At 37.7% G+C, this 277662-nt stretch overlaps 37 protein-coding genes and 3 long non-coding RNA genes across 93 annotated transcripts in view; 17 read left to right on the plus strand and 23 right to left on the minus strand.

The window, feature by feature from the left end:
- Positions 1–329: 329 nt before the first annotated feature.
- Positions 330–4936, minus strand: LOC107224474 (putative RNA-binding protein Luc7-like 2). 5 transcript variants are annotated; one of them, XM_046730827.1, is made up of 7 exons: positions 4754–4781; positions 4472–4566; positions 2666–3476; positions 2469–2517; positions 1991–2089; positions 1174–1820; positions 330–918 (listed from the first exon to the last, which is right to left on the minus strand). In XM_046730827.1, the coding sequence occupies exons 3-7, from the start codon at positions 2746–2748 to the stop codon at positions 840–842; spliced, it is 957 nt and encodes a 318-aa protein (XP_046586783.1). In that variant the 5' UTR covers positions 2749–3476; positions 4472–4566; positions 4754–4781; the 3' UTR covers positions 330–839. The 5 variants fall into 5 exon arrangements, with proteins under 5 accessions (XP_046586783.1, XP_015520033.1, XP_015520026.1 ...); XM_015664547.2 differs by lacking the exon at positions 4754–4781 and having other exon boundaries at positions 2666–4338; XM_015664540.2 differs by lacking the exons at positions 2469–2517; positions 2666–3476 and having other exon boundaries at positions 4754–4936.
- Positions 4937–5334: 398 nt separating this feature from the next.
- LOC107224553 (USP6 N-terminal-like protein) lies at positions 5335–11632 on the plus strand. 2 transcript variants are annotated; one of them, XM_015664664.2, is made up of 9 exons: positions 5335–5509; positions 5873–6114; positions 6194–6517; positions 6593–6780; positions 6875–7035; positions 7129–7449; positions 7617–7758; positions 10635–10738; positions 10806–11012. In XM_015664664.2, the coding sequence occupies exons 2-9, from the start codon at positions 5960–5962 to the stop codon at positions 10875–10877; spliced, it is 1467 nt and encodes a 488-aa protein (XP_015520150.1). In that variant the 5' UTR covers positions 5335–5509; positions 5873–5959; the 3' UTR covers positions 10878–11012. The 2 variants fall into 2 exon arrangements, with proteins under 2 accessions (XP_015520150.1, XP_015520142.1); XM_015664656.2 differs by having other exon boundaries at positions 10635–11632.
- A 1223-nt stretch (positions 11633–12855) lies between these two features.
- Positions 12856–16809, minus strand: LOC107224362 (mitochondrial carrier homolog 2). Its single transcript, XM_015664389.2, has 7 exons — positions 16502–16809; positions 16315–16399; positions 15988–16159; positions 15763–15894; positions 15406–15592; positions 15245–15312; positions 12856–15123 (listed from the first exon to the last, which is right to left on the minus strand). Exons 1-7 carry the CDS (start codon positions 16601–16603, stop codon positions 14940–14942), a joined length of 930 nt encoding a protein of 309 aa, XP_015519875.1. The 5' UTR covers positions 16604–16809; the 3' UTR covers positions 12856–14939.
- A 576-nt stretch (positions 16810–17385) lies between these two features.
- Positions 17386–25307, plus strand: LOC107224647 (serine/threonine-protein phosphatase 6 regulatory subunit 3). 5 transcript variants are annotated; one of them, XM_015664788.2, is made up of 19 exons: positions 17386–17517; positions 17660–17835; positions 18084–18163; positions 18835–18986; positions 19101–19222; positions 19664–19834; positions 19979–20157; positions 20326–20439; positions 20550–20685; positions 20782–20934; positions 21032–21145; positions 21231–21295; positions 21381–21579; positions 21692–21778; positions 21841–21938; positions 22113–22194; positions 22273–22474; positions 22547–22946; positions 23069–25307. In XM_015664788.2, exons 2-19 carry the CDS (start codon positions 17776–17778, stop codon positions 23226–23228), a joined length of 2574 nt encoding a protein of 857 aa, XP_015520274.1. In that variant the 5' UTR covers positions 17386–17517; positions 17660–17775; the 3' UTR covers positions 23229–25307. The 5 variants fall into 5 exon arrangements, with proteins under 5 accessions (XP_015520274.1, XP_046586779.1, XP_046586781.1 ...); XM_046730823.1 differs by having other exon boundaries at positions 19697–19834; XM_015664806.2 differs by having other exon boundaries at positions 17404–17517; positions 17663–17835.
- A 33-nt stretch (positions 25308–25340) lies between these two features.
- On the minus strand, positions 25341–35938 carry LOC107224519. 7 transcript variants are annotated; one of them, XM_015664607.2, is made up of 10 exons: positions 33852–34036; positions 33534–33723; positions 33159–33255; positions 30581–33088; positions 30356–30444; positions 29277–29411; positions 28323–28499; positions 28101–28223; positions 27840–27944; positions 25341–27646 (listed from the first exon to the last, which is right to left on the minus strand). In XM_015664607.2, the coding sequence occupies exons 3-10, from the start codon at positions 33229–33231 to the stop codon at positions 27332–27334; spliced, it is 3525 nt and encodes a 1174-aa protein (XP_015520093.2). In that variant the 5' UTR covers positions 33232–33255; positions 33534–33723; positions 33852–34036; the 3' UTR covers positions 25341–27331. The 7 variants fall into 7 exon arrangements, with proteins under 7 accessions (XP_015520093.2, XP_015520110.2, XP_015520101.2 ...); XM_015664624.2 differs by lacking the exons at positions 33534–33723; positions 33852–34036 and adding an exon at positions 35809–35938; XM_015664615.2 differs by lacking the exons at positions 33534–33723; positions 33852–34036 and adding an exon at positions 35631–35938.
- A 553-nt stretch (positions 35939–36491) lies between these two features.
- LOC107224407 (uncharacterized protein KIAA1143 homolog) lies at positions 36492–38222 on the minus strand. Its single transcript, XM_015664448.2, has 4 exons — positions 37752–38222; positions 37411–37543; positions 37007–37240; positions 36492–36710 (listed from the first exon to the last, which is right to left on the minus strand). The coding sequence occupies exons 1-3, from the start codon at positions 37860–37862 to the stop codon at positions 37068–37070; spliced, it is 417 nt and encodes a 138-aa protein (XP_015519934.2). The 5' UTR covers positions 37863–38222; the 3' UTR covers positions 36492–36710; positions 37007–37067.
- A 429-nt stretch (positions 38223–38651) lies between these two features.
- On the minus strand, positions 38652–43544 carry LOC107224373. Its single transcript, XM_015664400.2, has 5 exons — positions 43293–43544; positions 41904–42014; positions 41573–41803; positions 41233–41496; positions 38652–41127 (listed from the first exon to the last, which is right to left on the minus strand). Exons 1-5 carry the CDS (start codon positions 43377–43379, stop codon positions 39814–39816), a joined length of 2007 nt encoding a protein of 668 aa, XP_015519886.2. The 5' UTR covers positions 43380–43544; the 3' UTR covers positions 38652–39813.
- A 1252-nt stretch (positions 43545–44796) lies between these two features.
- LOC107224416 lies at positions 44797–45651 on the plus strand. Its single transcript, XM_015664458.2, has 3 exons — positions 44797–45043; positions 45126–45203; positions 45305–45651. The coding sequence occupies exons 1-3, from the start codon at positions 44823–44825 to the stop codon at positions 45420–45422; spliced, it is 417 nt and encodes a 138-aa protein (XP_015519944.1). The 5' UTR covers positions 44797–44822; the 3' UTR covers positions 45423–45651.
- Positions 45652–45740: 89 nt separating this feature from the next.
- On the minus strand, positions 45741–50217 carry LOC107224309 (odorant receptor Or2-like). Its single transcript, XM_015664320.2, has 5 exons — positions 48878–50217; positions 48689–48788; positions 46403–46507; positions 46070–46264; positions 45741–45954 (listed from the first exon to the last, which is right to left on the minus strand). Exons 1-5 carry the CDS (start codon positions 49633–49635, stop codon positions 45892–45894), a joined length of 1221 nt encoding a protein of 406 aa, XP_015519806.2. The 5' UTR covers positions 49636–50217; the 3' UTR covers positions 45741–45891.
- Positions 50218–50427: 210 nt separating this feature from the next.
- On the minus strand, positions 50428–55120 carry LOC107224319. 2 transcript variants are annotated; one of them, XR_006902732.1, is made up of 8 exons: positions 54301–55120; positions 53555–53672; positions 52714–52878; positions 52242–52375; positions 51956–52153; positions 51227–51538; positions 50736–50893; positions 50428–50633 (listed from the first exon to the last, which is right to left on the minus strand). XR_006902732.1 is itself a non-coding variant. In XM_015664331.2 (8 exons), exons 1-8 carry the CDS (start codon positions 54358–54360, stop codon positions 50611–50613), a joined length of 1152 nt encoding a protein of 383 aa, XP_015519817.2. In that variant the 5' UTR covers positions 54361–55114; the 3' UTR covers positions 50428–50610. The 2 variants fall into 2 exon arrangements, 1 of the variants encoding a protein (XP_015519817.2); XM_015664331.2 differs by having other exon boundaries at positions 51243–51538; positions 54301–55114.
- A 591-nt stretch (positions 55121–55711) lies between these two features.
- LOC107224382 (small ubiquitin-related modifier 3) lies at positions 55712–57836 on the minus strand. Its single transcript, XM_015664412.2, has 3 exons — positions 57285–57836; positions 57035–57163; positions 55712–56640 (listed from the first exon to the last, which is right to left on the minus strand). The coding sequence occupies exons 1-3, from the start codon at positions 57300–57302 to the stop codon at positions 56506–56508; spliced, it is 282 nt and encodes a 93-aa protein (XP_015519898.1). The 5' UTR covers positions 57303–57836; the 3' UTR covers positions 55712–56505.
- Positions 57837–57940: 104 nt separating this feature from the next.
- LOC107224696 (major facilitator superfamily domain-containing protein 6) lies at positions 57941–61953 on the plus strand. Of its 2 annotated transcripts, XM_015664866.2 has the most exons (9): positions 57946–58533; positions 58690–59045; positions 59153–59299; positions 59422–59698; positions 59883–60076; positions 60168–60484; positions 60558–60733; positions 60839–61006; positions 61482–61953. In XM_015664866.2, the coding sequence occupies exons 1-9, from the start codon at positions 58470–58472 to the stop codon at positions 61550–61552; spliced, it is 1770 nt and encodes a 589-aa protein (XP_015520352.1). In that variant the 5' UTR covers positions 57946–58469; the 3' UTR covers positions 61553–61953. The 2 variants fall into 2 exon arrangements, with proteins under 2 accessions (XP_046586782.1, XP_015520352.1); XM_046730826.1 differs by lacking the exon at positions 60839–61006 and having other exon boundaries at positions 57941–58533.
- Positions 61954–62407: 454 nt separating this feature from the next.
- Positions 62408–68714, minus strand: LOC107224543 (hamartin). Of its 3 annotated transcripts, none has more exons than XM_015664645.2 (15): positions 68611–68714; positions 67888–68142; positions 67356–67627; positions 67054–67275; positions 66522–66715; positions 66185–66306; positions 65806–66026; positions 65333–65707; positions 64987–65175; positions 64524–64821; positions 64194–64453; positions 63946–64071; positions 63527–63763; positions 63343–63439; positions 62408–63254 (listed from the first exon to the last, which is right to left on the minus strand). In XM_015664645.2, the coding sequence occupies exons 2-15, from the start codon at positions 67994–67996 to the stop codon at positions 62749–62751; spliced, it is 3228 nt and encodes a 1075-aa protein (XP_015520131.1). In that variant the 5' UTR covers positions 67997–68142; positions 68611–68714; the 3' UTR covers positions 62408–62748. The 3 variants fall into 3 exon arrangements, with proteins under 3 accessions (XP_015520131.1, XP_046586776.1, XP_046586777.1); XM_046730820.1 differs by having other exon boundaries at positions 64987–65196; XM_046730821.1 differs by having other exon boundaries at positions 64987–65196; positions 68539–68611.
- Positions 68715–69354: 640 nt separating this feature from the next.
- On the plus strand, positions 69355–76977 carry LOC107224400 (myosin-4). The gene is made up of 20 exons (XM_046730819.1): positions 69355–69574; positions 69883–70266; positions 70456–70577; positions 70717–70850; positions 70934–71094; positions 71184–71372; positions 71441–71502; positions 71726–71902; positions 72290–72612; positions 72713–72754; positions 72907–73082; positions 73241–73465; positions 74360–74413; positions 74584–74815; positions 74897–75045; positions 75126–75227; positions 75306–75515; positions 75631–75813; positions 75880–76029; positions 76161–76977. The coding sequence occupies exons 1-20, from the start codon at positions 69569–69571 to the stop codon at positions 76380–76382; spliced, it is 3303 nt and encodes a 1100-aa protein (XP_046586775.1). The 5' UTR covers positions 69355–69568; the 3' UTR covers positions 76383–76977.
- LOC124292808 lies at positions 73567–76382 on the minus strand. The gene is made up of 3 exons (XR_006902733.1): positions 76272–76382; positions 75861–76045; positions 73567–73879 (listed from the first exon to the last, which is right to left on the minus strand). It is a non-coding gene; the product is annotated as an uncharacterized LOC124292808 (long non-coding RNA).
- Positions 76978–77254: 277 nt separating the features above from the next.
- LOC107224623 lies at positions 77255–82890 on the minus strand. 2 transcript variants are annotated; one of them, XM_046730815.1, is made up of 6 exons: positions 81739–82890; positions 81154–81501; positions 79333–81086; positions 78386–79222; positions 78081–78292; positions 77255–77904 (listed from the first exon to the last, which is right to left on the minus strand). In XM_046730815.1, exons 1-6 carry the CDS (start codon positions 82184–82186, stop codon positions 77736–77738), a joined length of 3768 nt encoding a protein of 1255 aa, XP_046586771.1. In that variant the 5' UTR covers positions 82187–82890; the 3' UTR covers positions 77255–77735. The 2 variants fall into 2 exon arrangements, with proteins under 2 accessions (XP_046586771.1, XP_046586770.1); XM_046730814.1 differs by having other exon boundaries at positions 81703–82890.
- A 1215-nt stretch (positions 82891–84105) lies between these two features.
- LOC107224571 lies at positions 84106–93874 on the plus strand. 8 transcript variants are annotated; one of them, XM_046730830.1, is made up of 10 exons: positions 84106–84451; positions 86664–86910; positions 87049–87133; positions 87419–87521; positions 88394–88658; positions 89623–89857; positions 90560–90678; positions 90884–91027; positions 91777–91905; positions 92909–93874. In XM_046730830.1, the coding sequence occupies exons 3-10, from the start codon at positions 87049–87051 to the stop codon at positions 93134–93136; spliced, it is 1308 nt and encodes a 435-aa protein (XP_046586786.1). In that variant the 5' UTR covers positions 84106–84451; positions 86664–86910; the 3' UTR covers positions 93137–93874. The 8 variants fall into 8 exon arrangements, with proteins under 8 accessions (XP_046586786.1, XP_015520160.1, XP_015520168.1 ...); XM_046730829.1 differs by lacking the exon at positions 84106–84451 and adding an exon at positions 85501–85609; XM_046730832.1 differs by lacking the exon at positions 84106–84451 and adding an exon at positions 85501–85609 and having other exon boundaries at positions 86664–86906.
- Positions 93875–97853: 3979 nt separating this feature from the next.
- LOC107224630 (dual oxidase) lies at positions 97854–111837 on the plus strand. 4 transcript variants are annotated; one of them, XM_046730669.1, is made up of 20 exons: positions 97854–98220; positions 100618–100701; positions 101458–101619; positions 103039–103226; positions 103550–103754; positions 104117–104283; positions 104484–104720; positions 104815–105260; positions 105792–105993; positions 106091–106429; positions 106633–106857; positions 106929–107147; positions 107430–107633; positions 107720–108032; positions 108593–108967; positions 109071–109288; positions 109380–109841; positions 109949–110104; positions 110197–110325; positions 111141–111837. In XM_046730669.1, the coding sequence occupies exons 1-20, from the start codon at positions 98121–98123 to the stop codon at positions 111267–111269; spliced, it is 4560 nt and encodes a 1519-aa protein (XP_046586625.1). In that variant the 5' UTR covers positions 97854–98120; the 3' UTR covers positions 111270–111837. The 4 variants fall into 4 exon arrangements, with proteins under 4 accessions (XP_046586625.1, XP_015520255.1, XP_046586626.1 ...); XM_015664769.2 differs by having other exon boundaries at positions 106091–106417; XM_046730670.1 differs by lacking the exons at positions 97854–98220; positions 100618–100701 and having other exon boundaries at positions 101481–101619; positions 103044–103226.
- Positions 111838–111966: 129 nt separating this feature from the next.
- Positions 111967–118202, minus strand: LOC107224714 (dual oxidase maturation factor 1). 2 transcript variants are annotated; one of them, XM_015664889.2, is made up of 8 exons: positions 117527–118202; positions 116371–116543; positions 114984–115041; positions 114671–114805; positions 114351–114558; positions 113706–113917; positions 112399–112594; positions 111967–112278 (listed from the first exon to the last, which is right to left on the minus strand). In XM_015664889.2, exons 2-8 carry the CDS (start codon positions 116533–116535, stop codon positions 112107–112109), a joined length of 1146 nt encoding a protein of 381 aa, XP_015520375.1. In that variant the 5' UTR covers positions 116536–116543; positions 117527–118202; the 3' UTR covers positions 111967–112106. The 2 variants fall into 2 exon arrangements, with proteins under 2 accessions (XP_015520375.1, XP_046586637.1); XM_046730681.1 differs by lacking the exon at positions 117527–118202 and adding an exon at positions 116877–116992.
- Positions 118203–119633: 1431 nt separating this feature from the next.
- Positions 119634–124935, plus strand: LOC107224432. The gene is made up of 3 exons (XR_006902699.1): positions 119634–120346; positions 124584–124600; positions 124801–124935. It is a non-coding gene; the product is annotated as an uncharacterized LOC107224432 (long non-coding RNA).
- Positions 124936–125183: 248 nt separating this feature from the next.
- On the plus strand, positions 125184–132221 carry LOC107224337. The gene is made up of 3 exons (XM_015664351.2): positions 125184–129892; positions 131997–132072; positions 132170–132221. The coding sequence occupies exon 1, from the start codon at positions 125309–125311 to the stop codon at positions 129689–129691; it is 4383 nt and encodes a 1460-aa protein (XP_015519837.2). The 5' UTR covers positions 125184–125308; the 3' UTR covers positions 129692–129892; positions 131997–132072; positions 132170–132221.
- On the plus strand, positions 131971–132801 carry LOC124292602 (smoothelin-like protein 2). The gene is made up of 4 exons (XM_046730403.1): positions 131971–131984; positions 132170–132293; positions 132370–132521; positions 132678–132801. Exons 1-4 carry the CDS (start codon positions 131971–131973, stop codon positions 132799–132801), a joined length of 414 nt encoding a protein of 137 aa, XP_046586359.1.
- Positions 132802–133503: 702 nt separating this feature from the next.
- Positions 133504–136181, minus strand: LOC107224725 (geminin). Of its 3 annotated transcripts, none has more exons than XM_046730683.1 (6): positions 136071–136181; positions 135922–136014; positions 135416–135498; positions 134927–135045; positions 134664–134836; positions 133504–134536 (listed from the first exon to the last, which is right to left on the minus strand). In XM_046730683.1, the coding sequence occupies exons 2-6, from the start codon at positions 135973–135975 to the stop codon at positions 134477–134479; spliced, it is 489 nt and encodes a 162-aa protein (XP_046586639.1). In that variant the 5' UTR covers positions 135976–136014; positions 136071–136181; the 3' UTR covers positions 133504–134476. The 3 variants fall into 3 exon arrangements, with proteins under 3 accessions (XP_046586639.1, XP_046586638.1, XP_015520387.1); XM_046730682.1 differs by having other exon boundaries at positions 135416–135534; XM_015664901.2 differs by having other exon boundaries at positions 135416–135534; positions 135922–136159.
- A 27-nt stretch (positions 136182–136208) lies between these two features.
- On the plus strand, positions 136209–139057 carry LOC107224669 (synergin gamma). Its single transcript, XM_015664831.2, has 5 exons — positions 136209–137938; positions 138033–138196; positions 138325–138466; positions 138577–138719; positions 138836–139057. Exons 1-5 carry the CDS (start codon positions 136651–136653, stop codon positions 139055–139057), a joined length of 1959 nt encoding a protein of 652 aa, XP_015520317.2. The 5' UTR covers positions 136209–136650.
- On the minus strand, positions 138773–141190 carry LOC107224677 (transcription elongation factor SPT4). Its single transcript, XM_015664843.2, has 4 exons — positions 140868–141190; positions 140030–140136; positions 139867–139922; positions 138773–139275 (listed from the first exon to the last, which is right to left on the minus strand). The coding sequence occupies exons 1-4, from the start codon at positions 140934–140936 to the stop codon at positions 139157–139159; spliced, it is 351 nt and encodes a 116-aa protein (XP_015520329.1). The 5' UTR covers positions 140937–141190; the 3' UTR covers positions 138773–139156.
- A 668-nt stretch (positions 141191–141858) lies between these two features.
- LOC107224705 (protein mago nashi homolog) lies at positions 141859–142942 on the plus strand. Its single transcript, XM_015664878.2, has one exon. It carries the CDS (start codon positions 142012–142014, stop codon positions 142450–142452), a length of 441 nt encoding a protein of 146 aa, XP_015520364.1. The 5' UTR covers positions 141859–142011; the 3' UTR covers positions 142453–142942.
- Positions 142943–145154: 2212 nt separating this feature from the next.
- LOC107224509 (lysophospholipase D GDPD1) lies at positions 145155–150581 on the minus strand. Its single transcript, XM_015664585.2, has 7 exons — positions 150356–150581; positions 150175–150217; positions 149793–149974; positions 149502–149722; positions 149275–149408; positions 148941–149058; positions 145155–148830 (listed from the first exon to the last, which is right to left on the minus strand). Exons 1-7 carry the CDS (start codon positions 150477–150479, stop codon positions 148708–148710), a joined length of 945 nt encoding a protein of 314 aa, XP_015520071.1. The 5' UTR covers positions 150480–150581; the 3' UTR covers positions 145155–148707.
- Positions 150582–150967: 386 nt separating this feature from the next.
- Positions 150968–160961, plus strand: LOC107224493 (protein spinster). Of its 4 annotated transcripts, XR_006902698.1 has the most exons (11): positions 150968–151376; positions 151984–152180; positions 152262–152413; positions 152630–152833; positions 152936–153073; positions 153306–153567; positions 153693–153791; positions 153953–154163; positions 156157–156232; positions 157070–157163; positions 158874–158987. XR_006902698.1 is itself a non-coding variant. In XM_015664573.2 (10 exons), exons 1-9 carry the CDS (start codon positions 151181–151183, stop codon positions 157120–157122), a joined length of 1512 nt encoding a protein of 503 aa, XP_015520059.1. In that variant the 5' UTR covers positions 150969–151180; the 3' UTR covers positions 157123–157163; positions 158874–160961. The 4 variants fall into 4 exon arrangements, 3 of the variants coding, with proteins under 3 accessions (XP_015520059.1, XP_015520051.1, XP_046586633.1); XM_015664573.2 differs by lacking the exon at positions 156157–156232 and having other exon boundaries at positions 150969–151376; positions 158874–160961; XM_015664565.2 differs by lacking the exons at positions 156157–156232; positions 157070–157163 and having other exon boundaries at positions 150970–151376; positions 158874–160961.
- A 219-nt stretch (positions 160962–161180) lies between these two features.
- Positions 161181–162586, minus strand: LOC107224346 (enkurin). Its single transcript, XM_015664363.2, has 4 exons — positions 162446–162586; positions 161824–162280; positions 161582–161707; positions 161181–161443 (listed from the first exon to the last, which is right to left on the minus strand). The coding sequence occupies exons 1-4, from the start codon at positions 162529–162531 to the stop codon at positions 161258–161260; spliced, it is 855 nt and encodes a 284-aa protein (XP_015519849.1). The 5' UTR covers positions 162532–162586; the 3' UTR covers positions 161181–161257.
- On the minus strand, positions 162563–165689 carry LOC107224355. Of its 3 annotated transcripts, none has more exons than XM_046730674.1 (4): positions 165123–165587; positions 164095–165022; positions 162905–163993; positions 162563–162700 (listed from the first exon to the last, which is right to left on the minus strand). In XM_046730674.1, coding segments are annotated over exons 1-4 (2139 nt in total). In that variant the 5' UTR covers positions 165243–165587; the 3' UTR covers positions 162563–162698. The 3 variants fall into 3 exon arrangements, with proteins under 3 accessions (XP_046586630.1, XP_015519861.2, XP_046586631.1); XM_015664375.2 differs by lacking the exon at positions 162563–162700 and adding an exon at positions 165594–165689 and having other exon boundaries at positions 162885–163993; positions 165123–165343; XM_046730675.1 differs by lacking the exon at positions 162563–162700 and having other exon boundaries at positions 162885–163993; positions 164095–165046; positions 165123–165220.
- A 107-nt stretch (positions 165690–165796) lies between these two features.
- On the plus strand, positions 165797–181161 carry LOC107224607 (serine/threonine-protein kinase/endoribonuclease IRE1). 2 transcript variants are annotated; one of them, XM_046730672.1, is made up of 14 exons: positions 165797–166669; positions 166785–166905; positions 167183–167225; positions 167346–167725; positions 167815–168034; positions 168109–168353; positions 168420–168751; positions 168872–169026; positions 169107–169393; positions 169606–169902; positions 169993–170040; positions 171539–171544; positions 172521–172525; positions 179983–181161. In XM_046730672.1, exons 1-14 carry the CDS (start codon positions 166598–166600, stop codon positions 180004–180006), a joined length of 2235 nt encoding a protein of 744 aa, XP_046586628.1. In that variant the 5' UTR covers positions 165797–166597; the 3' UTR covers positions 180007–181161. The 2 variants fall into 2 exon arrangements, with proteins under 2 accessions (XP_046586628.1, XP_015520215.1); XM_015664729.2 differs by lacking the exons at positions 172521–172525; positions 179983–181161 and adding an exon at positions 170253–170444 and having other exon boundaries at positions 165813–166669; positions 169993–170165; positions 170531–172198.
- LOC107224660 (ankyrin repeat domain-containing protein 27-like) lies at positions 172368–176415 on the minus strand. The gene has a single exon (XM_015664819.2). It carries the CDS (start codon positions 176192–176194, stop codon positions 173381–173383), a length of 2814 nt encoding a protein of 937 aa, XP_015520305.1. The 5' UTR covers positions 176195–176415; the 3' UTR covers positions 172368–173380.
- Positions 177419–184702, plus strand: LOC107224612 (splicing factor U2AF 50 kDa subunit). Of its 3 annotated transcripts, none has more exons than XM_046730678.1 (8): positions 177419–177577; positions 178433–178683; positions 178797–179057; positions 179137–179287; positions 179374–179429; positions 182631–182912; positions 183013–183177; positions 183302–184702. In XM_046730678.1, exons 1-8 carry the CDS (start codon positions 177556–177558, stop codon positions 183431–183433), a joined length of 1320 nt encoding a protein of 439 aa, XP_046586634.1. In that variant the 5' UTR covers positions 177419–177555; the 3' UTR covers positions 183434–184702. The 3 variants fall into 3 exon arrangements, with proteins under 3 accessions (XP_046586634.1, XP_015520222.1, XP_046586635.1); XM_015664736.2 differs by having other exon boundaries at positions 178448–178683; XM_046730679.1 differs by lacking the exon at positions 177419–177577 and adding an exon at positions 177666–177705 and having other exon boundaries at positions 178448–178683.
- Positions 183679–185755, minus strand: LOC107224427. Its single transcript, XM_015664471.2, has 3 exons — positions 185621–185755; positions 185063–185146; positions 183679–184972 (listed from the first exon to the last, which is right to left on the minus strand). The coding sequence occupies exons 1-3, from the start codon at positions 185661–185663 to the stop codon at positions 184818–184820; spliced, it is 282 nt and encodes a 93-aa protein (XP_015519957.1). The 5' UTR covers positions 185664–185755; the 3' UTR covers positions 183679–184817.
- An 8662-nt stretch (positions 185756–194417) lies between these two features.
- Positions 194418–197542, minus strand: LOC107225060 (GILT-like protein 1). The gene is made up of 4 exons (XM_015665372.2): positions 197382–197542; positions 195448–195777; positions 195117–195272; positions 194418–194789 (listed from the first exon to the last, which is right to left on the minus strand). Exons 1-4 carry the CDS (start codon positions 197436–197438, stop codon positions 194616–194618), a joined length of 717 nt encoding a protein of 238 aa, XP_015520858.1. The 5' UTR covers positions 197439–197542; the 3' UTR covers positions 194418–194615.
- Positions 197543–198253: 711 nt separating this feature from the next.
- On the plus strand, positions 198254–199538 carry LOC124292707. The gene is made up of 2 exons (XR_006902601.1): positions 198254–198839; positions 199205–199538. It is a non-coding gene; the product is annotated as an uncharacterized LOC124292707 (long non-coding RNA).
- Positions 199539–200179: 641 nt separating this feature from the next.
- On the plus strand, positions 200180–203681 carry LOC107225056 (heparan sulfate glucosamine 3-O-sulfotransferase 6). Of its 5 annotated transcripts, none has more exons than XM_046730227.1 (5): positions 200180–200610; positions 200939–201139; positions 201207–201929; positions 202173–202663; positions 202743–203681. In XM_046730227.1, the coding sequence occupies exons 3-5, from the start codon at positions 201424–201426 to the stop codon at positions 202865–202867; spliced, it is 1122 nt and encodes a 373-aa protein (XP_046586183.1). In that variant the 5' UTR covers positions 200180–200610; positions 200939–201139; positions 201207–201423; the 3' UTR covers positions 202868–203681. The 5 variants fall into 5 exon arrangements, with proteins under 5 accessions (XP_046586183.1, XP_015520851.1, XP_046586185.1 ...); XM_015665365.2 differs by having other exon boundaries at positions 201247–201929; XM_046730229.1 differs by having other exon boundaries at positions 200946–201139; positions 201247–201929.
- Positions 203682–205549: 1868 nt separating this feature from the next.
- LOC107225058 (sodium-independent sulfate anion transporter) lies at positions 205550–219968 on the minus strand. 4 transcript variants are annotated; one of them, XM_015665369.2, is made up of 12 exons: positions 219960–219968; positions 214962–215041; positions 210931–211094; positions 210135–210391; positions 209847–210048; positions 208917–209137; positions 208658–208829; positions 208377–208544; positions 208101–208262; positions 207415–207555; positions 206161–206306; positions 205550–206029 (listed from the first exon to the last, which is right to left on the minus strand). In XM_015665369.2, the coding sequence occupies exons 3-12, from the start codon at positions 211088–211090 to the stop codon at positions 205658–205660; spliced, it is 2001 nt and encodes a 666-aa protein (XP_015520855.2). In that variant the 5' UTR covers positions 211091–211094; positions 214962–215041; positions 219960–219968; the 3' UTR covers positions 205550–205657. The 4 variants fall into 4 exon arrangements, with proteins under 4 accessions (XP_015520855.2, XP_015520854.2, XP_046586182.1 ...); XM_015665368.2 differs by lacking the exons at positions 214962–215041; positions 219960–219968 and adding an exon at positions 218451–219084; XM_046730226.1 differs by lacking the exons at positions 214962–215041; positions 219960–219968 and adding an exon at positions 218979–219073.
- Positions 219969–229097: 9129 nt separating this feature from the next.
- LOC107225055 lies at positions 229098–229910 on the minus strand. The gene has a single exon (XM_015665364.2). The coding sequence runs from the start codon at positions 229660–229662 to the stop codon at positions 229357–229359; it is 306 nt and encodes a 101-aa protein (XP_015520850.2). The 5' UTR covers positions 229663–229910; the 3' UTR covers positions 229098–229356.
- Positions 229911–230999: 1089 nt separating this feature from the next.
- The window catches only part of LOC107225059 (axin), a 71441-nt gene continuing 24778 nt past the window's right edge, over positions 231000–277662 (minus strand). For 3 of the 6 annotated variants that reach the window (XM_046731734.1, XM_046731732.1, XM_046731735.1), the window contains exons 2-9: positions 238071–238226; positions 237510–237879; positions 236973–237413; positions 236209–236373; positions 234326–235017; positions 233676–233989; positions 233288–233586; positions 231000–232916 (exon numbers count right to left, since the gene is read on the minus strand). In XM_046731734.1, coding sequence (XP_046587690.1) covers positions 232790–232916; positions 233288–233586; positions 233676–233989; positions 234326–235017; positions 236209–236373; positions 236973–237413; positions 237510–237879; positions 238071–238137 — 2475 coding nt within the window. In that variant the 5' untranslated portion in view covers positions 238138–238226 and the 3' untranslated portion in view covers positions 231000–232789. Of the gene's footprint in view, positions 232917–233287; positions 233587–233675; positions 233990–234325; positions 235018–236208; positions 236374–236972; positions 237414–237509; positions 237880–238070; positions 238227–239660; positions 239857–259469; positions 260179–277662 lie in introns of those variants that run through there. The other 3 variants (XM_046731733.1, XM_015665370.2, XM_046731736.1) reach the window with 3 other exon arrangements.

Genomic DNA, 277662 nt, shown 5'->3' on the forward strand with positions numbered 1-277662 from the left:
TTCACCTCGCAAAAATACACCAGAAATGCGTCTGACTTATTGGGTTCTGGCATTTTTCAAGGTGGTCTGTATTCGAGCCATATATATGCAAAGTCTTGTCATATAATTTATAAAAGTAATTAGATATAGCATTTCAGACGGGTAATTACGTCATGACGATTCTTGCTTAAAAAAAATTATATGACATTTTAAAACTTCCTCAAAATTACCATTCAAGTTCATGAGATAAGTTCAGAAATGTACAAATCATCGAAGATTAACTTTCCTTCTTATGATTATTGAATAGTTCTGCATTTAAATATTCGCAGAAGTGATAATGACGATGCAGATTGTTGATGAAATCTATTTATTTAGGGTTTCTAGAAGGTAAACAACACTGCATAGTAAATTATAATAAATATGCAATGAATTTGCATGTGCGAACTGAGATAGAACCTATGTATATTTACACGTGACGAATTTGATTTAAAATTCATTCTAAGAACTACAGAATACTAAGGCCAGATATTTTATGTTCAGTTATTAAAAATTATAACAATACCTTACACATTAAAGCATACTATTATAAATTCCCGTATAATCTACTACACAAGATGACCATGTCACATAACGTTAAAAAGTTCAAATTAGTTCTGAGAATGTTTTTACGCTAATTTTCAATCATAAATTTACTCATTATTGTTTACTTTTCCCCCTTATAATCTATAAATGTTATTTATTTATTCCCCTATTATAGAACTTTTCAAAAACCACTGCATTAAACATTTTAATTTACGAGATGTAGTAAGTCCGTTTGCTCATGAAGTCGTATGAGTAAGTTTCTGACTCCATGTAATGTTTTACCTCTTACGATCGTTAGATCCACTGCGGTGTGAACGTGAGCGTCTCCCACGGCTGTCACTCCTTGAACGTCTAGATCTGAAACATATGTTTTCCCCATACAGCGAATTAGTCACACCGCAAAATACAAATTTATCAAACATTGAAAAGAAATCATATCATCAGTTAATACGCTTCCCGAGTATTATCACGATGTTTTCGAAAAAGGAGCCATCTTGCGAGGCTCAACTTTAAAAAAAACAACTTTCAGCTCGGCCTTTACATTTCATCACAAATTATTCGTTCATCAGAAACAGATAATAATGCAATACTTCCTAAGTCAACCCTCCTCACCTTTTGCCGCGGCTACGGCTCCTGGACCTTGACCGTCGTCTATCCCGACGGGCACGTTCGCGGTCGCGATCGCGATCTCGATCGCGTTCTCTGTATCCAGTACTCAGCCCACCACGACTTCGATCCCTGTCCCGATCCTCACGTTCCCTGTCCCGCTGTCTGTCTCTGTCCATCATAGTCTCTCTTTTTTCCTTGCGCCTATCCTCGACAGTTTTTTCAAGCTCGGCAAGTTTTTCCCTTATCTTGATGAAGCCCAAATGGAGTTTTCCACCAAAGTGATCGGCCAGTCGTCTATCGTTGTCATGTATGCCAAGGTATGCACTGCAGACTTCACAGACTCTTAATTTTTGCTGCTGGTAGCTCGAAGCTGGCATGCTATTTCGGTATTCTTGTTCAGCCTCGTTTTTTTTCTTTCTCAACTCATCAATTTCACCCATAAGCTTCATAGATTCTTCTACAAACCCTTCCTCGCCAAGCTGCTCTGCCTTGGCAAGTTTTTTACCAATTTCTTCCGCAAGAACGTGAACGTTGTTAGCTTTTGCTGCAACCTCTGCACTCAACTCTTCTTGAGTCTCTGCAAGACGTTGCTTAGCTTGTTCAGTTCGTCGGTCACAATCAGCAATGAAATTTTGAAGGTGTTCCATTGCCTACGAAATGAAAACGTAAGTCGCTAATTAAAAATTAAAAAATTAAAACGTAAATTTGTAATATTATTGGCAATAGTAAAAGCTACGGAAATAATGCTTGAACTTGAAATCTTGATCAGAAGTTTTATTTTGTTTGACCTCGTATAATAGATTTCTCGTTTTTAACTTACGTCGATATCATAAAAATGATCTCTTTTCTTCTGTGCAGCTTCGTAGTCGGCCCGCAGAGCCAGGTCGTGAATCTGAGGGCATTCGCCCAAGTCCATGCGCTGCGATTTACAAATTATAATAAATTAATGACCTTCTTAAGTGAGACTCCCCTTTGACAATTCCTAAATATTACCACCATCCCAAGAACTGTTACATACTTCTCATTTCATATGAATAAGATCGTCGGTAACAATGATATATTTGTCTGTACAAAATTACAGGAAGTCTACCATCTTTATTATTTTTTCGTCAGTTCACTTTTTTTAAGTTAATTTAAGTGCGAGCCTGTCTTTCAATTTATCAAGATCCGGTCAAACACAGTGTTCCATAACGGTCAAACTGCTAGATACGCTATCAAAAAATATACATTTAGGAACTGATGCTTTCACATATATTTATATAATTTCTATAGTTAGATATTTTGTTGATTTCACTTACAGAGCGGCAACACCTCTCCGCCTGACGCGACAATGCGATGGCAACGACGCTACAATCAGCACACACCTTAATTTACATATTCTGTTCTATGACACAACTTAATAACTTATTATGTTAACTATTAAACGAAATATTATGAAAATAGTGATTTGAATAATTTGCATTTTACTTATTTAGAAATCGAGTTGAATACGTACATCCGGTGATGAGGGGAATTTTGTAACAGCTGTGTCGTGCGATCCTGCCTATAATTGAGTCCTTCCTTCGATCTTTCACGCATGTTACAAATTGCCAAAATTAAGTGTGAAATTGAGAAAATCAAAAGCTAGATTGACATATCGTTGCAAACGGAAGCAAAATCCTTTAGTAAAACAATCACATATTCTAATCAAAAAGTCTTGTTAGTCAAAATAGAACCTAATGCAAAAAATCGTAATCGCAAAGGACATCATTTCACGATACTATATTACACAATCTAAAACTGATGAAAATATTATTGAAACAAATGAATGTTGTGCTCATCCTAATTCGGGCAATTAGTAAGTTCAGACAGCCTTACTTACAGATCTGTCCTTCGTTTCCTGTCCCCAATCCAAAAAAAGGGAAACTACTTTGTTCACGCATACTCACAGAAAACTTTTGGCCTATTATCCATTATTGACGAATATATTCATGACAAAATGATAATTATATCAAGAATCCTTTCATGAATACTACTCACCAAAGCGAACTAAGTGAACAGGCCTCTGGCGGTTTGGGCAAATATATTTCTAAACCCCGGCACACAGCCTCACAACTGGGCCGAGGCTTTGAATAGGTAGTTTTTAATTAAGTTATTATTTATTACGTAAAATATCTCAATGGTAATACGTACGTCTTCTTTTGTTTTCAGTACTTACAGTAACGCGCGTGTGATAGTGAGACAAACAACAATATGATTGGACAATATTCGCAACAATATTGTACATTGGATTGGTTTTGCATTTTTCAGACTCTCTGGAAATAGAACTGCAGTCGCATCGGTATTAGTGAATTCAGTAACCTTCTTGTGATTGGGTTGTTTGTTTTTAATGTTTTTTTCTCACATATACATATAATACCCTACAACTAGTAATAACACAAATGCCCCATACCAACTTGTGTTACAACTTTTTCACGCATATTAGGTACAAGAACATACTCTAACAGACTTATCTGTATTGAATAAAGTTAGAAAATTTTTTACATCAAATTATTCAGCCGAACAAAGTCTAGAAGCTATGCAATTGGAAACTTAGCTATTGCCTGTCAATGAAACAAAATTTGCTGCGTAAAACCATAGCTGTGTTTGCTTTCATACTTCTAGACTTCGTAACAATCAATTGATGAATAAAGATGATGAAAATTATACAGGAAAGATTTCAGGATTCTTGTAAATTGTCAGTAATTAGCGGTTTTGTCTCAAGATGACATAGTACATTACTGTATTGTTATGTTACTGCCATTTACATTTGTTTCACGAAGGAAATGGGATTCATTATTACTTGTAATTGAATGCAAAAAGAGGAACAAAATACTGAATGTGGATGAGTTGTCTATAACAAATAGACATAAACTTCACGATCATTGTTATGAGAATGTAAATGGTCGAGTACAATCTGATGAGTCTGTATTTAATGGGAAACGATAAGATATCTTGTAAATCAACATTGTGAAAAATTATTACACAGTAACGAAACTTGATTTATAAGTGTGCTGGAGACTAAATGTCGTTTAGTACATTCATATCTATGATACGAGCTCACATTGCATCGAACTATTATTCAATAAGATTATTATGAAAGAAGTACAAGTGCCGATCTCTTCCATCGATAGCGTACACATTTTAAATCTGTATTTAAGAAGTACAATGTCACGTCGCGTAATAATATTAATTAAAATACTTAAGAAGTAGAAGAGAGTAAACAAAAATATTTTTAAAAAAAGAGGAGGAAAAGGAATTTTTGTTTCTACAGTATACTCACTGTCGATGAAAGTATCTCGTGCGGGCAGCAGGCGAGGAGGAAGCTCTTGCAGACCTTCGGATCCGAATATTTAACTTGAAATTTGTTATTCTCACCTAAAAATATTGAATAATTGCGGTTCTTTAGAATCTAGGCCAATTGATTAACAATACACGAGTCACTTGATGTTATGTCGCGGTCGATATCACTAGGTCACCATCTTGTTCCAGCGTTGGCAAAGAACGCTTATTTATACGATTGTTCAATCGATGCCCCCGTAATTTTTTATACAAAATAACTCACCGTTTCGTCCTGTCCCCATCAGTTGATCGAGCATAGCTCGCATTTGATCGTGAGCTGTCATTTTCGCCGATTATTTTCCTCTTTACGGCACTCTCCGTTTAACCGTGAGCCAGCCTCTATTTGCAGTCCACTGCCTCTATCACAAATCACAAACTCTCTACACATCCATGTCACATACGTGTAGATATAGGCTGGCACGGTGTATAGGCGGGCTGTGAACCGGGTTGTTACCAGCTTCCAGATAAAAAATATTCCGATGCCGCCCCCTGGAAGATCCCTAGAACCGACCGAAGTAGCCACGGAGTAGAAAACCAACAGACGCAACCTGTGTCAAATTTTGCGCAGTAAAGTGAAGCTTAGGGAACGTCCCGATATTAGCTCCCAATGCTGACAACAGTCCTTTATCTCTTTCGCGCTGCCGAGTTCGTGACTGGCTCTGCCTTTGTCTTAGAGAGTTTGTAGCGCTGCCAGCTATTTTCGGAACGCATCCTTCGGACGGAGATGAAAGTAGTCATTTTTTTCGAACGCATCATTCCGTTTAAAATGCGGAGTACCTAATTTTGTTGGTTTAGGAACATTATTGGGGGCGGCGAGGAAATTGCTGTTCAGCAGGAAATAATGTCGATGATGGTTTTATAAAACAAGAGGGATTGTGGAGAGGAAAATATTTCGAAAATATTATGAATATCAGAATTAAGAGGTCGTAGCTGGTTATAATTATGTTGATAGTATTCAGCTAATTTTACTTATTGTATGGTAAGTCGCACACTTGTATCGACAAAATAAAACTGCTATATTTACACAGATTGTATATAACCCTTTTACTTTCTGTCAATATGTCAAATTGCCAAAAAATCATTTTTGTAACCGTACAACTATTCCGTCTGCTTATTGTGAACACCTTCATTGAAAACAATTTTGACCCTAAGTCGCATATTGAATCCCATTACGTACCGTATTTTTTTTTGTTCAGTATTACATGAATATCATTTTGACAGCGATTAAGGTTGACACCAAGCTTGCCTTGCTCAATTATCTCTCTGTTAGTTAAAATAATCTGATGATGAACTAATGTCGCAAATTTACATTTGCATCTGTATGATTATAACTTACTTCCAGATCAATATTTAATGTACGAAGAGACACGGCACATAATTACCAAGGGCGGCATGTTTGTGAGAGTTTTTAACGCAACTCTAACGTGGGATGAATGAGGAAGAATTATTGAAGCGGTCAGCTGCAGAGCGGGATAGAATTTTCAGCTGCTATGACCGAGGTAGAGAAAGCGGAGCTCAAATTGACCCTTGGGAAGATCCGGGCTTTGAAGTTTATCACACAACGGATAGATATGGATTCATACAGTAAATATCAGTCTTATCTTCATCCTTCTTTTACCACCTGTGAACAGAACATTCATTAATCCATGTATCGTTATTAAAGCGACAAGCGGTTACCACAGAAAGTGGATCCGAACGAAGTTAAATTACGGCACGTTGAAATGGAGAGGATAAAAAAATGGATAAAAATGCTACGCCAATGGGAAAGTCCCGCAACTGTCGACAAATTACGCCGTAGGATATACAAGGGCATTCCAAATAGTCTCAGAGGTCAAGTATGGATTAAACTTCTTGGTGTTCAAAATCTGAAGCAGCAGCATGCCGGAAAATATGACGAGATGCTCCAGCTCGCTCGCCAGTGGTCCACAGAAATAAGACAAATTGATGCTGACGTCGCTAGACAGTACAGAGACCATATCAATTACAGGTAAAAAAATTCAGTAAGTCAATTATTAAAAAACGGGATAGCATAATTATTTATTCTTTCGAAATATTTTTTTAGGGAAAGATATAGCATTACACAAAGATCCATGTTCTACGTCTTAGCCGCTTACAGCATGTATAACATGGAGGTCGGTTACTGCCAGGGTATGTCTGTATTGGCAGGCCTTCTGCTGTTGTACATGAATGAGGAAGATGCTTTTTGGGGGCTATCTGTACTTCTTGCAGACAAAAAGTACAGCATGCATGGTAAGAGATACTAGTTTATTCCATTCATGCTATACTGTTGCAACATCACAAACCGAGTTCTTTAACAATGATTATCTTGTATTATTCATTGCAGGATTTTACGTCGATGGGTTTCCGAAGCTAAATCGGTTTATTGAACACCACGATAAGATTATGTCTAAATTTTTACCGAAGCTTAAGCGCAAGCTTGATAAATGCGGCTGCGATTCTATACTGTATGCTCTGAAATGGTTCTTTGTTATTTTTCAAGAAAGGGTAAGACTTTATTTACACAATAACAAGGAACGTGTTCTGATTTGAAACTTTCTTTTGGAGAAGAAACTAATGTTGTATTTTTTTTTTGTTCAGACTCCGGTCAGTCTTGGTCTTCGAATATGGGATGTATTTTTACTGGATGGTGACCGTATTTTGCCACCAATGGCCTACTCAGTAATGAAACTTCACAAACGTTACCTGATGCCCATGGAAAGTCTTGATGAATTTTGTGGCTACCTTCAGATGAAATTGGAAAAAAACTTTGGTTTTGATGATGACACAGTAATCAACGCTATGGAACGCAACATGGAGGAACTAAAACGAGCTAAACTAGATTACCCCGGTCCACCTCTGCCACATGAACTACCAAGGCATCCATTTGGCATATTCAAAGAACCCTCCTTTTCCAGCAAGGTGAGATTTGGACAAGGACATCTGCCATTTTACTTTACTGTACATAAATTATTTATATAAAAAATCTGTCAATATATTTGTCATTGAGAAGAAAAAATTTTAATACCTATCAGTAACGTTGAATGTTATCAGTAACTAAAATTCTTAAATGATGATTGCGTTTCCAGGTAGGGAGAAGGAGTGAAGAGTTTAGCGAAGCTCAACATGTCATGCGGGAGTCTGTGGCACAGCGTAGGGACGTTGCAAGTTCAGAGGGAACCAGAGAAAATTCAACCCCGGTTGACCCTGCTGGTTGCGGTGGCCTTGGGGGTGAGTTTACAGACAGTGAAAGTGTGATATACAGTAGTACCAATCCCAGTATAATTTACTCAACGCGTGGTAGTACCAGCGGAGAAGACGAGACTGACGATGATCTAGATTCAGATGAGGAAATGGTCATTTATAATACAAGATTATAGAAACCACACGTTCATACAGTAGAAAAGTCTCTTACAAAGAATAAACACGTACTATCTATAAAGTTGCTCGAAATACTGAATCTAAATTTTATTAGTTAGAAATTACAGGATACGGCTTATCCTATTTTTTACACGTCTTGCCAACTTGGTGACTCAACATATTACTTAATTTTCTGTTGACTAACAAACTACTATAAAAATTCCTTTATACTGTATCTGTAACACTCATGCATATTGAATATGTAGTAAAAAAGGTAAATTAAGAGATAATTGTATTCAGTAAGTGATGAATCACATTACTATGTTACGGGGCTGAAATCTCTTAACACGCAAACGTGCTTCCTCTTGCCATGAAATATAATATTAAAATTTTCTTTCTAAAAACTTTTTCTTAGCCAATTCTTTTGCTATTCTAATCATTAATATGACGTGGATATGGGCAAACTATATGATTTGCTTACTGTCTAGTCGATATATGTTTAACATTGTTATATTAGAATTACTAGTTCGTAACTTCAATTATAATCATAAGTTTTAGATGAATATAAACATCCAAACCAACTTATCACTGTTTCCGTTATTCTTATGATCACGTAAAATCGTCACTTGACCTAATTTTGGAAGCAATTTTAGTAATATCTCTAAAAAAATTATGTCATTTTGTTCAATTAATCGCCCTCTAGTTGGCAGATTACTAATTATCATACTAATATAATCGAATCATCGAGTCTTGAACATTTTTCTTTTGTGAAACTATCTTCACTCAAACTCGTAGGTCAAGGTTTAAATATCATACTCATCAATACTCCATCCTCGCAGTATTATCATACTTACAGATAAGTATATATATATATATATATCAACACGATATGTGGATTGTAACTTTGATAAACTTCATACATTTGATACATATATTTCCAATATAGTCACAAAAAGACGTTACAAGTACAATCGTCCAATTTGGAAGATATTTAAAAACCTGAATAATTTTTCAAGTAACATCAAACTGTAGCTTAGCATGGGTCAACACATTTTCATGCAGAAAAAACAGCTTCATAATATCGTAACTTCAAAGTGCGTTCCTTCGTCAGTATGTACTTGATCACTTTTTGCAATCTTCAACACCTGTAGACACCTAAACTTTCCTGCAGTGAAGATATGTAGGCTATTATTATTGTGTCGAATTATTTTCTTTATGAACTGTACATGTAATGGGAGGGGGTCTGATTGGTGATGTGATGAAAATTAGCAAACCATGGTATTTTTGTCGTAACGTTCCTCAAAACTATTATGTAACGTGTAAATATTCGAAAAAGCAATGACAAATCAGACTGTAGTATTGAATAAACACAACTTGAAAATACTCTATTACGTAATAATATGCATAGGTAGTATAATGTTTTTTTCTTGTGTGTTTTTAGTTGTCGTTTTTTTTTTTCCAATGGTACAAAATAATCCTGATTCATATTTTATGTGGTTCCTGCTATGCCTCCAATTAAAATCCCAAATGGGAAGGCTGTATACATCAATTTTTTTTCCAGTGTTCAAAGTCATACCAATTCTACATAGCCATAAAAAAAACAAATCAAAGAATAAATACTTGTATGAAGATTTAAGGCGTGGATATCCGTTATTCAGTGTTAGATATGTCTTTCAAAGCGAGACCTTCCATCGTATTGTAAACATGAATACTACGCATATTTGCATGCGCATTATTTTCTAAAGTTTCTCTTGCAAACAAACAATTAAAAGACGTTAATAATTTTGGTAAAATACTCATCATTTATGGCTACGATAGAACTTGATTTTATAATTACCTAATATCCGAATTAGCCTACAGTTTACTTTTATTCCATTATTATGTAATTTATACTCAGTTCGTAATAAATATCTAATTGTTAACAATAATAATAAACAAAGAAATATCCACTTTAATAGAATTTCTGTTTTAATTTCCTTGCATGTCCTATTAAGTTGCACAAATTTCCTACATTATCATTTTCACCTCGGTGTTATTTTCTTGTTGTGCTCCTTGCAGGAATACTTTCGTTTAGTTAGTGTTAAAACGTCGAAATATCGCTCATTAAGTCTCCCATCATCACTTGGTACTTAAAATTATATTTTCTTCTTTCATTTAAACTCTGACTATCGTATATTATTTTATTTCTTCAACACTAATTGTGTTAGAACCATTCTGCAACGAACGTAGATATTGATTATTGGCAAAAAACTACTTCTCAACATGTAAATATATAAACGTTTACCTTCTCTCAGTTTATTTTATCACTAAAGCACAGCACCAAATCAACGCTGATATTACTTTTCTCATATCGATTCTTATCACTTTGGACTAAACTGTTTAATCCATTTGATAGCAGATGTAAAATTGAAGAGTAAAAGAAGATTCAAGGGACGGTGCATGACTTTACCCAATTCGCATATCCCTCCACCATTATTGGATAATCATTTGTCGCACGAGAACCTTCTCCATCGGTTAATTTCCACTCCTGGCACAACAGATTTACACGCTCAGCATAGAAATCTGATGTCTGCATAATTATGATATCTGATCTCTTGAAATTCCTCCTTGAATTGATGGACTTGAACAATAAAGTTATGGCCTTTGATCAATTAACTTTGTGTAATACGATAGAAAAAGCAAAGATAAGCTGACAAATGTTTTTTTGGTCATTAATTTCAATATGGGTGAATTGTCCCTTTCTACAGGAAGCAAGTTTTCGTTTGACCCAAGCATGGATGACGGAGGCTCACCCAATGGATCGCGCCGTTCGTTAGCTGATACTTCCGTTACATCGACGGCGGATCTATCGGTATTCAGTTCGGCAACTCGCTCCCAAGCCCTAGATAATAGCCTCGATACTCAGAGCAACGTTTCAGATGGTAGCTCGGGGAGCGGAGGCTTACCTACACCGAGAGCAACTCCTCATCAGCCAAGTCCTGACGTTGTAAGAATCTATGTACCGTATACACCTCCATCCCCAGCTTCGTACAAAGATGATCTTCCTCGTACGCTGCCTCGATCGTTAGAAACTAATAAAATTCGTATACGTGTTGATCCTGATCAAACGCCTATAGTTGAAAATCTGAAACCCTTTACTTTGGAAAGTCCAGAACTTGAGCTGGACTTGAAGTAACGTAATTGTCCAACTTTGTTCTTAATATTAAGTGTTCTATAATATATGGTATATAACATTGAACATAGTGTCGTTGGAATATTAAAATTATTGAAAATTAAAGCAAAAAGGAAGGAACAAAAAAGACTAGAAATACGAAAAAGATATTGGATATATTGTAACATAGACGATCGCGAGATACTGTTGAATAAATATTATTATAGTATTATTATTTTATAGCTACATGAGAAAGAATCGTGACAACATTATACTGCAACGTTCCAAAGTTTAGTCAGGATAAAATTGACTAATCGGCGTGAATAATTACCTTGAATTATATTATACCTGCATATTGAAATTTAACAATCTGTTCTAATCGTCGCAATGATTCTGTGTGGATGGAAATTACAATGTACTATATTGAGACAGTCAGAGTCAGATCAAAACGTGAATGCAAGTTAATTGGTACGATCAAATTGCAATAAGAATCAAATGTATTAAAGAATGGAGAGAAAAAATTTAAATTCAATATGAATGATGTTAAATAAGACTAACTATATCGCATACATTTAAAGTGCATTTAAGAATCTCCACTTTAGAAAAATGTACCCCACAGACATGGTTTTCCAACAATTTAAAGTTCATTCTTGCCACTGAGTAATGAAACGGGAACTAGATCTGAAATTAGATAAGACGTAATAGATCCTACAAATTAATATTTTATTTTTATACTTGTCTGGTTTACTTATCATTTAGTTTTGCGTTTTTTCTTCAAAGTTCCAGTAGTTATCGTCTGGCGCAGAAGCATACTTTCAACTCAATCTGTTACAGACGAATCTGTGCAAACAGACACGTAGGTTTATTTACTTCTAATTCTTTTTTTATCCGTTACAAGCTAATATAAAAAACAGAGTATAAAAATAATTCAAAAAATGTTTTCCAAGCCAGCAAGCATTAATATCGTAATACTGATATAAATTCAAAGATTAATCATATATCTACTATTTAAGAAATGAAAATAAAAAAATGTTCAAATATACTTACTCTACGGTAAAAGTAGATACTACTCAGAAATACTTTAACTTCCGTTTGAAGCGCCTTTTTTACGCTTCTTCGATTGAATAAACTTATGATATTTTGTTAGCAAAAGATACGTGTAAATAATAGGGACATATATACATATATACAGGGTGTCCCTAAATTGCCTCCCACGGACTAGCCAGCATGATACCTCGTTAAAATCCAACCGAGAATTTCTTTTTCTGAAGCTCGTCCGACGCATAGTTTTTGAATTATAAGCGATAGCGCTAGGCCAATTAGAGTGCACCATTTCATCTAGATTTGCCGCCACGGAAATTGCTGTTTTGTTCGACTGGGTAAATTATTATTATTCGTTTACGAATTAAATATCGGCACTTCCCCTCTCTCGCTGCTGTACCCCTTATGCTTGAGGATGCGCTTCTGTTTACTCACACAAGTGTGCGCCCATGAATGTGCGGCCAGCAGCGTGTCCGCGGCAACAATACCGAGGTTAGCGCCCGAGAAGGGGTACAACAGGGAGAGAGGGGAGGTGCCAATATTTAATTCGTAAACGAATAATAATAATTCACCCAGCCGAACAAAACAGCAATTTCCGTGGCGGCAAATCTAGATGAAATGGTGCACTCTGATTGGCCTAGCGCTATCGCTTATAATTCAAAAACTATGCGTCGGACGAGCTTCCGGAAAAGAAATTCTCGGTTGGATTTTAACGAGGTATCATGCTGGCTAGTCCGTGGGAGGCAATTTAGGGACACCCTGTATATATATGTATGTATGTATGTTTCGTTTCCTTTTTTTTTTTTTTGTACCAGTTCCGATTCGTCACTATGTGAAACCCATTAACAGCTGATTATTACTCGATATTCGATTTGAATATGTGTTAGATATTATGAAATATAAATTCATCCTTCTCTGATAGCAATAGCAATAAATAGATCAATGTATAAGACTCTATCTTTATGTCGACACGGTTAATAAACTAAGAAATTAGTCTCGTGTTTTACTGCAAAAATTGCACATGTACTAGCTCATATTTAATATAGATACAATACTGGAGTGTAGTTGATAATTCTTGTACATGTATCTCGGCGAATATTCATCGTTTCTTTTCTACCCCGATACCGTCGTATACTCTTTTCCTTGATGGTACAATTGAGCTCTATTCCTGATTGTCATGAAAGATTATAAACTTTAAACGTAATTGTATTATGTTGCGGATATTAACACTGTACAGAATAAAAAAAAACACAAAAACCAAAAATATCCGACACCTAGGATTGAAAGATGTCAACAAATTATCATATCGAAAGCTCTGAATAGACAATAACAAAGGTAGCATTCTAATAGAGTCTTTAAAAATAGATCGACGTACTGAGAACACACAGTTTTTACGTTTGTCAAGTATTTAGCCAGGTAATGCTTTTCGCTGCTACTAGAATATTCTGTTGCACAGACAACATGGTAGGTACATGAAATTTTTTTGGCCTAAAATTTCAGCTTTTGATGTTAATTCATCGATATCAATTATATGTACGGATAATTCATGCATTTATGTACATATGTAATGTATGCATATGAACACACAATTCTTGCATATTACAACAATATTCCACGATATATTCGATATTGGTATCAATACTGTGTTGTTACAACTGCAAGATATTGTCAGATCTGATTTTAAAGTTACATAAACATCGTAAAAAAAAAGATTTTTCGTTTTATTTTGCCTAATTAAAAATTGTCTTTCATCGATTCACATATGTACTTTTTTAGTATGTTCATATCTTAAAATCATTGCTCAATATTCGTCGCTATATATTTTTACAGATAAACGTAGAAGAAATCGTGGCTCGACCAGTAGGGAAATTTCATTAATTAACTTTCCGACTAGACAATGATTTAGTTTTTATACAACTTCTAGTATTTTTTACGCATTTTCTGATCTCCGAATTCATTATTTTCATACAGAAATTTAACCCACGTGAATCTTATCAAACCACTGTATATTGTACTTTGAAAAGCTTAGGCAATAAAGATTAACCAATTTTTATAAATGTTTAGTATATAGAATATAGATATAACCAGATACCTATAATAAAATGCTTTTGAGTATGGCGATAAATTATTACTTACAATTAATTACTCGTTAAACTAGGAAGAAAAATATGTTATACATTATGTATAAAGAAGAATTTAATGTTTTCGAATGCTTTAAAAAGTATATAATTAATTATTGACTTGTCGCTAATTTTGTTCCACACTTGGAAGAAGAAAATTTAACAAGAAATAATATAAAATTGAAGGAAAAGAATATGCAAAATTTGTATTACATATACACACAAATATTTTGCTCGAGAAAATGTATCATTCAAATTATTATTTTGTTTAAGTGAAGAAATGTTGAATAAAGTAGTAGGATAAGCTTTTTTAATAAAAGAAATTGTTCAGTTTAAATCCCTTCTATTTCCTCCTGCCCCTCGTTTAAACAAATTGGTCAATCAGTAAGAGCCGCGAAAATTAAGAAATCTTTATTAAGACTGTTCCTTTTGTGTATCAAAAAATTTTGTTTAAGTTTCTACAGATTTTTAATAGACTCTCTTTACTTGAAATGCTCCTATTTTATACAGGTTTCACCTAACACTGTAGAACTGGGAAAAACAACTGTATAAAATGGTTATTGTTGATTTAAAGAGATACCTAATATATTTGTCTAATAAATATATGAACATTACAGCATAACATACACAAAATTCCTCACTATACAATAATTTCAAGTCAATGTCAGGCAGTTCCGAATAATTTTTCTTAAAATATGTTACTGACATTTCAATATCCAGTACATCTATCACTGCACATTTTATGAGTGAAAATTATCCTTATTTACATATACCGCAGTTCCATTTATAATTATAAATGGTCCAGTATAATAGCGCCATAAAACGCTATTACCACGTTTTAGCTGGTTATTTGCAGCTAGGTGAGCCCAACAATGTATCCAGCTTCCATAGAGCGGCATTTGCGGTGGGTAACCAGCCGCCAATCTGATCATAACAAAAGTAGTAATGAAACTGAACGAATCCGTATTTACTGTTGTAAACGGCTAAGATTATATTTAATTAGCAGTAATACTATAGGTATGCGATGTAAATCATCCCTACTTACCCACAATCATTTACGGCCATACAGTGGGAAACAACCAAGAATGGGTACGTTATGGCACTTGCAACAAACTGCGGAGCAACATGAAAATATAAATTTTATTTAAAGTGCACTACTGTGATGATTTTAAATTATTTTCATCAAGAAGAAGGTGGTACATATACCGTCATGCTTGCTGCAGTGTAGCTTCGCATTTCTCTATCCTGAATAATGTACTTGTTAATAGCGTAGGTAGCCGTGCTAGCCAGTATTAGCGATGCAATATTTCCAATTAGACGCGGCACCAAGCCAGCAAAGTAGCCAGATATTCCGTTCTGTCTGTAGATCTGAATTATAGACCTCACCAGTCCACTGTAAAGTAATTCAATGATCACCAAATGTACAAAACATCGTATGGATTTGTCGTTGTATTTGTTGGAAACATGACCGAATATTCTGAATTGCTGACGAACTATCGTTGGTAGTAAAAATGCTTTGTGATTATGTTTTTCAGGCTTGTTGCTGATCCTCTTAGAACTTACTTATACTTAGTTTCACCTCCAACAAACTGTGCCATCATTCTGAGTGTAATTACGTCGAAGGGATGACTAACGACAATGGCAGCTATTCTACTGGCCAAGTCTCGAAGAAGTTCGTTGATGCACCTAATTCGCCTATAAAAAACAATTACCTCGTCAGAAAAATATAGATACATAGAAGTATCAAGGATCTGATTTAATATGACATATTCTGAAACATAGCGGTACCTCTCATTGTCCGATAAATCATCTTCATCTATCTGCTTATCAGGTTCGTTAGCGAATGTTATATTCTCAGAAGTCTTCTGAAATGCAAGGGCACTGATGGCATTTGCACAGAGCTTGGGAACGAGTCCGCGATAACAACCAGCATAACCATCAACAGTCTTGATGTATTTAACTGCAAAGGTACAATAATTAAATTAGGGACGAACAGTAGGTGACCGATATTATTGATTGTAAAAGTTGTCAGTGGCTTAGGTTGATGCAATTTGGAATGGTATAAATAATAAAATAAACAAAACGTGTGTTATGATAATTTGCAGCGATACACACCATATTGGAAAATGTTGGGCAGTGCTAGCGCTGGTTTGCCAAAAACAGTGATCGTTGGTCGAGGTGGAATAGGTTCGTAGCCAATCTGCAATAAGGGTTAATTTGTTTGCAGGATGATTTGTAGAGTATGAAAAACAGCGTTAACCTGTAAAGGAAATCAATTCAACCCCCGTAATTGTCGGCGTACCTGTATCAAAACTTTGGCATATTCTAAAGGGTGCGATGCGGTGTTTACTAATATTCGTAATGCTATATTTGACCATATCGTCTCCTCTTTGAAATTAGACATCTTATTTGTATTATCTACTCTGTTTCTCCAATTCCTTATCTTCCGTCCGGTTTTTAACCGTGTCCGTCTGGTCTTATCAGAAAATTAAATTTTATCTAGAAATTCGGAAGAGGGCGCGACGACGCTTTGAAGCTGGCAAGAGTCTCGCCCGCATCTCTGGATATAAATCGTTAGAAGGAGATAAATTCAGCGAGGTCATATCAAGTGCAAGAGAGATACTGGATCTTATTTTACACCCGTAATAGTGGATCTGACGGCGTTTTAAATTGGCTGCGTTCAGTATGTTTTCCCTAGCTTTTCGCCATTGCTGAAGTGGTTAAAGACTAGGACAATCGCACTCTATGCAGCCAATGGTGCGTTCCGAAATTAACTCCTCAGTACTGTCAACCTTCATTTATCACTTTTGCGCTGTCGAGCTTGTGAGTAACTCTGCCTCTGTTTTATGGAGTTTTTAGCGCTGCTAGGTAGTTTTGGAACGCACGCCAGCAGTGCTGCGAGTTGGAGACGCTGTAAGCGGATCCTGTAGGTTGCTTAGTATAAAAAAATCCCGCCACTTACTAAATGCACTTTTTGTAAATTTTTACTTATTGTAAGATTATTATAATACTATCACAGTTACAATGCGGTAAAAATAAAGCATTTGCTCGTGATCACTGCGTACAAGTTTGACGTTGAATATAGAATGAGTGGGAAAGAAGCTTTAGTTTTCGTCTAACTAAAAGTTAGTCGCCGGTAAACCAAGAGGCGTATGCGAGTCATGAATGACATTTTTCCTACGGTAATTTTCGATAATCGCGATTATCGCGATCGCCAGTTAAGCGCAACTGGAATCAGGAATAGTGCACGACGTCTAGTGGTGGTCTTTCTGCTCTTCTGTTAAAAAGTGACGTTTTCGAGCTGACTGTTCTGCAAAAGTAAATATGAAATAATGTATATTCAGGGTCTGTAACGGTGCAACGAACGTGTATTACCCAGTACCACATTTCGGTGTAAATGTTATCGCGATATTACTACCGTTTACAAAGACGTGTTACACGCTCATTTCTATCGTTTCAGCAGCGTGTTATTAATGCAAATGATCCAATTTCAATCGCATTACTTCTTTCCACGATAATCGACGAATATCAGACGATCTTATCAAAGTTGATGTAGCAAGAACGAAATCATCAACAATGTTCTGGACGAATAATTATGTATCATCACCTCACATCGATGCCTTGCTCAACAAAGAGGTAATATCTACCTCTGCGTTCTCCAGTTATATTTTCTAGTGAGCCTGGACGATACTTCAAAAAAATTTTTGTCGCATTCATGATAAATTTGTCATGATCTCTTTAAGGAGAGTCTCCTATTATTGCAGGAAAGTTTCCTCCAAGATCCAGGAAGTTGACGCACTTCTGTAATCAATTGAAAAGAAAAATAATCGTGTATCGTCTGATAATTCTAAAATTTTACAAATATCTTCTCGTTCTGATTTCAGAATGTTACACTTCACGAGTTAATGGATGAAGAAGATATCTTGCAAGAATGTAAAAGCCAGAATAAAAAGCTCGTTGAATAGTAAGTGTCCATTTTAATTGTAATTTCTTAACATTACATGCACATTAGGGTGGTCCTTAAAAAGGGTATTTCTGAATTTCTATGCTCCCAACAGCCTAAGCACTTCCATATCGATCACAAAAAATTGACAGCCCTCAATTGCGATCCTAAAGTTTGTCCCACGGCGGCCAAAGTTTTTACATCTAAATAACATGTAAGTTTTTCGTCTTCATGTTCATTTATATGTTACTCGGCTGCATCTTATGCTATCGCTTCGTAATTAGGCTGGATTTGCACATAAATATATGACGGTTCAAGAACGGTCAAGATACCATGGACACTTTTAAAGAACATATATTTATGTGCAAATCCAGCCTAATTACGAAGCGATAGCATAAAATGCAGCCGAGTAATATATAAATGAACATGAAGACGAAAAACTTACATGTTATTTGAATGTAAAAACTTTGGCCGCCGTGGGACAAACTTTAGGATTGCAATTGAGGACTGTCAATTTTTTGTGATTTTTTTTTATCGATATGGAAGTGCTTAGGCCGTTGGGAACATAGAAATTCGGAAATGACCTTTTTAAGGACCACCCATGCACATGCATGTGAGTTTCAGTACATCTACGTTTTTCAGTATTTGAGAATCTAGCACCAAAATATCTGATTTGGACTTTGATCTTTCAGTCTGACAAGACCTGAAGTAATGGAGGAGTTAGTAATATTAACAACGAAGGAACCTTCTCTAGAAGTAGAAGAGCGCTGGCGGTATAAATATCCAAACGTTGCTTGTGAGCTGCTTACTTGCGACGTGCCTATGCTTAATGAAAAGCTAGCAGGTATTGAGTTAGAATTTGGCATGGTATTTGAAATCTAGACAGGATGAATAATAATTCAAAAACAGAGTTAATTGTCAAAAATATTCGTGGTTTAAATGTGTTTTATTGTTTCAGGAGATGAATCGTTACTTACTAAGCTCTATTCGTTTATAGACACAGAACCGCCGCTCAATCCCTTGTTGGCATCGTTTTTCAGCAAGACAATAGGTGTTCTTGTAGCGCGAAAGAGTGATCAAGTAAATATTACGTATTTATATACATGCGCTCCCGTACCAAATGGGTAACAATGCTCGCTAGCTTTCCAGTCCAACTGCTTTCAGACTTTGCCCCCTATCAGACGATATCACATCACAACTTCAACATGCACAAAAAAATCCGTCCAAAGATACTCAATCTCTTTAATCATAATCAGTCGTTCCTTATATCCAGTCTTAAACGGAAGAAATATCGTCTCCTTTAATCTTGTTGCTTACAGGTGACTTGAATCAGCTCTGTTTTTTGGTATTTTACTTGAAGATGAAATGCTGAATTGCTGCTACGCTTGACTATGATTAAAAAAAATAGGTTTTTGCCAGTCTTCATATACTACTTAAAAATAATACGAGATTTTTCTCTCTTCCTCTCCTTTCCTTATTTTTCATCTTTATCCTTCTTCCACTTCCTATCTATTCCACCAGCATTGGTACTCCTATCAGTTCACATGCTTACAGGTTCTGGAGTTTCTTAAAAGCCGACAGCATTGTGTGGATCTGCTTTTACAGCATTTAGAAACTTCGGCTATAATGGATTTGGTGCTGAAACTTGTGACACAAGTTGAGGGCAGTGAAATGAGACAAAATATACTTAACGTAAGAGTTTCTTTGTCGCATTCACTTTCAATCTATAAATACATACATCGTTATTTCAGTTCTTATTTACAAAACGTAGAAACTTGATGAACATGACTCAACTTATTTATTACAACTGCTCAAGCTTGAATATTTCGTTAACAGTGGCTTGATGGGCAACACTTGGTCGAAAGATTAGTGAAATTGTTATCACCGACATTAGAGATTGGCAGACATGCCAATGCCGCACAATTACTGTGCGACATGATCAAGGCTGGTAGGGAAAATTGCTTAGCAACGACTGAGCGCAGTGATCCAGATCCTATCCTGAATAGATTGGAATCGTAAGTACCATGAAGCGCGATTGAAAATCCTGAACGAAATCATTTCAGAAAAAATGTGAAACATCGATCAACTTCCGATAATTATCAAAAATAGTTAATAATTATGTTGGAGTAAGTATCCCACAACAATTCACCTCTGATAATTTTTTATTTCCATTCTCAACACAGAACTGAAACCGTTAGTCTATTACTGGAAACGATACTGTCTGGAGAAAAATCTGAGAGCAGTATCGTCGGTGGTATCGAGGTGCTTTTGGTGCTATTGGGACAAAGATCAAACAAGTATGTATGATCGATGTTCATTATATATCTACATGTGTAGACTGTGTCGAAGTAAGATACGCTCATCAAAAATGTAGCCAGATCTCATCTTAGGCTGTTTTCTATTCCAGCGCTCTGAATGTAATGGACAATCATGGTAACGGTGCTGGCGAAGATTCCAACGACAATGAGCAGCGCATTAAAATCACAGTTGCGACACTGCCGTACCTTGGACAGCTACACAACTTACTTACAGAGCCTCCACATGTAAGTATAGTATGAATAATATAATACAACAAATCAGACACAAATTTTTTTTATAGCAATTGTAATTCCACTTAATATATTGATATTTTTGCATAGAAACCCGCGGTTAAAACTACAGCAGGTCGTTTGGAATTGCCACTTGGAAATACTCGACTTCACGTTGCAAAATTACTAGTTGCCCTCTTGTCTACGGAGAATGCTCAAGTTCGTGAGACATTAGCTGATTTAGGAACGTTTCAAGTTCTTTTGGTGAGTGCATATTGCGGTGTGATACCTTCTTCGAATTCAAGCATATTTATCGAAACTCAAGTATTTACTAATTTCATTTGTTTTATTCGTTTCGTAGGATTTATTTTTCAAATACGCGTACAATAATTTTTTGCACACGCAAGTTGAACAGTGTATAGCGCTGGCAATTAACACTGACGTCCAAGAAATGAACAACGTTATTTATGATCATGTAAGCAGATATGTAAAACATCGATATCCATTGTATTGTCACAAAAGCAACTTACACATAACTTGAAACTTTTTTATTTCCGTAGATATTTATAAAATGTAAAATAATTGAACGGATATTGGGAGCCTGGCAGGAAAATGAGACGAAACAGTAAGTTTTAATGGTTGTTCGGTGATCTACTCAAATTACAACCTGAACTAGATAAATAATGTATTATTTTTCTGTACTTCTCAAGAGGTGAAGAAAAGGGTATACGGCAAGGGTACATGGGCCATTTAATCAATATAGCGAACAATATTGTAACACAATGTGAAAAGAACAATATCCTGCAAAGTTTTTTGAAAACCAATCTATCCCCGGATTGTCTTACAAAATGGGAAGCACTAGCAATGAATCAGCTTGCCGATATCAACAAGATTCATAAAATATATCTGGTATTTATAACGCTCTAAATTTACTTTCTATGTGTACACATGTACGTATCTTGAGAAAAAATCAGACTGATTTGATTTAACATCTTATACTTCATGATATCATTATTTAAAGGGCGGACAGCAACAGCCATACATAACTAGTTCAGAAGAAAATAGTGATGATTATATCTCTTACCCTCACAGTGTTCATGTGCAACAGGTTGGTACTTCAAGGATTCATAAAAGTAATAGATTCGTTTACGAATTGCTTAAATGTTTCAGATGTACGATAACTATCAAACACAACAAATGACTTCCGAATTTATGGAGAGCTGTACGTTCAATGATGATAAACTCAACGACGGCGAAGAAACCCTTCAGTACGTACAGAGATTTACTTATGCAAATAGACGAATAACACAATAGGACCACTCACCAAAATACATTTTTTTTTTTTTTTTGTTGACAAGTTCGACGTTCAATCTTTCAAGATTCATTATTTGGAATCTCTGCCTGTCGTCGAAGTATAATAAGTTTTCCTTCCATTATTTTAGTAACTCCGTTGATGAAGTCCACTCCTTTGGGTTCAACCTAAATGAAGAAGACCTGGACAAAGGAGAAGAAATGTTCAACAAAGTGATTGAAAATTGAAATAAAATGAAAATAATTTTGAAAGATAAAATAAAATTGACAATGTTATCTTACGACTTTTAGGTATGCGAACAAAAGCAAAAAGCTGGACTTGATGAGAGCTGTGGCGTAGGAGAGTGGGGAGATGAAGGTGATCTCACCTTCCAGACTGTGATCGACAAGCGCAATTGGCCGTCTAAACAGCTGCGACAAAATTCCAACTCCTTTTCAGATGACGATGAAGACGAACCGCAGGATCTACATATGGAAGTTGACTCAACAGATCGTGAGTAGTACCTGAAAATATAAAATAAATTAGAGCATGAATAATTGTATTAAAAATAATGATTGATTACAGCATGGGATTCAGCACAGCATCGGTGCAGGGACCTAACGATACCGCCGAGCAATCCATGGGATGTAGTGAATCAAGAAGAAAGCGAACAAACAGGCTGGGCAAATTTTGATAACTTTGAAAGCACTTTAAATATAGATGAAAATGCTGGAACGATTAATAAGCCGACCGACGTAACGGAGAAAGTACAAAATATTACGGCTACTCCTATGGAAAAGGATATTTCATTAGAGCATACTATAGATACGAAAGCTGTAGGAGCAGGAGACACGCCCAAAACTGATGCTGTTGAAATCGCTACACCACCGTCAACAGAGGCTATTATCAATAACAAAGTTCAAAGTATTGATTCTATAAATACAGCTGACGATAATGCAAATCCCAATGAATTACTCGCAGACAGGTATTTACATAGATGTTTGATGCATTTGTTTTCCCCGATTTTTTTTTAAAGAATATTTCAGATGTGGTATTTGTCAATTGTATCTCAAAGCGAACAAGAAATAATAACGATTCATATTTCAGGACAACTTTGCCCGTCGTAGAAAGCAAAGTACTAGGCAAAGATGTCAAGAATATAGATGAACGCGAGGAAGGGGTGAAGACAGATAATGTAAAACAACCAACCGAAAATTCATGCACACCATCAGAAAAAGTAACCAATATATCAGAGGATCTAAAATAAAAAATATATTGTAGATTTGTAACAGCAATAGCGATGATGATCCATATCAGAATGACCTTACAATTTTCCGAAAATATGCCATTACTCTGATTAATTGATTAATTATTGATTGATTGATTAATTGATTGATTGATTGATTGATTCTATTAAATTTTATTTACGTTATTGAATTTTTGCAGCTGGGTAGTAAAGATTATTACGATGTTTTCTTTAGTACCATAAAATATTAATCGAATAAAATGGAACAGAATTTTATAATGCTCAACTTATTATAGCTGGTAAATAATAAAACTGTTCTCATATTATTATTATTATTATTATATATATATAAATGAACTACCTTCGTTGTATCCCAGCTGCTAGTGTTCATACATATGTATTAGTGAAAAAAAAAACTAAAAAAAAAAAGGAAAGAATAATTGAAATTACCTACTCACTGTATTTTATGCTATTGTTCACAGCCTCGTATATAAATTTTACATTATACATATAAGTGATGACTAAATATATACATTTTTTAAACGATTGTAACTAGAAAAGGTATCTATTATATCCACCCGTTATCGCCTGATAATTTTATACACTATAATATTATGCAAAAGTATGATGTACGCAGTTGGTTGTGCGTCTCTTCAATCTCTTTATTTTATTCTGAGCTAAGGTCTCTTCTGATCGCTAAAGTTGGCAATTGGTTCTACTGATTAAAAATTAATTTTAAACTTTAGTATTGTATTATACAGAATTGTGTAACATAATGTCGCCGTAGCGTAACAATGTAGAATATACCACAGCTGTGAGAGTTATATCTAAAAAGAAAAGTGTAAGCATCACTATGGTCCGATATTCTATTACATAGAATATATAGTGCTTTTGCTTTTCGATTTACGGAATCAAAGGCAATTTTTTTTAAATACAGTGCCTAGAAATCGGCTAAACATACATGTATTACCTTCAGAATAGTGATTTGAAGAAAAAATTCTGTATATTTTTATGTTGGTGAAGTGATTAAGTGTCTACAATGATCGACAATTTAAGAATTCCAATTTACACAAGTATAAAAACCTTTTTTTCATTCCATTTAAGATTCTGACAAAAAGAAAATAACTGCAATTATGGCAAATAAATAGTCGTTATTATAAATATCTCTTGTATTATAGCTACTGTTTATCAAGAATATTCTCCAGTTTCCATCCAAAATTCATCATTACTTAAAATCATTCAACTTACGCTAAGATGTCAAATAGACGTTATAATTACAACGTTTATTTGGTAACGTCTTACGTAAAGAATGATATTTAAACTTGTGAAGTTTTTACTGAAAGTATAATACAAAAATTAAAACATAAGGTAACAGATATCATGATAATAACTTTATTTAAAAACTGGATCTTAATCTACAGCAGCTAACGAGCAGTAGTAAGATATTATAATTAATACTTGTATTTACTATTTACCGCAAGACTTTCACATAAAATAAAGTCGAATTTGTAGTACTGTTAATTTTACCACTGCTACTTCACAGCCCTGAACATCCGCAGTATATCTCGACTGGCACGGTAAATATGTAATTGAGAGAAAGAAAAAAAAAATGTACAATACTTGTAACAACAAGTATATTCAAATAGCAAAGTAAGCTCAGCAAAAAATTTCAGCAATTATATAAGAAACTCGGAACAAAAGAGAAATGAACATGCGAAATCCGCGGTGTTTACTCGGTTTCACATAATTCTCTAAAAGCCGGTAAATTACTAAGCAATTTTTCTCAGACTTCAGCAATCACAGCAAAAGAAAGATATTCAATGTGTATTATACGTGTCAGGCATTTTCAGTTTTTAATGTAGCAGTTTATACGTGCAAACATGCGGTCGATTATTGTAATGAATTATTTCAACGGTAGCACGCAGTTTTAAACGATATCGATTCATAAGAATTAAGAGAGATTCAGATAATTACATTAGGATATCACCGAGCAACGACATAAAACGAGAATACAATGTTGGTACACTTTATTTATGTAATCACTAATAATTCATATAATATTGTACAAATTGTTACAATAAAGTATATATATTCCTGTAATTATGTCTATGCATTATTTTTTCTCCCTTACAATTCTTCACCAACATTTTTTTTTTCTGTTTTTTTTTTCTTTGCAGTAAAAGTCATTGGCAACTTATCAGCCAAGTTTAAATAATACAGCCTTCCAGTGCGCCAGAGCACACTTTATATTATATATTCATTGAATATGACGTTTCTTTTGTTTTTTTATCAACTTTTTTTTTATTATTTCTTTTTTTACTTTTTGTTCTAAAATTATTTCCTATAATAACGTAGAAAAATTAGCGGGACAAATTGAAATGATTAAATTAAACCCGTTACTCTTTATAACGTCTATCTACATATAATAATAATAATTATTATTATTATTACTATTATTATTCATGTATGCTATTATCATCTCATTAAAGTTTGTACGTACAAGAGGAATATTGTCGATTTCCTCCCGCACTACACCACTGCTACTACAGTTATTTTAATTATAATAGATACTTATGCATACATATATATTTATTACAAATATACATGTATAAATATATACGTGTTCATATAGTTATAGATTTATATGTATAGTAGATTCGTGCGCTAATTAGAGGTCTAATGCTTGTCGGTTTGTTTGTTTTTGCTTTTTTTTCCTCGTTTTTTTTTTTTTTTTTTTTTTACTTACTTCTTTTAAATATTTATACGATTGGACAGAAATGAAAAATGAAATGTTTATTACACTCGAGTATCTGTGTTTGTATGTGCCATTCTATATTATTGATATATATTTATTTATATTATTCCCTATGTTAATGTACATTCTTATTATTCTTCCATTTTTTTTTAAATTTCTTTTTTTATTTTCTTATTTTTTTATTTCGTAATTAAAAAGAGCGCAAAAATAAAACTGGATATTTATTTTATCAACTATAATATGTACGAGGACCCTACGATAGTCCAACTTATAATAGTAGGTACAATTTACAGCTCCATTTACCCCATGACATTACACATCCATAAATTATTCCATACACAATTCTATGTAATAATAATATTATCATCGATATTATTTTCTAATTAAGCGCGAAGGAAAAATAATAAAACGGGGGGGGGAGGGGGGGGGGGGGCAAAAAAAAAATTGCTGTTATGTCGTTAAGATAGAAAAATATACTGGTGGAATTAATGAAAACTATCAATGATATTAGAGTTACCGTAACTCAATCATTTGCAGCAATAGCAGCGCCCTACGTATGTTGAAACACGTTTGTCTTAACGTTGGTCGAGACACAACCGACTGACTGTCTTATACCTAAACGATTTTTCATACGCAGAACATATTTCATGCACCGACGATTCTTTCAAAGGTAAAGTAATCAACGTGGGGCTATACTTCCAAGATTACAACTGAGATGTTTACCACTTTTTTTTTTAACGACACGACTCCGTTACTTTGAGTATATTTAGACTTCTTCTCTGATAAATCATTGACACTGATTTATTTTTATTTATTTTATTTCTTGAAGATATATTCCTTCTTGAGAGAATGTCTTGCATTGTTCTTCGTTTTCTCAGTTTTATTTAACGATGTTTTAAAATCGATTCATAGGTAATTATAAATATAACAGATGCGCATATTGGGAATAGACGTCTCCAGGATTAACCAAGGAATTTTATAGTGAAGGCCACCCTTTAATGTTAACTTTTTCCTTTTTTTTTTCTTTTTTTTTTACAGTCTATTTGATGCATGTCCGATAACATAAATGAAAATTCTTAAATAAATATTTCGGTATAATTATTGTTGGAATATTATTACGCAGTCAACTGGGTATTATTTCGCCGAAAGAATGGTTGTAGATTTCATCAAGTGTCATAATAATTTCTGTGTATCTTCATAAAGCATGTAATGATGCATTATACGCACGTATACACGGGAACGGTGGTGATCCTCTGCCTTTCCCTCAATTGTGTACTACAGTAATGATCGTTATACATGGAGTTCCACAAATGTTATATTAGGTGAAATCTGATAAAATGAGATGCATATATCACTCCACTGATCATTGTTATTTGCCTCTAGTTTGAGCAGCGCCGGACCTGGTCGTCGGCTTTGCTGGTTGTGGAATAATAGTGATTTCGTCGTTAATTTTCAATGGTTTTAGAAGAGAATCGTTTGACCTAGACGACGGTGACGATGGAGTATTTTTCTTATCCATCACTCTTTTTGCAACGACACTGTGTGCTGAATAAACGTGGTTCTCGAACTGCTTATACATTCCAAATGTCGCTGTACATACTGTGCATTTATAAGACAGATGCGCAGGTTTTAACGTCATCCCATGATCTCGAGCTACATGATTTAGCAACTTCCATTGATAAACCTGGAAATAAATATACTTATGAATTCCATATCCCATAAAAAGTTTTTCTTTGCTCACCGGAAAAACGGAAGCAAAGTCATTAATTAATAAATAAAAAAAGAATTAAAAAACACATTTATCAAGTGTGTGACAGTTGAATGTGAAAATATACAGAGAATTTTTGACGCTAAATTTAATTTCGATTTATGTTTACCCTGCCACAAGCTGGGCAACGTCCAGCATCTTTGCCCTTGTTTGCTGCTTCCTGCATACTGGATGTTACAAGTCCGTGGGATCCGAGCAAATGTCTTTCTAATCCCTGAAAAGTAGTTTATAGAAAACGTTAGAAATTGTCGAAAGAAAAAATTTAGGACAACGTGATTACTCCAAAAAACAGTTTCTCAACTATGAAAAACACAAGTGAGCACGAATCAATTGACTTGTAATGTTTAAAAGAGCGAATTCATTGCCTCACCTGATCCGTGAAGAACCGAAATTGACACTTTTGGCAGTTCAATGGTGGTCTGTTGTAAATCATTTTTGGATGTATTTTCACCTTGTGAATCCACTGCATGTGATTTCTGAGCTGCTCCAAGTCCTTAAAACGAAACAAGTTTAGAAATAATATCGATGCCTTATAGTCAGCAAAAAGTTAAGTTTAAAGAATGAAACTAACGTTGTTTGATGGTGAACTTACTTTGATATATCCATCACATATTTCGCATATAACAAATGTATTTTTTCCACCAGATTTGGTCGAAGTGCCCGACCCAAGACTTGGCGTTTGGTTCGAGGAACGAGGCAGTGGTGTTATCGATATACTCGGTTGACTTAGAAGTTTGGCTGCAGGACTTTTTGAACTACTTGATGTGTTCTGAAACAAATATTGTACATCAATATCATTGTAAAACCATCCGTGTAGAACAAATAAGTCATTAGTCAATCACATTGCCACAGGGCAGGAGGGAAACAAACAACGTAAAAATAACAATTCTCCTCGAAAATAGATGTAACATCAGTTTTTAATATGATGAAAAGAAAATCTCGACGAAGCAGTTTTCCCAGCTATCCAAACTATTATTTTCTAGCACGTTAGACCTTGTTGTAATTTATCACTGATAGTGAAATTAAATGCAATTTTATTTAACCTAGGAAACATTTTATAGCAAAAGTAATAACACATGCGTAAGTATGTTTGTCAAAGAATAACGTTGGAATTGAGGGAAAAATTAATTGAATGCTCATCATTTTTAGTAGATGTCTTTGCTACGAGTTGGAAAAAGTTAGAGCTAGAATTATGTGAACAGGATTAAAGAAATTAGCGCTACTGTACAAACAAGTTGCGCATAATTCGTTATATAATACATGGTATGCACAGTTAGCTCTGTTAGATGTCAAAAGAATATATCCGCGGACCAAGACTTTGAAGAGAAAAAAAAAATCAAGATTGCAATAGATTAGTTAGATTATTTTCTTTCTTTTCTTTTTAGTTCTACTTGCATTACGAATTACCAGCTTGCCAACGACCACAGATTATTCCGAAAAAGCTTTATAAGACATCAGTGGACACCCTGATTACATATTATACACATATTTAGAAAACTTTGGGATTTAGTAAAAGCTCCACCTCTATTTGGCAATTACTATTTACCTGTAAAGAGAGCAACCTAGACTGAGGAGTGGCTATGTTGGGTACAAGGGCGATGGGTGTGGGCCGGCCAGAACTGCTGCCCTCACTGCCAAGCACCCCCACAGCGGACGCTGCAGTCCCAGAGCCACCCATTACCTGTCACCACCGACACATTCTCATAAACTATATCGGATATAAGTTTCAACCTCTATTCTCTATTTAGGAAAAACTAAACTGTGACTGATGGATCCTAATCCTGTATCATCGAGTATATCTGTTTCTGAATTTATTTGGCATTTCGACGATAATATTGAAACACTTTTACTGATCATTCAAGTCAATTATAAACCTCGATTAGACAATGATCTTAGGTCGAATATTTTGGTTTACTCCTTTCACGGTACAGTGGTAATGAATCTACATAAACTTGTGTGATGATTTCCTCCTCGTGTTCCAACTTAGGAATTCTAGCTGAGAGTAAGAATACTAGGAAGATAAAAAAAGGATGCCCACATTGTTGTAACATAAAAGATGTCGGTAAAAACATGCATACCAAACGACTACTTGACCCTTGTAAGCTTTCAAAATTTTGTTTACTTATTACAAACAATTTCCGTGTTCCAGAGTTATATCCGCAACTCGAGATATAACAGAATGGAAAAACGAAAAAAAATAATCTATTGAAAGTCCAATCTTCTAAACTTTCCTCTTGGCCTTTGTGACGTTTATTGCCCGTAGTTGAAAGGAAAAGAGATATCAATTTCATGTGTCTTAGACTTGTAACATTGATATATATATACAATTTTAACGGCACAGAGATTGAATCAATCTATCGACATTCAAAACTGATATTGCTTGGCAAAAAATTGGTCAACCTTCTAATATTCAAGGCAACAAGCCAAATAACTTCGGCAAAGTTTTTCTTGCACGTCGGATTACAAACCCCTAAGAATTTGACATCGATGTAATAGTTTTTCTTCTTCACTGTATTGAAAAAACTATAATGTCTATAATATAATCAGTGTGTCGATTGGCATTAGCCATAAAATGTGTCAACATATTGAACTACTGATGGAAAAAAGAAACTTATGACTACTGACCTGGAACAATTGATTATTTCCAAACTGATAGGATGTTGGTAGTAAAAGTCCGGAGGATGTTGGGCGATACATCATCCCTGCAACATTGTCTAAAGAATGTATAGATTAACAAAAAATTTCATCAGCGTCAAAAAGTAGGGAAATAAAATAATTGTAAAACTTAGTTTAAATTCCAGCCGAGGTTTCAAACACAAACTCTTAGTCGTAGTTGTAAATTTTTAATACCTTGTCTAATGGGCGTACTCCCTGGCCTCAGTTTCAAATCTGGATATCGCGGCTGCATAGGAGGTCGCCCTCTTCCTCGACCAGTGATTGGCGCAGGAAGGAGTTTGGGTAGAAGGGGAGTCTGGCCCTTGGCACTCATCGCCATTGCAAGAGCGTTCGAGCCGGAAGTGCCGACAGGTCGAGCTCTGTTCATTCGAGGTATTTTAGCTGGGGGTTCCCAGTCAGTGGCAGGTTCCAGGTTTCGTTCAGGTCTGAATTTCTTGTTACAGGCAAGAATATGCCTGGTTAGTTTACCCTTTTGGTTATCCTCAAACGGACAATTCGGACATTGGTGAAAAGCTGGACCACGTTCAAGTCTACCTCTCGTATTGTGCTCAGCTTCCATGTGAAATAGAATGTCGTGGGGGCTGCGTACTTCAAGGGGGCAAAAGTTACATTTGTAAACGTAATTCCGCATATGAGGCGTCTCAAGGTGATGCTGCATAACAAGGGCTGACTCTGTTTTAAAATTACAGAACTCGCACTTCTTCATTTCTAAATGGAATGGCTCGTTATTTTCCTTACTAAATTCTAGATTCTTGATTAGCGAATTTATAGCTATCTGAGTCTCAGTTGATGTACTACCCTTTCCCCGTTTACGTTTTTGAGTTCGCAACAGATCCGTCTGCACGAATTCTTGTACGAGATTAACTCCGATTTGCATAAAAAATTTACCCAAAGGTAAGTCAAAATACGTTGGTATTTTATTTATTTTTTCATCAGGTTTATCGTCTAACGTTATTGTTCTTTTGTCGGGTGAATCAGCTGATTCTTCCAAGGTTCCATCTTTCTTGCACTTCATATCACCTTCGTTTTCACTAATTACATTTTTGTCATCTTCCTTGTTCTCAACCTCTTTTTCTTCCTCATCCTCCTCCTTATCTTTCTCCTCCTTTTCCTTGTCCTTAATTTCTTCGCGTTTTTTCTCCTCCTCGAGCTTTCGAAGCTTATCCTCTTTCTCCCTCTCCTCGATACTCTTTTCCAACTTGGTAACAAAATCTTTGAGAGGTTTAATAGGCGGCTTCTCATACACGTAAGGTACAATGAAGGATGGTGCTTCAACAACAAACATGTCGTCGGTAAGCGTCGGTAAGATCTGTGGGATCGGTGTCGCTGTAGCATTTGTACAGCTGGTGGGTTTTGGACTGCACTGTACATTTTTTGGTGTCATTGGCACAGGGGTGATGGTTGCCCTCATATTGGGATACATGGCCTGTGTCGGGACACCCATAGGCATGACAGAAAAGGAACTGGTGGAGGAGGTGGTGGCCGAATGGTGATGATGATGATGATGATGATGATGAGACTTTGTGCCAACGGGTACACCGCCTCTCCCAGAAAGTATTGAATTTGTATCGATAATGACTAAAGTGGGTTCCTTTTTGCCTCCCTTAGACACTTTGCTACCAGCTGCTATTTCTGCTAACCTCTTAGTATCGTTAACAACGATGGTAGTCTTATTATTATTTTTAATTGGTGATTTAACCTTAGAATTCTCTTTATCTTTACTGTCTATACCAGCGAGGGGATCCTCCGGTTTAATTTCCTCGATGTCGGAGCCGTCATCATCAACATCCTCCTCCTCAAGCTCTTTCTCAATATAACTGGTCCTCTTGATATTCCTTGAACTCCGCCTTGGTGTGATATTACTCAAGTCCAAAGATTTTCTCACCTTTTTACCTTTGGTAGTGCCATTGTTATCTTTCAACTGCTTATCATTCGATGGTGGCGAGTTACAACCATTGCTTTTTGTTTCCGTTATCTCCTCAATATCCGGGCTACTACAGCTCCCATTTTCTTCGCATGTAGCAATATCTGAAGTACCCAAGCTGCCATCCACTTTACCGCCGTTATCGTCGGCCATTTTCTGATCCCCGGACGACTCTTTGACGTCATCACCATCAGCCTTTTTTACTCTCGATACATCCTTACAATCGGCGTATATCTCAGTCACAGACTCGTCCAGGCATTCTACGTCCGAGGTATTATTGTGATCATCATCAATTTCCATCCGATGTTCGCTTTCAACTCCGTCGCACTTATCCTCAGATTCAGACACTTCACTAATATCGTCCATCTCACTTATATGATCTGCAACATTTTCAGTGTCATCCAGTGAATTGTCGACATTGTCCCCACTCTCAGTTTCCATTATCCTAACAACTTCGCTGCCTTCCTTGGAATCTTTTTCATTAGGCTGTTCCTTCTGGGTTTTCGTTTCCAGAAAATCTTCAGCCTGATCCTCTTCTTTTTCTTTAGCTTCGTCAATGCCAGCATCAGCTTCAGTTTCCATCGGTTCTACCTCGTCCCTTGGGTCCTCCTGCGGTGTTTCTTCCACCACATCGTCGGTCGCCTCATTGTCCATAACATTCTTGGATATGGGTTCGCACTCGTCGTTGGAGTCATTGTGCTCCTCGACAGTTTCATCAGGTTCGCAGTTACCATTTAAACCGTTTGTAATGATAGTGTCTGAAATTACATTATCAAAGGTTCAGTGTCAATTGGCCGTAAAGTACGAACGAGGTACAGTCAACCATACCTTTGACAGTCTTAGCATCAGGATCGTCCCGAGGTAGGTCCTTGACCGCAGACTCTTCTAAAGCGCCTTCCATGTGGCCACTTCTGGTTTAATCAATCTGCGAAAGAATAAAACAAGCAAAGTGAAAAAAAAAAATAGTACCAATGTTTACATGAAAAAATTTATGAAAACATAGTTTGACATGTTATGAGAACGGTTTGAATATCGTTGGTCTCTTTTATCACGTCCAGATTCTAAGCACCGTCCGCGATATTAAATTATATGACGATGTGCCTATAGAAGCAAGATAATTGAGGTAGAGAAATTTTTCCAAAATGGCGCTGAAAATTCTTATGGCACACTCCTATTATTCGAATAGTACATGGTAAAACATACATTGTACGTATGCATTATCCGCAGCTCAGCTATACGTTGTTATAACCAATAAATTATTACTGCCGAACAAGCAATGGGGTTAAACTCGACGTTTTCTCTCTCTCTTCTGCACGCATACACGAGACGTGCACATAGTACGGTGCCGACGAAAGTTCGGAGACGCGCCGCCACGCTCTCGAGTCTAGACAGCCTGCATGGTAGGTGAATTTGAGAAGTAAAAAAAAAATATATCTATATACGTATATATGCATACATAGGTATACGCATAGAATGTGTGCGTTTTAGGCTACAGCTCCATGGCGATATTGTAATTCTTACGTGAACTTGGGATGCAACAACGGAGTATATGCGGCGTTGTCAGTCGGGTACGGTGGGTGCATCTGATGCGATTTATTGAAAAAGCAAATTTGACGGAAAAAAACTTAGAGACATCCGTAAGCAGGTACTCTTGTGTGCGTGTACAGTGTGTATGTGTACGTTGTTCGAAACGACTGCCGTATATAAGCGTCAGTCAGTCACCTGCATCTGCGAGCTGGCCAGCCAACAGCCGCGTCTCCGAGCACAAGCCGAACCTTCGTCGCGTACCTCTCCTCAACCTTCGCCAACCAACACAACCAACCAACGACCTAGCAGTGGAGTATACCTTATACCTACACGCCCCGCTGACTACGACGACTCGCTCGCCTCTCTACGCAACCTACGAGGTGGAGGCAACCTACCACCTTCTACCTTCTACCTTCTACCTAGTACCTACAACCTACTACTAACTGCCTGTTACCTACAACCTACTGATCGTCCTCTGCCTAATCTCTCCCAAACCTAAACTTTGGCGTACTCCCGCCGGGTAAAAGGTAGCAAATATTATGTTACAAAAAGTAATTATTAACATGTAAGAGAAACTAAACGGAACTTGTACGGCGAAGGAGGATTTCAGACGTTCCAGTTTAGTTTTTTGAATTACAACGCTATACGCATGAACCCGGGAATGTGTGTGATATGCCTTAAAATATGTACGCCGTATTGCACGCAGTCAATGGCAACAATATCATAATATCGTTGACTTGGCCAACGAGCAATAGATTTTGCATTTTCGACACACGATGCATTATTCTACAGCTGTTTGTTTTTGTCTTCTCTTTTGATTGATAAAATAGCGGGAACAAGAATCAAGGGTTAATACGTAAGATTCGTCATCTGTGACGTGGTTCGCGGTCAGAATTCGGGAGACAAACATACCGTCCAAATATACCGACACGTATGGCAGATAATGGAAAATATAGAATAATAGGAAAGAGATGCGGTTATGCGTTTGCATGTGTGTGCGCGGAGTACGGGAAAAGCTGTAAATAGTGAATAAATATTGTTGAAAATTGAACACCAGAGGGCAGAGCTGTAGGTGAAAATTTGGTACATAATACATATAGGTGGGTATGTGGGGTTACGTTTTGCACTGCATACATATAATACATGGCTCACGACGTAGGCATGTACACGTATATATTTTTCGTATAGAATATCCTGTACGCAGGAAAAGAAAACGATGTAAAAGACGAGACATAATAATAACAGCAACAACAACAACCAAAAAAAAAAAAAAAAACAGAACTGAAAAGAGAAAATAGAAAGAAAAAGATGTGAAAGGAATAAAAATACCGTCGCGCTCAATGCTGGCTGATTCGTAGGAACGCTTTTTTTTTATGCAACGGTGGTTAGAATCTAGTACTTTTTTAGCATAGCTAGATATTGTGTTATAAGATTGCGTTTATGATAAGGGGGCGGTGTTGGTGGCAGCCGGTTGTCATCGCTCGATCGCGTTCGATGTTAATGTGAGGTAATAACGTGGTCTTGACAAGGTACTCCCGCCATTTCCATGGTTCCCTAGCTTTGGCGAGTCGCGTCATTCGGACCGAGCGCGACCGAGTCCGAATCGCGGCACGGCAAGCGACGAGGAGTTCGGTAGGTATGCACACGAGATCGGAGAAACAGCGAGGGTATTAATGAATCTCTACGACAACAACGACACCGAACAGCTGCGGCCTCAACACGAGCCGCTAGCTTATGTCTGTGACCGAAACGCGATAATACGTTTGTACGTACGCTGATATAGGAATCCCCCCCTCGTTTTCTCACGAGCGGAGTAGGACTGAGACGACGACGGAGAGGACGACGATATGTCGATTCCCTATTATCCATCCATCGTAGTTATGTTTGAAACGCCGCGCTATTTAAATTCACACGATATCCCTCTTTATAACACTTTAACCAGGGTACCTACGAGTACACTTTATTCTTTACAAGCGGCCGACCCACTGTTCCTTGTGTAAAAATTTATTTCACATATATTTTATGTTTATTTGTGTGTTCGACGTCACGGATAACACTCCTTCAACGCTACTATCCCCGTCGCCCTCGAAAACTGCCAAGATGGCGTCCGTCAGGGGTCACGTGACCAAAAATTTTGTGACGTAGACAGTTTCGGTGTTAAAGGGGCGAAACGCAACCAGTAGCATTTGCCCGGAATTGTCACGTGACAATATGCACATGCGGTGACCAATCGGGCGGGCGATCGACAAAATACCGCGATCCTCGTCGACAACAATAGGACAACAATTACTCCATTGAACAATAAAAAGTAGCCCGATTTTTCACCATCGAGACGCTTGCCCAAGGTCGCTACTCAACAGTTTCAAATTTCGAACGAAGCTTTCTGAACAGTGTGCAAGATAGACAAAACTAGCTACTCTTGAGATCAAGAGTTCGAAGTCACTGGGCGAAAAAGTTCATTTAGAGACTTATCGATAATTCGATAGGTCTGCCAGAGATTTCATCTCGATATTTTATGCTTTGTGTAATTTTACAATCATCGTATATTACCATTCTACGAACATCATATTGTACCTCAGTTGACAATAAAATGTATTGAGGTGATCGATGTGCTTACTTACGAATTTGAAAAAATTTGCTTGCTGCAACGTGATTCTTTTTATTAACAAGAAAAGATATCAAAGCGAGATGTGAATACACACAAAGTCTCCTTTATCACATACACGTCGCTGCAAATACAATTACGTAGTTCATGAAGTCGGCGTTATTAATCCAAAATCCGCAGTTCAATTATCAATATTCATTTTTCTTTCAGGGTAAAACCGCGCTGATGACTGTCGAAATTCAAAGTCTCTAAAAATAAATAAAAAATTCCATTAATAGTTAAACTTGTCATACAATAGCAATGATAATGATATCAATGAGCCAAATTACAGAACATTAATGTTACACAAACTAATTTAAGAAATTGCAATCAAATATCGTTGAATCCAGTTTTGTAGATTCATGCTTCGCATCGCAATAATATGTGTGCGTACCTAGTTCATTAGTGCGGCATAAGTAACATGATACTGCCAAATTTTTATCATGATCGAAAGTTTAGATTAGAATATCATCTGAGACATTTTCTACATATATTTGCTACTTACCACTTTGGTAACTTGATATTAAAGCTGGTCACCCTAGTCATTAATATTTCATAAAATATTGTCAATCCTCTTCATCTTCATTGAATGAAAGAATAACTTTAGTTTTCTTGGATTTTTTGCTTTTCTTGGGAAGCGAAGATTCAGTCTCTGTATTTTTTTTCGAATCTTTCGGTGCAGACTTTGTTTTTGTAAAGATTATCTTCTTGGATAGATCTGCTGGGGTTTGAGCTTCCTCTAAAAATAAATTTGCAGTAACAATAGATTATAAATTTTTTTTGAATTTTACACACAGATTGAGGTATTATAAACAAAAAATCGTATCGTACATATAAAAGTTGAGAAATCTTTTCTGCCATCCATTTTGCATTGCAGATAATTTCATAACTTTTCATCTATAAATTTACCTTTTTCTTTCGCAAGTTCGAAAGCAGCTGCTTCTTCAGCAGTTAAATCACCATTGTTTAATACAACTACAGTGGGTAACTCTTCATCACGATCTTCGTAATCCTCGTCTGTGGCTGTTGGCAGAGCTTCTTTCTAGACAATAATACATCAATTGTATCTCATCGAATCAGGGAAAAAAATCAATGGAAGAACGAAAACATGGCTCAACATAATACCTAAGTGTAATATGATTAGTTTAAACTGACACGTGCAATTTAACTTTATCGATTGCCAAGAAAGTAAGGAATCATTTCACCTACGTTACATTAATATGTATCAGTTTGATTTTTTTCTCACTCACCTTCGTCTCAATAGAAGGTCCTTCCTTGTAACCGACCTTAGCTTTTAACTCTCTTAAAAACTTTGGCTCGTCCGGTTTTATGTATGCAATGTTATGCTTTCGTTTTGACATTTCCGGAAAATTGAAGTTCCAAGTCAATCAGGTAACGTTTGTCAGATGATTTATCCAAATCAGGCGCAAGATCTTTCGTTGTGAGTGCATATAACCTCTCAGCTTTGGAACGTTGCGACAATATTGGTGAATTTTGCAACTTTATCCCAAATGTAACCTCAAAATATCCGCACGAAATCAATCATCGCTCTATCATCTACCAGCACTCGAAACTCACTAAAAATCCACTCAAGTAATTATAGATAACTATAACGTAAAACACAACAGACTGACAACACACAACAGTGTCGTAAACAACACTGAACACCGATACGTCAAGGAGTGGAAATTGGGTATCTACCAGTATCTACCTTAAGGCATATACTAGTGTAGATAACTTCGCGTGTACAAAAAGAGTAGCGGAGAAGGGAGAGAGTGGGAGAGAGAAATATATGTTGGTTATATTCTGTCTCTCTCGCTCTACACCTGATTGGCCCCATTCGTTTCCTCTCAGCCGATCAAATCCAGAGTGAGAGAGATGGAGTAACACTAATATGGAGAGTCTCTCTCTTATCACTTCGGCTGCATTTCTCACGAGGCCGATGGGAGGGTAGCCCTCTTTAGTAGTATTATGCTCTAAGGTATCTACCGTGCTGCTACTAAGTCAATACTTTGAATACTCTTGGGCTTCGGAAGTATTCAAGTGCCGACCGATATTTGGTGATTTTTATTCCATCCCTCAGATGTCACGACTTTCGGCGTTAAATTTGAAAACCCGGGAATCACAAATGACAATTTTATTGTGTTACATTCGCTGACGAACATTGTATAGTCATGTATGCGCAAGTTTACAAGCATTGAGATGCATATGGGCTACGTAAATACATTTAACGCAGGTTTGATAGGCGTTATACACTGTGCGACAACATTTTGGAAAGCCGTTTTGTTTACATGCATACAGATGTATCTGAACTTTAGAGAAGTAGAGAAATTTTTGCGCGCAACTTAAACTCTGTATGTATATTTACATTGTTTAGATATGCATACCATCATGCATGTAATCTCTACATAACACATGTTTTTGTATGTGGAAATAAAATTTAGTACCTGGATCATTTTCTATTATAGAATTATCTCTTGAATTTTCAAAGACTCAAGAGCCATGCATGACTCTATCGTTTCATCATTCAGTCATACACTATATGTGTACGTATACGTATTGGTATACAGAATCGTATGAAGAGCACATTAGTGTTTGTATACATGTATTGTATGCATTTTTGGTTCAGGTGTGTTGATTAAACATACGCAGTATATATGAGAAATTCTTGCTATCGAGGAATCCACCATCGAAAGTAATTATTTTTTCTACCGCATGCTTATTATACAGTCTGGAAAGATTAAGCCACTGAATTTTGTTTCTTCAAATAACTGTTTTTGAGATTTTAATGCGGAGATGCGCAATTGTAGAGATCCGAAGATGGCTAGTTTTGAAAGTGATATTCTATGGCGTGAAAAACCTCGTAAGAAAATCGATGTATATTGAAGACGTAATCGTTGTCTCCTTGCTTTTCTATCAATATATACGTTGATTGTACGATGGCTTATTAGGAATATATTAATGTATTTTTAAAAACGCGAACCCTATAATATATTATACATTATACATATACATAACAGTGTTGGCGAGCCGCATTTCACTAACGTCATTACATTCATTTATTGATAATTTACTGTTGGTAAAAAACTGTTTAATGAATAACATCGCGGAGTAAAAATTACGCAAATCGGTTCACAGATACCCGCTCGAAATTCCTAAACAACATTATATAATCACCTAAGCAAGTATAAAAAACACGAGACAAGCGAACGTTATGAGCTTTAGCTGAAATTCACGCATTCTCTGATACAGACAGTAATTCGGCCTATCGATAACGATCTCTCTGACAATTAATCTAATACGTTATATACGTTACAGCCGAGTTACTTCGGAGTTATTCACAGCCGATCTGAGCTTGGCCTCGGAATGACTGGCTCTCCTATGCCTGGCCTGAGCGTGGCTAACAGCGCTACTGACATAGGCAGCCTCCTCCTGTCTCTTATGTTTCTCCAGCAGTACTTGGACAAACCTGGGACTTGGCCCATCCAGGCATTCGCAGCTGTGACTAGCTGTGTCCAAGTCCCCCTGGAGGTAGGCCGTGGGAGGGAGAAGAAGACTCTCCGTGGATTTAGTGGGTTGAAACTGCCTGCCTCCGTGGGCCGAATGTCCCGCCGAACCATGCTGCGGATGCACCGCGTAAACGGTCGCGGCAGATCTCCCTGACCTCTGCGATGTGGTTGCCGTCGATCCGGCGGAGGGCGTCTTGGACCTCGCGTGAGAACCACTCTTCGGCGGTCTTTCGGCGCTGTGGGTTTTTATGGTACCTGTGTCGAGATATCCGTACCCGAAGCCGTAGCCCCCGAAGGCCTTAGTTGTCAAGTTGTCCCATGACTTTGGTTTCGCGTACTGAAGACACGCCGGCGGACGCTGATGCAGGCTTGGATCCCAGTAAAGCGTGTCTGTGCTCAGAGACGTCGAACACGAAGCTACGCTGTCCGCCACTGTTGAGACCTCGCTGCTCGTTATCGAATGCAAACTATGACCTGAAGCCCTGGAACATGCGTGGACCGCGTGCTGCTCCCGTTGATGCTGCTGTTGCTGCTGTTGTTGTTGCTGTTGCTGCTGCTGCTGCTGCTGCTGTTGCTGTTGTTGTTGTTGTTGTTGTTGTTGTTGTTGTTGTTGTTGTTGCTGCTGCTGTTGTTGTTGCTGCTGCTGCTGTTGGGCGTTTTGCTCGTTTCTAGCGCGCCGTTGTTTCTCTCTCCGTCTCCTACTCGGCACGCAATTGGGGTCACAGCAGGGGCTTGCTAGATCGTAGGCGTCGAGGCTGCCACCCTCGGACGGTTCCCTGCGACCCCCTGATCCAGGAATGCAGGCGACGCATAGTCCATTGCTGGAGGAGGGATGTTGCGTGCTTTGAGATTCAGAACCTGCTGAGCACTGCTGCTGTGTTTGCTGCTGAGAAGTCTTAGGAAGCTGCTGGGCTTGGCTCTTGGGGCAACCACCACCACCGGAAGTGATCAGTCCGTTTGCTTGGTGATAACTGTACCGGGACGATACTCCGATTTGGATCTCACTCGTACCTCCTTTGGATAGGAAGTGATGATGGTCGCTGCGAGATCTTGGCGGGCCAATAGTCACCAGACAAGCCGCACTCCGAGGTACTAGACATGGCCTTCCATCGGCGTACTGAACGGAAATCAGATTTTAATTACGAGAACAAATCTTGCTTGCTTCGTCGATATAACGAAGAGAATTGAAAAATTCTAAAAATGTCGCCAATCATCGACTCACCACGCTGTAAAGAAGAAGGTGTTCCGTCGATGCTGCTGGTCTACAGCAAGATGTCGGTGGCGATACGAAGCTAGATGACGGCGAAGGTTGACTTTGGTTGCTCGTCGTTGTTGTGGTACTAGGGGTTCGTTTCCGGGCTGGAAGTGAGTGGGTTTTCCATCTTCCCATAAGTATAGATCTTTCCCGTTCGCACAAGCGTTCCAACTCGCTCAATCGGGACTGCAACGCGCGCTGCAGCTCGATGTATCGCATGTGCAATTCGACCTGAAGAATAAAAATGTATGATTTTTATTTTGTAAATCTTGCATTTACCTCCAAGTTAAATTAATTCCATATTCACCTTTTTTACACAGTCTTCAAAGAGCACGACCATGCGCATCCGGGCGTCGCAATTCTTGATAAAACTGACCAGAGTCTTGTGATCAGCACGATCCATTTCGTGCCCGTTTATCGAAAGGATCACATCACCCTCCCTCATTCCAGCTTTGAAAGCCGGCCCATCGTACTCGATGTAATCGACGTAAGTTACCATCTCTATTTCCTGCTCTCGTTTATAGTGGATGCCGTAGCTCTGTACGATATCAACGCGAAAATATAATATGGTTATTAAAATAGCACATGTCTACTGCTGAAAATCTGAACAGTTGTGTATAGCGAAAGATGATTTTTACCTGCAGCGTGAAACCGTAAGTGCCATTTTTTTTCTCAACTATGATAGTTCTCCGTCGTCTGTCTTCATCGGCACGAGGTATTCGGTCCGATTTCGATCTTTCAAGAACCGCCTGAAACAAATAGATTAACTTGATTACAGCACTGAGATTTAAAACGTAATAAAACCGTTGAAGATTTTATTTATTCTGTATTCAGTTACGGGTTGATTTATCAAATTAGTTCAGTTTTCAAATTCATAAATCTGATATAAAATCACGTATGATACCTTTGTATCAAAATTTCATTTCTATTTTTATGAATAGCATACGTGGAACTGAATACTTGCGAGGCGACGGCAAAAAATCCGAAAGCGTTTGGCACTGTACGAAATTATAACGATAACTATTCAACTATAATATCGCCCCCTGTAGATCCGCACGCATGCACGCGTAACTCAATCTATGAACCTATTCCGTATGCATGAGGATCACGTGTTAGACCAGAACAACGGGTGTGGCGAAAGGGGTGAAAATACAGCCGACGAAGACAAGGGAGAGGTGGATTATGATTCTGAAGGTGAAAAAAAAATCAATTAATCACGGCAAATATGATGATTTGCAAATATAACGTCTACAGAGTTACACCGCATATTCATACATTAAATAAATACGCAAGAGGCAGGGGGTGATTTATTATGATGTGTAATAAAATCGTATTTGATGAGATGAATTGATGGATTTACAAAGTTTCGTGCGTGTGTATAGGCATAGGTATGCAGTAGGGTGGTTCATCTTTTAAATTTTCATTTTTTTTAAAGTGTCATTCAAAATTTGTTACAAATACTGAGAAAAAAAAACCTGGAGGAGACAGTAAAATATTTGGAGGTTGCTACCAATTATTGTAATATTTTTTATTTATTTTTATGTGTACACCTTACGGATTTATATTTATATATATATTAGCTTATTTTTTTCCCATTAATCATTGTTCTTAAAAATCGGTACTTGAAACGAAATAGAGACATTAAAGTGATGCGATACTCGTCTTTGGGTAACAAAAACTGTTATCCAAATGTCTCCGAGATGATTAATATTTTAGATAAAAGACGCGAACAGTCAACTGCGGAATTGTTAGACTTAGTTTGCCGTTGACTGGTGAAAGATTAATTGGACTGTGATACAAAAAAAAGATCAACTGATACACATATAAGTTCTTAAGGCGTACAGAAAAAATAAATAAATAATATTACAATAATTGGTAGTGACCTCTAAATATTTTCCTACCTCTTCCAGGTTTTACGGGAATTCTTTCTTAAGTATTTGTCACAAATTTTTCAAGTGAAACCTTAAAAAAAAAAAATTAAAAAACGAACCACCCTAGTATACAGGCATTATTCATTATATTCATACCCCGCTCCATTCCTCCTCGTCGCTGCTGTCTAAGCCAGGGCGATGAGTTACCACAAGCTCCGTAGTGTTTTGCGGCGAGTTATTCATTTCACCCGGATCGTCTTACTCTTGGATATTCTCAACGTTAGGGAGGGATAGACTGGCGCATGGTTTCGACTCGCCTACGTTTCCAGGCTCGAGTCGATGTCGCGGGTTTTTATCATGTTTGACAGAAACGACGATATTTTTCACGGGGAAGGTAACCGGAGGAGTGCGTTACTCTCATTCCACACTATATCCCGACATACGCAGGCGCAATATTACCGACTCTCCCGTTTTCAGCCCCACTTCTCACCCCCGCATAAAACCCCTTGCCGGCGCCTCGCCGTAGGCAATGCAGCGCGCATGTAGGCCGAGTTGCAGATTTTCAGGCGGTGAGTTCAATGCCTTCAATCAAGTTTTAATTAATACTTAATCGACGTTTATTCGTAAAACTTAATTTTACACAGTTAAAATAAACGAATACTACATAAAAGATGTTTTGGCATCTGATGACTTTCACTTTTTACTTTGCTCAATAATTATACCTACTGTAAATAAGATAGTTATACATAATACGGTGTAAATATCGTGGGTATAAGGACCTCACGGGAAATTAAACAGATATTATAAGGGACAGGTTTTTTATTTACATAATTTATAAACGCAAAGGATTGAAATGGATATAATTGAGTATACGTATTTTTTTAAAATTAAAGTTCTGACCATGGTTTGCAATTTTGATTTTCTTATTTTTCTTTTATTATTGTAATTTACGACTATGGAAAATTACTCCGATGTTTAGTTACCGTATCAATAACGCGTCGTGTTTATAGTGATAATTAATTCTATTTCGAGGCACAGAGTCTGGCGTGCTTGGCTCTACTCGACAAATTTGCAATGCCGTAAGATCAGATGCCCTGACTGACGTTTGTTTGCACAGAAACTTGCTAATTCAATAAGCGAGAGATCTTTGAAATAACGACTTCGCGTGATAACGCCAATTGCGCAAATCCCCTCTCCATTCAAAGTTACTATATTCCACACAGTTACATGCAATTCGTTTAACCGGAGTTCCATACAAAGAAAGTTGATGTTAGGTTTGTCATCATCAATCACGTACTTCAATACCCGTCATTTGTATCATAGATAAAAACACTGCGGCATTAGTGAGACCTTTACGAATGATTTATAGATGCTGAAGCAGAGGATCGGCGTATGTGAATTATGCCTACATAGACCTTTTTCAAGAAAATAGACTCGTGTAGCGGGGAATAATAGATCGGCAGCTGTTCCCTGTTTCAATCATAGCAGTTAGCTATAATGATAGTGCCAATGTAAATTGAGAGAAAAGAGGGAGATGGGATGAGGAAGTAGGGAGATGTTATTGTTGCACAGAGGATACTGGGAAGATGAACGAGAGAGGAATGGTGGGAGAGGTGTGATAACGAGGTGTGTTGACAGGTATAAGAAAGAGGATAGCGGGGTACTGGATGTCACATACTCTTTGCAATGTCGAGTTGTTGGCATCGACTCAGTTGGACCCAGCAAATTTCCGTTATGACGATTACCGATCCACGTTTCGTCTGTGCTCTCCTTCTCGTTTTCGTGGCTGCATTGTCAACTGCAACTCCGCTTCCGCTCTCGCTGCCTCACCTGAATCAATCCTCTTCTACGACGGTCCAGTCTTTGCTTGCGGCTCAAAACTCATCAAATTCCACGGAAAATGATTTGTAAGTATGCAAATTAATTTCGGTCGAAAACGCAATTCGATTTTCAAAAATCCGCACAACTCTGATTCTACCGTCATTTCAGGTACGTGATAAAGGCCGTTGTATACGAAATAGGAATATTAACCGACGCCGACAATTCCACGAATGATACGACGGAAAGGTGAGGCTGATCGATAAATCGTTGTGAATATTTTATACTATTTGTTTATACATAGGATTTATATTAGAATTTATATGTTATAAATTGCCGTTCTTTTTCAGACACGAAGAGGTTAATCTATCTTTCTACGATCCTCCTCACGAAAATAACGGGCTTTTGGATCTCAGTGGAATCCCGTTGCCCCAAGTGGTCGCATCGAAGACCAATACGGAAGAATGATTTGGGAGAAAAAGTTTGAAAATAGGCTCATTGATTATCAAGTATACCTTTCGAAGGGTTCGAACTGCATAATGTAAATAACACATGTACAAAACCAAATTTCCAAGCTTTTCGCTATATTTAAATATTATTATTATTATTATTATATTTATGTAGGTGTATACTAATATGCGATATATACCGCAACATGTATACCCATTTGTAATGATGCATAACTATTATAAGTATCTATAGGTACGTAATTGTTCACCTTTGACATGATAAATTTACGGTGAATTTCTCAATAATGTTATAATATACTGTAATTTACTATTATAAACAGATCTGTTTTGCCATCGAATAAAATGGTTGTTATATTGTAATTATTTATCATCTCACCTTTTTACTTCCTCATGCGGTTTTCCGTGAATCTCCATGTCGGAAGAATTCCAATTAGACTTGTTATTTAGGGATTGTACCAGTTCATTGATCAAGTCTGTATATCCGCGAAGGCACGTAGAATTGTAAAATACGAGTAGGAGTTGCTCAGAATCTGTAATTATGAAAACGTGTGCGTCAGTTTGAGTTTGCGGACAGTGTTTTCCACTGTCATTGCGATTAGAGGATTCGTTGAAAAATTATCACTATAACAAATCGCTTCCTCGTACATTTTTGTAGGTCTCCAAAGACATGACGTAGAACTTTCCGGCTGTTATTTTAAGCGGTTTCTGAGAGCGTAGAATGATCATTTGCAAATGTCGAGGGACGTTCGCAAGTCGGTGATAACGGCGACGGTTGTTTTCTAAACTCAGGTTCATCAACTTTCCATAAGCTTCGTACGCCGATTGGCCTACCATAATCGACTGTAAGATGTGTGCATAATCAATAATATTTCGAGTAAACAATGAAGCTGTTCCATAAAGCAGTCATACGCGCAGCAGCAGCGGTCGCAAATATTTATCACGTTTAAATTAGCCAACAACAAACAATCCGGGACTCACTTCTGTTTGCAAATAGTTTGCCGACCAGCAGAATATAAAGAGCTGAAACAGAGATGCTGCCCAGTAGGATACGTATTTTCCCAATTCGTTATTCCCATCAATATCCTGAAAGTAAAACGTGATCTGTAAGAATGGCGGGAAAACCATTTTTAAATACTTGTAGATGCATCGTGCAGTATTGAATGAAGGGCGGAAATAGGTTTCGGACAACGTTTTTAGTGATTATCATGAATTTTTTTTTTCTGGCACGAAAGTAATTTATATAGCTTATTGAAACCTTAAGAACATTATGTACATATATTCAAATAAATATCGTAATTTTTTACATGTTTCCTCGGAAAATATGTGCCCCGGATTCTCACCGGGACCTGATTGTCGGTGACGCTTCCACAAAGGGTCAGGTCACTAAGGACCTCTCTAGTCATCGACTTAGCACAGTTCATAATTTTAGAGAGCCGCGGTTACAATTAAGGATATTTTTGGTCTTGTTCAAATACTCTTTTATTTATTCTGCGATTCATGACGCTTTACAATCTGGCGTACACACATGTCGAAGGCAGGCGTCCTAATAGACCGCAATGCCTCAAAATACTTGATTTGAATCGACGGACTTTCCCCTTCACGCCGCGACTGCTTAGAAGCCAATATCGATTCAACTGCTCCGAACGCTTCTTGTCTCCACCATGTCTGGCGAGCGAGTGAGAATTTTGAAAGCCAGCGCGCTACTCGTGCCGTTTCCACCCGATTGCAGCGCCCGACTCCAGTGGCGAATCCAAGAAGCTTTTGCCTGATAACACCATCGACACATAGTATGGACCCGGCTTAGGCCGGTAGAATCAGGTAGAATATAGTAGGCTGGGCGATTGACCGATACCTTGTTTCCTCTTTGTTTAACTCTAGCGGGCAATTTCGAGAGCCTTCATATTGGGATCGAGCAGTCCACACCGTGGTCCACACCATACATCGTTGGATAATACGAGATTCGTTACTCTTACATGCCTTTACGCAATTCAAACCGCATCTCTACCTATAGATACTGTGACGAAATATTTTTCTTTGCTTATTTGAACTAACCATTTTTATTTCTATCAACATTAACGTAAACATAGTTATCTGACATCGTCTTAAGCACATTAATCGAAATTAATCACTTTATTTTCACTTAGTTGGTGACAATATGGAAGATGTCAAAATTCCGACGGGTGACATATATTCCATATTTTCCGTGGAAATGCTTAAAAAAATTACGACATTTATTTGAATATATGCATAAAATGTTCTCAAAGTTTCGGTAAATTATATACATTCCTTTTTTACCTAAAAAAATCCATGAAGATCACAAAAAAAACAACTTATTCCTAAACCTTATTTCCCTTCTACAATGGGTTTAAAACAATTAAATTTCCAAGTGATTAGCAAATCTTACAATTAGACTTTTAGTGAGAACCCTATAGTATTAAATCAGATAACCGTAACCTGTGTCAATATTGAGCGATTAATGTTACTGAGTCAAACAAAGGGAACTTACTACTTTAATTGAGAGTTATCATCAATTGACTTTAGTAGATCGATGAGATTGCTAGTTTAGTTCGTATCGGTGCTAAAGATTGAAATAAATAAGATCGAAATCGGATCGTGTCTTAATAAAGAGAAAAAAAAAATATTATTAAAGATCCATGTGGTTATTCAATTGAAAGATAATAGCTTGCCATCCATACTCATTCATAAACGCAAGTGATTATTGTAGATCAAATTTATCGAGACCAATCTACATGCCCTACAAAAAACAATCAATCAGATATTTCTAACTGCTGCAGAATATCAAACCAGGATCAACAAATATATTGTGTAACAAAGAGGCAAACTCGGTCTTTTCGGGCCGAGCGCAAGTTTGCAATATGAATCGTATGCTTTTGAGAGTCGAAGACGAATATTACAAATGCGGAAGACGAAAACATCGTTGTCTCTTTGTTGCACATGATTCTTTGTATAACAAGAGCATATTACAAGTTTTTTCGCGAAGCACGAAATTGAGGTTAGGGTCGCGTAATGTCAGACTTGATAGCGACAACGCATGTGCGCAGTACAAAAAACACCACCTTTAAACCCTCCGCGCATGCGCATTCGCGGACTCACTCTACCGCCATAGAAACAGATACTTTGTGTACGGAATACGGGTATGAAAAAACGCGTACAACACGCTCGTGTTATATAATGGTATTTGTGGCAAGTTACACTTTGCCACCGAGTAAAACTGATTCGCTTTAGGATTCAGCGTGCACATACCCTGCTCACCAAGAAGCCGGTCAGACAAATGGTCAGCGTACTGGATGTGGTCTGGATAAGAAGAAACATGCTCAAACAGTTTTCCAGCTCCTTGGTATACCTGAAATTCGATGAAAAATGTAGGCGTTGAGTAAGAATATTGGCATACCTTGCTACAGTTAGCATAATTCTTAACGAGCATCGACTCACTCGATGAGTTTTTGGAAGGTTACGGCGCAGCGGATAATTCGCCCTTCGCTTTCGTCCTCGTTATCAAATTTCATATTTCTGAGATGTGCAACTACGGCTCGAAGGTTGCCGCAGACGTGGAGGACCAGGACAGCGAAGAGGCAGTCGTAGCTGATGGAAGCCAGAGAGGCGACGGTCCCGGCGATGACGTGGCAGACAAAGACGACGGCGAAGGTCGAGGTCGACCGGTGATCGACGAGATTTTCCCATCCATTAAACGGCAGCCGGCTGACGGCGACCGTCGAAGAATTTTCGCGACCGGCAGCGAAGTACGAACTGAGGAATGGCTGCCCGGCGAAAAACACGGAGCTCAGACCACCCAGAGTGAAGTAAAAATTGGTAACCGATTTTCCGAACCTCGCGTATCCCGCCATCGAGCTGATTTCCTCGCTAGTCGCTCCTCGCCAATATTCGGACATTTTGGAGAGTAGATTCTGGACCTGATTTCGACGCAGGACGATGTCCATCGTCTTGCACAAGACGACGCTCGAGCTGATCAGGAGCGAGAGGATTTCCACTCTGGTAGAAAGGCTTGAATTTTGCGAGAAATTATCCTGCACTGCTATCGCGGCTGGTATGAAAATAAACAACACCGAACCCACGGTCAGCGATCTCTGGAGACCGTAAATGTTGTGGCGAAAACGAGAAGGGTTTTTCTCCGGGTGCCAAATACCGAGCACCCGAATCGCCCAGAGATTTAGGAGGACGTATTTTTCCATGGTCGTGAAGATTATTGATGCTACAGTTGTCTTGGAATTTTGATTAACGTAATTTGGTTATCTTCTTTTGAAGTTTTAAACTTTCAGTCAGCGTGCACGATCGCCTAGACGTTTGTTCACTGGGATTGATTAAAGGGTGCAGAGAAGGACCTTAAAGAATGTCACATTACGCGGATGAAAGTCGAATTATCATTATCGTTTAAACGTCTCATCGCAACGACGTTTAGCTAATGAGCGACACATGTCTGATATTATCCGTCGTAAAGGTGCTTGATGGGAGTTTTTTGGTAGTAAATCTACTGCGTGTAATCACTCTCGTGTGACTAACTGCTAAATCGATATAATTAGACTGATTTAAAATTCAAGGACGGCCAATGGTTTATAACAGTGTGTTTAAAATAATGGGGATGGTATGCGATTTTTACTCTGCTGGTTTCCTTTGTGACCTTATCATTGATTCAAAGGAAGCTCACGTACATTATTATTAAGCAGTTAATCTCATACCTAAATGCACGTACGCACAATTGCATGGCTGGATGGAAATTATAGAGAAATAGGTCAACTCGTTTCCTTATTATTCAAAGATTTGCTGAAAAATTCTCTTTTCTTTGCTCCCGCACGGTGCGCAAATAAATGCGAGAAAGGAGTGACGCTTGACTCGTTTCCTCTTCATTTTAAATACTAATCAAGAATCGAGTGAATTGATAATTACGTATGTATGATCATATTGTAAGCATAATATATACAGCGATTTTCGTAGAAAGGAAGATCAGAGATATGACAAAAAAAAAATAAATAAAAATTAGCAGAACATGCTTTGCAGATATTGGCACATGTGAATATACACCACATACTATGATATTAATTACCGCTAAGTACCGTCTAAGTGGCGTTACTTCAATTAAATTCATTATGTACTTATATAGACGTACTACGTCATTTCCTGGTTATCTTCATCCAGACTTATTCGAAGCATTACGCGCCGTCTCTGTTTAATCCTAAAGTCGAAACGAAGATTAATGCGTTAAAGAAATAACAACTTTTCAAGTATCAAAGCGAGTGAAATTTGTACTAATTCATGGACATGATAATTAACTCACCCTGCGCAGACCTGCTAGCTAGTGTCGAAAATTCGGGCATGGCGGGAAAATCACATTCGTAATCAGGCGCTGGAACCGGCTGATTTTCATCTGTCGAATTAGAAGATTTCAAATCATCAGACTTTTTCTCCTGGTGTGCTGTTATCGGCCAGGCTTTCCTGTAATTCAATGGAAACGTTAATGCGCATCACTCCAATGAATGATGAATTTTAAGATTGAAAAAAAATTGGTTGTTTGAAAAAACAGCAGTTAATCGGTATCCCAATCGATTCTTTTCAAATTTCACTTACAGTTGGCTGCCTGATTTGCTCAAATACAAATCTGCAGTGACTTAAGGCACGTAACTTGTACCAAAGCATGGCTTGCGATATAAGAACATCAGAGTAGCCTATCAGGCTCTACCTGTAGTATTAACGTGCAGGGAATGCGCAAGTTAATAAGAGTATTCTTAAAATACGTATTTCATTTCCGTAATTTTCGCAAATACATACAGCAGACTGCACATACGTGGTAGTCGGCACCGCGCCTATCGCGGGGGTCGGTGGCTCCGAGAGTATATCATCCATGTAATTAAGCTTAGGGGGATGATTCGCGTAGAACATGTACTGCTGGTAGTCCGATTGTTTCCTCTTTCTCTCATTCGGGGGAGACGGGACTTTTAGCGGCTTCAGAACCGGCAGTTCGGACCGTTTTCGCTGGTAAGGGTCCCATTTTATGTCAGGGACCGGACCCACCGTTGATAATTTCTTTAGATATTCCTTGTACGGCTGACGGGGCTCTGGAACGGTGGGAGGAGGCGGCAGCTTCGAAAAAAAAACCATAACATAAATAACTAACTTCTTCTCTTTTCACCTCTCAAGGATTTTAGTAAACTTGAGTGGTTAATATCGCGTCACGAGTTATTTCGGTAAATGTCCCATGGACGATTTGACACAGGACTATGCCGCTTGAATTCATGCAATTCGGAACACATATTACCAAAAGTCAACCAATCGCGAAAGTGATCAAATGTAGTACCAGTTGCATAGGTGCAGGCGAATTTAGTCATCAATTCCTTTCGCGGGTTAATCCGTACAAATGCAGTACCGGTTGCATAAATGCAGGCAATTTAGTCATCAATTGCTTTCACGGGTTAATCCGCACAAATGTAGTACCGGTTACATAAATGCAGGTGAATTTGCAGAATACAGAAGTAAACGTGCCTATACTTCGTCACACACCTCACGTTGCCTGGTATCTTGAGCTACATGGACAAGTATTGTGAGATTTAACGTCCAGCCGATAATTCCCCTGGAGAAAATGATGAGAGCAATGATGGAGGGTGCCATCGTGAAATATTCAAATACCGGACTAGTCGAGGACGAAGATATCGTGTCGAGCATCGGGCCACCAACGAATTCCAAAAGGCCGAGCAAATCCTGTAAGGGGTTGTTCTCGATTATTTACAGTTTAGTCATTGGTGATTTCTGTTTAATTTGAGTTATGGTGCAATGGTATGGTACATACACTTGTGTACGTTATGTCGATTGCGTACAGAAGTGACGTGATCACGTCGAGGACCAGGAAGATACTCGTCAATACTAGCCATGGCCCTCGAAGTTTCAGACCTTTCGATCCCCTCACATCCGACCATGTCGCAACTAGAAATAATAAAGACGAATCAATCGGTAGTATAAGTCATGTGGGTAGCTGTGCTGTTCTTCATATGTTTTTTTTTTAAATAACATATGAATATAATGAAATTAGATTTTGAACGGAATTCATCTTATTATACAATATAGATGATTGTAAATAATAAAATGCTGTTTTCGCATTCGAAAAAATGAAAAATCATACCTGATGAATTATTCAATTCTCTTAATGCGCTGCAGTTAGTTACAAATCTGATATGTATAATTATTTCTGATAATATACCGTGATATAGCGAGTGTAAGAACAATTGATAAACGCCATTGTTCTGATATGAGTTTACGCTTACTGAGGAGAAGAAGGGCCGCTATAAACCAGAACAAACTGAGCACCAGGTAAACCACTATCCATGCGTAAGTCCTTCTCGAGGCTGACGCGCCACTTTCTGGCCATGCAAGGACGACCGTCCCGTTGTCAGTCTCGACCTCAATTTCCGCAGAGCCGCATTCGCCACCAGTATAAAACAAGATCGATGAAAATTGTGTCATTATTATCATTATTATCGCCATCATTACTGCCATTATTATTGATGATGTGGAAACGAAACCGTTGGAGAAAAAAATAAAATGAATCGAAGTCGAATCCTTTAGGGCTTACAGTTGTCGTTTTTTTTTGTACAGATCTTATGGCTGTAAAAGATTGCAACGATATCGCTAAAATGTACGCTACAGGTGCATAGATATAATATACGATGTAGCTCAACTGGACAATTTATTGATGGTTCGATGATAAACAATGCGATCAACGTCGATCAATTTCGTATGACTGTGTAAAATGTATAAAGGTGTTGATTTTTACATGCGATAACCGTTTGATTAGCTGATAAGATAGTAAAGTGTTATCAGACTCTCGGCACACTCATTTCTCTGGATAAATAGACTAATTGATTGAAAATTACATCCGCTATATGGGATATATCTGAATGCGCGATAGCGTGAAATCCATGAATCGCAAACAGAAAAGTTTATGTACGACATGTCAGTAATGCAGTTATACAACGTAAGTTTTGAGAGAATTAGTATTTTTCAAGTAGATGAAACGCTGTGACGATTTTTTGCATGAAAAAAAGAATACATAAAAATTTGATAAAGATATTTAATTAAAAATACAACAGTCATGTTTTCACTTACTGTAAAGATAAACTAAGTACAGCCGGTACGCCAATAGAGTTTCTGTCGTTACGTAAATTTTGCAGGAATATACGAGCAGTGAAATTATCCCCAATATTATCCATAACAAACTCTGGACCTGCAATAAGAAGATTTAAATAAATATATTAAAAGAACGTAACAGTTGCAAAAAACGCGTGATTGTGATTAAAGGAAATCAAAACCGACGTACACGAGCTGATAACGCGGCGGGATGATTATTTCATACCAAAAGAGTGAAGTCACAATGCCTCCTTTGTGTTATAACAAAATAGGAGAAACCGAAAATCCCGATAGATAACGCGATTTTGACACATGAAGTTGACATTGACTGACGAGTCGTGTGATAATTATTATTTCATAACTGGATTTTCGCACGGTCAATTACAGCACAATATGAATTAAAGGAAAATCTAAACTACAAAAGAAAACAGCAATACTGGCGTATATCTGTTCCTTACGCTCTTATCCAGACGGTGGTTCACCCAAGATTGATAATTTGTCTTACATTATCTACGTTAAATAAAGATTATAACGATATCACGAATAATTGTCATCCTGTTTCCTTCGATTGTAAAGTTATCCAAACATAGTGATCCCTGCTGACACACAAATCGGTTTTGTCCTAGAGCGACGAAACCGATGCTCAGTGAATAATAATAATTATAAATTTCTAAAATGGCAAGGGAATAATCTTTTCATTCGATTGTTAATTAAAGACGACTTACCAGGGTAAAAAGTCCGGCAACGATCGCTGTTACTTTCGGCGAACAACCGTACAAACCCATTTTATAATAGAAACGCGGCGATTATGAACCTGCAGTACCTTTCAAATCAGCAATCAAAGGGAGCCGCATGTGATGCCGGACTCGATGTATTGCCGGATTGCACTAACTATGAGTACGATTATTAAAATGTCGAACCTCCGGCTAATCCAGAGTCGAGACTGCCGGAGAGGCGGCAAGGTGAGGCTTACGCCGAGGCCTCCGATCTTTCAGGATAAGATAGTCGTATCCACATCCATACACGTTTGATCGATCATTGCTAAATGTTGTTACCCGGTCCCACTTGTTGCCATAGAGTAACAAACTCTTACGAATACGTGGGAGCGGGGTTGAAGTTTCGAATTTGAAAGTTTAATCCGAATTATTTGGTGGTGAAACCAGAAGTGAGGAAATCAAACTTTGAAGAAACAACAAAGTTTCGTATGGTCGGAACCCCGATGGCTCAAAGTTACGAAATGCAAGATTAAGAAAAGTCAAGTTATGATGGAGCAAAGTTACGACAAGTAAATTTCCGATAGAGTAAAATTTCGGAAAATAAAGTTTTGATGGAGTAAAATTCCGAATATTAAAATATACTCAAACAGCGTAGGTTACTCGATGAGTAGGTGTAAAAATCAGAAACATCAAAAATCAGAATGACCAGGATTCCGAACGCAAATATATCGAAAATCCAAAACGAAGAAAGACCAAAATGGTGTAATTTAACCGAGCTAGAAATTCACGTGACTGAAAATCTTCGATCGTTCCGAAATTCAATATTTCAGATGTTCAAATTTTCTCATTTTTTCACTTTCGGAACTTTGACTTGTCGGAGTTACGCTCTTTCGGCATTTTGTCCATTCGGAACTTTGCACTTTCGGAACTTAGAGCGTGCGTTTCGGACCATTCGAAACTTTCGATTTCTTTACTTTTAGTTTCGCTGCCAAATAAATTGAATGTTGGCGCTTTAGGAATTTTTCAAATTCGGAATTTTAACCCCGTCCTAATACGTGTGCGTATTTTTGCAATATTCATATCTATATATACCTATGTACAGAATTTTGTCTCCCTTTTTTCGTTTCTTTTCATTTTGTGTTCTCAGTATTGCACAACGCACATTGCGAAGATAAACGTGCAATTGGGGTACACTGCAGTCACATAATACTATTTATCACCCAACACTTTTCGATACAGAAGTTTGGGATTCATTAGAATATGTATAAGCTTATGCTTTATAGCTGTGCAGCTTTGATATCACAATCATTTGGTAAAATGCTTTTCTGAAATCACTTTTTACATGTAATTTCTTATTGTCGGTAAAAATATTGGTGACGGATTGAACGTTTATTTGAATGAAAATTGACCGATCCAGGAATGTAAAAAAATTGGAATTTATTAAGTAAAACATGAACTGCATTACATCTTACATCATATAATAGGTAGAATTTACATGGAACGCGTTACGCAAAGATTTCTACCTCAATTTAAGGTTGACCTGCCTATTTTTAGGAGTCCAGCAATAATCCGTCGACGTATATGCATTTGTATGTATGGCCGTTAAAAAATTATTGCTGCAATTACACATTGTTGATGAATTCGAAAGAAAAACGAAGAAAACGGAGAAAAAAAAATAAAACGTTCATTTTGAGTGCTTGGGCTAAATTTACTCTACTCGAATGATTACTCATTTGGTACATTGCTACTATCAACAACGCTTCTCGCAAACGGAAAATTTCACGATTGATGAAAGTAAAACAAATGAGTGAAATAACGCAACGCGTTATTTTATGTTAGGCTATAATATTGTTTTCATTGTAACATTTGATTAATCACTTTGTGTAATTTTTTTCTCTATTCTTTTCTATCTTGTTTCATGTTCGATTTGTTTCGTTAATTGTTCCTTCTTTATTTTATTTTTTTTTGTTGTTTTCTTTTACTTTCTTGGTATCCTCCAAAAGTATTTTACCTGCAATTTTTCCATTACATACAATAGTGTGGCACTTATTCAAGTTAGTACAAAACTAAGTTTCACGCATCGACGATGGATCAAAGGATTAAAAATAATACGGATATGAATGATATTAAATAATTGACCACCGCAGAAGGAAAACATGGGTATTCACTTAGTCCATCTTTCTTAGAACAACCTTAAAGTAGTAAAGAGCGAACTCAACACGTTCCTCCCGTTTGCTGCTGATAAACTTCTATAGTGTCTCCTTCCTCCATCTCCAAAGTCGTTGGTGTATCAAATTCGTTAATCGGTTGTCCATCGAATCTAAATCTCACCGCAGCTATTGCAAGGCCCTGAGGAAAAATTTAATAAAAATCATGTTTGTGAAAATCAGAATAAGAAAGAAGGCTAGAGTCGTCGTCAAATCGAATCAAATTTACTGTTTTCAGTCACTTGTCAATTTCACTGTGCAAATGTATCAATAGTCTTAAATAATAAACAATGATTAAGAGTGAAATCTGATTATTTTGTTTCAATCATTTGTAAATTTATTTTCATTATTGCCCCACTATAATTTGATCTGTGTTGTCAAGGCTATTGTAGGTTAACATAGTCGAATATTTACCTAATAAAAGGATGTTTCGATCCAATGAATTTAATGAGATGGATGTTACGTAAGACGCAAAAAGTTGGGTATATTGATAAAGATGCATCAGACTGGGTTCAAAAATATATTTTGACTCTTACCACACGGTCACAATAAGCATTCATTAGTTTGCGAAGCGGGGTATGTTTCTTGATTTTAAACTGTACTACCGCACTATCCTGTCCCAGTACTTTAAGATTAATGTGCTCGGACTCGGCCTTATTCGTATCCTGCAAGTGAATATATGTTTATGTAAAATATACAATTGAATTAACATCCGGTGTGCACTACGTGATGGCATTATGCCGATTTTTAGGTTAGAACCAACACTCAACTATGCATGTACCATACCTTCTTCTCGTCGGACATGTTTATTATTTTATTTCGACAGAATATCGGACTAGAAGTATTCCGTTGTTATTCAGCACCTCAATGAGACTGAATTTTCGATGAAGCCTTCCACCTTTTTTTTATCAACTTCACAATCTCAAGACTTCCTCAATTTCTTTCGAGAACCTGAATCCCGCTCTTTGATGTATTATGGCTGGCAGCAGCACGCAACCCATCTATATCACTCATCAGGACGCCGCTCGTTCTTACCTAGGCTCCAGATGACAGCACCGCGATATGCGTTATCATGGTCTGCCATCTACCGTTGTCTGACTGAATCAAAAATTTTCTACAATGGTCGTGTAACCGATAGCTGGTACCAGGCCACGTGGCATGATCGCGCTCATCGAATTAACGTTAACTCTAAAAACCGAATCTTGAGAACTGAAATGTAGCGATTATTGCACGAACGCCCTGTTTATATCAACCAAAGGAACTAAGAGACGTTCAAATGACTACAAATACGTAAAACTGGTTCAATTTGTGTCTTCTTAAGAGATCGATGTAAAATTAAGATCAACAATAATTGACGTACTACCGACAGTACGTCTTTCGGCGTTACGTCAACTGGCTCTGCCGGTACGACAGAACGCTGATTGATTTGACATCTCATCCATTGGAAGCACGCGTGATTCATAACTCGAAGACTTGATTCTGTTTATCGGTACAGTTTGCCAGCAGACTAGCAGGTGCACTTAATTGATCTGTGGCTGGATATTATTTGGTCTGCACCGTCTGCACAGCGAAGAGAGAGGACAACTTGTCACATCGTCAGATAAGATCAATGAGATCAATTTCTTTATCAATTAAAGTCACCAGCTCGGTGAATTCGGTCAATTGGAATTCTGTATCATTCCACTGTCCATTGCCAAGACAAGTATTTTATAAGGCTATTCGCTGATTTGCTGAAGGTAAAAAACTTGCGACGGGGTACACGTGTTAACGTCAGCACATTTTATGCATATTTTTTTGCTTACCTGATGTGATTAAATCAATGATACATACCTCTGATCATAAATTTGACCAGTTCTTTAAACCTAAAATTCAATTTACACAAATATTTAATCGCCGGACGGTGTTTTCTTCGATATAATACCGACCCACTTGCATGGGGGTTTCTACTGGATATAATCAACCAGCGAAATAATGTTTGAAAAAGTGAACAAGAAATTGTTGCCGATAAAAGGGCATTATTTCTTATACAATGCTGGTATGTATGCGGTTTTTGTTCCTTTTTCGTCCACTTAATTATAAACGAACACTTTAGAATACGAAAAAAGTTTGTGCCAATTATCAGTTTTTGCGAAATGTATAAAGTTTGGTGGCGGAAAAAGCGAAACCGTTTCATTTTTGTTTTCTTTTACAGCAACAGGACCCATTGTTCCATTTTTACCAACAATTGCCAAGCAGATAGGATTTTCTAATACCCTTGTTGGATTGATTTACGCCATACTTCCATTGTCTGGATTAATAGCGAAACCACTGTTCGGAGGCTTGGCTGACAAATTTAAACTGCACAAGACATTTTTTCTAATATTTCAAGTTCTTTTGGCTGTTGCGTTTTTTGGTATATATTTTATACCAGAAATTGAGTCATCAGCTGAAGTGGAACTAGCATGCGACTCAGGAGAGGCAACTATAGAAATTCAATCAGCTAATGACTTCAACCCGCGGCTTCTGAACAATTTAAAAAACCCAAGGTTTACCAGCACCGATTGCGAAGTGAGTTATGAATGAACATTTTTCAAACCCATTGTTATAGATTGATCTGCAGAAATGACCCGTGATTGTATGTAAATAATATAACATCTGCACCTGTTTTCCTTCAGCTTTCTTGCGCTGGGTCCAACGAAGCTTATAAAAAACTTTGCACTGACTGGCACGCAGTGCAATTTTGCAGCCGAGCAAATGCAACAGACCCTGAAATCAGTCGGTTTAACTTCACTGCTGGACTTCATGCCACGTTTCTTTATGGGGTTTGTCTATCGTCGACTCATTTTTCTTGCCTTGACTTACATTATTTCTTTGAGAAAAATTATAACAAAAGCTGAAAACATAATCTTCCTTGAAAATTTATATGAAATTTTATATGTTCTAGAAAAATAATTTGGCTTACCTCATTGTGAAGAACGCTACCTTTTCCGACAATGTTGTACATACACCTGTGTGCATGTCGCAATTGAGAACAACCTGTTCGGCAACATGCCCAGATTCTTCCACCTTTACTCGGCTACTAGAAGAGTCCAGCGAACGTTCCAGCTTGTCACAAACATCTACGTATCAGTTTCATTTGTTTATATGGTTCGCTGTTGTGAGTTGGATTGGAATGGCCGTTGTAGTGAGCATAGGCGATGCTATATGCATGGGCTTGCTCGGTAAGTATTTGTAATAAATTTTTGTTTCATGGTAATATGTACACCGTACCAAATTGCCCATTCTTTTTATTTAAATTTTTTCCTAATTTCGGATCAGGTGTAGCTATCCGTTCACTGATTCAAAGTTCGAAAATATTATCTACTTGTGGATAACTGTAATATTAATTACTGTCGATTTCTTCAGGTGAGGACAATGAGAAGGAGTATGGAAAGCAGAAGATGTGGGGAAGCATTGGCTTCGGAATATTTGGTATCAGTGCTGGATATCTTGTAGATTTAGCCAGTATTGGTAAATTGGAGAAAGATTACAGTTCCATATTTTATATAATGCTGATTGCCATGGCATTGGATGTGATAGTATCTTCGACCCTGAAAAAGGTACGAATACTTATATTATTGATATTTAGCAAATGTAAGAAATAACATTGTGGCCGCAGTTATTGAAAAAATGAACTGATTTGTGTGATAGAAAGAGTGCGCTGATCGCGAGCCTTCTGTCCTATGGGAAATATGGAATGTTGGAAAAGAAGGTCGTGTCCTAGCATTCATATGGTGGTGTATTGGTGCTGGAATCTGCACAGGTGTCGTTTGGAATTTTCTGTTTCTGTACACAGAAGAAATCGCGACCGGTGACCAAGTAGATTGGCTCAAAACACTCCAGGGGCTGCTCACAGGAGTCCAATGTTTCGCTGGGGAAATGCCTTTCAATTTTATTTCAGGTGCTATCCTACAACGGCTCGGACATGTCAACGTCATGAGTCTAGTACTTTTGGTTTATGCAATCAGGTAATAAAAAAAGAAATAAAACTACAACTATTGAAGGAAGAAGAAAAATCCAATGCAATTTCTCTTCCGGCAGATTTATGGCTTACAGTGTTATTACCAATCCATGGATATTCTTGGTGATAGAAATATTGCACGGCCCTTCTCTAGGCCTTTGTTGGCCTGCAATGGTCTCATATGGGGATAAAGTTTCTCCGTCTGGAACAAAAGCAACAATTCAGGGATTGGTTGGTGCTGTATTTGAGGGCATAGGTTAGCAATCTGTTTTATTTTTATTACATATTTATATCGCTTTCATAGTTGTACAATTCAACAATTATGGTATGTATACATATACTATATGTATACTCTACATAGGTGTCTCATTGGGCAGCTTTATTTGCGGATTGCTTATGGACAATTACAAAGGTGTAATAACATTCCGTATATTTTCTGCTGGTGCGCTATTCTGGCTCCTAATTCACTGGCTAGCACAGTTCCTATTGATGAAATCAAAAGCCAATCCTGTTCATCAAGGGCATAATCGTGAGTAGTCTAGTAACATGAATGCTACAGGAAATCGCCTAAATTCAGTAATAATAAAAAAAAAAAGGAAAAAACAGTCTTGTAACTTTATGTAATCATTCACGAATTTATTTAATCCTGCATGCCTGTAATCAAGAGTTCTTAAATCCTAATCCAACTCAACTTTCATCCACACGTGTGATAAAGATCTATACTAGAAGCACGATCGAAACATTTGGGTGTGTGCATGTATACATGTTTTTGTGTACAAGAGAAATCAAAAGAGTTGCATGGTTAAATAGTAGAATGCGTATAAAATTTTCATTAGAGCATGTTTCAGTATGTTCAAAATTTTTGTAAAACTACAGGAAACGGTATTGAATAATTTTTGGTTTCTACTTAGTCCGGTCGTAAACTTGTGAATATTTCATTCTAATTTGTAAGAAGTTGCGAACGTTTTTATCAAGTAATATTTTCAATTATATATTGATTACAGATTTAGCAACGTATACAGCACTTGATGACGGGGTTTACACGACTGCCAATCAGGAACTGCAAACCTATTGAACAAAGGAATATTGTATGAACTAGATGTTAGAATTATTTAATATTAAAATTTAGAAAAGTGAAAGCACACTTACCAAGTCTGCAGTCAGGTAATGACTGCCAGGATGGAAACGGCAAGAAGCATTGGTTTACCTTCAAGAGTTACCTACTATCTTATCTCCTATTCTGTTCTTATTACTCTGTCATAAAAATATACAACTGGACGTGTTGCAATCAGTAAATAATTTTATACATATACACACACACACAAGTACTTGAAAATATGGCAATCACTTGGCATCTTCGATGGACACGTTTATTTGCCGTACATGCGAAAGAAGACGTTTGATATACATTCAGTATTATATAAATTAATTTTTGTATATACACGTGTACCTATTAATATATTTTGTTTATTTTTATATTCCTGACTTGGCCTTTATTTATTTGATACGCTAGTCATGTCCGGTGATAAAGTGAAGTTATCCAAATATGTTTGTGATAATCCGAGTAGAATGCTGCATACTTCATTTGTGAGACATATTCAAAACAGAATTTCAAATTTTTTAATTGTTCACGAATCGGACAGGGAACGCGTCACTAGATGTGAAACTGTGAACAAGCTGTACGCTGCTCAATTGATAAATAATTCTAGATAATGTCAAACTTCTTGGCAAATTAATGGGATTTACTCTAATCGGCTAATCATAAGCTCAGATACCAGGTTAACGTTGAGAAAACTTCTGAGTAGTTCGAAGCTATTGAGGCCGATCGTATTGATAAGGAGCTTAATTGTTTACTCAAAGCTTTTGGTATACAGGAAATTGGCTGGGGTCTATAACAAGAACGTTATTCATTGTAAGATTGCTCACAAAATATTTCAATTTTTTTTATTCATATTGATTCGACAGTAAGAACCTTCTGATTAATTGTAGAGACTGCAGTACGCCAATATTTCAACAATTAGCGTGTTTCCATCAGTATTCGTAATCACTTGTTATCCCGTTTCAGCGGTCTAGCAGAAACTCTTGGTGTCTACGTGATAATAATAATTATTTGTATTATACAACACTGACTTTTCATTCATGAATCATGATTAATTGTTAATAGCTATGAAAGATATTCTTTTAAATTTAACCGCACCATGATACCATCGCAACAAAGTAAAAATTACGTGGTCAAGAAAAGATGGCGTTTATGTCTTGGCATTTTTCATTTCAAGCAGGAGGTTGCTGTTGTTGCTGTGTTTGACTCTCATGCGAAGGACTTGGTCCAGGATCAACTATAGCTTGGAGGTTTGTTATTTCACCAGCAGGATCACAACAGTCGCTCATCATGAATCCAGTTCCACTGCCCGACTGCATAAAGGCGAGACTGCCCTCGCTAGAGGAGGCAAGGCTGACGGATAGTGGAGGAGATCTTTCCTTCGGCGATGCGGAAGAAACCGTATTGGTCGTGCAAGCATTTGTTGAAGATTTATCCTCCAAAGTACCAAGCAGCTCTAAAACACGTTCCTCCAGATGTAGATTTATCGCTCGCTGTGCTTTGTACTTAGATTCTAAGGCCTCGAGTTCCGCTTCATGTCGCTCCTTTGCTTCTTGTAAAAGCTGATGTTGTTCTGTAAGCAAAGCTTCTCTTTGTGCTTCTCCACCTTCTAATTCTATCAGTCGTGCTCGCAGTGCTTCAATAAGTGAAATTCGCGACTCCAGTTGGCGTCGCAAGTCTGAAAGAAAAATGAAGATACATTTTCAAAATTTATTAGTCGCTTAGCAGATTGCACACATTTTATGTAAGCTTAATTCATTACTCACTGGATAATTCTTCTGAGTACGATCTCTGAATTTGTGCAGCTTCTTGTCTTGCCATTGGTGTTGGACCGACCATCTGTTCTTGCAGCTTCAATTGTACCTGACGATTGTACAGAGGTACATGGGATCAAGAAAATAAAACGGAATAGAATTTCAAGCTATTCAAAAAACCAACGTGGCGAATTACCTCGCCAAGAAGCAGGAACCGCTTTTGCAATGTATCTAGGGCGCATTTCAACAATTTCCCTTGATTGGCAGCTTTGAGGGCACCCTTCAATTGATGAGCGGCGTCAAAAAGAGCTGCTTCGGTTGCACGTAGTTCCCGTAATCCTTGATCTACTTTCGCCCTTTCCTCTTCCAGTTCTAGTTTCAACGCTCCGTTGAGTTCGTTTAATTCACGAGATCGTTGCTGCTCTTCTGCGCACTTTTGGAGGAAAAATTCCTTTTATTATTACAAATTGAATTTGAAAAAAGTATGAAAAATAGAGCCTTTAAATCAATGAACAAAAATTATATTACAATTTCAATGAGAAGTCCCAGACTGCTGGTGTCAGTTTTCCAGTGTGAATAAAAATTACTTACATCACATCACTGTAAATAAAATACCTGTAACTGAAGCTGGTTATGTGTTTCGGCGTGTCTTCTCTCTGCCTGACGTGCTTCTTTTTTCGTGCGTTCTAACTCGACTCTAAGATCCTCGGTTTCATTCTCAAGAATTCGCAGGCGGTCTCTCTGTTCATGATTTAGCCCAATATAAATTTTATACAGTATTGGTAGATTTCTTTATGTGCTTGGACAGAAGGAAAAAAAATAGTTACGTAGTATCATTTTGTTCGAAAGAAAACCAAGATTACCAGTGCAGCGTTGTGCTCTTCGAGGGCTTGAGTGTCCCGTAATTTTCCGAGCAGCCTTCGATTCCGTTCAGCATGAACTTCCCTACGCTGTCGCTCGAATTGCAGCTGCATCTGTGTCAACTGCAACAGCTGATTCCCACTGTCCAAATTTATGTGGATTACATAATCGACTCCATCTTCGCTTACTGCCTGGACCGATGGATCATCTTCTGCACCTTTCTTTTTCTGTTTTTGGTGCTGCTTGTGTTTAGCAGTTCCGGCTGCAGGAAAGAATAAAAAAATAACTTTCTTAAAAGCAAAACAGAATTGAAGGTACAATAATGTACTAACTTTGTTTATTATGATTGCTGTGGGTGATGCGTGCACAAGCCTGGATGTAACGTTCCAACATAAAATTCGGCGAAATACAAGATTCAGTGTTCGATTTGTTTGCGAGATCAGATTCCTGCACCCTGCTTGAAACAACTCCGAGTAGAAGATGTTCGTACGGTACTAAATCATGTGTCTGAGTACTCGCCTCCTCTGTACTTTTTTCATGGTCGTTTTCTTCGGCACAAAATGGTTTAATACTTCCCAAAATTCCATCATTCTGAATGTTCATTTCTGGGCAGGAGGTGGTTCTGCGCACCTGAATCATTAGTCAACATATAAATTTCATAGCTGATATCAATATATAGCGTTAATCATTAGTTTTTTCGTCTTTTCCTGTCGCTACAGTTTTGTAACTGGAGCTTAAAACTAATTTTTATACAATTACTTAATTGAATGTATGGTTCATACACCTATTAAATACCTTGTTGTAATAATGTGAAATTTGGTGGGACAGTGGTGCTTGGCATTGCGAATAAAAACGAAGACGTTGAACTTTCTGGGACAAGTTTGCCATCGCGGTTTCAAAAGATGAATTAGTATTTGACGTCTCTTTAATTATATCTTCTATGGATCCAATATTTTTCTGTGAATCTCCAACGATCTGAAGGACCTGTTTTGCCAATTTTTCATTCTATTAGCATCAAAAATAAAATAAGTAAAACAAAATATATAAGAGTAAACTCTTATTCAACCGATGCGATTCCCAAGCATTTTATTTTGTAGTAAACTTGTGATAAGAATACAGGCTATAATAGTGCCGTACAAACCTCTTGATCATCTTGCCAATCATCGCTACTTCCGTTTTGACCCAAATAAACTTCAGTGTCCCTTATACTCCTCAGGTTACTATTATTTAGCTCGAATTCTTGGGACACAGAAGTCTGCGAGTAGCTAAGCTGGCTCGTTTGTCGTTCAGCAAATAATTTGTTAATCTTTTGAGATAGAACCACATGTGAATTAGTATTGTTTGAAATGTTGTCGATTGTGCCAGGTGTGCTGCTCATTACTCCAGCTGTGGAAGGATTTACGGTGATAGGAGTCGATGGCCGTGATTCATTCGATAGCCCATTGCCAAAAGAGCCCAAAGCTCGAACTACAGCTGAGCTAGTAGGAGGTGCTCGAGCCGGTTGTTGCCGCAAATCCTAAACATATATAGGCCGAAGGATAAGACATCGTCGAATAGCATAGCTTAAGCTTAGAAAATTCAAGTCTCGATTTTTACTAACTTTCAACGACGTACCTTAACTGGAGTCGTTTCGGGTGTTGCTTCGACAGCTGCCTCAGGTGGAGATGCCCCAATTCTAATATTATTTGGCGTTGAAGGTGTGGAGCGAGTTTCATGTGGTGGAGGACTATTGGGAGGTATACTCATGCTTGGTGACCAAAATCCCTCCTCTCCAACAGGTTTTAATCCAAAACTACTTACACCATCTATTAGATCGTGAGAGTGAGAGGGAGGTTCTGAAAATTTATTCAACGAAATGTTTCACTAATGTTGTCTCCATAAATTGAAAGAGATTTCGCTTCATATTTGTTTGATTTCCTTTTCAGAATTTCTTGAAACTCCAGAATGACGGTGTACAATTTACTTATCCAGTAGTTCGTAGAGAGTAATCTACCTATTATGGGATGTGTGATTAGTGGCTGATATCCAGTATTTATTGGCACATCCTCCCGAAATTTGTCAAGTGCAAATCGGCCACACTCAGCCACTACGTCGTGATGCTCCATTTTTTTCCACCTTAGACGCAATTAATGATAAATTATTAGGTATTTTGTCGACTGGCATGGGGTACGAGTAATTTGACTACAGGTGTGACATGCAAACATAAATATGTTGAAAGCTGGTGCGTTTCGATGCATAAAAGATTTGTTTGAGAACATCAGTCCTACAATGGTATACATTTTTAAGTTTACAATCCATCATTCTGTTAACTAGAGTACACTGTAATTCACCTGTTGGCAGAAGTCTCGATTTCTTTGGTTGCCGTAACAAGAAGAGGATGCATCCGCACTAAATCCAACATTGGATTAACAGTGTATGAAAATGTAGCAAATGAATCACGCTGCATGTAGTGCTGTCGAAGGAACGACAAAAAGTTGCACGGATACATCGCGTATAGTCTGTGAAACAAACTTTCCAATCCAACCTACAGTTCGATAAAAGTAACGTTAATAGGTATTTTGCATTTCGGAGGCTCAAAGTGTGTGCCACAATGAATAATATTATTCTTGGATATGAAGGTCGGGACCATCAAAACAATTTTTTTGTGTTAACGTTTCAGCCCGGATGGGAGCCCTTCTCAGAACAATTTATTTAGAACATCTGATGATGAACGGACACTTTCAATTATTCAACAATTCACCAAGGTCAAGAAAAATCGTCTTCATGTGTGCCACAATCTTGAAATAAGTGTTTTTTTTTTCAGGAATGAGCAATTGTACGAAAAAGAAGAATGAGAAACAATACTACTCATTTCTCGTTTACCTGTAGATGAAAAATATATAGTCTGTCTCTCTCCATTTCTACGGAAGGTGAAGCAGAAGTTGCCAATGAAGCCTGGGATGATAGTTGATGGTGGTAGGAGGCTAATCTAGCGAAGACTTCGAAGATATCATTGAGGAATGGATTTAGATACGCCGGCAGCATGGGCAGTAATGTTACCAGCAAAAGCAGGGCACTCAGTAGTGGTAAAATCTCCCCATCGGTCTTGAATAATTCCGTTTGAAGGAAGTTATTGATAAGATTTATTTTTGTTGGGAAAAAGAGAAAGAGCAGTACAATGTTACCTTGAGAAGCTTTAGTAGTCGATCGAAGAGGCAATGATTGGGGAGTTTGTACAGCCAAGTAGGATGCCTTCGTACTACGTGGCTTAGAAGTGTTAGAGCTTGTACCCGCTGATTTTGCCCATTGCTAGTATGTTTAGTTAGTGCCTCCGCTAGCCGGTCCAGCAGATGCTTATCATGAGGTTCTCGGACTCCCACCAATACCTCGACGGCTCGGAGGGAGTTTGTTGAGAGGTAATAATCGAATAGTCCATTCACAAGCCAGTTATCTTTAGCTGTGATACAAAATCAAAAGAGTTCAATCCCCAATATTAGTTTATATGCATCTTGGCATGTATTGTGTAGCCTCATTTCATTGATTCTATTAATTTCCTTTGGTTATTTCAACTCACGCATATGATTTTTGTTCAAATTACGCTACGCCAAGTTTTGATTTCCTAATTACCAAACGTAAGCTTGAAAACAATCGCAAACAAAGAATTTGGCAACAACGTTGATTCACTTTTATATCTAAAATTAGAGTAAAAATACTTACTAATTAGGAAATGATCGTGAAATACTTTCTTCATCTCTTCCACGGCTCCGAGCTTGTTGGACTCTAATAGGTCAAAAAGCTCGGTTACTCCCTTTGCGCTGGAGCTCATTTTGAACCTGTCAGAGTTCCCTAAAATTTCTAATGATCGATATTTCGGTAGCCGTCTATCGTTTGGTGGTGAAGAAAGAGAGTCAGTCTTGTGGTTCGCACTTTAGCTTCTCCCATAGCCATCTGTCAGCCATCATATATGACCATCTAATCGTAACAGAGAATATTTATTCTTTGAACAATTTATTAAGCGATTGGTAAAGCGCTGGTTGGAAAGTTTGAAAAGAGTTTAGTGACGATGCGTGGCTGAACGTTGGAACAACATTTTGAAAAACCAATAAGATGTTAACCAAAAATATGGAACTGTAGCTACGTTGATTTATGTGCGTGCCATTTCATAGATAATTATTATTTCTAGCTATGGTACGTGTCAAGTTCGAGCTTGGAAGTGTATAAATACAGTTGTTAGCAACGAAAATACGCAAGTATTCGATCTGTCAGAAAATGTGAAAAATACATTGGTATTTAGATTACAAATAGAGATTGACGTATTGCGCAATATTGAGATTTGGAATTTATGTGAAACTTTATAGATTTTATTACTTTTCTGTCTACACTATTAATTCCATACATTCATTTGAAACGATCGGGAATACAGGCTCTGAAAAAACTCACCCGAGTTTTAGGAACTCTTTTGGGGCTATGGCGGCTTCATCTCTGTGTGCGCTGGACTCACCGTGTATGTGCGATACGCGGTTCGAATTATCAGCACGTCTCGGATATGTCGCTGCTGTTGCTCACACCTCGCCATTTAAACGAGGAGATTTAAAGATCCCTTTAAACGCACAGGCGTTACACCATGTGTAACCATAAGTTATCAGTGGTATTTATCTAAATCACGTTATTGATTACGATTAAATTCGATCGAAAATTTTTACGACATAATTAAAATAAAACCATTTTATCAACTTCATGTATCGTACTTATTTACATTGTATGTATGTAAAACGTTGCTTCATGACACTTTTTAAAAATGCGAACCCAACTGTCTTCAAAAAGAAGAAATGTAGAAATAAAAAAACGATTATTTGAGTAGGTCAAGTTGACATGCATATCACTGACCATGGATACCGCTTTTTTTGTTATTTTATTTATATTATTGCTGCTTACATGTATATATTCACAGTGTATAGGAATAAAAAAAAAACAAAAAAAAAAAATCATTTTATGTTTGTGCCTTTCGAGAAATTGGAGATTTTTTTTAGAGGTGAGTGAATGATGTAATTTGTCTCGCGGAGCCTATGCTATTGCAATTATTAATAAATAAAAAAATACGTATTATATTCTACCCTATTCATATTTATATTCGTTATTTTATGTTACAGCCTTTGGGTTTACGTGAAACATTAAAAAAAAAACTGTTAAATAAAAAAATATACATACAAGCAACACACAAAGTTTTTCAAAGGCTCTCAAATTGCCTTACGCAATTTGAAATCGACGACGTCCCAATTGGCTAACGACTCTATTACGATATTTACAATAACGTTTGTAGTTTCTTAAAAAAAAAAAACACCAATCAAAAATCGCAACCAGTCAAAGCTAGGGACGGTGTTGTTTCGAAGGTAAAAACATGAAGGTAAAATAATATCTATCTTTGGCATATTATTATCCCTTTTTTGTAGCCACACGTATTATTCGTAGGTAGAAGTAATTCAAGAGATTTCAAATTAAGTCAAAAGCGTTCTCAGAATTTGATTAAATAAATAACTCAATGAATAAATAAATAATTCTGAAAGATTTCATGAATTTGAAAATTCTTAGAAACTTTTATCAATTCTAATGGTTTTATTGTAACAGTAATATATTAATTATCTGATTTGCATCCAAATTGTTCACTTTGTAATAATTTCAAAAAGCATAATTACAATATCATTTTTTTTGCAGAAACGTAGGCCGTGTACTTGGAATCAAGTAAGATCGCCAGGAAATTTACCAAACGGAGCAAATTATGCACGTACAGCGGAATCAGTAGGAGGAAAAAGCAGGAGCTTTCACGAGTTAAAGAAAAGGCGTATACAGAAAAATGTTACAAAAGTACAACAAACCAAAAGTAGCGAACTCAACAATGATGTGGAACTAAGCAAAGAATTATTTGGCTCGCTAGAATCTTTATTCGACGTAAAGAAACCTCTGCGCTTACAGGACCTACCCACATTATCACAAAACTACGCAGAACAAGGAGATACCACTAACTCTACGCCACAGTCTAGGAGCCCGAAAACTCCTCGGTATTCGTTAGATCCACCAGAACCGCACATTCTTTTCGAGGTATATAGAAACTTTACTACTCTGTTAATTGTAGGTGAAGTACCATAATTTCTATAAAAATTTTGATAATTTTGATCGAGCGAAAGGCAACTAAAACGAATTTCATATCATAAAACCACTAAAATTTAGCCTCTTTCTATTGAAGAGTGCTTTATTTCATAAATAAATATATGTTCCGAAATATTCTAGTCAAAGAGCTTCATCAAGTTAACAGAATTTGGATTACTAGACGAAATAGTAGAAGAGTCTCTGCAGGCCGAGTCCAATAAAACTAACACTGAACAATTTAGCAAATCACAAGAGTGTCTGAGGTATGAAATAAAAATGAAAACTTTTCTTACGTGTGTCAACTAGATATTGTCATTCGTTTTACGTATTTTTGCAGAATTATAGCTTGTTGTAAATTTATAATATTGATAATAAAAAATGGTTCAAAAATTTGTCCTATAGTATGGCTGATGAGGAAGATAAAACTGAGACTCAGGGTGAAAATGAAGGTGAAAGTGAAGACAAGGGTGGAGATGCAGGAGAAAATTCAGAAAATGGACCACCACCCCACCCAATGCCACCAGGGATTGGTGAAGGTATGAAAATGGACCTAATGAAGACTTTTTCTTAGTGTAAATGAAATTTTTGATGATATTCTTAAAATCTTTGATCTTTAAAGGAGTGCCTATCAAACCCGGAGGACATCGGGAGTCTACGATGAGTTCATTACCTTTGACGGACACTGCAGTGATGAAGGAAATGAAGGAAGCGGACAAAAGATGTACCGCAATAGCAGCTGAAATAGAACAGTTGAAAAAAGAGCTGACGGAATTAACGAACGTAATCATACTGAAACAATTTGGATAGTTTTAGCTGATTTGATTAATTAACATCAGGACTTGAGGCATGACGTTTGTTTCCCCATCTAGAAAAAAGATCTGACTCAAGAGGACACGCTAAAAATTAAAGAGAAGCAAGAAAGCGTTATGACCAAGCTTGGAGAGTTCGAGAAAATTACTAGGAAACTTCAACGGCTGTTAGGCTTGGCTGATCCTTCGAGTCAAACCTTTGCAAAAATGTTTGAAATGCTTCCGTATCCACATGGAAAACGAACATCGGTACAATTTTACTACTTTCAAAGTCTAATTGTTTGTTTCTATCTCTCATTCCATCTGTTCATATGTAGGATGTGACAAAGGAAAAGGGTGAGCTGTTCGACATCCCTCAGATGGAATATCCTGAGGACAAGTATGTTGTTTTCAAAAATAGCGTGGCTCAACATAATTACTATTTACACGATTATAAATTCTTACTATGATTAAATTCCACTGCAAATGAGCTTGAAATTCAAACTATATGAAACCTGTGTAAAAGTGGGAAATGAATTTCTAGAGCCTCCAAAATATGGCAGGGCAATGCGTTATGTTTTACCCAAGTGTAACATAATATAATATGACTCAATTCTTCACAGACTTCCAAGGGTGATTGTTTGCGGTAACACAGAAGAGAACATACCAAAGATAGTAGTTGGTGACAGCGAACGAAAGGGGAAGAAAAAGTGTTTTCAAAATTTAACAGGAAAGTTGACCGAGTCATTGAACATGCAGGAGAAACTCGTCAAAGAAAATGCTCAGCTCGAAGGTGGAAGGTAGCATTCTTTATCTTACTAACGTTTATATTTATACAATTTCAGTCAATTCAGTTCCAAATATGGATTTGCTATAATTGTGATTCCAATTTGCTTGAATTCATGTTTGAGATTTCACGACCTGCACATAAGAGGCTTTGCCAATTGTTGTAGAGATAAAAAAAAGATGAACGTATGAAGGGAAAAAAAAAAATGAAATGACTATTTGCTTGGTGATGTTACACTTTTGTCATTTATGGAGACAGTTTGATTTTCAATAGGTAATTGCTATCAAGTTACAGATATATAATTTGCCGCACAATGTACTTTACGGGCTTGATAAACTGAAGAAAAAAATCTGTGTTCATTATAGAAAGAAGTAAAGTGATTCCGTTTAATATTTTAAAGGTATAAGTTGGAGGAAGCTTTGTTGGAGAAGGATAACGCGGTGGACAGCCTGCAGCGAAAGGTGTGTGGACTGCAGGCTGAGATGCGAATTGTAGTGAAAGAGAATTCTGAATTGAGTCGACAATTGGCTTGCCTTAATCAGCGCATCTGTTCGCCTCGCCAATCACCACCTCCCCCGCCACCATTACCACCACCAGTTCGTCCATATACAAGTAATCGTGGAATTTTCTTGCAAGACGAAGACAGTAATTCATGTGCTTGCAAGTGTTGCCTGCAACAAGAAGGCGGAGACACATGTGCAACGAATACGCGCACAGTTTGCGGTGACTATTTAAATACTTGAGCAAATTTTGCAACATTTTTTAGTTTTTAAATGTTGTGAATTTTTTTCATAACTGTTTTTCACTTTCGCTATTATTTTAGTGAATGACCCATCAAAGGTCACTGGCAGTTACAGCAGCAACGGTAAGCTATCGTTTTATTGTAGCAGATTTAGTGATATGTTCTATAACATTGATAACTCTTCTTGGTAAATCTCACAGAACGCGTTTTTGCTGCTTTAAATTTTTAGCAAGGAACATATAATTCTGTACACAGGTTTGCCGTGAAAGTTGCAGGTTCCCCGAGATTATCTGGTGGTGCTTGCTGCGGTAACACATCAGGGACAGAAAGCGAAAAAATGTGCTGTAGAAGTCCTGCCGCGAACCAAATGCCACCCCTGGCACCAAGGGGAGCATGCCCTGCAGAGCTGGAAAACAAGCTGGCAATGTATGGAAACAACACCAAACAACTGGTAATTTCTATTGTTTCTTCTATAAAGAAACATTTGATTTTCATTCAGTCTCCAATTTCCTCTGAAATAACTGAACGCTATTTTATGGCTGCAAAAGTATTTTTCTTACAAGTTTGCATATTCTTTTTTCACATAAATGTCTGCAAATTTCTTTTCAGGAGCAGCAATTAGGCTGCATGGAGTCGGAGGTCCGGAATATGCAGATGGAACTTGCGAATGTCCAACGAGAAAGGCAGCAGCTTGAGCAGCAGAGAAAACTTTTGAAGTGCACCGGACCCTGTGCGCCGTGTTCCTGTTGCCCACCCTCGCAGCAGCAGTCACAACAATCGCAGCAGCAAATTCCACAGCTGAAAAACATGCCTCCGGCAATGCCACTTGCCAAGGTACCCATAGAATTGTTCGATGCGAATGATTCTCATTCTGTCCAGCATTACCATGACGAAGTCAATTTGTACAAGAATTTTATTGATCGAGGGTCCACTAAAAACGCAAACAATTATTCATACAAGTACGACTGTTTGTGATAATCAGTTGGGAAATCCATACGCTTTGCAGAAATTGTTGAAAATATTTAACTCTGCAGTTAATTCGGGGATAAGGGCTCAACAATTATATTCGTACTTGTCAATTAGCATTTCAAAACATTATACACTCTATGAAAATTATCTCCGACGCAACATTACTGATCTGCATTTTTTTCTGCATTTGCATTCAGTTTTTCAAGCAATTTTTCATGTCAGAATAGCGTCGCATATGTTGTCCGAAAGCTGTGTTTAGACGGAACTCGTGCATATCTCCTGTATAAGTAAATGCGATGGATAAGGATCCACATTATGCTATCAGTGCATTAGACTAAATAATTGCGTCATCGTCTAATATGATTTGAAGTATGAAATGATGGAAGAAAAAAAAATATCAAATATGTCACCCATCAGTAATTTTGTATGAAATAAACATATTTATATGCATAAAAAAAAAATTGCCTGAGTGTTGGGACTGATTAAAAAATGCTACCATTATTCTGTACGTAATTTTCAAGCACGAACTTGAGTTGAAAGAATACTATTTTAAATATGATTATTTCATATGAATTTCTGTGTAATCCATGGTTAAAAAAAGTCATGCGTATTTCGTTCTATATAAATTATGTACAGTATAGTGTAGGCATACATCTAGATAACATAACTTACTCTGAGATCGGTCAAGGTTTTAAAGGTTTTATATATTAATCTATGGAACTGGAAAGCCAAACAAATGGTACTTTTGGTCATATGCAGATGAATCCTCAACAAGTTCCATCGTGTGCTGGTCCATGTACAACTGCACCAATGGTGAGTTATTTCTGTCACAGAAACTTTGCCATTCAATTATCAAAAATAACAAGTCATTAATTCCAATGCCAACTGTTGAGAATAACTTTTTTTCCTAAAATAGCAAAGTTGAAGTAGAATGAACGATTGGAACTCGTTGATATCTATTTACATAGCATTCATGATTCAAGGGAGGAAGTAATTGTCCGCAACAACAACTACGAGATTTAAGGGAACAGTACGCCAGACTACAAGATGACTATAAAAGCAAATTATGTGAGGTGTCTGTACTGAGAACGGAATCAGAAAAGACGAAACAGGAAGCAAGGGATGCCAAAGAGGATAAGGAGAGGGCAGAGAATAAACTTATTGACTTGGAGGAGCGTTTAAAACTCTGCGAAGCTGAAAAGAACAAGTTAGCAGGTAACGTAGTTACTTGGAAGAGTTTTTTCACAGGTTTTACAGAGATCAAATTCAATTTACTTTAATGTAAACTGAAAACAGGAAGTAAGGAGCAGCTTGTGGAACAGGAACAAGCACTGCTGGTAGCTAAGCAACGATTTCGTGAGGCACAAGACGAACTAGAGGAACTACGATCGCTGATTCAGGATCAAGCAAGCCAGCTTGAAGATTATCGCAACAAATACTTGCAGGTATTTTACGTATTCGTTACTGTGCTGGAAACAATACGAAGAAAACTAAGTAAAATATATGATTTTGTTTGAAAAAATAGGCACAGCAACAAGTCGAGGAACAACGTCGACAATTGGACCTTATGGAAATGGATAATGCTCGAATGAACGAAAATGTTACTTTGGAAATTGGCCGGGTTAAGGTATGTAGATGAAAGATATTTATTTTGTTTATCACAGTGGGTTGAACCGATAACTATTTTTCACTATCTCGTCAACAGAACCAATTTCAAGAAAAACTTGCCGAGCTTGCCCCTCTGCCTGACTTATTGAAACAAACACAGCTCAAATTACAAGAATCTCAGCAAATGCGATTATTGGCCGAGCGAAACTGCGAGGATTTATCACGCGAGGTTTTAGTTTTCAAAGACAAAGTGGGTTCAATTCAAAATCAAATGGACATACTTCGCGCCGAGAATCAAACGTTACAGGCAAGTTGTGTTTCTTAGATGTAGATGAGATTACACGTCTATTCAGAAAATTTATCGCATTCAATTGTAGTAATAAGTAAACTGATTAATAAACTACTCCGTTTACATAAAACAGGATGAAAAAGCCTCAATCGCAGCGAAATGGGATGAGCTTGAAAGAAGGAATGCAGAAATGAGGAATGAGAACGAAAGGATGAAGAATGCGTCGGCAAGATTTGAGGAGCACATTGCACAGATGCAAAAACGTATAGATGAAAAGATGCACGAGGTCACCCAGCTAACAGCGATGCTGGATCAAGTAACTTGAAGAACGTATTTGAAGAGTAATTCAAGGTATCTATTTACCTGTAATGTTATTCTGTAGGTGCGTGAGGATTCAGCCCGTCAAGTAGCCAGAACAAAAGAGAGATGCGAGACGGTAAGACGTTCGATGCAGGGACAGATTGCCGAAATGGAAAGACAGCTGGCACAATGTAGAGCGACAGCAAGAGCAGCTCAAAAAGATAGGGACGAGGTGACGTATATTTCTTCTGCAATTTATATAAAAATATTGAAAAGTACGTTCAATTACAGTCGTAAGAAGGCAGAGATAAATGGTTTCAATTGAAATCAGTAATAATCATCCAAGATTTCATTTCGCTACAGATTCGTCAGAAAATGCAAGGGCAGATCAACAATTTGAATGAGGCCTTTGAACACGCTCAAGGACGCATCCGATCACTGCAAGGACATGTAAATTATTTGAAAAATTCGTACAGCAACATTTTCCGGGGAGGTCAGGGTCAGGGTCAGGGAGAGACGCCACCATTACTGCCAGGTGAGCCTGGACAGGGCCAAGGATATGACTCCTGCGACTGCAACTATTAATTACTGATATTACCATTAGGAATACAGTAATTGTAGCGATAGTATAAAAGTTTCTCGACGTCGAGTAAAATTTTAGCGAGCCAAAGTTCATCTTTCGATTTACGTGTACTTCTGTATCAATTTTTCTATGTGCAGTAAAAGTACTGAGTTAGATCATAGATTTCGATGTCAAATCAAGGAAAATTTTTAAACTTAAACTACGTCTTAAATTCAATCTACATTACAGATGAACAAAATTTCTGCAATTTTTTTGTTCCCATGTCCTGTTGATTATTGCAACTGGTTTCCATGTAAAGAAATATTAATATCGTTGTCTATTTAGTATAATTTGATAAAATATACATACAAAAAAAAAAAGAGGAAAAAGTTTTGTAAAACCTAAAAAAAAAAAAAGAAATCAACGGAATAGAAATAAAAATCGCGAAGTCCAAACCCGGTAGAAGAAAATTCTTCCAGTCTTCTGAAGGTAACAGAGCTCTTGGAAACATTTACTGCGCATATACATACATATATTTATAATAGTCGTACACATGTTCATCATTGCAATGGCAACAACCCATAATGACCACAACCTGATCAAGTAAGTGCGAAATAAGGAAAAAAAAAAAAGATTCAGAAAACATAGAAATTATATAATAGATGCATGCGTATGTACTCCATTTAATAAAACTATCATGTATTTCGTAGTCTGGATTATAATTTGGAGGAATTGATTTTCAAATTTTCAACATTGATTTGCTCCCATTTTTAAAAACATCGTTCGTCAACCAAATCTTACTGCATATTATTTGCTTCCTTGGAAAATAAATAGTTAATATATGTAGGATATTTTTTTTCATACGTAATTAAGGTTTATTTTGAAAACGACGAAATTCAGTATCAACGCCGTTCTCTTCAACTTTATTATATGCATTTTTTTTTTTCGTATCCACTGTTTTTTATTCATGGAATGTTTGCCCCCCCCCCCCCATAGTTCGTCACTGAAACTAAGAATTAAAATAATGAAAAGTAATAGAGTCAATAGAAATAAAGAAAAATTATTAAAAAAACTAATAATCAGTATAACAGTTGATAGTACGGTAAAGCAAAGTAATTTCTGGAACAAATGTAATGAACCATCAATGAAATATTCGAAGTCTTTCTCTTTATATGTTTTCCAGCAAAATGTACGAACAATATTGCTTCACGACACGAAACATTTCAAAGACACTGCAATTCATTTGCACACCACAAATAAAATCTACATTGATAAACTGAGTTACTCAATAACACGTGAACAATGATATTAAACCTAATGATAGCTACTTTTAACGGGTGAGAAAAGCACAATTCAGATCTTCATAGCTTGGCTGTTCAGTTTGTCGTATCTGTGGAGTGTAACGTGTTCAACATTCCAAGAACTGCTTGCGATCGAGAGCGTAGCCTTTCCATTTCTGCTCCAAAAATTTCCAGCTGGGCTTCTATTTCTGCAGCCATTTCTAGTTTTCGGGCACATGAAACGCAGCATTCCGTATGATTGCACCTGTGCAATGCATATTTTAATTAATTACCTTATATTTTGCTGCTACAAACATGCTGGGTCAATAGTCACTAAGACTATCCTCAAACTAACACAGTTTATGAAACATGTTGTTGTAACATCAGATTCGAAAACGTAAGACTTTGAAATTTCACCTTTTCTATCAATTTATAACACACCTAGTATTTGTTGATCCGTAATGAGTTGTCCGTTGTCGACATTGACTTAACAGACTAGGAGGAGGGGTACTAGATCTGACACGAATTTCGGGCACGGTAGTAGGTGAAACTTTGTTGTCAGAAATGTTCTTAGCATGACAGTCTCCACAGCCTCTCAAAAAGTCCATGAGAATACCACGTACTCGTTTTCCACTTGAGCGTCGACGTCTTACCTGCAAGAAGTGTACCGTTGTCTCACAGATTTACTTTATAAAAATAACATGGCGAGTTTCATTTTTTTGTAAGATTATCCAGGATATACTAACCTCGGAAGGTTCGTGTGGATGGTGCGACAGTAAGGGATCGGTGGATAGATTACTAAACGAAGGACTTCGCGATCTGCAACCCACACTTCTACAACAGCTCTCAATTACTCTTGCATTTGAAGTAGACGGTTTCTTAAATACATCATCGTCGTCATCTTCCATTGTGGTATTTTTCCTCATACTGTGAGAACAAGTTACATTTTCGTCCGTCAAGTTGGAAGTAAAGTGTAATAAATGATTCCTACTTAAGTTCACTTCAGTCTTTGATTGATCGTTATCTTTAGTGTTTTGCAATCTTGAACATCTCCCCGTTTCCCTTAAATTTGAAATGGTGGACGCACAATCGTGATCACCATGACAATGTCTCGAAACTCTGTGACGTGGAGAATAATCACAGTGTTCGTGTTCGCAATTACAGCTAAAATAGTTCTTTGCGAAATTTCTCGTATTTTCGTCTTCTGCAAAGTTTGAGGATCTCTTCAATTGATTAACATTTTGAGAATTACTGTGCGCCTCGTACTTCCGACAATTATCGTCTCTCTCAAGATTCATCGAATACTTAGAGTTTTGACATTCTCTGAAGTTATCTGTAGCAGATGTCGACTCCTTAGCTATAGTTGGTAAGAAAGAACTATAGTTCTTCAGGTGACCAGATTCACTAAGCCTCAATGGTGGAATTTTTGCCTTTTTATTCGTCGAGCAGGAAAGAGGATCAACAGTTAAATTCCGTGTATTTGGTGTCTTTTGCCAGCACCCACAAGATCCTCTCTCGTTTGCTTCATCCATCTCATCAGTGACTTCTTCTGTTTCATCTTCAGTGTTTGTTTCTTGACTAACCTGATATCAAGAGAATAGAGCTCAAAATATAGATACACGATTGGTTACAGTTTTGTTATAGGATTACATTCAAACCAGCTATGTATAAATAAATATTGTAAAACACTGACCTCTTTGCCCCAGATGTTGATGGTTCCATTTATTTCCGTCATCCGAACTTCTACATTTCCGAGTAAATAAGGTCCGCACTCACGGACAACAGGTGCAGCTCGTTCACCATCTTTGTCATCTTGACTTTTTGTCTCGTCCTCAGCTTGGATAAGAAAGCTTGTTTCCAAACTATTTTCATCCTCACGATATGTAAAGCATTTCACACCGGAATCCAGATCTTCAACAGCATCATTTTCTTTCGGTGGATCTTCCAAGTTCTCCAAAGGTCTATTAGCGTCATTTGATTGAGGCACAAAGGGTTGAGAGTTAGTCTTTACATAATCTCCTGGATACTTAAATTCGGTCTTTGTCCTTCTGTGTAATCTGTTAGAGCCATCAGCTCTGTGCGGGATCTTTGGAGGTTGAAGAAAGTTTGCATTCTCGGGCATTTCTGTAGCTTTTCTCTTGTTTGAACCCCGATGATTGATCGGTGTATTTAAGCTAGAAACTCCAGGACTACTGAAGCCCGTTCCAAAGGTATTCGCCATATTTGAATTCCCAATTACATTATCATCAGTTTTAGACTTTCGTCGTGTTATGTTTGATAGCATCCTAATTATCTTTGAAGAAGTTTGGAATGCATGTGAAGGCTGATGAGGTGGACGAGGAGGGGTTTCAGATGCTCCTATAAAGCTGTCTTCAGCGTTTGAAAGTGGTGTAAGATTGGGTAGCGGTCTGATGGATCCGTTGGAAGCTGGAAAACTCCCAGGGCTTTCAGTCCATTGCGTGTTGCAGCTAACAGCAGAGCCCATACTGCTAGTGGAAAGTTTTGGATTGGTACAGGCATTAGTAGGTGGATTAATTTCAATTTTCTTGGAATTTGGAGGTGGGTCAGTTTGTATTGCGACGGCAACCAGTTGGGGAGTCGATTTTTGGTTGACAGATAATTTGGATATTGTTTTTTTCAATTCCTCTAATTCTTGTTTAAGCTCAAAATTTTCCGACAGTGTCTTCTCATATGCTTCTCTTATCTCCTTGCACTGGGTTGTTTTTTGATTTAACTGAGTTACAACTAATGCTAACTCTGCCAGTGTTTCGGCATTATTTTTCTCATCAGTTTTAACAGCTACTACCGTCTCAATGTCCTCTTGATGCTCGACTACCTCCATTGGAGTTTCCTTTACACTTTGAACATTCTTAATTACTATCTCGGAGGACGGGGCCTCGCTATGAACATTTGTAATTTGCATTTTCTTGTATTCCATTACTTCATTGCAGGGAGTTTTCTCATTAGATTCTACATTTACCAAGTTTTTATCCATGCTAGAGTTTGAGCTACCTCTCATGTATTCGTCGTAGCCGATCGATCGAACATCCATAATATTCTGTCCTTGTGTCTGACCGTTCAAAGCGTAGTTCACTGTTATTTGTTTCGGTACCCTAATATTTTTCAAATGATCACTCAACAGTTCGCCATTCATGTTCGGTTTTTTCACCTTGGCAATGTCGTTCTCCACATTCATTTCATTTATTGTTGTGTCCTTTTGTCGATGCTCGCGATTTACATTCTTTGCATTAACTTTCGCTTGCGAATCATTTTCATCCTCTCGTATTACGCAGCTATTTACATCTTCATTTGTTAAAGCAATCCCCTCCTCCTGATTAAGCTGTTCTCTTATTTCCAAGTCTTTCAACACATGTTCAGCATAGCCCTTGATACTTTTTCGACCTCTCATTTTCTGATCATATTCATTCACCTCTTCATCTTGGCAGGCTGTAAGAACAACAATACAACAAAACTGTGAACATGCCGGGTCAAAGACCAAATAAAATTTAACTACCTTTTCCGCTAAAATCTGAACGTCTTCTCGATTCTTCCATGGACATGCGCCTCTCAGCTGACCTCCTATTCATATCTTTTAAGTCCTGAATATAACGTTTCACTTTGCTCTGTACGCGACTGTACTTGTTTACACTTGTGACGGAGGATTTGCGCAACGGACGATATTCGGACAGATCTTGCAGGGACTGACTTCTCTGTTGTTGATTAATCACCTTTGATTTATCGGACCTCAATGCCATGTCATCAGACATAACATCTTCTCTCTCAATTTCCTCTTCCGAAAAATCACCCAACATGTCATCTGCGACTTCGACCTCTTCGTCCTCTGGAGGAATAACACCTATGTCTAAAGCAGAACCAACATTGAAGTGACAAGTTCTGTGTACTTGGTGGAAAAAGAAAGATCTTTGAGATTAGAACTTTGGGTAAGGGAAGGAAAATTGTGAATCGCTCAAGCTGGAATCGATGACTCGACAATAACAGTCTGCAGAGCGATGTTGAACAAATAGGATATGATAACAGGAAAAAATGAAAAAAAGATATACACCGTATTCAGGAATGTAAGAAATCTGAAAGATTTCACCATGAATGTCCTCCTCGTCGTCGTCGTCGTCTTCGTCGTTATCATCATCGTCGTCCTCATCATCATCATCATCATCATCATCTTCCTCCTCCTCGTCGTCCTCCTCGTCTATATCCTCGTCGTAGGACCTGGAGAAGCGATCAACGTCGTCGGCTTCCTCTCCGGAAGAGACTATGCAAACGCTGCCCTCCTCGTTATCATCTTTACCCTCGTCGGCCCGTTCCTCGGTGGTGTGGCTACGGCTCTGGCCCTCGTAATCGTCCGGCGACTCGTCGGTGCCTCGCAAGGGGTTCACAGAGTTATCAAGCGGCAGGAGTTGCTGGATGTTTTCCCCGGCTGTATACGGCAGGCTAATGTCTTTGCTCGAAACGCTTATAAACGTCGGCATCTCCTCGTCCTCGAGCATCTCACTTTTCCGATCCTCAAAAATCTCGGTGTTATCGGACATTTCCTTCTGTTGTTTATCAAACACGCTATACTAGCGAGGGCTTCATCTAGAGACACGAGACATTAGGTTCAAAGTATGTTTAACTTTAGCCGCTGCCGTTGCTGCGTGTTAACCAGTTACTAGGTATCCCTGAAGTCGTGTCGTGCTTCGTGTTCGCGCACGGTTCGGTACCCCGGATGCCGACGCGCGCGATTTTTACACCTGTCAGCCATTTTCCCATCTCGGAACCAGTTAGCGCGCCAATTTTCAAACTGATCGAACTTCATCGAACGTTTGTGATTGCCTGCGTCGGCGAATAGCGTGAAAAAGCAATAATGCAAGTCTATACAAACCCAAAAAGTTTATTTTTCAAATTGGGTTTCATTTACACCTTCATATTACCTTGAATATTTCTTTCATCAAGAATCTCCGCTGCCGCCATGAATTTTTAGGTTACACGCTGCCTGTTGCAAGATCGCGATACTCACTTGATAGATCAATTTTTAGTTATGACGTAATTCGTAAGATGGCGCATTTTACATTGTGCATTTGACAAGGGTCGATAGCGTAAGTCGATACTATCGAGATTTCTCGAAGCGTTCGACTATTTGAATAAGGAATTGGTTTGGGTTCAATTATTGCGGAGTTAGATCGTAAAATATCGTAATTATAAGTATTACGAAATGATGCAGTAACCCGAATCCCGAATTAATGATCTGATAAATAGAGAAAGAAACAAGTGATTGTACAACGCGGAGCCATGCAAATTGACAATCGGGCAATTACAATCGAAGCGCATTATAATCCATGCGACGGCTCGCGTGATGATATTTCATCAGATTCTTTAAAACAAAAAAAAAAAAAAACAGGTTCTTCACACGACGTGCGTGCAGCGTAAGATTATGAGATATTCATAGGTATATACGTGTATTAAATTCGCTGTAAAATACGCACACGGTTTCACTAGGAAAAACTCACTTACATTACACAGGTGTACGACAGGATTGCGCAAATCAACTTTAGTCCAAGCTGCATCATAACGTAGGTATATTGCAGCGCTCTCATATAACAGGCCTGTCTGCCTACTGCAGCACAACAAACTGACAAAGTAGCAAGTTACATAGATACGTGGTAGATGGAGAATCTTAAAAACGTATGCGTTCATGACTCCTCCGAGTATGCGTTGTCCAACGTGCGTGGCGCGCTAAGCCTGCGATATACCTCGATTCAAAATAAGTACGAAGCGAATAATTTGCCGACGGTTTCAAATAACCGTCGCAAATCACGTCGAACAGCTCTCGTCAAGCTGTCATCGTCTCGCTTTGTTTCGTTGTGCTACTTTGGATAAAAAAAAAAAAAAAAAAAAAAAAAAAACACTGCCAATGAAAAAATACAACCACCTCAACGGTTTTCTGCGGAGCGATAAGACGCAATTTCAAGTCTCGAACTGCCGTCCCGATTTAGGTGATCGCAACATTCTACATTGCGCTAAAACGTGCATTAACGTATCAAAAAGATGCGTGGGAGTCAGAGCTGAGCCGTCTGATCCGCACGTCTCGCCTGCCTCGCAACAGCTGTGATCGGATTATGACAGTCTTGTACAGGCGTATACCTGGCTGTGAAACGAGCTGTCGAACCTTGAAACGTACTATCGCTTACATGGAGCGAAGGATCGGCGACATGACTACAGAGCTTGATATAATGGCATGGCTTGTGTGCAACGTTTATATGGCACGAGCGAAATGCCGCCCGCGCCTCTTCTCCATAACCAATCATTGGATCTGAAATAGGTAGGGGGGGGGGGGATAAGTATATTGTACTTTGTTTAGATATTTCAGTTAATAGATATTTCGATCAAAGGAAACACATCCTCCGACTCTCTCATACGTACCCGATTGATAATCACCTTGTGTAAATAATAATAATAATATACATGTATAAAGAAGAATATCGTGTCGTACGGATTACAATTTTTCATGTACCTTATTATATTTATGCCGTTGTATAATTATATTCTTATTAGGAAGTACGTCTGTCCCTCGCGAGTTTCGCGCGTACCTACAAAGCTCGCATGATCATATTATATACACACCTTCGAATAATTCCGGGAGCCATACCGCGATTAGTTTAGCTTTGTTGGATATCTAGGACTCCTCGTCACGCGCGTAGAGTACGGAGTTTTTGTACACTGCATTTTAACGTTGTATTGTTAAATACCTAAAACGGAGGGATTTATGGAGTCGTAGACGGAGCGACGCACGTTGATTATACCTGCAGATGATCAAGGTGGGTGGTAGTTTCGATTTTTCTCGTATACAATAATCTGACTCGTTTTGTGGTACATTGAGAAATATCACACTTTATACGGTAAAATGTGTCGCTAATATTGTATTACCCTACAAATTAGCGTAGGTATAATTAATAGAATGAATCTAACGCTGCACGATTTTTTCTGTTATAATATATTAAATGTTTAGTCTTATTATGAATTAATATCGTTTGCGTCATCGCTGTGTATAAACAGAGTATCGGGAATCGGAAGTGACGAACCGGAAGTAGATAGTGTCGCTGCTGGGTTGAAGATTTTTCAGATTTATAAATTACGTCTGCACGCGTATCTATTATTAGCGATATTGTAAGCGCGCCGGCGGATCGCGAGTCGCGCCGATTGAACAAACAGGAACAATATCACGATCATCGTCATCCGAAAAAGCCTGCAAGTATAAATTATGTATACACGAATTCGTTTTACCGATGCCGATGGAAAAAACTAAAAACTTATACCGATCATTAATAATTAATACGTTGCTCCGCACTTGTGCAAACGGGGTTAAATATTTTAATCGCATTTGTTAAAACCATATCGGCACACCTTTCGTTTGTACATACATACGTGCATATAACTACAAATATGTATCGTACAAGTATAATTATATCGGTAAGATCACCGGGTTGTGTTACGTAAGTAGATAAAATATTTGACAAGCGATTGTTGTATCGCAAAACAATGGTACCTCAAGTAACATACTGGTAAATAAATGACAACAATAATAATGATGAAAAATATGATGAAATTAAATGTAGTCAATATATTTATTTTTATTGTTATTGTTGTTGTTGTTATTAATGTTACCGCCGAACGCGCGTGTCACAATATCGATTCGATAACGATATTATCATATTCTTTATATACGTATATCGCCGTGTACAATGAAATTCGCGGCGCAAATGCGCTGCGCTGATGCTGCTGCTGCTGTCGCCGTGGTTTAAAAAGAATCTCTCGTATGGAGGCAGCGCGCTGGGTATTTCAGTCTTCGTTTAAATGGTGGATATATACATGTATATTCTTACTCACGGTTGCGCTTGCTATTATTAGTTCCTAGTCACCAGAGTAGAGTATAAGCTTCTGTGTATTATACGGTGAAATAACACGCTTCGAAAGTGGTACGCTTCTTGCATAATATAAGTAAATTAAATAATCATCGATAAGCTGCAATTACGTTGAAAAAGGTTGAAAAACTTCTTTGGTGTCTGACACACGCCTGCCTCGACGAAATTTTAAATTTCAAACTATCGTCATTTCACCGCTGAGTTTCCGAGCGTTAACTTCTCCTACGGATAAACTGCTCTCTGCACTTTTAGACCCTGCTTATTTCAACTGTCAGACGTGTACCAGCGACCATCGTTCACTTTTTTTTTTTTTTTTCTTAACAATGATTGTTCACCAGTTATCACCGTGAGTTTAAACATATGTCTGTGTAAACGCGGGGTTATGATCGAACGGAATTTTTCGAATTTGAAAAAAGGAATTGGAACAGAAAAAGCGTTGGAACTGTTACCAAGGAAATATATCGGTGCGTGTGACCACGCGGTTCGGGATCTGAGAGAATAATTTGAATATGATAATACGTGTGCGGAAGGATTAGACGTCGCTGTAAAATTGTTCAAGAGACAATGCGCGCCGCGGTATTTGAACTGTTCGAAAAATATGAGCAATGCTAAATCTGAGGCTGTATAAGTTGACGCCTTTATACTTGTGCATGCATGCGTTAGTGACTAACGGCTAATGGCGTTTCGGAGTTATTGGAGGCGAACCGGTCTCGTACTGTACTGTATTTGAATTACAGATAATCGAAGATTTAATTTTCGTTTAGTGACGAGGCTGAAGTTAGTAATGTTAACGTAACGATACATAAGAAATGAAAAAAAAGTAATCATTGTTGAACAATTTTAGATTGACTTTAAGATAGTTGGCTTTTCAGAATGAGTGTATAATATTTTGCTTGTAATAATTGACTAAATTTCGGAAATTTACAAAGGTGCGAATTGGCGATTTTTGATAAACATTCCTCGTTACAGTAAAGTTACTAACTTCATCCTCATGTTTAACGACACCTTTACCTGCACCTATTGTCATTATTCTCGATTTGCCGAATAATTATTGCAGTCTGATAAAATATAATAGGTGTTTCCTTTTTTTCATTTGCTGCTTCATTAGCGACTGCTGCTCAGCTCCAGGGTGCCGGATCCATTGCAATAACAAATCACCAAGCTCTTAGATGTGTTGAATTATTACTAATTGTATGATCCGTGAAAATGTATACGTGTGAAGGATGTAAGAAGCACGCCTCTTTAGTGCTGTAATCATTTTGCCGCTGATAATAAATATTATACACGTATATTTGAGGCATTGTACTAATTCAATCTGAATCACCTAATCTTTGAAGAACGTGAAGTAAACGTAGGTACGATCAAAGTTTTTATAGTTTGAGTGTTTGAGACTTTAATATAATCCTAACATTTTTTTCCAACTCCGTTATAAAATCAGTATAATTTACCTACCACCTCCTCCTTCTCGATATAAAACTTCAACATCTTTTCAGATGAGGGATGCCGTTCTGCAAAAACGGAACAGTAGCATAGCCACCCCGAAGACGAAACCATCGATTCAAATATATCGCCCTCCAGGTTTGTAAACATTTACCTATGTTTTTCTGTAAACATTTTTCCAAGTTATTCAAATATTTTCGGGTGAAAATTCGATTCTCTGTTACGTTAGTTATATTTTCAACTTTACAGTTGCTTCAGAAAATATTTAAATACTATATATATATATATAGTATATATGATGAAGATAACGGTGACTCAGCTGTTAGAACTTGCAACATACGCAGAATTGTCAGTCACGATAATAAAATACAGCTGTTTTTAGCCTGCGAATGGTTGGTAAAGTCGAAAAATTTCTGTTGCCAGGTGTCAGAGCGGACGGAACGACAAGTAACACCATTAATCCACACTTGAATCCTCACGCCAAGGAGTTTACAATGAAGCAAAACGATCACACACATCCTTCCAAGTAAATATACACTAATCCTAGACGCCTTGTTTTCGTGTGTTTGTTCTGCGACTATTGTTATTTGTTTTTTTTTCGAACGACGTTGCCGTTGTTCTTGCATAAATTACGAAACATAGCCTAACATGCACCTAATACCTGTAATCGTCGATATACATATATACAATAATTATTAACGCAAATTAATTAATTGTGAAAAATAAATGAAATAGTGTGACGAATCGTGATGCATATTATAATAAACCGCAATAATTGATCTTTTCCTGTTTTTCTGACCTATCTTACGTGCGCCTACAGTTAAGCCTAATTCGGATAACAACGCTTAATGTGTCCTGCACGTTAATAAAAAATTCACGTATAACTTTCTAATGCTCAAAATGCTGTATTAATAATATCAGTGACAGATGATCGATGTCCTCCACAACCGTCCAAAACAAAAAGATCGTTTACAGGGGTGAAAAATAAACGGTAACAGATGACTCAACAGGTAGTGAAAAATTACGGTACAGACACTTATACACGTACCGGAAGAACCAGGCAAACTTGTTTGTCGATATATGATTCGTCGAACAGGTGGGTTACCGCCGATGTCATAATTGCTTCTAACCGCTTGGAATGAATTCGATTCGAACTCGAACACAGTCCCATTGCACTCACACCAAGATGTCCAATATCCAAATCCCGTTTCCTCCGAGACCAAAAGCCGGCATGTCGTGACCTTCCTAATTCATGTATCTACGCTAATCGCAGGCTTGTAAATGATTAAAAAAAGAAGAAGGAAAAGGAAAGAGACGAAACGAGAGTAAACAGACATACCTCGAAGCAGAGGACACGATCGGGATCCTTCTATCTCTCGCTGTATAATTTGTTCGCAGAAGTCACGGCACGAACGCAGAACGACCCCATTCGCTGTACAACCTTCAGCACAGTAAATCGAGCGGGAACATCCACCGGTATCTCTACGCCCATCAGCAACAGCAGCTCCAGCAGCATCAGCACCCTTCTTCCTTTCATCCTCATCAGCACCATCAACACCTTCATCACCATCCTCAGGGTGGTTATCACGTCGGGGTGGCAGGAACCATGCTTCGTCAGCCACATGCTCTCAATACCTCTGCCTCCAGTGGTAACATCACGCACGTATGTCAGTCAACGCGAACTTGACTTTCAGTTTCTTTTCATTACCTATCGCGCTTCTTTCTCTCTCGTAAGCCTGTTATTTACCAAGTGAGTAAGCCACGGCCAACTTATTTCCGTTTTCAAAAATTTCCTAACCTTTTGAGTTATGGTGAGCCGAGTATTCTTACCACCTATTTTGTATCCGTTGATTGTATATTTAGAGAACTTTGAAAACATATTTCTTTACGGGTTTTTTCCTATTCATGGATGGTTTACTAACAGGTTTTTAATAGTCGAGAGTAATTGTTGCGATATAATGTAAGTTGTTATTGTTGGAAACAAATCCATTGAGAAAAATCGTGGGAATTGAAGGAATAATTCATTTACGAGAAAGTTAGTCCTCTACACGTATACATGTTTTGCATAAATTACAAGTTTTTGCAGCTGCTGATTACGAATCTGATATCAGATTTTAAAAATACATGATAGTGTATCCAATATGGCAGACGAAAATTTCAAATTCGATCGAATCCGAAGAAAAAACTTGGTCCAGGAGAAATCAGATTTTGAAAAATCAGCATGGCGAATCCAATCAGCGACTCCGAAAACCACTGCATAGAGTTTTTTGACCGGATTCGATCAAATTTCAAATTTTCGATCACCAGATTCGATCCGCCATTTTGAATTTTTGAAACCTGATCTCAGAATCACAATCAACAATCCCAAAAACCATAGAATACTATTTTCTTATAAAAGCTGACTCAGCACAACAATGTGCAACTCAAAGGGTTAAAGTGTGAATCTTTGCCTTTTGGAAAAGTCTGCAGGATTTAAACGACGACATTTTTATTAGTCTGCATGAGACGCGGTGGGTGCAAAAAGAGGCACCGTGAAACGGAGCTTTCCTCTTTACCGATCAGAAAAAAAGCTAAGCCAAGTTTTTTCGAGACACTGTGATTATCGGTTGTTTTTTCCGCCCTCGCAGAGTTCGAGTCGGGTGCACTTCAGCATGGACCAGACAGATTCGAAAAACACGAGTTCCGGCAGGCCGGGAAAGCTGGTAAAGTCCTCGTCCTTCGTATCGACGTACGGCTTGAAGCGTTCGAAAAGTTTGAACTCTGCTGACGCCTTGGCGGCGAAAGCTTTGACGATCTCAGACGCCTCGGAACTCGGCCGATTTCCTATCGGTGTTCAGGACAACCTTGTCAAAGCGATTGACGGTCAGTGATCTTCACGCTCTGTGGCGTCTTATGGTTTGGATAAGAATTTTCTTATTTCCCACCACTCGACGCACTCGTGCGGAGTAAAACTCATTTCATCGCTGCACGCAACGTTCGGATTCTATGACTCATGCGAAAAAACGGGCGTTCAACTGCACCGCGCGGTTAATTTTACGGTCACAGTGTACCAGGAATGTCTTCATTGTTATCACGGACGTGATCAATTCGCTATTGTTCGCGGTAGGGTTGAAGTTCCGAATTTGAAAAGTTCCGAAAGCGCTTGATTGCAATTTCTTAGTGGCTAAACTTGAAAGTAAAGAAATCAAACTTTTGCGAAACATCAAAGTTTCGAATGATCTAAAAATCTTCTATCATTTGAAATTTCGATGTTTCAGATTTTTAAATTCAGTTTCGCACTTTCGAAACTTTGAGCGTTCGGTTTTGGACCATCCGAGACTTTGATGTCTCGTCAAAATTTGATTAAGTATCGCCACAAAATAAAAAGTCGAAATTTTTCGCTTTCGAAACTTGTCAAAATTCAGAATTTCAACCCCGCCCCTTTTGTTCAACTGCAGTTTCCTCTCTTCACCGTAGAAATGAAGCAAAAATCATCCTCATATTGCTTGTACAAGATCCATAAGCCACTTCCCGAACTTGAAAACGGATGTCATTTATGCTAACGTCGTAAAATCCTTCTTGCAGATCCCAATCTCCTGAACTCTCGGGCTCTCATGGAACTGGTACGACACATTCTGGATAGAGTCGTTGAAAATCGTCGGTACGCGGAGCCGGCAGCAAAGCTTTGCATCACGATAATCGAGGTACGTAGAAATAAATTGTCCGTACATTATGTACGTGAAGTGTCGGTTGTTCGCTTGCACTATTTTCTTTTTTTTCTTTTCTTCTTTTTCTGTTTCTCTCATATACAAGACCTTCGCAAGGTTTGATGTGTGTGATACGGTTGATGCATCAGCAAACGGTGCATAATCGCCGCAATAACACTAATGACAGCTTTTATCGTTTCAGAAAGAAGTGAAAGAAACGTTCTTGGAGTCCCTCCTTAACACGTGTCAGCAATTGTATCAAGAACGTGGTAAGGTCCTCCAGGAGGTCTCGGCCTTTCATCATCACTCGGCCTTCATGACGTTTCTCAACGAAATGTACTGCCAGGTGAGCGAATTCGTTCCAACATCAACCACTTCATCAAATTACCGTCCAATCGAATCTTTCGCCATTTAAGGATGAATGGGTCTTGTACCGTCTGGATAAAAAACCAGTAAAAAAGACAGATATGTTTAAAATTTATCTAACAATGTTTACATTTGCCGAAATGACGGTGATCACGAATATGGTAACTGTGTGATAGCTTTGAATCTTGACAAATTCAAATAAGACAATTAGCCAACGTATCAACAAATTGAGAAAAATTTAGGCAGTTTGAATGTAATCTTATTAGATTTCGATACCTTTTTTTTGTTCAGGTTACCAGAAATCGCATGAAAGTAGTTACTTATCTCCAGAGTGTAGAGTAAAAATAGATGTACGACAGTTATTTGTTAACAATTATATTTCTACACGTTATAACTAGACTATCATGTGAGATTCGTCGAAGTTTGTACAAAAAAGTTTTGGCAATCTGGTCATAGAGTCGAAAAATATTAGAATCGGATGGAAAACACAAGATTTTAAGCATATCAAAATACAATACAATTATAAAACCTTTTTTCAAAATTTTTAATGTCTTAGCTTGTTCTAATAGATAACTTGCTAACAATTATTTGTGCCGCATCCGTAAGGATGTTGTTTCATTCGAGTTCACAATCATTGGATAAAATTACGCTTACCGCTAGTAATTTTTCAAACGGATTACTAATCTTTTATCAATTTTCGATCCTTGCTTACTTGCCTCGTCGTTTCAGCTTAAACGCAGGCAGCTCCAGCTGAAGACACAGCAGGAAGGCGTTCCTCCTGGACGGGTTCTTCTCACTCTGCTGTGGAAGTGTTGCCAAGACTGTCTCCAGCCGCCAATAGTCAATTCCCTGGCTGAGGTATAAATTCATCGTCTGCAATTCTGATTTAACATTTCATTGAAAAGATCTGATAAGTAAATTGTACCGAATGTTTACGATAATTTAACAACCGGTTATTTAACCCACGAAACATCGATTAATCCTGATAGGTGACAGTTACGTGGAATCGCATAACTTTCACGAGGGTGAAATTCACCCCTGGTTCAACAATGAATTCGAAAAATTAAAAAAAAAAAAAGCCGTATCTAGGTATTTTTTTAAGGATCGTAAGAAAAACTCTCTCAGTTTTCCTAACCAGAATTTATTCTTTAAATATTGTAAAACATCGGAAAAGTTAAGGTTAACGTGTGTAATGTTTGGGGGTGAAATTTACCCAACGTGACATAGTATATAGAGTTAATTCAAAAGGTCGGCTGCATTATAAGGTTTCTACTCTCACAAAAGCTGGTCACGGTGTCTGTAACCTTTCTTTATGTTTCTCTTTTAAAAAAACAATACATAATATATTTCAAGGTGACCTCACACCGGATTCGCGCTAGTCAAATATCGCATAGACTTATAATAAACACACGTCTCTCAGAGCATGAAATGATGGATCGTTTCTAGCTGGATCTTTTCATCGGTTGAGTAATTCATTATGCGGATGATCATTTTGTGTATTATATGTACATGTATAAATTGTACATTCGAGTTTTAAATGCAATACGATCGGGCTCGTAGAAACTAGTCTCGCCGACGGTGTTTGGCATTTGTCAGTGATTTTTTTCTCATTATAGTGAAATAATTAATAGTGTCATTAATATCGTTGACTTACGTCTGTACAAAAGCATCCCACCGCAGCGTTCTTCTAGACTGTTACATAACCGATTTTTTTTTTTTGAGAATAGCGCAATAAGATGTTTGAAACAACAATACCTTTATTTTAATAATATGCAAACGTTGTTTTGCGCAAAAATTTATACAGTTTTTTGACTACCATGACCGTTGGTGTTTCATGTTTCTTCTGCTTTCTTTCCCTCAGACCGACTGCCTCTTCTTTATCCTGACTTGTATCGGTAAGGATTTGGACACGGAACTTCCAGCCCAGTTGCAGCAGCTCCTTGGAAGTGTTCGGGACGCTTTTCTCGCCGAACAAACGGTTTTGCCTGCTGTGAGAAGAACGCTGCTTCAGTTGATAGAACTTCACGCAGCTCAGTGGCAGCTTCCGGCTCCAGCAGTTGTCTACTATTATCCTGGTCCTTCGAAATAGCATCGATAGATCGACGATCCTCACGTCTAGCCATGCTAAGACTTTCCCTCCGGGCAGCTTCCTTTTTTTCTCTACACTTCTATGCATCGACGATAAACGAATATTATACACGAATGAAAATAATCGAAAAGAAAACAGAACGAATAACAATTTGACGCGATACGAGCTGGATCACGCGGACGATTGTTATACTATACATTAGATTGTATAAAAAAAATCGAATTTTTTTTTTTTTTTTTCAAAATTCAAGTCCAAAATATTGTTAGAAATGACGGAAAAAGGACCTGAATAACTTTTGAAAGAGATAGACTTATCATAAGATGGTAAGAGACCTTTTTTGTAGAGCGTTCAATTTCTTACGAAAATGCGTTCTGGTCTTATCGGTACGCTAATGCGTTGACGAATTATAAAATTTTAAACTTTAAAAAAAAATTTCCCCATCTTATTTAAATGGGAAATAGAATATCGCGATTATGCACCTCTAAATATTGATATTAGGAGCTGAAACTTGGACAGCATCTTTTTTTCGTCATTTTGAACAATATTTTCGAGTTGTATTTTTTGAAACAGTCTACTATACATAGCCACAAAGCTATGTATATTAGTATATATATATATATACTAAACTCTTAATTGTAATTTCAAGACTGTTTGTACGGTCTTTTTGTCTGTCATTATATTTATTCAAGAGATTTTCGAGAAAAATAAAACGAGGAAAAGAAATTTGCAAAAAATAAACACAGATTTATATTCCTGTAAAAATACAACCTTGGATAATTATTTTTCGCTAGTAGGTATCTACGTACGTATTAATATTGCGAAGTATTGTTAACATTGATAATTTACTAGATATATATAATAACGGCAAATCGAGCTGCAACTTAATCCTTGAAGTTAACTCGTTGCTTGCTTTAAGCAATGCCCAGCACACCGTAGTTCCGTATTTGTGTAACTTACATACATAGATACGTACACAAGGATACTGCGAATACATTTAAAACAGTGATGCAAAAGGTATGAAATGTGCAGAATATGCCAATTACATCCAGCTTTGTGCTGTTAACTCGCAGCGGCATTAAGTATCTGGTGAAACGCGAGGATCATCGCACTCATGTGACGACTAATATTCATTCATTATCTCGTTCTGAGTCAGCGTTTTCCGGTAGCTTAGTTCGCCGATACCTCGTTCTCAATAATTCGATTCCCGCGTGAAAAAGTCGCGGACAAAGAATTCTCGCTTCATTTTATGATGTAAGCAGAAAAAAAATAAGAAACTGTAACAGACACTGATTTGGTTAAATAATATTACAGGTAAAGGTTTTCTTATATCCTGCATGATCTCTGACAATCGGTGAAAGTTTCTAGTATAACATGTATGATATGACGATTAGAGACAATTTCTTAAACGAAACAGTACCGAGCTACGTGCGAAATTAAACGTCTATGAGACGATGAGAAGAACCGGGTAACTTTCTTCAGGTGTGGTAAAGGTTCTTGTCCATTATAATCACGTATTGTAATGCCAACGTGTTGTACGGACAGTGGCGCGCACACGAAACGCACATATTTACACAGCGTGGAAGAGCGCACACAGTGTTTTAGAAAAAGACGCACACGGACAAATTTCTTTCGAAAGTATGAACGATGGAAGTGTCGTCAAAATTAATTAATACGTATATCGGTAACAGGTCCTGGCGTTCAGACGACCTTGGGGGGAAAAAAAACTTTCATTGCTACGCACGCGGCAGGTAAAAAGAAGCGGATGCATGCTGCAGCAGCATCTACATTCCGGAGTCTCTGCGTTTTAATTTACCCCACTTTAAGGGGGGGGGGGGATACAGCTTGGGTGGTCTAAAATCATATCGATTTTTAGGAGTTTTTTTTTTTCTTCTAAGTCAATGAAAACACTTGGAGCAATTTTGAGTTTGAAGGCTTTGTTATTTATAGTTTCAAGAACATCTTAGAATTATTTTATTGAAGTTAAGAACAAAATGGCGGCATTGAGGTGAAAACATTTTTTATGGTTAGAGTTCGTAATTTAATGTTGAAAAAAAAATTTCAGTTTTCTATCAAAAAATTGTTACAAAATTTATATAAAAAATTGTTGGGATTGAAATTCAAAAATTTAGCCAGGAGCTTGAATTGATAAGTTTCAAGTCGATCGGAAAAAAATTGACTGAGGAAACTGCGCTACCGGATTGAAAACGTGGTCGTTCGTTACTTATATACGCCATGCCGCCATTTTGTTATTAATTTCATTGAAAAAATTCCAAAATCATATTGCAACTATTAATAATAAAGCCCTCAAACTCAAATTGCTCTAAATGTTTTCATTTTCTTTAAAAAAAAAATCCTAAAAATAGGTATGATTTTAGACCGTCCAAAGAGCCCCCCCCCCCCCCCCCCCCCAAACTACACAACTCTTCGATTTGATCAGATTGATAAATCTTGTCCGAACAATTCGGCGTTGCAATTTTTGCATCGACACAATTAGGCAAGCGAATTTATTCTCGGATACGAAAACGTTGACCCATATAAAATGACAGCGCGCAGTATAGGTATATGTATTTGTATGAAAAAATCGGTGGATAGATTGAGACATTGAGATTACGAATTTTGCCTGTCGACATTGTTCGCCTGCACTGGACGAAAATCTTTACATTAGCATCAGCCTTTGTTGCTGGGGCAGATAACGCAAACCATCTCAGGGACTACTTGGTAATATTTTTTTCTTCTTTTTCTTTCTTTTTTTTTTTTTTACTGTTGTATTTTTCAACCGTGATCCGCAGGAGAGAACAAGGTGAACCGATCGTGCGGTACGACCGATGTACTTATCTGGGCCGAATTTCTTATACGTGTAATATAAACATTAAACCTTGCTCTGTTTTTGAAAGGTTGAGAGTAGAATATACAGTTTGAAAAGAAAATGATGACGATCATTAGGTGAGTGAGGAAAAAAACCAACATAGACATTTTCAAACTAGGGCAACTCGACGATACTTGTACGCTTTATGTACTGCCTGCAGTATCTTGCTGCACCGTCGGATACCTCAGAAGTAATACCAATTTAATTACCGTACATATGTACTGCATAAAAGCAAAGGCCATCGACTGTTTTTTCATCCCGATCATTCGGGTGTACGATACAATTAGAATCGCATGTGTTGCATGAAAAGTGGGAAGGCTGAAACAAAAGAAAAACATTAAAAAAAAAAACGCGGTATAAAAGTGAAAATGATGAGAATGGTAAAATAAATAAACCAAGGGGAAAAGTGTTGTGATAATAGTTACACGTATACGTATATCTGTATAGGTATAATTTGCGCAACTTGTCCTGCATTATTGATCGCATGAGCATAATTGTTGGCAAATAACGAAAGAGACACGGGTTTCTTGTAATAACGAACAGACCGACCGGTTCCCATTAGACATATTGTCTCCCGCCATAGAGATAGATAAATAGATAGATAGAGAGAGAGTGAGAGAGAGAGAGAAAGAGAGAAGACATCAAGTGGCATTACATAGCCGTGGAAGAGGCGAAGCTGAGGCCGTTGCGCAACCGTCTAAGGCCACGTTGAACAGGAATTTTGGGGGTCGCTCATCTCCGATCTCGAATCAGTGTTTGAATCGGCTGTGGGAATTTGTTTAACCCTTTCAGTCGCGCGTTTTTCAACTCAGTATTCTGCCTTGAAATCTGTTACTCGGGGGTTTTGGAGGTTAGTTTCTAAATCCAAGATGGCGGATCCAATATGGCGGATGTGGAATCGAAAAAACTATCAAAATTCGATGATTCTGGACGAGACTTGTTACTCGGGGGTTTTTGGGGTCGATTTCTAAATCCAAGATGGCGGATCCAATATGGCGGATGTGAAGTCGAAAAAGCTACAGTGAAACTTCCCAATAGCGAATATCTTCGAGATTAAAAATAGTGTCCGTTATTAAGGATTGTCCGCTATTAGGAACAATATTAACGTGTAAATTGTGCTTCTGGAGATTTTAAGACTGTTCGTTGTATAAAGAGGAATCCGTTATTGGGAGGTGTTTGTTAAGAGAAGTTTCAGTGTATCAAAATTCGATGATTCTGGTCCAGACTTGCTACTCGACAGTTTTCGGGGTTAACTTCTAAATCAAAGATGGCCGATCCAATATGGCGGATCAAAATTCGATGACGTTGGCCAATAATCAGATTTCTCCATATTTTAACAGTCGTACGAAGAAAGGAAGATCATTTGAAGTTGTAAATAAACTGTAATAACGCTAGGACATGGAAATTTTTTATGTGCAATGGGACGCTGAGCATTCCACCGTGCCCGAAAGGGTTAGGCGGACTCTCATGTAGAGAAAAACGGATAATAGGAGATTTCCAGACAGCCGAGGGCCGCATCCGGTTCCGGTCGGGAGTCTGCAGCCTCCGTTGATACTGCGGGAGGTTCGCGTAATGGTTGGTCTGCCCTTGAAAGCGGGCCGATCGGTTGGAAGCGCGGGTTTCCTTGGCCGATCTGTGCCACAAGCCTGAAACTAGGCCTGTGAAGTGACGTCGACCGATTATGAATCGCGTCTGCAGGAATGAAGCAAATAGGCCGGTGACTTTCACCGTGTTCCACGACGACGGCATGGCTCTTGCGGAGGTGGAGGTGTGTGTGTGTTGTATGTGTGCATGCGGAGAACGAGGAACGAGGATAGAGAAGGGGGGGTTCGGCTGGTTGGTCTGCCACTCGAAACCACAGACGAGAACCGAGCGTGGCGAACGGCGGCCACCAGCTTCTTCTCTCTCTATTCGATCTGAAAAATTCCGTTCGATATACGAAAAAAAAAAACACAAGGATACTCGGCACGCCGCGTGTTCACGGATTCATCGCCGATTTATCGACTCTTTCGCCGACTCGCTTTACACCCTCCTGGATCGCAAATGACACCCGAGTCCGCATCTATCGGGACGATTCATTGCCGCGGCACTTTGTGAAATGCTTGGAACCGACTTACTATGACTTTTATCAGGAACGAACACCGCCGGGGGTTCTTGTGCTCTTTTGTCCTTTACGGTGTCCTGGTAGCAGCTTGGATAAACCCGGTCATTAAATCTGGTGAGTTTTTTCACTGACATTCCTTTTTCTAAAAACCCCACATGCTTCGGGGTGCATGCAACTCGATCGTTAATCGACACGATTTTCGGTCGTTATAATTACGCCTCGAGTTGGATAAGGTTGAAAAAATATTCACCCTGGGCGATTTTCGTGTTTCACTTTTCACAAACACGTTTTTCTCGCATTTGTTACTAATCGTCGTGTTGTTTGGGTGTATTAGCGATCCTCGATCGATGCTCGGATCGATGTTATTCACTTCAAAAAATCAGTGACAGTTATGGTCACTGTGCTTGGCTCGATCCACGTGGTAACTGTTGTCGCGATATCTACCGTTAATCTGTGTAATATCGGTACCGGAGATCGATGATCGATCATTAGGTACTCCCGGTATTCGTACGAGTACAATAACAGAATCCAGACTGATTATTCGAAACTCTTCAAACGAATATCTACCTTCACTTTTATGAATGGAATTCTTTCTCCGGCTCACCGTTTACTTTAACTTGGTGCAGAAATTGCTCGGTTCACCGGAGTTGATCGTGATTCGATAGAATCGTCAATTACGACACGGTGTTACCCCAGAGACAAAGGACACCTTTGAAATGAAAAAATTAGGAATTGGTCTCAACAACTTGCGGATACTTCCAAAAATAATCAACAAGTTTCGATTCGGGAACTGAAATATCGGCACCAGCTCGCGATCAGGTCACGCATTTGCGTTAAATACTCTGCATCTGTGATACAAATATGTATTAAGAATTGCGAAATATATAATATAGAGTTGAAAAACTAAAACGTCGAAAATAGAATCTGCATTTTCTGGCTCCAAGCATAAAATCAAATAAGGAATAAACAAAAAATATTTATTTGCATATCAATTTAGGTCCTACTGATATACTGCAAAAATTCACTTGGCGATAAAAATCCGAGCGTGCAAATTCCCGGGGTAGTGCACGAGCAGTGTCTAACTATAACTATACGGCATCCAGTGTAAGGTACAAAGGATCTATCGAACCGGATTTCGATAGTTTACAATGAAGGATTGTTAACGTCGTTATTGCCCTGCATATTGCACAGTTTGCACGTAGGTGCCGACCGATCGTTACCGGTTTCGTATTTTTTACCAGCGTGTTGCTGCCGTGAATATCGATAGCTACGACTAACTATTCATGCACGGCAGTTAAGAACCCGCAGTTTTATACTCCACAGAGATTATAATCGATTTTTTCCATATCTTATACCCTCATCGTCGATTATTTGTTATTTTTATGTATACAATTTCAAGCATTTATCGTAAATGAAATTAGGTGAGAACAGGATTATCGAGGAATCAAGAAATTGAATAATTTATTTTGAAATAAATTTTCACAACTGTAATTACGTCTTACACGAACACGGATAGTCTGTAAATTTTGTATCGAAATTGCCGTTTGTAGTTTCCACGCAGTGATTGTAAATATCCGAGCACCTATCTATAATTACCGTTATATTACCAAAGCTGCAATCTTTTGTCTAAGACTTTTAATAATATACACGTCTGTTTTACTTATAACACTGTGTTAGAGAATCGGCGAGTGACATGGCTGAGTGTACAAAACGATTTCATCATTCGTTGCAGTAAGGAGAAATTAGTCATTGTTAATATCGTAATTACGCTATATATCCTGCACATTTCGCACGGTGAGAAAACCGTCGCAGGATTATATCTCCTAACTATTTGAGAAGCGCATAAAACGGGAGGAGGAAAAAAAAACTGGAAAAAATACGAGAAGCAAGTGCAAATGAAAGGGTAATTCAAAAAACAAACCGAAAACAAAGACAAAAAAAAAAAAAAAAACACCAATCCGAGTGAATTACGATCGTAACGCTAAATTACCATTTGTAGGTACTAAAATTCCGAAAAATAAAAGTAGAAAATTCTTACGTGTCTTAATTGAGCATTCGGTACTGTTATACAATTCTTCGGGCATTACGCCCAGCGCAATTCGTATGCATTGCATGATGATGCCTTATTTTCTACGAAATGTTTTGACATTCCAGCGCACATATTTCAACAAGTTTCGGTTTTCACGTCTAGGCTTTCAATCTTCCCGCTGTATGTCATATAACTATACAATACAAGACTGTAATATGTAACGTCTTATTAGGTTACACGATATCATATGTTTACTCGTTAATTATTGCGTATGATATTATACGCAATGAGAACAAAAAATATTAATTAGCTGAATAATTTCTTATAAGGAAGAAATGCAAATCACTATTATTATTGTTGTTGTTGTTGTTGTTGTTGTTGTTGTTGTTGTTATTAAACGCATACCGATAAAGGTGATTAATACAAGGTGATATCATTCAGGTATGCAGAAATGTTTTATTATTTATTTTGGAAATTTTTAGATATCGTCAGATACAATCACACTGAAAAACAGAGGTACGATGGCTGGTACAACAATTTGGCACATCCGGAGTGGGGATCAGTTGGTGAGTGAATTGAAAAAAGTGTATCAAGTGAAATGTTCCGAGTACTGTTTTATCAGGTGTACAATTTTCGAATTATTGATAATAACGTGCCGAAACTCGTTTTGGACGTTACTATAAAAAATGATTGAATAACAGGTTCGTTCGCCTTTTACATTCGTTGGTTATTAAACTTTTTCGATTATAATGCGGTAATTAATTGGTGACCCGAAAAATCAGCCGTTCAACTATGGTAAAATATTATATTTGTAATCGGTAATAACTTTGCGTCGTGTATGTATAAATCCACGGACCTCTGATATGTACAGGTTATACGCGGAAGTCAGAAAGAAAAATAAAAAACGAGATTAAAGAACCAAAAAAAAAAAAGAAAAAACGAATTCATTACGCATGTAGACTCTCGCGATCCTCGGCGAAAACGGTATAATGTAATGTTCTCAAAACTCCGTTATACGTCGAATGCGCCATGTGCACGAATTTCACGATATCTGAATAACGATCGGGATGAAAGTCGAAAGGTGTATAATATTATACATAATATATATATATAGGTAGGATGAGGAAGTGCATAATAAGAAAAAGTCTGCGTGTATAAAATTTATAACGAGCCGGGAAGATTAAATTATTGAAAATATTAATTTTCTCCGGATTTTTAAATCTCAACAATTTTACGTAATTTATTTCCAGCAACGTGTGTATAATTCGAATTCGTAAGTCGAATGCAACGTATCTTATATAAACGTTGCACATTTTCTGCAGACAGCAGACTCATTCGCAAGGCACCGGCCGCTTATTCGGACGGAGTTTACATGATGGCTGGACAAGATCGACCTTCATCGCGAAAACTGAGCGATCTTTTCATGCAAGGTGACGACGGGATACCATCGGTCAAAAACAAAACCGCCTTGTTCGCCTTCTTTGGTTCGTATACAAATATATGCTAGATATGATTATATGCTAAACGCTATCATTTACAGGAATAGGTTGCATAGTTGGACGTTATATATGCGCGTGTGTACATATTAGGGTGGTTTTTTTAACTGGTTTTTTTCCCACGCACCCGTCGAAAAGTTAATTTTTAGCCTGAAACGAAGCCTCGTGAAACCGGAACTCGGTAGCAAAATTCTAAAGGGCGACTCATCAGGTTCGAATTTTTCAAACACTCTATCCGAAATATCTCGAAAACTATACAAGTTGAGAAGCTGTGTTTGTTTTTATTTTGTAGATAATCAAATTTTCTATAACGGAAGTCGTGACCACCTAGTGATATTATTTGTATCAGCTTAGAAGACGGGTGAGATAAAAATTTACAAAGTAATAAGTATCTTCATTCGTTTATTTAAAGCACTCGACTTTAAACCTTCGTATCGAATACAAGATGAATATTTAGGTCTATGGTAGTCTCGACTTTTTTTTTATTACACAAAATTAGATTATTTACAAAATAAAACCAAATACAGCTTTCCAGCTTGTACAGTTTTCGAGATATTTCGTTTAGAATTTTGATACCGAATTTCGGTTTCGCAAGGATTCGTTTCAGACCAAAAACTAACTTTCCGAAGGGTACGTAGGAATAAAAAAAAAGTTAAAAAAAAAAATCACTCTAATATATGTACACAAGTTATAGATTTGAATCGATTTGATATCTCTGCTACTGTAATATGTTTACCTTGTCAGAATATCCGTGTATCGAAAAAACAAACAGGATCAACCAAGTGTCATACGTTTATAAAAATGGTAATCCGTTCCAAACTTGCGTCACAACAACTCTCGCCTTTTCGTAATACACATATTAGGTACATGGACAATATCGTGCAATGCGTATGCGCGCGCGCGTGTGTGTGTGTGTGTGTGTGTGTGTAGATGCTTACCTAAACGACAAGTAGGTACACAACTGTGCACATTTACCTTATACCTTTTATTACCTCAAGCCGCAGTCTGTGGTTACCCGGTCCTCAATGCCACTGATCTTGAACTCCCGAACAGAGTGGTGGTACAGGCTTGATTCGTTCGAGACAGTTGGTCTATACGAAAACCGCATCACATTGTCTTATTTCCCGCGAACAGAAGACGGGGTAGGACAGAAAAGAAGAAAGGGAAAACGAGAACAAAAAAACAAAACAACATAAGTAAAATAAAAAAAAAAAAAAAGAAAAAAAGTCATCGTTGTCCTTGGAACAGATTTTTCACTAAGTAATTCATGCCTCGGCGTATCGAATCACGTCTGACCGTAAATGCTGCTTTACATACGTACGAAAGTAATGATCGTTCGTTGCAACGCACGTGCAATGACATACGTACATTCATACATGGAAACCCTAATGGCGGTTGACGTTTTAGGGCAGCTCGTTACTGCGGAGATAATAATGGCCAGCGAAAGTGGGTGTCCGATAGAGTTTCATCGCATTGATGTAGAGAAGTGCGACAAGGTATTCGACAAGGACTGCCAGGGCAACAAGTACATTCCCTTTCAAAGGGCCGATTATGACAGAGAGACCGGACACAGTCCCAACAGCCCCAGGGAACAGGTACGACATCCCTATTGAACGTACGAATTTATGGTTCCTCGTTAGGGAACTGACAAGGAAGGTAATCCAAGCTCGATATCGCCTCTTGACATGTCTTACTTTGGTTTCACCTCATTAGAGTGTTTAATGGCAGATAAAAAAAAAAAAAAATACGTGTGGGTTAGTTTTTAGTCCACTGTAACATGGTAAAAAAAAAATCAAATCGTAGATAAGGACCTGGGATACCTTCCTTGTGAGAGTTCATCTTATCGAACAAGAGAGTGGAAGGGAGTTTGAGGGTTGATAAGCGAGTGGAAAATAGCTGTGAATACGCGAGGTTTCAGATCAACAAAGTGACCAGCTGGATCGACGGGAGCTTTATTTACTCGGGCAGCGAGGCTTGGACCAACACCATGAGGTCCTTCAAAAACGGGAGCTTCCTCATGGAGCCGAAGAAGCAATTTCCGGTTCGGAACACCATGCGGGCACCGCTGTTCAATCACGCGGTACCGAACGTGATGAGGATGCTTAATCCGGAGCGGCTTTATCGTGAGTATAAATTTCGATTTCGTTTAATCGTTGATTCGAGTAATTGCCGGAGTAAAAAATTCAGCCTCAATTGTGAAATGGTCTTCTTGAATGAGTGGACCACAACGATCTCGATGAACGCGCACCGAATGAGCCATGAAAGAACCTGTTTCACGTACTCTCGACTTGATTATTATACTTGGATAAGAGAATTATATCCTGGTTGGATTTAATCGGGATAATAATTCGCGCGGTTCCATGGCTTGATAAATGAGGTGGGTTTCCAGACAACAAGGCGAGCCGGATGTAGTTTTGTGGATAATGTCTGCGTGTGGAAAATAAATTGCGGCAAATTTATGCCGACCCTTTTATTTTTTACACAGTGCTCGGAGATCCGAGGACGAATCAAAACCCCCCGCTCCTGGCGTTTGGAATCTTGTTCTATCAGTGGCACAACGTAATAGCGGCTCGGGTCCAAAAACAGAACCCGGATATGTCGGATGAGGAGGTTTTTCAAAGGGCACGAAGAGTCGTAGTGGGGACGCTTCAGGTGAGCAAAGCTCAATATTCCCCCAGGCTGTTAGAAATTAGTCTGACGACAAAAGGGGGAAAAACCGACTTCTCAGAGGCCAATGAGTTCTTTCAACTTCTCTTACGATGCCGCTTTTTTGACCACGTGCCCGTAATCATTCATTTTGTTAAGTGGTAATTGCCACCCAATTAACTTCATCAACGTCATCCTCTTCGCAGAACATCATAGTCTACGAATACTTGCCGAATCTCTTGGAAGAAGAGCTGAAGCCTTATTCCGGATACAAGCCTGACCTTCATCCCGGTATTAGTCACGTTTTTCAAAGCGCTGCATTCCGCTACGGACACAGCCTTGTACCACCTGGAATTTACCGTCGCGATGAATCGTGCAATTTTCGAAAGACCAGCATGGGTCGACCCGCCATGAGACTTTGCTCAACTTGGTGGGACTCGAACGTAAGTAGATTCTCCTTGTACAGGTGTGTCTGAAAAAGTTATTCGACTACCGACGTTGCATCGACGATAACGTATTTCACTCGTTTCCGATCAGGAAGTACTGGCGAACAGTACGATCGAGGAACTCCTTATGGGAATGGCTTCCCAGCTGGCGGAGAAGGAGGACAGCCTGCTCTGCTCCGACGTGAGGAACAGTCTCTTTGGTCCGATGGAATTTTCCCGTCGGGATTTGGGAGCGCTGAACATAATGCGAGGCAGAGACAATGGTCTTCCGGACTACAACACGGCAAGGGCGCACTTCAAGCTACCAAGGAGGAAGATCTGGAACGAGATAAACCCGGCGCTGTTCAACAAGAACCCAGAGCTGCTCAGGTCCCTGATGGAAATCTATTCCAACAACCTGGAAAACATCGACGTCTACGTCGGTGGGATGCTCGAGTCGAGCGACGGGCCTGGAGAACTCTTCAAGGCTGTGATTAAGGACCAGTTCACACGTTTGCGGGACGCCGATCGCTTCTGGTTCGAGAACCTCGACAACGGGTTAGTTGTACCTAAATTGCCGTAGAATGGAACTGTTGGTTAATCGCAGTGGACCGATTCGACGTCCGAACTGCGATTCATCACGCCCGCTGTTAACCCTTTGATTCATACCGAGACGCTCAGTCTCTCACCTTTTTTTTTTGCAGCTTTTCATTTACTAAACTATAATTTTTTGGTAACCCCTGCCGAGTTTTTTGGTTCCACATGGTCCTTGAAATATTTCTGTGCCTGAAAAAAAATATATATAATACGAAATTCTTACTTATCCAGAAAAAAAAAGCATTTTCTGATAAGCTACCATGAAAATCCGAATGCCAATTTTGGCACAAGCTTATGATAAGCAAAAAATTTTTCTTCTTACTGTTTTTGTCTGTCCACCATATTGAACCCGCCATTTTGAATTTTTTAATTTCGAGTTCGGATTCGTAATCAGCGACCCCAACAGAACATGCATGCAAAATTTCAAGAGTATCGTATATAAGGAAAAATGTATGTGAAAGGATTAACCGTTCGTCAAACGTGTCCTTTCAGGATATTCACCAAGAGTGAAATTGAAGAGATTAGGAGAGTGAAATTCTGGGATATCGTTGTAAACACAACGTCGATACCGCCGGAGGCTGTGCAGAGGAGATTGTTCACCTGGATGGAAAACGACCCCTGCCCTCAACCCTTTCAACTGAATTCATCGATTCTCGAGTCGTGCATGCCTCTGCAGAGATACGATTACTTCGAGGTATAAAGCGCGATCCGCACTGCGGATTACCGATCTTTGAGGTTATATCGACGATGAAATTGTTTGCTAATTGGTTTTTCCCAATAAATTTTTTCAGGGCAGCGAACTCGTCTACATATACGCCTGCGTTTTTCTCGGATTTATTCCGATACTTTGCGCAGGGGTTGGGTACGGGCTTGTTAAATTACAGAACAGGCGACGACGCCGACTGAAGATTCTTCAGGAGGAAATACAGAAGCGTAGCGACGGCAGAATTTGCGTGGATAAAATGGTGGTGAGAGAATGGTTGCACGCCAATCACCGGAGGCTTGTTAAAGTTAAATTTGGACCCGAAGCAGCCCTCCACGTGGTGAACAGGAAAGGGGAGAAGCTCCGGACCTTCAATTTCAACAATCTAAACTCCATCACGATCGAGGAATCACAGGTAATTAATTATGTATGTACAAAAATGGTGATTAATTTTTTTCATAACTTTACGATCGTTGATATAATGAAGAAGTTTCTTCCCATTCAGGAGGGACTTCTTGATCTAGGCCGATTGCGGTTAGTTATATCACACATGTTACCTGTTTTAAATATCCTCGAAATCGTCGCAGGACGATCGGTAATTTATTATGATAATAATTTTAATTTCTTTAGGAGAGCGAGAACAGCCATCGTAAGCCGTTGGTATTGCTGCGAATACCCCGTGACTACGATCTCGTCCTTGAACTGGATTCCTTAAGCTCGCGTAGAAAGTTCATTGCGAAATTAGAGTCATTTTTAACGTCGCACAACAAACACTTTACGCTGATGCGTACCAACCGTGATATAATGCTTGCCAAAGCGGAAACTAAAGAACGACGTCAGAAGAAATTGGAACAGGTGAGCTGGTATTCGGTTGCGAAACGTGTGAAATTTCTTCGCCGACAACTAACGATCCATGTTTTCGACAGTTCTTCAGGGAGGCCTACGCTTTGACCTTTGGTCTTAGACCTGGTGAAAAACGTCGCCGATCAGAGGACAGCGACAGCGGAGAAGTTGTTACGGTGATGAGGACGTCGCTTTCGAAGAGCGAGTTTGCCAGCGCTTTGGGCATGCGGCCGGATGCTGTGTTCGTGCAAAAGATGTTCAACATCGTGGACAAAGACAGCGATGGAAGAATTTCGTTTCAGGTAAGAGCATTTCAATCCTGCGGAGAGGTATAACACGGTGTCCAGTGGTCCTGGAAATGTCCTTGAATTTTGCTTGTCCTTCAAAAGTCCTTGAAACTATCCTTGAATTTTTTTGTGTCCTAGACGTATTCTTTTTTTTGTGTCTTTGAATGTTCTGGAAATGTCCTTGAATTTGTTGCGGATTTTTTACTGGACACCATGTTACAGTAACGATCGATATCCTCCTTCATCGCGTAATCAGGATTACCACAGTGTCTTGACTTTCTCCGTCCGTTGCTGCAGGAATTTTTGGACACGGTGCTGCTCTTTTCACGCGGCAAAACCGAGGACAAACTTCGGATAATATTCGACATGTGCGACAACGATAGCAACGGCGTTATCGACAAGGGAGAACTGTCGGAGATGCTTCGTTCCCTCGTTGAAATCGCCCGGACAACCAGCCTTAGCGACGATCACGTGACCGAACTGATCGACGGGATGTTCCAGGTGACAAAATTCGAAGATCATCATTCCTCATGACGAGACTCGATCAATTCACTCCCGGCACACATGACAGAGAATTTTTGAAACAGGACGCGGGCCTCGAGCGGAAGGACTACCTGACTTACAATGACTTCAAGCTCATGATGAAGGAGTACAAGGGCGACTTCGTGGCGATCGGACTGGACTGCAAGGGGGCGAAGCAGAACTTTCTTGACACCTCGACGAACGTGGCGAGGATGACGAGCTTCCACATAGACCAGCTTCCCCCGGAGGCTACGAAGAGTTGGGCGCGAAAACAGTGGGACGGGATATCGACGTTCCTCGAGGAGAATCGTCAGAACATATTTTATCTGTTCATATTCTACGTGATCACGATCGCTCTGTTCGTGGAGAGATTCATCCGTGAGTTTCGAAAAAACTGGACTTGAAGTTGACATGCAGTACACTTCATGCTTACGAATATCCTCTGAAACGCCAAGTATAAGGCAATTCGACTAAACAACTCGTTGTCACCTTATTCCAGTTACCACTAGAAAGTCAAGTAAAAAGTTTTCGATGTTATTCAGACAAATAATTGTTTATGTGAGCGCATTCATGTGCCGAATGAACGTCAACATCTGGTGACAGTTAGGCTGACTAATCGCTATCTCATACTTTTCGCCAGCTGACCATTAGACCACGTAATTAGCCAACTTTCAAATTATTGCCTTTTTGTCTTAACTACTCACAGTCAACTGAAAACCTCATAATAGTTGACGTGGGGTGTTGCCTTTACCATGACATTTCAGAGGACATTCGCGCACTCTTAGTCAACTTACAGTCAACAATAGGCTCATAATATGCCTATTCCCAGTCGACTCGAAATAGTTGACTGAGAATTTCTGTCGATATCAAGTCAACTGACAGCCAACAATGTGCTACCTGAAGTTGTCAATATGTAGATTTGACCCGCGTGTTTTCAGATTATTCCTTCATGGCTGAGCACACGGATCTGAGGCACATAATGGGCGTCGGGATAGCGATAACCAGAGGATCCGCCGCTGCGTTGTCGTTCTGCTACAGTCTTCTCCTGCTTACGATGTCTCGTAACCTCCTGACGAAGCTGAAGGAGTTCTCCATCCAGCAGTACATTCCGCTCGATTCTCACATCCAGTTTCACAAGATTGCTGCCTGCACCGCACTCTTTTTCTCCGTGCTTCACACCGTCGGTCACATTGTCAATTTCTACCACGTCTCCACCCAACCGATCGGCAACCTTCGATGTCTCACCCGAGAAGTCAGCTTTTCCAGCGATGCGCGTCCCACTATCACCTTCTGGCTATTCCAGACAGTAACAGGTACGCGAGACCGGAAATGATGGTGTTTAATTGTTGAAATGAGGTTGAAAGATCCATCCAATCCTGCGATGCATTGTACTCAATTCCCATTCTCAACGCGCAGGTCTAACCGGGATACTTTTGTTCGTTGTCATGACGATCATATTCGTCTTCGCTCATCCAACGATACGGCAAAAGGCCTACAAGTTCTTCTGGTCCACTCACAGCCTCTATGTTCTGCTCTACGCGTTGTGCCTTGTCCATGGATTGGCCAGACTAACCGGAGCACCACGATTCTGGATCTTCTTCATCGGTCCGGCGATCATCTACGCTCTGGACAAGGTCAGTTTCGTCACCAGAGAATAAAAGAATTTTGCACATATTTAACTCCAATGAAGATGTGACTCACGTGCTTTCACCAATCCTCCATCAGGTGGTCAGCCTGCGCACCAAGTACATGGCCTTGGACATAATCGAGACAGAGTTACTGCCGTCCGATGTTATAAAGATAAAATTCTATCGACCGCCAAACCTGAAGTACCTCTCCGGCCAGTGGGTACGTCTCTCCTGCACGGCGTTCAGGACCAACGAGTTTCACTCGTTCACGCTGACGTCAGCACCGCACGAGAACTTCTTGTCGTGTCATATCAAGGCCCAGGGTCCTTGGACATGGAAGTTGCGTAACTACTTTGACCCTTGCAATTTCAACCCCGAGGACGAACACCCCAAGATAAGGATCGAGGGACCGTTTGGGGGCGGGAATCAAGACTGGTACAAATTCGAAGTCGCCGTTATGGTCGGCGGTGGCATCGGGGTCACTCCGTACGCCTCGATGCTCAACGATCTCGTCTTCGGTACCTCGACTAATAGGTACTCAGGAGTAGCTTGCAAGAAGGTGAGTGATGAAGGTCATGTCCAATTTTCGGTCATGAGACCTTTTCGTCAAAAGACGTTATTGCTGCGCAGAATTGTCATATTCGGTACCTTTTTCTTATACGCCAGGTATACTTCTTGTGGATCTGTCCTTCTCACAAACACTTCGAGTGGTTCATCGACGTTCTACGCGACGTCGAGAGGAAGGATGTTACCGATGTTTTAGAAATACACATATTTATTACACAGTTCTTTCACAAGTTCGATTTACGCACAACTATGCTGGTCAGTATATCATTGTTATATGATGCGCGAATGGCGTTTACGGAAATTTCAGGAACTTCGAAACCTCACGCCATTTTTATTTTTTGTTTCAGTATATATGCGAAAATCATTTTCAAAGGTTGTCGAAGACCAGTATATTCACCGGATTGAAGGCCATTAATCATTTCGGCAGGCCGGATATGACGTCGTTCCTAAAATTCGTTCAAAAGAAACACAGCTACGTGAGTATAATATCCGAGAAATATTTTTTCATTCATTATCGAATGAAACTTCGCGGTCTAGCTTCTTTTTCTTCTTCTAATTCTTCGTAGACCAGCAAATCAGCATGAAAGGCAGTTCTTTTTAGTGTGAATCCGGAAACTTGATCTAAGGGTAATTCGACGACGCTGAATCGAATGATTATAATAATTTTGCAATCAATCCTCCAGATCATTATAAAAAAAGGTTAAACCGTTTGATTCGGAACCTAACAACTTTATCGAAGCATGTGTCAAACAAGAGTTGTCGAGGACAAAAACGTATTTCAGCGTCATCGAATTACCCTTAGATCAAGTTTTCGGATTCATACATAACAAGTACTAACTTTAGTTTTCTTTCTTCGCCTATCGAGTTTCATAATACATACTCGATTTATCGTAACAGCCTGTAACTTCCTGTAACATCTGAACAGCATCTGGCATATCAATGGTTCCGATAAATATTACTTCGTATCAAATGTCGCGCTGTTTCGGAGAGTTGATGAAGTTTTAATCGGAGATCCCTGCATTTCCCGGGAATTAAATTTTGCATTTAATACGCACCTGGTACAGTGCCAACCAGATGTTTACGGTCTATCAAAAGGCTTTCCACGTTTGAACAACATGTAAACCGTCTAATTTTGGTACATGAATATTCTATTGACCGAGCTGAAGATATTTTTAACCAGTTTATAAACGTCCAACTTTACAGTGCAGCATCAAAGATCGGCGCATTTCGCTTAGTTATTTTTGATCCCAATTCTAAACGCTTTCTTTGTTTTCTTTCAAATTTCATGCAGGTGAGTAAAATCGGGGTCTTCAGCTGCGGTCCTCGTCCTTTAACGAAAAGCGTGATGCTGGGTTGCGACGAGGTGAACAAGGGGCGACGTTTACCGTACTTTATACATCACTTTGAAAATTTTGGCTAGAAAATTACGTAGTGACAATTCGAGGCCGACTTTCAGACCGAGTTACCGTTTCGGTATCTATACTATATAGCTATAATTATATGTACACTGTGTACAAGCTCTCGCATTCGCCGGTGTAAATATAAACGAATATTCGCGAATAATGAGCATTGAGATACAACGCATTACACAGCTTGTATAATTGCGTATAGGCGAGTTTTTACAACTGCAGATTTATAAACAAATCGCCTTAATGTATACACAGCTGGTTTACATGCATTGATGCATATGTACATACGTGTACAGTACAGTGAGATATAATCGTATAGACAAATGCTCCTCGTGATTGAAAATGATAAATTAAATAAGAAAAAAACAAAAATTGTATTATATATTTATGTATCGTATTGTGTAGAAATTTATTTGTACGTTATATATGTAATATTATTATACCTCTAGGTCAGTAATAAGTTATTCATTGATAATGTCTTCTGTTATATACCGTAATAATTGACCTAAATTTCTCTCCGTCATTTATTCCTATCGTGCCTGTCACAATATAAAATAAAACGCGAAATCTTAAATCATATTCAAGCTTCGATATTTATTTACGTATAAAACTTTGCATCGACAATGAGAGAAACTTTTCTCTAAATTTCATTTCCAGCTATATTATAACTTTGAAATATCCAGATGATATTTACAGTAAGGATATTGATTGGCGTTTCATTGATCTTCCGTATACAACGGTTACGTTATATTTATCCATGTACATTATACATTTACACAACCGACTTGCATAAATAATTCATAATTAGCATTAGTAAATATTGGATAGATCGCTACGATTAACTTCTGTTAGTTAATCGTTCGTCGTGGCGACGGTGGAAATGGATAAGACCAGTTCTGATTCTTGTTCGGATCTTCTTCGGTCGGTTGAGCGAATTCCAGCTGTTCGGTGCCGACGTATCCCTGATTTATCACGCCCTTTGTGTCATCCCTGCCGTTACCTAGCTTGTGGGAAAGCTGTCTGAAAGGTAAAATTCGCACAAGAATTGAAGGTCGATAAAAATCAGTGTTTAATTAGCTGTATGTTTTTACAAATTGCAGTTAAATCTTTGCAGCTTACAGATAATTGCTTTCATCTTACCTCATTATACGTTCGCCAAAAGCGTCTTCAATTTTTGGCAACTTTCGCCTGGTGTTCCTGGTGTCGAAACTTTCCTCAATAATTACGTGACGATCGTACGGTGTGTCGTAATCCACCTCTAGGATCGTTGAAAATTGATGGGGAAATATCAGATCGATAGCCGCGATCACGAGACCGGCGAATAGGCATCCGACTCCTGTTCCAAAAACGGATAGACGATCTTTCTTTAATTTTTATTTTGTTGAATCTTATTTTTATCATGTCGTCGAAGCTGTGGATTGTATAAATACTGAAAATATTTTCGAACGTTATCGATTGACGATTAAATGGTCGAATTACAAATAAGTTGTGGATGATTTTCATATTTATGTATGGAGGTTCGTTCCCTTTTTCGCGTAGGCATAATACTATAAGTAAAAAAATACGGTCAGTTATTTTTGCATTCCCTCACCCACGATTTTACCTCCCCTTCCCTCCCTTTCATTTTCTCTTCCATTTAGTCGCGTCTGTACGTCTTGTTCTATCCCCGTAATGGGCTCATCGCCAAGAACGTTACATGCCTATAGGCATGCATATATATACATATACATAAGAGTAGCGTCTGAACGATACCGAACAATTTTTTCCATTTTCTTTCTCTCGCCCACAAGACAGGAAGGGGAAAAATATTCCGCACAAAATGTGTCGCGAGTGATCGACACTTTTGGAATGGAACGCGGGAAACTGTCTTCAGATTATAGATACGTCGTAATCATTCACCGAGTTGCTGTACGCGGCCGACATATATATAATTTTTTTTTCTTCATCTTGAAATTCTTATTTATGCAATAAGAATGTCGAAATGAACTCGCGTAGGAGTTTGACAAATTGACGCGAGTCTTGTGCATCGGATCGTAAATTCTAAAATATCCCAAAAGCAAAATAATCGAGAACGTCTAATGACTTCACAGAATATCCACAAATAACGTACCGATCAAAATCACGCGTCGTTACGTATATATGTATAGTGAATAATGTAAATGAATTTGAAATACAGCCGCGTAAACTTGTGCGAGGATATAAATCAGCGCGGGGTTTTTCCCGCATATCGATTCGATCAAAAGCGCGAGAAAAACAGTTTCCACGAAATCGAGTAGAGATATGAATCTTCGAAATGAGAAAAAGTCTGTTCCGTCGGTAACTGCTCGAGTTTCCACGAAATCCAGAGGAAATATGAATTTTCAAAATAAAGGAAAGTCTGCTCCGTCGGTAACTGCTAAAAAAAAAAAACACACACACACAGAATATCGATTACAGACAAAACCCACCAGCGACTAGAACGAGCCAGTAATTCCATCCCAAATTGAAAATTAGAATAGATCCATCGACGTGCGCGACAAGAGGTTCGCACGGCAGGAGAGACCAGTAGGTGAGATTGGTCAACAGCATGCAAATTCCAGTGCAGACCATGCTGTAGGCTCCGTATCTAGGCACAACCATCAGGAGGAGGTTCATCATGGCCCAAGAAGCGAAGGAGGTCCTATAATAATGGGGGTGGGGGGGGGAGAATCGTTTGTTAAAACAATTGAGGTTAGATACCACGGTCTTACATATAGGTAGGTCTGGAAAATCTGGTGGTGGGGGTGACTCATTTCTTGAGTCCACTTTCAATAATTCTTAGACTGGCCGCAAGGGTCGCTGTAACCTAGTAGGGTCACCCGTGTCACCTGTGAGCGACAGAGATAGAAAAAATTTCTCTCTGTTGGCGCAAGCGCGCTACAGCCTAATAATGAAATTTGAGGTTCTGTAACTCAGCCCTACTAGATAGTAGCGACGCAGTGTCGAAACCGTAAACTACAAATTGATTCAATACCTCAGTCACTCCTAGCCTACCCCCTCCAATGGAGTTTCCAGACCTGTATGTAAGACCGTGTTAGATACACTGTTCAAAATTCAAACGTCAAGCTAGTTACCACAGCATTATCGACGAGTAATACCCGGCCTCCCTGTATCGGCTGCCCCAGGAAAAACCCTCCTGATGAAGACTGAAGTACTCGGCTACCGAAAGAATCGGGAAGGGGGCGCCTCTGTGCAGGGCTTCCTTGAAGCTCTTCGACATCTCAGTTGGACTTCGCCACCAAAATCGTTCGTTGAATTCGACGTCGTTGTGACCCTCGCCGCCTAATGATTTGGCGTAAAATCAGTTACAAATGTCGGATGGTATTCCAGTTTTTTTTTTTTTTGTTTCCTCTATTCACCTGTCCTTCGTTCCCTTCCTGCGTACATACATTACCTGTGTAGGTGATGTTGATGTGCATCAGGCCGATGTACCCACCGACCTCAGCGGTCATTTTTTCCCTTGAAAAAGCGCTGTAGGAACTGACGACCGTTGTGGAAGCTGTGTGCCATGTCGATCCGTATTGAGCAACTGCGACGCGGTCGTTACAGGTTCGCAATAGAAATAATGTAATTTAAAATAAATTGGCGTAATGACATTGCGCGGTTGCACAATGATGATGGAATTACCGCCGCATTATATTACGCTGCTTTGCGGCCTTAAGGCACGCTAAACTGCAGCCAATGACTTTTCAAACTGTTATACGAACCTTGAATCGTTGTTCCAACAAAAAGGCTGAGGGTTACGGTTAGGAATGTCGTTAGCCTCTGCGGAACAAATATTTGCACTTCAAACGATCGTGTTTATCTGTCCAGGTATATTGTACATTTGTATATTATACACACTGTGAATTCGTCACATTTAACCCTTTCATTCAAACATTATTGTGCAGAATCAACTTTTATCACAGAATAGTACGCTATGGATTTTGAGGTCGTTGGTTACGAATCTGTGATCAGATTTAAAAAATTCAAGATGGCGGATCTAATATAGAGGACGAAAATTTCTTTGATCGAATACGGTGAAAAAACACTATACAGGAGTTTTGGAGTCGGTGATTGGATTCGGCATACGGAATTTTCGAAATTTGATTTGAGATTCGTAATCGACGAACCCGAAAACACCTGGGCACAGTTTTTTCTTCAGATTCGATCGAATTTGAAATTTTCATCTGCCACATTGGATCCACCGTCTTGAATTTTAAAAATTCGCTTTCAGATTCGTAGTCAACGACCGTACAACCTTATGATTTTGGTATAAATGGAAAGAAACCAGAAAGAAATATGTTTTCAAAGTTCTCTACATATACAAAAAGTGGATATAATAGGTGGTAAGAACAGTTACCAGTATGACCAAAAGGGTTAATGTATGTCAATTAGGTGCGTGTGATTGTTACTTTAAAATGGAAAGACTCTTCCGCCTAGAATCGAAGCAAGCTTCTCGATGCAGTTGCAAAATACGATACGTACATACATAACTTAACGTCGATCAATCGTATTCAGGAAATCTTACACAGTGTAGCAAAAAATGAGAGGAGGAACAAAAAAATTTCGTTCAACGAATACACATTAATTATATTTACCCAACGTCATCGCGCCGCCGCGTCTCTTGCGAAATATTATACGATGTATGTATAATTTAAACGCGTACACATTTCTGGATGTAAAAAGCTGCGAGGATAAAATCAGATCCAACTAAACAGGCTTCGCAACGCTTGAACGATTTTATTAATACACCCAGGCTGACTGATCGCGCTGTATCAGAAACCTTCAAAGTTTTCCGGTTCACATCACAAGTTGTATTGGTCAAATTATAAGAGGCGGATGCTTTACGCGTGCGATTTCACAACGATCACTTAATTTACAACACGACTAAGTCGAACGAGAACCGCATCCGTAAGTTGATTCCGTATTTCATTAATTTTCAAAGTTAATTCGACGAGACGCTGCAACATGACAATGCTCACGTACTTATAATGCAGGTGTCACTCGTCACGACGTGTTGCTTGCAACATATTGTGTGTTAGAATAGCAACTACATTGCGCATCTGCGATATAAGTACCAATTAAGTAATAAAATCACCATCATCATCTCACCTCCTTTCGTATTCCTGGAAATATGATAACGAACGCCGTGAATATCGTGCAAAATATAACGAATATCGTTATCAGGTGAACGTCCCCACTGACTGGCGTCCGGTTACTGTAACTGTACAGCGTCGGTCCACCGTCGCTACGAAATGCGTCGAACCAGCCCCTCATTTCGTATTCTGAAAGAAAACGAACGAAAGAAGAATTAAATTTAAAAAAATCCCAACGTCATCCCATTCACTTTATCGTTGCATAAGAATTGTTCCAGACGAGAGAAATGAAAAGAGTTCCGCCGAAGCATCAACGCCGAACTCTAATCGTTATGAATGTTGGAAAGAATAATATTCCGTTCAACAGTTTGATTCGACATGAATTAACGTTCTCCGTTTCGAATTGAATTAAAATCAAACGACGCAATTGGGCCAAAAATTTTTCGAGAAAGGAGCATTATACGTTGATATAATATCGTTCGGAGTCGTGGACGGTGTTGGATAATGAGAACATGAGTGTACCTGTATAGGTATACAGACTGCAGTGAGTCAGGTCTTGGTAGGATATTGGCCTCGAGAGGAATGCGCGAAGAGCGTTTCAACTGCCTATAACAATATTGTGCCGTCTGCCGGCACAGCGTACAATGCGTTGAATTTTTTTTTCTTTTTTTTTTATTGAAAACTAGAAAGAAGAGAACAAACTGTTGTGGGATACCATGAATATACTTGTGATATTCGCGACGCGGATATGTCTGGAATAAAAAAATAAAAAGGATAATATTTATTGTACGTGAAAATAATCGGCAGTCACGTCACCCCGGACTTTACACATGCGAACAATTCATGTATATGTAAAACCGGTTGTGTCACAGGTGAACTTGACGTTATGAAAATGCCGTAACAATAATTCGTTCGAAATCGGAACGATCCCAATTCGCGCAACATCTTAGAAACTTTATACAGTGTAGAGGATTGACACTTGAGTCGAACTACAAACTGCAGAAGAGTGTGACGGGTATTTTAGTTTCGGAAAAAATGATTGCTCCGCATCCGGTTCGCGGCCTAAAAGCAGCACAAAGTGCGTGCGTGATCGTTGAACGAAACCGCCAGAGGATAGTAATTCGGAATGATTTTTTATTTTTTGTTTGGTTGTTTTTCTTTATTTTCCTTACCACAATAAGATTTCGCAGCTGCAGCAGTGCCGGAGGAACTAAACCATAAAGAATAATATCCGCTCTGCTCTACTTCCACCGGTTAATTCTACTACGTTCCAAATTTCCAATCGGTACAATTTCAGCGAGGATGGATCTGACGCACTTATCCAGTCTCCTCGTTAAATGTTATATACTAGATAACGAGTGCATGTGTTCGTTGTTGTCGTAATCCAAGAGAACAGAGTACTCGACGAGGTCCTGGAGCCGAATTATTGTTCTTCAGTATCCGGAGAGGCTTTAACGTTTCACGAAGAAGCGAATCCTCCATCAGGTGCTGACCATTTCCTCCACGCACCTTTCGCACCTGAGGTGTACACTACGTGTCTTGTATCACAGCCATCATCAGGTAAGGACAAAAGTGGCACAAAGACTGCCGTTAAGTGGGTTAACAGGTTTCGAATTGAAAGTGGCCTCCGTCGGTTGCTGCTGCTGCTACTGCAGGTTGTGGAGAACGGAGAAGGGAGTCTCGAAGTGGGAGACCGCTTGGAACTTTAAATGTCGACGACTGTACCTACGTCGGTAACGATGAGAACGTCGTTCACGTGCCGTAATTAATCGCCAGCTAGGTTTGATTGTGGAATAATTTTGTCAGCGTCCGCTGCCTCCTGCCAAATAATCTCCAAGTCTTTCCTTTTGCTTTAACGGGTAGGCTGGATGTTTGGAATTTATTGGATTGACTTTTATGCATTCGACGAGCAATACCTACTTCGGACTGTCGCAATAATTAAAAGGCCAAGTGATTGCAGCATGGATCAAACACACGGCACGGGATATCGGTTTTTAATTGATAATATGAGTACATTTGTTTTTATTTTATTTTTTTTCTTCCATGCTCACATTATTTCCGACACGCTCGATGCACGTCGTTAATTATGAACATAATTGTAACGCGTCTAAGGTCTGAATATTCGGTGTCAATTAATTTTCATGTTTTTTTAGTTTTCTCGTCAAAAAAACAAAAAAAAAAAAAAAAACAACACGTCGTTTATTTTTATACCCACTTACGATGGGGTAACGATGGTGTTTCAGCAAAACAGTCACGTATACTGATTACAGAATGAAAAGTGTTCAACGAGGTGTTTTTGTTTTTTCTTTTACGTAGTCACGAAGACGTGTACGATACCGTCTCTTCTCCGATAACGATTTACCAAATAAAATGAACGAACGAATCCGTCCGTCTCTCATCGTGGATATCACTGTAGGTGAAAATTTGTAATTAAAGGTGACTCAGACAGAGATTGAACTCTACAATACCGTTATTTGTCATGTATGTAGCTAATGTATTCAATTATTCCGGTATACTAAATGTCAATTGAAAAAAGCAGCCGTGAATCGATTGACTCGAAGACACAGCGAAATAAATTTGAGAAAAAAAATTAGGTACAATACATCAACCACATAGCTTAGATTTCGTTTAGATTTTGAGAATCTTTAGAAGCAGTTATAACAGTTTAAGCGCAAGTTTTACGTTTTTTTTTTTTTTTTTTAATCTTGTAATTCTCCCTTCACGGTCTGCATACCTTCCTCTTTCTGCACCGGAAGTCAATAATTCAGCGAATGTACAGCGCTGCTGCGATATAAAAAAAAAACAATACGAGTTCGACGACTGCTGAATCGGTGTATGGTACAAAAGCTAGAAGAAAAAAATGGAATGAAAAGGGGGTTTTGGATCGGAGATAGAGAAGAAAAAAAACGATACCGCGCGCGCATGTGTTCGATTTGGCAAATCGATGGTGGGAAATTAAGGTGTACGCCGACAAGATGTACATACATGCAGAGAACAGACGGCTAAGGTTTGAGGTAACAGCAATAACTCAGCTATTTCGGTAGCGATCTAAATCCGGCAGCGTGATGCCATACTTCGGGAGCAGCAGCAGCAGCAGCAGCATTAGAAGTAGAAGAAGCAGAAGAAGAAGGAGAAGAAGAAGAAGCAAAGGCAGCATCGTCTCAGAGTCTGAGGCTTGGCGCGCAGTCGCCCAAACACATCGGCCCCAAAACCACCACCACCACCACCACCACCACCACCTACCTTAACACCACTGCCTACCAACCCTCGAAGGTAACAACCATACTCTCGAAATTTGTCCTAACTAACAAATTCAAGCATCACCAGCATCACCATCAGCAGCAACAACAGTGGCAGTGGAATTGTAGGGATTTGCTTTTGTCGTTGGTCCCTTCTTCGGTCCCTGATCAGTACCAACCGTCAACTATCGTCGACTACGAGTGTGTTATATAGATTGTGACGTGATCCGGGGTTGCGGATGATGCGAAAATTTTCCGGGAGGTCGTCGAGTCTCGGTTCGCCGCTGGTCGTAGTCGTCGTCGTCGTCGTTACTCGGTGAATCGGCGACCGCGACCACATTTGGAGTCAGGGCAGTCGGCACAACGGCCAATTCGACACGCGCGATCCTCTTCCGCGGATTACCTACACTCGACGCCCAGTGCCTACCGGGCTCTCTTACTCGGTTATTACACATGTCCAAGAGTGCCGGTTGGTTCGAGCGAGACCGGAATTACATACGGAATTCATAATATCTCGTATAATATTCACCGCGATTCTTCGTACTCGACGGTCTGATTGCTCTCCTTACGGGGTCATGAGACCGCCAAGTTTCACGGCTTTATAGCCGCTGTTGCTGTTGCTACCGCTGCTGCAGGTGATAACCAGAAGAATTACTACCTGACACTAGTCAGTCCACTTATCGACGATTCCTCGAAGACCTGCCGCTGCTGCTGCTTGCTGAATATCGTAGCGCGTCGCGCTCATCCATTTACGTAAGTCATTTTTGATCCGCTTCTCTCCGAACGGTCTTCTTTCGCGCTTTCGTCACCTCCGGCTCTCTTCTCCCTCGTCTTTGTCTCCTTCGTCTCCTTCTTCTTCTTCTTCTTCTTCTTCTTCTTCGACTGCAGTCATTGCAGCTCGTGCAGTCGACCGATAACCACCGCTCCCGGTTATCTTCGACCGATGTAGGGAACATGGGGATTCCGTATGGATAGGGTTCAGTTCGAATTCGGGCTTCCCGGGGTCCCCGCGTTCCTTAGTCTCAGACGTGCGACTGACCGATCTATTTACGGTAAACCCTGAGCCGTCTGCATCACCGTTTTCAATACCCGCCTTTTATCGGTCCAACATGCAGTGGCTTCACGTTCTACAAGAGATAGCCGTTTTTACGTTCGAAAATGGGAAAACAACGCGTGAAGTTCGATTAGATCTAACTGAGAAGCACGTGCAGTAAATGATCGACATCTCCGAAAAGTGTTCGTACATACATACATGGATACAATATATATACATGTAGGTATATATATATGTACTTGTGACTAAATGAGGACACCATATTCAAATTGCAAGTGCACGTTTTTGATCGAATAACATGCGGAACCAAATTTGGATCTCGGAAGCTCTTCTATCGGGTGCCAAGTGTGTTTGAAGTTGGGATTCGGTGAAGTTGATCAGCGCAACGCGTTGTGCTGGAAATCTGGACGGAGGAAACGAACGTTTGATATTATCGAACCTGAACCCTCGGCGACCTTGTTTGAAAAGTTTCATTTCCGCGTGACGAATCGGTCAAGTATCAGAGGTATAGGTCCTTCCTATACTCACTCGTCGCGGTTGTGTGATGCCCGCATTCATAGACTTGTTATACCATTGTGCTGCACGATATACAACCACGTCACCGCAGGGATGCGACGACGACGACCTGCAGCCAAGCTCTCTAAAAGCGTGCGTCAACCTCCTAAATTTATCGTGTTAAACGTCGATAAGTCTCGAGTCCAAGTCTCGTAAGAATAAAAAAATTCGGTGTGGATTTCTAGAGAATATTTCACTATCTGACAAGTTCAAGTTCTGAATTTACCAAAAAAATTGTTCTATGGTAGTTCGCATCAGCCGCCATTGGTCAATTTTAACAGCGTAAATTTTTTACATCGATCAGGAAAGGAAAGTATAAACAAGGCTTGCTTGAGTTGGTAGACTGAAACCATTCAAGGAGCGATTGAACGACACCGGAATTTTTATATCGCGGGTAAAAAATTGGCGGGTAGTGTGCAAAGTAGCCTGACTGTGCAGCTTTGGTGGTTGGTGGCTGCAGATGAAGGCGGCGGCGGATCTTTCGGTCTAAATTTGCTCCTCGGGTTGATTCTATAAGAAGACCGTTGGGGTTATCGCTTTGCTGTAAACGGGGGTTTTCCACTTTGCTGTACCAACTTGTTTCGGTGTATGTATCTTTATCTTCTGAATGCGGTATATCATTCCTACACCGAAAGTCGCGCGGCTCGCAAAGATCGTCCCTCCAACTTCACCGACTCGGCTATGTACGTACAAAGAGAATCGCATATCCGCCTTATGGGAGACTCTTTTTGAATACAAAAAAGCTACGTGGGTAAGGTAACGCGACGTACAATTTCATCCCGCAGCATACAGCTTGCGGTCCTTACCGTGGTACGCTGTCAGTGTTCCGGATTCGACCCTGACGGTTATCCGGTTAGCAAATGTTCACCAGCGTCTGAACGACCATGAGCAGAAAAATAGGTTGAAGTGAGTAACGTTAACGTCACGAAACATCAGTATCATATTCATTGTTTTACAATTTTACTATGACTTTCAAGGAGTGGACTTTTAAAAAATATCGGTATCGTTTACCAAATTTCAGACAATTCCGATGACGCGAAGCAGAGATTTTTCTCGAACATTGGTCGTTACAGTAACGTTACTAACTTTGATGACGTAGCAGCAGTTAGACACGAATGATCACGATTCCTATATCCAAATTCTAAAGGGAAAGAGGTTCAACCTGTAGGTTCGCGAGTTCGATTATTCGGTTTGAAATATTATATCCTTTGGAAAAAACGTAATGTGTATGTGAAAGAAAAATATTGCGAGGGGATACCGGCTGGAGGTGAAAGAGGGGGAGGCTAGCCGGTCGTTTATACTTTGTATACTGTGGATATATAGTTGTGGTACAGTGTTATATTGTGTGTGATATTATTTATAGACTTCGCGGCCTCGTGGGTAGTGGCCGCGGTAGTACCGGGTGCAGTGATCAAGGCGTATTATACTTGCTTACATACGCACAAACCGCTACTACAGTTCAGCCGAAACAGATCTGAATGAAAAAATTTTCGTAATATGGGTGCATTTTGATGCCGAAAGGGGTTTTCGACCCCAAGAAACACAATTATGAAGTCATTTTTGAGCCGCATTTCCGGCGTTTCGAGCAAACAGGAAAATTTTACGTTTTTTGCGTTTTCTGCAAAAACTGCTATCGACAGATGATAAACGACTTGACCATCGTGTATTGCGGAAAATTCTACATCGAATTATATCCTCACATGCCGGAAACGGAGTCGGATTAACAAATTGAGAAAAATGTCATCATTTTACCAAAATTCCCCAGATCCCGTTGATAAATAGAATTTCTTCTTCCTTAATTTGTTAAACCAACTCCGTTTCCGGCATAGGAGGACATAGTTCGATGTAAAATATTCCGCTCTACACGATGGCCGAAAAGCAGTTTTTGAGGAAACCACAAAAATCGTCAAAATTTCCTGTTTTCTCGAAACGCCGGTTATCCAGCTGAAAAATAACTTCAAATTTGAATTCCTCAGGGTAGAAAATCCCTATACACAAATTTTTCCAGCCATATCCCGTATAGTTTTAATTCGGGCCTATTTTGGCTCAACTGTACGCTTCCAGCCCTTTCTCGCTTTGTACTCAAACCCACGTATTATAGATACCTACACTCGTCTGCAAAAGCTTTATTGCGACGTCTCTCTCCCTCACTGCAGATACAGATCCAATGTGCAAACCAAGTTTGTATTCGCCGCGTCTCGTGCCAAACACGCCTCGTACTATCATGCCTATAGAAGGTGTCTTCTCGTCTATTTTTCCGATTTCACTGTAGTTGTGTGTTTTTATACGTATTCATCTTTCTCCGTTTTGATGGAACCTAAAGTCAGATGACTGAGAGTGCCTTGAATTAGGATCACGAAACTATGTGAATGGGACAAAGTGTTTTTCCTTCGACTTGTATGGTCTAGGCGTAAGATACTCCTACGCGAATCGTCGTAAATATACCGCGGAGGAAAATAATAGTAACCCACTCAATACCAAAAAAAAAAAATAACAGGGTTGAAAGAGAAATCTTTGCATACGTGGTATGTGCATGTAAGTATTGGAGACACGGAATTAGCAAGAATTTGCGGTTTACGTTAAACAGGTCAAAAGAGCTATTTTCGCGTGTAAAATAGCAAGCTGCCAGAGCTGCGTGTGTGTGTGCGTACATAAAGCAAATGCGAAACTGAAGTGTTTGAAATCCTACGCATTGATTTTTTAAAAACGTGTCTCCCGTTGTGCGCAGAAAATTTGAACTAAATGACGGTACTACGCGACCATCCAACATTAGAAATGGAGGAAGAAAAAAACATCATCACCGTCGCCATGGGTTAAAATCGCGAAAACCGTTCATACCCATTGTTTGGCGAGAAGAAATAAGATAGAAACGAACCGACAGCAATGATGATTTTACTTGCTATAGTACCAATATCACGTTTTTTTTTTCTTTTTCTTAGAGACAAAATTATAGCGATGGATAGACTAGACCTTATTATATATATATGATGTTCTATTTATCCGGCAATGAATCTTGAATGATTCTTAAAACTTGTACGTCGTCGTCTCAGACATCCAGGTGGTCACGTAATTTTTTCCTTTTCTTCTTCTTATTTCTTATTTTTTTTCATTCTCCGTTTTGTTTTTATCTCGTCAAGAGCGTCAAGCAAGCATTCCTCGCGATATAAGCGGTGATAGATAAACTAACTTATGCACTGCGTTAAGCAAGTTATAATACGAAATGCATTATGTTGCACGCGTAGAAGGAACATATGCATTCCACATATTCAGACTGCACTCTAGATTCATTCGCTGTCCGTTGTTCAAAGTGGAGTGAACTTTCTTTTTGCTTCTACTCGAATTATTATCATTAGTAACGAAATTTTTGTTCTTTCTTTTTAGGCGTCCCCATTAGCGAGGTAAGATGTCGGAAACTGAAGGTACGACAAATCACTAAGCACAAATAATATATGTATATATACCTATATTAAAAATAATTCAATATATGTAATACGTAACGGAATGAGAAAAATAATATGCATGAAGTAGCGAATAAAGAATCGTCTGGAAATCGGATCACTGTCTGAAACGTTATGTACGATTACAATCGATATTCCAGGCACACCGTCGGTGCAGGACGACAACGAGGAAGCTTCGATCGATTCAACCGATGTCGCCAAGTCGGAAAGCGATAATGATGCCGAAACAGAAGACGTGAAGATTCCTCCGGAAGAAACGAAGCCCACTGAAACAGGTTAGTACGCCCCTTAACTTTTGAGCTGGTTAATTTTCCTCCATTTCCCAGACTCGGAGTGTCGAATAATTGATCCTCACATTCGTCGCAACCTGTTTCAGAATCAAAATCGACGCCGGTTAACTGCATCAGCAGCGAAGAAGCACCCCCGACGGCAACAGCAGACAAGAAGCCGACGAGTGATTCAGAATCAGTCGAAGCGAAGAAGCCGACATCGCCGCCGTCCGATCAGAGCAAACCGGGTGAGTGCAATTTGTTGCCTGTATTAGTAGAGCGGCTTCGTTCGGCGCTCGAATTGTCCTGCTCGAGTCAGAGCAGCGAGGATCCTCTGCCACTCGAAGACTCGGGTATCGACTCGGAAGAAGACCTCCGGATGTGGGCTTCCGGTCTCTGCCATTCCATAGAGCAGCAGAGCAACCAGAGTCCAAAGCCCTTAGATTTAAAGTTCCTGGAGGACCTTCTGCTGTCGGATATTCAGACGGCGCTTTCCCGGCTCCAGGATACCCTCAGACGCGTCGACGTCGGCACGCTCACAAAGTACAACTCGACCCTAGACTCGACGAATAAGCTTCACCTGCTACGGCTGATATCGAATCTCCTTTCGAGGCTGAAAGTCCCGGAGGAGCTTTCGGCCGAGCCATCCGAAAAGGCCTCGAAACCGGCCCAAGGAACCGGCGGTAAACGACGCCGGGCAAACAGACATACCATCGGTGTTTCCGCTGAGGAAATAGCCCACGCGAGGCGGCTACTTGACGAGAAAAACATCGGTAATGAGGTCCTGCCTAGTCCTTTGAGCCCCTGCACCGCGCAGGCCAAACCCATAATCGGTGCCCAGGTGCAACCACCGGTGGAAAAACCGGCGGAGGAAACTTTTGTCCGCAAATCTGGAGCTCAGCAGGTTCCACCTCCACCCCCGCCGAAATTAAAAACTTTTGAACAGGTTCGCGAGAAGCACATCAAGGACGCGATAAACCAGCAACAGACTGCCTACTACAACAAGAACAAGGATTTTTACAAGGAGAACGTATACTGTCAGCATTCCTCCTCACCGCCTCCGGAAATCGGATCAACGGAAGGGAACGTGGTACTGTTGGAAAATGTGATCAAGCGAGCGGAAATGTCGAGAAAAGAGGAGCGGGAGTTTCAGCCGGCAGAGGATGAGGAATACAGTAATCATCAGGTTCCGGCCTTTTACCAGCAGCCCGTTGCCTCGAAGTATAATAAATTCGTGGCGAAGAAGTCGAAGATCAAGAGAGCGAACACGATCGACATACCGAGCTACCTTAAACTGCAGGCAGAAAACTTTGGCCAAAATCAATCGGCGGCTCTGAGACGACCGATAGACATCGGGGACAAAAGTTTGGGAAACAATGCGAACATCATTCCAGCGTTCAAACCGAAAACGGACAACGACCGGAAGTTCCTAGCTCTAATCAACAAAAATAACGACACAGCGCCGAGCAACAGCAAACTGCCGTTCAAGTCGTTTAACTACAGACAACCGGACAACGTGGACAAGAATTGGAATAACAGGTTTTCCAACATAAAAACAACCTTCGACAAACCTGCCTCGCAACTCGTCTCACCTGCGACCGATGAGAACTCAAGGGTTACCGGCAACTCGGAGTCATCCTCAAGACGATCTTTCAGCGGCACCTCGGACAGCGGGGAGTCCGATGGGGTGGTCGTCGGAACGTTGCGACTGCCGTACACGACTCAGCCAAAACCGAAACAGAGTGGTTTCACCCACGCGCCAACGTCTCCGTTTCAAAGGATCGAGAAGCCCGCTAATCGGAGCGAAAACGCGTCGATATTCAAGTCGGGTTACCTACCGAAGGGGGGCAGCAACTCCCTTCAGGCAAAGGTGAAGATATTCAACCAGGAGAACGGAGGCCAGACCTTAGCTGCACCGAACTCGATCGTCGCGCAAAACAAGAACAAGTTCAACAAAATGAACGACCTGCAATCGCGGTACGAAACAGCGGAGCGAAAGGTCGCGAAAAATTTGAACCCGCAGCATGGATCAGCGGCGATTTCCGACCCTCTGAATCTGAGCCAATCGAGGTCAGACAATACCGTGCGCTCCTATTTGCCCGGGAACCGAAACGTCATTTCCTCAAAATTGATAGTAAACGCCAACGTGAACGGCGACGAACGGGCTGCGGTTAAACATCAGTATCCGTACATCGGATATCCCGGAAATACGACAATGATTACCAAGGCAGATAAGGTCCCGAGGAACGAGGAACGGACCGAGTATTACGGGCAGTTACAGAACGTGAATAGCTACCCGCCGAAGAAGATCGAGGAGGCCGAACCGCCGGTTCGGACTTCCTCACATTCGTTCATGATGCAGAAAATCGCGAACGAGCATAACAACTACGAGAATAAACCGAAGGTGAATCAACGGTACGTGAACGAAGCGTTGAGACTCAAGGACAACAAAGAGGAAAAACCTGGTCATATTCATACGCCTCTGAAATCACACTACATAAAGGCTGCGGGTACGCGCGAAAACTACAACAATTCGAGCAACATCGCTCCTCTACAAAATCATCATCCCAGAGTGCAGATCGTGAAACGGCAACCTCCGGTGCAAACGTTCAACAACCTGAACAGCAATCAGAATTCTAATAAACGACTATCGCAGGATTATTCCTCCCCGGAATACAAACCTCAGCAGGTCATTTATCCTCCACCATTAAACGAAGCGGTGACTCGTCTAAACAGCATTCCCGTTCAGTCCAACATGGCGAGCAAAACTCAAGAGAATTCCATTGTTTACGAGGATTCCATGACGCGAAACTTGGCCAGCCAAGCGAACGCAGTTTCTAACCAGCTGTCGGAAGCTAACAATAAACCAGCGTCTTCCATCATCGAGCCGAATTACCCGAGTCATCCTCACGGCTTTTACAGACCAAGCGATACCTACAACGTGCAGTATTCGGCCCAGCCGAGAAGAGACACGACGACTCACCGTCAGCCTGGTGACTATACGAACCAAAGTAATTCGGTGAAGATCGCGAAGCTTCCAGAGGAACATACGCATGCAGATGATCCTCGGGGCTTATCAGGGTCGTACGAAACCAATACAAGCAGGACGATGGCGAAGTCGCAGCAGGATAATGAACATCTGCAGGCTAATAAGTTACCGACGAGGAATAATACGTCGATAAATTATAAGGACTCCGATTACATTCCTTATCAGAGTTACAAAACGAGGAAGGAATTCGGCTCGAACATGGATGCCAATTTGAGGAACTCGTACCCGGAGACGAAGCATTACTACAATCACGACCACGCTCATAATCCGACTCAGAACGAACGAACGCACAACGATCAGATGGTTTCTTCCTCTTCTTCTTCGTTGGGTGAAAACAACCCTGATAAGGAAATCCAGATGTATGTAACGGAGCCGGAAACACCGGATGTGGCGAGCATCGACGTGTTCCGGGATCAACGGATGCTTCTGGAAGATGAGAACATCCAGAACCAGGACATCAGCTCGGAGGGAATCGTGACGAGGTATCAATGCGCGATTGCGACTGTCGCCACGACTCCGGAAAGCTCCGAACCCGACCTGAGCGAAGTACCTTTCCCCAATCCAAAGCTGTACAACATGGAAGTGTCGGCTTATCCCTCCTCGACGAATGACCACATGTCGGTCAGCTACGGTGGATATAACGATAGGAAGAAACCATCGGTCGAAGTTAACGACGAGTCTGCGGACGCTTTCGATGAGATACAACGGCACAATTATCTCCAGCAGCAAATTATCAATAAGTTACAGAACGACGCTGATAATTCGAACAACAAGAATCAGGATTACCCACGGAGAAAATCGCTGGAAAAGTTCAAATGGGATGACAAGAAGTCGTCGGAAGTTGATGAGACTGTAAATCGGAGATCTTCGTACTACGAGAAGATAAATCCCTTGTCCCATTTTCCATTCGGCAAAAGTCAGCCTTCACCCCCTGCAGCGGTTGTTGTTAAACAACACGAGGAACCGGTCATCGAGAGCAACAACACACTCGAGAAGATAAACATGTTCGAGGAGAAGAGTCTTCTGCCGTTATCGTCTACGGCTAGACAGCGATTCAGACCGTTGAGCATACCCAAGTTCGAGAAACCCAAGGACTTTCCACCGCCAAAAATCAACGTTGTCACACCGTCTAAGGTCGTGCAGCAGCTCAAAAGCGACAACAAAGATTCGGGGATAATAAGCAGCTCGACGAACATGATCGATTCGAGCGACGAGTACCTGATGTCCTGCGCAAATAGACAGTCTCGTTCCATAGTTTTGTCCAAGTCCGAATCGTGGCATCAACTGGCTTTGAGCAGAGGGAACTTGCAGCCACCTCAACCAGGGGCACCGAATCCTCTTCTGAAGCCTCCCAAGTCGAAGTCTCCAGCTTCGCTCAGACTGTCGAAGCAGTACGAAGCTCCGTTGGCCTCGGACAACATGAAACGAATGGAAGAAAAGATCCAGAGATACTTTAACAGTCCAACGAACGTACCGAGTTCGGAATCATCCAACAACAACAGCAGACGAGAGAGCAAAAGTAAACGGCATTTCTCGTCCTCGAAGAAGAATCACAGTAGCACCGGAGGAGGAGTTGGAGTTGGTTTAGCGAGGAGTCAAACGATGCCGCATTTGTACGAAAATGATAAATTACTGCTCGACGAGAATACCGACGTTGAGAAAGCGTTCGATAGCCTATTCAAGGAAGCAACTAGAACCGATAACCGTCATTAAACGTGGATAAATAGTCTATAATAAAGCCATAAATTTGTTTTTAATTAAATAGTAACGTTTACAAAAACTAAAACTGAGTCTGCAAGAGTTTAGAAGCTGTGATAGCCAAACGCAGTTTTGTATGTCGTGTCTGATGTGTGTTTCCGAAGCCCTGGGATAGATCATGGACGGTTGTTATATTTGAGGCAGCCCTGATAAGCAGTGAGTTCTTGTTTCATTTTTGTACAGTATATACATTTACTTTATTGCGTTGTACACTAGGGTGATCTTGAGAAGGTCATTTTTGAATTTCGACCGGCTAACCCCCCCAAATCGGCTCCACATAATTCAAAAACATATCCTTAATTTTTTTAGATTTTCATCTCGTCTCTAACCCATGCCCCAAAGAGGGTGGATTTCCCCACTCAACCCTTTCAGGCGAACATCAAATCTATCGAACGGATTTAGATGAAATTTAGTATAGGGGAATTTTTTTGGTCGCTGATTACGAATCTATTCTCAAAATTTGAAAAAGCAGAGTCGCGAATGCAATATGGTAGACCAAAACCCTAAGGAGTCACTTGATATTGCCATATTGAATCCGCCATTTTGAATTTTGTAATTTCAAGTTCAGATTCGCAATCAGCGACCCAAGGAACCCCCGTCCAACCAAATTTCATCTAAATTCGTCCGGTAGATTCGATATGCCTCTGAAAGGATTGAATGGAACCTACCCTCTCTGAAGCACGTGTTAGAGTTGAGATAAGAATCTGAAAAAATTAGGGAATTATTTTTGAATTATCTAGAACAGATTTGGGAGGCAAGCCGATCGAAACTCAAAAATTATCTTTTTAAGCACCACCCTATTGTACACTTAATTTGAAAGAGAGCGAGGGAAAATAAATGAAAAGAAAAAATATTTCCTTAGAAAAAAAAAATGAATACGTGATATTACAATATACATAGTATTCTTCAATTAAAAAATAGAATAGACAATATTAACCAGTAATTGAGAGTGTGATTTTTGGTTTTTCAATCAACGTTCCACATTTACCTATTTTATACTCATATTAAATTGCCTTGCAAGATTTTATATCCTAACTATGTAGTCCTAATAGTCCAATTATTTAACAGAGTTGCCCATTACCATTATCACTATTATTATTATTATTATTATTATTACTATTATCGCAAATGGTTTTCACATATATTAATCTAGTACGTCGACTTATTATTCATGTCTACATAATACTCTATATTCACACTTTAAATATACGTATTTCCTACTTTTATAAATTATTTTTTTCGCTTTGCATCTGGAGTTTGAATTCATTAGAATTTATACCTATAATTGTATACTTTTTAAATAATTTCGAATGTAGGATTTGGCCAAGAAAATTTCGCACAACAAATATCATTTCTCATCTGCCAATGGTAATGATAAAATTTTATAAAAATGAATAGTCAAATTCGTGAACTAGTCTGAGAATCCTTCCACAGAAGTCGAAAGTTTTTCATCGTTAGCGTTTAATGTTGATTCCTTTTAAATCTGTTGTGCAACAAAATTAAAAAAGCAATGTCTTTTCGTATACTCGGTAAAATTATTGGACGTTGTTTTTTCTTTTTTTTTTTTTTTTTCTTTTTTTTTCTATGCTATGAAATAAGGTTTAACAGAATTCTCCAATTCTTGTTCTTACAGTATAATTAATTGCTTTTGCCAACCCATCTTCGAAACACGCACTACACAGCACACATCAGGCATTTGCAATCAGTATACCTGTACCTACGTATACATAAATTATATAACATACCATATACACATAATTATTGCAGACAGCACGATCCTGCACTGATGTGTGCCGATTTGAAATTATTGTTATTATCCGCATATCAGTAATCCCAAAAAAATCCAAACTTACTACATAATAATCCTCTACTATGATGATTTGGTAATATTTTCCGTGTAATTTTGATCATGGTCAGATAAATCAGTGCGCTATGTGAAGTTTTTCCGTTTTTGTTGTTGTTGTTTTTTTTTTTTTTTGTTTACCCCCATTTTTTCACGTAATAAATAATTCAGAGTTTAGTTTGATCTACGCATTTATTTTTTTTTTAGATGATTTTAACGTGATGATGTAAAGTTAAAAAAATCATTTTAATCATTAGTCAAGTGATATTAATGATAGAATGTAAAAATTATTGCATGTTCATAGTCAATACGTAGAAAGCACTGATATTTGAAATAAATTTTTCACATATAATATAATAACTTTAAATATAATTCGTAAAGGTAAAACCGAATGGTGAGCATCAGGTAATTTTTCAGCACCCAAGAAGCCCATATCACCATTTGCTAAGTTTCGTCAACTTGATCGTCAGAATAGTGCTCCAAAATCACCAAGGTACTTATATATAATTCAGTGTGAAATTAAAATTATGTTATGTAAAATTCCTCGATTCGCAATCACTATTGGAAATATTTCTCATTCGTTATCGTAGCACACCTAAATCAGCTGGGAAGGACTTTCAGTTCAAGTTCACCGACCCTGTGGTACAAAATAATGCTGCTCTAATCAAGGAGAGACTATTAGCATGGTGTCGCGCCAAGACCAAGGAATATGAGGTGCGTAATAACAGTGAAAGAGAAGCCTTGCGCAAGTCAAAGGTAAAGAATTCTAATCTCTTAATATGTTTCGCAGAATGTTCAGCTCGATAACTTTTCGACAAGTTGGAACAACGGATTGGCATTCTGTGCGCTGCTTCATCATTTCAGACCTGATGCTTTTGATTACCATAGTCTTCGCAAGGAGGAACGTAGGAAGAATTTTGAATTGGCTTTCACCAAAGCTGAGTAAGAACCAATTTATTCTACATAATTACGAAATTTTACTAAAAATTCCTCGACTCGAACTGCTTTTCTATAAAAGAAACTTGTTTCTTAGAAAGAAGCGATCGTGCAGTGTAGTCAAGATGATACTGAATACATAATTGATTTATAAAATTTCAGCGAAGTTGCAGGTATCGCACCGTTACTGGACGTCGAGGATATGGTTATAATGCAAAAACCAGACTGGAAGTGTGTTTTTACCTATGTTCAGTCTATCTATCGCCGCTTCAAGGATGAGGATTGATTATTAATCTAATGATCGTTGTTTTGTTATAAACTTTTTGTTACTCATTATTTTAACAGACGCGTATTTCAACCTCATAAATAATATATATATATTCATAAATAAATATATACATATATATATATATAAATATATATATTTTGTGATTAACAAGATGCAATAGTATTGGCAGGTCTGTGTACCATATTATTTGTATAATAATGCTGATTGAACAGATGAACTTTGTAATTTTTATACATATATATATACATATATATATATATATACCGGGCATTTTATTTATTTATTTTTTTCTTTTTCTTTTTGCGTATACTCATGCAAAATGCTGATTAATTATATACACAAATTTACACATTCAAGAAAAAGTCAATAGGCTTTTTTTTCTTTTCGTATGATTTGATATGTAACAGTAGCGATTCGTAGTGTAACAATTAAAATGGAAGGATATCTTCAATGTGAACTTATTTATTATTCGTAAGAAAATTCAATTCCTGATAAAAATTACTTAAAATAGAAAGAGGTGATTCTCTCTGTGCAATCGTTAATAGTATTTTTAGTACAATTACGTTCAAGCTGCGTATCACAAAAAAAAATTTATGATAGCGCAATAGGATTATTTGTACAAGATATAGCTATTTTTACTACCACTTTTTATTTGAAAGTTTTATCTTGTCATTAATTACCGTTTAATTTTTTCACGTGTTTCAAAATTGGAATCTCAATCTCGATTTGTAATTGTGCACCGATAAGAAATGGAAAATAAATGTTATACTTATGGAAAACAAAGAAGATCGTAAAATATTTACACGAATTGTATAAATATCGCAATTGAGCTTAGAAAAGTGGTTTGTACCAACTCTTTGTGATTTTTGTTATCAGTCATACGCATGTTATATTCTGTTTTACAATTTTATTTCATAAGATTTTACATTATACTTATATTTATTTTATGTTTATAATATAGATATGAGGAAACAATTCGCGATAAGTATCAGATCAGCATATTTTTTTTTTTTTAGGTTTAGAAATCAACATTGATTGATGAATTATTGCTGTCAAATACAGATTTATATTGTTATATATTAAATGACGAAGAGTACTTATGGTTTAATTCTATAAATGATACAAAAATAAAAATGATACTTTATTCTACGTTTAATTACACTGTTTAGAATAAAGGTAGACGTATTAGCCAGTCGCATCAGTACATTATAACGAAATGGAAAATTGAAAGAATCAATGCATTTACTGCTATCTAGTCTCATCGTAAATAACAGTTTATAGAGTATTCAAGTTGTGTACATCTTTTGCTTTGGGAAAAATCGTATATGAGAAATAAAATGATATATTTAATTGATGAATTGTACTTAGGAACACAGTAGCTGCGGGTTTGATGGAAAATAATGAACAGAGAAAAATATCTATTTTAAGTTTCCAGTAGTTTTTCAGCGATGTGAAATTTAAATTTCAGATATTCATCGAATCTGTCATAATAAAAACCAAATTCATTAAGTTCTGTTATCTTCGATACAATTACATGGCTGGTAATTGAGTCATTGTTTTAAATAATGAATGCTGATATGTTTCGAGGTTATGCAGCTTTGTAATAAACCAGAATTTAAAAATAAGATGATACACCCTAGCTCAACATTCCAATAATCTAAGCATATTACATTCATAAAGCGCTGTCATCTAAGGAGTTATTAATACCGTTTCCATCCTCGCCAATCATTTCCTGAAACAAATAAAATATGCTGAATACTGATCGACGTAATTAAACCTTTGAGATATGAATCTGAGAAAAATTTCATTAGGAAATGGATTAATAACGAGTGATCGCAGTTGTAGGTAAATGGTTTTACCTGCAATACTTCGACGAGTGCCCTGGTCTCATCCAACATTTCATTGCAGACGCGATTTTCTTCTTCCAATTTAACAATACGTTCAGTTAACGCACTGTTCTCCTCCAGGGCATCTTCAAGCGCAATACGTCGGCGTTCTGCCAAAACTTCCCAATAATTTTCACTTGGTCCAGCTATAGGAGAAAAAAAATTACCGACATCATGAAAAGCAAATTGCCATAAGAAGTAATCGTAAGATTAAGAAAAACAGTTACTGTAATTACCTTCAGAGGTAAGATCTTCAACTGATACCTTGATTTTTTCCTGAGTTGTTTGGATACCTTTGTGATGCACTTTTTTGCGCTTGACTGTTTCAGTTTTTGCAGTCTTCTCAGACATTTCACTGCGACAAAAAAAAACCATACAACAAACGAAAGGCTAAGTATTATAGTAAGGTTGAGACGTCAAAAATTTGTTTACAAATTTCCAAAGACTTAAGTAGTCCTCAATTGAAAATTGTCACGTACGGAAGATAACGCGTAATATGTAATTTCTCTGGCTTTATCAACCTCGGATGACTCAAGGTCACATGTAATTTTTCAAATAAAATCATATTTTTCGTAGACAGACATAACAGAAGAAATTTGGACAAATTGGACGTGTTAAGAATGTTGCATAGATTGGATATATTCCCGAGATTCATGCTAATCGTACGTTGATATCTGCGGTACGTATAAGGTATGTATTGGAAAATTTAGGTGCAATTTACTTACTTTTTGAGAAGCTCTTTTGCAGAAGCTGTAGATCTGAGCGTTCTGCCGGCACCAACCAGGTTCTCCTTATCTTTCGCAGCTGGCTGCAAAACACGTAAGGATTTCCTTACCTTTGTATCCTATTTACAGGGAACAGAAAGTAAGTAAGTAACTTATCGTCTCTCTGTGTTGCGGAGTTTTATCAATGAGAAAAATTTCAAACAAATGAAGAGACGAAGTAAAGATTCTCTGCGTGAATCTAGCAGTACTATAGAAGATTTACTAAACTGATAAACTGCGATTCGTTTGACTCTTGCTGAATTTAATAAATTGATAAAAAAAAAAAAAAATTACGACAAACAAGTAATAATACGGACTATCTAGAAGTGATTATTTGCCTTAACTTCGGACGCAACCCGTTAACATTTTTTTCTTATTAAATTTAAGCTTAGTCGGAGAGGAAATTGGCCCTAAGTAATTCTATCTAGAGGAACTAGGTAATGAAATTGTGATCACAGACAACTAACCTCTGAAGCCGCGGTTTTGGCGGCAGATACTTTGGTGGTACCTTCGGGCTTCATGATGCAAGCTTGGCGGCTCGAAAATGTGTTCTATTCAAGCTGGGAATGAAATACTTAAATTTATGAAGATTTCGGTAATCTTGTACCCTATTTACCTCCTTTGCCGTTTATTTTTCTTTGAACATAAAACCACAACCGTCGAATTCAAACAAAATTTCGACGCCACAAACGGTGATCTACGAAATAGGACAGATTGGCAACTTGTGCACGTTTTACGGCTGCGTAAAGGTAGACGGTTCCGAGAAATGTTTTTACTGGTAGTGGGAGGACGCCAAAGCATTTTGAAAAGACAGTTGAAGTTGCCAATTACGTAATCGATGACTGAACGGAGTGACAGCTTGCAGCAGAAAAAAAAAAACGTCTGCAGAGAAATGATTGTGTTCAAAATTTTTTATTAACAATATTGAGAAAGGGTGGGAATAACGGTATGTGAAACACTGTGTGACATGAGCATAATGTAATGATTAATTGATTAATGGTCTGTTTAGAATCTCGTAATACGTACGTGTATCGTTGGACTCGTAATTGTAATACGAAAAACATAAGTTGGAATTATTTGAATGATAAACAATGCGTCTACGACAGTCATATTTTGAATAACAAAGGGAGTATAATTATAGCAGTTGAATAGTCTGGCATATACCGAATAATAAACGACGATTATACCGTCTCAAAATGAACAGAAATCACGTCAACGTTGATAAAAAAATGTCCCAACTGCCAAGCTGGTTGTGGACAACCTCAAATTTGCTGCCGCCGATATATCGGCAAATCTGGGAAGATGTGAAGGAGAGTAAACCGGCCGTCTACGGAGGGTCGAGCGCAATAAACGAAGTCTTGGTTGACACGAACAAGGTGTTTCCACTCCTACTCACTAGTCAATTACCGACCGAAGTTCTTGGATATATCTGGAGTCTCGCCAATCACAAGTATGCCGGACAATTGACTGAGCAAGAACTGTACGTAGTTCTAGCCCTGGTGGCCATTGCTCAGGCTTCATATACCTTCAATAGTTTGGACGTCCTGCATCTGACGCCGTCACCACCGATACCAAATTTAAATATGTCACTGTTGGGTGGAAAGCAAGCAGTTCCAGCAAAGTTTGAGGCGAAATCTCAGCCTGAAAATATCTCATTTGACACGAGTGATGAATTTTCAGACTTCCAAAGTGCTCCGGCTGTGAACAGCCAGGCGGTACCAAGCGTTCCTATGATCGACTCCAGGCAGGGATCCGCAATCGGAAGCCGGCTGGCCAACCATAATCTAGGGGTGAAGAAACCCAGTGAAAAACCAAGGAAAGTTAACAACGGCAAGCCGCACGCCGGCGGTAGTCAGGCCAGAAATCCTGGCAGCAAAGAGCTGCTGGGAAACGATCCTATAGCTGACCTTTTTCCAAAATGTCCAATAAAAACACAATCCAAAGTCGTCATACTCAAAGACACTGCCATACGGAGCAATGATCTACCCAAGGAGAGCGGAGTCGGCCCTAAAGAAAATGTGGTTCAGTTTCTGGATAGAGGGACTTCGTCTCTGGATAACAATAGTTTTTTAAATATGCAAGGAATTAGAGACAAAGTAACAACACCAAAGAAAGAGATTGAGGAAGGTCGACTAGACCTAATGAGCGTTCAGTCGACGGAGGACAAGTACAGCGCGCTGAGAGTATTAGTTGAAGAACCACAGTCGACTACAATTGCAATAACGCCAAGCATTGACGTTTTGCCAACGGATGATTTTGGGGACTTTGTATCCGCCGAGCAACCTGAAACGAAACACAATCCTGTGCCCTCGCAAGAGCCAATTGATTTTTTCTCAAATTTTGACTTCAAAGACTCTAATGCGGATTTTAGAACAGAAAATATGTTTGTTCAAGGAATTTCTAACTCATTTAGTAATCTCAGAATCGAGAATGCTACTGATCCTGCTGCAGTGAGCGAAAAATTTGATGGTATAAGTGAATCAGGTCAGTCAATGTATGAAGTTATACGAAGTTTCTTCATCATACCATTTTTTTTTTCTTATCTGTTTAATCAATCATCTATTTTTTTTTACTATAGATAAAGTAGTCCAAAAAGAAGATAACATCTCAGTAAATAGCATAGAACTGGGTATTGGATCATTAGGCTGTTTACCCCGATCTGGCTCTGTTCCCAGCCTTGATTTAAAGTGTTTCTTAACAAACAGCCAAGACGATGATCATCAGGTGGAAAGCATGCATCAGGTTTGAAAAATGCATGCTTTGTGATAAAAAATTACTTTTTACACTTCTGAGACTCGCTGACCAAATTCTTCATTAACTAAAGTTACATTTGTAAATATTCATTGACAGGTACTTTTATATTTTCACAGCTAATATATTGGGAATGGAAGCAGTACATGGAAGGCTGCATACTTCTGTTACAAGTCGCAGCAAACATATTTACCAGCATTACCTCGGAAGATGTTTTACACGAAGTTCTTGCTTCTGCCCAAGGCTACAATTTTCTCTGTAGTAAGTAATTTATTTTCTTATCAATACATATCCTCTACTTTTGTGTGTATTGATTAAAAATTTTGTAGTATAAAATATCTCATTTATTCTTGTCCAATTAACATTCTCAGATTTAGCTGAAGTAGCAGCTGTTTGCAGAAGAGTAAATTTCTCTCATAAAGAACTAGATATTAATATGATGGGATTCGACGATCTTCTAATGGATATTGACCGGACTTGGGCTGAGATGGAACCGTTTTATTCCAATATCCCGGTAATTTGTTAAAAATATGTTAATATATATAAAAACTCATTGTAACTTCAAGATCATTAACAAATCTTATTTATTAACTGTTGAAAGATAATTTTAATCTACATTGATTTTTTCAGATCGTCACAGAATTGCCAGTCTGGCCTTTACATCATGGTGAGAATATCACTTGTTCTCTATGCTTAACAGTAGTAACAAGTGATAGAGTTATTTACAATGAGAGCAGCTATCACGTGACCTGTGCTAATTTGTGGCTAAATTGCATAAGTAACAATCTTCCGGCTTTATCCTACCCTTTGTCTCAACTTTCTTCTACATCGTTGAATAATAGACAAGTATGATTTTTTTATTACAAAGATTTTATTGATCACACTCCGTCACTCCATATTAATTTAAAAAAATAAAAATAAATAATGCCACTATAAAGTAAATAATACTATCTATCGTTGACTTGTGTCACGTGGCCTGTACACGATCCCTCTACTCTTCATTTCCCTGATGACATTAGCTGGCAAACGTCCGGATACAGAAATCGCGTACACACCTTTGCAGAAACGGTCTGAAACATAAAATTTGAATCTCTTTATTGTACTTAAAAAACAGGTATATATTCCGTTACTGGTAGACTAGTTATTCCAATAAATCTATTTATAATTGTTTTATCTACGATAATAATCCTGATAACTACAATGCATCTCAATATTATTTAGTAACATGCTGAATAGTTTAACTACTGAACAGTTAGCGTCTGTACGCGAGGACTGTTCATTAAGAATCTAGGGTCTTTTAGAACCATAAGTGTTTCATATCGTATCACCCTATGAATTCTCTAAAAAGATCTTCACATTTATGTTATTCTATCATATTTTATGAATTTTATCTATAGCATAGACAAATCATATACACACATGTATTTATTATTTATGCGATGAAACAATGAGACTAGTTCAATGGTACAACCAAAACTCTGTTTTGCCTCGAAAATCTAACAAATAAATAAACAATTGTTAATAAAAAATAATGAGAACTTCATTGCAGATTCTGAAGAAAAAACGTTAAAATTGAATTGGTTCTCCCGGAACAAAGTGATCATTATGTTGCTGTAGATGAGTAATCCTGTTAATTACTTGTAATTTTCATTTCTACTCACTTATTCGCTGCCATTTGCAGACCCAACTATCTTCAGGGCTCATTACTGCAATCATTCTGAAACCGTACAAAGAAAATATGTAAATGAGTCGAAAAAATTATATAGGGCTTAAAAATTAATATCAGCTAATTAAGACACTGAGAAAAATGAATATTGAACTTACCCATCAAAATTTGAGCTTGTGCAATCAAACACGTTATCCTTGTTGTTTTTCATGCGAAGAAATTCGTCACAGTTATCGCAGCCGTCAAATTCAAACTGATCGAACGTCTGTAATATTTTAAAGCAGAAATAAGTACTCAATGTGAGATGGATTATATAATTATTGAAATTTGCAAATTTGAAAAGGTAGAGGAGTCTTTCTCTGTAATTTGGTGGTGAATTTGAACAGTCTCCTGTCAAGTTCATTTTTAAATTGCAACGAATGAAAAGACACCATTAGTTTTGTATTATAATATTGGTATTGATTTGCCTATTAAATATATATAATATAGTACATTTTTGTAAATATTTTTATATTATATTTTAAATCGGCTACAAGGGACTGTTTTTGAACCCTTGGGATACTTTTTAAATCATATTAGGACAAAAACTAAATCAAATCAAAATATTATTATGAAAAAATATTATGCATTATACAATACACTTCCAACGTCTTATAGAAAAATCTCGGTACATTGCAACAAACGGCAAATATTTTGTCTTATAACTCTAAACTGAGTTCGGGCCACATCAGGAAACTGTTTTCCGAGGTGTTACAAAAATTGTAATAAATAAATTAATTGAAATTTGGTGGCGAAGTTATCAAATCCATAAAAATGACTGTTATATATTTCGAAAAATAACTTTGTTTAATGTTTACTTGAAAACTTTTTGTTATAAAAATGCCTGGGACAGCGAGTTGCCTACTTACAGAGAAAGACCCATTATATATAGACTAGATAGGATAGCTTTTACTGGGCTCAAAGTTTGGTTATGTTTGGAAGAGATGATAACATTACCTTAATCAGTGAACAGACTAAACATGCTCGCAATCCACGTAAATCTTTGGGTACAGTCTCCATTGACATGATTAATCTGCGGCTGCTTCTAACTTGTTGAACTAAATTAATCTCTTTTTAATAAATTAACTTCAGAACGCTTAATATGGACGCTGACAGGTCGTTCGTGAACGTCAACAAAGAACTGAACTGCACTGAACCAAGTACTGAACTGCACTGAACCAAGTACTGAACTGCACTGAACGAAGTACTGAACTTGACTGAACGACACTGAACCAAACACTGAACTATATGTATATGACTGAAACCGGGAACCTGTGCTTGCTATTCCATTCCAATGGTGCGTTCCGAAACTAGGTGGCAGGGTTAGAGCATATACAGTAGGCAGTGCTAAAAACTCTCTAGGAAGACCATGATAGAGGGTATTATACACTGCGAGCACTGTAAGGTGTGACGTCAATTTAGTATACTGCGAAGCCGTTCCTTTATAGTTAGCTATACTGGTTACTGTTTAAAACGGAACGCAGTACAGTATACTGTGATCGACATTTTTCGGCGTTACTTTCATTTCATACATAATATTTGTCTCACACTGCAATAGATAAAATTTCTTCAAATTTTCCATTTTTGTTTTTAACGGCCGGTATTTTTAAATGACAATATTCAATAATAATAATTATCAATAGTGGAAGCTGTTAAATTTCTGAACGCTGTTGATAACGTGATCAAAGCACTGAGAGCACCTTACCTCGAAAACACCAGTGTTCACAGCAGAAAAATGGCGACAATTTATGACGTCATATATTTCCCTAGGATACTGCGACTATACTGTCAGTCTATAACGGAACGAATTTCTCCCCAGTAAGAGCACTGAACAGTGCTCGCGGTGTATATCGGAACATACCCAGAGTGAGTCACTACATTCGTCATTTTCACCCAATCCGAGAACCGTCAAATTTCCAATCTACCTAACCATCGCCCATCTAAAATTTCTATGCTCCGAGGCTGATCGTGTCATTCCAGCATTGCAAAGGAGCGGTTAGCGTCCGACACTGGCTTTGTGAAGTTAATCGATCACGTACTTGTTGTGAAGCAATTTGCGGTTATATTACATTGCAAAGTAAGTCAGTGAGGAAAGAGGAAGATGTCGACAGATTTCTATATACGCTACTACGTAGGCCACAAAGGTAAATTCGGCCACGAATTTCTCGAGTTCGAATTCAGGCCAGACGGAAAATTGAGGTACGCCAACAATTCGAACTACAAAAACGACACGATGATCCGCAAGGAAGCGTACGTTCACAACTGCGTTATGGAAGAACTGAAGAGGATAATACAGGATTCGGAAATAATGCAAGAGGATGATTCTCTATGGCCGCAACCGGACAGAGTCGGTCGACAAGAATTGGAAATTGTCATCGGAGACGAACACATTTCATTCACAACATCTAAAACTGGTTCGCTACTAGACGTCAATCAATCCAGGGATCCGGAAGGACTACGATGCTTCTATTACCTCGTCCAGGACCTCAAGTGCCTCGTGTTTTCGCTCATCGGTCTCCACTTCAAAATAAAACCGATATAAACGGTTGCCATCATCGTATATCCCCCCCTTTCCCCCGCCAGTCTCGATGGTTATGTGTACGAGTAATACAAATAAAATGAAAACAATGTATTTATTATTCTGTTGATAACTTCATGTTTGTTTTCATCTATAAATCTGCACTTAGTCTTTCGTACAGCAATTCCATCACTATAAAAAATACATCCTTAAACCGTGCTTGAGATCCAGCTTAAGTTTATTGCTAAGTTAGGTTATGTTGGACATTGCATATTATTTTTCTCGCATATAAATATTGACCGTCAGAGCAAAAGACTAGTGTATCAGTTGGGGTGCTTGAAAGCTTCAAGCGACAGTTAAACGTGGTTTTATTTTTATAAATTTTGTTCAGATGAAATAGTGATTCCATTTAAAACATTGGAATGGAATTAATTATCGAGCCGCGCACATATATTTAAATAAAGATAATTGGGCAGGAATATATCCGAGAATTGAATAAAAGAATTTCAAATTATATGTTCTTATTTCTAATATGTACTTTTCTTCCCTTCGTTAGTCTCACAACGGCTTTAAACATTGATGTGCGATGCACAGGACTGATGTTTGTAGCCCGGAATTTAGAACACAACTATCTCTCTCACACCGGCCCCCACTTCGTCGCGTGCGGTCTAGTCTGTATAGCGTTCGTGGCGTAGGGCATGTAAGGTGGTGTTCACGGCCCACGGAGTCAGTCTGTGACAGTTCGTGAATGACTGTGTTTTCGCGTGTTTGAGCTCATCTGAAATTTCCCGGGTTTAGTCAAATTGTGGAAGGTACGCAAATCACCCATATCGATTGTACATTACGCTTATTGTTCAAATATCTCACGCTAAACGATTGCACGCAGTATGTAATTTGCTGATATTTTTGCTATTTTATAGTATAAAGTGAAAGTCTTCGAATGCCTCATTTTTCAATTGGTTCTGAGCCTTACCGTCTTCCATCTTTTTTGGCGGGATGACCAAACCATTGAATCAAACACTTGGCTATATAGGCATATTTTGGCGAGGCACTGGTATAGATACCAAAATGAACCAAAGTGTAGTTACGTGAAACTCAAAATTGTTCTGGCATACCTTGGTTGCTACAGCAGTGGCTTGCAAAAACATGCCTCATAGTAATTCCAAAAGACCCAGTGCACTACAGTTGAAAGCATGCTTCACCACATTTGTGCATCTCAATTTAATCTTATTCTTGTATGTTGGCTAATCCAATAATCCAATAAGCGAGAAATATCTACCATAACTATTAAAAATATATCGTGAAATTATTTTTTTTGTTAATATATGGTTTTTCAATGCCCAGATTCGTCATGAACGATCGTGTCGCTACGGATGCAGTACACGAGAGGTTTAGATCACCTGAAGTACAGTGTCTAATCTGCAACGAGCGCTTCCCATTCAATAAGTTGAAGAAACATTATACCCAGAAGTTTCACGCATCTAAAGATTCCTGTGTGTATTGCAAACAACCCACATACAAATATATGATGTCTGATCAAAGAGAGCTGGTGTGGCATGAATGCTCTTAGATCATTTATTTATTCCCCGGCAAATATTTTATCTACCATATATGTAATATATTATCTAAACTAATACTTGTTGCACTACAAAATTGGGGATCCCAAAGGCGTAGCTGCGCAACTGGTTAATTCATTCCGTAAATCCAGATTTTGCCAGGCAACATAGGTTTACAGATCCTATGTTTTGTAAAATACAAATACTTTACCATCGGAAAGATTATGAGAAGGACGTAGGGCTATCTGAAGAACTTGTAATGGAGCGACGCTCGATAGAGGACGCAGTCAAGAGTTCAATTTACTTATATTCGATTCAACTCTATTCGATAAAAATAAGATAAAAAGCAATCTCAAAGTAAAGGTTACTGCATGAATGGGCTTCGTATTGAAAGAATTAAGACAATCTAACGTGAGAATATTTGTAGTGTCATGACATTCTTTCAATATGCTACAAACATAAATATTCAGTACAAAATTATTGTTAAATCTTTGGTTCTTAGCAGTAAATAACCTGCATTCACTCATGTGGTATCTGTAAGTTAAGACAAGAGGTAATGGACTGTTACAAAATAATTAATATTTCATTCTTACTCGTGTTTAATCACAATGAATATTGGTTGTGTAAATAATTCGTCTTTAAATTACTATTCATACCATATTCGAATGGCTTCAATAGTTTATCTTCTTTATTCAAACTGTTCCATGAAGTTTACTAATTATTGTGGGAAATTATCAATCTATTGAGCAATTTTATTTGATCTGATTGTAACCGAAATTGCAGCTAACTATTATGACTAAAATGTGCTGTGATTATTTTTAACTTGTCAATAAAGATTAGATTATATGAGGTTGTGTGACTGAAACTAAATTTCAACCAGTGATGCAGATATTAACGCTAATATGAAAGTGATCACAGACCTGAAATGATATTTAATTTTTTCCCAAGTGTAATCGACACTCAAATAAAAGAAATATTTTCTGAATTTAATATTTCTAAGGTACACCTATTATGCTCAATTTACAAAGTATAATATAAAAAAGCTGTTGGCAGAAAATAACTAAATGATACAAAGGTCAGATGTAAAAGTATGACAAGTTTTGCAAAGGGTAAAAATAAACTTAAACTAGTAGTTTATTAGTACTTGGAATTTTTATTTTTCATAAATAGTTGCAGTAGGTATGTTTATGTATCGTTCATTATCCAAACAACATTGGAGCCGAAGCATAGTTGTACATTTTTTATACCTATACTCAAGCAGTTGACAATGCAGTTACTCGGTCTAATGTCTATTGGTCCCAGTATCAGTTTATCTCATGGATAAAATGTAAACGGTTTGTTTCTAATGAATAAATGTATTTCAAAATTTATCTTTCCACACAAATTGTACATATTACATACGTTGTCACTGACTCATCAAAAATCGAGCGTCGAAACAGAGTTCGTAGCAAATATTAATCATTGAATATGAGTAACAAAAATATTCAGATTGTTGAAGGATCCGTATTGAGTATTTGACAAGATCAAATTTCAACCAGATACTTAAATGAGAAATTTGTACTTGAATAGCAATAAAATGAATAATTACTTTTATATCATTTTCGGTCCAAGGTAGATAAATCTTCCCATACCGCAAATATTCCATACCATATTCGCAAATATTCAATTACCTTTATTTTACTAAAAAGCAAGATGCTGTTACTAGAAAAATGTTTATCGAATATTTTGCTTTTTGTTCATACAGAAAAGCCTCTATTACCTTCATTACTCTGTGATCATTAAAAATTACTAATACAATTAGGTAAGCTTGATGAACTAACACCTAGAAATTTGTAAGAATAACACTGAATATTAATTTATAAAAGAATGCGATAGGAAATCTTTGGCCAAAATAAATGCAATCACATTTGTCACAATTATATTCGACTTTAAGTCGCTACAAGTAGGATTAGAAATAACGTTAGTTGAAAGTAGTTTTAAGGACAATTATTCATTGTGTAAATTTGCACAATACCACAAATAAAAATGTTTACACGTTACTTACAATTACAGTAAATGTAATTCATAATACCCACATTTCATCGAATACATTTGCTTAGCGAAAAAGTTTAAATACTTAAATATTCAATCCACTAAGCAGACGCAAGTATTTAATGCAATACAAGCTGAAAATAAGATAACAACTGGGCCCTTAAGCTTATCGGAAATCACAGTTTGTCACAAAAGTACAGTAGTAAAATTTAATAAACTAGGGAATAAGTAACAGCAAAGAGCAATACTCTCAATAGCAAAGAAATAATACTTGCAAATGCACTTTTAATATGTAACACAAAAATAACTCACGTTTCCAAAAGCTTATTGTAAGAAAATCTATGCATTCCCAATTTTCAAGTCACAGTCAAATATTGAAATTTGACTGATATACAGACATTTGGAAACCTGATTTTGGCGTTAATTACGTGTATGTAATTTTTGAAAAGAATTATAAATTTATACGTACAGGGGCAACTTTTTAATTAGAATAATTTGTTTTTTTTTCCAACAATTTTGTATTTTTAGGAAAATTTTATCCAAGACAATTCGTACAATCGATACTACACCAAGAAAGTTGAAGATAAAAAGAAGGATGACTGACACCATGTACGTATTTTGAATAAATCGTGATGCTTATTTAGAACAAAAAAATAATACTTAGGTTTTAAGTATGCTATAACAAATAAATTTATCAAATACGAATAATAATTCATAATTTTTAACCCTAGGAAATAAGTAATAGCACAAAACAACAAAACATCACTTATTCTCATGCTATATTTACAACATCTTTTCCGCTATTATGCCTATATCTTGTAGCGGCTTTCTTACAACCTGAATCTAGGTAAAGTAACTAAAGCTTATGGCACTCATTTTCAAAGACCTAGAAAATTTGGCTCAAACAATGCTGTCTCAGTATATGTGTAGCTTGGTAAATTCTGTGTTTGACAAACAATAATTAAGGCACCGCTTAACTGTTATTGGTATATATATATATATATATATGTATATAATACTTTGTGTAATACATTCTTCTTCCGTTCCTTCAAATGGTTAACGGGATCCGTTTGAATTTTAACGACCACTTTTGTAATATGTACCAGTGATCTTACAAACAAAGAATTTGTGTTGGTAAACAATCTCCAACACAGAGACACGTATTTATAATATTCAATTGATATTCAAACCATTTGTTACTACATTCTAACAATTCCGAAGACAATGAATACCCAAATGATTTAACTAGAAGTTTCTCGCGTCTGAAATGGTCCAGTTAAAATACGAATTTGAAAACTCAGTTCGGCGATGCCTCAAGCAATTGACTAAGAACTACCCTACCCTATAAAGCTTATGATAGATATAGATACAATTTTTCTTTGACTATTTTCTGTTTGGCAACGTAATCGAAGCAAATTTATCACCGCGAATAAAATCTATTCTATGATATTAATCGCAAACAGCCCTTTCCTTTGCATTTCCATAATTTATCCGAATTTATATATTATAACGATTATAAGTCTACAGCTTAGCATATAAAATTTGCAACTTTATCGTCGCAGACCAGTACGTTTGTGTATATAATTTTTTTTACGAACAGTAACAGCCTTAGATTTGACTATATGGCTCTTTTAAAGTAAAATAGTATGGTATCATTGTACAGTACTGTGGCAGCAATTTTAAATAGTTATTTACAGCAGCAGCTTTATAGTTTACAATTATCGTCAGACTTGACTGTGTAAAAGAAAAATATTTTAACTATCCTTCACTTACTCTCTGTAGTGTGTAGTAAATTACTTTCAAGTATATTTCAACAGGGATTTATCAGTCTCGGCGACAAAAGCTTATTTGTCATAATTACGATATTCATTTTGACAAACAATGAAAGTGTATTGATAAAATGCCTTCAAATTATAAACTTCGTAGAAAGGTTGATCTTTAATGAACAGCGTGTCTGTCTTTGAGTAATAATTGCGTCATAGATGAAAGTGGAAAACGTGCTGAGTTAGTAGAGTATGCTTAAAGATGACTTGCACCTTTTTTCTAAATACATCTAAATAAATATGAATTTTTCAAACTATAACATTTTTTCACGATCTTGTGATGAAGTTAAGTAAACCAATTAAAAAGAAAAAAAAAAAACGTAATCTTCGTCTGTTATTGTGATCTTAGGTATGTGATCTTAGGTAATGATTCTGAACTTAATAATCTGAATGGCTAAGGTTAAATCCAGGTGAAATCTTAGCAAACCTTACAAATGCTTTATGCGTATACAAAAAAAGTGTGACTGGTATTCCGTACTTCGATAATGTTAATACACGTATGTTTGATTTTTATTCAGCTCTTTAGATTGAGTGTAATGTAATTCAAACTTGTATGAGCTTGCAGATCTTTTCTTTTTAGTAATTAGCAATAGAATTTAAAATGGACTAGATTCAAGCGTGCAATTCAGCAAGAGCAATCTTAAACGTGTCTTAAACGTAAAAATTATTAATTCGTCAATGATTAAAAAGAGATTACTTTTTGCGAAAAATTTGCCGAAAATTTTGACGTACGTATCGACACGTTGAGTAGCAGAGTTGATTTTAGACCAATAAATTTAACTTTGTCGTAGCAGAAAATACTGGGTAAAAATGACTTTTTTCCAAACTATACCTAACAAATGTGGTGTGAACAATACTATTAAATTATCTTAGAACGCACCATTTTGTAGAAATAATTTTAGTTTTGTGGGATAATCTGTCATCACTCCTGTGGCACCAAGTTCAAATGCTTCTTTGAACTCATCTTCCTTATTCAATACCCAAAAGTATACCTAGCAAATGAAAATTGATTAGGCACATGGGTAGGAAAATTATGGCTTTAATGAATGTACATTAAAACACGTGTAGTTCAAAACGGTAAAGAATTATTCTCAATACTTACATGTATTCCACGTGCTTGCAGATGATTAAACAAACATGGCCTCATGAGTAATAAGTTTATAGAGCGAACAACTAGTTTCTCCAATGGAAGAAATGTTGGAATTGGACCACCTTTGCGCCTGAATTACAAGAAAATTATGGCTCTCTAAGTTACATTGGAAAATTAATATAAACCCAAATTTTTTTCACTATAATACTTGAATAAACAATCGTTTTAGATAAATTTTACTATGTGAAACGGAATTTTCGAAATTTTTTTTCAGAAGTTTGTTTGAAAAGTGAAAAATGCAGTGTTTTTTTTTTTTTTAAACAAGTTTTACAAGCGATGTAGTTACCTCAGATAGATAGACGGTAGAAATATTTCCAAATGAGTCTCTTTCAAAGGCACAAATGGTAACAGACCAGTGTACATAAGGAATATGAGTAAAGTAACACGCTGCATAGAGAACAGCAAGTTCACATTTGGATTCTGCGGATGGAAAAAGAAAATTCGAGGTGCTAATTAAAATTCTATACAAATATTAATAATGATCAGTAGGAGTTAAAGTTCGACATCACGTACCGCTTTGTAACATTTTTTAGTTATCTCGTCACTGAAGTTTCCCCACACAGTATATTCCTCGCGATTATACTCTTTGATGAGATCTGACACCCTGGCGATGAGGCGATCGTCATTGACTTTGATGTCAATGTTGATAGGCAAGTTGGGAAATGTGTCGAATACTTCCTTCAACAGGGCAAATCTTCGCTCCTCCTCTTTCTCAGATCCCACAAATTCCATATCTGTTAAACTTTACTTTTCAAATGGATTTTAACAAAATATACGACAGAGGGAACAGCGAGATTCAAATACCTGGGTCAAAGTCAATAGGGAGATTCCTTTTCAGTAATGGCAAATCTTTGTAATCCAAATCCGATATATTCATATTCCTACCAGTGCTGCGCAATAGATTATGGTCATGCGAAACCACTACTTGTCCATCTCTTGTTAGATGACAATCCAACTCAAGCATTTCTGTTCCAATTGCGACAGCCCTGAAATAGAGACCTCATTAAAATACAGTGTAAACTGAATCGAACTGATTAGATATAATTTCGCTATTTGTGCGAGTACATAATTAACATTTTTGGAAATAATTTTATTTGCATAACCGAACGGTGTGCAAATGTGAAAAGTAAATAAACTGATAAGTAATCTACGAGAAAATGAAACAAAGGAAAAATAAACTTCATACCGTTTGAATGCACACATTGTATTTTCGTAGCTTTCGCCAGCACCTGAAAGACAATTATCGAATATATTAGCCGGATTAATTAAAAGCTCATGATATTTAGTAGGCGTTATGAATTTTTGTAACAGGTGAAACAGAAAATCTGCATAACATCAATATTTAATAATAAGAATTATGCGCTTACCACCCCTGTGACTGATGTGATGACACATGAATTTCACCTTTTTTTTCTTGTGTATCAACGTTGGGTATTTGAATAAAATCATCGATGTCAATACGTAGCCGCCGATCAAAGCGTAAAAGAACATTTTATTTATTTTTATCGTTACAGAGAACGATGACTGATCAAGTACAAAGGCATAAAGTGACAGGTAGAACTATGGTAGGCAACGCATTATGTAGCAGACGATAAATTAATATTATTATTATGTTTGCACAGAAATATTGATACCAACTATGTAAATGATTAACGAGATTTAAATGGAACTAGATCGGACAATATGGTGAAAATGACTAAAATAGCCCTATAATGTCGTTGGCACTCACCGCGAATATTCCAACAATTTGAGCACGTTAATTTGCGTTAAGCGAAATCGACAAAGCGAAATCAGATTCTGCAAACGATAACGAACAATTACAAAAATTTTTCATCTATGTTATAGTAATATTGTCTTCAAAGGTTGTGAAAATCGTCAAATTTAAAAGTTCAATGGATTGGCCCAACTGGCACCTGTAGTTCAACGCGTTACTGGTTGGTGGCGCTAGCGCCGACTGTAATCAGTCATCTGTTTTCCGCGTCCCCACCACATTCCGCAGTCTGCTCTATGGTTCGCTGAGAGATATGGTGTGATGTGTGAAAACAGTTATGATAGGGCATGACAGAGTACGGTTATGTTAACTCGGGTTAGCCGCGGGATGTGGTTTCAGCATAAATGAGGTATTAATTAAGTGTGAAAAATACACCGATCGCCTCGATGACTAAGACCGGTTGATCTATATAAAGTGAATTATGGAAACGACAACGAGGATCCCTCCGAATTTGTCTCATCAGCATCTAATGGGTGAAGAGCATCAAAATCCCTTAGGTGGACAACCGAAGCGGATTACCCCGGTGGAAAGGGTTGTCACATTACGCGAATGGTTAACCGTACTTGTATTATGCTTCGTTAATCTGATCAACTACATGGACAGATTTACTATCGCAGGTACGTGCCCAAACATCATGCCTGCGCAGTTGCGCACTTTTGTCTGTAAGTATGTACATAAGTATACGACATTCTCACGATTACAAATTAAATTAATATCTCACTGAGATAGCCGATCATTTTTCATAACCAATCAGCCGGCTCTGCTCGTTGACGCGTCGTATCGAATCATCTTTCATAGACATTCTTCTTTCAATTAACTTAACGGACAATTTGTCTGAAGCTGCATACCTACCATAATTTATTCATATCACCAATTCAAGTTTCGTTCTTCGTCTCATGTTCTATGACATCTGACATTTTTATCCAATTTGATACCTGGGCTCGTTGGCATTGCAAATTTCTTTTTTCAACTGTGTGATTCAAGTCGATTATTGAGTAAAGGACTTGCAATTTTTTTACAGCTTTCTGAAGCTGTTCACTTTTTGCAGAAGTTACAGCCGTTTATTCCACTTGCAAAGAGACCGTTTTAACCAAGATGTTGATCAAAATGTTTGGTTTATACCTCCCAATTCCTTGCATAATCATGACGAGTCATTATTGGTCACTTGTAAAGTAAGAGGTCAAATTCGTGATAATAAGGAGTTATTTCCCAAATTTCCCACAGGAATTTTGACAGACATTCAAAAGAATTACAACATAGGAGATGACTTGGGCGGCTTGCTTCAAACAGCCTTTATAGTAAGCTATATGATCTTTGCACCTTTATTTGGATACCTTGGAGATCGGTACAACAGAAAATTCATCATGAGTTTTGGAGTCTTTCTTTGGTGCCTTACAACCTTTATTGGCTCTTACATGCAGGTAACTGGGGGCTACTAAATATTCGTAGTTTTTTTTTATTCATCCCCATGATTATTATCAGACGAAGATTTTTCATTTCAGAGTTTCGAATGGTTTTTGGTATTTCGAATGTTCGTTGGTATTGGCGAGGCTAGTTACTCGACCATAGCCCCTACCATCATAAGCGACTTGTTCGTCAAAGACGTTCGATCAAAGATGCTAGCCCTGTTCTACTTTGCCATACCGGTTGGAAGGTGCGTCCTTGGCCTCCTTACTGATATAGAAAATACTTCAACAACCGTCGATCTTTCCTTAGTAAAATTAGAAAATAATATAAAAAATTGTGCATCATCAAACAGCATGAACAATAATTAATTTATCGTAAAACCACTTTCTGGGATAAGGTCTTCAACAGGATCTACTTTGTCTCCATAGCCTATCGATAAAATAATTCAGCTGTTATGTTCTAGTGGTTTAGGGTACATAACGGGGAGCAAGACTGCAGAATTTGCTGGTTCCTGGCACTGGGGGCTACGCGTTACCCCAGTATTAGGTATACTGGCAGTATTTCTGATTTTATTAGTGGTACAGGATCCTGTTAGGGGTGAAAGAGAAGGAGGGAGTCATATTCACAGCACTTCATGGACAGACGATATCAAATCCCTGTGTAGAAAGTAAGACTGAATAATTTTCAATTCAATTTCTTAATCGTGTCAACGAAAATGTTTATTCTCATAAAAAATAGAGGTATTCCTGTAATGAAAATTTATTTTTAGTCCTAGCTTCATGCTATCCACTGCAGGATTCACCTGCGTCTCATTCGTCGCTGGAGCATTGGCATGGTGGGGACCTTCGTTTATTCACTTGGCCCTCACACTCCAGCCTAATGGAGGAAAAGAAATTACCTTATCCGAGTGAGTTTTCTTACTACCTTTCAAAATTGTATCAAAGTTGTGTTTCTGCCAGTTAGAAAACTTGTATTTAAATTTCAAACATTGTTTAAACGCAGCCAGTATTATGTATGAATTCTACTGTTTGGGTCAAATAATCATTTATATTTTTTACTTATATTTGAATACTTCTCATTCCTTTTGACGCTGTAACCTTTTTTTTATGACAAATGACTTATTTTCTTCTCTTTTACAGCGTTTCATACAAATTCGGAATCATAGCTATGATTGCGGGGATTATTGGAGTCCCGCTAGGATCAATTATGGCACAACGATTAAGGGTGAAATGGCGAAACGCGGATCCACTGATTTGTGCTGTTGGCTTACTTATTAGCACGCCTTTTCTTTTCTTCGGAATCATTACTGCCAGTACAAATTCAATTCTTTGTTATACCCTCATATTTTTTGGACAGCTCGCATTGAATCTTAACTGGTCAATTGTAGCTGATATGTTACTGGTAAGAAATTTTCATCAAAACATCAATAATTATCCTAATTTTAAAGTCAGGAGTATTATTTTGTGTCAGCACGTGAGACTTGTGTTAATTTTCTATGCTTTTTTTTATTTTTTTTATGTTCACAGTATGTCGTCCTACCGACAAGAAGGTCAACTGCAGAAGCTTTTCAAATTTTAATAGCACACATGTTAGGAGATGCGGGAAGTCCATATATTATTGGATTAGTAAGTATAAGAAATAATATGAATATCTTCTCTTGAGAAGTAACCCATTTGCAAATGACAGACCTCTGTAGATCAAGAATAAATAAGATGACACAATTGCACCGATTTAAAATCACATCATTTCTCAATGCAAACATATTGTAATAATTTATCGCTTGTAGGTATCTCAGGCATTGAAAAAGGCACTGAGCCCAACGACCCTCGTAATCGGCGATGAAGATAAAAATGAATACGACGCAGTGACTAAATTTCGTAGTCTACAATACGCCCTCTTCATAACAACATTTATCGAAATAATTGGTGGCCTTTTCTTCTTTTTCACGGCTCTGTACATACAGAAGGACAAGGCTGTAGTCGATCTTTCAATCGCAGGTAAGTGATGACTCAATCTTATTTCTGATCTTATTAATCGATATACAGTTATTAATATCTGACATGATAACTCGAGTGGCAGAAAAAACGGTATATACTTGTTCCTATTAATTTTCATACAAATACTCCAAGTAAACATAGAAATTGAATTTCAGTCAAATTCTCTTTTCTGTTAGTATTAGTGTTCTACGACTATGCAGTTATGAGTCTTATACCTGATTGGAATCAAATATAATACTTTAAAACTCTTGCCTTTACTATATGAATAGCGTCACTATCGTGCTAAATATAAACTTGGCATTTACTAACGCTGCCTATAAGCATAATGCAAAATACTTTGCACACATATCTTGAGCAATTCGTTCTATATGATTAATGTTACAATATTATATTAGTCAAGTATGGTACAATGTATCTTTTTTATGAAGCTTTTGTAACATTTGCCTTATTGCTTCAAGTGAGCATTGTGTCTTAAATACGAGATTGTCAAAGTTGGATTTCTACAAAATGAAACCCAAGTAGAATATTTTTAATGATGGTTAGTCGAGTGTATGACAATAAGCTCAATTTATAAGTATCATTTATCAGTGCAAAGCTGAAATAATAAAACAGTGTCATTAATATATCTCACACATGACGGCAGACCCATGTTTGATGTACAAATAGTGTACCTAATATAGAAAAAAGATCAATTATCGAATGAAAAAAAATTAATTTAACAATAGTAGAACTTGGTATTTCTTCTTTTTTTTCTTTTTTTTTTTCAATTACAAAGTATCGAACGTAAAATATCCTTTGGTTGTGTTTTTTCTGGGTGCGTATTGTTGTGAAGGAAATTGAAAACGAGAACATTCGTACTATCTGTAACTGCATACTGTGTAATTTGTGATCATCTGAACAAGTTGGAATATGAAATAATTATTTTTAACTTAAAAATCGTCGTTTATCAACTAGAGTAAAACAAAGAAATTTACTCTTGGAGACGAACATGCAGTAACAGTGTTATCCGTGTATTCCCTGAATAAGTAACGAACGGGATTTTAGTGCATTATCATTTATTGTTTTGCACAGTACACGGGCTGGTTTCAAGTTTGCAGTTATCACAATCTCATACCGCTGTTTAACCAAGGTAGAGTTACAATGTATCATTTGGATTCTATACTTAATATACCCTAGTTAGTTTTAAACTTTTCAACTGTCTCAGTTCGATTATTCAGTTGGCGCTCAATTTATTTTATTTTACATGACAATATTACCCGGTTCTATTTTATTCGCCTGCTTAATTATACTTGATGTCATTTTTTCATTATACTGTAAATTTCCACGTCTGTACTGTAAACCATAACGTCCTGTAATGCAGATATTTTATTTTATTCGTACATTAGGAGCAATAGAGTTGAATCACACTTCCACCACGCGCTTCTACTAAATGGTGCATTCATTATTATATCCATTACTAAGCCTGGCTTAATTGATATGTAAAAAGCTGCACCTGAGTTTATAAAATAGCCAGATATCCTGCTACTGAAGTCAAGCTGAAAAATACTGTTATATTTTTTATTATTTAGTTTCTTGTGTATTCTTGCAACAGCGATGTTGATAGTTTTTAATTGTTATTTTATGTTCCAGCATTATAGATATTTTTTATTACTTATTTTTTTCGACGTTATTAAAAAATTATTTCAGAAATACAATGATTATCAACAAAATTAATCTCAGAGTTTGACGTTTCTTCAAGAATATTCTTTGTTATATTTATACCTAGGTGGCAGATTTTCATAACGTCTGATCGCTTGAATTCCAGATTAATGTGTCATTTCTTCTACTATTAATGCAATGTATGATGCTAATTATTATAGGAATTTCTTAAAATAATCTCATTATTTCACTTTTTGATTAATTTATTGAATTCTATTAATTTTTCATAATCTTCCTCCTGAATATCAGCATTTTTGTCTTTCTGTATGCTTTGCATGTCTTTAATGTCTTACAGGTCTGATTTGGTGATTAATAGACAAGATGAATGTAAGAACAGAATTTAATTCTTGCTTGACGCCGAGAACTCAAAGGTCAGTTATTGAAAAACTACTAGTCAATTCTAATCATGGTTAAAACAACATTCATCCAACATTGAACTAACGATGATATAATTCATCTTGTCTATTTAATCACTTATATTTCCTAATCAGTGTTTTAACACTGTACTCGTTAAGGCTCTTAGAACGTGAACAATTAATGAAAAAGAAGAATGAAAATTTAAGCTGACAATGAACATAATATTTACTTTCACATAAAAAGTTTTAATGATTTAATAACGGAGCCTTGACAGATATAATGTATCAGCTTGTTTGTTACGCTTATGACTTTTTTGATTGAAAGAATAATGATGTTTACACCGGGGCTTGTTGTATGGACTTTGGCAGCTTTAAACAGTATCTGTAAATGGTATATATAAATCGCAGCAAAGTTTATTACAAGTAGATACTACTGGGTTTTAATTTCAGTGCAACAAATTATCATTCGTTATATTATACTACATGTATAAAATTTTTTAATTTTTTCATCTTACGGCTTCCATGTTAGTTTGAAAAATATTTACCAATCAGATTTATCTAACTTCGTGAATAAAATTGATCACAGATAATTTCTCGACTTATTTTGAATCAAAATTAGCTTGGCAGGACTTGAATTGTACCAGACGTCAAGACAAATTTTGCAACAATAAATTAATAAGTTTAACGTTCCAATTTTACAAGTAAATTGATCCTTTTTTATTTTGTTGTGCTGTTAAAGTGAATACATGAATAAATTAAAAAAAAGAAAAAGAAACCGCTTCAATACAATTTTCTAATATGGTTAAAAATGCATGTAACATTTTATATAACATACAAACATCTTTCTTACAGAAAAATGTCTAGACACTAAGAATAATGGGCAGTCAGAATCAACGCGTTTATAGATCATCAGAGGGCTGCCACCTGATAGTGTGCTGTATATCTGGTATATAATTTATTTTCATGATTTCATATAACGCCTTATTAAGTGTTGATGTGGCAATCAATTTAAAATTAAGTTTACTTTTGTATCGAATTTCAAAATGATTTAGATTACAAGGAAATGTTCATTCCTGTCTCTGTAATGATACTTCTTTTTTCATCTCTCTATCTTCAAACGATAATGATTTATTATAAAGTATTTGTGACATTGTCAAGATGAAGGTTCTACTTTTGTCGTTAATAGAATATTCTTTTTTAATCATTAAATTGATTACCCGTTGCACATCCACTCGACATCATTTTTACGCTTGATTATTTTGTTTGGTTTCTGTAAGTGTTTTTTTTTTTTTTTCCCCATATGGTGTAGTTTCATGTGACTTTTGAGTTGTATGATCCTCGGTCAGTTGTCACGCGCACACTTGCACTAACTTTAAAAATTTACATCAACATATAATTACTTATTCAGGTCAGCAGTTCTGTACTATTTTAACTAGACAAAATTTTAACTACTGAAAACACGGGGTAGCATGGTGAAATATATTTGTTTAGTTGTTCTTTATCCAATAAATCTGGGCTATACATATATCTAAGGTATAGGCTTACAAATTTTGAAGCGTTAAATGGCTGCAGGATGGAGTGTTTTTGGGCATGCAATTACACATGTTTATTTTGTTTGTCAAAAGTGTCTGTCTCCTAAGGTCGCCAGATAGGTCGTTCTGTCTTGTGTCCTTAAGTTTTTTTTAACAAACGTAGTATTTGTTGTTGTTATAAATGAAATCTACCGTCACTGAACATTTACTTTATTTTTGTAAGATATTTTTAAAACCAAAGTCTAGATGTTATATAAATGTAAACAAAACAATTTGTTTGACTGATAAATGTGTACAATATAATCGTATCATTGTCTCGTAGAAAAGATTAAAGTATATATTTGGTAATTAATTAAACATAGAATTCAAATCAATTTTATTTATACCTAGTATTTTTTTCTTTCTTTTTTTTTCCCATCCCGGTTGGCATGATTTTACATTGTGCAGAGTCTCATTCGTTATTTTACTTTACTTTTGTCAATTGTCTTTTGTTATTCAATAAGGTGCTCTATTTTTGCGAACCGTCAGTTGTGCTTTTTGTGCATGCTGCATCCCCACTAATGATTGATAATGTAAATTACTACGGGAATATTCATGTTTCACGGGACTATTTCATTATTTTCACGAAACAATAGATATGTAGTGCTTTTATAATTAACAGAATTATGGTTTTGCAATGTATCATTTCTTAAGTCGTATTCACTGAGATAATTTATTGTCCTATCAGCCAGTGAACTTCAACGTGCAAATCAACCCCTCCGCAATGTTTGAAAATAATTTTATAACGTCAACCGTATTTTTTCCATCCTTTCTCTACTTCAATATACTTCATTTCCAATTTTCTTCAGATGGTTGAACAGAAGAAATGGTATGCTCATATATGACAGAGATCATTATCGTATTTGTTGACTGATATTTATTAGGAAGAACACATTCCTCGTCGTTCGAAAAGATAACAATCAACTCGAACTATTGATAGAAAATGTTCTTGAGGTTTTTTCAATAAAGAAAACCATAGTATTTCATAAATCATATCATTTGAAAAACGGTATAACTATTGAATTACTTAATAACTTTCATTTCCACAGTATAAGAAATATTAATTAATCCACGTTCTGTTGCAGATGAAACAGTTTCAGAAACATTGCAATACTACGATGACGAGCTTCCAAATAGCACAACAAATTGAATGGAAAAACAGTGATTAAGAATTTTGGTTCTGTACTAACAAAGTTTTTTTTAAAAAACTAGCCTCTGTTTTGTTATAGAATTTTGTACAGGCTGGACTCGCCTTGAGGAGAAATGGAACCCAAAAAATGTTAGAGATACGTATGTTGAATGAACAGATCTTTGAGTATTGAATTGATATAGTATTTTTGTAATTTCTAGCGGGTAACATTTACAAGGTATTAGTGGCTTCCTCTGTTGTTTATACATCACTAATCTTACGATGCGATTATATTTAGCTGTAAAATTTGGAGGGGGTGTTAGAAAGAGACTTAAAAAAAACGATAACGATAGACTTACTTAAACCATGATCTTTTCTCAGGTAGAGTAAAACGAAGAAAAAAAATTCATGCGAATCATGTGAAAGTATACTTTCACTGAACTCACTATTTATCATTATCGAATAAAACAATCAACTTTAATTTATTTGTGCAAAGTTGTAATTATTCTGAGATTTAAACAATATATTAATATTAGGCAACGGCATTTAATTTTTAAGTGGTAATTGTCATGAAATTGGTTTAGCGTTTGCAGTAAACCAGGTAAAATTCACATTAATGTTTTGCCTAAAATGATCGATTAAAAATTTATAAATATGCGTTATCTGTGTACATGTCAAAATTAAGTTTAGGATAATTGAATTAAATTTAAAATTCTTTTACTGTTTCTTAGCAAATACGTGAAATGCATATTTATTTGCTTCAGTACAACTGCGTTGCGCAAATAATATCAGCGGACGGTAGATCAAACATGTAACGATATCATGTCTAGTCTACTGTATGAGTTTCTAGTATAGTGAGAATAGATATCAAGTACGAAGATACAAATATAATTGCAGATGAGGAAATTTTTTAGATACAACAATGTATACTTATTGTTAGTTCCACAAGTTATCTGTTAGTTAACGACATCACAAAGTTAGAAGTAAATTATAATTGCTCGATACGCAAAATAGACAAAAGTTAAAAAAACAAAGTAAAGAGATTTTCAGGAAAGACAATTAGGTATACGTGTATCTAGATGCAATACAAGACTGGATATTTGTTATAAGTTTGAAGGAATATGCAACTTTGATACATTACCAAATTTTAGGAATATTAAATTCCGATTAAAGATGAAGAACAAAAATCATTGTATTAAATGGTAAGTGTTGTAAGGAGAGTTGGTATTTGAAACGAGTTTTGCAAATGCATCTCTACCTGATTGGAGTTTGCAAAAAAGTACTAGCAGATTGTATCTTTAAGCCATTCAAAGCGTAACTACTCTACTTCATCTTGCCATTATTTAACATACTGTATATACAGGCATAATTGAAACATTACTGCATGATTTTAGGATCTTCTAAAAATACTTTGCGTCATGTTTTTTTTTGCAGCGTATAGGTAGATTCCTAGTCTGAGGATTGTTCGAAGGTTCTGTCTATTTATTTAATTATCAATACTTACATCACTGTTGTTTTTTAATGTATATTAAGGCTGGATGCTTTCTTAATTTTTGGTATAATTTACCAAAAACCTAAAACATATCGTGTATTTTTCAATAATATTTTTTTTCATTCTACGAATGAATATTTATTCTTGTCAAATCCTATGATCAAATGAATTTTTCTTGTTTATTGTACTTTTGCCGTATTTGTATATTTGCCACAAACATCCTTTTGCTTTCTGTATTTTTAAAGTTTCGCCTCACATTTCTAAATATTGTTTAAACTCTAGCCATATGTTCGGCTGCTATAATACTGGAGTTTCCATGTATGTATAATAAGGTTCTGTCACAATTGGCAGATAGGCATTAATGTATATTTGAAGTATTATCGTGCAACTACGCTCATGGCATCACCACATGAATTGTACAGCAAAACATAATACCCTAATTACATGCGAAATATGAAATAAGAAACTGCCTCGAACTGTTAGATTTATAAAATATTGATTTCGGATATATGAAAAAATAAAATTAATAAAAATTTCGGTTTTCATAGAAAACAGTTTCATTAAATTTATTAAAAATTCATCACTGTAGATAGCCAGATACAACTGAAAAATGCTCGTTAAAAAAAATAAAGGTCAATGTACACGACTAAAAAGCTGAATTGAATGGAATTGTAACAAGTTCTGAAAAATGGTCATATAGGATCGGGAAAATAACATGATATGTATATGACTAGGATAACTAGAAGATAAATTGAATAAGTTATTCAGAAATGATATTCACTCATCGTCGCACATGTTTAATTGGGTTGAAAATTGACTGATGATATATGAGTACATATTAATATAAATTAATCTTCTTCGCTGTCACTGTACACATATATGTAAGGATGTTTCTCTATCATATCAATGTCTTTCTCAAGCTGTTTCAAAGCATCTTCCATCTGTGTTTTCCGCGTAATTCTGGGTAGCGTATCAATCACAAAAGGCAGACACTGGAACTCTTTTTGCAGTTCATCCCACTTCTTCTTCATACCCTGCGATACAGATGAGTTAATTTTTTTACCATCAGTTATCACTATTACTGTAAATTACATAGAATTTAAAAACAGTGCTAATTCAACATTTCGTAATTATGTTTACAGCGAAATGTTATCATTAGCTATTGAACTTACTTCGAGAAGTTTTGCTCGTTCAGTTGCTGTAATATAACGACAAAGGGGTTGAACTCTCGTCTCGTCGTTCTCCTCCTCCTTCTTGATATTCTTTGACGACACAAAACTGGGTATCTTTCCATAATCCTGAAATTTAAATATAGTCACATTGAGGTAACAGTGATTCAATTATTGTTACAGCCAACGTTTATATTTTTTTTTCTTAACATTTTTCAGAATTCTATTACATTATCATTACGAACCGCTCTGTGAATGTAAATGGGCAGCAGACCACTGGCTTCTAAATCATGTGCCGAGCCATATCTTGTGTCGACGTAACGTTTTTTCGGCTGCTGAGGCCGCGATCTTTTTACATTAACAATATTTTCTAATTTGAAGTTTTTTCTCGCGGTTACAGTCGGATCTTGAGGTAATTCTGGTAATCCAGATTTTATGCTTCGTTTCACTGGCACCCAAGCTGGAAGTGACTTTGGATATCCGGGTCGTTTATAATGTACGTGTTTAATTTCGGGTCTTGGTGGCTCAATACGGCTTTTCTTTTTCAAAAACTGCGTAGGTGGGGTACGTGGCACACAGGCCACCCCAAAAGTGCGATGATCAAATTTCTTTGATTCTACAGACTCCTCTTTTGTGAAATCTAGTTTTATCAAATCTTCACCCTTGAGTTTTGCAGGCTTCATATGATATTTCGAACGGTATCTGGTGAAGGTCAAGAAAGATTAGCGATTCATATTGAATGTTCGTACAGACTAGAAGCAGGTTCTCTCTCATTTACGTGATAGATGTCAAAAACTTGATGATAGAATTGACTTTTGTTAATATGAATATTCAAAACACTTTGTGCATCATTTTCTTCCAACTTACATGGGACTTTTAATTCGTTCTTCGACAATTTGTGGTATAAGATTGGTGACATGTTCAGTGTGTTCCTTTATTAAAACAGTAGACATTTTCGGGCCTTGTGTTAAATTCTTATATTTACTGTAATTTTAGATATTATTGCAAAGTATACGCAATTTGATCATTGTTGAACGTATTTTTATTTAGAATAGAATTCAAACAGCTGTAGCCTCTTTAAAGGAAAACTATTCATGTCTTCCCGTCATCCGCGTTTCTTCTCTGTAACAAAACGTGGCTAAGTAATATGTTTGTGTTGTTTCCTTAGCAACGTATATAAACGAAATTTGATGTTTGTTCAATACTTGGATGCGTATTGTCTTCAAATTTGTTATAAAACTCACTAGAGTTATGAATTCAATTATTGACCCTATTGTTTTCACAACTGCTGAGGTATTACTAATTTTTAATCAGCATTTTCCTCACAATTTTCGTTCGATTTATCTGACTCCTGAATTTTTTGGTGTTGTAATGTTGTAGCCCGTCGTTTGGATAAATTTCTAACAGGCGATCCACACTTTTTTTTGGTATTCAATACACGACTGTCGTACACAGCTGGTACTTCACAATATGGGCAAAGTGGTTCGTCGTATTCTTCATCCAAGGAAGGATGGAGTATTTGTGCACAAATTGGGCAGCTTCGATAGGTTACTGTAGATACTTGGAGCAGAGTTATAGCGCATCTAGGTAGTTTATGGCCTGATGGGCAGCTGGTTGCTTTCCACGAAATATCTGTTATTATTTCGCCACATATGTCACAAAGTTCAAGTTCCATTCGACTTAGATGGTCTGTAAAGCTCAAAGCTTTCTTTGCGTTTTGAATAGATACAGTTTCAATTCCTTCTTCCTGTTCGTCTGCTTCTTCTCCAGCCAAATAGACCTCGATATATGAGCGCAGTAGACTGGCGCAACGATATTGCATTGTCGACAAATCTTTCTTAGATCCTAATTCCAACAGGCGTCTGGTCGCCAAGCGCAGGAAAATTAAGGGATGAGCATCCGATGTTTCTTCTACAGTTCCTGCGATTCTTCTTGGAAATTTCTTCTTCTCATAAGATTCTGCTATCATAGAGGTCCACATGGCGATACGCAAATGGTAGTCCGATAATTTGTCCAAGTTTTCAGTAGCTGAAAACAACATGCCAGGAGGATCTTGGGACTTGAGAACTTGAACTCTGATCGATTCCAGACAATCCCAATATCTCATTATTGATCTGCTTTCATTCTTCATCAGCACATCACGAGCATTCCATTTTGGATTTCCTTCCATTGTAAATATACACAGTGTGCTGGGTTCTCGGTTGATCAAATGATCGTGCATAATGTCTGGACTTGTTACATTGAAAAATAAAGATTTGTTGTACGAACATGAAAGGCCCAAGTACTGAACACGAGCTGATGGTAAATTGTTTTTAATATCAATGTAGACTAAATTTTTATCCTCAAAACTAACTGCAAATAAGCAACCATCTTGCGTTGTAATTAGTAATACTCTGTCGCTTGCTTCAACCACACCTGAAAGAAAGAATTCATAAAAATAGAGTAAATATGACAACTCTCAGGTCTCGTGTAATTTGTTGAGGATAAAGATAGACCGTAATAAATAAGTCAATTACCTGTTATAGAATAGCCTCTGATATGAATATCATATGTATCTGTAATACTGCCGTTATGAGATGGTCGCAGCACACTAAAATAAGAACCCTTACAAATTACAACTAGCATCCCATGCTCCGCGCTATTCCAAACTTCGATGCAGCTAACAGGAATGCGATCTGCATCAGGCCAGTATTTGATTACTGTACAGTTTCTGGACTCATCATCAATGGCATCAAGTAAAACTGCGTCAACTTGGCCATCTGAGTACCCCAGAACAATAAGTACTTCTTTTTCCCAATGAATCCACTTTAATAAATTAATCCTTATGTTGCAGCGCATAATCTTTTGGAAGGCAATGGAAGGTTTGAATTTTTCATAGTCGTGTCGCAGCTCGGGGATACGCCACACAACTATTTCTGAATTACGGTATGCTACAACCAAATAAGCAAAGCATTCCTTCCCTGATTCATATAATTCACTCCAACAAATTGCGGTCGCTTGTAAACGCCTTAGGTGATCTCTCAGCTCAGTAGGTGGGGTCGTCATCAATTTGGCCCTAACTTCGCCATTGGATTCACCATGAATATTAGCGATCCAAGCCGCTGAAAGATCGCAAATAGAAAACCAGTTCTTGGACACTTTTACAAGAATATCAACAGCTCCGGCTGATGTGACGGTTGCCAACAGGCATTTATAGGGACTCGTCAAGCGCCAAGGGGACCAGCCCAAGCTCAACACTCGTGGCTCCATGTCTCTTGCTCCATTTATACTTGGCGTTATGGCTTCTTCCATTAAAAATAGGTAAAATTCCACTCGTTCCAACTTCCATAATACTGTATCAACTTCTTCATTCAACGATTGCGCCGGCAGTACTTCCGATGGGTGAATAAATGAACGTGAAAAATTGAACGTTGGGTACACGGATGATGGAGCAGGTATCAACTCCTAGAAAATTTGAATCGCGAAATTCTTGGCATTGATAAAGAGAATAAAAATTAGATGACAATATCAATATTTATTTTTTACTAAAAGTGTTGTTACTCACAAATACATGCACTCCTTTTTCAGTAAGAATGGATGTGTGGTTATCTGCAGACCATTGTACAGAAAAAGGTGCTGTAACTAACGGTGATACTGATATGCTGCACAGCTCCTTTGCCTGCATCGTTATTTTCTATACTTTGCTTTCTACGGCAGATAATTCCACTTCCACATGATTTCTGTGATCCAGCAAGTAGTTTGTTACTTTGTCCTCGTTCAAAATATCTATTACGCCATGAAAAATGTTACTACGAGACGAACTTCTCAATATTTCTAACACGAGTTGGCATAATTTCTTCTTGACCGATCTAGGATGATTTTACGGTTCTATTATCAATTAGTTGATAAAAAACAAAAATAAGAAGAAAAAACTGGATATTGTCCTATTAAAGAATTGAAATGCGTGAATTATGACCAAAATCTGTTGAACTTGCTTTGGAATACCAACGATAAAAATAAATGACGTAATACTGACCTAACCCTAATATTTAAACCTTAGCGGTTTTGCGAACGCTCACGGGTACTCGCATTCACATATTATTCATGACCCGTATTACAAAGTCGTATCGGTCGTATCATTGCAGCGTTAACTGAAGATATTGAATGAAGATTGCGCTACTGCTTATATTTTACGTTCGTATTTCATGCAATCGTAACATTGTACGTACATACGATACATACAAAGCGAGAAAAAATTAACAATCAAACATTTATCAAATTTGATCGAAACAGTAGTCTAGTGGGAGGATATTAGATATTATCTGTAAAACAGCTTGGCAGAGCAATGCGTGGAACGTGAGTTTTAATAAAATGTACGCAGGCTTGTTAAATTAACTTTGAACACGTTTTAAAAATGCGTTCTAAGGTAAACGGATGTGTAATGTTATCATCAAATTACGTTGACCTACAAATTATGAGAAGTCTAGTGTTCGAAAAATAAATGCGTTTGCATGAAAATAAAAAAAAAAATGTTAAAAATCACGAGAAATGTGCGTACACAGAAAATAACAGGTGCAAATTGATTTTAAATAGTGAAGTGATGGCGTTGTATCGTGAAATACTAAATAATTATTGTTGCTGAAATTGAATTCGCCGAAAATTGGCATGATGCAAAAACGATGCCATAAGGAAAATTCGCTGGTTTGAAGCGCACAGACGTAATCTGGTATCTCTTGTTCAACTGACAAAGTTCTAATGAACTTTGGCATTTCGATTCGCCGAAAATTGGCATGATGCAAGAGCGTTTTTCTGCAAGGTAAATTCGCTGGTTTGAAGCGCACAGACGTAATTTCTCATCTCTTGTTTAACTGACAAAGCTTCAATGGACTCTGCCAATAACATTTTACCGGATCGTGTTTCATGGAGCATACGGTATTGCTGTGTTTTATCTCGAAGAGGAGCGCATGTAACCTAACTTTTTAAGAGGTTTAAAATTAACTGTCAGATATATAATTATCCGCGTGTGAGAACGCCCTCAAAATGACGTATTTTCGATTTTACATCGTCATCGCTGTCGTCTTGCTATGTGGTCTCGCTGAAGATCTACCTGAGGTAAAGGACAACTATTATTATTGCTTGACTACGCTTCAATAGTAAACAAACTCTAGTATGTAGTGGTTCACCGCAGCTTTCATACCTGTATATATATATTATATAAATATTACAGACTCACAGCACAGGGCTGATTCAAGAACAAGATGATCCGTTGCTGATGATATCTACACTGAGTGGATCATTTATTGGTATAGGTCAACGATCCGGGAAGATACGCTGGCGTCAAGATGATGGTAAATAATATTTGGAATCTAAATGATGAGAACTGGACTTTTCATAAGTTATCAAAATCATTTTACATTAATTTGTAGACAAACAAGACTAAGTCGACTTGCTTACTTAGATTAAGAACCCTGCGAACCAGACTCGCATACAATGCACAAGAAACAGCACTGCCTTCTGTTATGCTCAAGTATATACAAAGTAAAAAGTCTGTAAAAGACCAAAATACTTTAACTATATAGTTTGCTTTATCCCTAGTTTAGTGCTTATAATTAACATTCATTTCAGAACCAGCCGTCAAGGTGCCAGTCGATGTCTCTGAACCAGTTGTGTAAGTTTAGTGATTCTTAATTCGTAATTCTTACTAGCTGCTCGCACAATCTATATTTTCAATAAAAAGTCAGACTAATGGACCTGTTAACTCTGTGGACTATGCTATTGTTTTTTTCAGGCCGATGTTTTTGCCAGATCCAAAGGACGGCTCTCTTTATGTATTTTCGGCTGAATCAGAGGCAGTAAAAAAGCTGCCGTTCACGATTCCCCAATTGGTTGCTAGTAGTCCATGTCGTAGTAGCGATGGGATACTGTATACAGGACGTAAAACTGATACATGGTTTAGCATAGATCCTCACACTGGTGAAAGGGAACATCTGCTTGGTTTCGACAAAGTGGAATCCACCTGTCCTGTTAAGGTTCAAGATGCGGTGTTCGTCGGCAGAACGGAGTATAACATTATGATGGTCGACAGCAAACAGAAGGACAGAAAGTGGAATGTTACTTTTTACGATTACTCTGCATCAAAAATGAAGCCCGAAGGCACAGATAACTATGGTAATTGCAATACCATATTTAAACAGCTGGGTGTTGTCTGCAATGGAAGATCTCATCGCTAACAATATTTCAATTATGCCCTTCCATAGAACTCATACACTTCAGTACAAGTTCTACGGGTCGAATAGTGACTTTAGATCGACGACTTGGAGTTGCGTTATGGGAACTGGATTTAGAAAGTCCGGTAATTGCTGCTTACACCGTTAGTGATGATGGCCTAGTATCGGTACCATTCACAAGTGTTGCTGATGGAACTTTGGATCACCTTTTAAAGAGATTTAAAGCACGGCCCGGTGATATTCAGCTTTAGTAAGTCTTGCTCAATTACTTTCATCAATCATACTACCAAACCTTACCAAATATCTTACTCTTACTATGTCTAGTCCGACACTCTACGTGGGTGAACATAGACATGGATTATACGCTTTGCCATCCTTGGTTGATTCCATGAGTGCCACAATAACTACGAAGGCTGGCCACCTTCTGATTGAAGGACCGCTGATGTTGCCACCAGATTCAGACAACGAAGATGGTTCCTTATCAGAAAAACATATTCCAGTACCTCATATTTCAGATACGGATAATGATTCTCATAGCATTCCAGTGCAGAAAGGCGTAATTGTATTAGGTAAGGATTCTAGACAAAAGAGATGCAAATTAGCTCTGTTCTAATATACATCTATTATTTTATAAGGTCACTACCAAGTACCTCCTGAATATCAAGTTCAAAATCAACCGCTGCAGATCACGGGTCGTTCAGATCCTGTTATTCAAACCACTCCACCAACTCTTAATGTTACGAGAAAACAGGTGGTTGCTGTTCAAACTGAGAATGATGTTAACAGTACCATTGAGTACAAAGGTATGCGAAAGACTGTTCGAACGGTCTACAATGCCACGAAACTTTGGCTCAATCAACAAGAGAATAAAGGGCTCAAACTTGCCTTGATCATACTAATGGGGTCTCTAGTGGCTATGTTTTGGTATTTCAATGCACAATTTAAGGAATTCCAACAGTTATCTCAGGTGATTACGGACGTGAACTAAGCCTATGAATTATTATTTAATTTGATATTTCTTGAACAGAACAAAAAAACGTTAATTTTTTGATGATCAGTATGCAATATATCTCGTCAATTTGTCCAGGGCTCACGAGAAAACAGCCGAACGAGCAGTAATGGCAAAAGTGGTTACACTGCGATACCCGAAGATGTTGGAGAGGGATTGGTCAGAATAGGAAAAATCACTTTCAACACCGAAGAAATTTTGGGCAAGGGATGCGAAGGTACATTTGTGTACAAGTAAGTATAATCTTTCAAAATACGAATGCACAGTCGATGATAACCAAGTGTCGTTGATTTATTTCATTATTATTATCCAGAGGGGAATTCGACGGTCGCTCAGTAGCTGTAAAACGATTGTTGCCGGAGTGTTTTACATTCGCCGATCGGGAAGTAGCTTTGTTGAGAGAATCGGATGCCCATCCAAATGTTGTTCGATATTTCTGCACTGAACAGGATAGGATGTTCCGATATATTGCATTGGAGTTAGCTGAAGCAACTCTGCAGGATTATGTTGCTGGGCGATACAATGTTGATAAAATATCTGCTAAGGGTATTCTGAGACAAGCCACCGCAGGTCTTGCTCATCTCCACTTCTTAGATATAGGTATGTATATCGAACCATATAAAATAATTGAATTGACAGTGCTAGATAATGCATATCAGCTGTCATTACATATGATTGATTATTCCAATCAATTCTTTCTGGTTACTTATTTACTTCCTTCATTACATAGTAGACACTCAAGTACCTCAAAATCTACTCACTGATAATGATCTGGATAAGTCTATCTTATTTACCGCGATTTTCTGGTGCAGTTCACAGGGATATTAAGCCCCACAATGTACTCCTCTCTGTCCCTGGACCTCGCGGAGAGGTCAGAGCCATGATATCGGACTTTGGACTTTGCAAAAAACTTCAGCTCGGTCGTATGTCTTTTTCGCGAAGGTCGGGAGTGACGGGAACTGATGGATGGATCGCACCTGAGATGCTCATTGGAGAGAGAACTACTTGCGCAGTTGATATATTCTCGCTCGGATGTGTCTTCTACTATGTTTTGTCGGGCGGGAAGCATCCGTTTGGCGATCCATTAAGAAGACAAGCAAATATTTTATGTAAGGAAAATTGTCTTGAAACATTTTTGTAATAAGACCCGAATCTTGAATTTCGTGACATTCTTTTTTCACTGCTGCTACTCAAATTAGGTGGAGATAGCGATCTTTCAGTTCTTCAAGGGATATCCGCAAGCGATCGTGAATTAGCTTTGATTTTAATTAGGGCTATGATTGCTGGTACACCAGCTGATCGCCCACCGGCTACTGCCATTCACCAACATCCCATATTTTGGAGCGCTGCACAGATACTTGGATTTTTCCAGGTTGGCTTTGCACGAATCATCTAAGATACATAGAACAATGGATGTCAAATTGTCGAAATTTATTTATTGCATCTTAAATGTATGTAGGACGTCAGCGATAGAGTAGAAAAAGATGACCCAGACAGTCCAGCTCTGCTTGCTTTAGAATCTGGAGCATCTGCTGTTGTGCAAGAAGATTGGCGCTTACACATAGACGTCGAAGTTGCTACCGATCTTCGAAAATATCGAAGTTATCGTGGAGAGAGTGTCAGAGATTTGTTAAGAGCTCTTCGAAACAAGGTGATTTTATTTCTGAGTCGTGTCGGATTAGATATCAGCAAGAAAACTAAATCCACTTACTATACGTTCTTTTTTCTTCATTGCAGAAACATCATTATCGAGAATTGACACCGCAGGCTCAACTAAGCTTGGGACAAATTCCAGATAAATTTACAGCATATTGGTTGAATAGATTTCCAGCTTTGTTGAATCACGCGTGGTGTGCGATGCAGAGTTGTCGTGATGATCCTAGTTTAAGACAGTACTATGATCCCGAGTTTCAATTTCCTTTTGAGGTTGATAGTATAGACGTTTCACAGAAGTTAGAAAAATCATCTGTTCCGTCATGGAGAATACGTGATGCGGTCAATTGGAGTCCAAATCGAGGAAAATATAGGGGACAGAAAAAACGACAAGAACGACGAAAAGCGGTGGAATCTGTCCCCTGGACGTTGCCTCCGGTGAGTTAAGGTAATAAGAATGTTAGTATTCTCTAGTTACGAATAGGAATAATATTACAAAGCTAATTTTTAAAAATACACTACCTGATTTGAAATAGATTATGCACATAGAAGAGGTGGTCTACTATTGAACTCAAAATTTATTTATCGATACTGCTGCTCAATTTTTGGCTCTGAAGAGAAAATGTGAACGGTTTATAAAAACGATCAATCCACAAGGCGATTTATTTTCTTAATATTAAAGTCCGTTATAAAAAGCAGTGCCAAAATTTCAGTACTTAGAGTACATAAATACATTGTATTGTTGAGTGGCCTTAAGGAATGCCGAATAGTAGACTAAGCATGCCGAATAGTAGACTACGCGATTTTTCTATCTTTAAAGATACCCTTTTGGTCTACGAATTCATAAATTATGCGAATCGAAAATTCTTACAATACAAACGTCATAGAACTTTGTTCAAGAGTTTTTGTATTCCTTGGGGGTCACTGACGTTTAAATTAAATACGTTTGAAGTAAGAAATTAATACAGCGAAATTCTAAAAAAGAAAATATCTGTTCTCCAACAGTAGTTAGTTGACTTACTTACCTACCTAGTTACTAATAGGGTGGGAATCAAGGGTACTTAGTAACTCAGAATTTGGATAAATATCCAGGATCGAGTAGAGTGTATTTTTTTACCTGTGATCACTTTATGTCTGTAGTGAAAAATTATCTGCTGATATATGAACTGAGAGCTGTACAATGCCGGGTTTGATTGCTCAGACATTGTGTAAGTACATATAATAGAATCAAATAAAGGTAAAAGACAGGAATTAGCGACTTAAAACAATAGTGAAATCTCATTGAAAAAATTTCTCTCTATATCAAAAAAAAATAAAATAAAATAAAAAGCAATACAACGCAGTACTAATATACCTGATGCAACTGTTTCAAGTATTAGAGTTTACCGATAAAAACGCTCTGATACGCTCAACCGTGGCATGATGTAAAATTATGTGCTCATCGTCAAACGGACATTGTTTTTATGTATATCACATTTTATATCAACATTTTCAATGTTGAAAAACAAATTTTAAGTCATGCCAACTTGTTGCACCGATAGAAATCGTTGCAAGAGTATGTAAAAAAGTATCAGTAGTTTGATTTAATGTCTATGTTGTGATTATGGAGTTGGGGTAGTCGAAACATTTGAATGAAACAGAGTTTGCTTGAGATTTTATAGATCGTTGATTAGTTAAAATTGTCCGAATTACACAATCGACAAAAAGATGTCTGGTTTAACAAAATAAAAGTACTCTAGTGATCTGTTGTGATAACTCGGAAAAAATTGTATCATAAGTCACGAAAAATCTAATTAATCTATGCGTAGAACAAGTTATGTATCTTTTAACGATATTGTAGAAATGACGATTTCTATTTATGTATTGTTTAATTCATACACATACAAGATACACAGACTCAAAAATAGTTTTTGCATGTATACAAAAGCTTGGATGTGGGGAACTGCGACGGTTTTGAGTTTTATACGATTATTTACTCAAATTATTTCTAAAGATTATAAACTTGGATATATTGATAAGACACATTTTTTAAACATTCTAAAAGCCGCATTGAAAAACCTGTTTTAACGTATAGAAGAGGTCAATTAATTTATAGCTGGCAATCAGATGTCAGGATCCGTCAGAGTGTGCAATGCTTAAATCTGTTTCTGAATCAAAATATCTTTACAGATTTTATCTTGAGATATTACGTTTTAACTGATTGTGAAGCACAATTAGTTTAGATTGGATTATATTTATATCAGTGAAATTTTATCCAAACATGGAATGTATATTTTGAGGATGACCAATTACGTGTTAATTGATTACGAATAACAGTCAATAATGACAAGCATAATATATATTTAAGTAACATGTTTGCAAATACCATATAAAACTGTACATAGCAAAAAAATGGTATATTATATATTATATTTTACACGATTCATACATTATTGTATATACTATACATATTAAAGTTTGTGGTAAAATAAAAACTAAAGAATCAGTCTAATTATTAATGTTTGTCGCGATTTCATTATTCATGTGTAATCTGTAATTTGTAACGAAATTTTGGTACGCATGCATTATTGCTTATGTTGATTTGTACTTAAGCTCGTGGCTAACAGCTGAAAAGAAAAAAAGGACCTAAATTCGATAAAACTAAAAATTGTAGCCTATCAGCGTGATTCAAGATATAAAATAACTTGAGTATAAACTACAGCTATTCCTTTTCATCTTTGAGAGCACTTTCTTCAGTGAACTGTATTCACAAATGTTAAACACTGGTAATAATACAAATTTCAATAACGATTGTTGGTTTCTCAAAGACCATGGCCATTTAGTGACTTATTTCACGAATATTAAGTATTAATATAAACATTGGTACTGTTTATTAGGCAATATGCGTAGTCTACTGTTTTGGTATGTAATTTTTATAACAGCTGCAACAAATAGCTAAGTAGAAACAGCGGTTTGTTCATTCAGTATTCTAGCTATACTGACCATAACTTTTTCTTCAGCTTCTTCTAGTGCAGTGATGGCTTTCGAATTACGAATCTTAGGATTAGCTCCATGTCTAACTAACAATTCAACAAGTTTTGCATTGCCTGTCCTGGAAGCTAAATGGAGCGGAGTGTCTCCAAAATTATCCTTAACATTGACATCGCATTCTCCGCTATTTAAAAGTATTTTTGTTACAGCAAGTCGACCATTTAAACATGCGAAATGCAACGGGGTTTGCCCTCTGGACTTTGTTTTAAAACCAAGCTTTGCACCTGCGTCTAACAGTAACTGAACAAACTCTGCACGACCAGTTGCGCTGGCAATATGCAAAGCAGTCTGGCCATCACCACCCCGACTATTTATTCCTAAGGCAGGCTTCCGCTGATGTTCCTCGGGAACTTCTTCTATCAAAGTACACTGTTCACAGTTACAAAGTGGGTGGCACATCGCAGGTGCTGTAGTTTGTACAAGCTTCTGATCAGGTCCCTCTAAGCCGAGATAGTAGTAAGCCAGTCTAAGATCACCTACAGAAATTGCTGACAAGAGTCTTTCAATTCTGCGAAGTCTCTCTGTGGAATAAGGTGGCTCAAATTGCTTTTCGGTTTTCAACGACTGCGTCATCGCCGGTGAAGATTGGGTTGGCACCAGGCGAGGTGTCGAAAAAAATTCTCTGTGCGCCGCAGTTTCCAATAACTTAGAGATGCTAGTACTGTGTGCTAGCACCAACGGAGTTTGGCCTCTTCTGTTAACAGCTCTGGGTTGCGCTCCGTGTTCCAGAAGGATTTCCACTATTCCAGTATAGCCCCATTTTGAGGAGTAATGAAGCGGCGTGTCTCCGTTAGTGTTTGATGAATTTGGATCTATCGGGCATTTAGTGTGCTCCAAAAAGTATAAGATTGCCTTGACACAGGCTTCGTGACCATTATCAGCCGCTAAATGGAGGACAGTGTTCCCGTGAGCATCTGTGATTCTCGGGTCGGCATCAGCATGAAGTAATAAGAGTAATGTATTCTGGTGTCCTCTGGCAGCTGAACAGTGCAAAGCAGTAGTACCATCCGCATCAACTTCATCAACATTACTTCCGTGACTTATAAGCAAGTCCACCATGTTAGCCTGACCGTATAAAGCTGCGATATGAAGGGCCGTTAATCCTCTGTCATCTCTGGAATTAACGGTAGGTAAACTGAACCTTGCGTCCCTGGCTAAACTTTTTTCGCACGATTCACAGCAGCATAAAGGATGACATAGCTTAACATTTGGCGGTCTAATTTTATCTATAGTTTCCTTAGACAGTATTCTCTCAACTTCTGACGTATTTCCGTGTTTTACTTGGTCAAAAAAATGACTGATTGATACTTCATCCACTCTGTTTTCTTCCAGCTCGTCTTTACCAGACACGTATTCATACGTGCCGTCTGCCTCAGGGTGGACTGATCCTGTCAACATTCCAGATTTGATATGCTCAATGGCTGCCTCAAGAGAAGTAACCAAAAAGCCAGCTTCATCAGTTTCATATTCTGAGGTCGATGAAAACCTAAACTGTTTTATAAACGTTAGCTGAGCTATCCAATTAGGCAGACCCGCTCTTATCACCAAGAATATAAGAACTGGAAGCAAATCGTCTGATGAAACTGAACTCTCACCTTGTGATGCAAAGTGAACCGCACGTTTAAGGCAGCCTATTTTTCCCAGAACCGTTGCGAAACCATCGAGCCTTGCCAGCTCCAATTTTCCTCTAACTGCGCCGCCGTAAAGATCAGATCTGACGCCCAGGTCCCGTAGTTGCAATTCGTGCAGGTTTTTAATCGTTTTATTAAGACACGCATCATCAAAGGCGGTGCAAGCGGAAACATATTTTGGTAAGAGGTTCCTCAACCCGTAAAGAACATATGTTTCCACCGCGACTTTTATACCGTTGAGAAAATGCCTACTGGCAGTTGTTTTCTCCCTCAATCTCGAATCCCTGAGAACAATGCGAAGGCTTTTCGCGTACAAACCAGCAACAAGATCACGCTGAGTTTGCAACGGTTTATCTTCAAGCTGATCCTGGTCAGTTTGTTGATATTCTTTAACCGCATTATCCAGCTCTTCGAGCACCTCCTTGTTCAATATCTCCGTCCAGAGAAAATCTACGCATTCTCTGAGATTTGTCAAAGTGGGCAGGGACTCGTACGAAGTGATAGAACTTCGCTCCAGAATCCGCTCGACACACCATATTCGATACTTCTGTGAATCTTCGGTATAGAAGGTTTCCTCGAATAATATATGCGCTGTGCATGGCTTTGCGATATCGTAATCTACAGTTAGGACCCTGTTGCATAGCCTCACTTCCTTGCCAGTCAATGTTCGGAAGTGAGTAGCTGGCAGCTCTTCGCTTGGTACCAAAATGTGTCCGAGGAAGTCGTCGGCCAGGAGAGAGCCTCGGGAAAAGCTGCCTGAACGAGGAACGCAAATGACCCAACCCTCGTTTACCGCCTTTTCAAATACACTCGTGTACTCATGCTGCAATTGTTGAAAAAATATATTCACGTTCAGATCCTCGTCGTAATTTGATTCCATATCTTTTATATGATCCCATGCGTTTGTCGCTGATGATGAGGTGTCTCGATTTTTAACGAAATATAAATTGCTGTGCAAAGAATATGGGAAAAATATCTTGTTACGACATTTATTCGATTTACGTCGAGGTTGCTTTCGACGCCAAAGGCCTAAAGGCACAGGAACGTCAAAAAAGTGCGAAAATAAGGTTAATACACAACGGCACATCAATGAAATTTATTTTATTCTTCGAATCCGTACACTTTTCGACAAAAGTATCGACTCTCCTTCACGTATTTCTTTCATTGCGTTTTATCGCTTTCGATTATAAATAATTGTTATTGTAATTTTTCTGCTTTGGCTGCTGTCAACGGTTACTTATCAACGACTTTTTGCCTTGTCTTATTTTATTTCTTATTTTTTTTTTAATATTGTTCACCAGTCGATAATTGACGCCTCTAACCCATACTGTTGCAAATCGAATCCAACAGATGGCAAGAGAGAAAAATATTTACAATCGGATAGATTGCATCAAAATGCATCGCTTTCGTATTGTTCTTTTTTTTTTTTAATTACTTGTTTTTTATTTTAACCTTCATTTTTAGAACTATTTAACGCGATGGATTATTAGAAACACGCAGACATCATAAATATAGTATTATATTGTAGTTTTATGTTTATTTGTAATATAATCTGCTATTAGTTATGTCGATATACGCTCAACAAGATTGCTTTAGACTTCTACGAATTTGTAAGTTGGGAATATTTTTTATCAGTTTATTTTGCGTTAGATACTTATTTTCTTTCCTATTATATACAAGCGACTTACGCAGCAGCTGCATGGTGATGTGTAAATTAAATTATATTACAGGACTCTGTGAGTGATCCAAATTGCTGGATTTTTCTCATTCAAAATTTTTCCCCCGTAATAAAAAATTATAATTTGACCAGCCAATCGCGAGCCGTAAAATATAACGCGAATATGTAATATTATGATTTTTTTTCATTTAACGTAAAAAGTACGATACTGCAGAAAAAATCCGATGATGGTTATAATAAGGTCGAGTTGAAAGGAGGCTCAACATTTCTTTCATTATAATTTTCCAATACTATCAGATAGGTAGCTGTTATTGTGATATTACGATCTAGTTTGGATAATTGTGAATTCGGCGCGTTGCTTCTGCGTGCATAATTATCAATCTAAAACAGGAAATAGTTATATATGCCATGCGCCCCATGCTTGATATAACTTGCACATTTTTCTGCAAATATTTTTGGAAATAGTTGCGATTCTTTATAATATCTTTAAATATCCCAGTAATTATATAAATTTTCAATCATTGGATAATAATTACTATTATCTCAATGATGTTTATTGACCGAATCAATTTTGCCGGCCATTTTGGCGTCTACAGAAGTTTCGTCGCTCGATAACTCTCGAAAATCGAAAACTGTTCACTTCCGTCATCTGGCTGCTCGCTACGCCGATATTCCGATTCTAAAATAAGGTGTCACCCGTCGTGTTACGCATAGTGAATAATTGTGATATTCATTGTTGTGAATAGTATCGCTGTTTACGGTTTTTCACAATGGGAGAGGACTTCAATGGAGGTGAGAATATCGTCCCTAAATCAAATACATATTCAGACCCCGTACTAACCTCCTCGGCGGTGGTCTCCTGGCGGTTTCTGCAACCTTATAATAAGATTCAGTAATGGCGGCAGCGTCTATTACACCGAGTAAACACACGGATCTTATTTCGCAACGTATACTTACATTCCAACCTTTCAACGATTTGCACCGTACGAAATTCGAAACTTAAATGGAATCTGATAAGCCTTCGAGCCGCCTTTCGCTGTCGGGATGAATTCCATGTTTGGCCCTATTATACTGGCAATCATCGTGGGCAGGGTTCTAAAATCTCGTCACAGTCACAATGTCATTTATTTCAGTTGTTAACAAGCCAGAAAGGTTCACTAGCCCTCGACTAGCGGTAATTTTTTCTTGACACTATTATTGTAAACTAATCTACTTGGTTATGATCCCTTGTACGAAAATTACTCTATACATTGTTTTTTTTTTTTTGGCCAATTTGCATTTGAAGTATTCATTTCGGAGAAATATGTTATGGCTTGGGTAGCGATGTTTGAATTTGAATTTCAAGGAACAATCCGATACTTGATAATTGTTTCATTTATTCGTTCCCTTTCTTTTTCTAAAATAAGTTGAAAACAATGTGTCTGCTTCCTTTAGTAAATAATTCCAAGATTAGATTAAGTTCAGAAATTATTAAGGTAACAACATTTATGGTAAAAGTAGATAAGGCTAAAATTAGTTGAGAAATGACTTGGGCAACAACATTCATGTCAAGAAAAAAAAAAAAATTAAACTTTAAATAATTCTATTATCATGACATGTGTACTGAGAATAGAAATAATAAAGCATGGATATCATTTTATTCACCAGAAGAGTCATTTGCAGATCGCGAGCGTCAGGAAAGAGGACCAGATAGAGAAAAGGAGAGGGAAAGAGACAGAGATAGGAGACACAGATCTAGGAGTCGGGACCGTAGGAAGCGGTCACGGTCTCGTTCAAAAGATCGTCGTGACAGAAAACGGAGCAGCTCACCTAAAAAGGGTCGCAGTTCTCGCAGGAGAAAACCCTCTCTTTATTGGGATGTTCCGCCACCAGGTTTCGAACACATCACGCCATTACAGGTGATACAGTAATATAAAATTGTTTGTGGTTTTTGACAATTCGAACGCCATTAGTTTCAATTTCAAAGCTTAGATTGATTCCAAATCTTATTCAATCTTTTTGTTTTTTATAGTACAAAGCTATGCAAGCTGCAGGACAAATTCCAGCGAACATTGTAGCTGATACCCCTCAGGCAGCAGTACCTGTTGTGGGCAGCACAATAACACGTCAGGCTAGGAGACTTTATGTCGGAAACATTCCATTCGGAGTTACAGAAGAGGAAATGATGGAGTTTTTCAACCAGCAGATGCATCTTTCCGGCCTTGCACAGGCTGCTGGAAATCCCGTACTTGCCTGCCAGATCAATCTTGATAAAAATTTTGCTTTCCTTGAGGTATTTACTCCGCATTTACTGGCTTTGACTAAATTGATTCTACCGAACCACTATGTCATTTGATGTATATTTCTTACAGTTCCGGTCCATTGATGAAACGACACAAGCAATGGCTTTCGACGGCATTAATTTCAAAGGACAAAGTTTGAAAATAAGGAGGCCGCACGATTACCAGCCGATGCCTGGCATGACAGATAACCCTAGCATGAACGTGCCAGGTACGATTCCTGGTATGTGCTTCTGGTCAGATGTAATGGCACGTCAGAAATTGAGCACAACTTTTTTGGTCACATGGAGAACTTCTTTCTTTTTACAGATTCACCACACAAGATTTTCATTGGCGGTTTGCCCAACTACTTGAACGAGGAACAGGTATGTCAGCCAGATGTTTTAAGTACAAACTCAATATTTACTTGTTTGGGTTCATTATCATTTATTATCTGTGCATATTACGTGGGATGCTAATTTTTTCATCAATTTTTGTGGAGAACGTTGGTTATTGCTTTGTGCAAACATATTTTTTTTTCTCGTTTGCTTTTGGAAAATTAATGTTGTAAGTTAGTCGCTTTAAACATAGCTCTTTCTCAGCTTTTAAGATTCAATGTGAAACTGATGAACTAACATACCGAATGCAAAGAAATTTTCAAATTGCTATTCCTCGAATCATGATAAGACGGTAAACGCAAAATCCAGACTTGAAACATCCCCGTAATATTATTTGAAATATTTTTTAGTGAACACTGGTGGGGGTTTGAGGATCGGTATCGTTTCAGCAAATAAATGCATATTACGATATCGTTTCTCACCGCTACAAGTGAGAAGAAATCATTAAATTGTAAACTAGGTATTTAGCGATCTGGCAGAGACTCTGCGTACAACACCCGTGTGTGAGATTCCTGAGAGGTATGTATTGTTCCGATTTCAGCGTCGTTTAGGGTCGTTTAGCTAGCATAGAAATGTAGGGGTTCATTTTTCATTTTGCCTCTTCTACGAGATTTCGAATGAAGTTACGCCTGTGTATTTTTGTCCATCCAGGAAACTCATTTACCTTCGCATTTAATCAATTTTCCGCGAATTTCGAAATCAGATAAGACTGTACTTGAAAGGTGTGTGCAAAGATTGTCGATGTGCAAAAGATTTTTTGATTCATTCAAAATATCGAGTATTAAGCATGTCGTACAATTAGGGCAAAGAGGCTAGTGGCGTTACAGCTTTTAGGTGGCACGCTGTCGCAGTGACGTTTTTCTTTTACAGCCTTTCTAGGTACATTCATTCGTTCGTACGGTGGATCCAGCCGATTGTAATTTTTATCCTAAGGATTTAGACATTTTTTTTTTTTTTTTCTATCGAAGGAAATGGTCAAACTGAAGCTGGCAGGGCGGGCAGGGGGGTCATTTCAGCCATCTCAACACGTCTGGATATTCAATTGTAACAAAACAAAATGAATAATTGCTTTAAATTCTTATTTGCAAAAAAGGAAACTCTACAAAATGTTTATTCACAAGGTGAATGAGATGAAGGGAGAAATGGTACAATGTTGGTCATATAACTTGCTTTCCTTTCTGAATCGTATATTTTTTGTTTTTTTGCTCATAAGCTAAAGTTGGAAGCAATTCAATTCTGGTATTTTGTTAGAATTTCATGTCCGGCTGTTGAATATTTTTTTTTTTTTAGGTCTGCGGGAGAAATGAGTGGACAGTCCATAGAGAATTGGGTATTTTTTTGGGTGGGTTTACAGGTATTTTTTTAGGTGCATCTGGTTATGACTACAGATTTTTATCCAGTATCATATATTTCAGGAATACTTTTTTTTCCTTCCTATTGCAGCTGTTTTCTTTACAGGCACGTTCTACGTATTTCAGGCATTCAACTTTTACAGGCCAATAATTGTATATTAAACGAAACTAATGTTTCTTTTCATGATAAAGTAAGGATTTAAAAAGTCAAAAAAAGTGTCTTGTTAAATTTATGATGAAAAGCATAACAGTGATCTTATAACCGTAACATAACAAAAGAAAAAGTACAAGAAATCAACAACAAAAATGAAAATCGTTTGGAAACATAAAGAAAATGTGGACTGATACCAGTGCTCTTTCTCCCCATTTCTTAGCTTAGGGTCGTGCCGATCAAAAGCATTCGCTTACCACTACCACTACTTCTACCACTACCACTACCACTTCTACTACTACTACTGAACATGACAAAATACTACACTTGCCGGAGTGCGGGTAGTCTGGTTTCTTGAGGCAAGTATTCATATCAGTTTGCTTGTTTTCACATTTTGGAAAGAGACTTTTGCAGCCACTTGGACGGCGACCGTTAAATGGCTTCTGAATTTGGTGCGTATCTTAGATTTTTAAGAGTTTCACGATGACAGCACGTGATCCATACTTGTCAGACCTGGCTTTGGCCTCTATGTACAAATGTGTATGGAATTTAACTTTGCGCATCTTTGGATGTGACAGTTATTTTTTTTGTATGAAAAGAGATGACTTACTTGGTTGAAATTGTATAATTTACTGATACAAGTTTAACGTGCTGTTATCAACAAAAAAAAAAACTACAACGTTTCCAGTGTCTCTGACAAAATGTCAACACTGTAAGTAGACAAAAGGTATAGTAGTGCGCATTAGTGCAGTATACAACCCACGATTCTGTATTTTTATGTGTATATGCATATTAATACATTTATCACAAACCCTCACCTTAACGCACTTCGTGTTGCATTTGGTACAAACTTTATATTCAAGAGTTTGTATTTCATGTATCGAAATGCGTTATCGTCTCATGTACAAATTTTATCCATATCATTTAATTACGTTTAAAAATAGATAGACGAGCACATTGGCGTGCTAAACATTCAACATTCCTCACATTCATTTTTTTAATGATTATTTCGAAATGCAAACTTTGTTAAAACAAAACATTGAAATAGTCGATTTATTTCTCTCAGTGGAAACGAAAATCCCTATTCAATTTATTTTCTACAAGTGTTTGCGTGTAGTTAATAGATTGTAACGATACGCGATTTCCATTTAAATTGGTTTAACAATCAGCAATAAATTCCTCCTTTTTGTTACTTGAACAATAAACTTTTTCCATCACAATTTATTTGTAATTATCTTAATAGTATATGATACATCATCAGTAAATATAAGTATATTGTGACATTTATGAAAGCAATGAAAGTAAACAGAACACTTGCTGGGGCTAGTGGTTGTAGATGATCTTAAAAAATTGCACAAGAAAGGAACAGGTGAACAACATAGATTATAGATCGATTCTTCAATTCTTTTTATAAATAAACAATATACGCGAAAAAAAGTAGATTGCTATTGTACCAGATTCTTGCCATTGATATACGAAGTATTTGAATATTCATAATCATGATAGAGCCAATTTTGTTTCTTTTTTTGCGTTCAATTCGATTCGTTGATATCTGCTGAGAATATGCCAGACTTTGACAAAAAAAAGTGAGCAAAATCGTTATGTTTCAAAATAGACATTCCACTTTCAAATTTAATCAGGATACCTCGGAATTAATACTTGAAATGATTGATAATGAAATAACAGGTGAAGGAACTGCTGATGAGCTTTGGACAACTCCGGGCATTCAACTTGGTGAAGGATTCAGCTACAGGATTATCGAAAGGATACGCGTTTTGCGAGTACGTTGATGTCACGATGACCGATCAAGCTATAGCTGGGCTCAATGGGATGCAGCTTGGGGATAAAAAACTTATTGTACAACGGGCCAGCGTCGGAGCTAAGAATCCAATGATCGGCGCTCAGGCTCCAGTTCAAATTCAAGTTCCTGGTCTCTCGATGGTTGGCACTAGCGGTCCAGCTACCGAGGTACAGGGGACATTTGTTTTTTTGAAGAAGTTCTCTTTTTGTCGTGATCGTCAGACCAAATTGAACCTTTACTTGAACTACTTCAATAAAATTTTTCTAGGTGTTATGCTTACTCAATATGGTAACACCTGAGGAATTAATGGAAGAGGAGGAGTATGAAGATATTCTTGAAGACATCAAGGAGGAGTGCAACAAATATGGAGTCGTTCGGTCAGTAGAAATTCCTAGGCCCATCGAAGGCGTTGATGTTCCTGGATGTGGAAAGGTTCGGCGTTTTATCAATATTTATGCAATTATTTACAGCATGATGAATCGTTCTCCGAATTTCATCGATTAACTGCCATATTGTCTGTAAAACTATGTCTAATCAATGATTAACTTTGTTCCAGGTTTTTGTTGAGTTCAACAGCGTGATAGACTGTCAAAAGGCACAGCAAACGTTGACTGGACGAAAGTTCAACAATCGAGTCGTTGTAACGTCCTATTTTGACCCTGACAAGTACCATCGCCGAGAATTTTAAATATATACGAGTTCCATTCCTCGTAACAGTCAATAAATAATCAGAAATTGAACGCAATTGTCATTGTAGCAAAAATTTTGTCTACTTGTATGTTATTCGTTAATTGATATGCTTTTAACTATGATCAAGTGCTACTAAATCAGTGTATTGATATTATTTTTAAAGTATTCTTAGTTTCCCACTTTTCAAATGATTAGAAGAAGTTGTATCTCATTTAAATTTAACATTTTTTTTTTCTTTCTATGCTGGACCATCCATTGGGCGTTTCCCTTTTTTTTTAAATATCTCTCTGCTTTTGCTCTCTCTTCTTGTGAATCATATACAAAAGCAACATTACTACGGTAAATATGGCTATGGCTAACAGAATCAGTACCTTGCGCGATAACATGAGATTAAACGTTGCCTTCGATATTTCCCTCTTCTTAGTTTTATATAATTATCAAAGGCAAAGTTTGTGCTTACGTGACAATGGTCTATTGACGATTTTCAAGACGTATCCAGCGTTCTTCACAACGGAGTAACAATTATCTACTAATTATCACGAGCTTTGAGAGCAATTCATTTAATATTGAAGCAAATACGAGCAGAACTCTTATAATAATATTGTTTCTTTGTGAGTCGCAAAATTGTCGTTTCGTGCTTTAATTTAATACGGGCACAAGGTACGGTCTCTTTTTTATGGCTTCCTTGTGATCTGTACGGAAATCAGCGGTTACCTTTCCGTATGAATATAAGGTCATTTGTTTTTCATAATAATTTCTTTCAAGTGCAACCAATGCTCTTGAGAGTTGAATATTTGCTTCAGCAAGTCGACAAATAATGATTGATTGAACATTATTTATAATGAATAATTAATACCTATGTGTCCCCGAAAAGTAGGGGCAAAATCTTGCGCAAAATATGTTATTTATTTAATATATACATGATTTATGGTGAATTTTATTAATATGCCATGCATTATTATTTGCAAATTAATACAATTGGTAGAATATATTACCTAGATTTTGTCGCTACTGCCTAAAGTATAGGCTAACGTCCAATCAGTATAAATAAAATTAAAAGAAAAAAAATAATGACTACATTGAAACAAAGAATCCTAATTTTTCGCTCTTTATTGGCAAAGACATACATGTAAATATAAATATAATATAGAAAGGGTATAAATAAAATTTGTATCATCTTGAGTGGGAATAACAAGTTTTTTGTTTTATTGTATGATGTTTAATCACAACGCCACAGAGACGTAATGGAGAATTTTTTAGATCGGATTCCAAAAAAAAAATTTTTGTTTCTTCGCCTATAAGAATAACATTATATTGACGTAAAATTAAATGTATCAAGACGATGTAATAAATGGGTGATTATTTGAGTGTGTTAGTAGAAATTAAATTTCTTGTTGCAACGCAGGCTGGTAAGAACTGTCTGTATCCACGCTGTCCACTACCAGCCTTTTTAGCAGGCCGTAAAAACCAGCACCGATAATCAGCATTCCAATACCGGTCATCAAAACTATTGACCAAGCTGGAATTGCGGTGCCTCCTGAAATATGATCAGAGTTTAGTTTTCAATTGTATTTTTCTATAAAAAACGTAAAACTTGTCGTGATTGTTTGTATTTTAATTTACTTACTGTAGTAACGTCTGGTTATTGTTTTACGTCCTCTGAGAATTTTACGCCTTGCTTCAACTTCTTCCATGAACATTCCCATGATCACTGTATTACATGAGGAGATCAAACGTGTAGATTAATGGATGAATAATGATTTATTGATATCGAGTGAAATACTTAGTTAGCATTTTTGCGAGGTATATTTTTGATTTTACTTCGTTAGGACGAAGTTTGAGGACGTGAAATTGTACAATTTTTATTCTAATGTGACTGTAATTCGCAAAATGAGAATAACTGCAACAAAATATCAAACAACATTGGATCATTGCAAGATATTCGGTAGTTTCATTAGAACATGAAGAAGAATTGACCCACAGCTAGTTTTCCGTTGACGAAGAAGCAATACATTGCCTTGCTATCTTTTACATTCAATAGCACTTTGTACAATTTTAAAAAAATTGTTACATTGATCGGACAAAATTGTTCAGCGTATAAGTATCTTAGGAGTAATCCTAAGTAATATAGAGTAATTTTGCTTATATATATAAATTATATAAATTATCGCAGTGATAAACTTACATAGACCAATGGCAAAGTAGTACAAAATACTTTTGGCACGCATTTTTTATGATTTTTCTTTTCACTTTTCACTATTAAACTCTACACGAATTGCACACAATCCAGCGTTGAAGGCTGCTTCTCACCGAATGTAGCACGCCTCTTTTTACCAAAGATAGCCTCATGAATCAACAGATAAGAGATACCGGTAATCAAGTATTTTATCTGGCTGACACATCCAGATAAGTTATTCTACAGTGGTGTGTGAGAGAGGTGTTGTGATTCTACGTAGATTTCGAAACTGTGCGTATGTGTTTCAAAGATTCCGCTGCATGCGAGCGATTGGAAAAGAAGTCATACATGTATATTCTATATACTCATCTACTTTTTATATTGCCAACATTGACGATATGCATTGTGATGAATCGCATAAGTGACTTTTTAGCTGTCAACTAGTCTGATCAGGGGTGACAGCCGGAAAACTAAGATAATTCTTCGCATCTCCTCAACTGTTGGTCCTACGCTGTGCCGCATGTCTTTTTTGCAACCCTGAGGGCCAAATTAGTCTGGAAAGGGACGTTTGAAACGATTATGAAATGAAAAATCATTGGCTCTGGAAAAGTAGTAATAACCTCTGTGCGGTTTTTCGGTATATTTTTGGATGAATGACAAAATGCGATGATGATTACATTGTTATCCTATACCGACGTAATTTTGCGAGGGGATTCGATTGCGCGCGGTCCCAACACGCTGCCAGCAACGAATCATTAGTTGCGGCCAAAATACGAAAGAGAGTATTTAGACATTGCAGTACTGCTGGTTTTTTCCATCGTCGTTTCTGTGCAGTTGGTCCTACGCTCTTTTCGCTGCGTTTTCTAAGTTCCTGGGGGTACACTTAGTCAGAAAATGGTCGTACAAATCGAATCTGAGACCAAAAATTTTTGGCTACGAAAATGAAAAAAAAGTAAGGCTAACCCCTTTGCATTTTTGGTGAAAATTTTCGCGATTTTGAAAAGTGCAGGAATAAATTCTCTCATGCACTATTCCGACGTAATTTTGCGAGAGAAATCGATTGGACGCAGTCCCAATACACTGCGATCAACGGATCAAAAGTTACAGCCAAAAAACCAGAACCTGCGTTTTTGACATTTTTCAGCTGATGCTCTTTGCTTCGTAATTTCTCTGCCGTTAGTCCCACGCTTTTTTCGCTGCGTTCTCTGAGTTCCTAGGGGTCGAATTAGTCAGGAAAGGGTCATAAAAATCGAATCTGAGACCAAAAATTTTCGGCTCCGAAAATGAAGAAAAGAGTAAGGCTAACACCTTTGTATTTTTGGCGAAAATTTTCGCGACTTTGAAAAGTGCAGGAATAAATTCTCTCATGCACTATTCCGACGTAATTTCGCGGGAGAAATCGATTGGACACAGTCCCAATACGCTGCGATCAACGGATCAATAGTTACAGCCAAAAAATCAGAACCTGCGTTTTTGACATGTTTCAGCTGATGCTCTTTGCTTCGTAATTTCTCTGCCGTTGGTCCCACGCTTTTTTCGCTGCGTTCTCTGAGTTCCTAGGGGTCGAATTAGTCAGGAAAGGGTCATAAAAATCGAATCTGAGACCAAAAATTTTCGGCTCCGAAAATGGAAAAAAAAGTAAGGCTAACCCCTTTGTATTTTTGGCGAAAATTTTCGCGATTTTGAAAAGTGCAGGAATAAATTCTCTCATGCACCATTCCGACGTAATTTTGCGGGAGAAATCGATTGGACGCAGTCCCAATACGCTGCGATCAACGGATCAAAAGTTACAGCCAAAAAACCAGAACCTGTGTTTTTCACATTTTTCAGCTGATGCTCTTTGCTTCGTAATTTCTCTGCCGTTGGTCCCACGCTTTTTCCGGTGCGTTCTCTGAGTTCCTAGGGGTCGAATTAGTCAGGAAAGGGTCATAAAAATCGAATCTGAGATCAAAAATTTTCGGCTCCGAAAATGAAGAAAAAAGTAAGGCTAACCCCTTTGTATTTTTGGCGAAAATTTTCGCGATTTTGAAAAGTGCAGGAATAAATTCTCTCATGTACTATTCCGACGTAATTTTGCGTGAGAAATCGATTGGACGCAGTCCCAATACGCTGCGATCAACGGATCAAAAGTTACAGCCAAAAAACCAGAACCTGTGTTTTTCACATTTTTCAGCTGATGCTCTTTGCTTCGTAATTTCTCTGCCGTTGGTCCCACGCTTTTTCCGGTGCGTTCTCTGAGTTCCTAGGGGTCGAATTAGTCAGGAAAGGGTCATAAAAATCGAATCTGAGATCAAAAATTTTCGGCTCCGAAAATGAAGAAAAAAGTAAGGCTAACCCCTTTGTATTTTTGGCGAAAATTTTCGCGATTTTGAAAAGTGCAGGAATAAATTCTCTCATGTACTATTCCGACGTAATTTTGCGTGAGAAATCGATTGGACGCAGTCCCAATACGCTGCGATCAACGGATCAAAAGTTACAGCCAAAAAACCAGAACCTGTGTTTTTCACATTTTTCAGCTGATGCTCTTTGCTTCGTAATTTCTCTGCCGTTGGTCCCACGCTTTTTCCGGTGCGTTCTCTGAGTTCCTAGGGGTCGAATTAGTCAGGAAAGGGTCATAAAAATCGAATCTGAGATCAAAAATTTTCGGCTCCGAAAATGAAGAAAAAAGTAAGGCTAACCCCTTTGTATTTTTGGCGAAAATTTTCGCGATTTTGAAAAGTGCAGGAATAAATTCTCTCATGTACTATTCCGACGTAATTTTGCGTGAGAAATCGATTGGACGCAGTCCCAATACGCTGCGATCAACGGATCAAAAGTTACAGCCAAAAAACCAGAACCTGTGTTTTTCACATTTTTCAGCTGATGCTCTTTGCTTCGTAATTTCTCTGCCGTTGGTCCCACGCTTTTTCCGGTGCGTTCTCTGAGTTCCTAGGGGTCGAATTAGTCAGGAAAGGGTCATAAAAATCGAATCTGAGATCAAAAATTTTCGGCTCCGAAAATGAAGAAAAAAGTAAGGCTAACCCCTTTGTATTTTTGGCGAAAATTTTCGCGATTTTGAAAAGTGCAGGAATAAATTCTCTCATGTACTATTCCGACGTAATTTTGCGTGAGAAATCGATTGGACGCAGTCCCAATACGCTGCGATCAACGGATCAAAAGTTACAGCCAAAAAACCAGAACCTGTGTTTTTCACATTTTTCAGCTGATGCTCTTTGCTTCGTAATTTCTCTGCCGTTGGTCCCACGCTTTTTCCGGTGCGTTCTCTGAGTTCCTAGGGGTCGAATTAGTCAGGAAAGGGTCATAAAAATCGAATCTGAGATCAAAAATTTTCGGCTCCGAAAATGAAGAAAAAAGTAAGGCTAACCCCTTTGTATTTTTGGCGAAAATTTTCGCGATTTTGAAAAGTGCAGGAATAAATTCTCTCATGTACTATTCCGACGTAATTTTGCGTGAGAAATCGATTGGACGCAGTCCCAATACGCTGCGATCAACGGATCAAAAGTTACAGCCAAAAAACCAGAACCTGTGTTTTTCACATTTTTCAGCTGATGCTCTTTGCTTCGTAATTTCTCTGCCGTTGGTCCCACGCTTTTTCCGGTGCGTTCTCTGAGTTCCTAGGGGTCGAATTAGTCAGGAAAGGGTCATAAAAATCGAATCTGAGATCAAAAATTTTCGGCTCCGAAAATGAAGAAAAAAGTAAGGCTAACCCCTTTGTATTTTGTGCGAAAATTTTCGCGATTTTGAAAAGTGCAGGAATAAATTCTCTCATGTACTATTCCGACGTAATTTTGCGTGAGAAATCGATTGGACGCAGTCCCAATACGCTGCGATCAACGGATCAAAAGTTACAGCCAAAAAACCAGAACCTGTGTTTTTCACATTTTTCAGCTGATGCTCTTTGCTTCGTAATTTCTCTGCCGTTGGTCCCACGCTTTTTCCGGTGCGTTCTCTGAGTTCCTAGGGGTCGAATTAGTCAGGAAAGGGTCATAAAAATCGAATCTGAGATCAAAAATTTTCGGCTCCGAAAATGAAGAAAAAAGTAAGGCTAACCCCTTTGTATTTTGTGCGAAAATTTTCGCGATTTTGAAAAGTGCAGGAATAAATTCTCTCATGTACTATTCCGACGTAATTTTGCGTGAGAAATCGATTGGACGCAGTCCCAATACGCTGCGATCAACGGATCAAAAGTTACAGCCAAAAAACCAGAACCTGTGTTTTTCACATTTTTCAGCTGATGCTCTTTGCTTCGTAATTTCTCTGCCGTTGGTCCCACGCTTTTTCCGGTGCGTTCTCTGAGTTCCTAGGGGTCGAATTAGTCAGGAAAGGGTCATAAAAATCGAATCTGAGATCAAAAATTTTCGGCTCCGAAAATGAAGAAAAAAGTAAGGCTAACCCCTTTGTATTTTTGGCGAAAATTTTCGCGATTTTGAAAAGTGCAGGAATAAATTCTCTCATGTACTATTCCGACGTAATTTTGCGTGAGAAATCGATTGGACGCAGTCCCAATACGCTGCGATCAACGGATCAAAAGTTACAGCCAAAAAACCAGAACCTGTGTTTTTCACATTTTTCAGCTGATGCTCTTTGCTTCGTAATTTCTCTGCCGTTGGTCCCACGCTTTTTCCGGTGCGTTCTCTGAGTTCCTAGGGGTCGAATTAGTCAGGAAAGGGTCATAAAAATCGAATCTGAGATCAAAAATTTTCGGCTCCGAAAATGAAGAAAAAAGTAAGGCTAACCCCTTTGTATTTTTGGCGAAAATTTTCGCGATTTTGAAAAGTGCAGGAATAAATTCTCTCATGCACTATTCCGACGTAATTTTGCGTGAGAAATCGATTGGACGCAGTCCCAATACGCTGCGATCAACGGATCAAAAGTTACAGCCAAAAAACCAGAACCTGTGTTTTTCACATTTTTCAGCTGATGCTCTTTGCTTCGTAATTTCTCTGCCGTTGGTCCCACGCTTTTTCCGGTGCGTTCTCTGAGTTCCTAGGGGTCGAATTAGTCAGGAAAGGGTCATAAAAATCGAATCTGAGATCAAAAATTTTCGGCTCCGAAAATGAAGAAAAAAGTAAGGCTAACCCCTTTGTATTTTTGGCGAAAATTTTCGCGATTTTGAAAAGTGCAGGAATAAATTCTCTCATGTACTATTCCGACGTAATTTTGCGTGAGAAATCGATTGGACGCAGTCCCAATACGCTGCGATCAACGGATCAAAAGTTACAGCCAAAAAACCAGAACCTGTGTTTTTCACATTTTTCAGCTGATGCTCTTTGCTTCGTAATTTCTCTGCCGTTGGTCCCACGCTTTTTCCGGTGCGTTCTCTGAGTTCCTAGGGGTCGAATTAGTCAGGAAAGGGTCATAAAAATCGAATCTGAGATCAAAAATTTTCGGCTCCGAAAATGAAGAAAAAAGTAAGGCTAACCCCTTTGTATTTTTGGCGAAAATTTTCGCGATTTTGAAAAGTGCAGGAATAAATTCTCTCATGTACTATTCCGACGTAATTTTGCGTGAGAAATCGATTGGACGCAGTCCCAATATGCTGCGATCAACGGATCAAAAGTTACAGCCAAAAAACCAGAACCTGTGTTTTTCACATTTTTCAGCTGATGCTCTTTGCTTCGTAATTTCTCTGCCGTTGGTCCCACGCTTTTTTCGCTGCGTTCTCTGAGTTCCTAGGGGTCGAATTAGTCAGGAAAGGGTCATAAAAATCGAATCTGAGACGAAAAATTTTCGGCTCCGAAAATAAAGAAAAAAGTAAGGCTAACCCCTTTGTATTTTGTGCGAAAATTTTCGCGATTTTGAAAAGTGCAGGAATAAATTCTCTCATGTACTATTCCGACGTAATTTTGCGTGAGAAATCGATTGGACGCAGTCCCAATACGCTGCGATCAACGGATCAAAAGTTACAGCCAAAAAACCAGAACCTGTGTTTTTCACATTTTTCAGCTGATGCTCTTTGCTTCGTAATTTCTCTGCCGTTGGTCCCACGCTTTTTCCGGTGCGTTCTCTGAGTTCCTAGGGGTCGAATTAGTCAGGAAAGGGTCATAAAAATCGAATCTGAGATCAAAAATTTTCGGCTCCGAAAATGAAGAAAAAAGTAAGGCTAACCCCTTTGTATTTTTGGCGAAAATTTTCGCGATTTTGAAAAGTGCAGGAATAAATTCTCTCATGTACTATTCCGACGTAATTTTGCGTGAGAAATCGATTGGACGCAGTCCCAATACGCTGCGATCAACGGATCGAAAGTTACAGCCAAAAAACCAGAACCTGTGTTTTTCACATTTTTCAGCTGATGCTCTTTGCTTCGTAATTTCTCTGCCGTTGGTCCCACGCTTTTTCCGGTGCGTTCTCTGAGTTCCTAGGGGTCGAATTAGTCAGGAAAGGGTCATAAAAATCGAATCTGAGATCAAAAATTTTCGGCTCCGAAAATGAAGAAAAAAGTAAGGCTAACCCCTTTGTATTTTTGGCGAAAATTTTCGCGATTTTGAAAAGTGCAGGAATAAATTCTCTCATGTACTATTCCGACGTAATTGTGCGTGAGAAATCGATTGGACGCAGTCCCAATACGCTGCGATCAACGGATCAAAAGTTACAGCCAAAAAACCAGAACCTGTGTTTTTCACATTTTTCAGCTGATGCTCTTTGCTTCGTAATTTCTCTGCCGTTGGTCCCACGCTTTTTCCGGTGCGTTCTCTGAGTTCCTAGGGGTCGAATTAGTCAGGAAAGGGTCATAAAAATCGAATCGAAGATCAAAAATTTTCGGCTCCGAAAATGAAGAAAAAAGTAAGGCTAACCCCTTTGTATTTTTAGCGAAAATTTTCGCGATTTTGAAAAGTGCAGGAATAAATTCTCTCATGCACTATTCAGACGTAATTTTGCGGGAGAAATCGATTGGACGCAGTCCCAATACGCTGCGATCAACGGATCAAAAGTTACAGCCAAAAAACCAGAACCTGTGTTTTTGACATTTTTCAGCTGATGCTCTTTGCTTCGTAATTTCTCTGCCGTTGGTCCCACGCTTTTTTCGGTGCGTTCTCTGAGTTCCTAGGGATCGAATTAGTCAGGAAAGGGTCATAAAACTCGAATCTGAGACCAAAAATTTTCGGCTCCCAAAATGAAGAAAAAAGTAAGTCTATCTGCTTTAGATTATTGACGCAAATTTTTTCATTTTTAAAAATGCTTGAAAAAATTCTTTCATCCTCCATACCGACGTCATTTCGCGAGAGGATTCGATTGCGCGCAGTCTCTACGATGCGAGCAACGGATCAAGAGTCACAATTGAGAAACGACAAAATTTTTCAGTATTTTCTCGGCCGTCGGTCCTATACTGTTCTACATGTTAATTCTGCACCTCTGTGGGACTAATGATTCTTGAAATATTGCAAAATAGCAAGGGTTACCCTATGAATAACGCATCAAAAGTCATAGCTAAAATACACGGAATTAGCGACGGCTCTTCGAAAAGCTGGGCAAGAGAAATAAATCACAAGTTCACAACTCATAGTGTTTCACTTTATTCAATATTCTTTAATTCTAGTACAAGTGTTTGGGTGTTAGAGTGTAATAATTCAAAAAGTTGACATATGGAACTAGAGTCCAAAGCAAAGCGGAATGCATAATTATAAGTAACCCTTCGCAGACACATTTATTTGTCGTCTTATGAGAAACACATGGGCTCTAGGGCTAAATATGACACAGTTCGACCGCGAAGGGTTAATAACTACACAAGAAATCTAACAAATATACGCAGAAGTAGGTGTGCAGTATGCATTGTCTCAAGCACAATATAAAAATACTATACCAGATAGATATTAATCTAGTTTTAACACATAGCTTAAGTTTGACCCTGCGTATAGGTGCAACACACCGATGCCAGGATACGTTATACGATGTATGATATTGTATTATTTCTATTTGATGTAACCTGCATTAAGATGAATAAAAAATCAATTTCCACCGCATTACCTTTGTATTTCCTCAATTATTGGTCGTTAGCTGTTCTACATCTCTTTTTCGCACTTCTTTCAGTCCATTTAGTCGAAAAAGTATCATACAAATAGATCTGAGACGAAAAATTCCGAGCTCGAAAAAAAGAATAATAATAATAACAAGAATAATAATGCTTTAATAATCACAATTATGTTTGTAATACATGAGAGTAAGAGTAGAGTAGAGTAGAGCGGGGTGTTGGCAATGGTAATAAAAGCACCCAAGTAAAGCTTTACTCCTTTGGATTTTTTCAATCGGAATTCGGCCGGTTTTCAAAAATGGTTCAACTAATTCTTTGATGCACTATGTCGACGTGATTTCTCAAGAGTAATTGATTTGACGCAGATCGAATACGCCATCCGTTATTACATTTCGCTTTTCGCTCAATAGTTCTTCAAAGCACGAGTATTATCCGAAAAACAGATACGACTGTTCAATCAATATACCGGGTCTAAGCGTCGAAACGAGCCACTGCAGCGCCTACTGATAGGCAACTGGACTTACATTAGCCATCCCGTGAACGCCGCTGTAACGACCGGTTGCCTATCTGCAGGCGCCAAGATTGCTTGCTTCAACGCTCAGACCCGATATGTTCCCGTAATGATTCTGAACTGCAAACTTACGATGTGACGACTTGTGTATTGATGCTTCTTTCAAGAATTTCTCGCGGTCCCAGGTATATACGGTCTAGTAGGATTTAGGAGTTGTGCTTTTTGAATAATTGACACAGTGTGAGCGCTTTCGAGATTCCGTTGCGTAAAATTAGTTCTTCGCTAACAATAATTGGATCGCCGTATTTCACAGAGACAGCTATGGATTTTTATAAACAAGATTTCCAATTTTCTTTATCCAAAATACGAGTATACAATACAAGAATTGATTTTTCGGTAATAGAATTTTAATAAACGTATTAAATATATTAAAAAATTCTTCTTCTTACTTATAGTATTCTAATACTATTTATAGGTATATGAAAGATATGGTATCGCTGAACGCATATAGCTGAGGCAGCTCATTACAGCATACGGTAAATAAGACCTGCAGTTACGAGGCTCATGAGTCCTGCAGTTGTGCTCGGAGCTCCGCTTACGGAGTCGCAGGCCTTTGGCTTCGGAGAATCCATAATGTACTTGCACAAGACAGTAAGGAATGATTTCTGTGCAGTGTCAGAATCTGCTTTGTTATATCTCTGTGAAAAAATATTTTATGTTTTAAACCATCGTTTGTCATGAGTAACGAACCAACAGTTGAAGTTGATTTATTGTATAGGTTTTATGTTTAAAAGTCCGATACGAGTTTTGAATTTTAATGTGAAAATTCGAGTTTGAAATCTGTCAAGACTGTCATAACGTTATTATTATATCAGTCGTTAATATACATGTTAAGTTGCACGACAATTCGACTACTTTTGTTACGTGAATTAAAACTAACAAATATACCAAACAATTCGAAAATAAGGCTCGTATGTGTGACTCGGAATAGGACCTTATACTGCAAGAAAAATATTATTACTTACGTCGTTAAAGACGATCGTTGGGACGGACTGCAGAGGGTTTTGTAGTGCATTTGTTTTGTTCTGATTCATTTCATATATCGAATTTCCTTGGCGACCCTCAGCGCATTCTTTCAAATTATTCAACGTCGTTATGCTGGTATGTACTATCGATGCACACTGTAATAAGGAAAATATGCAAAATTTATCTGAAAATCTGGAATATCGGGGCAGGAAGGAGCGTGAATACACATCATCAATGGTATACATTATGATATTGACCCTTGGTAGTTCGGGGATCGTGTTTATTTACCGTACGCAATGAGATCTTTGTTTCATATTTTCGAATACTTACGGTATCTGCAGTCGGCATGTAAGCTGAGCTCTTGTCAGCTTTATTCATGAGACAGTCTATAAAATCGACTTGGTTTTTAACTGTTAGTCCCGAGGACTTGTCGATAATGCATGACTGAAACTTATTGCCGACACACTCCTCTCTTCCGTGATGGCAATCCCACCTGTTATTCGGGTCGGACGACTTTGGGATACTTTTTCCATATGGGATCAACGACAGGTTAATGTAACGTTGTACGTCTTCATCTCGCCATGCTGGTACAAATGATTTTGTGAAGAAAGCCATGCTGTCCTCGCATAGTGACTCATAGTAAATCTTCACCGAGACCTTCTGCAATGTGTGTAAAGTAAAAGAAATTATTAACAATGAATACGAATGGTCGTTAAGGTCAGTACTCATTTTCCCATTATGGTGCTGTAAAACATTCCGAAAAAATCTCTGGATGTTCCACCATGGACATAATAAAGTCGAGATCATAAAACATATATTAGACATTGTAGTGGTTCGTTCATTTTACGCCCGCGGTTTTGGAGCATATTGTTAGATTCATGGAGATCCGTACACGCATTCCTTCAGCTCTTGCACCATAAATGGTTAGAATACAAAGGACTTCAGAAAGTAGGTTACAGTCATTGCGGTACGTATGTACTTCATCCGGCGGGAATTTGAATAATATATTATTGTATTTGTTATGAACAGCTGTGGTGAAGTTGAACCGGTAAACAAATGGATAGCTTCAAATAAAATACAAAATAAGTCTCCCCGTTTCAGGCACTTTTAAAATCATACCACCAATATAAATTGCCCGTATTTATTCAATATAAACTTCAAGATCTCCTAAACATATCCTAAAAGCAGCGAGAATTTTATCAGATCGTTTAAAATGACGTTAAACTATTTTCCAAACTATCTTCACGGCTCAACGAAGCAATCTCAAAGTGACTGATAAAAAATAACTTTAATAATTAGGAGATCTATTATGTATCCCATACACTTTCTTTAGTGAAACGCGATAAGTCTTGAATCCCTGGATGCATTCTAAACATATTTGGTCAAGGTGCCGTACAAAAACGATGTAAAAATCTAAAATTACTTAACGTCGCAAGTATTTAAAAATAATGCATCAGTTTAACGTTATTTTAACTTCAGTGATATTAAATTCAAGTTATTGTAATTTCAGGCAATAATATTCTCTTCAAAAAACTACACAGGAACATCATCCTCGGCAACAATGGCGTTGAAAACATTGAATAAGTAATTTTCAAATTAATTATTCTATTTTAGTTCGAAATTATAGTGAAACATATTTTATTATTACTGAAATACCGATGTAAATTATTACTAATACTTTTGTGCTTCAAGTACTTTGTTCAAATTGGACGCTTAATGAGTTTGTCGGGATATAGCTCATAGAATACCGCAGTTCTTGTCTTCGCTTCAACGTAGCCTGATAAATAAATGAAATAATTCAAATAGCGCGAAGACTGGTAGATAAACAGAGAGAAATAAATGAAAGCAATGATAAAAATCAAGGTATAAAATATATGCGACACAACAATGATTAACGAGTAAAATATCAAGCCGATAGTTTATAAGGTGTGGCAACGGCCATCTTGATTTAACGGTTTCCAGGGCGCGGAGTTCCCGGGACGCGGTATTACGAAATTCAAGTTTGAACTGTAAAAAGTTCTCGAAATAAGTCAGCCAGGCGGTATAGTCGCGACTAAACTGCGCGGCTAAACTCGTCTTGTTTTCATATCATCGTTAGGTGGCGAGGTACATCGTATAAAGAGTAAAAACTAATTCGTAGAACCGGTTTTTCAACATGTTTCGGTAGAGCGGTCGCAAACAATGAAATTCATATCCTCACCCAATACAACAACTGCGTAAAACGGTAAATTATGAAAATCGAATAAAGAGTAAATAAAATATACCTGCTGAGCAGTGACAGCACCGATAGTTATGAGCAACAACGCCAAGTATTTACTCATTTTGTACGGATGCACTGATCCCAGATACGGCTGTGACAATGACGAGTTTTAAAATTAGCGATTATTCCGCTGACTCTGGTGGCTGACTAAGGACTGACCCAACAGCCATAAGCACCCGTTCACGGGCTCCGCATTTTGACCCACACTCTGCAGTGTAAACACGTGTATGTACATTGTACGTGTGACCACTAACACAAATCGGACAAGAATGTTTGTATAAAGGAAAGGCATAGTGAATTCTTTGATGGAGGGGAGTTTCTACGACCAAGATAGGCACCAGGGGCGTTATATAGCCGGCAAACACGCAGCGTTATTCGCCGTACTTTCTATACCATCAGGTGTAACGGTGCACACGTACAGACGACATTACATGGTAGGCATAAAAACAAGACTGGATACATCACGTGACACCGGCTAGAGACCGGCGAGGAATATCTACCTTAACGGTTTTTTGACTCCGTAGATCGAATTTTAGTTAACCGCAGCCAACCGGCTCTGGACACCTTCAATTCGGGCTAAAAGTCATTATACAAGGTGCTGAGCGATTGTTTTCGGCTAAAACAGCGGACGATTTTTGGAAATGAATATTCTTAATAACGTGGACCTGATAAAACAGTTTCCACTCACTGTATAAGTTATTACGTGTAACGTTGCTTATTACCTTTTAGTTACTTGGATAGAAAAATAAAACAATAATACAAGGCAGAAACTTGTTTCGTTTCTTTATCTCTCCCGCTTCTAAACCGCAAGTTTATCTCTATGTAAGAGGATGAATTTTCTTTTACGTGGGAAAATCCTTTATATTGTTAGGAACGTTGCACGAACGGCAGCTTAGATGTGGCATCCGATTTTTAAGTGATCTTAACATTTGGAAGCCATGCCGTTTTTGCGTCACACCCAATCATATTGATACAAAGGGTGAAATCACCCGTTTTGTCCCCTTTTTAATGATCTAGTAGTCATCATAGATAAAAGAGGTTTATAAACCTCTTATGTATTTCAAAAGAATAAGGTTGCTGCGTCAACCAACATTATTGTAAAAACAGTCTATCTCGAGACTTTAAAAGGAGAGCTTCGTCACAAAATAAATCCTTTTCCTCTCTTAATTATAGTTCACCGTCGCATCGCGAGTTTTTATATAGTTTGGTATTTTTCCGCTGACATACCTGAACGGATGATGCGATCTTGGTACGATCTTGAACAACATTCGAAGGTGGATAAAAATAGTATACCGGTAGGATAAAATGCATCGATGAACAAATAAATGAAGTTATCTTTAAACGGTATAGACTCGCCCAAGAATAACATACTTCATGAATTACATTACCATTCCAACGCCAAGCACCCGCTTGACGTGTATTTCAGACCGAGAAGTGATACGATATATCTATATCCATGCACGTATGTATACATAACATGGTTACGCATTCCGAAGTGTATTCATTCGACATTTACGCATGGTAGAACACCATACAAATATTACATAGGTGTTATAAATATACATCTGTCATGTGAGTGTATAGGTATATATAGTGAACTATCGCCCGTGTCTTCACGTCGGCTAATCAAGTATACAACGCTTCATGAAATAACTTTGAAAAGAATATACTAAGAGAGCAATAAATGATTGGACACCTCATTGTGACTCACGTATAAGAAAATACATGTATGGTGGTCCATTAGACCCTAATTTATATAAGTTATACGTACATCACGTTTAGTTTTTTTTTATTACCACCCAGCTATTTAACTCGTGTGTTTCCCAGCTATCTTCGTCGCAGCTTTACGTACGCAATGATGACGCAATGCGGAAACTGTTTCGACTGCGCATCGAACGTTCTCACAAGAATTGCCCGACGCGGCGACGGCACAAACAGTGCCTTCATAGCAGAAATATCGACATTTGGATTTGAAGTATTATCCGGCGTAGAGATTGCATTTTATAGATTAAACATTTCATATTACTGTAGATTACAGACAAAATACAATTGTAATATAAATTTACACGTATAACAGCTTGAGCGTTGTATGCATGCAGTGAAGAGGAACTGAGCTTAAACTTCATTGTAAGCAATAATAAATCTTGCTCATTTTCTTTTATATTATACATAAATATGAACCTTACCAATTGTGGTTTCCGTAATATTGCATCATGATACACAGGATGTTGCCTTAAACGCATATCCTCTCTGAGTAAGTGAAAATTTATCCGACTCCAAGATCTGTGGCGAAGCGTTATTTATCGTCATCGATGTTGTAAGCTCGATGAGTGTGGCAAGAAAAATGTGGTATTATGAGTTTTACCCGTTGTTTGCGATGTTAGTTTGAAACGAAATTAAAATAACTTGAGTTCCTACGCCCACACTATGAACTGAGATCAAACGCGGTTCATTAGTTGCAATTATCGCTAATTATCACTTGTAAGAGTAGACACTTACATGATCATGTCTCCAAACTTCATGTATATATATTTGTTTTACTTCATACAACTCTCAGTCAGAGTATCTACATGGAAGGACTCGATACAGGTTGAAAGTATTTTTTTTTCATCCTAGTCAATAATATTCAAGTGAAAATAAACATCCTGCATCGTTAAACAAGTTCAAAAATTGGAAAACGATCGCTCATGCGCCTTCACTCAATCAGTTTATAAGTGTCTCGTAGGAGTTTTGTGGTCGGTAAGATAGCCTGCTTCATTATCACGAATGATACAACCATATTGATCGGCAAAAAGAGCTGGCAGATGCCGCCACTGTGTCATTTCGGCACGCACATTTTACTCTCGTGGCTAACGCGGAGGATTTATGACCTGCATCAGGACGAGACGCAATGCGGTCTAATAGTGATAAAAATTTAAAACCACGCCTGAGTATGGGCAAAATTACCCGAACGCGCGTTTCAAGTTGACGGAAAAATCGGGCCCCGCATCGAGAAGTGATTGCACAGAATACACTGTACACCGCTATAAATCTGTTTTACTCTATTTTTGAACATGGGCCTCCACGGGTTCATTACTCCGGTATTGATCTCACAGGCACGCGGCGTGATAGCCAGAAATAAAATTCCCTTCTCTTTGACGAAATGAAGTGTGTGTGCTTTACGTTGACATTGGATCTTTTTCCGTAAGATGAGAATCATTAGACGTTGCGGACTAGCTGTTCATCAACACATTGTGAGTTGGAATATTTGTGTGTTCTGATTACACGTGTTTTTCGAGGCTAAATTAATCGGAATTCGGTCATGAATGAATTACGTTGAATTCGATCAGCTATCGCTTAGCGTGCCAAAGGCAGGTGCATGATAAATTACTGCATGAATTTTTCCAACTGCATTAAAACGATCGAGTAAAATCTGTGAATAAAAAATCCTCAATTAATAATCTTTCAGTATTTTGGCATTATTTGATGCGGAATTATTATTGTGAATTCGCATTTCCTATCTATCGATACGTAAGCTTACAATTTGGACTTCTGGCTGGTATATTTTTGAAAATTTCGTAGTTTACAGATCTTATTCAACACGTTTGTACAGGATATACTTGCCATTCTCGAGTGTAATCCCAACATGATCCCCGAAGCGTAAGTCCCACTGCGCCTGAAGAACTCATTCAGCAACCTGCATTACGCGGGAAAATTGAGTGACGCTGCAGGAGGTAGTATTTTCGTGGTGGAAGAGGAAATCAAGAGGTATCAAGGGAAACGGTGAGTTTGATCACGTAAAAATATACCAGGCAAACCACATGTCTATATAATAGCAAGACGATTTTAGAAAACAAGATACGTTATGAGCTGGGTGTTTCCTCCCGCAGATGTACACATGCGAAACGTTTGACTGTCTGATTGCAAGTGTTTAAAGTGCATATCAGAGTAACGACCATATCATAAAATAAAGATGAACGTTCCGGAAAATTATCGTCGACATCCGTGATAAGGAAAAAGGGAAGCAAGGAAAATTAAAAAAAGCAATAACTAACCGAACGAAGAAAATGGAACTGAGGAAATACTTTTGGACAAAGCAATTCATCTTGTTATCATTTTTCGTCACAACTTTTATCTGGATCACATTCAAGTACAACGGATGCCTGCTGGGCGGCTTATCGCGAAAATTAACACTTCAGAGGAGCCAACATGCGGACTCTTATTCCGAGACGCTGTTGTTGCGGTCACCCAGCCAAGTAAAGGTTGAGGAAATCCCGTTGGACAATATTGCGAGCCTCGATCCACGCACGACGAAAGTCCAGCTGGTTCCCTTATGGTCAAACAACGAGACCCTGCTTCGAGAGTTGATCGATGTTTCTCCGAAGTATCAAATCCTCAGACAGCAGGGTCTCAGACCCGGAAGACAACTGCCCGTAGCCCTGATAATCGGGGTAAAGAAGGGAGGCACCAGAGCACTCCTGGAATTCCTCAGACTCCATCCAGACATCAGGGCCGCCGGTTCCGAGGTCCATTTTTTTGACCGACATTACTCCAAGGGTTTTCATTGGTACAGGTGAGCGATGATTATGCCTGGTCTACACGCTATGATTATGTTGGTACGATTGTGTCGACCACTGATAATACGCACGTGTAGATAACTGCACTGTGTCATAATGTGGAAGTATACTTCCTAATTACAGGTGCATTTCGAAATTAGCTCTCAGCTCTGTTAGCAATCTCTTATCTCTTTTGCGGTGCAAAATTCATGATTACCTTCCCATCAACTATGATAAATAAGCTTTTATCTCACCTGCAGGCATCGCATGCCGCCGACCCTGGAAGGGCAAGTAACGATGGAAAAAACGCCATCGTATTTCATAAGGGAGGAAGTGCCTCGTCGAGTGCAGCATATGAATCCAGGCACAAAGCTGATTGTGGTGGTTCGAGATCCGGTTACCAGGGCGATTTCCGACTACACCCAGGTGAAAAGTAAGCGCGTGAAGATGCCGCGGTTCGAGGAGTTGGCCTTCCTAAACGATTCCCAAGTCGTCGATACCTCCTGGGGACCGCTGAAGATCGGCGTGTACGCGAAGCACCTGGAGCACTGGCTCCTCTACTTTCCACTTTCACAGCTCCTGTTCGTCAGCGGTGAACGTTTGATCGCCGATCCGGTAGCCGAGATTGCGAGGGTCCAGGATTTCCTTGGCTTGAAACGGGTAATTTCGGAAAAACACTTCTACTTCAACTCGACGAAGGGATTTCCCTGCCTTCTCAAGTCCGAGGGACGATCCAGTCCGCACTGTTTGGGTAAGTGAATTGAGAGAGGCTCAGTACAAAGAGAAAGAATAATTTGATTAACAATTTTTTTCTACCGTTCTTTAAAAAGGTAAAACGAAGGGGCGAAGCCATCCCCACATAGATCCAGCGGCGGTTCAACGTCTCAGGGATTTTTATCGGCCTTTTAATCAACGTTTCTATCAGCTAACAGGAATGAATTTTGGATGGCCGTAGCTAACTATTTGCAGAGGTTGTGGAGATCTTTGGCCTGAATTAAACATAGACATATCTTAGGATTATAGCGAGGAGGAACTCAGTCAATTTTTAACACTAATCTCGTAATTATATTTATATAACAAGGCGACGCGTTATTACTGTTAAAAAATATTCTAATACCAATCGCCGGAATTCGTTTCCTCAAAAAGTAACTCACCTATACTGGTTGTACCTAACAATAATGTTTACATATATACTTATGTAGACACTATATTATATACGTAACGAGAAATCAGGTTCCGTTTGACGATGTTAGAGTGAAATTGAATTTTTCTTCAAATGCACGCGTATGAAGAAATTCTTCGATAGTCGGTTCAATTGTATAGTTATTAGATGCAGCGCGACGGTGAATTCGAACGCGGTTAATATGCGCTGTTTTTTTTTTTCCTTCTAAAATAAGAATTATCGAAAAATACGGTTGTAATATATATATACTGTGTTTAGAAAGTGCACGTCGTTATACACTGAAATATATAATAAGCACGTTGCTTTGCTCAACTAATATTTAATAAACTATACACATACCTATATAGTTCAATGCCTATTGTTAATTATTGTAAGAAGCACGCTCGCGACTATCTTCATAATATATGAATAATGTGTACATGTATACGTACACACGTGTATTTATACGCCAGTAGCCCTTCAATAACGATTAATACGTGCATAGATATATAATATTTGATTATAAAAAAATGTTATTGACGTCTCAAAGCTGACGACAAAGATCCACGGCAGGATTAACGGATGAAGTCAATTTTCAAGGAAAATATTCAACCGCATAAAAAGCGAGAAGCAAAAGTTTGAACGAGTGGCTATTGGGGTATAAAAATACACTGATATATAATTTTAGGGCACCTTGTTGGATAAATATTTCCTACATGTAACTATGATTACCCAACGTTATTACCGAACGATAAAAACAAGCAATATCACATTTATAAGCATGTATGAAAAGAGACTTGAATAGTTTACGAATTGCGTCTATTATAAAGTACACTATTAATACAACAAATAATACTCAGTCTTAACGTAATTTACTAATCTTCAAATTCGTTATCTTAAATATCTGCAAGGCAACGAGCTTCGTTTATGGGTAAACACACATGTTGGCCTTTTTTGTGGCAGTTGATCATTCGTTTGCATATTTATTTCATTATTTATTTATTTACTCACTGATTTTTTGATCAGTTTTTTCTTTCCTTATATAAAATTATCACAGTAGTATTCATTAATTTATTAATATATCTATAATATGTACATGCTGCCAATAAAATTAAGTAATCCAATAAATGTACCACCATGTATATTTTACCGTAGCTACTCACGATTCATTAAATTTCCATAATTTTCATTTTCTTACAATAATACTCTTTTCCCATCTGCAGGTCACGACGAACTCTACATACCAAGAACATGATTCTAAGCAGTAAACACTTTGAGCGATCAATGGTTATACATCAATTGTCATTGTATCATTTATATTAACATTGGAGTTTAATAACGACGAAAAGAATAAAACAAAGTGCGTAACTGTACGATATGAATATACATGGCGTTTATGAAACTGTGATGTCTAGACATAATGAGGTAAGTACTTATGTTTATATTTATTTATATGAAAATGTATGCACCTATTTAATACAACTATTGCTAATTAATTTCATGAATATTTCTTTTACAGAATGTGTTGTTTCAACTTTTTGTTCGGAATTGTGTATCGTTAAGCTTGTCCAATTACCATAATTTATAATCCCGACTGAAGCAAAACATACTGTAAAAGTGTATGATTTGCAACAACACGTTACCTATATGACAACATCGATTTAATTACAATTTGCGTTTAAATAATCGTACAGGTTAATACTGCTTTTGGTTATTACCATTACTATTATTATCACTATCGTCCGATAGAATGAACCTGCAATTGTGAAAAGTGCAAGAATGAAAATGAAATATTTAATTACAACCGAAAGAGCTATTTCATTTATAAATTTTTACACGCAGGGCTTTTTCATTAGATTTACTCGCATTGATTCTTTTTTTCTTCGTTTCACACCCTTCGCGAAAATATCGAACCCGACCGTGTTCACGGATATACCTTTACTCATGGTTTTAATTTATTTTTAGAATTTACATAGCACAAGGTGTCACGCAAACGAATTAAAAACATTAAATAAAATCCCCTGTAAAGTAACGAGAATAATTTACAATATTATATCTGTATTAAACTAGCAAAATTATTTTTTGTAACGATTACGAAATTGACATTATACTTTACAAGTGAGAAGCGAAGATTTTTTACTGAACAAAATACGCGCAACATTTTTCGAGTGTTATTAAATTGCTGATCAGAGTTCTGATATACTTGTATAATGGCAGCTTATAACGCTGCGCAGTGAATTCGAAAATGTAAATTATACTCGCTTATCATGCCTATTACATTATACGGAGAGTCGAGATTGAATTCTATTCTTATCGACAAAGTTACGCGCGGTATTAATTAATATACCACACATGCAGGCAGACATTAATCCTTACATCATTCTTCCTTCAATACTATTCCGACTTTTTAATCCAGTTTTCTGCTTCACCAAAGAATAAAAAATATACACGTCCGAACAAGAAATCGATACTGGATATGGATCATCGTCATCGGCATGATTTTATTTTTCCTCATCGATCTCGCAGACATCGAGTAACAATACTTACCACAGGCCGACTCTGAGCCTGCAATTTGCATCCTCCTCAGGCGGCAGTAAATTCTTTTGGTAATTTTGGAGGATCGTTTTGCTTGAGAAGATCGTCGAGAGCCGACTGTGTGTAATACACGACAAAATCGGTGGGTGCTACGCCCTCGAAAACAGCGTGAACCGACGGTTTCAAATTGTAGAAAAACAAGGGCTGTCCCCTTGCGGCAAAATCCTTGGTCAAACTCTCGATAACTTTGGCAGCTGTGTAATCAGCCCCGTAAATATGCGTACAGTCTATAACAACCGGTGTCTCGACGCTGCGTACGCGGCTGCTGTATTTGGTAACTAAATTTCTGACGTAGTCAACGGAGGGAAATATCAGACAGCGATCCGGCGTCAGCATCAGATATTCAACACCTCGATGACTCTGCAAAAAATACACGAATGATCGACGATGCAGGTTTGATGTTTCGTCAAAGGCTGACTTCTTTACTCCAACTTTAGCCAAGAAAAAATTCGGAATTTGGCGCTTTCGAAACATTTCAAATTCAGACTCACTGTTAATTCTTCGACGGAAATCTTTGGCCGCGCAGCGTGATAAAGTATGAATAGAACGTTGATTCCGATTCCACAGAGGATTCCAATCTCCACCCGGAGAACCAGGCAGGCCAGGAAAGTGGCTATTCCTGGTATCAGATCGGACTCTGAAACAACAGGTACGAATGCCGATGTTGAGTGTGGGGGTGAAAAAGGATTTCACATCGCGGGATGTATCCTTGAAATTTTTTTTGTCGCGAATAAATAATTGGGTCATCGATGTACCGCAGCGTGTACGAGTTGACCTTCCCACTTGCCGTTAGTTAAGTCATGTAGGTACTTTTGGTAAGTGTGCGATAAATATCTTTGGCGCGTTGCAGGCGGCACGTCGTTGAGAGTAAAAACAAATAAATTATTAATTGAGAAGGAGGGAAGAAAAGGTGTGGAGAAAAATTTGGCAATAAAGGCGAATGATTCTTATCGCAAATCCGTATGCATTCACACATGTGCGTATAAATGCATGCATACGTGCGTGTACCTGATACAAGGCGGACAAAGTGGATCGTGATTGTGGATCACCGAGACTCAAGGTGATCCGTGCATGGATCAGGGCAGCCGAATCGAGAGCCTCGGTCTTCCATAAATCAACGACGATTGTATACCTATCACCGGTGAAAAATTTATAAATAAATATCTTGTTGACAGGTGAATATTTACATTGTTATACTGTCGCGATAGGCGAAAGTTAATTTAAAAATCCTCTTCGCTGATCTAGGCGAAACCGATAAGACCCTTAAGCAGCTATTAAATTAATCATTAATCCTGATCAAAAACCTGAGGTCGTTTATCGACTACGTATATTGAACAACCTTGATTATTATACTTAAGCCTGTATACCTTTTCTCCGACGTATTTGCCTGCATACGCGATATATATGCGTACCTGACAGGCATGGTCGACTTGTCCTACTTCACCGATAATCCGAATTTACTTTACACGGCCGTGCTTATCGCGCACATGCGTACGTTTATATTTCACGTATCTGCATGCATATGCAACGAATTGGGATTGTAAATCAGAGGTATGTGATACGATCGCTGATATAAAGACCAGTAATCACTAATGACAAATGGTATGAGGAATATTGTACACGCACGGATTAAAAGGACTACGAAAGCTCGTCTACCTGCACCTCAACATATCTCAAACGCGATGGTTTTATGATCGAAAGAGCTGCAAGGACGTTGATTAATTGAAAATTTATCGAGTACTCACTTTTCGCCCTCCACATCGGCCTGACCACCTTTACTTCGACCATGAAGATCACCGCGGCAATTATAATCGCTGCTAAGCTTGCTTTCGGGATGTAATTAAAATATGGGGTGAGGAACAACAGCGCCAGTATAACCAGTAGACCTGTAAATATATCGAAATTATTTCTTCGCTATTTCTGATAAGGTGAGATGATAAGGAGAATAGACCGACGGTAGTCGACCGAAGATCGAGGGTAATATCTTCGTAGTGACTAGACGTTGTTTATTTATACAAAACAGATCACGACGAGTGTCGTACATATAAGGCAATTGTAAACAGTCAGGTAGAATGAAATATAACTACTTTCGGATAAGGCGAGCGGCCTGCACGTGGAATGCACATGAGGTAAGACGCGGACAACATAACATATGCTCCATTTAACCAGATATAATTATTGATCCAGATCAATGCTGTGATCGAATGTATAATGAATTAAGTCTGAAGAATTAAACATTGACGGTACGCAATTAATATTACCGCATATGATAATTTCGACAGGCGTAACGACTAATGGATAAATGCTTGATCTATCGATCGCAGATATAGATCCACCGTTAATTTCTACATGTCTGTGGATAATCGCAATGATATGACAGTAACGCGGAGCTGAAGAAAACAGTGATTATTTTCTTGAAGCACGTATTTACCTGTGTAAAGACCACCCATCGGTGTTCTTACTCCGGACGCATTGTTCACCGCACTTCTGCTGAGCGATCCTGTACTGGGGAATGCCTGAACAAAGGAGTTTCCGATGTTACTTACACCGATGGCGATCAGCTCTTGCGTTGCGTCGACGGTTTTCCCGTTTGCTGAATGGCGCGAAAGCATATACGTGATAAATGAAATGGAAAAGATAATCGGAGAGGCGTAGGAATCGAGAGATTCCAAGGGGAAAAAAGACACCCTTAAGAAAATCGGCTCACCGAAAGCTTTGCAAATCGCGATGTTCTCCATCAGAGAAATCAACGGAACGACTAGAATTCCGCTTCCGAGGTTCGAGCACATTTCGAAAAACGAGACGGTGGTGTTGCCGTCTTTTGTAAAGCTGAACGGCGGCAGCTGGGCCGTTGGCATTCCACCGGGTATGTATCCTGTCGGAGGTAAAAAAAGATGAGTCCTGAAAGTGAGCTGAAAGTTTCGCTGGCACGATTAAATAGTGCCAAAATGATCGAGGAAGACGAGTGAAAAACGTGGAAAATCTTACCGGTCAGTTGGAATGGCGGTGTTTCGGTGAAACTGTAGCCCAGAATTCCGCAGATGACGACCAGAAGCGCGTTCCTCGAAGTTCCGATGAGCCAAATGATCTTGTTGATAACTCGGTGCTTCGTTGTCCGGAGCTCTTCATCTTCGGGCCCGATTTTGATAGAAGCCACCATCTGCAAGCGGGGGAGACGTTAATGAAATTGCGATAAAAGGATTTCCAAGTTGCAGCTCTATTCGGCAGAATCAGAGATTCAACTCACCCTCAGAATGAGGAGAAGAGCTATGCACGAGGCTCCGAGGGTGGCGTCCCAGGCCGAAGTATCGGTAAGGTTCTTGCTGATGCTTTTCCACATTTGTACAAACGTTGATCCAGTCGCGGATATGCCCAGCAGATCTTTGACCTGTGACGATACTATTATGAGGGCAACGGCGGACGTGAAACCGGAACTTACCGGCCCCGAGACAAAGTCTATGAGAAATCCTGAGAGCAGAGAAAACGAGAATTCATAATAATGAGAGCAGGACCATTCGGTTACAGCATCGTTTATTAAACCCTTCGAGTCACACATTATTGTGCTGAGTCAAATTTTGTAATACAATAGTTCTCTATGATTTTTGGAGACGCTGATGACGAATCTGAAATCAGATTTCAAAAATTGAAAATGGCGGATCCAACATGACGGAGGAAAATTTCAAACTTGATTGAATACGGTTAAAAAACTCTACGGAATGGTTTTCTATGTCGCTGATTGGATTCGCCAAACGGAACTTTCAAAATCTGATTTCATATTCGTTATCAGCGACTCCAAAAACCCCTGGACAGAGTTGTTTTTCCGGATTCAATTGAATTGGAAATCATCAACCGCCATACGGGACTCGCTATCTTGAATTTTTATAATCCAATTTCAGATTCGTAATCAGTGACCCCAAAAACTGTTAATTCATGTAAAACATGTATACGTGTAAAGGGGTAAAATAAATTATTCCTTCAATTTTCACGATTTTTCTCAATCAATTTGACAAAAAATCACAAAGAAATATGTTAATAAGTTCTCTAAGTACACAAAAAATGGATATAAAACAGGTGGTAAGGATTACTAAGAATACTTACCACTATGACTCATATGGTTAAATGCTTCTGTGGAATTGGAGGATCGTGATTTTGAAATTGGCCGTTGACGATTACTTACCGAGTCCAAAAATTCCCATCAACAGTTCAATGACGCCCGACAGAAAGGTCAACAAAATTGCGTACTGGTAAGGCGAGTCCAGATGCGCAACCGTCTGATAAGTCAAGAGTGAAACGATGGCCGTTGGACCGAACGGAATGTCCTTGCACGAACCGAATATGATGTAAATGAAGCATCCCAAGAAGCTGCCGTAGAGTCCATACTGAAGGGGGCAAACGATGGGTTCGAAATTGATTTACCATTGGAGTAAGAAACAAATGAACGGAAAATCTATGACGTTATATTAACCTGGGGCGCAAGACCTGCGATGTTGGAATAGGCAAGGGATTGAGGTATGACCGTCAATCCAACCGTGATCCCAGCGACCAAATCACCAAGGGCGTCATGTGTGTTGTAATTCGGTAGCCATTTCAATACCGGAAGTCTTTTGTAAAGCATTTTTTTCGTGCATACAGAACGCGCCCTCCGCCTCGCCCAGCTTACAGATGTTTTGAACGCACCGTCCGGACTTTTTTTCTTCTGCAAGACGTTGCGTTCTTCCACCACTTTTTAAATAGAAACGCAATGTATAGTACACAGGGTTTTCATCGCCGCTTCATTGTTTTACTCGAAAGTTCCCTATTCAAAAAATCCCCAGAAATTTTTTTGCCAGGTGACATGCGGTATTAAGATTGTCAACTCTGTTGGTTGTACTAGTCATAATTTTGTATTTCGTGAACAGGTTGCGAAACTCACTGTTGCAGCATCCTGGCAGCATTGTTAAACGGGAAAACGACACTTTTGATGGTTGAAAAATTCTTTCAACTTCAGGTATTCATATAGGTGGTGGTCGAAATTTGGAAGGATCAATATTGCTAAAGACCTATATATCGAAATTGAATCATCGATTATAATGACTTTCGAAAATGACAGTTTCGAACAATTCATTTTTCGTTATTATTATTATCGTTTATTTTCGCATGTTTGAAATTCGATATATCAGCCATTCAAAATACTGATCCTTCAAAGTTTTGACCCTCATTCATTCATATCCTTTGTCGTAGAAGAAATATACAATGTTCCCTGACAACGCAATTTGACTTACAGATGAAATCCGAGGAGCCCCGTATCTCGCGAGGCAATTCCCGGATCCCGTTCGAATTTTCCATGTCTAAGCTTCCCCTGGAACCGTTGAGGCCATGGTTTATGTACCCCTCGTCACTCTCGCTGGTCCTATACTCTGCAGATCCTTCGGCCCCCTTCATATTCCTGGAAGCAGATTGCAAAATAGCCGATTATTTTAAGATCACTTACGTCACGGTCCATAATTAACTACGAAATAAGTTCTTTCCCCCGACCCAGCATCGAACCGTTTACATATACTACAGTACCAAACAGGCCGACGGCTCATCACGACGCAGCATGACACAACCAAAGGAAAGAAGGAGAAAAAAAAAAAAAACATCAACTCGTGATTGAAATCACGTGCTGAAATTGCCTTAGTGTGACTTGACTCCTTCACACGTATTGATTGCGCACCTAGCCGCAGGTCATATATACTCATATAATACACATTCCACTAGAGTGTGTTGAATACAGGTTTTCAGAAGTAGACACCGAGCCTGTCTCAGCTCAGTGGTTCTCATTCCAATGTAGATTACCAACGAATTTCTAAACAAACAACGTCTAGACGTATGATAAAAAATAAAAATAACAACAACAGACTTTCAAATCTAGGGTATAATAATACGGGAAAATTCTCAATCGTGATGAAACGATAGAAGTCATCATGCAACAGATATCGATAATCTGTCCTATATGGTGATGAAAGGATCGATCAATGACTGCTTGAAACCTATTGGTTACATGCTATACATAAGCTTGGTTGTTCGATTACGATGAGATCTTGCCCAATCCCTAGATATCACGCATCTCGGAATGGTTAGCGAGAAACGGACCATTAACCCTTTTTTCTGCACCCTTGTCAACGACCTGTTAAGAGTTTTGTAACCGAGGCTACGGACGAGTGACAGAATGGAAATCCGAATAACAAATCGACCCGGATCTTCCATCCACTGAACTCTATTAGTGCAGTCAAAATAGGTCTGAACTAAATGTATTCGAGATATGGCTGCATATTTGTGTAAGTATAAGGGTTTTCGATTCTCAGAAACTCAAATCTCAAGTCATTTTTGAGCGTTTACCACAAAAACTGCTATCGATAGATGAAAAGTGACTTGACCATCGTGTAAAGCGGAAAATTCTGCATCGCATTATGTGCTCGCATGCCGGAAATGGAGTCGTATTAACAGTTTAAGAAAAAAGAAATTCTACTTATCGACGGCATCTGGGGAATTTTGGATGAAATAATTTCTTTTTTCTTATTTGTCAATACGATTCCGTTTCCGACGTATGAGGACACAATTCTATGTAAAATTTTCCACGCTACACGATGATCGAGTCATTTATCATCTATCGACGGGAGTTTTTGAGGAAAAATGCAAAAACCGTCAAATTTTCTTATTTTCTCGAAACGCCGACTATGCAGCTGAAAAATCATTTAGAATTTCAGTTCCTGAGAGTCGTAAACCGCTATCGACACAAAAATGCAACCATACGTGGAACATTTTTAATTCAGACCCACTTGGATTGCAGGACTATATGCGACACGCGATGCACGATTCAAGCTTTGGTCATTTTGCACTACAGAACCGTCCTTTATAAGCGCTGCTGCATCGTGCCGAATGAATGAATAGCCATGGGGTCTCGACGGTTCCCGTGCAGAAGCACGTGTTCTTGTTTACGGTGCGTAAAAAAGCCGGTTTTCAACTGCGCAGATACACATATCCGCGGTGCCTTCGTTTTCTGCTCACTGTCAGCCAACGTAGCACTGCCGGCTAAGATCCGGATTAAGTAGAGGATCAGGTATGCGACGAGTCCAGAGAAGCAGCTAGACGGGTGTGTAAAATTGTAAGAAAGAAGAATACAAAAAAAAAAAAAAATTGGCTACAGTGTAAGAACCTTTTAGCAAATATGCTTTGTATACTTTTTTCTTTTTTCTTTTGTACGTACATCCGTGCAATTTATCTTGCACGTTGATGATGAAGTGATTCGGAATCCGCCATACCGTTAACAATTAATTACGGTACCGTAAATCCACCGTGTATTTACTCGTTTTATTGCATCGTCATTATTATTTCGTCTACGCGAGTCACGATGGTACGGATTATTTTCATTATAGCTCGAGGATTTCTGAGATATGATTTTTTTCTTGCTTTCCTTTTTCTTTCTTTCTTTTTTTTTTTTTTTTCATTCCGACTATTATTGTCGGGTTTTGATTGTTTTTTCGCGCAATAAAATCCGGTGCTACGTTATCCAATATGACGTAAAAGTCCAGGTAGAGGTGCAATTAAAATTACTACCGTCAGATACCTTGATCCGATAGATTGGAGTATAAATTATCTGCCTATTAAACACCGAAAACACTCCGATGCGCTGATATCTAAAAATGAGGAACGATGGACTGCCATTTGCATTATGAAAGCTCTTCAATAAAGCCATACGTAAATTCTGACGATAAATGGATCTAGCAATAAAACAATTAGTAGATACTGATACAAGGGTAAAAATACTCCTCGAAATTATTTCGAAATTATGTATAAAATACATTATGAACTGTATTATTAACTTTGAAAATATGGTTTTACAGCGTTTCGTACGTTCAAAAATACGCGCGATATATTTCACTTATAAATGAAACTAGTCGAATTGAAGACAAGGACTTTTTTTCCGCACATTTCAGCACGGGATTTGATTACACAAAGCAGCGCAATATATAAGATATTGTGAAATTTGTTTTCAAAATGCATGACGATGACTTACACATGGTAAATATATCGTTCCTTGTATTTTATGATAAACTTAATTGCTGTTGTTCAGAAGCAATGAGCCACAGCGGCGTGCCGCAATTAATTAAATTGATATTGCATTATACATAAAAGCCGTTGAATCAATCTACTTTGTAATTAATCAACGATTAGAGCTGTTTGAGACAGGTACTTGAGGTGCCGAATATCGTACCTGATACATATTGATCACAAATGGAGACTAGATTGGTTAAAAAGATCGACTGGTCTTTTTCAATCTTACATGTTTAATACTCGTAGGAAGACGAAATGAAAGGCCTGTTATAATTTGAGCCCTTGATATCAATATTTAGTAGTTCCCGAACGCAATTTTCCATTTTTCATTGAATTAACATGAGAAAATATCTTAGTTATTTCTGAATGTTGTATCTCAGTAACGAGGCGATGTACACTAATGTCCGATACATATTTTTGTAGGGAATTTAATGGTCTGATATGAAAAAAATTAAATTTTTACACGATGTCAACTTTAACCTTGAACAACTTTTGAAATAGTTTTGTTATCAAAAAATTATAAAAAACTTTTTTTGAGGAGCAGTAAACTCCCTACAAAAATATATATATATCGTGCTAATTAAATGGAAAATGGAAAATTGCGTTCAGGAAGCACTAAATATTAATATTAAGGGGTCGAATTATAACAGACCTTTTATTTCATCTTCCTACAAGTATTAAAGATGTAACATTGAAAAAAAAATCGATTTCCTTGAACCAGTCTAATCAACACCTGCCAATATTCTGATGATACATGTCAAACAGAGAAACACGAATTTTACAAGCATGTAGATGATTTCATCTGTAAGTGTTTACCTATGAATAAAGATGTACATGCATCATTAATTTGTACTCGAATTACCGCGGTCTACAGACTTCGGAATAATGTGATGGCCAAAAAAACTTGCTACACAGAAATAATTATACATGTACGTATATATATGCAATAATATATATATATATATATATATATATATATATATATATACACATCGTGTGTACAAAATAATTAATTGACAACAAACCTGTAAATACAGAACCTGCTTACCTTATTATTATTATTATTATTATTATTGTATCGTAAAAAGTGACGATCTGTTCAATACCATACACGTGATTAAAGTTTAAACCAGTTCATGGCTGCGACCGATTTAAATATCGATTAGGTGCCAAAAGTAATAATTTAATTTCAAATATCAGCCATAGGTGTACGTACCTGTAATATGCGAGTGAATATGGAGATGAGTGTCGATCACTTGGATAAACAAATCGTAGGATTTGTCGAAGCGAAGGAACCTACGATAAGAAAACTTTGACCGAGATCTAGTTTAGGTCATCTTTTTGACGAAGGCTAAGCGTGCAAAGAACGATAAGTGGCCTTGAAGATACTTGACACTAGGGTAACCTCGTGTTGAAAATTTAACAGATACACATTCTAACCGTTATAAATAATCAGAGACAGAAATTCACGCCGCCGAATTCTCGAGATTGATAATCAACGACGTTCGGTTATAAAAAAAAAAGCCTCATTTGCTGTCCGACATACCTATTCACGAACACAATAGATTTCATATTAATACAGTACAAGATCAAATACAACCCGCGGTGGCGATTAGTTAGTCGTCAATTGACCATTCGTGAAATATCTGTCACGATTAAATCGGTATAATCAATAAAAGCTTGAGATTTGCCGAGTGATAACTTCACGTGATATTGAAACGGGAAAGTGCAAAATCTGAAGATTATATCCGTAATACGTTAGGTACTACAGTAATGTTATCTCTACGGAAGTGATATGATTAAAATTTTGAAATGGCTAATAATTTCTTATGAATATCATTCCAACGCTCTTCAAAGAACGATACGCGATACGATCGCCGCTACAGATTCGACCAACAGGAATCTGTCCTGGGCGATTGATTTCATCACGCTGCTACAAGTTGATTCGCGAGAAATCAATCGAACGACTTATATCTATCGAAAGGTTTGTTCCGGTAGCTTTGTATTACACATATTGTTGTAATCTTGAATGAAATTTCATCAGCAATAAATCGATGAACCATTTCAATATCATCTAATGATTGCAGTACACGTCAAGTACACTTGCATAATACATTTTCCGCCTCCATTTCCAGGGTACAAAGGTACAGGTTACACTCACACCTACGATATGCATATGTGACGAATAGGTTCCAGGTTGGGAAGGACCAATTCTTGCGTGCTGAATAATCTGGACGTGTATAGATATATATACAGTTGCATACAAGCAATTTGCATACCTGTACGAGCGTTTGCATTGGTAAATATTTATACGCAATGATAGCACCTAGGCAGAGTACCTATATATTTATGTGTGTATGCAGCAAGGAAAATTGCGTAAACGGATTGGTACAGATATTGAAATTCAACGGAGTGGCTATTTTATGTAAGATTCCCTCTTAAGCTCACGCTTCTACACAGTTTCGTAACTTGCATTACTTATCACCGCGTTCAGCTCAGACGCAAATCGATATGGCTGCATTCCGAGATTTTCGGCGTTTCAAGCTTTTATTTGTTTTTTTATTTTTTTTTCATTTTTTTATTTTCAAGATTGCAGACGCGCGATATATTTATTTAACCAAGATTTGGCGATACATTCGTAAACTGGTTGCGAACACAATATTGTGGCTTCGTAACGTGCACCGCACGAAATGAAAACGTTGACAAACTAATCGTGCCCGGTTTCGTAATATCATCATAATATCCGTCTCAAAGCGATCGATGAGTGCAACGAGTTATTCATCGATCAAAACAAATCAGTTTTAAAATCAATCTACCCGACTACGTGCTTGAGTTCATTGAAGTCAATCTGTGCAAAAGAATATCGCGTTTAATTTAAGTCACTTATGATGATGTTCTGATTTCATGCGTGTATGGGTTTCGATTGGCCAACGCCATCACGTGCCTCCGCTTTAACAGGGGGTCGATTAAGTTATTTCACTTTTCACCTTTCCCATTTCCCACCATCCAAGCATTCTGATTCGTTGACTAAACTTTGCAAACCAATCAGAATGCTTGGATGGTGGGAAATGTGAAAAGTGAAATTATATAATCTCGACCCAGATGTTCGGAAATGATTCACAGAGAATTAGCGAGCTTTAGCCGTGCAAAAGAAAGTGAAAACTTTGCATATTATATACGTATAGCAAATAACAGTGTTAAGGGCTTAGAATATTAATTTCATTATTATAATATCTGAGAGGTTTGTTTTAGAGGCGGGAATTTGAGGATATTGGAAACTCTTTGTTTCAACGTGTGCATCGCAACAAGAACAGCGTTCTTCTCTTTTTGTACCTATAAGTTTAGCCAACTTATATCTAGGGAATTAACTAGTAACTAAACCGATAGTTAGGCATAAGGATACTACCAATTACGAAAATATCGCTGTGAGAAAATAATCATTCGCCGGCTGATCGTCGCGCAAATGATAAACAGCGTACCTATAAAAGAAAAAAAAAAAAAAAAAAGTATAAAAAACAAAATTGCGCGCAAAGAGATTGATTCAACAAGATAAGGCAAAAGCGATCGAAACCTGGTATAAGGACTTTTTTTGAGGTCGAGCCGACCTTTTCCAAATGATAGATTAGCAGGAGGCCTTGTTGTCGTGACGTGATGAAATCATCGGGGTAGGTAATAGATTTCGGCAACCACGTGTGCGTAATAAATTTTCCAACCGCATTTGCGGTTTTATAGGTAAATAATACAGATACGGCTGACTGTAGACGCGGATCAGAATACGGCGATAAAATCGACCGTTGAACCATGCCTGAAGTTATACACGGAAAGGTACAATCGTTGTTAATTATCCGCGTGACCAGCGAGGTTTACTACCTATATAAATATCATCGTGTATGGGTATATACAGGTATACATAGTATATACCTATGGAATGTGTTTGGTAGATTATAAAAGTCTTTTTTTGCGGATACATCAGGAATCGACTTCCACCATACGCATATGGAACCGAATATAATTATGGTTCGCTATGGACATCGGCATTCTTCTCAGCTCTTCCTTATACATGCTTATATACATATTCAAATGATCTTAGTCGACGACCGATAACACAGGGAGAAATATACATGGTATAGGTACTCGATGCTTGATACCCACGTGGAAGTTTGTGGATTTGCTTGACCTCAGGTATCGTCGAAAACAGGTCTATTCAGAACCTTGGCATTTCGTGGATTATACCATTATACTATATGTGTATATATATATATATATATATATACACACACACATATATATATATATATATATATATATATACAAGGTTGAAAAATTTGCGACTAATCACAAGCGCCTCGCACGATGTGTTATAATTCTTGTTAGTGCGGTACGTTATTAATGAACGAGTCAATTATTTCAAATCGTATTTATACCCTTTAAACAGCATTTACACCTGCACTAACAATCAGTCACCATGCTTTGATATCATTTTGCTGTCAAGAGGAGGAAAAGTCTCGTCAAGAATTTCATTTCGACGATCAGCTCGAAAGGCTGGACGGTAAGGATTATGGATAAAGACAGCTAATCGAAAAATGCACGATCGCAAGGAATTACTCGATCGTGGTGAAACGATAATTCCCCAAGTGAAATATGAATGTCAACATGTATTTACCCGACCATGTATAGAAAACGTGAATAGGTGTATAATACGCACCTTATTTTAATTGTACCGAGTCCAGAATCCAACACTGCGCGCACTTATGTGTATATATATGTATATATATATTACAAAATAATTATTACCGGTACAAATGAGAATAATGTACGATATAATTAACTATGATAATTAAGTTGTCGTTTTTTTCTATTTTTTTTTTTCTCCTACTATGTCCAGCCCAATAATCTACGTGACAACAAATTTACTTCCGAATTTCATCCATCCCGTTTAGAGTCTCGTTTAATTGTTAGTATGAAATATACAAGAAGCAATTGGCATCGAGTAAAAGATTTGGTGTTATACTATATTCTGGGTCCTCTCTGTACATTGATACGCGAGTACATTTTTAGGTTGAAATAAGTAATACGTAGTAGAAAAAGAATTGGGATCCTTTCACGACTGGGGATATCGCGAAACGGGGGAAATATCAAAAACTTCACTGACAATAAGCGTTAAAATACGATAGTTTAAATGGGGTGCAACACAGTTTTCGCGACTTTTAACGAAGGCTAAGTAATAACGTACACGTTACAACCACTCTCATCTATGTGAGAAGAATTCACGTTAAAGCACGTTTCCGTTTAAGAAAATACTGTGCCGTTGCCGGCCGCGTCAGACGGTATAAATGCTTTCCTGGGTAGAAAAACCACCACCACGTGCTTGGCGGAGCTCCGCAGGACTACGAAAACCCCCACGAGCGAGTCGTGACGTCACTTGTGAACAAACCAATCGCATCACGCGTTTGTAACTACTGGGCGACGTTTACTCGTGTCCGCCTCGATCGGCAACCTGTGCCTTGTTTTCTTTCAATTTACACCTTTAGCACCACGAGACCACCTGACTGTATTCTTTTTGTTTTCTTCTTTTTTACCCTATACAACTTTACTTACTGCAGGCATCTTCCACAATCGCCGTACACTCTAATCTAATCTACATGTAATGAGAATAACGGTAGCAACGTACAAACTCGAAACCAGCAGCGTTCGAACCTGATTTGAATCTAGGACGACGACAGTCGGCATGCGCATTTACCCGGCTCTGTAAGTCGCAAAGCCTCTTTTCACACCTATAATCCGTGTATCCACGTCTTCGTTACACTAAGTGAAAAACCCACGATCCTTATTCAATCCGCGATTTCTCGATTGGTGTACGATTTTTCAATATTATTTATTCACTTTTCAATCAAAGATGATCGTAATTTAGTCCGATCAAAGATTTCAACGATATACGTTTGTTTAACATCGGAGACTTTACTTTTTAGATACCCTAATACTGTACATGCATGGACCTGTATTTTCTCACAATCAGCAGTTCAAACAGTCGCTTAACCATGTAAGAAACAATGTCGCGCTGAGCACAGTTGAAATTCTGCGTTTTACAGTTCGCGGCAGAGTCAAATATGATCGTTTAAAAAAAAAAAAATGAGAGGTAATGAGCCCCGCAAAATTGATACGGTAGACACGTGTACTCCATGTTATAGGGGAGAAGATAAGAAGGTGTACATACATCACACGTTACAACGTTACGAAAGTCTCTCGGCATCGTGTGTCCGCTACATGCTATACTGATTAATGAACTTGACCATGCTCGGCCGTGACCAGCATAGTTTCGATTTCTCGCGTGCGATACACGCAATTTACCTTATACACATTATTGTACGTACGTATACATGAGGTATAAAAAATTGTCTCAGCTGAATTCAACCGGGTGCGCAGGTATTATAATTACTGTGAAACAATATAAGCGCGCCAATGATTTATGTGGGCGCTAAATACCTGGAGTATAGTCGTATAAATTAACTTCATTCACGCAAACAAGTTTACAGAGTTGAATTACCAGCAGACATATGCAGTCCGAGATAAGAATATGATTATAATATACTCTCTTTCTCTCTTCCGATTGCATCTCCGTAGTCGTTTTTCATTCTTTTTTGATCTTTGTACGACTGTTACTATTCATCCTCTTTCACGTTATACGGATGATCTATATATAAGTATATAATTTAATCCCTCATGGCCTCCCTACTAAAAATGTTCATGTGTTAAATTATGAAACGTTTTTGTAAGAATTTAGCGTTTAATTTATTACATGCTTTATCTCGTATATTCGATAAAATGTTTACAAGAAATCACAAACCTAATCAATAACAACAGCCCGAATGATCAGATATACCCCATCAAAAATAATATAGTCAACTACATAGTGTCAACTATATGATTTTTAATCTAGAATATCTGGTGATTCGTGGTCTTGGAATTTACAACATGAATCATGTGATAAATTAGATGCTGGATTCTTTGAAAACATTTTACGATTTAACACATGAACAATATCAGTAGTGTTGAAGCTGTTTCTCACTTCTACGGTTAAACTTTAAGGCGGTTCCATCCATGTAGAAATGTGATTCAAGTCATTAAACTTATCGATCGAAGCTTAAAGATATTTCCATTAGTGATGAATAGATTGTACCACATATATTTATGTATGTACATGTGTACGAAATATGCAGTAAACAATTAATCATCAAGTCATCTTAATTCGTATGCCTATACATGGACAATCGTTTGAGTGATTCGACTTCGGATAATTTGGAAAAGTTGATGGTCAACGATGAGAAAAAATATTCGAAAATTATGATGTAGACAAAATAAAGTATAAGGCACGAAATGTGAAGAAACAAAATCACATGTGTAATGTTGTTGCAGAATATATCCGTTATACAAATACCATATAATACGTATATGCCAATTTCTACCTAGATCGTCGAGTCATGTAAAGTCAATTCACGTGACCCGTAGAGAATCTCTAACAATAAGAAAGCACGTGATTGTAAAAGATAGCGATGACTAAACGGCTTGTTAATTTTTTAATGATTATTACGCGAGAGGTCTCAATTAGATGTGTTTAAATTCCAAGCGTATATTATTCGAACACTACATGATGACTTCACGTGCCGTTATTGTTTACTATGTCGAGTGCGTATTGGTAGAGTAATAAACGCGGAAATCTCTGTACAATGCGCACCTTTCACGGTTCAATAATACCTACCATTTTATCATAAATGCACGGGTTTGTTACTCGCATATATGGCATATATTCACATTCGTACATACACACACACACACACAAACACACACACACACATGCGACTCGAAGTGTAAATCGTATTTAATACGTATGTAAAGTTTTACAAGCCTTTGTAACTACCGTGATCCCATATATGCAGTAAACAATCGTGTTATCTGTCACAAGATTCTTGAGGATTGAATCTTAATTAGAAGCGATTGTATCGACGTACTAATAAATATGATAACAGTAACATCATGTGACGGCGTATGTGACTATACGCAAGATAATCATAACGAGGAAGAAAAAAAAATGAGAAAAAAACAAGGAATAAAAATAAAAACAATTTAAGAAACAAAATAACGAAAAAAAACAAAAACCAAGGCCTGCCAAATTTGATGAGAGGACAAAAAAACATCCTTTCACAATGATGTAACCTCTATATATACATATATATATATACTGTGATGAGTTAGATCCCGGGAAAATGCGGTATGCGCAGCAGTGATTTACAACCGTAGAATTTTTATCAGCTATACTTATCACGAGAGGGTTATTTCCGTAAAACGCCCCCTAATTTCAGGCAAATCAGGGTACAAATTCACTCTGAGCGGCTCCGAGTTTCGCCACCTGCTAACAAAAGAACATCGGAGTTGCTCAGAGTGAATTTGTACCCTGATTTGCCTGAAATTAGGGGGCGCATCACGGAAATAACCAGGTGCGAGTTGCGTTGTGAAGAGGTTGAGCACCGATGTGGCGTTCACCATTGGACGTGTGTATGTATGCGGATGGTTTTCTTTACTACTTTTTATCCAACCGGATGATGATGTGACTAGGCAGCTGGACTGGTTTTTAAATGTTTTCTGCCACATCCATGATGCGCAGGTGGTCTTTGGGACTCCCCACTGAATGTGAGTCTCACCCACGTTTACGTAAATTATATAGACATGGGTACGAGATGTAATTCATTTGACCGTGAGATCAAGTCGACGAAAGTTACCCGGCTACTAAATCTCTTCACTCGTGTATTTTATTATCAAGGGATCGGAGCAAGTGAACGGTGATGATGAAAAAAAAAAACCGGGAAAGAAACGTGTCGAGAAGTCATCGCGCCGCAAACAGCCCCAACCTTTTTCGCAAAATAACGTCACGTTCATACCAGCTCTGGTATCTCCGGTACGCAATTTTCAGTTTAGTCAGGCACAATTGGTTCGCAGTCGGCACGTGAGGCGACCTTAAGCGAATTACTTTACTGCCCGCACAATGGTGTCGCGGGAATTTTTACGTTCAAAGAATCTTTGGAATTATTATACAGCGACATGGCGCTATTTAGGTCAAACCTTGCGTATCCGAAGTCACGCCGTGCACTTTACTAACAATAAAACAAATATTATCTTCATATACGGATAATTTTGACACCAAGTATAGATGAGACTTGTTCAATATTAACCTGCACATAGCAAATTTATAACGAGTCTTTGAATACGTTCAATTATTTTTTATTCTTATTATGGTGTCATCAGTAGTCAATCCTTGAATTAGTCAATATAAAGCTCGGGCGCCAGATATTTGTATAATTATATCAGCATTATATAGAGAGGTTTGTTTAATATTATACAATGCTGAAAATGAAATGGAATAATAATAATTATTATTATTATCCAGAATTTCAAGTTCATGCAAATATCTGATAACTGGTTTCAAAATTTATTATACTTGTTTTTAAGTCTATACATTATTAAATTGTTCCGAGACGAAAAATTTCGGATCCAACATCATAGCCCTGGATGTTTGTGGTATTTGCATCACCGTCGTTTTATGTATTTATTTTTTTTTGCTTGTTCTTTTCTTTTCTTTTTATCGGCCCAGTGATTATTTTGCAAGCTTCGCCTTATTCCTGCTCAGCTCAACCGTTGCGTGTAACTGTAATTCGATTCAACTATTGAGGATTCTCAAAAATTACAAAATTATCGATGTCCGGAGGTGTCGATATGAAAAATTTATTCGTCACCGCTCGCAGTTAAGTTTCTGTTTTAAACCGCGACCGATACAACATCATACAAGTATTTGGCAATACAAAACGTACTGCACGTGACCTCAGTATCGAGTTGTGACGTAACTCCATTTTTCTAAAATTATGAAATCGAATACGCACAAAGTATTGCACATATTGGTATTACAGTTAACGCGTGTAATAAGCGAGATGAAAAACAGGCGTATATATGGAAAAGTCTGCACGTAGGTATGTCCAGCAATACTATGCATACGCGCGAATATAAATTAGCATACGAATATATACATACGTGTTTCAGAGTCAAGTATCGACGGTAGACGCATTTATAATAACCAGCTACCGACATAAATTTCTGTTTTACTTTATGCGAGGGGAATAAACCCGAGTTCTTCCTCTTGCGTAATATAATACACGATTATCGATCATTAACTCGTGTCTTTCATTTTCAGTTTCGATTCCGTCGTGTATTGTTCTGATTATCGTTGCGTGTCAAATTAAATAAATTATCCACTGCATCGAATTCCGAATCGAAACACAGGCGACAAAAGATTAGGATCAAGTGAGGTTGAGGTCGATCGACGCGTATATATGTACATATAACGTATATTTTTAGTACAGACCCGCACAATGCATACACATTGAGAAAAATTTCATTCGTTGCAGTTACTGAGAAATTCTGGTGAAATTGGTATCGTTGCAACAACCGTATAAATATTGTTAGAATTGAAAGTAAATATCATTCTTTCAATAGTAACTATTTAATATGATTGCATAATGTTAAATCAATTTGTTTGTTATGGCACATGTTTTCAGTTAAACGAGGCCTTAACATCAATTTACTGTTGTACCAATATCAAATTATTGATATAGTTGAAAAACAATATAGCTCGAGTAGCCTACATAGTTAACAATAATAGTAACACATACTAGATTTTCCGATTAAAGTTACAAGACACATTTTGATTTTGTACTCAGAATGGCTTTTAGTTCTGGTAAAAAATGAGTATATATATATACGAGCTGTTGCAGCAACCACAACTAGAAAGTAGAACAAAAACAAATTAATGTCTCAGCGTGGAATTCTGGTTCATACATAAGAAATCTGTTTTGTACATACATTTCGGACAATCTGCAGAATCGCGATTTGCCAGAGTGAAAAATATTTGGGAGATTATAATTGATAGTAAAATTTTATTAAATTTAAAAATGTTAGTAATATTGAAGGACTTAAACAGTGCGTTATAAGTCACGTATGCAGTTAACCTTTTCGTATAAATGACTCGTATACTTTGGCATGATGATTTTACGATCTGGAATGAATATGGTTACAGGATTTGAATATTCGTGTCGTAAAAAAAAAGTTTTTAAAACTGTAAGGCTACCTTAAGTTTAGCCTATCAATGTCGTAGAAACTATTGGAGTAAAAAATTTAAAAACAATGGCATTTATGCGATGCGATAAGCACAATACCACAATACCAATTCTTCGCCACTTAATACTACACACCTAATGTATAATTACGTTATATTTATAGAATTTCCTTGATGTGAGTATATACGTATATGTATGTAGATATTGCGTAAGTCACGATGATACAAAAATTCTTTCAACATTGAATCTTTTTGGAAAACCCCGCTATTCAGGTCGTAAATATAAACCAATCGGTGCGCAAAACGAGTTTCTTAACTTTTCTATAAACGTTGTAAGAAAGGTGGCCAGATCATAAGGTGATTTCCATTAACGCATGTGAATCGCGATTGACGCAGATCGAGGAAAGTACCCGTACCTGTCTCAACCCATTCTAATTCCTGAACTGTTACGAATAACGCAAGTCCGAAGCTGTCCGCACGTCATCAAATCCCCTCACCTGACGTGGTCTTTGTTATATTCCCTTTCTAAAGGCAACTGGATTTGTAATAAAGTGTAATTTATCATTCGTATGCTAGGGAAATACCCGGTGGTCAGGCAAATTGCGGTTTAAAGGTATAGGTATAATAATCGTAAAAGAGGTGTATATACCAACAATCGGAATTATTGCGAGATATGAACGGATCGACAAGAAACCACTCGCACAACCGCTAAAATGTAAAATGAATCCTACGTTGCGATGTTCTGAAAAATATGTTCTTAAACATGCGACTACAACCCGCTGTCGGCACCGAATGCGTTTAATACTGCGGCTTATTCAAATCTCAAATTATATAACCACAGCGGGAGTTGAGCTATAATTCATTTTCAAAATCTGTAAAGAATATTCCACGGTACTTGGATAAAGAGAGTGAATTCCTAACAACTGCACGGCCCATCGTCCGCCAAAGTTTGACGCGCATGCGCTGAAATTCGAGAACGGCTGTTTGCCGGGGCGACCAATCGAATCAAGGTAACCTTAAGAATTTTGACAGTTGTCGGTATTGACCAGAACTGCTAACGGCAATTCTTAAAATTTCTGAGGTTAGAGACAGTTGGTCACCCTGGCAAACAGTCGGCCTCGGATTGTATCGCGTCGTGCGCATTAAATTTTAGCAGACGACGTAACGTGCAGTCGTTAGAAATTCACTTACTTCGTTTATAATTTTACATCTGATACATATTGTAAGGGATAGATCAAGGGTAGATATTGTTATACGTATATTCTTCTCCGCGTTCATCACGCAGCGGCTACGTGAAGCGTAATTTGTACGAAATAAAGCTCAAGAGGAGGGTTAGGAAGCTCAATGGTTTTAAAAAAGTAGATTACGTTGTTGTACAGCTGATTACAGCGTACTTGAAAGACAGTCGTAAAATCTAAAGCCGAACACTGACTTGCGCAATTTTCAGCTCGCGAACGTTTTGGCACTGTAAGTTTACGTTGTTCGAAATTTTCCTAATAAAGCAACGATAAGTCATTTGTTTTCAAACATCTTTCAACTTCACAGACATATTGGGTAACATGTCTTCGCATGTATAATTGTGTGTTTGAAATTATTAACTTTTAATTTTATCGAAATACTTCGTATAATTCATTCATTTGATTTGATCTACTGCACCGGCTGTTTTGCATTTTATACACTAATTATTTATGTATTACCACGGTAAGTTTATCCTTCAGTTTTCGAAGCGAAGATTCACACACAGGTAATCTCAAAAAAAAATAAAAAAAAATAAATGAACAAAACAATTAGTTGAGTACAGATCAAGATACGAGGAATAAGAGAAAAGTAAACAAGAAACATTGTACATACATACTTACACGAATGTATGGATGGATGAATAGTTACACCTATATGTATGAACATACAATGTAAATGGTGATAATTAGTATGTAAGTAATTAACGACGTATCGCAAATTTTTGTAAATCTACAAGTGACGAATATTTGAGAATCGACCGATTCAGCGCATCGAAAAACAAAGCTATGAATAATAAATTGAAGGACCGGCAGGTGGATGAAATAACACGGAAGAATAAATTTACGGAAATACACGATACGATTGATAAAAACTTTAGTAAGTACATACATATGTATATAATTATACGGACAGTGGTTTATCCCGAATGAACCCACCTTACAATATATTAACCACCTAATTCGTACCTAGAAGTAGGTATACTTATACCCCGAAGCGAAACGATTATCCTAATTGAAAAACCGGTAAAGTACCTGGTGAATTACAATAATTGTCATGACGCTCGTGCGATTTCTACCGAGTACTTTACGTATCCATTAACTCTTGCCCCAAAATTCCGTCATTTCATTAGAACACAAAGATTATGATTATCGAGAGGGATTTCAGTCCATTTGTTTGTTTATTTATCTATTTATCACCATCTTCATCACGCGTTCGTAACCGAGATCAGCCACAAGGTCGGATGAAAAGAACTCTTACAATTAGATAGGTACATATGAGGATATATCCTTATTGCTTCGTAATAATTTTCTCAAACCGAAGAAATACGAAGAAATCACAGTAATTCCTACCACTAATATCCGCTAACGGTGAGCTTGAAATATTTTCTCCTTATCGATTTATTATAACAATAAATAAAACAAAAAAAAAGCTCTTTAATTGATGTATGAGAATACTCGAAATTCAGTGAATGATTTAATCACTGACCTTTCGCTAATCATCAACGGCAAATTAATCACGCAACAGAATAATCCAGACAATTGGGTAAATCATAGTCAATTTAAATTGTTCGCTTGTAGTCACTCGCGTTTTCTTTGTAAGTTCAAAATTGCATCACATGGTATTGATATAAATCAATGTACAATTTTTACGTACGAATCCAGTAGTGGAAATTTTTTTGCGACGTTGGACAATATTCTACTTTTTTGAATAGCTTCAACTAGCATATTTGCAATTATATGTAAGCATAACGTTTCAAGAATATACATATATAATAAAACTGACAATAAGATAATGTCTACAAATGACTTATATATGAATGTAACTTATTCATTGTGTGTATAATACTTACAGTTATCATTAAGATTTATTACCCGGAAACTAGTTTTTCTTATCCTGGCAATATTATTCACGTTACACGTGACTTCTTCTTTTCTCTACATATGATGCAAAACTCAACGTCTCTCTGCCTGTGTGTCCGTATGTTCACTTATAATTCCACAACTACTTCACCGATTTTGTTTCATTTTTTTTTCTGTGGACAGCTAGAACGTCTGGCCAGATTTTAGACAAGATTTTTTCGTAATCACATCAATAGTTTCGGAGATATAACGATATTTGTAAGCCAAGTCGTAACGGGATCACAGACTTTTACGAACTCTTATACAAATTGAAAATATTCGCTAGCGGAGCCGCAACAGGCCGCCAATACTGAAGAAATGCAAATTTCCAAAGTACACCGGTTTATTTATTCGTTTATTGCAATATCCTTTCACTTTAAGCCTCCGTTGAATACTGCGGGCTGATAATTCGATAATCCATTTTTCGGAAGTACAGAATCAAAGTAACAAAGTGATTTCTGTGTAAAATTTGACGCCAAAAATAAAATTTTTGTTAATACCGTATCAAAGTTATTATCAGAGAAGAAGCCAAGTTAAACATAACTCTTCGTATCTGATTCATATAATAAAATCTGTAACAAGAGGATGCGTAGTTAATTATAATTTCAAATGACTAAAAATAGACTCTCCGAGAGTACTGTGATTAAATGGTAATTATGAAACCGCTGTATTCCTGACACCTATGGTACGGAAAAATAATTTATAGCTCATCTATAGTTGTATAATTACCGCAACCACGAGTATATCCCCTGTTAAAAAGACCGACAATTGAGAATAACAGTCGAGTTCGTAGTATTTACGTAATTCTATAGAACAGTTCAAGATACACGTGACAGCACTTATTCGCCACATAGAAAAAAATATGCTGGTCCAAGGCAACGAGAGAAACCGCAAATTGTCTAAAAGGACGGCGTAAATTGCTTCTTCACTTCCATTGGCGTTAATTAGGGAATTTACATTCTATTTATAACATAAGAACGCGAGCGAACCGAGAATCCAAGCATTGTTTCCTCGTCCTAAAATAAGATTGTTTAATCAAATTACGTAATTTTCAGGTACATGCATACACGGAATCAGTAAATTATCTTCGCAATGAATAAAATCATCTACCCTGACACGTGTAGGAAGTTAATTTAATTTTCCTTCGAATTCTCACCCCAGATTTCAGGAAACGATCGAAAAGTTGTCGCTTCAAATTAACCGATAAAATTAACAAACAATAATATTAATCAAAATTGGACCAACGTTGCAACAGAACGACAATTAATTTTCGCTCAATGACTAAATGATCCTTCGGACAACGTTCTTCGCCGCCTCTAATCCATCTTCATCTCGTTAAGCTCGTCGCGTTCTTCGTTTTCGGATTCGCTCTCCTCGAACTTGAGGCCATCCGGACTGACGGCCATGTAGCATAACACTCCCTTTTCCGGTATCCTCCTGAAGGCGATATAGGCGCAACCGTCGGGAGTTTGTCTCGAGACGATCGGTTCGACGGGTCCGGCACGTGGCAGATCGGGACATTGATCGCTGAGAAAATTGGCCATTGCCTCTGCCAGAGGAGGGATGTCGCTTTCGGGTGGACATTTCAAAAATACACCGTGCAAACGACCGCCTCGTGTCATTATTTTCAGCAATTGAATATAATCGTTTCGATTTTTCGCCTCGTCTATCGTGTCGTCTCTAATTCCGGCCAAGCGACGTGTCCACTCAACTATTCGAACGCGATCTGCATTCAAAAACTGTTCAATTCTTCACGGTTCAAATATCTCCTTTGAATAGCTCGCGTCTTTCGGAAACAGTTTGCTGACCGCAATTTACTACGTATTGATTGAATCGAATTCATTCAAAGTTCATTGTATGTATATACCGTAAGAAAATTTACTTCCATGAAAAATTTCGAATAATTGCATGCGCTTCAATTTTTTTTTTTTTTTTTTTTCTCCTCTTTCTTTCGTAAAAATTGCTAGTTATAAATAGCAAAGTCAGGTAACACAGCGGTACTCAATTAAAACTACATCGTTTGAGATCGCGGAGGTAATGAAGCAGAAAGAAGAAAAAAAAATCGCAGTTATTCCGCAATCTCACTGCTCGTAAAAAAAATACCCGCAGTAATGCTTGATTACGAGTTAATAGCTGTATACCTAAATGAAAACGTTTATCTTTGTAGATTTGCGCAAGCACAAGGCTCCCGGAATTACATGCATAATACAGATTTTTGCAAGACTAGTAATTATCAGTCAGCCTGATTAAATAACCTGTAGTTTTGTCGTGGCGCGTGACTATTATTAAGTGCTTCAGTTATTACAATATAAAAACAGCATTGCAAAAGCAACGATCTTACCGTACGGTGAATTAAAATGAGCCACTCTTTGTGCAATTTCTCTGAGTGCTTCTTTAAATTCTGTATTGTAAAATTTCGCCATTCTATATACGTGCAAGATGTTACAAGAATTATTAAAAATTCAGCGATTCGTAGAATAAATCACGTGATAAAAATATTTTCGTATAAATTTTCGCCTCTAAATCGACATTTCTAACCAAAAATAATCTTTAACGTACAAATTAACAAAAGACGAAAAGTTATGCTTTTGCTCGCGCGAAATATAAGTATAGAAGAAACATCTGTTTCTATACCCTGTATCTAAAAATTACAAAGTACAATCTGCAGTACTGTAAACGCACTAGAAAAAAAAAAAAAAAAAAAACGATTCGAAAAGTTTCATTGGAATGTTCAAGATTTTTTGCTTCTCATTAAGAAAAATATCAAGGCATTGAACTCAAAGTTCTTGAAACACCTATTTTTCGGCACACTTTTTAAACAACAGAAAATGATTTATAAATGAAAATTTTTTTGTCGTTTAATCCGGTGAAAATCGCATTATTATTATTCTCAATACTTTTGATATATAATAATAATAATAATAATTAATTAGGTACAGGAACACTTTAGCTTTCGTGATATCAATTAATAATATTTAATTACGTACAGTTAAAAGGAAAAAAAAAAGGAAAAAAAAAGAGGAATTTCATCATTATGAGCCACCATGCGCTGTCCCCTTATACTACCGCCCTACATAAATAGCTGTCAAACATAATTTTATCATCTATAATTCAATTAATCAGTATAATTATTTGATATTTTATTTCAATATAATATTTCGCGGAGGTCAGCGCCCAGCAGCTGCTAGACATGTTATTAAAATACCATTAAACGAAAGACTCCTGGAGATGATTTTTCAACTTGTGCAAAAACCGCACGACTCGCAACCCGCGTAACGTATCGAAGCGAGTCCAATATTTATCAATAAGGTCGTTTTTAATTTTTTTTTTTTTTTTTAAACACAGTCAATCGAATCGCTTATTAAAAATTTGACAAAATCGATAAAACAAAAAGAAAACTTGTATAATCGATAATAGTCCCTGTATGCGAAAACATCACACATTTAGCGAGTTAAAATTAAGAATAAAATTGCCAATAAAAAAAAACTTCGGACGTTCAGAGTATGAATGTTGATTCCGAAACTGAAAAGGAAATTTTAACTACATGCATAAAATGGCGATATCACCGTGTTGAATTTTGGCACGGACAGAAACATAATCTCTAGAAGTCTCCCAAGCTCATAATTAATAAGTATTTCTTAACCCTCGCCTAGATTCGCTTACAATCAAATCTTAAAATACTAAAAAGGCACAAATTTCCGCACCTGATAAAATATTATTACATACTTTGTTCTAATTATTTTCTTCGGTGTTTTTTATGCAAATCTTCTTATGTATGGGGTATGTGTGTATGTTACAATGCTGGATGAATGAGTGATGTGAGGGTGAATCATTCTCGACGATGATAATGATAATGATGATAATAATATTAATAATAATATTAATAATAATAATAACAATAATAATAATGATAATAATAATGATAATAATGATAATAATAAAATCATAAGAAATGTCACTATTATTATTTTCTTTTAATAGATATATAAACTCTTATTACTAATTTGTAATAATAATTTTTCCTACAAGTCTAGGGTCTAGGCGGACCTTAATAAGGCGAGACACTACACAGGCTTTTGTACAGTCGGCTGGAAAACTAAGGGAAGTCTTCAAGGAAATATTAGTACTCGGTTTCCCGTTTTTCTCTTTCATCTTTTGATCACTGTCACTGTGTGTGATTAAACTCGATCAGTGGCCACATTTATGATTATAACGCGAACCATTTTTACGAAGTATTTTCCATTTCACCTCTCTTATCATTCTCTTCGACAAAATGAATTATGAAACAATATTATTCAATTGGACCAGTCCCCTGATTTGCCAAAATTTGGGCTAATTTAAACGAGCTGAAAATTCGTAATAAAAGTATACGAAAAGAAAATGAAACAAAACTGATCTAAATAAATTGAAACGAATGAAAAATGGCAATAATTTATGGCGCTGCTGTGACAAAATTTCATTCACTTTCCGTGATAAAATTACGACTTATAAAATATGGGTGAAAGGGAAAAAAAAAAAGTGATTTGAGAAAATGAACAAATGTGTGCAGGTGTGGGTGATTAAAACCGTGAATAAAATTAACATGATTAATTATCGATGTCTACGCGTAATAAAAGACTAGTAGTTTAGTTTAAAAATGAATGTTAGCGAAAAATAATTTCTGAATCCATTCGACTGGAAATACTTTTGTATCCTTCAAACTGATCTAGAACTGTTTCGATTTCGTTTGTATTCGAACAAATGGTCGCTTCACTCCATCGCTTTGACCTGTGCCATTACTTTGCCTTCCCACAGCGGCAAAACTTCGGAGTCGTTCGTTATTTCTTCCTGGATCACTTTCACATCTAGATCTTTGCATGATGTTTTGAAGAAGTACCTGCAAAGAAAAATGAACAAAATATGATTATAGTTAAGTGATGGGATAAACACGAATATGCACTGCCTGCAAAGTAGAAAATTTGGAATAAAGTAGAAATGTTGTAATATCGTAAAATAAAAATACAAGTGTCACGATTAAAGTTTCGATAAGAAATATCTATCACTTCATAGAAATAATGATTTCTATTGTTTGTTCAAGTTCCCAATCAAACGATTGAATATTCCCTGCAAAAATTAAGTGTACATCAATAAAGACAAAAATAAGAGAGAAATACAATTAACTTGTAGGAAGGATACAAGGTTTTCTTTTTAGTATCTATACGCATGCTTTAGATGTTTATTGTTTTTCTTCGATTAAAATAAACTTACCGATAGCTGCCCTTCTTTAGTAGACAATCCTTGAACTGTTTCAAAGTGATATTACGCCCAGGAATTTTGGTCATATAAGGGAGTTGTTCGTCACAGAAACTGAACACAACGGTGGTGAAATCTGCCGGATCTTGTCTACTCTTCCTCAATGTCGATTGGTTAGATTGGATGCAGGATGGATTTAGATTAGTCGGTTCACACGACAGCTTACCACTATTTGGGTAACGTTGTCTACTACTACCACCTCTCGCTCTGTCCTCTTCCATCAACCTTCTTCTGGCTTCTTCTAGCTGCGTAGCCTGTTGACAAGAATTATATATAAAATTTTCTACCTCAGTGCCTCGTTGATTCATATAAATTGTAAAAATATCATGATATCGGCTCTCACTGTATGTGGTTGCGGCAGAGGAGGCATTCCAGGATCGGCGACAAAAGGTTGGGCAGGAACGCCCCAAGTCTCCCTACTACTTCTCTCTAAAGAGCCGCTTCGTGAACCGTACTTCTTTCCATGTCGACCGTGCTTAGAATCAGGTTTCTTATCAGATTCTTTCAACCAAGACAATAGGCGACTGTCTTTGCTAGCAACTAACGGAGGTGCATCGCTCACCACGCTCACACCGCTGTCAGTTAATTCAGTCATTGATTTTTTAGAAGATGTCGATCTTCTACTTATATCGCACCTTCGAGGTCTCTGATCGTGAGCTACAAAAATAAATAAATAAATACCAGCTATCAAGCATACTCTTGAATAATGATACTTCTCATAACTCAGGATATTCAAATTTGAGAATTAACGATTTTCAATAAGAACTGAGTAGCGAAAGATTGCCAAAATTAGCAAGGTATCATCGTAATTCAAAGCTTTCGATAAACGAAATATGTGATATAGGAATAACAAAAGAAAAATAATAGAGTGAACAGGTTTTGGTGCTGGTGCATTGATTATATGTTGTTACATCGTTTATTTTTAGTTTATATTCAATATAAATATTTGTCAGGGATCTATTTATTCCAGTAAATATAACAAAAGATTCTTACATGGTGGGTAAAGATCCGGTTTATTCAGTGATTCTGCATAATCAGATGGGATGGATTTAGATTTTGGCAAATGCGATCCTAGAGAGCTCATTGAACCAGCTCCCAACAAATCGCTGCCTTCGGGAAAATCGTGAATATTTCCGCTGTCCGCCGAAAATGTAGACGAACCATCTTTTTCTTTTTTTTGTTTGTATGATCGTTGATGAGGATAATTGTGCAGCAGTCCTCGCCTCCTTTCAGGAGAATGGGGTCGAGGTGAGGCCAGGCCAGGCGATCTCAACGGAGTTAAATCTGACCAAACCCTGGATACGTGTTGATCCAGAATAGCTTGATCACTGTCGTCTTCGACCAAAAGCTTTTCTCTAATGGCGTCGGCCAGCGTTCTTGCCCCGCCGGTTAGAGGCTCCTTCATCGCATCCCCGCCAATTATTTCCCCATCTTGCAAATGCCTGTCTAATTTCTCCTGCGTCTCGCGCGCTCTTTTTACATTTTCTAATTTCTCTATCAAGACTTGGGCAAAAATTTCCGGCTTTAAAGAACGTGTTTGGTCGCGAGGCACTCGTTGCGTTCTAGGGATAACCGTGCAGTGTACCATCGGATCACGGTTCAGATTCGCCGACTCTTTCATTGCTCTGCATTGTCGCATGTATTGCTTTTTACTACTGCGTGGCCTTCCTATCGACATACCATCGCTGTAATAAAAGAAAATGATTGTTGTAATACTATACGCTGGAATGCAAGTAGACTGTGACTTGCATTTTTTTTTTTATTTAGTTTTTTAACGACAATGTTTCGTGGAATATCGCAATCTTTCGTCTAGTTACCATCGATGATGAATTCTTAAAAATCATATTTGCTTACACATACTGACAAAATAATTATTATGGGCAGATAATTCTAGTGATAAAATTATAAGCAGCTATAAAAACATGCTGAAAACTAATATACGCGCAGTTTTACTAATTTGTGCAGTAAATATTTACTCAAATACTACCATATTAATGATAGATTCTATCATTAAAATACAATATATTTTATCTGTAACGTATTCCAGGCAGCTTTCTAGATGCTTCGGCACCTCAGTGGCTAAGCAATTCGGGGACCCCTGAGAAATCCGGATTATTAGATTTTCCAGACCATGATGTACAATCCCTGTGATGATCCTTATAAATAATAGGATACTTATTTAGATTATACCGTTTGTTGAGCAGCCATTCGACCAAAGCATTTTGTTGTCGACGAGTGAAAACTGGTTGGTCCACAACGCACTGAGTAGACCAACCAAAAAGTCTATGAGCTCTATCCATACTGTTCGAATTATACATGTTAATCAACTATTTATTAATGCACTGAAAAATCTTTCCAAGATAATACGAAAAGCAACTCCTTCACTGCATAATCCAAGCCATAAATCTTTCAACAGCAATCACGGGGTAATGATCAAATACAAACTAAACTTCTTTTTGTCATAGTCTCGCCGCATATCAGTTCTAACGCAACTGATATGTTATCTCTCGCACAGTAAAATGATACCAACATTAGATAACTGGCAAAATCATCGTCGTAGATGAAAAAGAGAGATAACAATTTTTTAGCATGCATAATATTTCTTGTTTAAATAATGTACTTACCGCTTATAGATATCAACATCCAAGCCTTATCCAGTTTCAGAACACAATCGTAAAGTATAAAAGTTTTGCAACTCAGCTTCGATGCAATTTTTTTTACTTAAAAAAAAAAGCAAACCAACGAAACTTTGTTGAATGAGTTTCAAACTAGTTGTTAATCGGTTCGAATAAGTCGTAGAATTGTGCAAATATTTCTATACCTTGCGATGCGTGTTGTAATTAAAAGGAAAGAAAAAAAGGAAAAAATAAACTTACACAGACGAGTCGGTGAGCGACATATTATCGGATTCTGTCCGGGCGTCACTGCTCAAACTCTGCAGTTCAGAATCCTGCCTTGAAACTGGGTTGTAGGACGAATATTGAGCGTGTAACCTGTTGGCTGGCACGTGGTAAGGACTAGCGCCAGCTTGGAAGTAAATGCTACGCAAACGCCACGCAAAATGCCAAACAAAACAAATGGGAAATTAAAAACAAAACGCGCAAGGTGCAGCGGTATCGACTAAGTAAAAAATCAAATGAAAGGTATATTCTGTACTACAGGATTCTAAGCGGCATCGTGTAAAACAAATTCAAATTTGCAGAAAAAAAAGAGATAATTTTATATGGATGAAAACAAACAACTAAATATATACTTAAAAAAGTATGAAAGCGGTCTATAAAAAAACTAGCAATAAATCGAAGAGGAGGATAATTTACTTGTAGTTCTCGATCTACTCGCTAATTCGATTATTACCAAGATCTAAAATAGTTTACAAACTACATGTAAAATATACTCCGCTTAATCAGCTTCAAATTTAGAGTATGCAAACTTTCAGCATTGCAAAAGCTCTCAAATAAGTGTAACTTAAAAAGAAAAAAAGAAAATAAAAAACTCGCACAGCATTCTACTTTCAGATGATTGGTAAAAATGAATCATTTGGATATTCACAATATAGATAATACCTCGAAAGGGTATCGAAGCTGGTTTGAAAATGATTAAACGTATGGGCAGATGTAAAAAAAAACATATTCAATCTTACCCAGCATAGGCCTCTGGCTTAGGCCGCAGTTCCATCGCTCTTGTTTGTTGAGTCGCCATGAGAACATCCCTGGTCAGTCTTAATTCGCCAGCCCTCAATTCCCCAGGTGTTTCACTAGCCGAATGCGAAGTGTGAGCCGAACTAATGAATTCGCTGTCTTCGTGGAGAGTCGGTAGCAAGGTTGGCCCGCAGGATACAGACATTTCCCGACTCGACCCGGAACTGGTACAACTACCAGAATCCGGGTTTTGATAGGATTGAACGTACTGTAAGTACATTTCGGATTTGAGGAAGTTTGGGTAAGTGGTTTCGTTGATAAGGTGTTCGACTTCCATCTGAACATTGTCGAACACCTTTCCGTCGACTCGGCCTTCTTTGACGCGGCGGTTAGCTTCTTTTCTAACATCTTCCGGCACCAGTAGCTGCAAGTTGAGAAAGAATCTGCAAAGGCAGAGTTTTTAGCTGTGATAAAAAAGCTTCCGGACAATTGAACAAATTTATCGATCGATACGCTGAAATCAAACAATCCTAGGCTACCTTCTATAAATAAGTTTGACCAGCTGATGTATCGTGTCCGGATCATGATGATTCTTCAACCCTTCGCAGGCATACCAAAAATTTAATGGTTCCGCATGGGGTCTGCCTTCCTGGTCCAGATACTTTCTGAACAATGCTATACCCTCCGGATCTTGTAGAAGCGAGTGCAAGTTCCTCGCCCATCTGAGGCAGGCTGGTGGCGAAACGCTTTCCATACAAGTGCCGCCGCAGCTTCCCTCTGGTTCAAATCCCAGCGGAGCCGAACCATCGCAAGGAACAGAAGCAGTAGTATAAGCGAGCGAAGAACGCCTCGGTGTTAGGGCTTGACTCTGTTGACGGAGTCTGCTGACACGGCTGCCAGTCTCCTCTCCTAAAACGAAAGAATGTTTGTACACTTTTAGTTTTTTTATATTGGATATTCGGAGATAACCGCACAATTCATATTTTTCAGGACATACAAGTTGCAAAAGTCTTGGATTGACGAGAAGAAATAATCTAAAGAAATTTTTGTTGCTCTCGATATTGTTGAACTGCGAATTCTACAAATCGATCAATTCTTACCAGGCACCGGTGGCCTTGGAGAGTTCTCATTGAAGCAGTGAGCTTCGCTATGTCGCGGCCCACTCATCCTATCTCTTGCGACTATCGCGGGCTGTTTCTCTTCCTATACTGAATTTTAATCCTCGTCGCCTCTTAGTGGACATGGCTAGTCCAGACCTGAAACAAAGTCGATGAAGACAATTTAATACACAGGAAGTTGACCAATATTTGTACAACAATTGACAGCCAGCATACATTTCCCAATCGATTAGGGCAAGAAAGTTTGTGTCGAGTTCTTCATTTTTCTGATTATAAAAAAATGTTATCTTTCAAGTTCGCTACAAGCTCTCCGTAATAACGACAACCACTCCAAATTCTCTACGATTAGGTCGGTTGCACAACGCTTGTGAAACCAGGAAACCAAGGGGTGATAATTTCATTTAAATTAAAAAATTATCAGGGAAAATAGAACATCAAAACGTATAATATTTCAATGCTGAAACTAAAAATCATTTTTAGAACCTCGAGGTGGGGTACATAAATCTGATAAGTTAGTCATGTTTCAATTGGACGTCAAGGATTCGAAGTGGCTTGACTTCAATTTCTCTTTCTTCCAAACACAATAAAATCTAAGGGTGGGGCTGCATCGAACAAAGATCGTCCATCTTGTAGTAGCCTGCGCATCGAGAAACGCATTCTCTCTTCAGCGATGAGAATTTCTATTGATCGGTCCGCAGTGTGCTTTGTGTAGTATTGATCGTCAAAAATTCTGACGTAATCTATTGAGTCGTGTTCCCTCTCCGCACCCCTCCAAATAAGGGGGGGGCAAAAAAAATTTATCCCTGGGTAAGATTCTGTACTATTAATTTTTGGTTTTCAAATGAGGCATAAAAATATTTTCACACAATTATACCACTAGGGTATAAGAAAGACTTGCGTAGGGGCAAAGGTTTAGGAAATAACATCGTTCATTGTTTGCTCCCGGGGATGCAGCCATTGTGAATCAGAACTATAGAAATATTATTTCATATAATAATACCATGGATATCCTATATTAATTTCTATATTATAACCCAAGGGATGCGTTACCTGCACAGCCCAGGTATAATACCATTATTACGATCCATATACCCTATTTGAGTCGATAATAAGTTTAATATAGAGTTTACAACTGCTTCGACGAACACGAAGGAAAATTTTTCTACCGAAGGATGAACTGCTTCTAATCAACAGCGAGATGCTAAATTTACATACAAGGTAAAGCATCGATGAGCAACAAGTACAAAATTGAAACATTAGTTGAATTTAAAACGAAACGTGTTGAATACTCGGTTGAAGACTTAAAAAAACGATGAACAATAAATTATCGAATAAGAAAACTAAGGTAAAAATCCTCTACGTGAGCTATATATAAAGAGAATGCAGGCATGCAGGAAACCAACACGTTAGAAGGAACTTGAGAATCTGTTGCACAGGTATAAGAATGAGAGAGAGAGGGAGCGTAGAGGGGGAAGAAGAAAATTATGAAATGAAAAGCTGTCATAACAAATCACTTACACCTCACCGAATTCCTACCTGAGTTTACAGGGGTTGTTGAAAAATAATACGTACCATTTTAAGGAGTACCTTCTAAAGATTGGGATGATTTTCTTTTTACCGTAGTTAATGGCTCTATTATGACATACAATGCCTGTGTATCATTATATTTATGAAATACGATGAATAGATTGAACGAAGAGAAATGATTTTCGATGAAGCCAGATGTGAAATTTAGGTATCGTGCTACCGTCGAACTACGCGTCTGGAATCAAACTGAGGAAAGGCAGCGTCCTGGCCAGGACTGACGCTGGATTGATAGGGGGGAGGAGAGAGAATGTAGGAAATCCTAGGGGGTTCGGCGTGCGCTGGTAAAAATTATACTTCTGAATACAGGAGTCGACAACGATTTACAGGCTGCTGGCTCAATCGAGCTAACGTCGAGGCGAAACAAGGGGACGAAACAACCCTTAGGTAGGTTTCGGCTGGACACAGGAGTTCATTTTATTATACCAAATGCTCAGGTCACGGCGAATGAATTTGATCGATCCGTTCCCTTTTGTTTACTCCAAGTCTCGAGTCGAATGTGATTACAATAGGTTGACGAAAATTTTATACTCGATAAGTTTGGCGATACGTTTCGCTTTAGAATAACCAGTACGCTAAGAAATTTTCATCGCTTTATTCGACTTTCATGATTATAGCGGTGACGGAAGTGGAAGAAAAGAAAATAAAAATTTGGCGTCCATCCAAAAATTTTTAAACAGCGTACTGTTTGACGATGTAAGCAATAATGTAATTTCACTTCAGACAATAACAATATAACAGCAAATTCCCTGGATTTCAACGACATTTCCTCAGCTAATGCGTCAACTTGTAGAAATGTTCACGGGTTGCATGAATTTAGTATATGGGGCATTCCACGTCGAATCAGCAGCCAATTTCCCTCATCCCCTTCGATTTGGATCATTTTTAGTACAACGTTGTTACCAACCCGAAAGGGTCTCAAAATTTTTGTGAGATTATTATAACTACAGTTGAAATTTAAATAAAAATTGAAGAACCATTCCAATGATGCCATTTTGAAAAATCTCAACAGAACTCACAATGATTCTATGATTTAAAATATGATTTCAAAGCACCACATGATGATGGGATCTCAATATTTACTTTTTTTTTTCGCAAGTTTTAAGTATTCCCATGTCGGAATTGGAGTTGTTTTTTTTTTTTTTTTTCTTTGCATCGGTCATAATTATCTCAGATATTAGTGATTGTCAATTTTTCGAAAAATTTTGAGAAATGCCAGAAGCCTTCTCATTCAGACGTGAAAAACTAAAAACAGGAAAAAAAAAAACTAGTATAAAGATTGAGATCCGGTTGTTGTTTTTAGTTTAAAAATCATATTTTAAATCGTAGAATCTGAGTGAATTTTTTAGATTTTTAAAAATGTCATTTTCGGTATTGGTTCATCGATTTTTTTCGGATTCCACTGTTAGTTGGAAAAATCTGTCAAAATGTCCGAGATCCTTTTGGGTTAGTAACAACACTATACTAAAAAATGATCAAAAAAAAAACATCTAAGGGAGTTAGAGACATGGGCTGCTGATTTGACGTAGAATGCCCCATATGTATATTGAGATATTTATGCAGGGAAGAATAAATAGATTGTAACAAACGTTTATATATATATATATATATATAGAAATACCTAAAATATTCTGTTAAAAGCTCGGAGTAAAAATAAAATCGTCCGCATTTCGCATTATAAGCATCAAGTTTTAACGTAAGAGGCTTTTGCAATTCACAATGGTTTGTCAAAAGGTTTTTCCTTGTTTGAAAAGCTCTCCTAGCCTTCAAAATCTCCGGCTACACACACAGTCTGCATTTGTCCCAAGAGATCCGATTCTGCGTTATGGATGCATTTTATATGTACACCGATTAAAATTTCTACTCAGTTTTATAGTAATAAAAATTGATATTTTGAAAAGTATGACACTCCGTACTCTTTTTTCTTCTTCTTCATCGAATTCTTTTAAATATTTAAGGTCGGAAAATTTCACAGTAAAAAATTTAAATTAAACAGTATATGTAATATGTATGAGCGAAGTTCACAAACGTATGGAAAAAACATCATTTAATCTTCTCCAACATTTTCTCCAACGGTAACAAAGCGACAAAGATAAATGATGAGGGTGAAGTTAGTAGCACCATTGTCACGATTAACATTTCGTAAAATTGTTATTTCACAATTGTAGGAATGCCTGAAATTCAGTAAATCATGACAAGGCAAAATGTATTCATATTTCGAAAACTCGACTGTTTCAAAGTCACTATAAACTGGTAAAATAGTAATTTTTCTCCCCATTGTTTCGTTACGTCAACCTTACTAACCTCAGCCTCATGATAATTGATAAAAACAAAAGCTCGTGACGAAGTTTCGGCTACACGGCTGATTTACGAAAGGATGAGGAAAAGCAAAGAACGAATATACAAAAAGTATGAGTGGAAGAAGGAAGAGGAGGAGGGCGAAGTACCAATAAAAACTATCTGTGTTGTTATACTTTGATAAAAAAAACGAGCCATTCGGTTGCCTCGCCGTTTCGTTCAAAGAAACTTTGGACGTGGGTCAGTTGCAATAGATGTAAGTGGCAAGAAAGAAAGAAATAAGCAAGAAAATAACAAAAGAAAAAAAAGGCGGCAAAGTTGATTTTCGAATTCGACAATATTTTCTTCGTTGGGATGCAGGGTTTTCGTTGGAGTTGAAGTTCGAAAATATTATTTCCAACACACAACCACCACACGCTCAAACACACTCGTCTATTCATATATAGGTTTTTACGTATAAGTTTATACCCAAGTATATTGCATTTAGAAAACGTGTCTTGTTGAGGCTCTTTCCCCCTCGCAGCAGTTATAAGTGCGTCGCTATAAGACACTATACACGATAAAAATAGATAAAAGGAAAAGGCGCTGCAATGTCTACTAGGATTAGCGTGGGTGGGTAGCACAGACTGAAGAAAAATACTCTCAAGGGCTCCTCTCTCCCATATCTTTTTGGATCTTAGGTTTTACATTTTTCCCGGTTTTGATGCGAGTGTTTTCGTTCGTAAAATGGAGGATTATATCATCTAGGTACAAGATTTGAATACTGTAATTCAGGGCGGCCGCTAAATCTCCATCACGAAATTCCCTAACTTTTCCAGGTTTTCCAGAATCCCATAAAATGGAGGATAATATCATCGATCCTACAAGATTTGAATGCTGTGATTCAGGGTGGCCACTAAATCTCCATCACGAAATTCCCTAACTTTTCCAGATTTTTCAGAATTCCATGACCAGTGACAACACTGTGTATGGCAGTAGCATTATATATAATAATCCATTTGCAACGACGGTAGAATTTTGAAAAGAATTAAATTTGGAGAATGACGTTTGTTAACTTTAACTTCATAAATCAAGGTCCAAGAAATGATACACAGGTAACTTATATCGAAAACGGGAAGACGAAAAGAAGGGAAAAAAAAACAATTAATAATCATGACAATAACAACGACGATCAGAAGATTAAAAATGAACGACGTAGATTATACCGTCCACAAGTCATTCAACCTTCTGAGAAAAACGTGGTGCATGAATGAAAAAGCTGGCGTAGTTCTCGTTTCATATTTCAAACGGTGGGAGGCGACGTCGACGACTCATCGTATTAAGTTTCGCGTATACAATATCTATTTTATAGCTTTCGATGACCGACACAAACTACTTTTCACTTCCGGTTCACACAGTCGTCGCGCACAGTTAAATGAAAACTTGAAATCTTAATCAAATTCAGGCGGTGTCGTTTGATATTCAATTACCCGTATTATACCCGGATCTCATGTGGCGGAATTGAAATTCCGAGTTAAAAAAGTTCGGAAATCGCGAACATTCTGAATTTTTTGGTAGCGAAAATTATCATAGAGAAATCAAAAACTTTGACGAAACATCAAAGTTTCGAATGGTCCGAAACCTGACGCTCAAAGTTTCGAAAGTGCAAAGTTCCGAGAAGACGAAATTCCGAAAGGGCGTAACTTCGACAAGTTAAAGTTCCGAAAGCGCGAGAATGAGAAAATTAAAAAATTTGAAACACCGAACTTCCGAATGATCGAAGATTTTCAGTTCCGTGAATTTTTGACTTGGTGAAATTTCACCACTTTGATCTTTGTTCGTTTTTGATTCGCGATGTTTTTACGTTTGGAATCCTGGTCATTCTGATTTTTGGTTTTTCTCATTTTTTATACACACTCGTCGAGTAAACTAGGCTGTATGAGTATATTTTAACTTTCGGAGTTTCGCTCCATCGAAACATTATTTTTCGGTCTTTCGCTCTATCGTAGCTTGAATTTTCGCAATCTTGCATTTCGGAACTTTGAACCGTCGGTTTTCCGACCACTGGAAACTTTGTCGTTTCTCCAAAATTTGATTTCGCTACTTCAATTTTCGCCACCAAATAATTCAGAATGAACCACTTTCGGTACAACATGGTGCAGAAAGAATAAAGGTCAACATTCTTAACATTAATTCATATATTTTTATTTCCCTACGTTATAATACCTTTATTACAGATTCACGTGAAACAGTTTCAAGTTCATATTCTATTATTATTATGATTGTTGTTGTTGTTGCTGTTGTCATGATTATTAAACAACTGTTTTCCGATAATAAGAAAACGAGATAGATATCGATAATCCTGCCATCGTTAAGAAAATTTCATACGTCATTACGAGCATCGCGATAAGAGAAGTTTGCGAAAATAATCCTTAGATGGCGACACTAGTTTCTGCGTACAAGTCGTCCAGTTGTATATTTGCGTTTGCGTACATACGTATGTAGAGTACATTCGTTACCCTCAAAGCGGGGGAGGGTCGGTAGAAGTCAGTCAGGGATTTATAATGAAACTCTACCATTCAACTTTTATAAATTCATAGAAATAAGAAACCGAGCATTTGTATACTAACAGACTGACTAACGATAAGTGATAAAATTGTTTGAAAATTTTATATATAAAATAAAGAAGAGATTACACTTTTTTCTTTTCTTCTTTTTATCGGTGACGATAAATATTTTGTTTTTCAGGTATGAAACGATTTGAATGAAAATAAATGAAAAGTATAATTTGTAACTTGAGAGCGCGGATTTGCTAAATCTTCTGAAATTTTCACCTGTTTGATAAGACAACAAACGACATACACTTTGCGTAGATATACATACTGTATAACGTATTAAAAATTAGTAATAAATAAATAAATGTTTTTCAATAAAAAAAAAAAAAAAAAAAATTAAATCTGTTCCTCAACATTTTAAATAAACTTTCCTTACTTTTTTTCCACGTATCAATTTGCGAGAATTTGCACGTTGATATCGATTACGGGCACAGAGGTAGTGGTATAATTGTGTAGAGGTAAGGAGGTAGAGAGGAAAAATAATCACCGGGGTGTGTATAATTTACAATTTGACGCTCTGCGTCGGTTCGCTTTCATATTATTGCGGGCTACCCGTAAGTTAGCGATACAGTTGATCGGTGAAGCGATGCGCAAAGCGCCGCCGATTTATCATCATACACGGTATGTTCTGTCTAAAATACGGAAGAACGAAACGCATATTCCTGAAGTGTTCCTGGATTAGCTTCGTACTCGTGACGATGGACTAAGGAGTTAAAAAAATTACGATAACGATGATGACGATGCCGCAAGGATCAATTACGAACGGTAAAAGAAATACGGAAAGACGGAGTGTGCGAGAGAGAAAGAGGGTGTAAAAAAAGGTAGTGGAAAAAAAAAAACAGTGAACAAAAAGAAAACGGATGAGCCCTGCAGCTCTGCTCTGCAACTCGTTACATAATTACAAATTCGTGACGGCCTACTTCAGACTCTCTGGTTCTCTATTCTTCTACACGCGAGCAACGTCAGTCCAGTAACTGTGAAATATCGAAACGAGAAAAATAACAAGCGATAAAAATTTATACTGGCCTTGAGGAAGCCCTCGAACTTAGTACTCTACCTACCGTTCTCACACTCTAGGTTCCAAGTTTATAGAGAGAAAAAAAAGAAAAGAATGACGTAGAATTAAAATTTCGAATTAGAAACACAGATTCGTGATTAACGATTTCAAAGCCTTCGGATACCGTATTACACAAAAATATGACGACTTTTCTTTACTTTGAACCATTGCAATGGATCTACCGTTACAAATTTTTCAAATCCGACATTGGATTCGTTATATCGTTGATCCAAAAAACCTCCGCCTACCAATTTCTACCAAAATTTTTTCCCCACCATATTGGATCGCTGTTTTGAATTTCGCAATCCGATTTCAGACCCGTGATCAGCCATCCAACGAACCGACGATCACAAATTTTCAGAAAAATCCAACGGTTTTTAGTGGGTTTGTTTTCAGCTTATCGAATACGCCAAATTTAAATATCGCGAATATGCGGTAGACGCAAAAGTAATATCGAAATATGGATTTAGCGTAAACCCCTCAACGATTCCGAAGAATTTCAACACCGCAATATTATCACGGATTTGAAATGAATCCAAGGAAATGTAACGGATCGATGGCTGTACCTTGCGTATAATGCTTGTATCATATCATATATAGAAGTGCGAAGAATCGGGAGAAATATTTCATTATTTAGATTCGGCGAAGCGTTCGAGCCAAGATATTGCATCTATGTTACGTATACATACATACCGGACTCGTACGAATGTAAATACATATACATAAATACACAAGATAGATGTGTCGAAATATGTGAAGAATTCAACGTCCAAATCTTTCCATCTCAAGATATCAAAGAGAGAGAGAGACAGAGAAATAAAATAAAATATAATATTCAAACCGCACCGCGAATGTTTTCAATTTTATTTCAATATAAATACGTACGAATCTCTCATTCACCTTTTCCATATTCGCTCGAGCGGTTTACATCAATGCAATATTACATATATATATATATATACAATAATATACATATATATGTACATTGTCATCGGCCCTGATCTGTATAAGATATTAAATGCTTAGGGAGGCAAAAAATAACGCCTTCGCACAGATATCAATGATCAATGTTACCAGGGATGGGGTATTTCTTCTTCTTGCCGAAAGAAAAGAAAATATTAATTTTAACGATACGTTTACAAACTGATTTGCGTACTGGATTTTTAATCGTTAACGATTTTTTTTTTCTTGCTTTTGTTGATATTTCAACGATTTTAAATACATATACACATTATATTTCGTCAATGTAACGAGACGTTTCGAAATTTTATTTACCACGTATAACGTTATAAAAAAAAATAAATCTTGCAGAAATACTTGGAAACATAAAATGGCTGGAACAAAACCCTTATATTATTGTGAGCGTGTAATATGTATATGTATGGGGTATTCGATGACATCTCGATCAAGATTTTACGTCCATTTCTCAGATAGATTTTATAATTTTTTGTATGAAAGTACATGACCAAAAAGGCAAGAGCAATTTGCAATGATTTAAAAACTTGTAAAAAAAAAAAAAAACCGACTTTCTCAAATCTGAAAAAATTTTTTTAAATCTTAAATACATATACATATATATATATAAATAAAAATTCTCACAAAAAGAGAGAGAGGGAAAAAAATCTTTCAAGTTTTTACCGAGTACACAACATAATAACACACACAGTATATAGTAATCATCCAAAATGATTTTAAAATTCCAGCAAGTTTCTCTGGACCTTAAAATCCTCACTTTGCTTCTCTTCGTAACTCCCTCACTTTTTCGTCTCATCTCAAATTATATCTCATATATGTGTAAGATGAATGAGAAGAACAATCCGTTGATATTCCATGTGTGTCTTTTATATATATACAATGATAGAACCACAGAAACGAGATTTAAGGAGTAACGAAAAGTATGTGACTATTGGCGGCTCTTTGCGACTCAGTTTTTTTATTTATAAAAAAGTAGGCACGCACGCCGAACCAACAGCGAATTCTTGTTTTTTAAAAGAATGTTAATAGATCGGCACAGCCCTCCTCACTCCATCTCTCTCTCTCTCTCTCTCTCTTCTAGTAACTTTAACAAACCGATCTATTCTTCCCTCTTCCTTCTTCCCTGTTTTACCCAAACACAGCATGTATAACCTGCGTATAACGTACAAAGTAACCCGAGTAATCTGACCGAGGGAGAAAAGGCGAAAAAGGAGAGGAGGGTTGGTGTCCTGAAAAACTAGTAGCCCCATGGAAGAATGCTGCCGGGCTATGGCGGCGAGTGGTTGCCCTCCTGCACAGACGCACACACAAACACAGAGACACAATCAAACGAGATGCATCGCGTTGCACGTACGCACCTTTACCATGTGTCATTTTTCACGTGCAATAGAGGATGAATTAGAGGCGATGTGAAAAACGTTATATGTAGGTAGTTGCAACGTCGCGTTCGTTATTCGGTTGAAAATTTTACAACCCTCGATAAAACGAGAAGGAGAAAATCGTGAAAATACTTTTTGAAAGTTTTTATTTGATAAAAGGATGAAATAATGTATTACTTTATTTTACTTTTTTCATCTCTAATCTTTTCTTTATTTACCATTGTCGTTTTACAGTATTAATAAATCCGTCACTTCGTTTTTGTTCGTTCGTTTGTTTGTTTTTTTGAATTCTTTCTTTTATTTTTTTTTTTTTTCTTTATCACCATTGCTGCGTCTAATTTGCAAATTAGGTGCAACTTTGGCCATTTATTCGTAAATTAGGAGTTGTTTGATTTATTCTATGACTCGAAATTACAACACCTATCGCAATTTAATTGGGCAGCGACATTTATTGATAGCGAAAATACTTATAACGCATACGAGGCTGAATTTAATAAACGTCGACGTATCGGAACGGTGAAATAAAAAAATTACTACGTATTTCGAACCTTTAGAATAACTGAAAAACTTGAATTTACAATATCTGACGTTTGTTGATCCCGCATTAACGGTTTGCTAAATTTCAGGCATGTAATCCTTCAAAGTTTCAAACTAACGACGTTTTTTTTTTCTTCTAAAAATGCGTCGTTACAATAACGTTACAAACTTTTTACTTCAGCCCGATCAATAACGCAGCTGCAATTAATAAATCTCACGCTAACTTATCCTGTACTTCGTTGCAGACAGTAAAAAGAAGAAGTTGAATTGAGATGAAGTAAGCAAGGACTATTTATTCCTTCTTCTTCTTCTTCTTCTTCTTTCGCTTCTCCTTCGTCTTATACAGTAAGATAACAGGTGTTCCGGATTGGAATGCAGTCGCATACAGGAATAAACAGTCCTGTGCACTCGAATGGCATTCACCAGAGACCCGTATCACACGGATGGATGGATACTTAGATTTACTTCTTCAGGATTATTTAACTATTCGCGTAAAGGTTTAAATATGAATTATGAACGCAGAAATTACGTGTCTAATTGTAAGTATAAATTATTTACAGAGATAGTATGCCATTGATTTTTTTTTTTTCGTAAATTAATACTAATACCTTCGATATTACTTTCAACACTACCTTACAGTCTGAGTATTAATTTACAAACACGAATACTGCGATTTTCCGTAAGGAAAAAAAAAAAACGAGAGAAGGTGTGATGTGCTAATTTTTTTTTTTGTACTTAAGATCGATAGTGCTTTGTATAAAAATGAGTTTATTTCTTCGACAGAGTCAAAATTTCAGTCTTATTACGCAGGTCTGCGAGAATTTTTTTTTTTTTTTCAGTTCTATGGCTTGTTTTCGATAAACATTATGGTTTCGAGTGTGCTAAATCCAAAAATGACTTCTACATCCATTCATCGCGTACAAGGTATTCTTTGTAAAATGCAAGGTGTTCGTATAAAAAAAAAAAAAAAAAACAAGCATAACAAAAATTAAAAACACCATTTTGTTACAATGAACTGAACAATATTTCTCATACAATTAAACAAGGAATTTCTATTTTGATACTTCTCCGAACACGCTTCCGCTTTCCATTTTCTCTTTCGCTGTTTCTATTTATTCTTGAATCTCACTCTAATTCGTATTAAATGAAACTACGAAGTCACTTTTGTATTGGATTTTCAAAATCAAGAATAGAATACCAGATTTCGAATTAAACGGGAGTTTCACTCTAAATGAACCTACAAACACGAGTTCAAGAAAAAACTTCGACGCGATGGAACTTTTTGAGTATTTTTCCCGGTTTCAGTAAGTGAAAATCAATAAGAAACAGCATTTAAAAAAAACCTGTCGAGTTTTTTGGTCGCAAACCCGTGTTTTCGAAATTCCTTAACTTTTCCCTGGTGGAAAGAAATTCTTCAAGTTTTTCCGATTTTCCAGTTTTTAACCATGAAGAGCATAACGAACCTCTATACGTATAGATATATATACACACACACTTGTACGCGGCATCTTACGGTATAGAAATTCTACGAAAACCTACCTCAACAGCTGCTTCTAATACCCACGCGTCTGGTCAATCGCTAACATGCTGCACATTGGAACAACGAAAAGTTTGAAAAATAATGAACAGACTTTGCATTATATGTACACACATAATACGTGTAAATTTATCTTATCAATATTATGTAAAAATTCAATATGATTATAAATATAAATGCTGTGGTATAAATCGTTATAATCACGGTAAGAAAATTTTCTCGTTACAGACGCATACGTGTAAAATTCCTAAATCAAAGCGTTGCGCACCTTTTACAATTGCTATATAATATATATGAAAAAAAAAAAACAACTTACTTCCGCACCCCAAAAAAATGCCTCATTAATCATTTACAAATGTTTAATACGTCTACTTTTACCTCGTTTCTATCTGTATAGGAAAATCATTGCTGCGTAGGCGTGTGTAAGGTTAGATTACAAGGATAGTGTAGGAGGAGGAGGTGGATCGTGTAGCCGGGAAAGATTTTCGTTTCTCTAATCTCCATATTTTCCTAGATAGAAAATATCCAAGGTGTGCTTAGCGCGGTAAATCTACTCTCGGCACGGCGGCACCCCGAGTCGGCATCCCTCTCTCCCTCTCTCTCCCTCTCTCCCTCTCTCTCCCTCTCTCCCTCTCTTTCTCTCTCTCTCTCTCTCTCTCGGTCAGATCGTCTCGCGCGGATTGCAGCAGCGTTGTAATAAAAGCAGCGTCGTCTTCCTCTTTACCGCGAGGAAAGAAGAGGATAAGAGACGAAGAGAAGAGAAGAGAAGAGAAGAGAGAAAACGCCACAGGTATACACCAGTCTCTGCGCGCGAGAAGAAGAACGCGGCTGCCATGAGCGTGTATATTATATGCGTGTATACTTGGGGGTAAGAGAAGACCGAGTAGAGAGAGGGAGAGGAAGAGAGAGCGCGGAGGGCGAGAAGAATAGAGCGAGAGGGAGGAGAGCGGTAAGGAAGAAGAAGGCCTCGACGGCGGCTAGCGGCTGGCGGCACCGCTTGATGTACGCCGGGTCCGTAATTACAGGTTTTCGGAACGCCTGGACGCGGCGGGCAAGCCGTGCCGTTCAAGTTGGTGCCCTTCTTCCCTTCCCTTCCCGCCGTCGTCGCTGACCGAAGCACCGATGTAACGGGTGTACGAAACGCGAATCAAGCGAATCTGTACTGTTACCGTGCACACTTGGAGACATTGAATCTGAGACGAACAATTTTTTACACTAGACAGTTGAGTTGGCTACACGGCGAAACCTACAGCGCCACGGTCGGCCGAGCGCGAAACTAACTCGATCTCGATAAACGTAACGTAACCCATGACAATCTAACAAGTCATTATTCCCGCGGTATTCTAAGGTTAGATTCGACGGTCATGGGCTATGTTACGTTTATTGAGATTGAGTTAGTTTCGCGCTCGACCGACTGTGGGGCTGTAGGTTTCTCCGTGTTGCCAACGTAACTGTCTAGTGTAAAAAATTAGCCGTCTCGGATTCGTTGTGACAAAGTGTACATGAATTAGTTACGTACGCTTGGCCGCGGTGATTCTAATTCCGTTGATTGCGTTTTGTTCGACGAGTCGGTTAGGTTGGCAATGCAGAATCAGACCGCAGCGCCATCGACGGACGGTCGCGAAACAGGCTGGATCATTGTAAGCATAACATAACCGATGAGAGTCGAATCTGAGTGAAAAATAAAAAATTCAACGCGCATGTGTTATGAGATATTTTCAAAGGTAATCTGACCTAGGCATACAAAATTCGACGACCGTGAGTTACGGTGTGTTTAGAAAGAGAATCTAACCCAAAAATACGAAATTCGACAGTCGTGGTTTATGCTAAGTTTACAAAAATAATCTAACCCAAAGAGACGAAATTCGACGGTCGGGCGATTTTTCATTTTTAAACAGTTTTTACCCTTGTGTAGTATTGGACACAATTGTCTAGAATAAGATTTTTTTTTTACACAAATACATTCTGAATCACGATGATATAATGAAAAAAAAAGAAATTAGAAAGAAAAATACAATTCTCAAGTCAATTAGATCATGACAGAGAAACGATTACATTTTACATGTATCCATCTATATCCATCCCGATGATATGTAAAGGCGATTATTCTCTGCAATGTATGATATTGAGAAGTATCGTGTGTGTAATACAATAATGTAAGGCTTCGACGTGAATTGGCAGGATTTCGGTTTCAGTTGACTCGCAACGAACCAAATCTCATACACCTACGTTACGTATGCATACAGCGATACTTATACGTATGCCGGTACATGCTGGTGAAAGATTTACGTCGATGCGAGCACATTTTGATCCCCCCAGATTAAGTAAAACTCCCCGATTTACTGTTGTAATAGTTATAGAAGGTAACGGTAAGAAGTAGAATAAAAAAAAAAAAAAGAAATATTACCAAAGTATAATTCAATTTCACTTAAAGGAATTACAGAAATTCGATGAATATTTTATACAAGCTTCAAAATTATCCGATTATTTTGATAAACTCGTATATTTCAATTTAAACTTACATTATTGCACTGCAATAATATTTGTCTTTTTCAAATTGACGAATTTTATACGTGAGACATGGAAAAAAAAAAAAAAAAAAATACACAGTAAAAATATCGACTACGGAAAGAAAACAACAAAGTTTGAATAAATTTTTTATACTTCCTTTAAGCGTACAATTTGTATGCACAATTGGACGGGGGGGGGGGATATTTTACGACAAAATCGACGACGAGTTTACAATTTTCTTATTTCCATTTTCCTCTCACAATGAGCTTGGAAAAAGGCGATTAAAATTACGAATGTGTTGTATAACGATCGTGACACCCAAGAGAGAAAGAAAGAGAAATAAAGAGTGAGAGACATGCGGAGTCATGCAGGGTTGTAAAAAGTCACACCGTGTAATTACACAAGTTTTCTTGGGCGCTTCCCTCCTTCGTCACTTCACTCGCCACTACACACGGTCTACTTGGTCCTCAGTGCTTACCTTCCTTCTTTATTTCTTTCCTTCTTTCTTTCCGACTTCCCATTTTTCCGTCCTTCTTTTACTCTATTCATTTTTCGTCAGTTATTGTTGTTGTTATTATTATTATTATTATTGTTGTTGTTGTTATTTACGTCTCGTCTTGTCGTCAGAGTTTCAAAGTCTCATGGCCGCGCGTGACGTGTCAGGAGAGAGAGAGAGAGAGAGAAAGAAATACGGGCGTAAACAAAAAAAAAAAATAAATAAATAAATGAGAAAAAAAATAAATCTTAACGAATTGTCTTATCGATCGTTTGAAGAATGTGAACAAAAAAAATCAAAATAAATAATAAAACAATGGCAGTAATAATAAAAAACAAACAAAATTTATAATATGTATATTCAGAGGAACTTCGTTCCTTTCATGTAAACCCTGAAAAAAAAACACGAATGACTAGCAACGATGAAGACGACGAATCAAATTCCGTGGAAAAACAACGCTGCAAACTCTGGTAAAACACGATTGTTACATAATCGGATTCGCTCGCTGAAGTTTGGCTTCCTGTTGTTACATATGTACTTGGTTACACATGGGACTCACACTTGTATATAATACATAACAGTACGGATCAGAATTGATCCGATTTAATCAACTGATTATTATAAATGATATAAACGAGTGGAGAAGTGGGAAAAGTATTTTCTTTTTTTTTATTTAATGTTGGACTTTATCAGTAAAACAATCACGATTTAAGTGCTTCGATATTTATTAGAAATGAAAGTTTTTGATCGATTAAACTGGTTAATAATATGGAAATGATTGGTATATTGTTTAAAATGTTGACTCAGTACAATAAATATGCTACTCAAAGGGTCAATGAAGCGGAAAAAACAAAATTATAAATGTTATGGGTTATAAAACTAAAACATAACGGCGACAAACGAATGGAATGAACGTGTAGGGTGTGTAAAATGTTATTTCTTTTCGAAAGCAAATTTCTTCTTTTTAGAGTTCCGTATTCTCAAAAGGAATAACGAAACCCTTATAAGATCACTTCGTTTTGTCCGTCTGTCAAGACCATGTTTCTCAGAAACAGGTAGAGGTATCAAGTTGAAATTAATATCAAATACTAAAGTCTACGATCCCTCGTAGGTGTAAAAAATTCAAGTTTCTAAGTCAACGGAATAAAAAGATACATGCATTTATGTCAAATATTTTGACACTCGCAAACTCACAAATTAAAACCTATGAGGTACTTCCGGTTGATCTAGAATCATGAAATTTGGAGTAAAGCGAAGTCTCACATCCAAAGTAAAGTAAAAAGTTCGAAAATATCGAATTTCAAGTTTTATAACGTGCAAAAAAAATTAAATTTGCACAGAACCCTCAGGGCGCGAGTTTAACTCGACTTGCGTCCGGTTTTGTTTTTCCTTTTAATTCTTCTCCTTGCCTCAAACGAAAAACGCATATAAACACTCACAGCGCACTCATTGAATCGCTGGGGTAGCCTTCTAGTGTCGGTAAAAATCTCTTCAACAAACGAAAAAAAAAAAGAAAAAATGAAAACGTTGCGAAAAGAAAAAAGTAATTAGATAATCAAGGGTAGCCACAAATTTTTTGGTAAAAAACAAAAAAAAAAACAATCAAACACACAAACAAACAACTCCATGACATTTAAAAATTTTTCACAACCCAAGACCTAGTTTTTTCTGACATTTTTGCCAGTTCTAGTAAGTTACTAAAATCTAAATCGTTCAGCTTATCGACTACACTATATTCGTTTCAAACTCAATTCGAATTGAAGAAAATTATATAATGTACAAAAAGAAGTCAGTTTAAGTCAAATTTGTTCATCAAAAATCAACAAAAAAACGTAAACTTCTTACAGCAAAAAATCATTTCTAGCTCCCATGCCAGAAAATTGGTATTTTCAGTTTCTTTCCATAAGCAAATTACAAATCCCCAGACAATTCCAGATTATCCACTAACCACTTTTAAAATACCCTGACATTTCCAGGTATTCCACAGATTTTCCGAGTCTGTGACCATCCTGTAGATGTACGTACACTTGCGGCCAATGAATCTGAGACGGATAATTTTTTACACCAGAGACAGTTACGTTGGCAACACGGAGAAACCTACAGCGCCACGGTCGGCCGAGCGCGAAACTAACTCGATCTCAGTAAACGTCACGTAACCCATGACCGTCGAATCCAACCTCAGAATACGTGTCGATCTAACAAGTCATTATTCCCGCGGTATTCCAAGGTTAGATTCGACGGTCATGGGTTACGTTACGTTTACTGAGATCGAGTTAGTTTCGCGCTCAACCGACTGTGGCGCTGTGGGTTTCTCTGTGTTGCCAACGTGACTGTCTAGTGTAAAAAATTAGCCGTCTCAGATTCATTGCACCCAAGTGTACGTGTGGACAAGAATAGCGAGAATGTGTGCCCTACTCGTACCCTACACCCAAGACTCAACATGTGCGCCATATTATAATAACAGGGGTCAGCTACTAGTACATACGACACGCAGCAAGAAGAAGGGTGCATGAAAGAAAGAAGGGAAAGAAGGAAAAGACGAGGATAGAGGATAGAGACTAGCAATCGCGGTAGGGTAGGTAATACCCGTTGCAGGGTGCATGATTCGTCTGCTTTCAAAAGAAGAGGGAGGAAGGGGGGGAGGGGGACGGGGAAAAAAAAAGAAAAAAAAATATATAAAAAAGGGTCGGTGTACACGCACTCTCACCCAGTTGCAGGGAGGGGGGCACGCGCGTTGCATAAGGATATCATTATTCGGTATCCTGCGGTGAGATCTACCTCCTTGATTCATAATTCAGAAAGCGGAGCAAACGTTGTGCTTGCAAGCAGCAGCAGCAGCGGAGGAGGACTCAAATTTATTTATATATTTTTAAAAAGCACAATGTTTCCGGATTTAGAAATTCAACTTTTTTTAAGTAATTTTAAATTTTCAAAACAATGATTTTGGTTTCAATATTTAGTTACCTTTTAACGTTACTAACTTCAATCTGGTCTGTTTCCCGGCTATGTGAAAGCTAGCAGCTAATTTCCATTCGAACCAGGTATTAGTAAAGTTCGAAAATTTAAATTTTGATTACGACACAACTATTGAATCTGGTAACAATTTCACAAAGTTTGAAAAGGCTTCGTTACTCAGGAGAAAAAAAAAAAAGAGTAAAATACAGTTGCCTCGACTTGTCTGTAAAACAAGGTAGGAAGATCCGGTATTTAATAATTGCAACCCCTTTTAACCAATCGGAATTATCATCTCTCACCATTCTCATCGTGATATTTCGAATCGCAGACAGTTCAAATTCAGAATAAAATCATGTAGAAAAAAAAATCAACTTCACACATACAAAGAAAGGATTTTGTTGCCTTTACGAAAAAGCAGTTGTTATTATTCAAATAAGTATCATTTAACTCGGCAGAAAAGTCCTTTATCAAAACGACAATTCGTACTGTGAAGTGAAACCACATTTACTCGAATTACTCAGAGATTAAACAAAGATGTATAGAACCAAAATTAACAACAAGTAGAGAAAAAAAATGAATAAATAGTTAAATAAATAAATAAATCAATAAGGTGAAATACAAATAAAGAGAGTGAAAGCCAGAGAGAGAGAGAGAAAGAGAGAGACGGAGAAAGAAGGGAGAAACAAGCTCGAGTCAGAGGTTACGGCTATTATAAATAAACCTTTGCATACATGTAGCATAATGTATATACCTTGCATGGGCATTGGGCATATATTTTTTCAGACAAAAATTTTTTAAATCCCAGAACCGCTGATGCCGCCGCCGAGCGGTCGGTCTTTCTTTTGAACCACCAAGCAGCGCGTCTTTCTCTCTCCCTCTCTCCTCTCAGTTTCGTCCTGCTTGCTTCTTGTCTGCCCGCTTGCCCAGCCAACCCAAAGGTTCGTGTATAACGGGTGACGTGAAATTGACCAAAGCACAAATGACTCGATTCGAACCTCGACAATTCGTCAACGGATTATAAATAAATTAGAAGTGGTAAAAAAAAGAAAAGAAAAAAAAGAAAAAAAAAAACCATCGCATTGATCGCGACGCAAAATTCCGATCGGTATTTGTATTACCCCAGTGTTGCAGTAGAGTATAAAAAAAATTTCATTGTACATCACATTTTGTTTATGATGATAAAAAAAATCAAAATTTCAAGAGATCTTAAACAATCTCTCGTACATACGTATCTTGACATACCGTACTTGAAACACACAGTCGTTATTCCTGACCGCGATACGTTGTTGCAGCATTATCTCGTCTCGATGAGACGAGAGCAAAAAAAAAAAGAACCAAGGATGACGAGGAAGGGCGGGAGGATTAGAAAAAAAAACTTGGGTCATTAGCGGTAAGGCGGAAAAGAAGTAAAACAAGAAAGAAAAAAAAAAATACACAAGAAACAACGTCAAGTCGTCGTCAAGTCTTGCCGACAATCATCATCATCATCATCAGCGCAGAGCTCATACGGACACATGCTAGATGCCTATGTACACCTGGCAGCAACTTACGGACATATAAATTTGTGTCTGTAGTATGTACACGTAGATCATACACATAGGTATGAGATCGCATGGACGATCATGTTGTCAGTCTCGAGGACGACAGCAGCAGCAGCAGCAGCAGCAGCAGCAACGCGGCGTGTCTTCAGAAGTTTCTTTCGAAAGGTTTGCGCGTGTTTTACTTACGTACGTTGTGTGGTGCATGGATACATATATACCATATACGTGAATACGTAAACGTTTAAGCGATTAATAGCGTTATGAAATCATTTAAGTCTGATTTATATCATGTAAATTAAATAAAGAAGAAATGACGTGTGTGTGTGTGTGTGTGTGTGTGTGTGTGTGTGTGAATGTATGTATACAACTAAGAAATAGCACCAGGTGATAATTATTTTTTTTCAACATAATATTATCTACTTCGTGAAATTAGGGGAAAAATTAAATAGGTATAAAACCTGTATAGAAGCAGAGATTTTATACTATATACATATGATACATATTTTTAATAATATTATAATGAAAGTTAAACGATTATAATAATTTATTGCAACAATTACTCCGTGGGAACACTCTGTATACATATTTATATACGTTTATGTAAGTAATATGTGGATATTTAATGCCGGTATGAAACACGTGCATACAGCCAAACGTTTTTCATTTTATTCATTCATTCTTTATTTTATTTATTCATTCGTCTCTTGTTTTTCTTTCTTTCTTTTTTTTTTGGCTTTATCTCAGTTTCTCGTCCGTCTCCGTCTGGTTTCTAATTACCGGGCATGTTTACGATTGTAGTTTGCCGCGCGACGCATGCATGCATACCTATAATAATAATAACAACAACACAAGGCGGCGAACAACCGATCGAAGAGGTCGACGGCTCGGCGGTCAGTTCTTCGTCGATAGCGGGCGGGCTTATAGTTTTGTCCGCACGCATGCAAATTACGCACATATATATATATATATAATATGTAATCAGAAAGAACTGTTCGGGTATTAAACCATGAGAGTGCACTTACACGTGCAATCGATCGTGCACGCATGCATATATAGATATTATAAAAACATCATAAAAAAAAAAAAAAAAAACAACAGATAGTTGTGGATAAAGCAATAATAACTTTTTTAAACTTCCCGCGTTTCAAAACTTGGGTAACCATAGAATACACGAACGTAGATATGGACAATTATATTCATTAATGCCTTCCCCTTTACGGCTAACTTGTTTTCAGTCGGAAACAAAATGCGAGTTCGACTCTACGTACGAATAATGTGACATTGATTGTGGCAATCCATTAAGTCGGCTGCATCGGCAGTCATTGTTACATAATTCGTATAGAATCGAACTCGCATTTTGTTTCGTATTGAAAACAAGTTAGCCGAAAGCCCAAGGCATTATTAAACATTGCTCTGTACCTAGAAGTGTTGTCATTTGTTACTGCGAATGATTATGCGAAATTCAAGAACTCTGCATAGCTGATATTATATATTTATTTTCTCTTAATTAGAACTACAACATGGTTCGAAATTGGGGCGAACGATGGCGACGCTCATCTCAGGTACCTCCGTATTCTTTGTTACAACAAAGTGATTGATTTGAATCCGAGGGGAGAGGGATTAGTAATCGACAATTCTGACAGAAAAGAAGTAGGACAAAGAGAGCGTTGAATCATTTTCAGAAATCAATGTGCGACCTCGGACGTCGAACGAATTTTATAGGTTATAATACCCGTGCAAACAAAAATGCTAGTGAAGATTGAGTCAAGTTTCTATCAAACCTGCTACAACAGGTAGCCAGTCGGGCAGCTAGCATAAAGACAGATAGATAGATAGATAGATAAGCGATACCTATGGGTATTTATTAGCGATATCGCGTAGATAAAAACGTCAGCTGCGTCAACTGGAATGACATACCTTATCTTTGCTGAGATCCATTGACGGGTGGTTTGAAACGATTAAATTGAGGGTTAGGTTAGGTTGGGTTAGGTTAGTTAGGTTAAAAGTTACACGTTACTCTTGTAAAACAAGCACATTTTTAAAACACAAGTTTGACGTCAGGCACAAGCAACTAAAAACCACCATCGCCACCGCAAACAATCGGAGCAACACTAACCAACAATGATAATTATAATTTATATGCCTCCAAGGCGTGAAATGAGTTGTTTTTTTCCCCCTTTTCTTTTTAGTTATATTAATATTCAACGTCTCGTTTCTCTCTCTTCTTTTCTTTGCGGAGGAATCGGTGAAACACAAACGAATACAAACGAACACACACGTACACTTGCAGTATTTAGATATAATGTTATAAAAAAATCTCACTCACGATACACGCCACTCAACAAAAGTGTAGACCAAACTTTGTTATTCGTACACTTCCTTGGATCGAATTTATTTAGTTATATATTCCATTTCGTAGTTAGTAATTTCTTGACACGATTTATACATTCTAGCGTGTGTGTTTATACGTATAATATAAAAGAAAGCTGCACTTCTCGCTTAGTACTTATGAACGAGCATAAACGGCGTCGCTTTGACCAGCGTTGAAGTTACCGCGCCTAGCGCTGATTTTCCAACCGGCGTTTTTGTAATTGTTTGTTGCACAAAAAAAAAATCCTCTTTACACGGACACAAGCAGTAACTGGTGCACGGATGAATATGACGAGGGAATTAAAAAAGCACTGCACTGCACTCTGATCGCATTGATAGGAAAAAAAAAAAAAAACGAATTTCAAATATTATACGCGAATAAAAAAAGAATTGATATCGTACGATATCTCAATAGTTCGATCTTTCGCAATTTATATGCAACTCTGCACGATATAAAAACTGCACAATTTTGCCCACCCAAACCGTAAACGAAAAAACAAACAAACAAAAGGAACAACAATTCCAACCGCAACGTGAATTTCAATTTAACAAAAGATACCTCGAACGCGATCTTTTTGTTTTTTTCAATCCCTGTAACGTCGTTATATATGTATATATTAGAGAATCAAGTATTTATCATCAAAATTATTTCGTCAATTTATTAAAGCAACTTGTTACACGCGAATGTGAATTCTTTTAAATGTTGCTTCGTATTTGGCGGTCGTCGTCAGTGGCAGACTTGAAAAACACTCGTATCAGCGCCGCTGCGTGCCGGCAGTACGTCCTCCTCAACGTCTGCCGTGAAACTGAAACAAGAATGTTGGCTGCACGGTTACGCTGGCTTACCGCCGGCGAACCAACGGCGAGAAAGAGAAGAGAAGAGAAGAGAAGAGAAGAGAAGCTGAGGAGGAGCGGCCATGCAGTGACCATGTGACGACGACGCTCTCTCTCTCTCTCTCCCTCTCTCATTCTAACCTCCCTTCGAGTAAACCGAATGATATTCAAGTGCGCGGCAGATTACGAAGGGCAATGAGGTAAGGAAAGGTATCGCAAGGTAGAGAGAAAACAACTGGAATAACCGATTGATAAAGGGATCAAAATATCGAATTTTCGTAGAAACGAAAATCTTGTTGGTAGAAATTTCAAAATGTAGAAAGTCCAAGCGTAGAAAATTGTAAATTATATAGAAAGTCGAAGTATGACAAAATATGAAACGGTAAAATCGAGAATCCGCATACGATTCTGCATTATCGACATAGAGGAATTCTGACGACTCTACAATTCAGCATTCTATGGTCTGACCTTTCTATTCTTTACGCATACTCTCCTACTTTCAACGTGTTTCAAAAAATGTTTAAATCTAGATTACGCTTCTTTAAAAATTCTACACATTGCGATCCTTCGATATTTTCATCTTTCTATATTTTTACCTCCACCCGTATCTTGTATGGGTTTTCAACTCATAACGTGTCCACCAAAAAGCGATAAATAGTAGTTCGACAATTCACCGGAATGGCGCTAATAATCAATCAGGGTTGAATCCGATTGGCGCTTTCTGAAACTTTTGCTGCCAGCACCGCCATCTTGATTATATTCTATTTCACGGACAATTTCTATATATGGAGATAGTCCTCCTTACCTTTACCCTCCGTACGGTAAATGAAGAATATCGCTGCGCCCGAACTTAATACCAACGTGTACGTACGATTGTATGTATGTATGTATGTATGAATGCATCTATGTATAAGTACACAAAAGAAGGGGGGGGGGGGGGGGGGGGGGGGGAGGCCGGTCTATCGCCCAGGTATAAGGCGGAAATTCTTTGGAAGAGCCCTTTAAACCTACCAAGGTAGGCTTACCGGTTGCCCCACGAGTCCAAATTTCTTCGAGGAAATTGAGCATGCCGCTTACTAATTCGGCACCCCTTGAAAATCCATGAGAATCCATTATCATTATTCCTAGCAATTTTACAACCCCGGTGTAATATGATTTATTATCATTATTATTTGTGTAATAGTACCTTTTAATTTTCTTTCGCTTTGATCGTTCAATCAATTTTTTATTTCAACACGAAGTCTTCTCTTAACGGTTCTTAGATAATTTTTACTGTATAATAATATGTTTCTCATACTACCAATATGAATTATTATTATACCCAAGTACATACATAATAATGAAAATGTGCCATTTGAAAATTTCAATATCATTCTTACATGTATACGATATATATGTATACTGGGACAATCTCTTGAAACTTGAAAACCAATCGCGCATGCGCCAAATAATTAAATCTCATTGGTCGGCGAAATCTTCCCGCAGCGATATTCTTGTCGGCGATGCAGGCGGGCCAACCTACGCAAAATGTGTACGTTTGAATTTTCAAAGAGCGTAAGCGTTAAATTCCGACCGTTCTTTGAAGAATCAACTTTTCGATCCAGTAACAAATGCTTTCCAAACCTTTCCGAGTCACCGCCTCAATTATTTAAGATTCTAACCTCGAAAATTCGTATCAACCACATCACCGGCAAAAATAGTTTGACAGCTGAAACTTGGGATGGCCAGCCTGCACGAACAACCGATAAATCTCGCGCATGCGCAGTTGATTTATAAGTTTCAAGAGATTGTCCCGGTATGTATATGTATACAATAAACACGTACTTATTTGATAATAATAAATTTTTTCCCTTCAATTGTTTATTCCTCTGTTTTGTATTCTTTTGAGGATCACTCGCGCGGCCCGAGCCAATGATAAAAAATAAAATAAAACCATGCTGCATAACTGTTTACACATGTGTGTACGTACGCGATCGAATCGAGGCCATGTGTGTTATAGGAAAGAAAGGTAGTAGATAGGTAAGATAATTGGTCCACCTGGAGCACAAAACCCTTTGTTTTACAACCGCTTTCATGCATGAGCGCCACCGCCATTTCAATAGAATTCCCAGATTGGCTGTCCCAGCCAGGCACACTGCCGTTTCAGTACCTGTAGTTAGGTATAACTTATACAAACGAATGGGAATTATTCGGTTCCTCTCTTCAATTCGATAAATTATACGTACAACAAAACTTGCACATGCACACAAATTGTACAGAGGTTTATCCATAACGATTCTCCAAATCAATGCTCCATACGTTTAAAATATATGTGTAAAAGCTCGAAAAAACGGCCACGAAGCTAAAAGTAATCGATGCGTCGATTAATCGAGTTCAAGCAAATAATCGAACACGACTCGATTGAATCAGTAAATTAATCGCTTAATCGGTTGTTTCGTATTTTTTTGAAACGGTGCATTTGAAACCAAAATTTCGCAAATTTCGGTACGTAGTCTTAACGGCGGAAGAGTTTTTTGATAATTTATAGTTTCATTCGAAAATATTTTTCAATCTCAGGTAAAAATATTCGTTTATATGATAATATTTGATACTTTAATCACATAAATTTATATTGTATGGCCAAGTTTGAAAAATAATCGATTATTTTTTAACACTCTTGCGTCTCACTTACGAGTGTAAATTTTAGAATCAACTTTATATCACAAACTAGAAGAAAAAACAAAAAAAAAGAAAAAGAAAGCGAGTCCAAGTCCGTATGACTGCCAAATTTTTACAGATCTCGAAATACCCTGTAATTCGGGTTTATTTATACGTACAAACACTTGGCTAATAAATAAATCTGACCGTTCGTACCCACAAAGTATTATTTATTAAATATACGTACAACACGTACGTGTGTGTGTGTACATATTATTTACGATGATTGTTAAAAGGATGTGAATACGAAATAAGAATGTTATTCCCACGTTGTACACAACACGTGTACTTTTATGTATACAATATTTCAGCGTGTTATAATCTACAGAAAACATCAAAAAGTATTGTAAAACGTCGGTCATTAGCGGCTATTGAGTTGTTACACGTTCCAATACCTTCAAATTATATACGTGAATGGATTGTACACACATACGTTAGCCTGAGTTTGTAGGCGAGTGCGTGTTCTCTCATGTATCAATTTTTTTTTCTTCAATTTTTCTCACCATTGCATTGCATTGCATTGTATTGCATTGTATTGTACATACACAGATGCGCTGTGTTTATATTTGTATAAGCAATAATAGATCAAATATAGTAAGTGTGTATATCGTACACACATTATATATATTGTATTATGTGCACGGGATAGGTGTGGAGAAAAGTAACGAATCATATACCTAGCGAGCGAACGAGATAAGTGACAGAGAAAATGGGATAGCATAGATGAAAGTATGTATACACGGTTTATTTTACACACACGTGTGTAAGAGAGCGTTGCTTTGATCTCGCCGCCGCACGCGATCTCGGCTCCGACACACATCGAAACACATATACTTGGGTAGGTAGGTACCTACCATCAGAGAGACATGCACACCTACCTATAAAGCCGCATCACCCACCACCACCCACACACACGGTTGTCCCGTAACCGTCAATTTAATATCCCTCTCCGTATGATAAACATCGGACAACTTTGCCATATTATACGCAAGAGACATGCATACGTATAGAAAAACGTACGTGAGTAACGTAAAAGTTGTCTGTAATTTTCATTTCAAATATCATACACGAAGGTGTATTATACGCGTACACATGTACATATAAATATATATGTATGTATAAATATATATTTTAGATATAATTTAACATCGCATAGCGTGTATATAATATAATATCGCGCGTTAATGCTTCAATTATACGAGCTCTTTGCTTGTTTGTATCCAAAACTTTGATCCTTTCCGACGTCGGAGATAATTTAATGCGATATTATAAATGTCTTCTTCTTCTTCTTCTTCTTCTTCGAGGGATAAATTGTATCGTTTATTAATTCATCCGATGGATTTCTATCCGGTGTGTGAAGTGGAAAATGTGCGAGTACAAATTACCGCACGGGCTAAGATATAAATAATACGAGGAAAAGGTTTTATAATTAGAACATTAAAAATACTGAAACTCTTGTGTCTCCGCGACGATTTAAATGTATTTTGCTATTCATTTTACTCGTTGGCCACATCCCCAAAAATAAAAATCTATTACCCAACTCTTGATTCAGGCTAGGGTTCGTATAATTAATCCCTAACAATTCGACACTAAACGTTTGGCAAAATGTTGATAATTTTCTGTAATACTCAAGAGTTTGGACATAATTGCAATATAATGAATACTTGCAGTTTGATCGATAAATCAGAAACCAGCTGTGGTTTAACGAAGTTCTATAAAAAAAATGGATTGACGGTTAGAAAAAAATGAAAATTGAATAATGGGTACGTAAACATGTGAAAAAAAAAAAAAAGATAAGCCAGATAAATTTTTGTCATTCTAAATTGCCTGTGAGCCTAGATATCATTGTATTATCAGTATTACTGCAATAATATATCGTGTAACAAAGAGCGTAAGTTTGCAGTTATGAGTCGTAGGTGAGCCGAAGACGAATATTGCAAATACGCGAGGCGAAAAGATCGTTGCATCCTTGTTGCAGACGATTCTTTATATAACAAGGGTGTGTTACGCGTTTTTTCCACGAAGCACGAAATTGAGGTTAGGATCGTGTAATGTCAGATTTGTTAGTGACAGCGCATGCGCGTAGTACAGAAAAGAGTACTTTTAACTCCTATGACTTAAAAGTAGTCTTTTTAGTACACCGCGCATGCGCATTCGCAGACTAACTCTACCGTCATAGAAACGAATATTTGGCGTACGTAAAAACAAGCTTGAAAAAACGCGTGAAACATTCTCGCGTTTTATAAACTACTTTTTCACCTTGGTGACAATTGGTCGTATAATGTCGCATCGGTAGATCGCAGATACCAAGAGTCTGGATTCAAACGCGTTAACGCTTTGCGAATGGTATTATAGTGAAGCACCTAAAGGAGAGCGCGAGACGCTGCGGCGACGGTGACTGACGATGCCGATTGGCAAGAGAAGAGAAGAGAGGGAAGGAGAGTGTGGCGATGCGGGAAAACGAACGAACGAACGAACGAACGGGGGAAGGAGAGACGTTAAAACGAGTGAGCGAAGGAAGGAAGAAAGGGAGAGGGAGAGAGAAAGAGAGAGAGTGGTGTATGAACGAGTGAGAGCGAGGACACACAACCACCAGCAAACGAACTTCAAAGGACTCTTTGATGGTTCCCGCCGCCTGCTGCCATCCCGAGATCTTGATAAGCCGGCATTATAAGTCCGTTGTATCGTATCGCGGCAAACCAGTTTTCCTTCGACTTTATTGTAATTAAATACATACGTCGGGTCAGCGATGCCGCGTGAATATCATCCGCGACGCCATTTCTACATTTACCTTGCAGAAAGAATTCTCAAATTTCATTATCCTCTTCTTCTCAACTCTTTCTTTTATCTTGAAACTAACCCGGTATCGCGAACAGATTTTTCTCATTCTTCTGTTGTAACCTGAGTTTGAAAATAGTTAGACCAAGGTCCGATGGACAAGTTAGACATATATGTGTATGAGATGTCCTCTCTAAACAACCAACCTTCTATGGCCGATGCTAACCGGCGTCAGTTGGTAATGTTTAGCAATGGACACTAAGCTAAAAATAATCGATCTATCGATTAATCGAGTCTAAAAACTATAATCGACCACGACTCGATCGAAGCAGTTAAAATTAACCTATTAATCACTCTCATTTCTATCAATCAATCTCATTTTTTGCAAACGATGCATTTGAAACGAAAATTTCATAAATTTCCGTACGTAGTCTTAATAGCGAAAAAGTTTTTTTATAGTTTGGAGTTTTGTTCGAAATATTTTTCAATTTCAGGTAAAAATATTTATTCATCTTATTCAATAATCTTTTTATTTTTTGTCATTCTTAGTAATGGGACGCGCAATATAAAGAAATGTAAACGCCTATTATTCATTAATAAATATTATTCGTTGTGATACGAACCCCAGTGTGATTTTATTTCGGCCAGACGGGCGATTAAGCTCTTAAAAATACCACACTTCAACGGTCATCTCGCATGGCTTCATCGTACATCGCGATTGATGGTTTTTTTTTTCCTCTTTCATTTATGCCGTCGCACGTCGCGATGCACAGGGTATACATGTACGTACCATTGTATAAGGTAATTAGCTTAAAGACTACTCGCCATCACTCCCCTCTTCGACTCTCGTATCCACCTCACTGCACAAAACGAGACCCCGTTCAATTTGCAGGATATCCGATCGAATCATTGTATGTACCTACATAATATAACCTGCAACACCGCCGCAAGAATTACGCAAATTTTACCGAGGGTGCGACCCTCCGACAACCGCATTTGATTATTACAACCGCGGGTAATAAATCTTTGTAAAAAAGTAGATAAGATCAATTTCCCGATAACCGACATTTTATAAACAAACCCCTACGATTAATTCGATCACCAATTCAATGAATTTCTAGTCTCATTGTCAATCTCATTCACGCTCGGTCGGTAACAGTGATGCAGAATGCATACATGCAGAGTGAATTCCTATCGACTTTACCTTCCGTTGTCTGGTCAAATTTAAAGCGCACACCAGTTACAATCCGAGAGCGGTTGTTTCCCAGGGTGACCAACCATCATAAACGACAGTTCACTACCGCGAGGTGTATAACCTATAAAATTTTTAAACCTTTGAGGACAACTATCACCGACCTCTGTCAAAATTTTTGAGGTTACAATACATCGCGGCAAACTGACGTTCAAACTTACGACGGTTGGTCACCCTGGCAAACAACTGCTCTCGGATTGTTAGCGCGTGCGCATTAACCCGTTCAATCACATACTTTTCCCCTCAATATTTTGGCTAGAATTTTGTAACTCGGTGAATTTCAGGGGTCGCTGATCACGAATCTGAAGTTTGAATACGATAATTTCTAAAATTCAAGATGTCGGATTCACTATGGCGGACGTAAAATAATAAAAAAAAAAAATTAAAAATTCGATGCTTTTACCGTATGAAGTAACAAAGATAATTTGAAGTTGTAAATAAACCGTGATAAAAAGCTGGGAGGTCGAAATTTTTCAGATGGGACGCTGAACTTCCCACTGTGGCTAAAACGGATTAGATTTCAGACTACGATAGAACGTGCTGTTGTTAGAAATTCACGCTGTACCAAACGTCGTTCTACAAAGTCCAATTATATGGTGTATCCTCTGTACCGTTGCTATAACGTATGTATCAACTACGTCGTACACTGTATACCCATGCATATACTCACTACGTATAATAAGGTGCATCATTGAGGATAGATTGTAACAAGCAACGGAAAGAGAGGAGAAAAGAAAAGTTTCCGCTTCGATGAGAGGATCCTGATCCTGGTAATGATCAGAATCCTACGGACGGTAGGACGCGACTCTATGTACCGAGGCACTCATGTGTATATAATACACATCGTACATATACACGTGCACATAAGCGCCGGAAAAACCCTGCAGGACACAGATCATCGGCGTCCCGGCGTGAACAATAGAATAAGGCAAATGTCGGGACCGCGTGCGACAGCAGCTGACGATGAAGGTGGTGGTCACTCGGTCGTCTCAAAGAGTGTGTGCAACAGCCGTTCACAAAATTTCTTTCATCTTTGCCGCCCCTTTAGTCGCGCACTTCCCGCACCGGTATTTGAAAAGAGAGATGCAAAAGAGAGAAAAGAAAAAAAAAAAAAAAAAAGAGAGACAATATCTGCGCTTTTCTTCTTTCTTTGATTCTTTTCTTTTCTTTTTTTTTTTTTCGACAAATATTTTTTGGTAATTTTTACCGCAGGACACGTTGCAAAAAAATATAATCATACACGAAACTTTAATTATACGTTGTATAGAATTTATTCGAATGTGTTCGAATATAATACATGTATACGTATATACAATCCGTGTAATAATACAAATAAAAAAAATTTGTTAATAAACGTCATTCAAATGCGGAACTGAAGTTTGTTTCAATTGTTACAAAATTTAGTTTAATTCTTGCAAAAATTATTGTAAAAAAGTCGTCAAGAATTATTTAAGGACTACTGACGTTCGATAACGAAGCCAATCAAAGTTTCAATAAATAACGCCGTTTGTAAATTTTAATTCTATGCTGTTGCATTTTTCAGATTAAATTTTGTATAAAGTTATTTTGTAATTTTAGTCGCCAGTCCGCGTACAGATGCATACGTGCATCTCTGTGAAATACATCACCTTGGTACTGTATTGTTACGATGTAACCTGCTCAAATATATATATATATATATATATATATATGTATATATTGTATATACAAATATAAGAGAGTAAAGATCAGAGAGTACGAAATGCGACACGCCAAAGCGGCGTCTTTGACTTTGTGAAACTGCCCTCTCTTTATAAACTACCGAAGAGAGCTTAGCCGAGAAGGTTCGCGCATCACTGGGACGATTACGCCTCGATGCGTCTTTCCTTCCTTGTTTCCTCAACTTTTCCCCTTTCTTTCGATCCTTCTTCTTCTTCTTCTTTCCTACCCCACCACCCTTCAGTACACAGAACCTTAATGCCTCACGGCGAACGGTCGATCTCATACCTCGCGTCCTTTTTAAACACATCGAAAACGCCGAACGTAAATATATGTAATAACAACGGTTTCCCACGGATCGGGAGAAGAACAATTTTAGAATTTAAAAACTCGTGACAATTAATTGGCAAGTACTAGAATTACAGGCTAAAGCTTATATTCCATACGCTTATCCATTTCGTTCTATGTTATAAAGGTACGGATCAGGGAAGAATTAATCACACGTATTATTATTACGTTCATTTCGATTCAAACAAAGGACAGCTTGGCTTCAATCGCAAGGAAAAACAGGAACATAAACGTGAGAAACGTATGACGTACAAGTTATGGCTCGTTTTTGTTTCTGTGTCTAACTGTTGTGGCTATGTAATAAAAGATTACTCCGTCGGTATTGAAGATGACAGTATTTCCATCATTCTAGCTACACCAACACGGCTTATTCTATTGAGAAGACTCGTTTTCTACAAATTGACCGCAACACCTTTTCTTCTCCCGTCATATTTGTATATTAGCATTGTTGAAAATTTAATTTTATCTCTTTTAGCGTTTTCGTGAAAACATTGGGGAGGGATAAAAAAAAAAAAATTAACATTGTGAGCATATGTTTATAATTTAAGTAATATATTTTCAATTTTTGTATATTTTTTAAATGTATCTTCGTAGCTTGTAAATATACTAGCAAAAATTTTACTTCGACCATAAATAAAGTATCGACTATTGGCCAACCGGCTTGCTGTTATTTTACCTTTCGTCTCTATTCTGTTCTTTCACAGTGCATGTTATAAATTTACCATTTAAAGATAGAGTGAAAACTTATGACTATATAATCGAATGAATACCGGAGTGAGCGTTGAGAGCAAAATCGCGTACACACAACTGAATCATCGTGAATTCCCAATTCTGCTTATATATATATATATGTGGGTAGAGCGATACGAACGGCAAACGGCTGGTTGGTAAGTTGAAACCTAAAGTTATTTCGCTCGCGGTTCTCTCGGATCGATTTCATTCGCGTTCGCGAGACTGAGTGAGGTTAATATTATATATACGATGTGGTGAAAAGAAACTTGGGCTTTTTTTTTTTAAACCAACACTGCGGAGACGAGGTGAAAAATTATAACTGTAAAGTACAGGAAAAATCGGCTACGTGGAAAAACTGAGAGGAAAAAACATATCGCGTGAAAAATGATAAGAATAAGAATAAGAAGAAAAAAAAAAAAAAAAAGAGACAGGAACCTGATCACGGTGTCTATTAAAATATCCGTAAAAAATTCAAGGATATTTTCAGGACACTTTCATTCAACGAAAAAACGCGATTCGAGACTGGAATCCACTTTTTAAAAACAGTTACTCATCGAAGACAAATAAATATATCATTTCGCAGCAAATCTTAAAAATAGAATATTTCCAGTACATTTTAAGGAGAAGTAAAATTCAAGGGACATTCCCAGGACCTCAAGGATCTCAAGGACCACTGAACACATGATATTAAAACTCATTGTCAGTGATATGACCCCCATTTAGAAAAATGAAAAGGGCGAGGTGAGTGGATAAAAAGAAATATTGTAACTCTGATTTTGTCGAAAATTTTCTTATTTCCCTCCCGAACGATGCGTTATTATTATTATTATTATTATTATTTGTTTATTTATTTTAATTAAAAATTCAATTAGTTGACGTATATAATATCCTATATACTTAAGCTTTCCACGTATCCCGAAAGAATTGTTTGTTTTTCTTTTTCTCTGCTTTTTTTCGCTAAATTGAACAATATTACACACTCGCAGCCCGGTATAAATTTATTGCTGCCGCAAGAATTTATTTTCATCCGTTTATCTTTCACTTGGGAAAAGAAAAAAGATTTACAAGAAAAAGAAAAAAAAAAAAAAAAAGAGAGAGAACAGTGGTCGTTATTTATCTATTTCTCTTGTGCCTCCGCGCATTGAGAGTTTTTTTTTCCTTCATTTTTGTATCTTTCTCTATTTAAAATCGTTGTTTTTTTTTTTCGTACCTTCTTTTCGCTATAATGAACGTCACGATCGATTGAATGGTTTACAGTAAAAGACTAGAATAGTAATATCGACGTGGTGTACATGGATATATGCAGTATATAAATAGAAATACGTTGGCACATGGTACAATGTATGTACAATACATTGTAACAGCGCATATATATATATATATATATATATATAAAAAGTAAAAAGACGACGATAGCTTAACGAATCTTGATATTACCGCAGGAAATTTTTTTTCAACTTTATCACGTATAGTGAAAGAATTGTGGGGAGGGAGAAAATAAAGAATTAGGTAGGGAAGTGTGAAAAAAATTTACATCCGAGACGAAGTTTTCATTGTTACACGCACATCGACAATAAATTGATGGAAAAAGAAGAAAAAAAAAAAATTTAATAACTCGTGAAAATTTCGGTTATAAACCTGTATAAAGGTACATATGTACATATATACATTATAGCCATGCGAGAATATAACATTTACCAAACAAATCGTGCAACGCCGCTATTACACGTGCCACGAATTACATATATACATACCTACATAGGTATAGTATTATGTATAGGACCCGGATTAATATGTAAATAAATATTTTTTTTATCAATACCATTTTCATTCCTTTATTAATTTACTACATAAAAGTATGATGTTTGTTGTAGCCAGAAAATGCAGTATCTAATTTTCGTATTTTACTATTTAAAAGTACATACCATTTTGTAAATTTTAATACATATTTATCCGGTATTATCGCTAATTACGTATTATATCCCCGTGTACACAGGTACTATATATACCTGTTACTTATCAAACGTTCATTTTTCACGGACGTTTATCGCCACGCGTAAGTATAATTTATTATACATGCCGCTTGTCCGTCATCGCGACGGTAATCGCGTTTAAATACGTAAGCAATATAAACGATAACTCGTCGTATCGAATGATACGCACGTGCATCGCGTATTTATACACCATATCTTGGCATATGATTTAAGTGGATATATAATTGGGTATGATGCAAAAGAATATTAAAGAGAGATTCGCGGTAAGAACGAAAAAAGAATTTACGAATTGTGCATTACAATTTTTTTTTTCATTTCGTTTTCATTAATTCTGTACATTTGTAATTATTCGAAAAGTTTATTTTTTTTAGTTTATTTTTATTTTTTGTTTTCTTGGGGCACGGGCGAAACGCACGACGTTGTATCCGATAATGTATATGTACTTAAGTAGTGTGAGTGAAATATAAATTTGTGCACGAATTTGCGCACCATTATTATACTCATCCGTAACGAATCTCTCTCTTAACCCCCACCGGCGTCTTTTTCTACCGTGTCGCCGGGCGTCGATGCGCGTCAAATTTAGTAATTCACGCTGAATTTAGAAAAGTCCGATCTCTATTATATACGTCGCGTCATTCCCTCTTCCCCTCGGGCCTAAACACCCCCTCCCCCAGACAAGGTTCCGCACAAAGAATGAGCGGTAGCACGAGAGAGAAGGAGCAAAAAAAAAAAAAAAATAAAAGAGAGGTTGAAAAGTGAAAAATAAAAATAAAATGAAAAATAAGAGTAGCAGATGTGAAAAGAAGAAGAAGAGAGATAGATATCCGGCCGCGGCGGTTAAGGAACAACAACACAACCGACGCCGACGACGACGACGACGACCTACAACGGTATGAAGGAAGGAACCGCTGTCGGCAAATTATCACCGTACCTCTGTATTATACGAACATTCACATGTGCCACACACAGGCAAACGAACGATGCGTTCGAAAATTCAAGTACAACACGGTATAACGTATAAGCTTGCGTGTGTGAATGAGAAGAAAAAAAAAAAAAACAAAGAAATCTATGGAGAATTATGGGTAAACGAGTAAACGATTAAACAACAAACAAATAGACTATATATTAATTATATTTAACGAATAAATGTAGAAATGAACATCGCATTGGTATTCGTTACGTGTAACAAGCGAGATAGCAAGTGAAATAGAGTTGACGACACTTGTTACGGGGGAAAAAGAAAAGGACAGATGAAAAATACAAAGACAGATCAATGGAAAATTAAAGTGAATATGGAGAGACGGCGGCGGAGCAGTTTGGAACATAAAAGATTCAACGATCTCGTGCAATTTAAATTTCTAAATTATATGTATTGGGATTGTCACTTTGCGATGCGCCATCTGGCGGACAAAATAAGCAAGCTAATGGAATAAGACCGACAGATGACCGTTGATCATATTTTTTCACGTGCGGATGTTAGAACGGGTATATTATTGATTACGTTTCATTAATTCTTGTGATACGAGTAATTTGAAAGGGTAAAAATTACGATTTGCATCTATTAAAATTAAAAACTTAGGTTTACGCGGTGATAAAATGGCGCCTAGAACGTGGCTCTGACGTCATGGACACATTTTCCAATATTTCACAAAACAGGGTTACATCGTACGACCGGATAATAGGGAAAACTTTTATGCGCCCGATTTCGTTGGTATTATACACCGTACATCATATAAAGCATGTGATACACGTTAGATACGCTTACTGAATGCTAAAACGTGCAGGATATCGGAAGGGCGCGTAAGCGCGAAAGAGAGACACGCGGATAGAGGGAAAGAGGGAGGTTAACTGTTCGAAGGGGGAGAAGTCCGCGGGCCAGATTGCGAAGAGCACTTAGCCTTTGCGAGCACTTGGCCTCCGGCGGGGTACGAAGGGGGTATGAAGTCCGGGGGGGGGGGGGGAGGTGGAGGTGGCTGTGCTCGAGAAGGAAGAGCGGGGGCACTTTGAATCGGCGAGCGTCGGGTGCTCGCTGCTCGGTTGATAATGCAGGTACAATACGAATCAAAGCAATAGTCACTTACGCAGGACACTCCTGAACAATAGAGACAATTATTGTACATGCAGCGCGCGGGGCGCGCACACAATGCATCAAACGGACGGCGAAACCGGCGATGATCAACCCGAGGGATATATGTACGTAGGTATGGGAGTAGTCGGCGGAATTGAAGGGGAGAAACTCACCCCCGTTGCTCCCATACCCGGGCCATTCGGTTTGTCGTGCCGCCGCCGCCGCCGCTCTCGGCTCTCTCTTGCGTTTTGCCGTCTGTTTGTCTGTCTGTCTTTCCTGAACGGATCAAAACAGAATTCGCGGTCTCCTTTTGTTTGCGGCATTTTTACGAGTGCCCTTCTGTTACAACGTGGTGAGGCCGAAAAAGGTTCGAGATAATCGGAATCGGTTAGGTTAGGTTAGGTTAGGTTACAAACACAATGTCGTGTGGTCAGTTTTTACCGACCAAGTTGCAATGCGAGGCTGTAAAAGGATCGTGATAACCGGAATCGGTTAGGTTAGGTTACAAAGATAGTGTCGTGTGGTCAGTTTTTACCGACCGAGTTGCAATGAGAGACTGAAAAAAGATCGCGATAACCAAATCGGTTAGGTTATGTTGCCAAGATAATGTCGTGTGGTCAGTTTTTACCGACTAAGTCATATTATTATATTATATATACGTATACACGTACGCATCAGAATTAGAGTAACGTACAAGAAAAAGTTTGTGTATCATGAAAAATTGTATTTTGGTAATATTTTCCTTCATTCGAAACTGAATCAGACAGAAGAAACATGTATCCATTCTTATCGTAAATATTTCGCTAATAAGACGCTGTTACAAAGTTCGGAACGACATAAAATTCCACCAATTTAACCATAAATTCGACAAAATCACCCCGGACTTTCCCGTGATTTGTTACCAGTTAAAACAAAACCCTCGACTAAATTATTCTTGATATTTCCGCAGGTATCCCACGGGTAGAGTAGAAACCTTGAAAATCATTTTCATACAATCTTATTTTCATTTGTCATAGCTATCCTGTTTAGGTACGTTGTTACTTGCAGAAGGGTGCATAAAAAAAGATATCGGCACTCTATAGTGGTGAAGGATCAATTAACGATTGCAGCGCCCTGCGGATAAGTAAGCGAGACAATAATTATTCCTCAAAACGTTTACTCTGGAAGGAGGGGGGGGGGGCAATCAGGCGAGAATTTTGCGTGTAATTACCCATAATCCAACACTGACTGACAATGAAAGATGGGTCGGTGCGAGGCGTGTGCATCCTTAGCAATGCCGTATGACGGATACGTACAAAGTGCACGGCAGTTGTTATGCGTGGATATGACATGCATGCATGTTTATACGTACATACTGTAGATTACACATGTATGTGTATTGTATCTACATACATACATATACGTAAAACAGAGACGCCGCCTTGCCAGGGGCAGTCGTTATACGCCTACTTGAGCTCTTGTGAACCTTTGAGAATTGAGAAGAGAGAGAATGCTTTTGTTTCGCACGGTGTATATAACGTATGCATGCACGTACGTATATACGTGAATTTAAATGTGTGCATGCGTAATGTATACACATATTTTGTACTTATCTACGTATAGTCCATATATACATATAGTATATACCTATAAGCACGCTGCACGCACTCGTGTACGACAAACCTGCAGATATATTGTAAGGAACCAAGGCGTGCGGTATAGTACGCTTTGTATCGCATATTATGCGAGGGTAGAGGGGAAAGAAGAAAGATAGAAAGAAAAATAAAAAAAAAAGAGAGAAAAACACCGAGGGAAAATGGTAAAATAAACGATTTATCTTACGCTCTGTGTATTCTCAATTTCGTCAACTTTTCAACGCAATACTGTACGTAAGGCGGATATGTTTTTTGTTTAACCAACAGAATCCTGACGATCTTTCGATTGACATTAGTTATGTATGGATCGGTAAAGAAGCTACCTTTCAATAAACGGAATTATAATGCAATGAAAATTATCTGCGAATGAATCGCTCTGAATCTGGAAAAGTTGGAAAAATCGAGAATTATACGGTTTAACCCTTTGAGTCAAACATTATTGTAATGAGTCAACTTTTATAACAAGATAGTATTTTATGGGTTTTGGTGTCGCGTATCTGAAATCAGATTTCAAAAATTGAATATGGCGGATCCAATATGGCGGACAAAAATTTCAAACTTGATCGAATACGGTAAAAAAAAATCTAGGCAGAGGTTTGCGGTGTCACTGATTGAATTCGCCATTCTGAATTTTCTAAATCTGATTCAGATTCGTAATCAGCGACTCCAAAAACTCAATCCAACAAGTCGTTATCCCCGCGGTATTCTAAGGTTAGATTCGACGGTCATGTGCTATGTTACGTTTATTGAGATTGAGTTAGTTTCGCGCTCAACCGACCGTGGCGCTGTAGGTTTCTCCGCGTTGCCAACGTAACTGTCTAGTGTAAAAAAAACTAGCTGTCTCAGATTCATTGTCCCCCAAGTGTACATATGATTGAAACTAGTCTTGAGTAAATTGGCATACCCTTTACACAACACCCTTAAATATAAACAATTTCAAACAAGTTTTTTTTTCTTCAGAGTATACGCAACCCGTGACATGTGAAGAAAAAAAAAAAAGAAAAAACTGACAAGGATTCTTCCCGGTAAAATAAGTAACCTAGTTAGGTTACAGTAGAAAACGAAGACACGAAGATGCTTGTCGTTCGATACCACGTGTTATCGCAAACGGGGTACGAGGAGAAGGGTCGTGCGGCGAGTTCTCATACATCCTTTGATTTCTATATCATCAAAGACTTTGGCAACGGTTAACTTTGCGCAACATAAGCTCCTTGGGCATGCGACGCCGGGCGAAATGTACATGCATACCACCTGCACCCCGCACGTTACCCAGACTTTCCACTTTCCACTTTCCACTTTCCAGTTTCCAGTTTCCCGTTTCCAGCCTTCCGCACAGCTCACCGATCGCCTCTCTTCTCTGCACCCCCTCCCCGCAAGCCTTACAGCAACCCCTCACCTTTGCGCACTCCACCTCTAACCTTAGGCGCGTTTGGTCCTGTGCTTGTTCCGTTGCTTGCTGCTACTGCACCAAGTTAAAGAGCTTTCGCGTTTGTACCGCCTGCTTTGTGCCTGTCTTCTCTGTGTGAATATGGTAGAGAATTAAACTTCGTTTTCTCTGCCGTTTACCCTCCCTTCCCACCCCTCATTCATCATCGTCATCCTCATCCTCCTCATCCACCGTCCCTCCGGTTTATATATGTATCTCTACTCCCGCAGAACGGGGGAGAGATGTACGTAAACGTATTAATTAATACTGTACAAAACA

The sequence above is a fragment of the Neodiprion lecontei genome, chromosome 2, assembly GCF_021901455.1.
Source record: "Neodiprion lecontei isolate iyNeoLeco1 chromosome 2, iyNeoLeco1.1, whole genome shotgun sequence".
NCBI lineage: Eukaryota > Metazoa > Arthropoda > Insecta > Hymenoptera > Diprionidae > Neodiprion > Neodiprion lecontei.

Excerpts from the sequence above, each read along its gene's own strand:
- LOC107224474 (XM_015664540.2), bottom strand. The coding sequence starts at position 4,814 with ATGACAGCTCACGATCAAATGCGAGCTATGCTCGATCAACTGATGGGG. Across the intron at positions 4,567-4,753 it reads GATGGGGACAGGACGAAACG|GTGAGAATAACAAATTTCAA; the intron begins GTGAGTTATTTT and ends CAATATTTTTAG. Across the intron at positions 919-1,173 it reads AGCCGTAGCCGCGGCAAAAG|ATCTAGACGTTCAAGGAGTG; the intron begins GTGAGGAGGGTT and ends CATATGTTTCAG.
- LOC107224553 (XM_015664656.2), top strand. The coding sequence starts at position 5,960 with ATGAATGAGGAAGAATTATTGAAGCGGTCAGCTGCAGAGCGGGATAGA. Across the intron at positions 6,781-6,874 it reads CAAAAAGTACAGCATGCATG|GATTTTACGTCGATGGGTTT; the intron begins GTAAGAGATACT and ends TATTCATTGCAG. Across the intron at positions 7,036-7,128 it reads TTGTTATTTTTCAAGAAAGG|ACTCCGGTCAGTCTTGGTCT; the intron begins GTAAGACTTTAT and ends TTTTTTGTTCAG.
- LOC107224362 (XM_015664389.2), bottom strand. The coding sequence starts at position 16,603 with ATGTCTAATTTCAAAGAGGAGACGATATGGTCAAATATAGCATTACGA. Across the intron at positions 16,160-16,314 it reads GCCCAACATTTTCCAATATG|TTAAATACATCAAGACTGTT; the intron begins GTGTGTATCGCT and ends GTACCTTTGCAG. Across the intron at positions 15,313-15,405 it reads ACACTGCAGCAAGCATGACG|TTTGTTGCAAGTGCCATAAC; the intron begins GTATATGTACCA and ends GTTGCTCCGCAG.
- LOC107224647 (XM_015664788.2), top strand. The coding sequence starts at position 17,776 with ATGTTCTGGACGAATAATTATGTATCATCACCTCACATCGATGCCTTG. Across the intron at positions 20,935-21,031 it reads GAACGTTTCAAGTTCTTTTG|GATTTATTTTTCAAATACGC; the intron begins GTGAGTGCATAT and ends TTCGTTTCGTAG. Across the intron at positions 22,195-22,272 it reads GAGAAGAAATGTTCAACAAA|GTATGCGAACAAAAGCAAAA; the intron begins GTGATTGAAAAT and ends TACGACTTTTAG.
- LOC107224519 (XM_015664624.2), bottom strand. The coding sequence starts at position 33,231 with ATGGAAGGCGCTTTAGAAGAGTCTGCGGTCAAGGACCTACCTCGGGAC. Across the intron at positions 28,500-29,276 it reads CTAGGTTGCTCTCTTTACAG|AACACATCAAGTAGTTCAAA; the intron begins GTAAATAGTAAT and ends TATTTGTTTCAG. Across the intron at positions 27,647-27,839 it reads GTTGCCCAGCTTGTGGCAGG|GTTTATCAATGGAAGTTGCT; the intron begins GTAAACATAAAT and ends ATTTATTTCCAG.
- LOC107224407 (XM_015664448.2), bottom strand. The coding sequence starts at position 37,862 with ATGTCAAAACGAAAGCATAACATTGCATACATAAAACCGGACGAGCCA. Across the intron at positions 37,544-37,751 it reads GACCTTCTATTGAGACGAAG|AAAGAAGCTCTGCCAACAGC; the intron begins GTGAGTGAGAAA and ends ATTATTGTCTAG. Across the intron at positions 37,241-37,410 it reads CGAACTTGCGAAAGAAAAAG|AGGAAGCTCAAACCCCAGCA; the intron begins GTAAATTTATAG and ends ATTTATTTTTAG.
- LOC107224373 (XM_015664400.2), bottom strand. The coding sequence starts at position 43,379 with ATGAATAACTCGCCGCAAAACACTACGGAGCTTGTGGTAACTCATCGC. Across the intron at positions 42,015-43,292 it reads ACGAGGAGGAATGGAGCGGG|GCGGTTCTTGAAAGATCGAA; the intron begins GTATGAATATAA and ends TATTTGTTTCAG. Across the intron at positions 41,497-41,572 it reads TTGAAGACTGTGTAAAAAAG|GTCGAATTGCACATGCGATA; the intron begins GTGAATATGGAA and ends TTTATTCTTCAG.
- LOC107224416 (XM_015664458.2), top strand. The coding sequence starts at position 44,823 with ATGTCGAGTTGTTGGCATCGACTCAGTTGGACCCAGCAAATTTCCGTT. Across the intron at positions 45,044-45,125 it reads AATTCCACGGAAAATGATTT|GTACGTGATAAAGGCCGTTG; the intron begins GTAAGTATGCAA and ends CCGTCATTTCAG. Across the intron at positions 45,204-45,304 it reads ACGAATGATACGACGGAAAG|ACACGAAGAGGTTAATCTAT; the intron begins GTGAGGCTGATC and ends GTTCTTTTTCAG.
- LOC107224309 (XM_015664320.2), bottom strand. The coding sequence starts at position 49,635 with ATGGAAAAATACGTCCTCCTAAATCTCTGGGCGATTCGGGTGCTCGGT. Across the intron at positions 48,789-48,877 it reads ACCTTCCAAAAACTCATCGA|GTATACCAAGGAGCTGGAAA; the intron begins GTGAGTCGATGC and ends ATCGAATTTCAG. Across the intron at positions 46,265-46,402 it reads CAAACTATTTGCAAACAGAA|TCGATTATGGTAGGCCAATC; the intron begins GTGAGTCCCGGA and ends CACATCTTACAG.
- LOC107224319 (XM_015664331.2), bottom strand. The coding sequence starts at position 54,360 with ATGGGTTTGTACGGTTGTTCGCCGAAAGTAACAGCGATCGTTGCCGGA. Across the intron at positions 52,154-52,241 it reads TCGACATAACGTACACAAGT|GATTTGCTCGGCCTTTTGGA; the intron begins GTATGTACCATA and ends AACCCCTTACAG. Across the intron at positions 51,539-51,955 it reads AAGATACCAGGCAACGTGAG|CTGCCGCCTCCTCCCACCGT; the intron begins GTGTGTGACGAA and ends TTTTTTTCGAAG.
- LOC107224382 (XM_015664412.2), bottom strand. Across the intron at positions 56,641-57,034 it reads ATGCTTATTGTGACCGTGTG|GGCCTTGCAATAGCTGCGGT; the intron begins GTAAGAGTCAAA and ends ATTTTTCCTCAG.
- LOC107224696 (XM_015664866.2), top strand. The coding sequence starts at position 58,470 with ATGTTTGAAAAAGTGAACAAGAAATTGTTGCCGATAAAAGGGCATTAT. Across the intron at positions 59,699-59,882 it reads TATATGCATGGGCTTGCTCG|GTGAGGACAATGAGAAGGAG; the intron begins GTAAGTATTTGT and ends CGATTTCTTCAG. Across the intron at positions 60,077-60,167 it reads TATCTTCGACCCTGAAAAAG|AAAGAGTGCGCTGATCGCGA; the intron begins GTACGAATACTT and ends TTTGTGTGATAG.
- LOC107224543 (XM_046730820.1), bottom strand. The coding sequence starts at position 67,996 with ATGAGCTCCAGCGCAAAGGGAGTAACCGAGCTTTTTGACCTATTAGAG. Across the intron at positions 65,708-65,805 it reads CCGAAACGACTCCAGTTAAG|GATTTGCGGCAACAACCGGC; the intron begins GTACGTCGTTGA and ends ATATATGTTTAG. Across the intron at positions 63,255-63,342 it reads GTACTCAGAAGAATTATCCA|ACTTGCGACGCCAACTGGAG; the intron begins GTGAGTAATGAA and ends TTTTTCTTTCAG.
- LOC107224400 (XM_046730819.1), top strand. Across the intron at positions 71,903-72,289 it reads GCTCAGCTCGAAGGTGGAAG|GTATAAGTTGGAGGAAGCTT; the intron begins GTAGCATTCTTT and ends AATATTTTAAAG. Across the intron at positions 75,516-75,630 it reads CCGAGAATCAAACGTTACAG|GATGAAAAAGCCTCAATCGC; the intron begins GCAAGTTGTGTT and ends TACATAAAACAG.
- LOC107224623 (XM_046730814.1), bottom strand. The coding sequence starts at position 82,186 with ATGTCCGATAACACCGAGATTTTTGAGGATCGGAAAAGTGAGATGCTC. Across the intron at positions 81,502-81,702 it reads TTCTTACATTCCTGAATACG|ACATAGGTGTTATTCCTCCA; the intron begins GTGTATATCTTT and ends GTTCTGCTTTAG. Across the intron at positions 78,293-78,385 it reads ATCCACACGAACCTTCCGAG|GTAAGACGTCGACGCTCAAG; the intron begins GTTAGTATATCC and ends CACTTCTTGCAG.
- LOC107224571 (XM_015664674.2), top strand. Across the intron at positions 90,679-90,883 it reads TTTGCATCACGATAATCGAG|AAAGAAGTGAAAGAAACGTT; the intron begins GTACGTAGAAAT and ends TTATCGTTTCAG. Across the intron at positions 91,906-92,908 it reads TAGTCAATTCCCTGGCTGAG|ACCGACTGCCTCTTCTTTAT; the intron begins GTATAAATTCAT and ends TCTTTCCCTCAG.
- LOC107224630 (XM_046730669.1), top strand. The coding sequence starts at position 98,121 with ATGACTTTTATCAGGAACGAACACCGCCGGGGGTTCTTGTGCTCTTTT. Across the intron at positions 103,227-103,549 it reads CCAACAGCCCCAGGGAACAG|ATCAACAAAGTGACCAGCTG; the intron begins GTACGACATCCC and ends GCGAGGTTTCAG. Across the intron at positions 104,284-104,483 it reads TCGTAGTGGGGACGCTTCAG|AACATCATAGTCTACGAATA; the intron begins GTGAGCAAAGCT and ends TCCTCTTCGCAG.
- LOC107224714 (XM_015664889.2), bottom strand. The coding sequence starts at position 116,535 with ATGAGGGGCTGGTTCGACGCATTTCGTAGCGACGGTGGACCGACGCTG. Across the intron at positions 114,806-114,983 it reads TGTTGGAACAACGATTCAAG|TTGCTCAATACGGATCGACA; the intron begins GTTCGTATAACA and ends ACCGCGTCGCAG. Across the intron at positions 114,559-114,670 it reads CATCAACATCACCTACACAG|GCGGCGAGGGTCACAACGAC; the intron begins GTAATGTATGTA and ends CCAAATCATTAG.
- LOC107224337 (XM_015664351.2), top strand. The coding sequence starts at position 125,309 with ATGTGGGCTTCCGGTCTCTGCCATTCCATAGAGCAGCAGAGCAACCAG.
- LOC124292602 (XM_046730403.1), top strand. Across the intron at positions 132,294-132,369 it reads CCAAGACCAAGGAATATGAG|AATGTTCAGCTCGATAACTT; the intron begins GTGCGTAATAAC and ends TATGTTTCGCAG. Across the intron at positions 132,522-132,677 it reads TTGGCTTTCACCAAAGCTGA|CGAAGTTGCAGGTATCGCAC; the intron begins GTAAGAACCAAT and ends ATAAAATTTCAG.
- LOC107224725 (XM_046730682.1), bottom strand. The coding sequence starts at position 135,975 with ATGAAGCCCGAAGGTACCACCAAAGTATCTGCCGCCAAAACCGCGGCT. Across the intron at positions 134,837-134,926 it reads TGAAGATCTTACCTCTGAAG|CTGGACCAAGTGAAAATTAT; the intron begins GTAATTACAGTA and ends TTTCTCCTATAG. Across the intron at positions 134,537-134,663 it reads CACTCGTCGAAGTATTGCAG|GAAATGATTGGCGAGGATGG; the intron begins GTAAAACCATTT and ends TATTTGTTTCAG.
- LOC107224669 (XM_015664831.2), top strand. The coding sequence starts at position 136,651 with ATGAACAGAAATCACGTCAACGTTGATAAAAAAATGTCCCAACTGCCA. Across the intron at positions 137,939-138,032 it reads TGATGGTATAAGTGAATCAG|ATAAAGTAGTCCAAAAAGAA; the intron begins GTCAGTCAATGT and ends TTTTTACTATAG. Across the intron at positions 138,467-138,576 it reads AGGCTACAATTTTCTCTGTA|ATTTAGCTGAAGTAGCAGCT; the intron begins GTAAGTAATTTA and ends TAACATTCTCAG.
- LOC107224677 (XM_015664843.2), bottom strand. The coding sequence starts at position 140,936 with ATGTCAATGGAGACTGTACCCAAAGATTTACGTGGATTGCGAGCATGT. Across the intron at positions 139,923-140,029 it reads ACAAGCTCAAATTTTGATGG|AATGATTGCAGTAATGAGCC; the intron begins GTAAGTTCAATA and ends GTACGGTTTCAG. Across the intron at positions 139,276-139,866 it reads CTGCAAATGGCAGCGAATAA|ACCGTTTCTGCAAAGGTGTG; the intron begins GTGAGTAGAAAT and ends TTTATGTTTCAG.
- LOC107224705 (XM_015664878.2), top strand. The coding sequence starts at position 142,012 with ATGTCGACAGATTTCTATATACGCTACTACGTAGGCCACAAAGGTAAA.
- LOC107224509 (XM_015664585.2), bottom strand. The coding sequence starts at position 150,479 with ATGTTCTTTTACGCTTTGATCGGCGGCTACGTATTGACATCGATGATT. Across the intron at positions 149,975-150,174 it reads ACAATGTGTGCATTCAAACG|GGCTGTCGCAATTGGAACAG; the intron begins GTATGAAGTTTA and ends TCTCTATTTCAG. Across the intron at positions 148,831-148,940 it reads TGCAAGCACGTGGAATACAT|GTATACTTTTGGGTATTGAA; the intron begins GTAAGTATTGAG and ends TTCATTTGCTAG.
- LOC107224493 (XM_015664565.2), top strand. The coding sequence starts at position 151,181 with ATGGAAACGACAACGAGGATCCCTCCGAATTTGTCTCATCAGCATCTA. Across the intron at positions 151,377-151,983 it reads GGACAGATTTACTATCGCAG|GAATTTTGACAGACATTCAA; the intron begins GTACGTGCCCAA and ends AATTTCCCACAG. Across the intron at positions 154,164-158,873 it reads AGTCGATCTTTCAATCGCAG|ATGAAACAGTTTCAGAAACA; the intron begins GTAAGTGATGAC and ends GTTCTGTTGCAG.
- LOC107224346 (XM_015664363.2), bottom strand. The coding sequence starts at position 162,531 with ATGTCTACTGTTTTAATAAAGGAACACACTGAACATGTCACCAATCTT. Across the intron at positions 162,281-162,445 it reads GAACGAATTAAAAGTCCCAT|ATACCGTTCGAAATATCATA; the intron begins GTAAGTTGGAAG and ends GACCTTCACCAG. Across the intron at positions 161,708-161,823 it reads CCATTTACATTCACAGAGCG|GATTATGGAAAGATACCCAG; the intron begins GTTCGTAATGAT and ends TTTAAATTTCAG.
- LOC107224355 (XM_015664375.2), bottom strand. The coding sequence starts at position 165,242 with ATGCAGGCAAAGGAGCTGTGCAGCATATCAGTATCACCGTTAGTTACA. Across the intron at positions 165,023-165,122 it reads AAAAAGGAGTGCATGTATTT|GAGTTGATACCTGCTCCATC; the intron begins GTGAGTAACAAC and ends CAAATTTTCTAG. Across the intron at positions 163,994-164,094 it reads CAGAGGCTATTCTATAACAG|GTGTGGTTGAAGCAAGCGAC; the intron begins GTAATTGACTTA and ends TCTTTCTTTCAG.
- LOC107224607 (XM_015664729.2), top strand. The coding sequence starts at position 166,598 with ATGACGTATTTTCGATTTTACATCGTCATCGCTGTCGTCTTGCTATGT. Across the intron at positions 166,906-167,182 it reads ACGCTGGCGTCAAGATGATG|AACCAGCCGTCAAGGTGCCA; the intron begins GTAAATAATATT and ends CATTCATTTCAG. Across the intron at positions 168,035-168,108 it reads CCCGGTGATATTCAGCTTTA|TCCGACACTCTACGTGGGTG; the intron begins GTAAGTCTTGCT and ends TACTATGTCTAG.
- LOC107224660 (XM_015664819.2), bottom strand. The coding sequence starts at position 176,194 with ATGTGCCGTTGTGTATTAACCTTATTTTCGCACTTTTTTGACGTTCCT.
- LOC107224612 (XM_046730678.1), top strand. The coding sequence starts at position 177,556 with ATGGGAGAGGACTTCAATGGAG. Across the intron at positions 179,058-179,136 it reads AAAATTTTGCTTTCCTTGAG|TTCCGGTCCATTGATGAAAC; the intron begins GTATTTACTCCG and ends TATTTCTTACAG. Across the intron at positions 179,288-179,373 it reads CGTGCCAGGTACGATTCCTG|ATTCACCACACAAGATTTTC; the intron begins GTATGTGCTTCT and ends TTCTTTTTACAG.
- LOC107224427 (XM_015664471.2), bottom strand. The coding sequence starts at position 185,663 with ATGCGTGCCAAAAGTATTTTGTACTACTTTGCCATTGGTCTAT. Across the intron at positions 185,147-185,620 it reads CTACTTTGCCATTGGTCTAT|TGATCATGGGAATGTTCATG; the intron begins GTAAGTTTATCA and ends CATGTAATACAG. Across the intron at positions 184,973-185,062 it reads AATAACCAGACGTTACTACA|GAGGCACCGCAATTCCAGCT; the intron begins GTAAGTAAATTA and ends ATCATATTTCAG.
- LOC107225060 (XM_015665372.2), bottom strand. The coding sequence starts at position 197,438 with ATGAGTAAATACTTGGCGTTGTTGCTCATAACTATCGGTGCTGTCACT. Across the intron at positions 195,273-195,447 it reads ACATGCCGACTGCAGATACC|TGTGCATCGATAGTACATAC; the intron begins GTAAGTATTCGA and ends TCCTTATTACAG. Across the intron at positions 194,790-195,116 it reads CAACGATCGTCTTTAACGAC|AGATATAACAAAGCAGATTC; the intron begins GTAAGTAATAAT and ends ATTTTTTCACAG.
- LOC107225056 (XM_046730227.1), top strand. The coding sequence starts at position 201,424 with ATGGAACTGAGGAAATACTTTTGGACAAAGCAATTCATCTTGTTATCA. Across the intron at positions 201,930-202,172 it reads AAGGGTTTTCATTGGTACAG|GCATCGCATGCCGCCGACCC; the intron begins GTGAGCGATGAT and ends TCTCACCTGCAG. Across the intron at positions 202,664-202,742 it reads ATCCAGTCCGCACTGTTTGG|GTAAAACGAAGGGGCGAAGC; the intron begins GTAAGTGAATTG and ends TTCTTTAAAAAG.
- LOC107225058 (XM_015665366.2), bottom strand. The coding sequence starts at position 211,236 with ATGAGCCGTCGGCCTGTTTG. Across the intron at positions 208,830-208,916 it reads CTCTTCTCCTCATTCTGAGG|ATGGTGGCTTCTATCAAAAT; the intron begins GTGAGTTGAATC and ends CCCCGCTTGCAG. Across the intron at positions 206,307-207,414 it reads GCCGATGTGGAGGGCGAAAA|AGTCCGATCTGATACCAGGA; the intron begins GTGAGTACTCGA and ends CTGTTGTTTCAG.
- LOC107225055 (XM_015665364.2), bottom strand. The coding sequence starts at position 229,662 with ATGACACGAGGCGGTCGTTTGCACGGTGTATTTTTGAAATGTCCACCC.